Source organism: Mesoplodon mirus, assembly GCF_964341445.2.
Source record: "Mesoplodon mirus genome assembly, chromosome: 1".
In the NCBI taxonomy this organism is placed as follows: Eukaryota; Metazoa; Chordata; class Mammalia; order Artiodactyla; family Ziphiidae; genus Mesoplodon; species Mesoplodon mirus.
Genome location: NC_138976.1, coordinates 120,908,614 through 121,196,971, shown reverse-complemented (window position 1 = coordinate 121,196,971; position 288,358 = coordinate 120,908,614).

Below are 288,358 nucleotides of genomic sequence, written 5' to 3'. Positions count from 1 at the left end.
TCCAGAAATGTTCAAATTTACTGGCATTTCATATATTCTCTGCTCTAACATTGTCCTGACTCTTTCTGTATATTCTTTACTTATGTTTTTGTTTTCCTTAATCAAAGTGTGTCTTTTAAATCTTTTCAAAGAAGATTCTTTGGACTTACTAAATCACCTGAATTTTATACGTTTTCTGTTGTATTAAATTCTGCTCATATCTTTATTTAACTTTTTTCTATGTTCTCAGGGTTTATTGTTTTCATCTTCTGATGTCAATTAAAACACTTGGTTATTCATTTTAATAAATCTTTTTACTTATAAAGATTTGAACTTTTGAAGATTCCAGCTTACTTGTACGTTTCTAAGGGTCAGGTCCTCTCCATTGTTGCTGGCCTGAGGCTTAGTTCACCATATAGCAATGTATATATTGACCTATTTTCCCCTAGACTTTCTGTGATCCCCTACATCTCACCTTTCTTTGCAGACAAGCCATTTGAAATACCCTTAACTTATTTCACAGCCAAAAAGTCTTTGAAATAATGTGTATTTTTTAGAGAAATCTTCTTATATAATTAGGCAGAAAATCTGACCTGCCATAGTTTTCAAAACAGCATAATTTCACTCTTCTCAATGATTAATCTGTTGTATTACACAACCTTTGTGTATTTAGCTTTATCAATGACATGTTCTTTAAAAATGTTTTAGAGATCCTACCAGTCTTTGAAGACATCCTTGTGCCTTGTTTCAGTTCCAGTTTTATGTATACTTTCTGCCTTGCACCCGATTATTCCTACATCTGATGGATGGCCTTGGGAATCTAATACTGGTATTGATTGTTTTGGCTGATTGTCTCCCCTTGTAGCTGCTTTCTTCATTATTGTGTAAATTTAGATCATGAGCTCATGTTTAGCTAAACAGCTGACCTTGTAAGAGGCTTAGGTGTGAACGCTTGTAAGTTTCAGCAGAAAGTCGGCAAAGATTTATTTGTGTCCCTCCAATGAGTGGCCCGCAAGGACCCCGTTTTCTACAAGTGTTGGTCCAATACTCCCTCTAGGGGCAGGGGACTCAGACAGGGCTACTTTGCGGCCCCCGATCTGGGGCAGGGGCAGTGGGCGGCCTGTGGCCCGGGCAGGAGCCTCTCCGCGTGTGTCCCAGGGACCCAACTGCCTGCGAGCCTCGGTCACCTGGCAGGAAGCTACGATGCCCAGACCTATGCTTAGCTGTGCAGCGAGGTGTACCGCGCGGACAGGTTCCACACACACTTCAAGTAAGAGGGCGGCCTGAGTGGAAAGGTGAGGGTTTGGGCAGCTGTGCAGACAAAGAAAGCACCCTTTGGCCTGGGCCTAAATGCTTGTGACACTCCACTGGGCCTGCCGGGCTCTGAGGGCCCTGCCCTGGGCCCCCTGCTCCCCTGCCCTTTGTTCAGTCACAGCAGAGATGGCCACACCCACTCCCTCAGTGAGGGCAGTGTTCCAAGCTCCCTCAGCCCCGCCCCCTCTCCGCAGGTTACCATGGACTACAGAGGCTGCATTCTGAGGCCAGGGCGTTCCGAGAATGCCAAGGGCAGACATGATGACCTTAAATGATTTCCTCTTGTGTCAGTTTTGGTAAACTTTAGGAGCTAGGAAATGGTCCACTTTCCAGAAATGTTCAAATTTACTGGCATTTCATATATTCTCTGCTCTAACATTGTCCTGACTCTTTCTGTATATTCTTTACTTATGTTTTTGTTTTCCTTAATCAAAGTGTGTCTTTTAAATCTTTTCAAAGAAGATTCTTTGGACTTACTAAATCACCTGAATTTTATACGTTTTCTGTTGTATTAAATTCTGCTCATATCTTTATTTAACTTTTTTCTATGTTCTCAGGGTTTATTGTTTTCATCTTCTGATGTCAATTAAAACACTTGGTTATTCATTTTAATAAATCTTTTTACTTATAAAGATTTGAACTTTTGAAGATTCCAGCTTACTTGTACGTTTCTAAGGGTCAGGTCCTCTCCATTGTTGCTGGCCTGAGGCTTAGTTCACCATATAGCAATGTATATATTGACCTATTTTCCCCTAGACTTTCTGTGATCCCCTACATCTCACCTTTCTTTGCAGACAAGCCATTTGAAATACCCTTAACTTATTTCACAGCCAAAAAGTCTTTGAAATAATGTGTATTTTTTAGAGAAATCTTCTTATATAATTAGGCAGAAAATCTGACCTGCCATAGTTTTCAAAACAGCATAATTTCACTCTTCTCAATGATTAATCTGTTGTATTACACAACCTTTGTGTATTTAGCTTTATCAATGACATGTTCTTTAAAAATGTTTTAGAGATCCTACCAGTCTTTGAAGACATCCTTGTGCCTTGTTTCAGTTCCAGTTTTATGTATATTTTCTGCCTTGCACCCAATTATTCCTACATCTGATGGATGGCCTTGGGAATCTAATACTGGTATTGATTGTTTTGGCTGATTGTCTCCCCTTGTAGCTGCTTTCTTCATTATTGTGTAAATTTAGATCATGAGCTCATGTTTAGCTAAACAGCTGACCTTGTAAGAGGCTTAGGTGTGAACGCTTGTAAGTTTCAGCAGAAAGTCGGCAAAGATTTATTTGTGTCCCTCCAATGAGTGGCCCGCAAGGACCCCGTTTTATACAAGTGTTGGTCCAATACTCCCTCTAGGGGCAGGGGACTCAGACAGGGCTACTTTGCGACCCCCGATCTGAGGCCGGGGCAGTGGGCGGCCTGTGGCCCGGGCAGGATCCTCTCCGGGTGTGTCCCAGGGACCCAAATGCCTGCGAGCCTCGGTCACCTGGCAGGAAGCTACGATGCCCAGACCTATGCTTAGCTGTGCAGCGAGGTGTACCGCGCGGACAGGTTCCACACACACTTCAAGTAAGAGGGCGGCCTGAGTGGAAAGGTGAGGGTTTGGGCAGCTGTGCAGACAAAGAAAGCACCCTTTGGCCTGGGCCTAAATGCTTGTGACACTCCACTGGGCCTGCCGGGCTCTGAGGGCCCTGCCCTGGGCCCCCTGCTCCCCTGCCCTTTGTTCAGTCACAGCAGAGATGGCCACACCCACTCCCTCAGTGAGGGCAGTGTTCCAACCTCCCTCAGCCCCGCCCCCTCTCCGCAGGTTACCATGGACTACAGAGGCTGCATTCTGAGGCCAGGCCGTTCCGAGAATGCCAAGGGCAGACATGATGACCTTAAATGATTTCCTCTTGTGTCAGTTTTGGTAAACTTTAGGAGCTAGGAAATGGTCCACTTGACAGAAATGTTCAAATTTACTGGCATTTCATATATACTCTGCTCTAAAATTGTCCTGACTCTTTCTGTATATTCTTTACTTATGTTTTTGTTTTCCTTAATCAAAGTGTGTCTTTTAAATCTTTTCAAAGAAGATTCTTTGGACTTACTAAATCACCTGAATTTTATACGTTTTCTGTTGTATTAAATTCTGCTCATATCTTTATTTAACTTTTTTCTATGTTCTCAGGGTTTATTGTTTTCATCTTCTGATGTCAATTAAAACACTTGGTTATTCATTTTAATAAATCTTTTTACTTATAAAGATTTGAACTTTTGAAGATTCCAGCTTACTTGTACGTTTCTAAGGGTCAGGTCCTCTCCATTGTTGCTGGCCTGAGGCTTAGTTCACCATATAGCAATGTATATATTGACCTATTTTCCCCTAGACTTTCTGTGATCCCCTACATCTCACCTTTCTTTGCAGACAAGCCATTTGAAATACCCTTAACTTATTTCACAGCCAAAAAGTCTTTGAAATAATGTGTATTTTTTAGAGAAATCTTCTTATATAATTAGGCAGAAAATCTGACCTGCCATAGTTTTCAAAACAGCATAATTTCACTCTTCTCAATGATTAATCTGTTGTATTACACAACCTTTGTGTATTTAGCTTTATCAATGACATGTTCTTTAAAAATGTTTTAGAGATCCTACCAGTCTTTGAAGACATCCTTGTGCCTTGTTTCAGTTCCAGTTTTATGTATATTTTCTGCCTTGCACCCGATTATTCCTACATCTGATGGATGGCCTTGGGAATCTAATACTGGTATTGATTGTTTTGGCTGATTGTCTCCCCTTGTAGCTGCTTTCTTCATTATTGTGTAAATTTAGATCATGAGCTCATGTTTAGCTAAACAGCTAACCTTGTAAGAGGCTTAGGTGTGAACGCTTGTAAGTTTCAGCAGAAAGTCGGCAAAGATTTATTTGTGTCCCTCCAATGAGTGGCCCGCGAGGACCCCGTTTTCTACAAGTGTTGGTCCAATACTCCCTCTAGGGGCAGGGGACTCAGACAGGGCTACTTTGCGGCCCCCGATCTGGGGCAGGGGCAGTGGGCGGCCTGTGGCCCGGGCAGGAGCCTCTCCGCGTGTGTCCCAGGGACCCAACTGCCTGCGAGCCTCGGTCACCTGGCAGGAAGCTACGATGCCCAGACCTATGCTTAGGTGTGCAGCGAGGTGTACCGCGCGGACAGGTTCCACACACACTTCAAGTAAGAGGGCGGCCTGAGTGGAAAGGTGAGGGTTTGGGCAGCTGTGCAGACAAAGAAAGCACCCTTTGGCCTGGGCCTAAATGCTTGTGACACTCCACTGGGCCTGCCGGGCTCTGAGGGCCCTGCCCTGGGCCCCCTGCTCCCCTGCCCTTTGTTCAGTCACAGCAGAGATGGCCACACCCACTCCCTCAGTGAGGGCAGTGTTCCAAACTCCCTCAGCCCCGCCCCCTCTCCGCAGGTTACCATGGACTACAGAGGCTGCATTCTGAGGCCAGGCCGTTCCGAGAATGCCAAGGGCAGACATGATGACCTTAAATGATTTCCTCTTGTGTCAGTTTTGGTAAACTTTAGGAGCTAGGAAATGGTCCACTTTCCAGAAATGTTCAAATTTACTGGCATTTCATATATTCTCTGCTCTAACATTGTCCTGACTCTTTCTGTATATTCTTTACTTATGTTTTTGTTTTCCTTAATCAAAGTGTGTCTTTTAAATCTTTTCAAAGAAGATTCTTTGGACTTACTAAATCACCTGAATTTTATACGTTTTCTGTTGTATTAAATTCTGCTCATATCTTTATTTAACTTTTTTCTATGTTCTCAGGGTTTATTGTTTTCATCTTCTGATGTCAATTAAAACACTTGGTTATTCATTTTAATAAATCTTTTTACTTATAAAGATTTGAACTTTTGAAGATTCCAGCTTACTTGTACGTTTCTAAGGGTCAGGTCCTCTCCATTGTTGCTGGCCTGAGGCTTAGTTCACCATATAGCAATGTATATATTGACCTATTTTCCCCTAGACTTTCTGTGATCCCCTACATCTCACCTTTCTTTGCAGACAAGCCATTTGAAATACCCTTAACTTATTTCACAGCCAAAAAGTCTTTGAAATAATGTGTATTTTTTAGAGAAATCTTCTTATATAATTAGGCAGAAAATCTGACCTGCCATAGTTTTCAAAACAGCATAATTTCACTCTTCTCAATGATTAATCTGTTGTATTACACAACCTTTGTGTATTTAGCTTTATCAATGACATGTTCTTTAAAAATGTTTTAGAGATCCTACCAGTCTTTGAAGACATCCTTGTGCCTTGTTTCAGTTCCAGTTTTATGTATATTTTCTGCCTTGCACCCGATTATTCCTACATCTGATGGATGGCCTTGGGAATCTAATACTGGTATTGATTGTTTTGGCTGATTGTCTCCCCTTGTAGCTGCTTTCTTCATTATTGTGTAAATTTAGATCATGAGCTCATGTTTAGCTAAACAGCTGACCTTGTAAGAGGCTTAGGTGTGAACGCTTGTAAGTTTCAGCAGAAAGTCGGCAAAGATTTATTTGTGTCCCTCCAATGAGTGGCCCGCAAGGACCCCGTTTTCTACAAGTGTTGGTCCAATACTCCCTCTAGGGGCAGGGGACTCAGACAGGGCTACTTTGCGGCCCCCGATCTGGGGCAGGGGCAGTGGGCGGCCTGTGGCCCGGGCAGGAGCCTCTCCGCGTGTGTCCCAGGGACCCAACTGCCTGCGAGCCTCGGTCACCTGGCAGGAAGCTACGATGCCCAGACCTATGCTTAGCTGTGCAGCGAGGTGTACCGCGCGGACAGGTTCCACACACACTTCAAGTAAGAGGGCGGCCTGAGTGGAAAGGTGAGGGTTTGGGCAGCTGTGCAGACAAAGAAAGCACCCTTTGGCCTGGGCCTAAATGCTTGTGACACTCCACTGGGCCTGCCGGGCTCTGAGGGCCCTGCCCTGGGCCCCCTGCTCCCCTGCCCTTTGTTCAGTCACAGCAGAGATGGCCACACCCACTCCCTCAGTGAGGGCAGTGTTCCAACCTCCCTCAGCCCCGCCCCCTCTCCGCAGGTTACCATGGACTACAGAGGCTGCATTCTGAGGCCAGGGCGTTCCGAGATTGGCAAGGGCAGACATGATGACCTTAAATGATTTCCTCTTGTGTCAGTTTTGGTAAACTTTAGGAGCTAGGAAATGGTCCACTTTCCAGAAATGTTCAAATTTACTGGCATTTCATATATTCTCTGCTCTAACATTGTCCTGACTCTTTCTGTATATTCTTTACTTATGTTTTTGTTTTCCTTAATCAAAGTGTGTCTTTTAAATCTTTTCAAAGAAGATTCTTTGGACTTACTAAATCACCTGAATTTTATACGTTTTCTGTTGTATTAAATTCTGCTCATATCTTTATTTAACTTTTTTCTATGTTCTCAGGGTTTATTGTTTTCATCTTCTGATGTCAATTAAAACACTTGGTTATTCATTTTAATAAATCTTTTTACTTATAAAGATTTGAACTTTTGAAGATTCCAGCTTACTTGTACGTTTCTAAGGGTCAGGTCCTCTCCATTGTTGCTGGCCTGAGGCTTAGTTCACCATATAGCAATGTATATATTGACCTATTTTCCCCTAGACTTTCTGTGATCCCCTACATCTCACCTTTCTTTGCAGACAAGCCATTTGAAATACCCTTAACTTATTTCACAGCCAAAAAGTCTTTGAAATAATGTGTATTTTTTAGAGAAATCTTCTTATATAATTAGGCAGAAAATCAGACCTGCCATAGTTTTCAAAACAGCATAATTTCACTCTTCTCAATGATTAATCTGTTGTATTACACAACCTTTGTGTATTTAGCTTTATCAATGACATGTTCTTTAAAAATGTTTTAGAGATCCTACCAGTCTTTGAAGACATCCTTGTGCCTTGTTTCAGTTCCAGTTTTATGTATATTTTCTGCCTTGCACCCGATTATTCCTACATCTGATGGATGGCCTTGGGAATCTAATACTGGTATTGATTGTTTTGGCTGATTGTCTCCCCTTGTAGCTGCTTTCTTCATTATTGTGTAAATTTAGATCATGAGCTCATGTTTAGCTAAACAGCTAACCTTGTAAGAGGCTTAGGTGTGAACGCTTGTAAGTTTCAGCAGAAAGTCGGCAAAGATTTATTTCTGTCCCTCCAATGAGTGGCCCGCAAGGACCCCGTTTTCTACAAGTGTTGGTCCAATACTCCCTCTAGGGGCAGGGGACTCAGACAGGGCTACTTTGCGGCCCCCGATCTGGGGCAGGGGCAGTGGGCGGCCTGTGGCCCGGGCAGGAGCCTCTCCGCGTGTGTCCCAGGGACCCAACTGCCTGCGAGCCTCGGTCACCTGGCAGGAAGCTACGATGCCCAGACCTATGCTTAGCTGTGCAGCGAGGTGTACCGCGCGGACAGGTTCCACACACACTTCAAGTAAGAGGGCGGCCTGAGTGGAAAGGTGAGGGTTTGGGCAGCTGTGCAGACAAAGAAAGCACCCTTTGGCCTGGGCCTAAATGCTTGTGACACTCCACTGGGCCTGCCGGGCTCTGAGGGCCCTGCCCTGGGCCCCCTGCTCCCCTGCCCTTTGTTCAGTCACAGCAGAGATGGCCACACCCACTCCCTCAGTGAGGGCAGTGTTCCAAACTCCCTCAGCCCCGCCCCCTCTCCGCAGGTTACCATGGACTACAGAGGCTGCATTCTGAGGCCAGGCCGTTCCGAGAATGCCAAGGGCAGACATGATGACCTTAAATGATTTCCTCTTGTGTCAGTTTTGGTAAACTTTAGGAGCTAGGAAATGGTCCACTTGACAGAAATGTTCAAATTTACTGGCATTTCATATATTCTCTGCTCTAACATTGTCCTGACTCTTTCTGTATATTCTTTACTTAGGTTTTTGTTTTCCTTAATCAAAGTGTGTCTTTTAAATCTTTTCAAAGAAGATTCTTTGGACTTACTAAATCACCTGAATTTTATACGTTTTCTGTTGTATTAAATTCTGCTCATATCTTTATTTAACTTTTTTCTATGTTCTCAGGGTTTATTGTTTTCATCTTCTGATGTCAATTAAAACACTTGGTTATTCATTTTAATAAATCTTTTTACTTATAAAGATTTGAACTTTTGAAGATTCCAGCTTACTTGTACGTTTCTAAGGGTCAGGTCCTCTCCATTGTTGCTGGCCTGAGGCTTAGTTCACCATATAGCAATGTATATATTGACCTATTTTCCCCTAGACTTTCTGTGATCCCCTACATCTCACCTTTCTTTGCAGACAAGCCATTTGAAATACCCTTAACTTATTTCACAGCCAAAAAGTCTTTGAAATAATGTGTATTTTTTAGAGAAATCTTCTTATATAATTAGGCAGAAAATCTGACCTGCCATAGTTTTCAAAACAGCATAATTTCACTCTTCTCAATGATTAATCTGTTGTATTACACAACCTTTGTGTATTTAGCTTTATCAATGACATGTTCTTTAAAAATGTTTTAGAGATCCTACCAGTCTTTGAAGACATCCTTGTGCCTTGTTTCAGTTCCAGTTTTATGTATATTTTCTGCCTTGCACCCGATTATTCCTACATCTGATGGATGGCCTTGGGAATCTAATACTGGTATTGATTGTTTTGGCTGATTGTCTCCCCTTGTAGCTGCTTTCTTCATTATTGTGTAAATTTAGATCATGAGCTCATGTTTAGCTAAACAGCTGACCTTGTAAGAGGCTTAGGTGTGAACGCTTGTAAGTTTCAGCAGAAAGTCGGCAAAGATTTATTTGTGTCCCTCCAATGAGTGGCCCGCAAGGACCCCGTTTTCTACAAGTGTTGGTCCAATACTCCCTCTAGGGGCAGGGGACTCAGACAGGGCTACTTTGCGGCCCCCGATCTGGGGCAGGGGCAGTGGGCGGCCTGTGGCCCGGGCAGGAGCCTCTCCGCGTGTGTCCCAGGGACCCAACTGCCTGCGAGCCTCGGTCACCTGGCAGGAAGCTACGATGCCCAGACCTATGCTTAGGTGTGCAGCGAGGTGTACCGCGCGGACAGGTTCCACACACACTTCAAGTAAGAGGGCGGCCTGAGTGGAAAGGTGAGGGTTTGGGCAGCTGTGCAGACAAAGAAAGCACCCTTTGGCCTGGGCCTAAATGCTTGTGACACTCCACTGGGCCTGCCGGGCTCTGAGGGCCCTGCCCTGGGCCCCCTGCTCCCCTGCCCTTTGTTCAGTCACAGCAGAGATGGCCACACCCACTCCCTCAGTGAGGGCAGTGTTCCAAACTCCCTCAGCCCCGCCCCCTCTCCGCAGGTTACCATGGACTACAGAGGCTGCATTCTGAGGCCAGGCCGTTCCGAGAATGCCAAGGGCAGACATGATGACCTTAAATGATTTCCTCTTGTGTCAGTTTTGGTAAACTTTAGGAGCTAGGAAATGGTCCACTTTCCAGAAATGTTCAAATTTACTGGCATTTCATATATTCTCTGCTCTAACATTGTCCTGACTCTTTCTGTATATTCTTTACTTATGTTTTTGTTTTCCTTAATCAAAGTGTGTCTTTTAAATCTTTTCAAAGAAGATTCTTTGGACTTACTAAATCACCTGAATTTTATACGTTTTCTGTTGTATTAAATTCTGCTCATATCTTTATTTAACTTTTTTCTATGTTCTCAGGGTTTATTGTTTTCATCTTCTGATGTCAATTAAAACACTTGGTTATTCATTTTAATAAATCTTTTTACTTATAAAGATTTGAACTTTTGAAGATTCCAGCTTACTTGTACGTTTCTAAGGGTCAGGTCCTCTCCATTGTTGCTGGCCTGAGGCTTAGTTCACCATATAGCAATGTATATATTGACCTATTTTCCCCTAGACTTTCTGTGATCCCCTACATCTCACCTTTCTTTGCAGACAAGCCATTTGAAATACCCTTAACTTATTTCACAGCCAAAAAGTCTTTGAAATAATGTGTATTTTTTAGAGAAATCTTCTTATATAATTAGGCAGAAAATCTGACCTGCCATAGTTTTCAAAACAGCATAATTTCACTCTTCTCAATGATTAATCTGTTGTATTACACAACCTTTGTGTATTTAGCTTTATCAATGACATGTTCTTTAAAAATGTTTTAGAGATCCTACCAGTCTTTGAAGACATCCTTGTGCCTTGTTTCAGTTCCAGTTTTATGTATATTTTCTGCCTTGCACCCGATTATTCCTACATCTGATGGATGGCCTTGGGAATCTAATACTGGTATTGATTGTTTTGGCTGATTGTCTCCCCTTGTAGCTGCTTTCTTCATTATTGTGTAAATTTAGATCATGAGCTCATGTTTAGCTAAACAGCTGACCTTGTAAGAGGCTTAGGTGTGAACGCTTGTAAGTTTCAGCAGAAAGTCGGCAAAGATTTATTTGTGTCCCTCCAATGAGTGGCCCGCAAGGACCCCGTTTTCTACAAGTGTTGGTCCAATACTCCCTCTAGGGGCAGGGGACTCAGACAGGGCTACTTTGCGGCCCCCGATCTGGGGCAGGGGCAGTGGGCGGCCTGTGGCCCGGGCAGGAGCCTCTCCGCGTGTGTCCCAGGGACCCAACTGCCTGCGAGCCTCGGTCACCTGGCAGGAAGCTACGATGCCCAGACCTATGCTTAGCTGTGCAGCGAGGTGTACCGCGCGGACAGGTTCCACACACACTTCAAGTAAGAGGGCGGCCTGAGTGGAAAGGTGAGGGTTTGGGCAGCTGTGCAGACAAAGAAAGCACCCTTTGGCCTGGGCCTAAATGCTTGTGACACTCCACTGGGCCTGCCGGGCTCTGAGGGCCCTGCCCTGGGCCCCCTGCTCCCCTGCCCTTTGTTCAGTCACAGCAGAGATGGCCACACCCACTCCCTCAGTGAGGGCAGTGTTCCAAACTCCCTCAGCCCCGCCCCCTCTCCGCAGGTTACCATGGACTACAGAGGCTGCATTCTGAGGCCAGGCCGTTCCGAGAATGCCAAGGGCAGACATGATGACCTTAAATGATTTCCTCTTGTGTCAGTTTTGGTAAACTTTAGGAGCTAGGAAATGGTCCACTTGACAGAAATGTTCAAATTTACTGGCATTTCATATATTCTCTGCTCTAACATTGTCCTGACTCTTTCTGTATATTCTTTACTTATGTTTTTGTTTTCCTTAATCAAAGTGTGTCTTTTAAATCTTTTCAAAGAAGATTCTTTGGACTTACTAAATCACCTGAATTTTATACGTTTTCTGTTGTATTAAATTCTGCTCATATCTTTATTTAACTTTTTTCTATGTTCTCAGGGTTTATTGTTTTCATCTTCTGATGTCAATTAAAACACTTGGTTATTCATTTTAATAAATCTTTTTACTTATAAAGATTTGAACTTTTGAAGATTCCAGCTTACTTGTACGTTTCTAAGGGTCAGGTCCTCTCCATTGTTGCTGGCCTGAGGCTTAGTTCACCATATAGCAATGTATATATTGACCTATTTTCCCCTAGACTTTCTGTGATCCCCTACATCTCACCTTTCTTTGCAGACAAGCCATTTGAAATACCCTTAACTTATTTCACAGCCAAAAAGTCTTTGAAATAATGTGTATTTTTTAGAGAAATCTTCTTATATAATTAGGCAGAAAATCTGACCTGCCATAGTTTTCAAAACAGCATAATTTCACTCTTCTCAATGATTAATCTGTTGTATTACACAACCTTTGTGTATTTAGCTTTATCAATGACATGTTCTTTAAAAATGTTTTAGAGATCCTACCAGTCTTTGAAGACATCCTTGTGCCTTGTTTCAGTTCCAGTTTTATGTATATTTTCTGCCTTGCACCCGATTATTCCTACATCTGATGGATGGCCTTGGGAATCTAATACTGGTATTGATTGTTTTGGCTGATTGTCTCCCCTTGTAGCTGCTTTCTTCATTATTGTGTAAATTTAGATCATGAGCTCATGTTTAGCTAAACAGCTGACCTTGTAAGAGGCTTAGGTGTGAACGCTTGTAAGTTTCAGCAGAAAGTCGGCAAAGATTTATTTGTGTCCCTCCAATGAGTGGCCCGCAAGGACCCCGTTTTCTACAAGTGTTGGTCCAATACTCCCTCTAGGGGCAGGGGACTCAGACAGGGCTACTTTGCGGCCCCCGATCTGGGGCAGGGGCAGTGGGCGGCCTGTGGCCCGGGCAGGAGCCTCTCCGCGTGTGTCCCAGGGACCCAACTGCCTGCGAGCCTCGGTCACCTGGCAGGAAGCTACGATGCCCAGACCTATGCTTAGCTGTGCAGCGAGGTGTACCGCGCGGACAGGTTCCACACACACTTCAAGTAAGAGGGCGGCCTGAGTGGAAAGGTGAGGGTTTGGGCAGCTGTGCAGACAGAGAAAGCACCCTTTGGCCTGGGCCTAAATGCTTGTGACACTCCACTGGGCCTGCCGGGCTCTGAGGGCCCTGCCCTGGGCCCCCTGCTCCCCTGCCCTTTGTTCAGTCACAGCAGAGATGGCCACACCCACTCCCTCAGTGAGGGCAGTGTTCCAACCTCCCTCAGCCCCGCCCCTTCTCCGCAGGTTACCATGGACTACAGAGGCTGCATTCTGAGGCCAGGCCGTTCCGAGAATGCCAAGGGCAGACATGATGACCTTAAATGATTTCCTCTTGTGTCAGTTTTGGTAAACTTTAGGAGCTAGGAAATGGTCCACTTGACAGAAATGTTCAAATTTACTGGCATTTCATATATTCTCTGCTCTAACATTGTCCTGACTCTTTCTGTATATTCTTTACTTATGTTTTTGTTTTCCTTAATCAAAGTGTGTCTTTTAAATCTTTTCAAAGAAGATTCTTTGGACTTACTAAATCACCTGAATTTTATACGTTTTCTGTTGTATTAAATTCTGCTCATATCTTTATTTAACTTTTTTCTATGTTCTCAGGGTTTATTGTTTTCATCTTCTGATGTCAATTAAAACACTTGGTTATTCATTTTAATAAATTTTTTACTTATAAAGATTTGAACTTTTGAAGATTCCAGCTTACTTGTACGTTTCTAAGGGTCAGGTCCTCTCCATTGTTGCTGGCCTGAGGCTTAGTTCACCATATAGCAATGTATATATTGACCTATTTTCCCCTAGACTTTCTGTGATCCCCTACATCTCACCTTTCTTTGCAGACAAGCCATTTGAAATACCCTTAACTTATTTCACAGCCAAAAAGTCTTTGAAATAATGTGTATTTTTTAGAGAAATCTTCTTATATAATTAGGCAGAAAATCTGACCTGCCATAGTTTTCAAAACAGCATAATTTCACTCTTCTCAATGATTAATCTGTTGTATTACACAACCTTTGTGTATTTAGCTTTATCAATGACATGTTCTTTAAAAATGTTTTAGAGATCCTACCAGTCTTTGAAGACATCCTTGTGCCTTGTTTCAGTTCCAGTTTTATGTATATTTTCTGCCTTGCACCCGATTATTCCTACATCTGATGGATGGCCTTGGGAATCTAATACTGGTATTGATTGTTTTGGCTGATTGTCTCCCCTTGTAGCTGCTTTCTTCATTATTGTGTAAATTTAGATCATGAGCTCATGTTTAGCTAAACAGCTAACCTTGTAAGAGGCTTAGGTGTGAACGCTTGTAAGTTTCAGCAGAAAGTCGGCAAAGATTTATTTGTGTCCCTCCAATGAGTGGCCCGCAAGGACTCCGTTTTCTACAAGTGTTGGTCCAATACTCCCTCTAGGGGCAGGGGACTCAGACAGGGCTACTTTGCGGCCCCCGATCTGGGGCAGGGGCAGTGGGCGGCCTGTGGCCCGGGCAGGAGCCTCTCCGCGTGTGTCCCAGGGACCCAACTGCCTGCGAGCCTCGGTCACCTGGCAGGAAGCTACGATGCCCAGACCTATGCTTAGCTGTGCAGCGAGGTGTACCGCGCGGACAGGTTCCACACACACTTCAAGTAAGAGGGCGGCCTGAGTGGAAAGGTGAGGGTTTGGGCAGCTGTGCAGACAAAGAAAGCACCCTTTGGCCTGGGCCTAAATGCTTGTGACACTCCACTGGGCCTGCCGGGCTCTGAGGGCCCTGCCCTGGGCCCCCTGCTCCCCTGCCCTTTGTTCAGTCACAGCAGAGATGGCCACACCCACTCCCTCAGTGAGGGCAGTGTTCCAACCTCCCTCAGCCCCGCCCCCTCTCCGCAGGTTACCATGGACTACAGAGGCTGCATTCTGAGGCCAGGCCGTTCCGAGAATGCCAAGGGCAGACATGATGACCTTAAATGATTTCCTCTTGTGTCAGTTTTGGTAAACTTTAGGAGCTAGGAAATGGTCCACTTTCCAGAAATGTTCAAATTTACTGGCATTTCATATATTCTCTGCTCTAACATTGTCCTGACTCTTTCTGTATATTCTTTACTTATGTTTTTGTTTTCCTTAATCAAAGTGTGTCTTTTAAATCTTTTCAAAGAAGATTCTTTGGACTTACTAAATCACCTGAATTTTATACGTTTTCTGTTGTATTAAATTCTGCTCATATCTTTATTTAACTTTTTTCTATGTTCTCAGGGTTTATTGTTTTCATCTTCTGATGTCAATTAAAACACTTGGTTATTCATTTTAATAAATCTTTTTACTTATAAAGATTTGAACTTTTGAAGATTCCAGCTTACTTGTACGTTTCTAAGGGTCAGGTCCTCTCCATTGTTGCTGGCCTGAGGCTTAGTTCACCATATAGCAATGTATATATTGACCTATTTTCCCCTAGACTTTCTGTGATCCCCTACATCTCACCTTTCTTTGCAGACAAGCCATTTGAAATACCCTTAACTTATTTCACAGCCAAAAAGTCTTTGAAATAATGTGTATTTTTTAGAGAAATCTTCTTATATAATTAGGCAGAAAATCTGACCTGCCATAGTTTTCAAAACAGCATAATTTCACTCTTCTCAATGATTAATCTGTTGTATTACACAACCTTTGTGTATTTAGCTTTATCAATGACATGTTCTTTAAAAATGTTTTAGAGATCCTACCAGTCTTTGAAGACATCCTTGTGCCTTGTTTCAGTTCCAGTTTTATGTATATTTTCTGCCTTGCACCCGATTATTCCTACATCTGATGGATGGCCTTGGGAATCTAATACTGGTATTGATTGTTTTGGCTGATTGTCTCCCCTTGTAGCTGCTTTCTTCATTATTGTGTAAATTTAGATCATGAGCTCATGTTTAGCTAAACAGCTGACCTTGTAAGAGGCTTAGGTGTGAACGCTTGTAAGTTTCAGCAGAAAGTCGGCAAAGATTTATTTGTGTCCCTCCAATGAGTGGCCCGCAAGGACCCCGTTTTCTACAAGTGTTGGTCCAATACTCCCTCTAGGGGCAGGGGACTCAGACAGGGCTACTTTGCGGCCCCCGATCTGGGGCAGGGGCAGTGGGCGGCCTGTGGCCCGGGCAGGAGCCTCTCCGCGTGTGTCCCAGGGACCCAACTGCCTGCGAGCCTCGGTCACCTGGCAGGAAGCTACGATGCCCAGACCTATGCTTAGCTGTGCAGCGAGGTGTACCGCGCGGACAGGTTCCACACACACTTCAAGTAAGAGGGCGGCCTGAGTGGAAAGGTGAGGGTTTGGGCAGCTGTGCAGACAAAGAAAGCACCCTTTGGCCTGGGCCTAAATGCTTGTGACACTCCACTGGGCCTGCCGGGCTCTGAGGGCCCTGCCCTGGGCCCCCTGCTCCCCTGCCCTTTGTTCAGTCACAGCAGAGATGGCCACACCCACTCCCTCAGTGAGGGCAGTGTTCCAACCTCCCTCAGCCCCGCCCCCTCTCCGCAGGTTACCATGGACTACAGAGGCTGCATTCTGAGGCCAGGGCGTTCCGAGAATGGCAAGGGCAGACATGATGACCTTAAATGATTTCCTCTTGTGTCAGTTTTGGTAAACTTTAGGAGCTAGGAAATGGTCCACTTGACAGAAATGTTCAAATTTACTGGCATTTCATATATTCTCTGCTCTAACATTGTCCTGACTCTTTCTGTATATTCTTTACTTATGTTTTTGTTTTCCTTAATCAAAGTGTGTCTTTTAAATCTTTTCAAAGAAGATTCTTTGGACTTACTAAATCACCTGAATTTTATACGTTTTCTGTTGTATTAAATTCTGCTCATATCTTTATTTAACTTTTTTCTATGTTCTCAGGGTTTATTGTTTTCATCTTCTGATGTCAATTAAAACACTTGGTTATTCATTTTAATAAATCTTTTTACTTATAAAGATTTGAACTTTTGAAGATTCCAGCTTACTTGTACGTTTCTAAGGGTCAGGTCCTCTCCATTGTTGCTGGCCTGAGGCTTAGTTCACCATATAGCAATGTATATATTGACCTATTTTCCCCTAGACTTTCTGTGATCCCCTACATCTCACCTTTCTTTGCAGACAAGCCATTTGAAATACCCTTAACTTATTTCACAGCCAAAAAGTCTTTGAAATAATGTGTATTTTTTAGAGAAATCTTCTTATATAATTAGGCAGAAAATCTGACCTGCCATAGTTTTCAAAACAGCATAATTTCACTCTTCTCAATGATTAATCTGTTGTATTACACAACCTTTGTGTATTTAGCTTTATCAATGACATGTTCTTTAAAAATGTTTTAGAGATCCTACCAGTCTTTGAAGACATCCTTGTGCCTTGTTTCAGTTCCAGTTTTATGTATATTTTCTGCCTTGCACCCAATTATTCCTACATCTGATGGATGGCCTTGGGAATCTAATACTGGTATTGATTGTTTTGGCTGATTGTCTCCCCTTGTAGCTGCTTTCTTCATTATTGTGTAAATTTAGATCATGAGCTCATGTTTAGCTAAACAGCTAACCTTGTAAGAGGCTTAGGTGTGAACGCTTGTAAGTTTCAGCAGAAAGTCGGCAAAGATTTATTTGTGTCCCTCCAATGAGTGGCCCGCAAGGACCCCGTTTTCTACAAGTGTTGGTCCAATACTCCCTCTAGGGGCAGGGGACTCAGACAGGGCTACTTTGCGGCCCCCGATCTGGGGCAGGGGCAGTGGGCGGCCTGTGGCCCGGGCAGGAGCCTCTCCGCGTGTGTCCCAGGGACCCAACTGCCTGCGAGCCTCGGTCACCTGGCAGGAAGCTACGATGCCCAGACCTATGCTTAGCTGTGCAGCGAGGTGTACCGCGCGGACAGGTTCCACACACACTTCAAGTAAGAGGGCGGCCTGAGTGGAAAGGTGAGGGTTTGGGCAGCTGTGCAGACAAAGAAAGCACCCTTTGGCCTGGGCCTAAATGCTTGTGACACTCCACTGGGCCTGCCGGGCTCTGAGGGCCCTGCCCTGGGCCCCCTGCTCCCCTGCCCTTTGTTCAGTCACAGCAGAGATGGCCACACCCACTCCCTCAGTGAGGGCAGTGTTCCAAACTCCCTCAGCCCCGCCCCCTCTCCGCAGGTTACCATGGACTACAGAGGCTGCATTCTGAGGCCAGGCCGTTCCGAGAATGCCAAGGGCAGACATGATGACCTTAAATGATTTCCTCTTGTGTCAGTTTTGGTAAACTTTAGGAGCTAGGAAATGGTCCACTTGACAGAAATGTTCAAATTTACTGGCATTTCATATATTCTCTGCTCTAACATTGTCCTGACTCTTTCTGTATATTCTTTACTTATGTTTTTGTTTTCCTTAATCAAAGTGTGTCTTTTAAATCTTTTCAAAGAAGATTCTTTGGACTTACTAAATCACCTGAATTTTATACGTTTTCTGTTGTATTAAATTCTGCTCATACCTTTATTTAACTTTTTTCTATGTTCTCAGGGTTTATTGTTTTCATCTTCTGATGTCAATTAAAACACTTGGTTATTCATTTTAATAAATCTTTTTACTTATAAAGATTTGAACTTTTGAAGATTCCAGCTTACTTGTACGTTTCTAAGGGTCAGGTCCTCTCCATTGTTGCTGGCCTGAGGCTTAGTTCACCATATAGCAATGTATATATTGACCTATTTTCCCCTAGACTTTCTGTGATCCCCTACATCTCACCTTTCTTTGCAGACAAGCCATTTGAAATACCCTTAACTTATTTCACAGCCAAAAAGTCTTTGAAATAATGTGTATTTTTTAGAGAAATCTTCTTATATAATTAGGCAGAAAATCAGACCTGCCATAGTTTTCAAAACAGCATAATTTCACTCTTCTCAATGATTAATCTGTTGTATTACACAACCTTTGTGTATTTAGCTTTATCAATGACATGTTCTTTAAAAATGTTTTAGAGATCCTACCAGTCTTTGAAGACATCCTTGTGCCTTGTTTCAGTTCCAGTTTTATGTATATTTTCTGCCTTGCACCCGATTATTCCTACATCTGATGGATGGCCTTGGGAATCTAATACTGGTATTGATTGTTTTGGCTGATTGTCTCCCCTTGTAGCTGCTTTCTTCATTATTGTGTAAATTTAGATCATGAGCTCATGTTTAGCTAAACAGCTGACCTTGTAAGAGGCTTAGGTGTGAACGCTTGTAAGTTTCAGCAGAAAGTCGGCAAAGATTTATTTGTGTCCCTCCAATGAGTGGCCCGCAAGGACCCCGTTTTCTACAAGTGTTGGTTCAATACTCCCTCTAGGGGCAGGGGACTCAGACAGGGCTACTTTGCGGCCCCCGATCTGGGGCAGGGGCAGTGGGCGGCCTGTGGCCCGGGCAGGAGCCTCTCCGCGTGTGTCCCAGGGACCCAACTGCCTGCGAGCCTCGGTCACCTGGCAGGAAGCTACGATGCCCAGACCTATGCTTAGCTGTGCAGCGAGGTGTACCGCGCGGACAGGTTCCACACACACTTCAAGTAAGAGGGCGGCCTGAGTGGAAAGGTGAGGGTTTGGGCAGCTGTGCAGACAAAGAAAGCACCCTTTGGCCTGGGCCTAAATGCTTGTGACACTCCACTGGGCCTGCCGGGCTCTGAGGGCCCTGCCCTGGGCCCCCTGCTCCCCTGCCCTTTGTTCAGTCACAGCAGAGATGGCCACACCCACTCCCTCAGTGAGGGCAGTGTTCCAACCTCCCTCAGCCCCGCCCCCTCTCCGCAGGTTACCATGGACTACAGAGGCTGCATTCTGAGGCCAGGGCGTTCCGAGAATGGCAAGGGCAGACATGATGACCTTAAATGATTTCCTCTTGTGTCAGTTTTGGTAAACTTTAGGAGCTAGGAAATGGTCCACTTTCCAGAAATGTTCAAATTTACTGGCATTTCATATATTCTCTGCTCTAACATTGTCCTGACTCTTTCTGTATATTCTTTACTTATGTTTTTGTTTTCCTTAATCAAAGTGTGTCTTTTAAATCTTTTCAAAGAAGATTCTTTGGACTTACTAAATCACCTGAATTTTATACGTTTTCTGTTGTATTAAATTCTGCTCATATCTTTATTTAACTTTTTTCTATGTTCTCAGGGTTTATTGTTTTCATCTTCTGATGTCAATTAAAACACTTGGTTATTCATTTTAATAAATCTTTTTACTTATAAAGATTTGAACTTTTGAAGATTCCAGCTTACTTGTACGTTTCTAAGGGTCAGGTCCTCTCCATTGTTGCTGGCCTGAGGCTTAGTTCACCATATAGCAATGTATATATTGACCTATTTTCCCCTAGACTTTCTGTGATCCCCTACATCTCACCTTTCTTTGCAGACAAGCCATTTGAAATACCCTTAACTTATTTCACAGCCAAAAAGTCTTTGAAATAATGTGTATTTTTTAGAGAAATCTTCTTATATAATTAGGCAGAAAATCTGACCTGCCATAGTTTTCAAAACAGCATAATTTCACTCTTCTCAATGATTAATCTGTTGTATTACACAACCTTTGTGTATTTAGCTTTATCAATGACATGTTCTTTAAAAATGTTTTAGAGATCCTACCAGTCTTTGAAGACATCCTTGTGCCTTGTTTCAGTTCCAGTTTTATGTATATTTTCTGCCTTGCACCCGATTATTCCTACATCTGATGGATGGCCTTGGGAATCTAATACTGGTATTGATTGTTTTGGCTGATTGTCTCCCCTTGTAGCTGCTTTCTTCATTATTGTGTAAATTTAGATCATGAGCTCATGTTTAGCTAAACAGCTGACCTTGTAAGAGGCTTAGGTGTGAACGCTTGTAAGTTTCAGCAGAAAGTCGGCAAAGATTTATTTGTGTCCCTCCAATGAGTGGCCCGCAAGGACCCCGTTTTCTACAAGTGTTGGTCCAATACTCCCTCTAGGGGCAGGGGACTCAGACAGGGCTACTTTGCGGCCCCCGATCTGGGGCAGGGGCAGTGGGCGGCCTGTGGCCCGGGCAGGAGCCTCTCCGCGTGTGTCCCAGGGACCCAACTGCCTGCGAGCCTCGGTCACCTGGCAGGAAGCTACGATGCCCAGACCTATGCTTAGCTGTGCAGCGAGGTGTACCGCGCGGACAGGTTCCACACACACTTCAAGTAAGAGGGCGGCCTGAGTGGAAAGGTGAGGGTTTGGGCAGCTGTGCAGACAAAGAAAGCACCCTTTGGCCTGGGCCTAAATGCTTGTGACACTCCACTGGGCCTGCCGGGCTCTGAGGGCCCTGCCCTGGGCCCCCTGCTCCCCTGCCCTTTGTTCAGTCACAGCAGAGATGGCCACACCCACTCCCTCAGTGAGGGCAGTGTTCCAAACTCCCTCAGCCCCGCCCCCTCTCCGCAGGTTACCATGGACTACAGAGGCTGCATTCTGAGGCCAGGCCGTTCCGAGAATGCCAAGGGCAGACATGATGACCTTAAATGATTTCCTCTTGTGTCAGTTTTGGTAAACTTTAGGAGCTAGGAAATGGTCCACTTTCCAGAAATGTTCAAATTTACTGGCATTTCATATATTCTCTGCTCTAACATTGTCCTGACTCTTTCTGTATATTCTTTACTTATGTTTTTGTTTTCCTTAATCAAAGTGTGTCTTTTAAATCTTTTCAAAGAAGATTCTTTGGACTTACTAAATCACCTGAATTTTATACGTTTTCTGTTGTATTAAATTCTGCTCATATCTTTATTTAACTTTTTTCTATGTTCTCAGGGTTTATTGTTTTCATCTTCTGATGTCAATTAAAACACTTGGTTATTCATTTTAATAAATCTTTTTACTTATAAAGATTTGAACTTTTGAAGATTCCAGCTTACTTGTACGTTTCTAAGGGTCAGGTCCTCTCCATTGTTGCTGGCCTGAGGCTTAGTTCACCATATAGCAATGTATATATTGACCTATTTTCCCCTAGACTTTCTGTGATCCCCTACATCTCACCTTTCTTTGCAGACAAGCCATTTGAAATACCCTTAACTTATTTCACAGCCAAAAAGTCTTTGAAATAATGTGTATTTTTTAGAGAAATCTTCTTATATAATTAGGCAGAAAATCTGACCTGCCATAGTTTTCAAAACAGCATAATTTCACTCTTCTCAATGATTAATCTGTTGTATTACACAACCTTTGTGTATTTAGCTTTATCAATGACATGTTCTTTAAAAATGTTTTAGAGATCCTACCAGTCTTTGAAGACATCCTTGTGCCTTGTTTCAGTTCCAGTTTTATGTATATTTTCTGCCTTGCACCCGATTATTCCTACATCTGATGGATGGCCTTGGGAATCTAATACTGGTATTGATTGTTTTGGCTGATTGTCTCCCCTTGTAGCTGCTTTCTTCATTATTGTGTAAATTTAGATCATGAGCTCATGTTTAGCTAAACAGCTGACCTTGTAAGAGGCTTAGGTGTGAACGCTTGTAAGTTTCAGCAGAAAGTCGGCAAAGATTTATTTGTGTCCCTCCAATGAGTGGCCCGCAAGGACCCCGTTTTCTACAAGTGTTGGTCCAATACTCCCTCTAGGGGCAGGGGACTCAGACAGGGCTACTTTGCGGCCCCCGATCTGGGGCAGGGGCAGTGGGCGGCCTGTGGCCCGGGCAGGAGCCTCTCCGCGTGTGTCCCAGGGACCCAACTGCCTGCGAGCCTCGGTCACCTGGCAGGAAGCTACGATGCCCAGACCTATGCTTAGCTGTGCAGCGAGGTGTACCGCGCGGACAGGTTCCACACACACTTCAAGTAAGAGGGCGGCCTGAGTGGAAAGGTGAGGGTTTGGGCAGCTGTGCAGACAAAGAAAGCACCCTTTGGCCTGGGCCTAAATGCTTGTGACACTCCACTGGGCCTGCCGGGCTCTGAGGGCCCTGCCCTGGGCCCCCTGCTCCCCTGCCCTTTGTTCAGTCACAGCAGAGATGGCCACACCCACTCCCTCAGTGAGGGCAGTGTTCCAAACTCCCTCAGCCCCGCCCCCTCTCCGCAGGTTACCATGGACTACAGAGGCTGCATTCTGAGGCCAGGCCGTTCCGAGAATGCCAAGGGCAGACATGATGACCTTAAATGATTTCCTCTTGTGTCAGTTTTGGTAAACTTTAGGAGCTAGGAAATGGTCCACTTGACAGAAATGTTCAAATTTACTGGCATTTCATATATTCTCTGCTCTAACATTGTCCTGACTCTTTCTGTATATTCTTTACTTATGTTTTTGTTTTCCTTAATCAAAGTGTGTCTTTTAAATCTTTTCAAAGAAGATTCTTTGGACTTACTAAATCACCTGAATTTTATACGTTTTCTGTTGTATTAAATTCTGCTCATATCTTTATTTAACTTTTTTCTATGTTCTCAGGGTTTATTGTTTTCATCTTCTGATGTCAATTAAAACACTTGGTTATTCATTTTAATAAATCTTTTTACTTATAAAGATTTGAACTTTTGAAGATTCCAGCTTACTTGTACGTTTCTAAGGGTCAGGTCCTCTCCATTGTTGCTGGCCTGAGGCTTAGTTCACCATATAGCAATGTATATATTGACCTATTTTCCCCTAGACTTTCTGTGATCCCCTACATCTCACCTTTCTTTGCAGACAAGCCATTTGAAATACCCTTAACTTATTTCACAGCCAAAAAGTCTTTGAAATAATGTGTATTTTTTAGAGAAATCTTCTTATATAATTAGGCAGAAAATCTGACCTGCCATAGTTTTCAAAACAGCATAATTTCACTCTTCTCAATGATTAATCTGTTGTATTACACAACCTTTGTGTATTTAGCTTTATCAATGACATGTTCTTTAAAAATGTTTTAGAGATCCTACCAGTCTTTGAAGACATCCTTGTGCCTTGTTTCAGTTCCAGTTTTATGTATATTTTCTGCCTTGCACCCGATTATTCCTACATCTGATGGATGGCCTTGGGAATCTAATACTGGTATTGATTGTTTTGGCTGATTGTCTCCCCTTGTAGCTGCTTTCTTCATTATTGTGTAAATTTAGATCATGAGCTCATGTTTAGCTAAACAGCTGACCTTGTAAGAGGCTTAGGTGTGAACGCTTGTAAGTTTCAGCAGAAAGTCGGCAAAGATTTATTTGTGTCCCTCCAATGAGTGGCCCGCAAGGACCCCGTTTTCTACAAGTGTTGGTCCAATACTCCCTCTAGGGGCAGGGGACTCAGACAGGGCTACTTTGCGGCCCCCGATCTGGGGCAGGGGCAGTGGGCGGCCTGTGGCCCGGGCAGGAGCCTCTCCGCGTGTGTCCCAGGGACCCAACTGCCTGCGAGCCTCGGTCACCTGGCAGGAAGCTACGATGCCCAGACCTATGCTTAGCTGTGCAGCGAGGTGTACCGCGCGGACAGGTTCCACACACACTTCAAGTAAGAGGGCGGCCTGAGTGGAAAGGTGAGGGTTTGGGCAGCTGTGCAGACAAAGAAAGCACCCTTTGGCCTGGGCCTAAATGCTTGTGACACTCCACTGGGCCTGCCGGGCTCTGAGGGCCCTGCCCTGGGCCCCCTGCTCCCCTGCCCTTTGTTCAGTCACAGCAGAGATGGCCACACCCACTCCCTCAGTGAGGGCAGTGTTCCAACCTCCCTCAGCCCCGCCCCCTCTCCGCAGGTTACCATGGACTACAGAGGCTGCATTCTGAGGCCAGGCCGTTCCGAGAATGCCAAGGGCAGACATGATGACCTTAAATGATTTCCTCTTGTGTCAGTTTTGGTAAACTTTAGGAGCTAGGAAATGGTCCACTTGACAGAAATGTTCAAATTTACTGGCATTTCATATATTCTCTGCTCTAACATTGTCCTGACTCTTTCTGTATATTCTTTACTTATGTTTTTGTTTTCCTTAATCAAAGTGTGTCTTTTAAATCTTTTCAAAGAAGATTCTTTGGACTTACTAAATCACCTGAATTTTATACGTTTTCTGTTGTATTAAATTCTGCTCATATCTTTATTTAACTTTTTTCTATGTTCTCAGGGTTTATTGTTTTCATCTTCTGATGTCAATTAAAACACTTGGTTATTCATTTTAATAAATCTTTTTACTTATAAAGATTTGAACTTTTGAAGATTCCAGCTTACTTGTACGTTTCTAAGGGTCAGGTCCTCTCCATTGTTGCTGGCCTGAGGCTTAGTTCACCATATAGCAATGTATATATTGACCTATTTTCCCCTAGACTTTCTGTGATCCCCTACATCTCACCTTTCTTTGCAGACAAGCCATTTGAAATACCCTTAACTTATTTCACAGCCAAAAAGTCTTTGAAATAATGTGTATTTTTTAGAGAAATCTTCTTATATAATTAGGCAGAAAATCTGACCTGCCATAGTTTTCAAAACAGCATAATTTCACTCTTCTCAATGATTAATCTGTTGTATTACACAACCTTTGTGTATTTAGCTTTATCAATGACATGTTCTTTAAAAATGTTTTAGAGATCCTACCAGTCTTTGAAGACATCCTTGTGCCTTGTTTCAGTTCCAGTTTTATGTATATTTTCTGCCTTGCACCCGATTATTCCTACATCTGATGGATGGCCTTGGGAATCTAATACTGGTATTGATTGTTTTGGCTGATTGTCTCCCCTTGTAGCTGCTTTCTTCATTATTGTGTAAATTTAGATCATGAGCTCACGTTTAGCTAAACAGCTGACCTTGTAAGAGGCTTAGGTGTGAACGCTTGTAAGTTTCAGCAGAAAGTCGGCAAAGATTTATTTGTGTCCCTCCAATGAGTGGCCCGCAAGGACCCCGTTTTCTACAAGTGTTGGTCCAATACTCCCTCTAGGGGCAGGGGACTCAGACAGGGCTACTTTGCGGCCCCCGATCTGGGGCAGGGGCAGTGGGCGGCCTGTGGCCCGGGCAGGAGCCTCTCCGCGTGTGTCCCAGGGACCCAACTGCCTGCGAGCCTCGGTCACCTGGCAGGAAGCTACGATGCCCAGACCTATGCTTAGCTGTGCAGCGAGGTGTACCGCGCGGACAGGTTCCACACACACTTCAAGTAAGAGGGCGGCCTGAGTGGAAAGGTGAGGGTTTGGGCAGCTGTGCAGACAAAGAAAGCACCCTTTGGCCTGGGCCTAAATGCTTGTGACACTCCACTGGGCCTGCCGGGCTCTGAGGGCCCTGCCCTGGGCCCCCTGCTCCCCTGCCCTTTGTTCAGTCACAGCAGAGATGGCCACACCCACTCCCTCAGTGAGGGCAGTGTTCCAAACTCCCTCAGCCCCGCCCCCTCTCTGCAGGTTACCATGGACTACAGAGGCTGCATTCTGAGGCCAGGCCGTTCCGAGAATGCCAAGGGCAGACATGATGACCTTAAATGATTTCCTCTTGTGTCAGTTTTGGTAAACTTTAGGAGCTAGGAAATGGTCCACTTGACAGAAATGTTCAAATTTACTGGCATTTCATATATTCTCTGCTCTAACATTGTCCTGACTCTTTCTGTATATTCTTTACTTATGTTTTTGTTTTCCTTAATCAAAGTGTGTCTTTTAAATCTTTTCAAAGAAGATTCTTTGGACTTACTAAATCACCTGAATTTTATACGTTTTCTGTTGTATTAAATTCTGCTCATATCTTTATTTAACTTTTTTCTATGTTCTCAGGGTTTATTGTTTTCATCTTCTGATGTCAATTAAAACACTTGGTTATTCATTTTAATAAATCTTTTTACTTATAAAGATTTGAACTTTTGAAGATTCCAGCTTACTTGTACGTTTCTAATGGTCAGGTCCTCTCCATTGTTGCTGGCCTGAGGCTTAGTTCACCATATAGCAATGTATATATTGACCTATTTTCCCCTAGACTTTCTGTGATCCCCTACATCTCACCTTTCTTTGCAGACAAGCCATTTGAAATACCCTTAACTTATTTCACAGCCAAAAAGTCTTTGAAATAATGTGTATTTTTTAGAGAAATCTTCTTATATAATTAGGCAGAAAATCTGACCTGCCATAGTTTTCAAAACAGCATAATTTCACTCTTCTCAATGATTAATCTGTTGTATTACACAACCTTTGTGTATTTAGCTTTATCAATGACATGTTCTTTAAAAATGTTTTAGAGATCCTACCAGTCTTTGAAGACATCCTTGTGCCTTGTTTCAGTTCCAGTTTTATGTATATTTTCTGCCTTGCACCCGATTATTCCTACATCTGATGGATGGCCTTGGGAATCTAATACTGGTATTGATTGTTTTGGCTGATTGTCTCCCCTTGTAGCTGCTTTCTTCATTATTGTGTAAATTTAGATCATGAGCTCATGTTTAGCTAAACAGCTGACCTTGTAAGAGGCTTAGGTGTGAACGCTTGTAAGTTTCAGCAGAAAGTCGGCAAAGATTTATTTGTGTCCCTCCAATGAGTGGCCCGCAAGGACCCCGTTTTCTACAAGTGTTGGTCCAATACTCCCTCTAGGGGCAGGGGACTCAGACAGGGCTACTTTGCGGCCCCCGATCTGGGGCAGGGGCAGTGGGCGGCCTGTGGCCCGGGCAGGAGCCTCTCCGCGTGTGTCCCAGGGACCCAACTGCCTGCGAGCCTCGGTCACCTGGCAGGAAGCTACGATGCCCAGACCTATGCTTAGCTGTGCAGCGAGGTGTACCGCGCGGACAGGTTCCACACACACTTCAAGTAAGAGGGCGGCCTGAGTGGAAAGGTGAGGGTTTGGGCAGCTGTGCAGACAAAGAAAGCACCCTTTGGCCTGGGCCTAAATGCTTGTGACACTCCACTGGGCCTGCCGGGCTCTGAGGGCCCTGCCCTGGGCCCCCTACTCCCCTGCCCTTTGTTCAGTCACAGCAGAGATGGCCACACCCACTCCCTCAGTGAGGGCAGTGTTCCAAACTCCCTCAGCCCCGCCCCCTCTCTGCAGGTTACCATGGACTACAGAGGCTGCATTCTGAGGCCAGGCCGTTCCGAGAATGCCAAGGGCAGACATGATGACCTTAAATGATTTCCTCTTGTGTCAGTTTTGGTAAACTTTAGGAGCTAGGAAATGGTCCACTTGACAGAAATGTTCAAATTTACTGGCATTTCATATATTCTCTGCTCTAACATTGTCCTGACTCTTTCTGTATATTCTTTACTTATGTTTTTGTTTTCCTTAATCAAAGTGTGTCTTTTAAATCTTTTCAAAGAAGATTCTTTGGACTTACTAAATCACCTGAATTTTATACGTTTTCTGTTGTATTAAATTCTGCTCATATCTTTATTTAACTTTTTTCTATGTTCTCAGGGTTTATTGTTTTCATCTTCTGATGTCAATTAAAACACTTGGTTATTCATTTTAATAAATCTTTTTACTTATAAAGATTTGAACTTTTGAAGATTCCAGCTTACTTGTACGTTTCTAAGGGTCAGGTCCTCTCCATTGTTGCTGGCCTGAGGCTTAGTTCACCATATAGCAATGTATATATTGACCTATTTTCCCCTAGACTTTCTGTGATCCCCTACATCTCACCTTTCTTTGCAGACAAGCCATTTGAAATACCCTTAACTTATTTCACAGCCAAAAAGTCTTTGAAATAATGTGTATTTTTTAGAGAAATCTTCTTATATAATTAGGCAGAAAATCTGACCTGCCATAGTTTTCAAAACAGCATAATTTCACTCTTCTCAATGATTAATCTGTTGTATTATACAACCTTTGTGTATTTAGCTTTATCAATGACATGTTGTTTAAAAATGTTTTAGAGATCCTACCAGTCTTTGAAGACATCCTTGTGCCTTGTTTCAGTTCCAGTTTTATGTATATTTTCTGCCTTGCACCCGATTATTCCTACATCTGATGGATGGCCTTGGGAATCTAATACTGGTATTGATTGTTTTGGCTGATTGTCTCCCCTTGTAGCTGCTTTCTTCATTATTGTGTAAATTTAGATCATGAGCTCATGTTTAGCTAAACAGCTGACCTTGTAAGAGGCTTAGGTGTGAACGCTTGTAAGTTTCAGCAGAAAGTCGGCAAAGATTTATTTGTGTCCCTCCAATGAGTGGCCCGCAAGGACCCCGTTTTCTACAAGTGTTGGTCCAATACTCCCTCTAGGGGCAGGGGACTCAGACAGGGCTACTTTGCGGCCCCCGATCTGGGGCAGGGGCAGTGGGCGGCCTGTGGCCCGGGCAGGAGCCTCTCCGCGTGTGTCCCAGGGACCCAACTGCCTGCGAGCCTCGGTCACCTGGCAGGAAGCTACGATGCCCAGACCTATGCTTAGCTGTGCAGCGAGGTGTACCGCGCGGACAGGTTCCACACACACTTCAAGTAAGAGGGCGGCCTGAGTGGAAAGGTGAGGGTTTGGGCAGCTGTGCAGACAAAGAAAGCACCCTTTGGCCTGGGCCTAAATGCTTGTGACACTCCACTGGGCCTGCCGGGCTCTGAGGGCCCTGCCCTGGGCCCCCTGCTCCCCTGCCCTTTGTTCAGTCACAGCAGAGATGGCCACACCCACTCCCTCAGTGAGGGCAGTGTTCCAAACTCCCTCAGCCCCGCCCCCTCTCCGCAGGTTACCATGGACTACAGAGGCTGCATTCTGAGGCCAGGCCGTTCCGAGAATGCCAAGGGCAGACATGATGACCTTAAATGATTTCCTCTTGTGTCAGTTTTGGTAAACTTTAGGAGCTAGGAAATGGTCCTCTTGACAGAAATGTTCAAATTTACTGGCATTTCATATATTCTCTGCTCTAACATTGTCCTGACTCTTTCTGTATATTCTTTACTTATGTTTTTGTTTTCCTTAATCAAAGTGTGTCTTTTAAATCTTTTCAAAGAAGATTCTTTGGACTTACTAAATCACCTGAATTTTATACGTTTTCTGTTGTATTAAATTCTGCTCATATCTTTATTTAACTTTTTTCTATGTTCTCAGGGTTTATTGTTTTCATCTTCTGATGTCAATTAAAACACTTGGTTATTCATTTTAATAAATCTTTTTACTTATAAAGATTTGAACTTTTGAAGATTCCAGCTTACTTGTACGTTTCTAAGGGTCAGGTCCTCTCCATTGTTGCTGGCCTGAGGCTTAGTTCACCATATAGCAATGTATATATTGACCTATTTTCCCCTAGACTTTCTGTGATCCCCTACATCTCACCTTTCTTTGCAGACAAGCCATTTGAAATACCCTTAACTTATTTCACAGCCAAAAAGTCTTTGAAATAATGTGTATTTTTTAGAGAAATCTTCTTATATAATTAGGCAGAAAATCTGACCTGCCATAGTTTTCAAAACAGCATAATTTCACTCTTCTCAATGATTAATCTGTTGTATTACACAACCTTTGTGTATTTAGCTTTATCAATGACATGTTCTTTAAAAATGTTTTAGAGATCCTACCAGTCTTTGAAGACTTCCTTGTGCCTTGTTTCAGTTCCAGTTTTATGTATATTTTCTGCCTTGCACCCGATTATTCCTACATCTGATGGATGGCCTTGGGAATCTAATACTGGTATTGATTGTTTTGGCTGATTGTCTCCCCTTGTAGCTGCTTTCTTCATTATTGTGTAAATTTAGATCATGAGCTCATGTTTAGCTAAACAGCTGACCTTGTAAGAGGCTTAGGTGTGAACGCTTGTAAGTTTCAGCAGAAAGTCGGCAAAGATTTATTTGTGTCCCTCCAATGAGTGGCCCGCAAGGACCCCGTTTTCTACAAGTGTTGGTCCAATACTCCCTCTAGGGGCAGGGGACTCAGACAGGGCTACTTTGCGGCCCCCGATCTGGGGCAGGGGCAGTGGGCGGCCTGTGGCCCGGGCAGGAGCCTCTCCGCGTGTGTCCCAGGGACCCAACTGCCTGCGAGCCTCGGTCACCTGGCAGGAAGCTACTATGCCCAGACCTATGCTTAGCTGTGCAGCGAGGTGTACCGCGCGGACAGGTTCCACACACACTTCAAGTAAGAGGGCGGCCTGAGTGGAAAGGTGAGGGTTTGGGCAGCTGTGCAGACAAAGAAAGCACCCTTTGGCCTGGGCCTAAATGCTTGTGACACTGCACTGGGCCTGCCGGGCTCTGAGGGCCCTGCCCTGGGCCCCCTGCTCCCCTGCCCTTTGTTCAGTCACAGCAGAGATGGCCACACCCACTCCCTCAGTGAGGGCAGTGTTCCAACCTCCCTCAGCCCCGCCCCCTCTCCGCAGGTTACCATGGACTACAGAGGCTGCATTCTGAGGCCAGGCCGTTCCGAGAATGCCAAGGGCAGACATGATGACCTTAAATGATTTCCTCTTGTGTCAGTTTTGGTAAACTTTAGGAGCTAGGAAATGGTCCACTTTCCAGAAATGTTCAAATTTACTGGCATTTCATATATTCTCTGCTCTAACATTGTCCTGACTCTTTCTGTATATTCTTTACTTATGTTTTTGTTTTCCTTAATCAAAGTGTGTCTTTTAAATCTTTTCAAAGAAGATTCTTTGGACTTACTAAATCACCTGAATTTTATACGTTTTCTGTTGTATTAAATTCTGCTCATATCTTTATTTAACTTTTTTCTATGTTCTCAGGGTTTATTGTTTTCATCTTCTGATGTCAATTAAAACACTTGGTTATTCATTTTAATAAATCTTTTTACTTATAAAGATTTGAACTTTTGAAGATTCCAGCTTACTTGTACGTTTCTAAGGGTCAGGTCCTCTCCATTGTTGCTGGCCTGAGGCTTAGTTCACCATATAGCAATGTATATATTGACCTATTTTCCCCTAGACTTTCTGTGATCCCCTACATCTCACCTTTCTTTGCAGACAAGCCATTTGAAATACCCTTAACTTATTTCACAGCCAAAAAGTCTTTGAAATAATGTGTAATTTTTAGAGAAATCTTCTTATATAATTGGGCAGAAAATCAGAACTTCCATAGTTCTCAAAACAGCATAATTTCACTCTTCTCAATGATTAATCTGTGGTATTACACAACCTTTGTGTATTTAGCTTTATCAATGACATGTTCTTTAAAAATGTTTTAGAGATCCTACCAGTCTTTGAAGACATCCTTGTGCCTTGTTTCAGTTCCAGTTTTATGTATATTTTCTGCCTTGCACCCGATTATTCCTACATCTGATGGATGGCCTTGGGAATCTAATACTGGTATTGATTGTTTTGGCTGATTGTCTCCCCTTGTAGCTGCTTTCTTCATTATTGTGTAAATTTAGATCATGAGCTCATGTTTAGCTAAACAGCTGACCTTGTAAGAGGCTTAGGTGTGAACGCTTGTAAGTTTCAGCAGAAAGTCGGCAAAGATTTATTTGTGTCCCTCCAATGAGTGGCCCGCAAGGACCCCGTTTTCTACAAGTGTTGGTCCAATACTCCCTCTAGGGGCAGGGGACTCAGACAGGGCTACTTTGCGGCCCCCGATCTGGGGCAGGGGCAGTGGGCGGCCTGTGGCCCGGGCAGGAGCCTCTCCGCGTGTGTCCCAGGGACCCAACTGCCTGCGAGCCTCGGTCACCTGGCAGGAAGCTACGATGCCCAGACCTATGCTTAGCTGTGCAGCGAGGTGTACCGCGCGGACAGGTTCCACACACACTTCAAGTAAGAGGGCGGCCTGAGTGGAAAGGTGAGGGTTTGGGCAGCTGTGCAGACAAAGAAAGCACCCTTTGGCCTGGGCCTAAATGCTTGTGACACTCCACTGGGCCTGCCGGGCTCTGAGGGCCCTGCCCTGGGCCCCCTGCTCCCCTGCCCTTTGTTCAGTCACAGCAGAGATGGCCACACCCACTCCCTCAGTGAGGGCAGTGTTCCAAACTCCCTCAGCCCCGCCCCCTCTCCGCAGGTTACCATGGACTACAGAGGCTGCATTCTGAGGCCAGGCCGTTCCAAGAATGCCAAGGGCAGACATGATGACCTTAAATGATTTCCTCTTGTGTCAGTTTTGGTAAACTTTAGGAGCTAGGAAATGGTCCACTTTCCAGAAATGTTCAAATTTACTGGCATTTCATATATTCTCTGCTCTAACATTGTCCTGACTCTTTCTGTATATTCTTTACTTATGTTTTTGTTTTCCTTAATCAAAGTGTGTCTTTTAAATCTTTTCAAAGAAGATTCTTTGGACTTACTAAATCACCTGAATTTTATACGTTTTCTGTTGTATTAAATTCTGCTCATATCTTTATTTAACTTTTTTCTATGTTCTCAGGGTTTATTGTTTTCATCTTCTGATGTCAATTAAAACACTTGGTTATTCATTTTAATAAATCTTTTTACTTATAAAGATTTGAACTTTTGAAGATTCCAGCTTACTTGTACGTTTCTAAGGGTCAGGTCCTCTCCATTGTTGCTGGCCTGAGGCTTAGTTCACCATATAGCAATGTATATATTGACCTATTTTCCCCTAGACTTTCTGTGATCCCCTACATCTCACCTTTCTTTGCAGACAAGCCATTTGAAATACCCTTAACTTATTTCACAGCCAAAAAGTCTTTGAAATAATGTGTATTTTTTAGAGAAATCTTCTTATATAATTAGGCAGAAAATCTGACCTGCCATAGTTTTCAAAACAGCATAATTTCACTCTTCTCAATGATTAATCTGTTGTATTACACAACCTTTGTGTATTTAGCTTTATCAATGACATGTTCTTTAAAAATGTTTTAGAGATCCTACCAGTCTTTGAAGACATCCTTGTGCCTTGTTTCAGTTCCAGTTTTATGTATATTTTCTGCCTTGCACCCGATTATTCCTACATCTGATGGATGGCCTTGGGAATCTAATACTGGTATTGATTGTTTTGGCTGATTGTCTCCCCTTGTAGCTGCTTTCTTCATTATTGTGTAAATTTAGATCATGAGCTCATGTTTAGCTAAACAGCTGACCTTGTAAGAGGCTTAGGTGTGAACGCTTGTAAGTTTCAGCAGAAAGTCGGCAAAGATTTATTTGTGTCCCTCCAATGAGTGGCCCGCAAGGACCCCGTTTTCTACAAGTGTTGGTCCAATACTCCCTCTAGGGGCAGGGGACTCAGACAGGGCTACTTTGCGGCCCCCGATCTGGGGCAGGGGCAGTGGGCGGCCTGTGGCCCGGGCAGGAGCCTCTCCGCGTGTGTCCCAGGGACCCAACTGCCTGCGAGCCTCGGTCACCTGGCAGGAAGCTACGATGCCCAGACCTATGATTAGCTGTGCAGCGAGGTGTACCGCGCGGACAGGTTCCACACACACTTCAAGTAAGAGGGCGGCCTGAGTGGAAAGGTGAGGGTTTGGGCAGCTGTGCAGACAGAGAAAGCACCCTTTGGCCTGGGCCTAAATGCTTGTGACACTCCACTGGGCCTGCCGGGCTCTGAGGGCCCTGCCCTGGGCCCCCTGCTCCCCTGCCCTTTGTTCAGTCACAGCAGAGATGGCCACACCCACTCCCTCAGTGAGGGCAGTGTTCCAAACTCCCTCAGCCCCGCCCCCTCTCCGCAGGTTACCATGGACTACAGAGGCTGCATTCTGAGGCCAGGCCGTTCCGAGAATGCCAAGGGCAGACATGATGACCTTAAATGATTTCCTCTTGTGTCAGTTTTGGTAAACTTTAGGAGCTAGGAAATGGTCCACTTGACAGAAATGTTCAAATTTACTGGCATTTCATATATTCTATGCTCTAACATTGTCCTGACTCTTTCTGTATATTCTTTACTTATGTTTTTGTTTTCCTTAATCAAAGTGTGTCTTTTAAATCTTTTCAAAGAAGATTCTTTGGACTTACTAAATCACCTGAATTTTATACGTTTTCTGTTGTATTAAATTCTGCTCATATCTTTATTTAACTTTTTTCTATGTTCTCAGGGTTTATTGTTTTCATCTTCTGATGTCAATTAAAACACTTGGTTATTCATTTTAATAAATCTTTTTACTTATAAAGATTTGAACTTTTGAAGATTCCAGCTTACTTGTACGTTTCTAAGGGTCAGGTCCTCTCCATTGTTGCTGGCCTGAGGCTTAGTTCACCATATAGCAATGTATATATTGACCTATTTTCCCCTAGACTTTCTGTGATCCCCTACATCTCACCTTTCTTTGCAGACAAGCCATTTGAAATACCCTTAACTTATTTCACAGCCAAAAAGTCTTTGAAATAATGTGTATTTTTTAGAGAAATCTTCTTATATAATTAGGCAGAAAATCTGACCTGCCATAGTTTTCAAAACAGCATAATTTCACTCTTCTCAATGATTAATCTGTTGTATTACACAACCTTTGTGTATTTAGCTTTATCAATGACATGTTCTTTAAAAATGTTTTAGAGATCCTACCAGTCTTTGAAGACATCCTTGTGCCTTGTTTCAGTTCCAGTTTTATGTATATTTTCTGCCTTGCACCCGATTATTCCTACATCTGATGGATGGCCTTGGGAATCTAATACTGGTATTGATTGTTTTGGCTGATTGTCTCCCCTTGTAGCTGCTTTCTTCATTATTGTGTAAATTTAGATCATGAGCTCATGTTTAGCTAAACAGCTGACCTTGTAAGAGGCTTAGGTGTGAACGCTTGTAAGTTTCAGCAGAAAGTCGGCAAAGATTTATTTGTGTCCCTCCAATGAGTGGCCCGCAAGGACCCCGTTTTCTACAAGTGTTGGTCCAATACTCCCTCTAGGGGCAGGGGACTCAGACAGGGCTACTTTGCGGCCCCCGATCTGGGGCAGGGGCAGTGGGCGGCCTGTGGCCCGGGCAGGAGCCTCTCCGCGTGTGTCCCAGGGACCCAACTGCCTGCGAGCCTCGGTCACCTGGCAGGAAGCTACGATGCCCAGACCTATGCTTAGCTGTGCAGCGAGGTGTACCGCGCGGACAGGTTCCACACACACTTCAAGTAAGAGGGCGGCCTGAGTGGAAAGGTGAGGGTTTGGGCAGCTGTGCAGACAAAGAAAGCACACTTTGGCCTGGGCCTAAATGCTTGTGATACTCCACTAGGCCTGCCGGGCTCTGAGGGCCCTGCCCTGGGCCCCCTGCTACCCTGCCCTTTGTTCAGTCACAGCAGAGATGGCCACACCCACTCCCTCAGTGAGGGCAGTGTTCCAACCTCCCTCAGCCCCGCCCCCACTCCGCAGTTTACCATGGACTACAGAGGCTGCATTCTGAGGCCAGGGCGTTCCGAGAATGCCAAGGGCAGACATGATGACCTTAAATGATTTCCTCTTGTGTCAGTTTTGGTAAACTTTAGGAGCTAGGAAATGGTCCACTTGACAGAAAGGTTCAAATTTACTGGCATTTCATATATTCTCTGCTCTAACATTGTCCTGACTCTTTCTGTATATTCTTTACTTATGTTTTTGTTTTCCTTAATCAAAGTGTGTCTTTTAAATCTTTTCAAAGAAGATTCTTTGGACTTACTAAATCACCTGAATTTTATACGTTTTCTGTTGTATTAAATTCTGCTCATATCTTTATTTAACTTTTTTCTATGTTCTCAGGGTTTATTGTTTTCATCTTCTGATGTCAATTAAAACACTTGGTTATTCATTTTAATAAATCTTTTTACTTATAAAGATTTGAACTTTTGAAGATTCCAGCTTACTTGTACGTTTCTAAGGGTCAGGTCCTCTCCATTGTTGCTGGCCTGAGGCTTAGTTCAGCATATAGCAATGTATATATTGACCTATTTTCCCCTAGACTTTCTGTGATCCCCTACATCTCACCTTTCTTTGCAGACAAGCCATTTGAAATACCCTTAACTTATTTCACAGCCAAAATGTCTTTGAAATAATGTGTATTTTTTAGAGAAATCTTCTTATATAATTAGGCAGAAAATCAGACCTGCCATAGTTTTCAAAACAGCATAATTTCACTCTTCTCAATGATTAATCTGTTGTATTACACAACCTTTGTGTATTTAGCTTTATCAATGACATGTTCTTTAAAAATGTTTTAGAGATCCTACCAGTCTTTGAAGACATCCTTGTGCCTTGTTTCAGTTCCAGTTTTATGTATATTTTCTGCCTTGCACCCGATTATTCCTACATCTGATGGATGGCCTTGGGAATCTAATACTGGTATTGATTGTTTTGGCTGATTGTCTCCCCTTGTAGCTGCTTTCTTCATTATTGTGTAAATTTAGATCATGAGCTCATGTTTAGCTAAACAGCTGACCTTGTAAGAGGCTTAGGTGTGAACGCTTGTAAGTTTCAGCAGAAAGTCGGCAAAGATTTATTTGTGTCCCTCCAATGAGTGGCCCGCAAGGACCCCGTTTTCTACAAGTGTTGGTCCAATTCTCCCTCTAGGGGCAGGGGATTCAGACAGGGCTACATTGCGGCCCCCGATCTGGGGCAGGGGCAGTGGGCGGCCTGTGGCCCGGGCAGGAGCCTCTCCGCGTGTGTCCCAGGGACCCAACTGCCTGCGAGCCTCGGTCACCTGGCAGGAAGCTACGATGCCCAGACCTATGCTTAGCTGTGCAGCGAGGTGTACTGCGCGGACAGGTTCCACACACACTTCAAGTAAGAGGGCGGCCTGAGTGGAAAGGTGAGAGTTTGGGCAGCTGTGCAGACAAAGAAAGCGCCCTTTGTCCTGGGGCTAAATGCTTGTGACACTCCACTGGGCCTGCCGGGCTCTGAGGGCCCTGCCCTGGGCCCCCTGCTCCCCTGCCCTTTGTTCAGTCACAGCAGAGATGGCCACACCCACTCCCTCAGTGAGGGCAGTGTTCCAACCTCCATCAGCCCCGCCCTCTCTCCGCAGGTTACCATGGACTACAGAGGCTGCATTCTGAGGCCAGGGCGTTCCGAGAATGCCAAGGGCAGACATGATGACCTTAAATGATTTCCTCTTGTGTCAGTGTTGGAAAACTTTAGGAGCTAGGAAATGGTCCACTTGACAGAAATGTTCAAATTTACTGGCATTTCATATATTCTCTGCTCTAACATTGTCCTGACTCTTTCTGTATATTCTTTACTTATGTTTTTGTTTTCCTTAATCAAAGTGTGTCTTTTAAATCTTTTCAAAGAAGATTATTTGGACTTACTAAATCACCTGAATTTTGTACGTTTTCTGTTGTATTAAATTCTGCTCATATCTTTATTTAACTTTTTTCTATGTTCTCAGGGTTTATTGTTTTCATCTTCTGATGTCAATTAAAACACTTGGATATTCATTTTAATAAATCTTTTTACTTATAAAGATTTGAACTTTTGAAGATTCCAGCTTACTTGTACGTTTCTAAGGGTCAGGTCCTCTCCATTGTTGCTGGCCTGAGGCTTAGTTCACCATATAGCAATGTATATATTGACCTATTTTCCCCTAGACTTTCTGTGATCCCCTACATCTCACCTTTCTTTGCAGACAAGCCATTTGAAATACCCTTAACTTATTTCACAGCCAAAAAGTCTTTGAAATAATGTGTATTTTTTAGAGAAATCTTCTTATATAATTAGGCAGAAAATCTGACCTGCCATAGTTTTCAAAACAGCATAATTTCACTCTTCTCAATGATTAATCTGTTGTATTACACAACCTTTGTGTATTTAGCTTTATCAATGACATGTTCTTTAAAAATGTTTTAGAGATCCTACCAGTCTTTGAAGACATCCTTGTGCCTTGTTTCAGTTCCAGTTTTATGTATATTTTCTGCCTTGCACCCGATTATTCCTACATCTGATGGATGGCCTTGGGAATCTAATACTGGTATTGATTGTTTTGGCTGATTGTCTCCCCTTGTAGCTGCTTTCTTCATTATTGTGTAAATTTAGATCATGAGCTCATGTTTAGCTAAACAGCTGACCTTGTAAGAGGCTTAGGTGTGAACGCTTGTAAGTTTCAGCAGAAAGTCGGCAAAGATTTATTTGTGTCCCTCCAATGAGTGGCCCGCAAGGACCCCGTTTTCTACAAGTGTTGGTCCAATACTCCCTCTATGGGCAGGGGACTCAGACAGGGCTACTTTGCGGCCCCCGATCTGGGGCAGGGGCAGTGGGCGGCCTGTGGCCCGGGCAGGAGCCTCTCCGCGTGTGTCCCAGGGACCCATCTGCCTGCGAGCCTCGGTCACCTGGCAGGAAGCTACGATGCCCAGACCTATGCTTAGCTGTGCAGCGAGGTGCGGACAGATTCCACACACACTTCAAGTAAGTGGGCGGCCTGAGTGGAAAGGTGAGAGTTTGGGCAGCTGTGCAGACAAAGAAAGCACCCTTTGGCCTGGGCCTAAATGCTTGTGACACTCCACTGGGCCTGCCGGGCTCTGAGGGCCCTGCCCTGGGCCCCCTGCTCCCCTGCCCTTTGTTCAGTCACAGCAGAGATGGCCACACCCACTCCCTCAGTGAGGGCAGTGTTCCAAACTCCCTCAGCCCCGCCCCCTCTCCGCAGGTTACCATGGACTACAGAGGCTGCATTCTGAGGCCAGGCCGTTCCGAGAATGGCAAGGGCAGACATGATGACCTTAAATGATTTCCTCTTGTGTCAGTTTTGGTAAACTTTAGGAGCTAGGAAATGGTCCACTTTCCAGAAATGTTCAAATTTACTGGCATTTCATATATTCTCTGCTCTAACATTGTCCTGACTCTTTCTGTATATTCTTTACTTATGTTTTTGTTTTCCTTAATCAAAGTGTGTCTTTTAAATCTTTTCAAAGAAGATTCTTTGGACTTACTAAATCACCTGAATTTTATACGTTTTCTGTTGTATTAAATTCTGCTCATATCTTTATTTAACTTTTTTCTATGTTCTCAGGGTTTATTGTTTTCATCTTCTGATGTCAATTAAAACACTTGGTTATTCATTTTAATAAATCTTTTTACTTATAAAGATTTGAACTTTTGAAGATTCCAGCTTACTTGTACGTTTCTAAGGGTCAGGTCCTCTCCATTGTTGCTGGCCTGAGGCTTAGTTCACCATATAGCAATGTATATATTGACCTATTTTCCCCTAGACTTTCTGTGATCCCCTACATCTCACCTTTCTTTGCAGACAAGCCATTTGAAATACCCTTAACTTATTTCACAGCCAAAAAGTCTTTGAAATAATGTGTATTTTTTAGAGAAATCTTCTTATATAATTAGGCAGAAAATCTGACCTGCCATAGTTTTCAAAACAGCATAATTTCACTCTTCTCAATGATTAATCTGTTGTATTACACAACCTTTGTGTATTTAGCTTTATCAATGACATGTTCTTTAAAAATGTTTTAGAGATCCTACCAGTCTTTGAAGACATCCTTGTGCCTTGTTTCAGTTCCAGTTTTATGTATATTTTCTGCCTTGCACCCGATTATTCCTACATCTGATGGATGGCCTTGGGAATCTAATACTGGTATTGATTGTTTTGGCTGATTGTCTCCCCTTGTAGCTGCTTTCTTCATTATTGTGTAAATTTAGATCATGAGCTCATGTTTAGCTAAACAGCTGACCTTGTAAGAGTCTTAGGTGTGAACGCTTGTAAGTTTCAGCAGAAAGTCGGCAAAGATTTATTTGTGTCCCTCCAATGAGTGGCCCGCAAGGACCCCGTTTTCTACAAGTGTTGGTCCAATACTCCCTCTAGGGGCAGGGGACTCAGACAGGGCTACTTTGCGGCCCCCGATCTGGGGCAGGGGCAGTGGGCGGCCTGTGGCCCGGGCAGGAGCCTCTCCGCGTGTGTCCCAGGGACCCAACTGCCTGCGAGCCTCGGTCACCTGGCAGGAAGCTACGATGCCCAGACCTATGCTTAGCTGTGCAGCGAGGTGTACTGCACGGACAGGTTCCACACACACTTCAAGTAAGAGGGCGGCCTGAGTGGAAAGGTGAGGGTTTGGGCAGCTGTGCAGACAGAGAAAGCACCATTTGGCCTGGGCCTAAATGCTTGTGACACTCCACTGGGCCTGCCGGGCTCTGAGGGCCCTGCCCTGGGCCCCCTGCTCCCCTGCCCTTTGTTCAGTCCCAGCAGAGATGGCCACACCCACTCCCTCAGTGAGGGCAGTGTTCCAACCTCCCTCAGCCCCGCCCCCTCTCCGCAGGTTACCATGGACTACAGAGGCTGCATTCTGAGGCCAGGGCGTTCCGAGAATGCCAAGGGCAGACATGATGACCTTAAATGATTTCCTCTTGTGTCAGTTTTGGTAAACTTTAGGAGCTAGGAAATGGTCCACTTGACAGAAATGTTCAAATTTACTGGCATTTCATATATTCTCTGCTCTAACATTGTCCTGACTCTTTCTGTATATTCTTTACTTATGTTTTTGATTTCCTTAATCAAAGTGTGTCTTTTAAATCTTTTCAAAGAAGATTCTTTGGACTTACTAAATCACCTGAATTTTATACGTTTTCTGTTGTATTAAATTCTGCTCATATCTTTATTTAACTTTTTTCTATGTTCTCAGGGTTTATTGTTTTCATCTTCTGATGTCAATTAAAACACTTGGTTATTCATTTTAATAAATCTTTTTACTTATAAAGATTTGAACTTTTGAAGATTCCAGCTTACTTGTACGTTTCTAAGGGTCAGGTCCTCTCCATTGTTGCTGGCCTGAGGCTTAGTTCACCATATAGCAATGTATATATTGACCTATTTTCCCCTAGACTTTCTGTGATCCCCTACATCTCACCTTTCTTTGCAGACAAGCCATTTGAAATACCCTTAACTTATTTCACAGCCAAAAAGTCTTTGAAATAATGTGTATTTTTTAGAGAAATCTTCTTATATAATTAGGCAGAAAATCTGACCTGCCATAGTTTTCAAAACAGCATAATTTCACTCTTCTCAATGATTAATCTGTTGTATTACACAACCTTTGTGTATTTAGCTTTATCAATGACATGTTCTTTAAAAATGTTTTAGAGATCCTACCAGTCTTTGAAGACATCCTTGTGCCTTGTTTCAGTTCCAGTTTTATGTATATTTTCTGCCTTGCACCCGATTATTCCTACATCTGATGGATGGCCTTGGGAATCTAATACTGGTATTGATTGTTTTGGCTGATTGTCTCCCCTTGTAGCTGCTTTCTTCATTATTGTGTAAATTTAGATCATGAGCTCATGTTTAGCTAAACAGCTGACCTTGTAAGAGGCTTAGGTGTGAACGCTTGTAAGTTTCAGCAGAAAGTCGGCAAAGATTTATTTGTGTCCTTCCAATGAGTGGCCCGCAAGGACCCCGTTTTCTACAAGTGTTGGTCCAATACTCCCTCTATGGGCAGGGGACTCAGACAGGGCTACTTTGCGGCCCCCGATCTGGGGCAGGGGCAGTGGGCGGCCTGTGGCCTGGGCAGGAGCCTCTCCGCGTGTGTCCAAGGGACCCATCTGCCTGCGAGCCTCGGTCACCTGGCAGGAAGCTACGATGCCCAGACCTATGCTTAGCTGTGCAGCGAGGTGTACTGCGCGGACAGGTTCCACACACACTTCAAGTAAGAGGGCGGCCTGAGTGGAAAGGTGAGAGTATGGGCAGCTGTGCAGACAAAGAAAGCGCCCTTTGTCCTGGGGCTAAATGCTTGTGACACTCCACTGGGCCTGCCGGGCTCTGAGGGCCCTGCCCTGGGCCCGCTGCTCCCCTGCCCTTTGTTCAGTCACAGCAGAGATGGCCACACCCACTCCCTCAGTGAGGGCAGTGTTCCAACCTCCCTCAGCCCCGCCCCCTCTCCGCAGGTTACCATGGACTACAGAGGCTGCATTCTGAGGCCAGGGCGTTCCGAGAATGCCAAGGGCAGACATGATGACCTTAAATGATTTCCTCTTGTGTCAGTTTTGGTAAACTTTAGGAGCTAGGAAATGGTCCACTTGACAGAAATGTTCAAATTTACTGGCATTTCATATATTCTCTGCTCTAACATTGTCCTGACTCTTTCTGTATATTCTTTACTTATGTTTTTGTTTTCCTTAATCAAAGTGTGTCTTTTAAATCTTTTCAAAGAAGATTCTTTGGACTTACTAAATCACCTGAATTTTATACGTTTTCTGTTGTATTAAATTCTGCTCATATCTTTATTTAACTTTTTTCTATGTTCTCAGGGTTTATTGTTTTCATCTTCTGATGTCAATTAAAACACTTGGTTATTCATTTTAATAAATCTTTTTACTTATAAAGATTTGAACTTTTGAAGATTCCAGCTTACTTGTACGTTTCTAAGGGTCAGGTCCTCTCCATTGTTGCTGGCCTGAGGCTTAGTTCACCATATAGCAATGTATATATTGACCTATTTTCCCCTAGACTTTCTGTGATCCCCTACATCTCACCTTTCTTTGCAGACAAGCCATTTGAAATACCCTTAACTTATTTCACAGCCAAAAAGTCTTTGAAATAATGTGTATTTTTTAGAGAAATCTTCTTATATAATTAGGCAGAAAATCTGACCTGCCATAGTTTTCAAAACAGCATAATTTCACTCTTCTCAATGATTAATCTGTTGTATTACACAACCTTTGTGTATTTAGCTTTATCAATGACATGTTCTTTAAAAATGTTTTAGAGATCCTGCCAGTCTTTGAACACATCCTTGTGCCTTGTTTCAGTTCCAGTTTTATGTATATTTTCTGCCTTGCACCCGATTATTCCTACATCTGATGGATGGCCTTGGGAATCTAATACTGGTATTGATTGTTTTGGCTGATTGTCTCCCCTTGTAGCTGCTTTCTTCATTATTGTGTAAATTTAGATCATGAGCTCATGTTTAGCTAAACAGCTGACCTTGTAAGAGGCTTAGGTGTGAACGCTTGTAAGTTTCAGCAGAAAGTCGGCAAAGATTTATTTGTGTCCCTCCAATGAGTGGCCCGCAAGGACCCCGTTTTCTACAAGTGTTGGTCCAATACTCCCTCTATGGGCAGGGGACTCAGACAGGGCTACTTTGCGGCCCCCGATCTGGGGCAGGGGCAGTGGGCGGCCTGTGGCCCGGGCAGGAGCCTCTCCGCGTGTGTCCCAGGGACCCATCTGCCTGCGAGCCTCGGTCACCTGGCAGGAAGCTACGATGCCCAGACCTATGCTTAGCTGTGCAGCGAGGTGCGGACAGATTCCACACACACTTCAAGTAAGTGGGCGGCCTGAGTGGAAAGGTGAGAGTTTGGGCAGCTGTGCAGACAAAGAAAGCACCCTTTGGCCTGGGCCTAAATGCTTCTGACACTCCACTGGGCCTGCCGGGCTCTGAGGGCCCTGCCCTGGGCCCCCTGCTCCCCTGCCCTTTGTTCAGTCACAGCAGAGATGGCCACACCCACTCCCTCAGTGAGGGCAGTGTTCCAAACTCCCTCAGCCCCGCCCCCTCTCCGCAGGTTACCATGGACTACAGAGGCTGCATTCTGAGGCCAGGCCGTTCCGAGAATGCCAAGGGCAGACATGATGACCTTAAATGATTTCCTCTTGTGTCAGTTTTGGTAAACTTTAGGAGCTAGGAAATGGTCCACTTGACAGAAATGTTCAAATTTACTGGCATTTCATATATTCTCTGCTCTAACATTGTCCTGACTCTTTCTGTATATTCTTTACTTATGTTTTTGTTTTCCTTAATCAAAGTGTGTCTTTTAAATCTTTTCAAAGAAGATTCTTTGGACTTACTAAATCACCTGAATTTTATACGTTTTCTGTTGTATTAAATTCTGCTCATATCTTTATTTAACTTTTTTCTATGTTCTCAGGGTTTATTGTTTTCATCTTCTGATGTCAATTAAAACACTTGGTTATTCATTTTAATAAATCTTTTTACTTATAAAGATTTGAACTTTTGAAGATTCCAGCTTACTTGTACGTTTCTAAGGGTCAGGTCCTCTCCATTGTTGCTGGCCTGAGGCTTAGTTCACCATATAGCAATGTATATATTGACCTATTTTCCCCTAGACTTTCTGTGATCCCCTACATCTCACCTTTCTTTGCAGACAAGCCATTTGAAATACCCTTAACTTATTTCACAGCCAAAAAGTCTTTGAAATAATGTGTATTTTTTAGAGAAATCTTCTTATATAATTAGGCAGAAAATCTGACCTGCCATAGTTTTCAAAACAGCATAATTTCACTCTTCTCAATGATTAATCTGTTGTATTACACAACCTTTGTGTATTTAGCTTTATCAATGACATGTTCTTTAAAAATGTTTTAGAGATCCTACCAGTCTTTGAAGACATCCTTGTGCCTTGTTTCAGTTCCAGTTTTATGTATATTTTCTGCCTTGCACCCGATTATTCCTACATCTGATGGATGGCCTTGGGAATCTAATACTGGTATTGATTGTTTTGGCTGATTGTCTCCCCTTGTAGCTGCTTTCTTCATTATTGTGTAAATTTAGATCATGAGCTCATGTTTAGCTAAACAGCTGACCTTGTAAGAGGCTTAGGTGTGAACGCTTGTAAGTTTCAGCAGAAAGTCGGCAAAGATTTATTTGTGTCCCTCCAATGAGTGGCCAGCAAGGACCCCGTTTTCTACAAGTGTTGGTCCAATACTCCCTCGAGGGGCAGGGGACTCAGACAGGGCTACTTTGCGGCCCCCGATCTGGGGCAGGGGCAGTGGGCGGCCTGTGGCCCGGGCAGGAGCCTCTCCGCGTGTGTCCCAGGGACCCAACTGCCTGCGAGCCTCGGTCACCTGGCAGGAAGCTACGATGCCCAGACCTATGCTTAGCTGTGCAGCGAGGTGTACCGCGCGGACAGGTTCCACACACACTTCAAGTAAGAGGGCGGCCTGAGTGGAAAGGTGAGGGTTTGGGCAGCTGTGCAGACAAAGAAAGCACCCTTTGGCCTGGGCCTAAATGCTTCTGACACTCCACTGGGCCTGCCGGGCTCTGAGGGCCCTGCCCTGGGCCCCCTGCTCCCCTGCCCTTTGTTCAGTCACAACAGAGATGGCCACACCCACTCCCTCAGTGAGGGCAGTGTTCCAAACTCCCTCAGCCACGCCCCCTCTCTGCAGGTTACCATGGACTACAGAGGCTGCATTCTGAGGCCAGGGCGTTCCGAGAATGCCAAGGGCAGACATGATGACCTTAAATGATTTCCTCTTGTGTCAGTTTTGGTAAACTTTAGGAGCTAGGAAATGGTCCACTTGACAGAAATGTTCAAATTTACTGGCATTTCATATATTCTCTGCTCTAACATTGTCCTGACTCTTTCTGTATATTCTTTACTTATGTTTTTGTTTTCCTTAATCAAAGTGTGTCTTTTAAATCTTTTCAAAGAAGATTCTTTGGACTTACTAAATCACCTGAATTTTATACGTTTTCTGTTGTATTAAATTCTGCTCATATCTTTATTTAACTTTTTTCTATGTTCTCAGGGTTTATTGTTTTCATCTTCTGATGTCAATTAAAACACTTGGTTATTCATTTTAATAAATCTTTTTACTTATAAAGATTTGAACTTTTGAAGATTCCAGCTTACTTGTACGTTTCTAAGGGTCAGGTCCTCTCCATTGTTGCTGGCCTGAGGCTTAGTTCAGCATATAGCAATGTATATATTGACCTATTTTCCCCTAGACTTTCTGTGATCCCCTACATCTCACCTTTCTTTGCAGACAAGCCATTTGAAATACCCTTAACTTATTTCACAGCCAAAATGTCTTTGAAATAATGTGTATTTTTTAGAGAAATCTTCTTATATAATTAGGCAGAAAATCAGACCTGCCATAGTTTTCAAAACAGCATAATTTCACTCTTCTCAATGATTAATCTGTTGTATTACACAACCTTTGTGTATTTAGCTTTATCAATGACATGTTCTTTAAAAATGTTTTAGAGATCCTACCAGTCTTTGAAGACATCCTTGTGCCTTGTTTCAGTTCCAGTTTTATGTATATTTTCTGCCTTGCACCCGATTATTCCTACATCTGATGGATGGCCTTGGGAATCTAATACTGGTATTGATTGTTTTGGCTGATTGTCTCCCCTTGTAGCTGCTTTCTTCATTATTGTGTAAATTTAGATCATGAGCTCATGTTTAGCTAAACAGCTGACCTTGTAAGAGGCTTAGGTGTGAACGCTTGTAAGTTTCAGCAGAAAGTCGGCAAAGATTTATTTGTGTCCCTCCAATGAGTGGCCCGCAAGGACCCCGTTTTCTACAAGTGTTGGTCCAATTCTCCCTCTAGGGGCAGGGGATTCAGACAGGGCTACATTGCGGCCCCCGATCTGGGGCAGGGGCAGTGGGCGGCCTGTGGCCCGGGCAGGAGCCTCTCCGCGTGTGTCCCAGGGACCCAACTGCCTGCGAGCCTCGGTCACCTGGCAGGAAGCTACGATGCCCAGACCTATGCTTAGCTGTGCAGCGAGGTGTACTGCGCGGACAGGTTCCACACACACTTCAAGTAAGAGGGCGGCCTGAGTGGAAAGGTGAGAGTTTGGGCAGCTGTGCAGACAAAGAAAGCGCCCTTTGTCCTGGGGCTAAATGCTTGTGACACTCCACTGGGCCTGCCGGGCTCTGAGGGCCCTGCCCTGGGCCCCCTGCTCCCCTGCCCTTTGTTCAGTCACAGCAGAGATGGCCACACCCACTCCCTCAGTGAGGGCAGTGTTCCAACCTCCATCAGCCCCGCCCTCTCTCCGCAGGTTACCATGGACTACAGAGGCTGCATTCTGAGGACAGGCCGTTCCGAGAATGCCAAGGGCAGACATGATGACCTTAAATGATTTCCTCTTGTGTCAGTTTTGGTAAACTTTAGGAGCTAGGAAATGGTCCACTTGACAGAAATGTTCAAATTTACTGGCATTTCATATATTCTCTGCTCTAACATTGTCCTGACTCTTTCTGTATATTCTTTACTTATGTTTTTGTTTTCCTTAATCAAAGTGTGTCTTTTAAATCTTTTCAAAGAAGATTCTTTGGACTTACTAAATCACCTGAATTTTGTACGTTTTCTGTTGTATTAAATTCTGCTCATATCTTTATTTAACTTTTTTCTATGTTCTCAGGGTTTATTGTTTTCATCTTCTGATGTCAATTAAAACACTTGGATATTCATTTTAATAAATCTTTTTACTTATAAAGATTTGAACTTTTGAAGATTCCAGCTTACTTGTATGTTTCTAAGGGTCAGGTCCTCTCCATTGTTGCTGGCCTGAGGCTTAGTTCACCATATAGCAATGTATATATTGACCTATTTTCCCCTAGACTTTCTGTGATCCCCTACATCTCACCTTTCTTTGCAGACAAGCCATTTGAAATACCCTTAACTTATTTCACAGCCAAAAAGTCTTTGAAATAATGTGTATTTTTTAGAGAAATCTTCTTATATAATTAGGCAGAAAATCTGACCTGCCATAGTTTTCAAAACAGCATAATTTCACTCTTCTCAATGATTAATCTGTTGAATTACACAACCTTTGTGTATTTAGCTTTATCAATGACATGTTCTTTAAAAATGTTTTAGAGATCCTACCAGTCTTTGAAGACATCCTTGTGCCTTGTTTCAGTTCCAGTTTTATGTATATTTTCTGCCTTGCACCCGATTATTCCTACATCTGATGGATGGCCTTGGGAATCTAATACTGGTATTGATTGTTTTGGCTGATTGTCTCCCCTTGTAGCTGCTTTCTTCATTATTGTGTAAATTTAGATCATGAGCTCATGTTTAGCTAAACAGCTGACCTTGTAAGAGGCTTAGGTGTGAACGCTTGTAAGTTTCAGCAGAAAGTCGGCAAAGATTTATTTGTGTCCCTCCAATGAGTGGCCCGCAAGGACCCCGTTTTCTACAAGTGTTGGTCCAATACTCCCTCTATGGGCAGGGGACTCAGACAGGGCTACTTTGCGGCCCCCGATCTGGGGCAGGGGCAGTGGGCGGCCTGTGGCCCGGGCAGGAGCCTCTCCGCGTGTGTCCCAGGGACCCATCTGCCTGCGAGCCTCGGTCACCTGGCAGGAAGCTACGATGCCCAGACCTATGCTTAGCTGTGCAGCGAGGTGCGGACAGATTCCACACACACTTCAAGTAAGTGGGCGGCCTGAGTGGAAAGGTGAGAGTTTGGGCAGCTGTGCAGACAAAGAAAGCACCCTTTGGCCTGGGCCTAAATGCTTGTGACACTCCACTGGGCCTGCCGGGCTCTGAGGGCCCTGCCCTGGGCCCCCTGCTCCCCTGCCCTTTGTTCAGTCACAGCAGAGATGGCCACACCCACTCCCTCAGTGAGGGCAGTGTTCCAAACTCCCTCAGCCCCGCCCCCTCTCCGCAGGTTACCATGGACTACAGAGGCTGCATTCTGAGGCCAGGCCGTTCCGAGAATGCCAAGGGCAGACATGATGACCTTAAATGATTTCCTCTTGTGTCAGTTTTGGTAAACTTTAGGAGCTAGGAAATGGTCCACTTGACAGAAATGTTCAAATTTACTGGCATTTCATATATTCTCTGCTCTAACATTGTCCTGACTCTTTCTGTATATTCTTTACTTATGTTTTTGTTTTCCTTAATCAAAGTGTGTCTTTTAAATCTTTTCAAAGAAGATTCTTTGGACTTACTAAATCACCTGAATTTTATACGTTTTCTGTTGTATTAAATTCTGCTCATATCTTTATTTAACTTTTTTCTATGTTCTCAGGGTTTATTGTTTTCATCTTCTGATGTCAATTAAAACACTTGGTTATTCATTTTAATAAATCTTTTTACTTATAAAGATTTGAACTTTTGAAGATTCCAGCTTACTTGTACGTTTCTAAGGGTCAGGTCCTCTCCATTGTTGCTGGCCTGAGGCTTAGTTCACCATATAGCAATGTATATATTGACCTATTTTCCCCTAGACTTTCTGTGATCCCCTACATCTCACCTTTCTTTGCAGACAAGCCATTTGAAATACCCTTAACTTATTTCACAGCCAAAAAGTCTTTGAAATAATGTGTATTTTTTAGAGAAATCTTCTTATATAATTAGGCAGAAAATCTGACCTGCCATAGTTTTCAAAACAGCATAATTTCACTCTTCTCAATGATTAATCTGTTGTATTACACAACCTTTGTGTATTTAGCTTTATCAATGACATGTTCTTTAAAAATGTTTTAGAGATCCTACCAGTCTTTGAAGACATCCTTGTGCCTTGTTTCAGTTCCAGTTTTATGTATATTTTCTGCCTTGCACCCGATTATTCCTACATCTGATGGATGGCCTTGGGAATCTAATACTGGTATTGATTGTTTTGGCTGATTGTCTCCCCTTGTAGCTGCTTTCTTCATTATTGTGTAAATTTAGATCATGAGCTCATGTTTAGCTAAACAGCTGACCTTGTAAGAGTCTTAGGTGTGAACGCTTGTAAGTTTCAGCAGAAAGTCGGCAAAGATTTATTTGTGTCCCTCCAATGAGTGGCCCGCAAGGACCCCGTTTTCTACAAGTGTTGGTCCAATACTCCCTCTAGGGGCAGGGGACTCAGACAGGGCTACTTTGCGGCCCCCGATCTGGGGCAGGGGCAGTGGGCGGCCTGTGGCCCGGGAAGGAGCCTCTCCGCGTGTGTCCCAGGGACCCAACTGCCTGCGAGCCTCGGTCACCTGGCAGGAAGCTACGATGCCCAGACCTATGCTTAGCTGTGCAGCGAGGTGTACTGCACGGACAGGTTCCACACACACTTCAAGTAAGAGGGCGGCCTGAGTGGAAAGGTGAGGGTTTGGGCAGCTGTGCAGACAGAGAAAGCACCATTTGGCCTGGGCCTAAATGCTTGTGACACTCCACTGGGCCTGCCGGGCTCTGAGGGCCCTGCCCTGGGCCCCCTGCTCCCCTGCCCTTTGTTCAGTCACAGCAGAGATGGCCACACCCACTCCCTCAGTGAGGGCAGTGTTCCAACCTCCCTCAGCCCCGCCCCCTCTCCGCAGGTTACCATGGACTACAGAGGCTGCATTCTGAGGCCAGGGCGTTCCGAGAATGCCAAGGGCAGACATGATGACCTTAAATGATTTCCTCTTGTGTCAGTTTTGGTAAACTTTAGGAGCTAGGAAATGGTCCACTTGACAGAAATGTTCAAATTTACTGGCATTTCATATATTCTCTGCTCTAACATTGTCCTGACTCTTTCTGTATATTCTTTACTTATGTTTTTGATTTCCTTAATCAAAGTGTGTCTTTTAAATCTTTTCAAAGAAGATTCTTTGGACTTACTAAATCACCTGAATTTTATACGTTTTCTGTTGTATTAAATTCTGCTCATATCTTTATTTAACTTTTTTCTATGTTCTCAGGGTTTATTGTTTTCATCTTCTGATGTCAATTAAAACACTTGGTTATTCATTTTAATAAATCTTTTTACTTATAAAGATTTGAACTTTTGAAGATTCCAGCTTACTTGTACGTTTCTAAGGGTCAGGTCCTCTCCATTGTTGCTGGCCTGAGGCTTAGTTCACCATATAGCAATGTATATATTGACCTATTTTCCCCTAGACTTTCTGTGATCCCCTACATCTCACCTTTCTTTGCAGACAAGCCATTTGAAATACCCTTAACTTATTTCACAGCCAAAAAGTCTTTGAAATAATGTGTATTTTTTAGAGAAATCTTCTTATATAATTAGGCAGAAAATCTGACCTGCCATAGTTTTCAAAACAGCATAATTTCACTCTTCTCAATGATTAATCTGTTGTATTACACAACCTTTGTGTATTTAGCTTTATCAATGACATGTTCTTTAAAAATGTTTTAGAGATCCTACCAGTCTTTGAAGACATCCTTGTGCCTTGTTTCAGTTCCAGTTTTATGTATATTTTCTGCCTTGCACCCGATTATTCCTACATCTGATGGATGGCCTTGGGAATCTAATACTGGTATTGATTGTTTTGGCTGATTGTCTCCCCTTGTAGCTGCTTTCTTCATTATTGTGTAAATTTAGATCATGAGCTCATGTTTAGCTAAACAGCTGACCTTGTAAGAGGCTTAGGTGTGAACGCTTGTAAGTTTCAGCAGAAAGTCGGCAAAGATTTATTTGTGTCCTTCCAATGAGTGGCCCGCAAGGACCCCGTTTTCTACAAGTGTTGGTCCAATACTCCCTCTATGGGCAGGGGACTCAGACAGGGCTACTTTGCGGCCCCCGATCTGGGGCAGGGGCAGTGGGCGGCCTGTGGCCTGGGCAGGAGCCTCTCCGCGTGTGTCCCAGGGACCCATCTGCCTGCGAGCCTCGGTCACCTGGCAGGAAGCTACGATGCCCAGACCTATGCTTAGCTGTGCAGCGAGGTGTACTGCGCGGACAGGTTCCACACACACTTCAAGTAAGAGGGCGGCCTGAGTGGAAAGGTGAGAGTATGGGCAGCTGTGCAGACAAAGAAAGCGCCCTTTGGCCTGGGCCTAAATGCTTGTGACACTCCACTGGGCCTGCCGGGCTCTGAGGGCCCTGCCCTGGGCCCGCTGCTCCCCTGCCCTTTGTTCAGTCACAGCAGAGATGGCCACACCCACTCCCTCAGTGAGGGCAGTGTTCCAACCTCCCTCAGCCCCGCCCCCTCTCCGCAGGTTACCATGGACTACAGAGGCTGCATTCTGAGGCCAGGGCGTTCCGAGAATGCCAAGGGCAGACATGATGACCTTAAATGATTTCCTCTTGTGTCAGTTTTGGTAAACTTTAGGAGCTAGGAAATGGTCCACTTGACAGAAATGTTCAAATTTACTGGCATTTCATATATTCTCTGCTCTAACATTGTCCTGACTCTTTCTGTATATTCTTTACTTATGTTTTTGTTTTCCTTAATCAAAGTGTGTCTTTTAAATCTTTTCAAAGAAGATTCTTTGGACTTACTAAATCACCTGAATTTTATACGTTTTCTGTTGTATTAAATTCTGCTCATATCTTTATTTAACTTTTTTCTATGTTCTCAGGGTTTATTGTTTTCATCTTCTGATGTCAATTAAAACACTTGGTTATTCATTTTAATAAATCTTTTTACTTATAAAGATTTGAACTTTTGAAGATTCCAGCTTACTTGTACGTTTCTAAGGGTCAGGTCCTCTCCATTGTTGCTGGCCTGAGGCTTAGTTCACCATATAGCAATGTATATATTGACCTATTTTCCCCTAGACTTTCTGTGATCCCCTACATCTCACCTTTCTTTGCAGACAAGCCATTTGAAATACCCTTAACTTATTTCACAGCCAAAAAGTCTTTGAAATAATGTGTATTTTTTAGAGAAATCTTCTTATATAATTAGGCAGAAAATCTGACCTGCCATAGTTTTCAAAACAGCATAATTTCACTCTTCTCAATGATTAATCTGTTGTATTACACAACCTTTGTGTATTTAGCTTTATCAATGACATGTTCTTTAAAAATGTTTTAGAGATCCTGCCAGTCTTTGAACACATCCTTGTGCCTTGTTTCAGTTCCAGTTTTATGTATATTTTCTGCCTTGCACCCGATTATTCCTACATCTGATGGATGGCCTTGGGAATCTAATACTGGTATTGATTGTTTTGGCTGATTGTCTCCCCTTGTAGCTGCTTTCTTCATTATTGTGTAAATTTAGATCATGAGCTCATGTTTAGCTAAACAGCTGACCTTGTAAGAGGCTTAGGTGTGAACGCTTGTAAGTTTCAGCAGAAAGTCGGCAAAGATTTATTTGTGTCCCTCCAATGAGTGGCCCGCAAGGACCCCGTTTTCTACAAGTGTTGGTCCAATACTCCCTCTATGGGCAGGGGACTCAGACAGGGCTACTTTGCGGCCCCCGATCTGGGGCAGGGGCAGTGGGCGGCCTGTGGCCCGGGCAGGAGCCTCTCCGCGTGTGTCCCAGGGACCCATCTGCCTGCGAGCCTCGGTCACCTGGCAGGAAGCTACGATGCCCAGACCTATGCTTAGCTGTGCAGCGAGGTGCGGACAGATTCCACACACACTTCAAGTAAGTGGGCGGCCTGAGTGGAAAGGTGAGAGTTTGGGCAGCTGTGCAGACAAAGAAAGCACCCTTTGGCCTGGGCCTAAATGCTTCTGACACTCCACTGGGCCTGCCGGGCTCTGAGGGCCCTGCCCTGGGCCCCCTGCTCCCCTGCCCTTTGTTCAGTCACAGCAGAGATGGCCACACCCACTCCCTCAGTGAGGGCAGTGTTCCAAACTCCCTCAGCCCCGCCCCCTCTCCGCAGGTTACCATGGACTACAGAGGCTGCATTCTGAGGCCAGGCCGTTCCGAGAATGCCAAGGGCAGACATGATGACCTTAAATGATTTCCTCTTGTGTCAGTTTTGGTAAACTTTAGGAGCTAGGAAATGGTCCACTTGACAGAAATGTTCAAATTTACTGGCATTTCATATATTCTCTGCTCTAACATTGTCCTGACTCTTTCTGTATATTCTTTACTTATGTTTTTGTTTTCCTTAATCAAAGTGTGTCTTTTAAATCTTTTCAAAGAAGATTCTTTGGACTTACTAAATCACCTGAATTTTATACGTTTTCTGTTGTATTAAATTCTGCTCATATCTTTATTTAACTTTTTTCTATGTTCTCAGGGTTTATTGTTTTCATCTTCTGATGTCAATTAAAACACTTGGTTATTCATTTTAATAAATCTTTTTACTTATAAAGATTTGAACTTTTGAAGATTCCAGCTTACTTGTATGTTTCTAAGGGTCAGGTCCTCTCCATTGTTGCTGGCCTGAGGCTTAGTTCAGCATATAGCAATGTATATATTGACCTATTTTCCCCTAGACTTTCTGTGATCCCCTACATCTCACCTTTCTTTGCAGACAAGCCATTTGAAATACCCTTAACTTATTTCACAGCCAAAAAGTCTTTGAAATAATGTGTATTTTTTAGAGAAATCTTCTTATATAATTAGGCAGAAAATCTGACCTGCCATAGTTTTCAAAACAGCATAATTTCACTCTTCTCAATGATTAATCTGTTGTATTACACAACCTTTGTGTATTTAGCTTTATCAATGACATGTTCTTTAAAAATGTTTTAGAGATCCTACCAGTCTTTGAAGACATCCTTGTGCCTTGTTTCAGTTCCAGTTTTATGTATATTTTCTGCCTTGCACCCGATTATTCCTACATCTGATGGATGGCCTTGGGAATCTAATACTGGTATTGATTGTTTTGGCTGATTGTCTCCCCTTGTAGCTGCTTTCTTCATTATTGTGTAAATTTAGATCATGAACTCATGTTTAGCTAAACAGCTGACCTTGTAAGAGGCTTAGGTGTGAACGCTTGTAAGTTTCAGCAGAAAGTCGGCAAAGATTTATTTGTGTCCCTCCAATGAGTGGCCCGCAAGGACCCCGTTTTCTACAAGTGTTGGTCCAATTCTCCCTCTAGGGGCAGGGGATTCAGACAGGGCTACATTGCGGCCCCCGATCTGGGGCAGGGGCAGTGGGCGGCCTGTGGCCCGGGCAGGAGCCTCTCCGCGTGTGTCCCAGGGAACCAACTGCCTGCGAGCCTCGGTCACCTGGCAGGAAGCTACGATGCCCAGACCTATGCTTAGCTGTGCAGCGAGGTGTACTGCGCGGACAGGTTCCACACACACTTCAAGTAAGAGGGCGGCCTGAGTGGAAAGGTGAGAGTTTGGGCAGCTGTGCAGACAAAGAAAGCGCCCTTTGTCCTGGGGCTAAATGCTTGTGACACTCCACTGGGCCTGCCGGGCTCTGAGGGCCCTGCCCTGGGCCCCCTGCTCCCCTGCCCTTTGTTCAGTCACAGCAGAGATGGCCACACCCACTCCCTCAGTGAGGGCAGTGTTCCAACCTCCATCAGCCCCGCCCTCTCTCCGCAGGTTACCATGGACTACAGAGGCTGCATTCTGAGGCCAGGGCGTTCCGAGAATGCCAAGGGCAGACATGATGACCTTAAATGATTTCCTCTTGTGTCAGTTTTGGTAAACTTTAGGAGCTAGGAAATGGTCCACTTGACAGAAATGTTCAAATTTACTGGCATTTCATATATTCTCTGCTCTAACATTGTCCTGACTCTTTCTGTATATTCTTTACTTATGTTTTTGTTTTCCTTAATCAAAGTGTGTCTTTTAAATCTTTTCAAAGAAGATTCTTTGGACTTACTAAATCACCTGAATTTTGTACGTTTTCTGTTGTATTAAATTCTGCTCATATCTTTATTTAACTTTTTTCTATGTTCTCAGGGTTTATTGTTTTCATCTTCTGATGTCAATTAAAACACTTGGATATTCATTTTAATAAATCTTTTTACTTATAAAGATTTGAACTTTTGAAGATTCCAGCTTACTTGTATGTTTCTAAGGGTCAGGTCCTCTCCATTGTTGCTGGCCTGAGGCTTAGTTCACCATATAGCAATGTATATATTGACCTATTTTCCCCTAGACTTTCTGTGATCCCCTACATCTCACCTTTCTTTGCAGACAAGCCATTTGAAATACCCTTAACTTATTTCACAGCCAAAAAGTCTTTGAAATAATGTGTATTTTTTAGAGAAATCTTCTTATATAATTAGGCAGAAAATCTGACCTGCCATAGTTTTCAAAACAGCATAATTTCACTCTTCTCAATGATTAATCTGTTGAATTACACAACCTTTGTGTATTTAGCTTTATCAATGACATGTTCTTTAAAAATGTTTTAGAGATCCTACCAGTCTTTGAAGACATCCTTGTGCCTTGTTTCAGTTCCAGTTTTATGTATATTTTCTGCCTTGCACCCGATTATTCCTACATCTGATGGATGGCCTTGGGAATCTAATACTGGTATTGATTGTTTTGGCTGATTGTCTCCCCTTGTAGCTGCTTTCTTCATTATTGTGTAAATTTAGATCATGAGCTCATGTTTAGCTAAACAGCTGACCTTGTAAGAGGCTTAGGTGTGAACGCTTGTAAGTTTCAGCAGAAAGTCGGCAAAGATTTATTTGTGTCCCTCCAATGAGTGGCCCGCAAGGACCCCGTTTTCTACAAGTGTTGGTCCAATACTCCCTCTATGGGCAGGGGACTCAGACAGGGCTACTTTGCGGCCCCCGATCTGGGGCAGGGGCAGTGGGCGGCCTGTGGCCCGGGCAGGAGCCTCTCCGCGTGTGTCCCAGGGACCCATCTGCCTGCGAGCCTCGGTCACCTGGCAGGAAGCTACGATGCCCAGACCTATGCTTAGCTGTGCAGCGAGGTGCGGACAGATTCCACACACACTTCAAGTAAGTGGGCGGCCTGAGTGGAAAGGTGAGAGTTTGGGCAGCTGTGCAGACAAAGAAAGCACCCTTTGGCCTGGGCCTAAATGCTTGTGACACTCCACTGGGCCTGCCGGGCTCTGAGGGCCCTGCCCTGGGCCCCCTGCTCCCCTGCCCTTTGTTCAGTCACAGCAGAGATGGCCACACCCACTCCCTCAGTGAGGGCAGTGTTCCAAACTCCCTCAGCCCCGCCCCCTCTCCGCAGGTTACCATGGACTACAGAGGCTGCATTCTGAGGCCAGGCCGTTCCGAGAATGCCAAGGGCAGACATGATGACCTTAAATGATTTCCTCTTGTGTCAGTTTTGGTAAACTTTAGGAGCTAGGAAATGGTCCACTTGACAGAAATGTTCAAATTTACTGGCATTTCATATATTCTCTGCTCTAACATTGTCCTGACTCTTTCTGTATATTCTTTACTTATGTTTTTGTTTTCCTTAATCAAAGTGTGTCTTTTAAATCTTTTCAAAGAAGATTCTTTGGACTTACTAAATCACCTGAATTTTATACGTTTTCTGTTGTATTAAATTCTGCTCATATCTTTATTTAACTTTTTTCTATGTTCTCAGGGTTTATTGTTTTCATCTTCTGATGTCAATTAAAACACTTGGTTATTCATTTTAATAAATCTTTTTACTTATAAAGATTTGAACTTTTGAAGATTCCAGCTTACTTGTACGTTTCTAAGGGTCAGGTCCTCTCCATTGTTGCTGGCCTGAGGCTTAGTTCACCATATAGCAATGTATATATTGACCTATTTTCCCCTAGACTTTCTGTGATCCCCTACATCTCACCTTTCTTTGCAGACAAGCCATTTGAAATACCCTTAACTTATTTCACAGCCAAAAAGTCTTTGAAATAATGTGTATTTTTTAGAGAAATCTTCTTATATAATTAGGCAGAAAATCTGACCTGCCATAGTTTTCAAAACAGCATAATTTCACTCTTCTCAATGATTAATCTGTTGTATTACACAACCTTTGTGTATTTAGCTTTATCAATGACATGTTCTTTAAAAATGTTTTAGAGATCCTACCAGTCTTTGAAGACATCCTTGTGCCTTGTTTCAGTTCCAGTTTTATGTATATTTTCTGCCTTGCACCCGATTATTCCTACATCTGATGGATGGCCTTGGGAATCTAATACTGGTATTGATTGTTTTGGCTGATTGTCTCCCCTTGTAGCTGCTTTCTTCATTATTGTGTAAATTTAGATCATGAGCTCATGTTTAGCTAAACAGCTGACCTTGTAAGAGGCTTAGGTGTGAACGCTTGTAAGTTTCAGCAGAAAGTCGGCAAAGATTTATTTGTGTCCTTCCAATGAGTGGCCCGCAAGGACCCCGTTTTCTACAAGTGTTGGTCCAATACTCCCTCTATGGGCAGGGGACTCAGACAGGGCTACTTTGCGGCCCCCGATCTGGGGCAGGGGCAGTGGGCGGCCTGTGGCCTGGGCAGGAGCCTCTCCGCGTGTGTCCCAGGGACCCATCTGCCTGCGAGCCTCGGTCACCTGGCAGGAAGCTACGATGCCCAGACCTATGCTTAGCTGTGCAGCGAGGTGTACTGCGCGGACAGGTTCCACACACACTTCAAGTAAGAGGGCAGCCTGAGTGGAAAGGTGAGAGTTTGGGCAGCTGTGCAGACAAAGAAAGCGCCCTTTGGCCTGGGCCTAAATGCTTGTGACACTCCACTGGGCCTGCCGGGCTCTGAGGGCCCTGCCCTGGGCCCGCTGCTCCCCTGCCCTTTGTTCAGTCACAGCAGAGTTGGCCACACCCACTCCCTCAGTGAGGGCAGTGTTCCAACCTCCCTCAGCCCCGCCCCCTCTCCGCAGGTTACCATGGACTACAGAGGCTGCATTCTGAGGCCAGGGCGTTCCGAGAATGCCAAGGGCAGACATGATGACCTTAAATGATTTCCTCTTGTGTCAGTTTTGGTAAACTTTAGGAGCTAGGAAATGGTCCACTTGACAGAAATGTTCAAATTTACTGGCATTTCATATATTCTCTGCTCTAACATTGTCCTGACTCTTTCTGTATATTCTTTACTTATGTTTTTGTTTTCCTTAATCAAAGTGTGTCTTTTAAATCTTTTCAAAGAAGATTCTTTGGACTTACTAAATCACCTGAATTTTATACGTTTTCTGTTGTATTAAATTCTGCTCATATCTTTATTTAACTTTTTTCTATGTTCTCAGGGTTTATTGTTTTCATCTTCTGATGTCAATTAAAACACTTGGTTATTCATTTTAATAAATCTTTTTACTTATAAAGATTTGAACTTTTGAAGATTCCAGCTTACTTGTACGTTTCTAAGGGTCAGGTCCTCTCCATTGTTGCTGGCCTGAGGCTTAGTTCACCATATAGCAATGTATATATTGACCTATTTTCCCCTAGACTTTCTGTGATCCCCTACATCTCACCTTTCTTTGCAGACAAGCCATTTGAAATACCCTTAACTTATTTCACAGCCAAAAAGTCTTTGAAATAATGTGTATTTTTTAGAGAAATCTTCTTATATAATTAGGCAGAAAATCTGACCTGCCATAGTTTTCAAAACAGCATAATTTCACTCTTCTCAATGATTAATCTGTTGTATTACACAACCTTTGTGTATTTAGCTTTATCAATGACATGTTCTTTAAAAATGTTTTAGAGATCCTGCCAGTCTTTGAACACATCCTTGTGCCTTGTTTCAGTTCCAGTTTTATGTATATTTTCTGCCTTGCACCCGATTATTCCTACATCTGATGGATGGCCTTGGGAATCTAATACTGGTATTGATTGTTTTGGCTGATTGTCTCCCCTTGTAGCTGCTTTCTTCATTATTGTGTAAATTTAGATCATGAGCTCATGTTTAGCTAAACAGCTGACCTTGTAAGAGGCTTAGGTGTGAACGCTTGTAAGTTTCAGCAGAAAGTCGGCAAAGATTTATTTGTGTCCCTCCAATGAGTGGCCCGCAAGGACCCCGTTTTCTACAAGTGTTGGTCCAATACTCCCTCTATGGGCAGGGGACTCAGACAGGGCTACTTTGCGGCCCCCGATCTGGGGCAGGGGCAGTGGGCGGCCTGTGGCCCGGGCAGGAGCCTCTCCGCGTGTGTCCCAGGGACCCATCTGCCTGCGAGCCTCGGTCACCTGGCAGGAAGCTACGATGCCCAGACCTATGCTTAGCTCTGCAGCGAGGTGCGGACAGATTCCACACACACTTCAAGTAAGTGGGCGGCCTGAGTGGAAAGGTGAGAGTTTGGGCAGCTGTGCAGACAAAGAAAGCACCCTTTGGCCTGGGCCTAAATGCTTCTGACACTCCACTGGGCCTGCCGGGCTCTGAGGGCCCTGCCCTGGGCCCCCTGCTCCCCTGCCCTTTGTTCAGTCACAGCAGAGATGGCCACACCCACTCCCTCAGTGAGGGCAGTGTTCCAAACTCCCTCAGCCACGCCCCCTCTCTGCAGGTTACCATGGACTACAGAGGCTGCATTCTGAGGCCAGGCCGTTCCGAGAATGCCAAGGGCAGACATGATGACCTTAAATGATTTCCTCTTGTGTCAGTTTTGGTAAACTTTAGGAGCTAGGAAATGGTCCACTTGACAGAAATGTTCAAATTTACTGGCATTTCATATATTCTCTGCTCTAACATTGTCCTGACTCTTTCTGTATATTCTTTACTTATGTTTTTGTTTTCCTTAATCAAAGTGTGTCTTTTAAATCTTTTCAAAGAAGATTCTTTGGACTTACTAAATCACCTGAATTTTATAAGTTTTCTGTTGTATTAAATTCTGCTCATATCTTTATTTAACTTTTTTCTATGTTCTCAGGGTTTATTGTTTTCATCTTCTGATGTCAATTAAAACACTTGGTTATTCATTTTAATAAATCTTTTTACTTATAAAGATTTGAACTTTTGAAGATTCCACCTTACTTGTACGTTTCTAAGGGTCAGGTCCTCTCCATTGTTGCTGGCCTGAGGCTTAGTTCACCATATAGCAATGTATATATTGACCTATTTTCCCCTAGACTTTCTGTGATCCCCTACATCTCACCTTTCTTTGCAGACAAGCCATTTGAAATACCCTTAACTTATTTCACAGCCAAAAAGTCTTTGAAATAATGTGTAATTTTTAGAGAAATCTTCTTATATAATTAGGCAGAAAATCTGACCTTCCATAGTTCTCAAAACAGCATAATTTCACTCTTCTCAATGATTAATCTGTGGTATTACACAACCTTTGTGTATTTAGCTTTATCAATGACATGTTGTTTAAAAATGTTTTAGAGATCCTACCAGTCTTTGAAGACATCCTTGTGCCTTGTTTCAGTTCCAGTTTTATGTATATTTTCTGCCTTGCACCCGATTATTCCTACATCTGATGGATGGCCTTGGGAATCTAATACTGGTATTGATTGTTTTGGCTGATTGTCTCCCCTTGTAGCTGCTTTCTTCATTATTGTGTAAATTTAGATCATGAGCTCATGTTTAGCTAAACAGCTGACCTTGTAAGAGGCTTAGGTGTGAACGCTTGTAAGTTTCAGCAGAAAGTCGGCAAAGATTTATTTGTGTCCCTCCAATGAGTGGCCCGCAAGGACCCCGTTTTCTACAAGTGTTGGTCCAATTCTCCCTCTAGGGGCAGGGGATTCAGACAGGGCTACATTGTGGCCCCCGATCTGGGGCAGGGGCAGTGGGCGGCCTGTGGCCCGGGCAGGAGCCTCTCCGCGTGTGTCCCAGGGACCCAACTGCCTGCGAGCCTCGGTCACCTGGCAGGAAGCTACGATGCCCAGACCTATGCTTAGCTGTGCAGCGAGGTGTACTGCGCGGACAGGTTCCACACACACTTCAAGTAAGAGGGCGGCCTGAGTGGAAAGGTGAGAGTTTGGGCAGCTGTGCAGACAAAGAAAGCGCCCTTTGTCCTGGGGCTAAATGCTTGTGACACTCCACTGGGCCTGCCGGGCTCTGAGGGCCCTGCCCTGGGCCCCCTGCTCCCCTGCCCTTTGTTCAGTCACAGCAGAGATGGCCACACCCACTCCCTCAGTGAGGGCAGTGTTCCAACCTCCATCAGCCCCGCCCTCTCTCCGCAGGTTACCATGGACTACAGAGGCTGCATTCTGAGGCCAGGGCGTTCCGAGAATGCCAAGGGCAGACATGATGACCTTAAATGATTTCCTCTTGTGTCAGTTTTGGTAAACTTTAGGAGCTAGGAAATGGTCCACTTGACAGAAATGTTCAAATTTACTGGCATTTCATATATTCTCTGCTCTAACATTGTCCTGACTCTTTCTGTATATTCTTTACTTATGTTTTTGTTTTCCTTAATCAAAGTGTGTCTTTTAAATCTTTTCAAAGAAGATTCTTTGGACTTACTAAATCACCTGAATTTTGTACGTTTTCTGTTGTATTAAATTCTGCTCATATCTTTATTTAACTTTTTTCTATGTTCTCAGGGTTTATTGTTTTCATCTTCTGATGTCAATTAAAACACTTGGATATTCATTTTAATAAATCTTTTTACTTATAAAGATTTGAACTTTTGAAGATTCCAGCTTACTTGTATGTTTCTAAGGGTCAGGTCCTCTCCATTGTTGCTGGCCTGAGGCTTAGTTCACCATATAGCAATGTATATATTGACCTATTTTCCCCTAGACTTTCTGTGATCCCCTACATCTCACCTTTCTTTGCAGACAAGCCATTTGAAATACCCTTAACTTATTTCACAGCCAAAAAGTCTTTGAAATAATGTGTATTTTTTAGAGAAATCTTCTTATATAATTAGGCAGAAAATCTGACCTGCCATAGTTTTCAAAACAGCATAATTTCACTCTTCTCAATGATTAATCTGTTGTATTACACAACCTTTGTGTATTTAGCTTTATCAATGACATGTTCTTTAAAAATGTTTTAGAGATCCTACCAGTCTTTGAAGACATCCTTGTGCCTTGTTTCAGTTCCAGTTTTATGTATATTTTCTGCCTTGCACCCGATTATTCCTACATCTGATGGATGGCCTTGGGAATCTAATACTGGTATTGATTGTTTTGGCTGATTGTCTCCCCTTGTAGCTGCTTTCTTCATTATTGTGTAAATTTAGATCATGAGCTCATGTTTAGCTAAACAGCTGACCTTGTAAGAGGCTTAGGTGTGAACGCTTGTAAGTTTCAGCAGAAAGTCGGCAAAGATTTATTTGTGTCCCTCCAATGAGTGGCCCGCAAGGACCCCGTTTTCTACAAGTGTTGGTCCAATACTCCCTCTATGGGCAGGGGACTCAGACAGGGCTACTTTGCGGCCCCCGATCTGGGGCAGGGGCAGTGGGCGGCCTGTGGCCCGGGCAGGAGCCTCTCCGCGTGTGTCCCAGGGACCCATCTGCCTGCGAGCCTCGGTCACCTGGCAGGAAGCTACGATGCCCAGACCTATGCTTAGCTGTGCAGCGAGGTGCGGACAGATTCCACACACACTTCAAGTAAGTGGGCGGCCTGAGTGGAAAGGTGAGGGTTTGGGCAGCTGTGCAGACAAAGAAAGCACCCTTTGGCCTGGGCCTAAATGCTTGTGACACTCCACTGGGCCTGCCGGGCTCTGAGGGCCCTGCCCTGGGCCCCCTGCTCCCCTGCCCTTTGTTCAGTCACAGCAGAGATGGCCACACCCACTCCCTCAGTGAGGGCAGTGTTCCAAACTCCCTCAGCCCCGCCCCCTCTCCGCAGGTTACCATGGACTACAGAGGCTGCATTCTGAGGCCAGGCCGTTCCGAGAATGCCAAGGGCAGACATGATGACCTTAAATGATTTCCTCTTGTGTCAGTTTTGGTAAACTTTAGGAGCTAGGAAATGGTCCACTTGACAGAAATGTTCAAATTTACTGGCATTTCATATATTCTCTGCTCTAACATTGTCCTGACTCTTTCTGTATATTCTTTACTTATGTTTTTGTTTTCCTTAATCAAAGTGTGTCTTTTAAATCTTTTCAAAGAAGATTCTTTGGACTTACTAAATCACCTGAATTTTATACGTTTTCTGTTGTATTAAATTCTGCTCATATCTTTATTTAACTTTTTTCTATGTTCTCAGGGTTTATTGTTTTCATCTTCTGATGTCAATTAAAACACTTGGTTATTCATTTTAATAAATCTTTTTACTTATAAAGATTTGAACTTTTGAAGATTCCAGCTTACTTGTACGTTTCTAAGGGTCAGGTCCTCTCCATTGTTGCTGGCCTGAGGCTTAGTTCACCATATAGCAATGTATATATTGACCTATTTTCCCCTAGACTTTCTGTGATCCCCTACATCTCACCTTTCTTTGCAGACAAGCCATTTGAAATACCCTTAACTTATTTCACAGCCAAAAAGTCTTTGAAATAATGTGTATTGTTTAGAGAAATCTTCTTATATAATTAGGCAGAAAATCTGACCTGCCATAGTTTTCAAAACAGCATAATTTCACTCTTCTCAATGATTAATCTGTTGTATTACACAACCTTTGTGTATTTAGCTTTATCAATGACATGTTCTTTAAAAATGTTTTAGAGATCCTACCAGTCTTTGAAGACATCCTTGTGCCTTGTTTCAGTTCCAGTTTTATGTATATTTTCTGCCTTGCACCCGATTATTCCTACATCTGATGGATGGCCTTGGGAATCTAATACTGGTATTGATTGTTTTGGCTGATTGTCTCCCCTTGTAGCTGCTTTCTTCATTATTGTGTAAATTTAGATCATGAGCTCATGTTTAGCTAAACAGCTGACCTTGTAAGAGGCTTAGGTGTGAACGCTTGTAAGTTTCAGCAGAAAGTCGGCAAAGATTTATTTGTGTCCCTCCAATGAGTGGCCCGCAAGGACCCCGTTTTCTACAAGTGTTGGTCCAATACTCCCTCTATGGGCAGGGGACTCAGACAGGGCTACTTTGCGGCCCCCGATCTGGGGCAGGGGCAGTGGGCGGCCTGTGGCCCGGGCAGGAGCCTCTCCGCGTGTGTCCCAGGGACCCAACTGCCTGCGAGCCTCGGTCACCTGGCAGGAAGCTACGATGCCCAGACCTATGCTTAGCTGTGCAGCGAGGTGTACTGCGCGGACAGGTTCGACACACACTTCAAGTAAGAGGGCGGCCTGAGTGGAAAGGTGAGAGTTTGGGCAGCTGTGCAGACAAAGAAAGCGCCCTTTGGCCTGGGTCTAAATGCTTGTGAAACTCCACTGGGCCTGCCGGGCTCTGAGGGCCCTGCCCTGGGCCCCCTGCTCCCCTGCCCTTTGTTCAGTCACAGCAGAGATGGCCACACCCACTCCCTCAGTGAGGGCAGTGTTCCAACCTCCCTCAGCCCCGCTCCCTCTCCGCAGGTTACCATGGACTACAGAGGCTGCATTCTGAGGCCAGGGCGTTCCGAGAATGCCAAGGGCAGACATGATGACCTTAAATGATTTCCTCTTGTGTCAGTTTTGGTAAACTTTAGGAGCTAGGAAATGGTCCACTTGACAGAAATGTTGAAATTTACTGGCATTTCATATATTCTCTGCTCTAACATTGTCCTGACTCTTTCTGTATATTCTTTACTTATGTTTTTGTTTTCCTTAATCAAAGTGTGTCTTTTAAATCTTTTCAAAGAAGATTCTTTGGACTTACTAAATCACCTGAATTTTATACGTTTTCTGTTGTATTAAATTCTGCTCATATCTTTATTTAACTTTTTTCTATGTTCTCAGGGTTTATTGTTTTCATCTTCTGATGTCAATTAAAACACTTGGTTATTCATTTTAATAAATCTTTTTACTTATAAAGATTTGAACTTTTGAAGATTCCAGCTTACTTGTACGTTTCTAAGGGTCAGGTCCTCTCCATTGTTGCTGGCCTGAGGCTTAGTTCACCATATAGCAATGTATATATTGACCTATTTTCCCCTAGACTTTCTGTGATCCCCTACATCTCACCTTTCTTTGCAGACAAGCCATTTGAAATACCCTTAACTTATTTCACAGCCAAAAAGTCTTTGAAATAATGTGTATTTTTTAGAGAAATCTTCTTATATAATTAGGCAGAAAATCTGACCTGCCATAGTTTTCAAAACAGCATAATTTCACTCTTCTCAATGATTAATCTGTTGTATTACACAACCTTTGTGTATTTAGCTTTATCAATGACATGTTCTTTAAAAATGTTTTAGAGATCCTACCAGTCTTTGAAGACATCCTTGTGCCTTGTTTCAGTTCCAGTTTTATGTATATTTTCTGCCTTGCACCCGATTATTCCTACATCTGATGGATGGCCTTGGGAATCTAATACTGGTATTGATTGTTTTGGCTGATTGTCTCCCCTTGTAGCTGCTTTCTTCATTATTGTGTAAATTTAGATCATGAGCTCATGTTTAGCTAAACAGCTGACCTTGTAAGAGGCTTAGGTGTGAACGCTTGTAAGTTTCAGCAGAAAGTCGGCAAAGATTTATTTGTGTCCTTCCAATGAGTGGCCCGCAAGGACCCCGTTTTCTACAAGTGTTGGTCCAATACTCCCTCTATGGGCAGGGGACTCAGACAGGGCTACTTTGCGGCCCCCGATCTGGGGCAGGGGCAGTGGGCGGCCTGTGGCCCGGGCAGGAGCCTCTCCGCGTGTGTCCCAGGGACCCATCTGCCTGCGAGCCTCGGTCACCTGGCAGGAAGCTACGATGCCCAGACCTATGCTTACCTGTGCAGCGAGGTGCGGACAGATTCCACACACACTTCAAGTAAGTGGGCGGCCTGAGTGGAAAGGTGAGAGTTTGGGCAGCTGTGCAGACAAAGAAAGCACCCTTTGGCCTGGGCCTAAATGCTTCTGACACTCCACTGGGCCTGCCGGGCTCTGAGGGCCCTGCCCTGGGCCCCCTGCTACCCTGCCCTTTGTTCAGTCACAGCAGAGATGGCCACACCCACTCCCTCAGTGAGGGCAGTGTTCCAAACTCCCTCAGCCCCGCCCCCTCTCAGCAGGTTACCATGGACAACAGAGGCTGCATTCTGAGGCCAGGGCGTTCCGAGAATGCCAAGGGCAGACATGATGACCTTAAATGATTTCCTCTTGTGTCAGTTTTGGTAAACTTTAGGAGCTAGGAAATGGTCCACTTGACAGAAATGTTCAAATTTACTGGCATTTCATATATTCTCTGCTCTAACATTGTCCTGACTCTTTCTGTATATTCTTTACTTATGTTTTTGTTTTCCTTAATCAAAGTGTGTCTTTTAAATCTTTTCAAAGAAGATTCTTTGGACTTACTAAATCACCTGAATTTTATACGTTTTCTGTTGTATTAAATTCTGCTCATATCTTTATTTAACTTTTTTCTATGTTCTCAGGGTTTATTGTTTTCATCTTCTGATGTCAATTAAAACACTTGGTTATTCATTTTAATAAATCTTTTTACTTATAAAGATTTGAACTTTTGAAGATTCCAGCTTACTTGTACGTTTCTAAGGGTCAGGTCCTCTCCATTGTTGCTGGCCTGAGGCTTAGTTCACCATATAGCAATGTATATATTGACCTATTTTCCCCTAGACTTTCTGTGATCCCCTACATCTCACCTTTCTTTGCAGACAAGCCATTTGAAATACCCTTAACTTATTTCACAGCCAAAAAGTCTTTGAAATAATGTGTATTTTTTAGAGAAATCTTCTTATATAATTAGGCAGAAAATCTGACCTGCCATAGTTTTCAAAACAGCATAATTTCACTCTTCTCAATGATTAATCTGTTGTATTACACAACCTTTGTGTATTTAGCTTTATCAATGACATGTTCTTTAAAAATGTTTTAGAGATCCTACCAGTCTTTGAAGACATCCTTGTGCCTTGTTTGAGTTCCAGTTTTATGTATATTTTCTGCCTTGCACCCGATTATTCCTACATCTGATGGATGGCCTTGGGAATCTAATACTGGTATTGATTGTTTTGGCTGATTGTCTCCCCTTGTAGCTGCTTTCTTCATTATTGTGTAAATTTAGATCATGAGCTCATGTTTAGCTAAACAGCTGACCTTGTAAGAGGCTTAGGTGTGAACGCTTGTAAGTTTCAGCAGAAAGTCGGCAAAGATTTATTTGTGTCCCTCCAATGAGTGGCCCGCAAGGACCCCGTTTTCTACAAGTGTTGGTCCAATACTCCCTCTATGGGCAGGGGACTCAGACAGGGATACTTTGCGGCCCCCGATCTGGGGCAGGGGCAGTGGGCGGCCTGTGGCCCGGGCAGGAGCCTCTCCGCGTGTGTCCCAGGGACCCATCTGCCTGCGAGCCTCGGTCACCTGGCAGGAAGCTACGATGCCCAGACCTATGCTTAGCTGTGCAGCGAGGTGCGGACAGATTCCACACACACTTCAAGTAAGTGGGCGGCCTGAGTGGAAAGGTGAGAGTTTGGGCAGCTGTGCAGACAAAGAAAGCACCCTTTGGCCTGGGCCTAAATGCTTCTGACACTCCACTGGGCCTGCCGGGCTCTGAGGGCCCTGCCCTGGGCCCCCTGCTCCCCTGCCCTTTGTTCAGTCACAGCAGAGATGGCCACACCCACTCCCTCAGTGAGGGCAGTGTTCCAAACTCCCTCAGCCCCGCCCCCTCTCAGCAGGTTACCATGGACTACAGAGGCTGCATTCTGAGGCCAGGGCGTTCCGAGAATGCCAAGGGCAGACATGATGACCTTAAATGATTTCCTCTTGTGTCAGTTTTGGTAAACTTTAGGAGCTAGGAAATGGTCCACTTGACAGAAATGTTCAAATTTACTGGCATTTCATATATTCTCTGCTCTAACATTGTCCTGACTCTTTCTGTATATTCTTTACTTATGTTTTTGTTTTCCTTAATCAAAGTGTGTCTTTTAAATCTTTTCAAAGAAGATTCTTTGGACTTACTAAATCACCTGAATTTTATACGTTTTCTGTTGTATTAAATTCTGCTCATATCTTTATTTAACTTTTTTCTATGTTCTCAGGGTTTATTGTTTTCATCTTCTGATGTCAATTAAAACACTTGGTTATTCATTTTAATAAATCTTTTTACTTATAAAGATTTGAACTTTTGAAGATTCCAGCTTACTTGTACGTTTCTAAGGGTCAGGTCCTCTCCATTGTTGCTGGCCTGAGGCTTAGTTCACCATATAGCAATGTATATATTGACCTATTTTCCCCTAGACTTTCTGTGATCCCCTACATCTCACCTTTCTTTGCAGACAAGCCATTTGAAATACCCTTAACTTATTTCACAGCCAAAAAGTCTTTGAAATAATGTGTATTTTTTAGAGAAATCTTCTTATATAATTAGGCAGAAAATCTGACCTGCCATAGTTTTCAAAACAGCATAATTTCACTCTTCTCAATGATTAATCTGTTGTATTACACAACCTTTGTGTATTTAGCTTTATCAATGACATGTTCTTTAAAAATGTTTTAGAGATCCTACCAGTCTTTGAAGACATCCTTGTGCCTTGTTTCAGTTCCAGTTTTATGTATATTTTCTGCCTTGCACCCGATTATTCCTACATCTGATGGATGGCCTTGGGAATCTAATACTGGTATTGATTGTTTTGGCTGATTGTCTCCCCTTGTAGCTGCTTTCTTCATTATTGTGTAAATTTAGATCATGAGCTCATGTTTAGCTAAACAGCTGACCTTGTAAGAGGCTTAGGTGTGAACGCTTGTAAGTTTCAGCAGAAAGTCGGCAAAGATTTATTTGTGTCCCTCCAATGAGTGGCCCGCAAGGACCCCGTTTTCTACAAGTGTTGGTCCAATACTCCCTCTATGGGCAGGGGACTCAGACAGGGCTACTTTGCGGCCCCCGATCTGGGGCAGGGACAGTGGGCGGCCTGTGGCCCGGGCAGGAGCCTCTCCGCGTGTATCCCAGGGACCCATCTGCCTGCGAGCCTCGGTCACCTGGCAGGAAGCTACGATGCCCAGACCTATGCTTAGCTGTGCAGCGAGGTGCGGACAGATTCCACACACACTTCAAGTAAGTGGGCGGCCTGAGTGGAAAGGTGAGAGTTTGGGCAGCTGTGCAGACAAAGAAAGCACCCTTTGGCCTGGGCCTAAATGCTTGTGACACTCCACTGGGCCTGCCGGGCTCTGAGGGCCCTGCCCTGGGCCCCCTGCTCCCCTGCCCTTTGTTCAGTCACAGCAGAGATGGCCACACCCACTCCCTCAGTATGGGCAGTGTTCCAAACTCCCTCAGCCCCGCACCCTCTCCGCAGGTTACCATGGACTACAGAGGCTGCATTCTGAGGCCAGGGCGTTCCGAGAATGCCAAGGGCAGACATGATGACCTTAAATGATTTCCTCTTGTGTCAGTTTTGGTAAACTTTAGGAGCTAGGAAATGGTCCACTTGACAGAAATGTTCAAATTTACTGGCATTTCATATATTCTCTGCTCTAACATTGTCCTGACTCTTTCTGTATATTCTTTACTTATGTTTTTGTTTTCCTTAATCAAAGTGTATCTTTTAAATATTTTCAAAGAAGATTCTTTGGACTTACTAAATCACCTGAATTTTATACGTTTTCTGTTGTATTAAATTCTGCTCATATCTTTATTTAACTTTTTTCTATGTTCTCAGGGTTTATTGTTTTCATCTTCTGATGTCAATTAAAACACTTGGTTATTCATTTTAATAAATCTTTTTACTTATAAAGATTTGAACTTTTGAAGATTCCAGCTTACTTGTACGTTTCTAAGGGTCAGGTCCTCTCCATTGTTGCTGGCCTGAGGCTTAGTTCACCATATAGCAATGTATATATTGACCTATTTTCCCCTAGACTTTCTGTGATCCCCTACATCTCACCTTTCTTTGCAGACAAGCCATTTGAAATACCCTTAACTTATTTCACAGCCAAAAAGTCTTTGAAATAATGTGTATTTTTTAGAGAAATCTTCTTATATAATTAGGCAGAAAATCTGACCTGCCATAGTTTTCAAAACAGCATAATTTCACTCTTCTCAATGATTAATCTGTTGTATTACACAACCTTTGTGTATTTAGCTTTATCAATGACATGTTCTTTAAAAGTGTTTTAGAGATCCTACCAGTCTTTGAAGACATCCTTGTGCCTTGTTTCAGTTCCAGTTTTATGTATATTTTCTGCCTTGCACCCGATTATTCCTACATCTGATGGATGGCCTTGGGAATCTAATACTGGTATTGATTGTTTTGGCTGATTGTCTCCCCTTGTAGCTGCTTTCTTCATTATTGTGTAAATTTAGATCATGAGCTCATGTTTAGCTAAACAGCTGACCTTGTAAGAGGCTTAGGTGTGAACGCTTGTAAGTTTCAGCAGAAAGTCGGCAAAGATTTATTTGTGTCCCTCCGATGAGTGGCCCGCAAGGACCCCGTTTTCTACAAGTGTTGGTCCAATACTCCCTCTAGGGGCAGGGGACTCAGACAGGGCTACTTTGCGGCCCCCGATCTGGGGCAGGGGCAGTGGGCGGCCTGTGGCCCGGGCAGGAGCCTCTCCGCGTGTGTCCTAGGGACCCAACTGCCTGCGAGCCTCGGTCACCTGGCAGGAATCTACGATGCCCAGACCTATGCTTAGCTGTGCAGCGAGGTGTACCGCGCGGACAGGTTCCACACACACTTCAAGTAAGAGGGCGGCCTGAGTGGAAAGGTGAGGGTTTGGGCAGCTGTGCAGACAAAGAAAGCACCCTTTGGCCTGGGCCTAAATGCTTGTGACACTCCACTGGGCCTGCCGGGCTCTGAGGGCCCTGCACTGGGCCCCCTGCTACCCTGCCCTTTGTTCAGTCACAGCAGAGATGGCCACACCCACTCCCTCAGTGAGGGCAGTGTTCCAACCTCCCTCAGCCCCGCCCCCTCTCCGCAGGTTACCATGGACTACAGAGGCTGCATTCTGAGGCCAGGGCGTTCCGAGAATGCCAAGGGCAGACATGATGACCTTAAATGATTTCCTCTTGTGTCAGTTTTGGTAAACTTTAGGAGCTAGGAAATGGTCCACTTTCCAGAAATGTTCAAATTTACTGGCATTTCATATATTCTCTGCTCTAACATTGTCCTGAATCTTTCTGTATATTCTTTACTTATGTTTTTGTTTTCCTTAATCAAAGTGTGTCTTTTAAATCTTTTCAAAGAAGATTCTTTGGACTTACTAAATCACCTGAATTTTATACGTTTTCTGTTGTATTAAATTCTGCTCATATCTTTATTTAACTTTTTTCTATGTTCTCAGGGTTTATTGTTTTCATCTTCTGATGTCAATTAAAACACTTGGTTATTCATTTTAATAAATCTTTCTACTTATAAAGATTTGAACTTTTGAAGATTCCAGCTTACTTGTACGTTTCTAAGGGTCAGGTCCTCTCCATTGTTGCTGGCCTGAGGCTTAGTTCACCATATAGCAATGTATATATTGACCTATTTTCCCCTAGACTTTCTGTGATCCCCTACATCTCACCTTTCTTTGCAGACAAGCCATTTGAAATACCCTTAACTTATTTCACAGCCAAAAAGTCTTTGAAATAATGTGTATTTTTTAGAGAAATCTTCTTATATAATTAGGCAGAAAATCTGACCTGCCATAGTTTTCAAAACAGCATAATTTCACTCTTCTCAATGATTAATCTGTTGTATTACACAACCTTTGTGTATTTAGCTTTATCAATGACATGTTCTTTAAAAATGTTTTAGAGATCCTACCAGTCTTTGAAGACATCCTTGTGCCTTGTTTCAGTTCCAGTTTTATGTATATTTTCTGCCTTGCACCCGATTATTCCTACATCTGATGGATGGCCTTGGGAATCTAATACTGGTATTGATTGTTTTGGCTGATTGTCTACCCTTGTAGCTGCTTTCTTCATTATTGTGTAAATTTAGATCATGAGCTCATGTTTAGCTAAACAGCTGACCTTGTAAGAGGCTTAGGTGTGAACGCTTGTAAGTTTCAGCAGAAAGTCGGCAAAGATTTATTTGTGTCCCTCCAATGAGTGGCCCGCAAGGACCCCGTTTTCTACAAGTGTTGGTCCAATACTCCCTCTATGGGCAGGGGACTCAGACAGGGCTACTTTGCGGCCCCCGATCTGGGGCAGGGGCAGTGGGCGGCCTGTGGCCCGGGCAGGAGCCTCTCCGCGTGTGTCCCAGGGACCCATCTGCCTGCGAGCCTCGGTCACCTGGCAGGAAGCTACGATGCCCAGACCTATGCTTAGCTCTGCAGCGAGGTGCGGACAGATTCCACACACACTTCAAGTAAGTGGGCGGCCTGAGTGGAAAGGTGAGAGTTTGGGCAGCTGTGCAGACAAAGAAAGCACCCTTTGGCCTGGGCCTAAATGCTTGTGACACTCCACTGGGCCTGCCGGGCTCTGAGGGCCCTGCCCTGGGCCCCCTGCTCCCCTGCCCTTTGTTCAGTCACAGCAGAGATGGCCACACACACTCCCTCAGTGAGGGCAGTGTTCCAAACTCCATCAGCCCCGCCCCCTCTCCGCAGGTTACCATGGACTACAGAGGCTGCATTCTGAGGCCAGGGCGTTCCGAGAATGCCAAGGGCAGACATGATGACCTTAAATGATTTCCTCTTGTGTCAGTTTTGGTAAACTTTAGGAGCTAGGAAATGGTCCACTTGAGAGAAATGTTCAAATTTACTGGCATTTCATATATTCTCTGCTCTAACATTGTCCTGACTCTTTCTGTATATTCTTTACTTATGTTTTTGTTTTCCTTAATCAAAGTGTGTCTTTTAAATCTTTTCAAAGAAGATTCTTTGGACTTACTAAATCACCTGAATTTTATACGTTTTCTGTTGTATTAAATTCTGCTCATATCTTTATTTAACTTTTTTCTATGTTCTCAGGGTTTATTGTTTTCATCTTCTGATGTCAATTAAAACACTTGGTTATTCATTTTAATAAATCTTTCTACTTATAAAGATTTGAACTTTTGAAGATTCCAGCTTACTTGTACGTTTCTAAGGGTCAGGTCCTCTCCATTGTTGCTGGCCTGAGGCTTAGTTCACCATATAGCAATGTATATATTGACCTATTTTCCCCTAGACTTTCTGTGATCCCCTACATCTCACCTTTCTTTGCAGACAAGCCATTTGAAATACCCTTAACTTATTTCACAGCCAAAAAGTCTTTGAAATAATGTGTATTTTTTAGAGAAATCTTCTTATATAATTAGGCAGAAAATCTGACCTGCCATAGTTTTCAAAACAGCATAATTTCACTCTTCTCAATGATTAATCTGTTGTATTACACAACCTTTGTGTATTTAGCTTTATCAATGACATGTTCTTTAAAAATGTTTTAGAGATCCTACCAGTCTTTGAAGACATCCTTGTGCCTTGTTTCAGTTCCAGTTTTATGTATATTTTCTGCCTTGCACCCGATTATTCCTACATCTGATGGATGGCCTTGGGAATCTAATACTGGTATTGATTGTTTTGGCTGATTGTCTCCCCTTGTAGCTGCTTTCTTCATTATTGTGTAAATTTAGATCATGAGCTCATGTTTAGCTAAACAGCTGACCTTGTAAGAGGCTTAGGTGTGAACGCTTGTAAGTTTCAGCAGAAAGTCGGCAAAGATTTATTTGTGTCCCTCCAATGAGTGGCCCGCAAGGACCCCGTTTTCTACAAGTGTTGGTCCAATACTCCCTCTATGGGCAGGGGACTCAGACAGGGCTACTTTGCGGCCCCCGATCTGGGGCAGGGGCAGTGGGCGGCCTGTGGCCCGGGCAGGAGCCTCTCCGCGTGTGTCCCAGGGACCCATCTGCCTGCGAGCCTCGGTCACCTGGCAGGAAGCTACGATGCCCAGACCTATGCTTAGCTCTGCAGCGAGGTGCGGACAGATTCCACACACACTTCAAGTAAGTGGGCGGCCTGAGTGGAAAGGTGAGAGTTTGGGCAGCTGTGCAGACAAAGAAAGCACCCTTTGGCCTGGGCCTAAATGCTTGTGACACTCCACTGGGCCTGCCGGGCTCTGAGGGCCCTGCCCTGGGCCCCCTGCTCCCCTGCCCTTTGTTCAGTCACAGCAGAGATGGCCACACACACTCCCTCAGTGAGGGCAGTGTTCCAAACTCCATCAGCCCCGCCCCCTCTCCGCAGGTTACCATGGACTACAGAGGCTGCATTCTGAGGCCAGGGCGTTCCGAGAATGCCAAGGGCAGACATGATGACCTTAAATGATTTCCTCTTGTGTCAGTTTTGGTAAACTTTAGGAGCTAGGAAATGGTCCACTTGAGAGAAATGTTCAAATTTACTGGCATTTCATATATTCTCTGCTCTAACATTGTCCTGACTCTTTCTGTATATTCTTTACTTATGTTTTTGTTTTCCTTAATCAAAGTGTGTCTTTTAAATCTTTTCAAAGAAGATTCTTTGGACTTACTAAATCACCTGAATTTTATACGTTTTCTGTTGTATTAAATTCTGCTCATATCTTTATTTAACTTTTTTCTATGTTCTCAGGGTTTATTGTTTTCATCTTCTGATGTCAATTAAAACACTTGGTTATTCATTTTAATAAATCTTTTTACTTATAAAGATTTGAACTTTTGAAGATTCCAGCTTACTTGTACGTTTCTAAGGGTCAGGTCCTCTCCATTGTTGCTGGCCTGAGGCTTAGTTCACCATATAGCAATGTATATATTGACCTATTTTCCCCTAGACTTTCTGTGATCCCCTACATCTCACCTTTCTTTGCAGACAAGCCATTTGAAATACCCTTAACTTATTTCACAGCCAAAAAGTCTTTGAAATAATGTGTATTTTTTAGAGAAATCTTCTTATATAATTAGGCAGAAAATCTGACCTGCCATAGTTTTCAAAACAGCATAATTTCACTCTTCTCAATGATTAATCTGTTGTATTACACAACCTTTGTGTATTTAGCTTTATCAATGACATGTTCTTTAAAAATGTTTTAGAGATCCTACCAGTCTTTGAAGACATCCTTGTGCCTTGTTTCAGTTCCAGTTTTATGTATATTTTCTGCCTTGCACCCGATTATTCCTACATCTGATGGATGGCCTTGGGAATCTAATACTGGTATTGATTGTTTTGGCTGATTGTCTCCCCTTGTAGCTGCTTTCTTCATTATTGTGTAAATTTAGATCATGAGCTCATGTTTAGCTAAACAGCTGACCTTGTAAGAGGCTTAGGTGTGAACGCTTGTAAGTTTCAGCAGAAAGTCGGCAAAGATTTATTTGTGTCCCTCCGATGAGTGGCCCGCAAGGACCCCGTTTTCTACAAGTGTTGGTCCAATACTCCCTCTAGGGGCAGGGGACTCAGACAGGGCTACTTTGCGGCCCCCGATCTGGGGCAGGGGCAGTGGGCGGCCTGTGGCCCGGGCAGGAGCCTCTCCGCGTGTGTCCCAGGGACCCAACTGCCTGCGAGCCTCGGTCACCTGACAGGAAGCTACGATGCCCAGACCTATGCTTAGCTGTGCAGCGAGGTGTACTGCGCGGAAAGGTTCCACACACACTTCAAGTAAGAGGGCGGCCTGAGTGGAAAGGTGAGGGTTTGGGCAGCTGTGCAGACAGAGAAAGCACCCTTTGGCCTGGGCCTAAATACTTGTGACACTCCACTGGGCCTGCCGGGCTCTGAGGGCCCTGCCCTGGGCTCCCTGCTCCCCTGCCCTTTGTTCAGTCACAGCAGAGATGGCCACACCCACTCCCTCAGTGAGGGCAGTGTTCCAAACTCCCTCAGCCCCGCCCCCTCTCCGCAGGTTACCATGGACTACAGAGGCTGCATTCTGAGGCCAGGGCGTTCCGAGAATGCCAAGGGCAGACATGATGACCTTAAATGATTTCCTCTTGTGTCAGTTTTGGTAAACTTTAGGAGCTAGGAAATGGTCCACTTGACAGAAATGTTCAAATTTACTGGCATTTCATATATTCTCTGCTCTAACATTGTCCTGACTCTTTCTGTATATTCTTTACTTATGTTTTTGTTTTCCTTAATCAAAGTGTGTCTTTTAAATCTTTTCAAAGAAGATTCTTTGGACTTACTAAATCACCTGAATTTTATACGTTTTCTGTTGTATTAAATTCTGCTCATATCTTTATTTAACTGTTTTCTATGTTCTCAGGGTTTATTGTTTTCATCTTCTGATGTCAATTAAAACACTTGGTTATTCATTTTAATAAATCTTTTTACTTATAAAGATTTGAACTTTTGAAGATTCCAGCTTACTTGTACGTTTCTAAGGGTCAGGTCCTCTCCATTGTTGCTGGCCTGAGGCTTAGTTCACCATATAGCAATGTATATATTGACCTATTTTCCCGTAGACTTTCTGTGATCCCCTACATCTCACCTTTCTTTGCAGACAAGGCATTTGAAATACCCTTAACTTATTTCACAGCCATAAAGTCTTTGAAATAATGTGTATTTTTTAGAGAAATCTTCTTATATAATTAGGCAGAAAATCTGACCTGCCATAGTTTTCAAAACAGCATAATTTCACTCTTCTCAATGATTAATCTGTTGTATTACACAACCTTTGTGTATTTAGCTTTATCAATGACATGTTCTTTAAAAATGTTTTAGAGATCCTACCAGTCTTTGAAGACATCCTTGTGCCTTGTTTCAGTTCCAGTTTTATGTATATTTTCTGCCTTGCACCCGATTATTCCTACATCTGATGGATGGCCTTGGGAATCTAATACTGGTATTGATTGTTTTGGCTGATTGTCTCCCCTTGTAGCTGCTTTCTTCATTATTGTGTAAATTTAGATCATGAGCTCATGTTTAGCTAAACAGCTGACCTTGTAAGAGGCTTAGGTGTGAACGCTTGTAAGTTTCAGCAGAAAGTCGGCAAAGATTTATTTGTGTCCCTCCGATGAGTGGCCCGCAAGGACCCCGTTTTCTACAAGTGTTGGTCCAATACTCCCTCTAGGGGCAGGGGACTCAGACAGGGCTACTTTGCGGCCCCCGATCTGGGGCAGGGGCAGTGGGCGGCCTGTGGCCCGGGCAGGAGCCTCTCCGCGTGTGTCCCAGGGACCCAACTGCCTGCGAGCCTCGGTCACCTGACAGGAAGCTACGATGCCCAGACCTATGCTTAGCTGTGCAGCGAGGTGTACCGCGCGGACAGGTTCCACACACACTTCAAGTTAGAGGGCGGCCTGAGTGGAAAGGTGAGGGTTTGGGCAGCTGTGCAGACAAAGAAAGCACCCTTTGGCCTGGGCCTAAATGCTTGTGACACTCCACTGGGCCTGCCGGGCTCTGAGGGCCCTGCACTGGGCCCCCTGCTACCCTGCCCTTTGTTCAGTCACAGCAGAGATGGCCACACCCACTCCCTCAGTGAGGGCAGTGTTCCAAACTCCCTCAGCCCCGCCCCCTCTCCGCAGGTTACCATGGACTACAGAGGCTGCATTCTGAGGCCAGGCCGTTCCGAGAATGCCAAGGGCAGACATGATGACCTTAAATGATTTCCTCTTGTGTCAGTTTTGGTAAACTTTAGGAGCTAGGAAATGGTCCACTTTCCAGAAATGTTCAAATTTACTGGCATTTCATATATTCTCTGCTCTAACATTGTCCTGAATCTTTCTGTATATTCTTTACTTATGTTTTTGTTTTCCTTAATCAAAGTGTGTCTTTTAAATCTTTTCAAAAAAGATTCTTTGGACTTACTAAATCACCTGAATTTTATACGTTTTCTGTTGTATTAAATTCTGCTCATATCTTTATTTAACTTTTTTCTATGTTCTCAGGGTTTATTGTTTTCATCTTCTGATGTCAATTAAAACACTTGGTTATTCATTTTAATAAATCTTTTTACTTATAAAGATTTGAACTTTTGAAGATTCCAGCTTACTTGTACGTTTCTAAGGGTCAGGTCCTCTCCATTGTTGCTGGCCTGAGGCTTAGTTCAGCATATAGCAATGTATATATTGACCTATTTTCCCCTAGACTTTCTGTGATCCCCTACATCTCACCTTTCTTTGCAGACAAGCCATTTGAAATACCCTTAACTTATTTCACAGCCAAAAAGTCTTTGAAATAATGTGTATTTTTTAGAGAAATCTTCTTATATAATTAGGCAGAAAATCTGACCTGCCATAGTTTTCAAAACAGCATAATTTCACTCTTCTCAATGATTAATCTGTTGTATTACACAACCTTTGTGTATTTAGCTTTATCAATGACATGTTCTTTAAAAATGTTTTAGAGATCCTACCAGTCTTTGAAGACATCCTTGTGCCTTGTTTCAGTTCCAGTTTTATGTATATTTTCTGCCTTGCACCCGATTATTCCTACATCTGATGGATGGCCTTGGGAATCTAATACTGGTATTGATTGTTTTGGCTGATTGTCTCCCCTTGTAGCTGCTTTCTTCATTATTGTGTAAATTTAGATCATGAGCTCATGTTTAGCTAAACAGCTGACCTTGTAAGAGGCTTAGGTGTGAACGCTTGTAAGTTTCAGCAGAAAGTCGGCAAAGATTTATTTGTGTCCCTCCGATGAGTGGCCCGCAAGGACCCCGTTTTCTACAAGTGTTGGTCCAATACTCCCTCTAGGGGCAGGGGACTCAGACAGGGCTACTTTGCGGCCCCCGATCTGGGGCAGGGGCAGTGGGCGGCCTGTGGCCCGGGCAGGAGCCTCTCCGCGTGTGTCCCAGGGACCCAACTGCCTGCGAGCCTCGGTCACCTGGCAGGAAGCTACGATGCCCAGACCTATGCTTAGCTGTGCAGCGAGGTGTTCTGTTCGGACACGTTCCACACACACTTCAAGTAAGAGGGCGGCCTGAGTGGAAAGGTGAGGGTTTGGGCAGCTGTGCAGACAGAGAAAGCACCCTTTGGCCTGGGCCTAAATGCTTGTGACACTCCACTGGGCCTGCCGGGCTCTGAGGGCCCTGCCCTGGGCCCCCTGCTCCCCTGCCCTTTGTTCAGTCACAGCAGAGATGGCCACACCCACTCCCTCAGTGAGGGCAGTGTTCCAACCTCCCTCTGCCCCGCCCCCTCTCCGCAGGTTACCATGGACTACAGAGGCTGCATTCTGAGGCCAGGGCGTTCCGAGAATGCCAAGGGCAGACATGATGACCTTAAATGATTTCCTCTTGTGTCAGTTTTGGTAAACTTTAGGAGCTAGGAAATGGTCCACTTGACAGAAATGTTCAAATTTACTGGCATTTCATATATTCTCTGCTCTAACATTGTCCTGACTCTTTCTGTATATTCTTTACTTATGTTTTTGTTTTCCTTAATCAAAGTGTGTCTTTTAAATCTTTTCAAAGAAGATTCTTTGGACTTACTAAATCACCTGGATTTTATACGTTTTCTGTTGTATTAAGTTCTGCTCATATCTTTATTTAACTTTTTTCTATGTTCTCAGGGTTTATTGTTTTCATCTTCTGATGTCAATTAAAACACTTGGTTATTCATTTTAATAAATCTTTTTACTTATAAAGATTTGAACTTTTGAAGATTCCAGCTTACTTGTACGTTTCTAAGGGTCAGGTCCTCTCCATTGTTGCTGGCCTGAGGCTTAGTTCACCATATAGCAATGTATATATTGACCTATTTTCCCGTAGACTTTCTGTGATCCCCTACATCTCACCTTTCTTTGCAGACAAGGCATTTGAAATACCCTTAACTTATTTCACAGCCATAAAGTCTTTGAAATAATGTGTATTTTTTAGAGAAATCTTCTTATATAATTAGGCAGAAAATCTGACCTGCCATAGTTTTCAAAACAGCATAATTTCACTCTTCTCAATGATTAATCTGTTGTATTACACAACCTTTGTGTATTTAGCTTTATCAATGACATGTTCTTTAAAAATGTTTTAGAGATCCTACCAGTCTTTGAAGACATCCTTGTGCCTTGTTTCAGTTCCAGTTTTATGTATATTTTCTGCCTTGCACCCGATTATTCCTACATCTGATGGATGGCCTTGGGAATCTAATACTGGTATTGATTGTTTTGGCTGATTGTCTCCCCTTGTAGCTGCTTTCTTCATTATTGTGTAAATTTAGATCATGAGCTCATGTTTAGCTAAACAGCTGACCTTGTAAGAGGCTTAGGTGTGAACGCTTGTAAGTTTCAGCAGAAAGTCGGCAAAGATTTATTTGTGTCCCTCCGATGAGTGGCCCGCAAGGACCCCGTTTTCTACAAGTGTTGGTCCAATACTCCCTCTAGGGGCAGGGGACTCAGACAGGGCTACTTTGCGGCCCCCGATCTGGGGCAGGGGCAGTGGGCGGCCTGTGGCCCGGGCAGGAGCCTCTCCGCGTGTGTCCCAGGGACCCAACTGCCTGCGAGCCTCGGTCACCTGACAGGAAGCTACGATGCCCAGACCTATGCTTAGCTGTGCAGCGAGGTGTACCGCGCGGACAGGTTCCACACACACTTCAAGTTAGAGGGCGGCCTGAGTGGAAAGGTGAGGGTTTGGGCAGCTGTGCAGACAAAGAAAGCACCCTTTGGCCTGGGCCTAAATGCTTGTGACACTCCACTGGGCCTGCCGGGCTCTGAGGGCCCTGCACTGGGCCCCCTGCTACCCTGCCCTTTGTTCAGTCACAGCAGAGATGGCCACACCCACTCCCTCAGTGAGGGCAGTGTTCCAAACTCCCTCAGCCCCGCCCCCTCTCCGCAGGTTACCATGGACTACAGAGGCTGCATTCTGAGGCCAGGCCGTTCCGAGAATGCCAAGGGCAGACATGATGACCTTAAATGATTTCCTCTTGTGTCAGTTTTGGTAAACTTTAGGAGCTAGGAAATGGTCCACTTTCCAGAAATGTTCAAATTTACTGGCATTTCATATATTCTCTGCTCTAACATTGTCCTGAATCTTTCTGTATATTCTTTACTTATGTTTTTGTTTTCCTTAATCAAAGTGTGTCTTTTAAATCTTTTCAAAAAAGATTCTTTGGACTTACTAAATCACCTGAATTTTATACGTTTTCTGTTGTATTAAATTCTGCTCATATCTTTATTTAACTTTTTTCTATGTTCTCAGGGTTTATTGTTTTCATCTTCTGATGTCAATTAAAACACTTGGTTATTCATTTTAATAAATCTTTTTACTTATAAAGATTTGAACTTTTGAAGATTCCAGCTTACTTGTACGTTTCTAAGGGTCAGGTCCTCTCCATTGTTGCTGGCCTGAGGCTTAGTTCAGCATATAGCAATGTATATATTGACCTATTTTCCCCTAGACTTTCTGTGATCCCCTACATCTCACCTTTCTTTGCAGACAAGCCATTTGAAATACCCTTAACTTATTTCACAGCCAAAAAGTCTTTGAAATAATGTGTATTTTTTAGAGAAATCTTCTTATATAATTAGGCAGAAAATCTGACCTGCCATAGTTTTCAAAACAGCATAATTTCACTCTTCTCAATGATTAATCTGTTGTATTACACAACCTTTGTGTATTTAGCTTTATCAATGACATGTTCTTTAAAAATGTTTTAGAGATCCTACCAGTCTTTGAAGACATCCTTGTGCCTTGTTTCAGTTCCAGTTTTATGTATATTTTCTGCCTTGCACCCGATTATTCCTACATCTGATGGATGGCCTTGGGAATCTAATACTGGTATTGATTGTTTTGGCTGATTGTCTCCCCTTGTAGCTGCTTTCTTCATTATTGTGTAAATTTAGATCATGAGCTCATGTTTAGCTAAACAGCTGACCTTGTAAGAGGCTTAGGTGTGAACGCTTGTAAGTTTCAGCAGAAAGTCGGCAAAGATTTATTTGTGTCCCTCCGATGAGTGGCCCGCAAGGACCCCGTTTTCTACAAGTGTTGGTCCAATACTCCCTCTAGGGGCAGGGGACTCAGACAGGGCTACTTTGCGGCCCCCGATCTGGGGCAGGGGCAGTGGGCGGCCTGTGGCCCGGGCAGGAGCCTCTCCGCGTGTGTCCCAGGGACCCAACTGCCTGCGAGCCTCGGTCACCTGGCAGGAAGCTACGATGCCCAGACCTATGCTTAGCTGTGCAGCGAGGTGTTCTGTTCGGACACGTTCCACACACACTTCAAGTAAGAGGGCGGCCTGAGTGGAAAGGTGAGGGTTTGGGCAGCTGTGCAGACAGAGAAAGCACCCTTTGGCCTGGGCCTAAATGCTTGTGACACTCCACTGGGCCTGCCGGGCTCTGAGGGCCCTGCCCTGGGCCCCCTGCTCCCCTGCCCTTTGTTCAGTCACAGCAGAGATGGCCACACCCACTCCCTCAGTGAGGGCAGTGTTCCAACCTCCCTCTGCCCCGCCCCCTCTCCGCAGGTTACCATGGACTACAGAGGCTGCATTCTGAGGCCAGGGCGTTCCGAGAATGCCAAGGGCAGACATGATGACCTTAAATGATTTCCTCTTGTGTCAGTTTTGGTAAACTTTAGGAGCTAGGAAATGGTCCACTTGAGAGAAATGTTCAAATTTACTGGCATTTCATATATTCTCTGCTCTAACATTGTCCTGACTCTTTCTGTATATTCTTTACTTATGTTTTTGTTTTCCTTAATCAAAGTGTGTCTTTTAAATCTTTTCAAAGAAGATTCTTTGGACTTACTAAATCACCTGAATTTTATACGTTTTCTGTTGTATTAAATTCTGCTCATATCTTTATTTAACTTTTTTCTATGTTCTCAGGGTTTATTGTTTTCATCTTCTGATGTCAATTAAAACACTTGGTTATTCATTTTAATAAATCTTTTTACTTATAAAGATTTGAACTTTTGAAGATTCCAGCTTACTTGTACGTTTCTAAGGGTCAGGTCCTCTCCATTGTTGCTGGCCTGAGGCTTAGTTCACCATATAGCAATGTATATATTGACCTATTTTCCCCTAGACTTTCTGTGATCCCCTACATCTCACCTTTCTTTGCAGACAAGCCATTTGAAATACCCTTAACTTATTTCACAGCCAAAAAGTCTTTGAAATAATGTGTATTTTTTAGAGAAATCTTCTTATATAATTAGGCAGAAAATCTGACCTGCCATAGTTTTCAAAACAGCATAATTTCACTCTTCTCAATGATTAATCTGTTGTATTACACAACCTTTGTGTATTTAGCTTTATCAATGACATGTTCTTTAAAAATGTTTTAGAGATCCTACCAGTCTTTGAAGACATCCTTGTGCCTTGTTTCAGTTCCAGTTTTATGTATATTTTCTGCCTTGCACCCGATTATTCCTACATCTGATGGATGGCCTTGGGAATCTAATACTGGTATTGATTGTTTTGGCTGATTGTCTCCCCTTGTAGCTGCTTTCTTCATTATTGTGTAAATTTAGATCATGAGCTCATGTTTAGCTAAACAGCTGACCTTGTAAGAGGCTTAGGTGTGAACGCTTGTAAGTTTCAGCAGAAAGTCGGCAAAGATTTATTTGTGTCCCTCCAATGAGTGGCCCGCAAGGACCCCGTTTTCTACAAGTGTTGGTCCAATACTCCCTCTATGGGCAGGGGACTCAGACAGGGCTACTTTGCGGCCCCCGATCTGGGGCAGGGGCAGTGGGCGGCCTGTGACCCGGGCAGGAGCCTCTCCGCGTGTGTCCCAGGGACCCATCTGCCTGCGAGCCTCGGTCACCTGGCAGGAAGCTACGATGCCCAGACCTATGCTTAGCTGTGCAGCGAGGTGTACTGCGCGGACAGGTTCCACACACACTTCAAGTAAGAGGGCGGCCTGAGTGGAAAGGTGAGAGTTTGGGCAGCTGTGCAGACAAAGAAAGCGCCCTTTGGCCTGGGCCTAAATGCTTGTGACACTCCACTGGGCCTGCCGGGCTCTGAGGGCCCTGCCCTGGGCCCCCTGCTCCCCTGCCCTTTGTTCAGTCACAGCAGAGATGGCCACACCCACTCCCTCAGTGAGGGCAGTGTTCCAACCTCCCTCAGCCCCGCCCCCTCTCCGCAGGTTACCATGGACTACAGAGGCTGCATTCTGAGGCCAGGGCGTTCCGAGAATGCCAAGGGCAGACATGATGACCTTAAATGATTTCCTCTTGTGTCAGTTTTGGTAAACTTTAGGAGCTAGGAAATGGTCCACTTGACAGAAATGTTCAAATTTACTGGCATTTCATATATTCTCTGCTCTAACATTGTCCTGACTCTTTCTGTATATTCTTTACTTATGTTTTTGTTTTCCTTAATCAAAGTGTGTCTTTTAAATCTTTTCAAAGAAGATTCTTTGGACTTACTAAATCACCTGAATTTTATACGTTTTCTGTTGTATTAAATTCTGCTCATATCTTTATTTAACTTTTTTCTATGTTCTCAGGGTTTATTGTTTTCATCTTCTGATGTCAATTAAAACACTTGGTTATTCATTTTAATAAATCTTTTTACTTATAAAGATTTGAACTTTTGAAGATTCCAGCTTACTTGTACGTTTCTAAGGGTCAGGTCCTCTCCATTGTTGCTGGCCTGAGGCTTAGTTCACCATATAGCAATGTATATATTGACCTATTTTCCCCTAGACTTTCTGTGATCCCCTACATCTCACCTTTCTTTGCAGACAAGCCATTTGAAATACCCTTAACTTATTTCACAGCCAAAAAGTCTTTGAAATAATGTGTATTTTTTAGAGAAATCTTCTTATATAATTAGGCAGAAAATCTGACCTGCCATAGTTTTCAAAACAGCATAATTTCACTCTTCTCAATGATTAATCTGTTGTATTACACAACCTTTGTGTATTTAGCTTTATCAATGACATGTTCTTTAAAAATGTTTTAGAGATCCTACCAGTCTTTGAAGACATCCTTGTGCCTTGTTTCAGTTCCAGTTTTATGTATATTTTCTGCCTTGCACCCGATTATTCCTACATCTGATGGATGGCCTTGGGAATCTAATACTGGTATTGATTGTTTTGGCTGATTGTCTCCCCTTGTAGCTGCTTTCTTCATTATTGTGTAAATTTAGATCATGAGCTCATGTTTAGCTAAACAGCTGACCTTGTAAGAGGCTTAGGTGTGAACGCTTGTAAGTTTCAGCAGAAAGTCGGCAAAGATTTATTTGTGTCCCTCCAATGAGTGGCCCGCAAGGACCCCGTTTTCTACAAGTGTTGGTCCAATACTCCCTCTATGGGCAGGGGACTCAGACAGGGCTACTTTGCGGCCCCCGATCTGGGGCAGGGGCAGTGGGCGGCCTGTGGCCCGGGCAGGAGCCTCTCCGCGTGTGTCCCAGGGACCCATCTGCCTGCGAGCCTCGGTCACCTGGCAGGAAGCTACGATGCCCAGACCTATGCTTAGCTGTGCAGCGAGGTGCGGACAGATTCCACACACACTTCAAGTAAGTGGGCGGCCTGAGTGGAAAGGTGAGAGTTTGGGCAGCTGTGCAGACAAAGAAAGCACCCTTTGGCCTGGGCCTAAATGCTTGTGACACTCCACTGGGCCTGCCGGGCTCTGAGGGCCCTGCCCTGGGCCCCCTGCTCCCCTGCCCTTTGTTCAGTCACAGCAGAGATGGCCACACCCACTCCCTCAGTGAGGGCAGTGTTCCAAACTCCCTCAGCCCCGCCCCCTCTCCGCAGGTAACCATGGACTACAGAGGCTGCATTCTGAGGCCAGGGCATTCCGAGAATGCCAAGGGCAGACATGATGACCTTAAATGATTTCCTCTTGTGTCAGTTTTGGTAAACTTTAGGAGCTAGGAAATGGTCCACTTGACAGAAATGTTCAAATTTACTGGCATTTCATATATTCTCTGCTCTAACATTGTCCTGACTCTTTCTGTATATTCTTTACTTATGTTTTTGTTTTCCTTAATCAAAGTGTGTCTTTTAAATCTTTTCAAAGAAGATTCTTTGGACTTACTAAATCACCTGAATTTTATACGTTTTCTGTTGTATTAAATTCTGCTCATATCTTTATTTAACTTTTTTCTATGTTCTCAGGGTTTATTGTTTTCATCTTCTGATGTCAATTAAAACACTTGGTTATTCATTTTAATAAATCTTTTTACTTATAAAGATTTGAACTTTTGAAGATTCCAGCTTACTTGTACGTTTCTAAGGGTCAGGTCCTCTCCATTGTTGCTGGCCTGAGGCTTAGTTCACCATATAGCAATGTATATATTGACCTATTTTCCCCTAGACTTTCTGTGATCCCCTACATCTCACCTTTCTTTGCAGACAAGCCATTTGAAATACCCTTAACTTATTTCACAGCCAAAAAGTCTTTGAAATAATGTGTATTTTTTAGAGAAATCTTCTTATATAATTAGGCAGAAAATCTGACCTGCCATAGTTTTCAAAACAGCATAATTTCACTCTTCTCAATGATTAATCTGTTGTATTACACAACCTTTGTGTATTTAGCTTTATCAATGACATGTTCTTTAAAAATGTTTTAGAGATCCTACCAGTCTTTGAAGACATCCTTGTGCCTTGTTTCAGTTCCAGTTTTATGTATATTTTCTGCCTTGCACCCGATTATTCCTACATCTGATGGATGGCCTTGGGAATCTAATACTGGTATTGATTGTTTTGGCTGATTGTCTCCCCTTGTAGCTGCTTTCTTCATTATTGTGTAAATTTAGATCATGAGCTCATGTTTAGCTAAACAGCTGACCTTGTAAGAGGCTTAGGTGTGAACGCTTGTAAGTTTCAGCAGAAAGTCGGCAAAGATTTATTTGTGTCCCTCCAATGAGTGGCCCGCAAGGACCCCGTTTTCTACAAGTGTTGGTCCAATACTCCCTCTATGGGCAGGGGACTCAGACAGGGCTACTTTGCGGCCCCCGATCTGGGGCAGGGGCAGTGGGCGGCCTGTGGCCCGGGCAGGAGCCTCTCCGCGTGTGTCCCAGGGACCCATCTGCCTGCGAGCCTCGGTCACCTGGCAGGAAGCTACGATGCCCAGACCTATGCTTAGCTGTGCAGCGAGGTGTACTGCGCGGACAGGTTCCACACACACTTCAAGTAAGAGGGCGGCCTGAGTGGAAAGGTGAGAGTTTGGGCAGCTGTGCAGACAAAGAAAGCGCCCTTTGGCCTGGGCCTAAATGCTTGTGACACTCCACTGGGCCTGCCGGGCTCTGAGGGCCCTGCCCTGGGCCCCCTGCTCCCCTGCCCTTTGTTGAGTCACAGCAGAGATGGCCACACCCACTCCCACAGTGAGGGCAGTGTTCCAACCTCCCTCAGCCCCGCCCCCTCTCCGCAGGTTACCATGGACTACAGAGGCTGCATTCTGAGGCCAGGGCGTTCCGAGAATGCCAAGGGCAGACATGATGACCTTAAATGATTTCCTCTTGTGTCAGTTTTGGTAAACTTTAGGAGCTAGGAAATGGTCCACTTGACAGAAATGTTCAAATTTACTGGCATTTCATATATTCTCTGCTCTAACATTGTCCTGACTCTTTCTGTATATTCTTTACTTATGTTTTTGTTTTCCTTAATCAAAGTGTGTCTTTTAAATCTTTTCAAAGAAGATTCTTTGGACTTACTAAATCACCTGAATTTTATACGTTTTCTGTTGTATTAAATTCTGCTCATATATTTATTTAACTTTTTTCTATGTTCTCAGGGTTTATTGTTTTCATCTTCTGATGTCAATTAAAACACTTGGTTATTCATTTTAATAAATCTTTTTACTTATAAAGATTTGAACTTTTGAAGATTCCAGCTTACTTGTACGTTTCTAAGGGTCAGGTCCTCTCCATTGTTGCTGGCCTGAGGCTTAGTTCACCATATAGCAATGTATATATTGACCTATTTTCCCCTAGACTTTCTGTGATCCCCTACATCTCACCTTTCTTTGCAGACAAGCCATTTGAAATACCCTTAACTTATTTCACAGCCAAAAAGTCTTTGAAATAATGTGTATTTTTTAGAGAAATCTTCTTATATAATTAGGCAGAAAATCTGACCTGCCATAGTTTTCAAAACAGCATAATTTCACTCTTCTCAATGATTAATCTGTTGTATTACACAACCTTTGTGTATTTAGCTTTATCAATGACATGTTCTTTAAAAATGTTTTAGAGATCCTACCAGTCTTTGAAGACATCCTTGTGCCTTGTTTCAGTTCCAGTTTTATGTATATTTTCTGCCTTGCACCCGATTATTCCTACATCTGATGGATGGCCTTGGGAATCTAATACTGGTATTGATTGTTTTGGCTGATTGTCTCCCCTTGTAGCTGCTTTCTTCATTATTGTGTAAATTTAGATCATGAGCTCATGTTTAGCTAAACAGCTGACCTTGTAAGAGGCTTAGGTGTGAACGCTTGTAAGTTTCAGCAGAAAGTCGGCAAAGATTTATTTGTGTCCCTCCAATGAGTGGCCCGCAAGGACCCCGTTTTCTACAAGTGTTGGTCCAATACTCCCTCTATGGGCAGGGGACTCAGACAGGGCTACTTTGCGGCCCCCGATCTGGGGCAGGGGCAGTGGGCGGCCTGTGGCCCGGGCAGGAGCCTCTCCGCGTGTGTCCCAGGGACCCATCTGCCTGCGAGCCTCGGTCACCTGGCAGGAAGCTACGATGCCCAGACCTATGCTTAGCTGTGCAGCGAGGTGCGGACAGATTCCACACACACTTCAAGTAAGTGGGCGGCCTGAGTGGAAAGGTGAGAGTTTGGGCAGCTGTGCAGACAAAGAAAGCACCCTTTGGCCTGGGCCTAAATGCTTGTGACACTCCACTGGGCCTGCCGGGCTCTGAGGGCCCTGCCCTGGGCCCCCTGCTCCCCTGCCCTTTGTTCAGTCACAGCAGAGATGGCCACACCCACTCCCTCAGTGAGGGCAGTGTTCCAAACTCCCTCAGCCCCGCCCCCTCTCCGCAGGTTACCATGGACTACAGAGGCTGCATTCTGAGGCCAGGCCGTTCCGAGAATGCCAAGGGCAGACATGATGACCTTAAATGATTTCCTCTTGTGTCAGTTTTGGTAAACTTTAGGAGCTAGGAAATGGTCCACTTGACAGAAATATTCAAATTTACTGGCATTTCATATATTCTCTGCTCTAACATTGTCCTTACTCTTTCTGTATATTCTTTACTTATGTTTTTGTTTTCCTTAATCAAAGTGTGTCTTTTAAATCTTTTCAAAGAAGATTCTTTGGACTTACTAAATCACCTGAATTTTATACGTTTTCTGTTGTATTAAATTCTGCTCATATCTTTATTTAACTTTTTTCTATGTTCTCAGGGTTTATTGTTTTCATCTTCTGATGTCAATTAAAACACTTGGTTATTCATTTTAATAAATCTTTTTACTTATAAAGATTTGAACTTTTGAAGATTCCAGCTTACTTGTACGTTTCTAAGGGTCAGGTCCTCTCCATTGTTGCTGGCCTGAGGCTTAGTTCACCATATAGCAATGTATATATTGACCTATTTTCCCCTAGACTTTCTGTGATCCCCTACATCTCACCTTTCTTTGCAGACAAGCCATTTGAAATACCCTTAACTTATTTCACCGCCAAAAAGTCTTTGAAATAATGTGTATTTTTTAGAGAAATCTTCTTATATAATTAGGCAGAAAATCTGACCTGCCATAGTTTTCAAAACAGCATAATTTCACTCTTCTCAATGATTAATCTGTTGTATTACACAACCTTTGTGTATTTAGCTTTATCAATGACATGTTCTTTAAAAATGTTTTAGAGATCCTACCAGTCTTTGAAGACATCCTTGTGCCTTGTTTCAGTTCCAGTTTTATGTATATTTTCTGCCTTGCACCCGATTATTCCTACATCTGATGGATGGCCTTGGGAATCTAATACTGGTATTGATTGTTTTGGCTGATTGTCTCCCCTTGTAGCTGCTTTCTTCATTATTGTGTAAATTTAGATCATGAGCTCATGTTTAGCTAAACAGCTGACCTTGTAAGAGGCTTAGGTGTGAACGCTTGTAAGTTTCAGCAGAAAGTCGGCAAAGATTTATTTGTGTCCCTCCGATGAGTGGCCCGCAAGGACCCCGTTTTCTACAAGTGTTGGTCCAATACTCCCTCTAGGGGCAGGGGACTCAGACAGGGCTACTTTGCGGCCCCCGATCTGGGGCAGGGGCAGTGGGCGGCCTGTGGCCCGGGCAGGAGCCTCTCCGCGTGTGTCCCAGGGACCCAACTGCCTGCGAGCCTCGGTCACCTGGCAGGAAGCTACGATGCCCAGACCTATGCTTAGCTGTGCAGCGAGGTGTACTGCGCGGACAGGTTCCACACACACTTCAAGTAAGAGGGCGGCCTGAGTGGAAAGGTGAGGGTTTGGGCAGCTGTGCAGACAGAGAAAGCACCCTTTGGCCTGGGCCTAAATGCTTGTGACACTCCACTGGGCCTGCCGGGCTCTGAGGGCCCTGCCCTGGGCCCCCTGCTCCCCTGCCCTTTGTTCAGTCACAGCAGAGATGGCCACAACCACTCCCTCAGTGAGGGCAGTGTTCCAACCTCCCTCAGCCCCGCCCCCTCTCCGCAGGTTACCATGGACTACAGAGGCTGCATTCTGAGGCCAGGCCGTTCCGAGAATGCCAAGGGCAGACATGATGACCTTAAATGATTTCCTCTTGTGTCAGTTTTGGTAAACTTTAGGAGCTAGGAAATGGTCCACTTGACAGAAATGTTCAAATTTACTGGCATTTCATATATTCTCTGCTCTAACATTGTCCTGACTCTTTCTGTATATTCTTTACTTATGTTTTTGTTTTCCTTAATCAAAGTGTGTCTTTTAAATCTTTTCAAAGAAGATTCTTTGGACTTACTAAATCACCTTAATTTTATACGTTTTCTGTTGTATTAAATTCTGCTCATATCTTTATTTAACTTTTTTCTATGTTCTCAGGGTTTATTGTTTTCATCTTCTGATGTCAATTAAAACACTTGGTTATTCATTTTAATAAATCTTTTTACTTATAAAGATTTGAACTTTTGAAGATTCCAGCTTACTTGTACGTGTCTAAGGGTCAGGTCCTCTCCATTGTTGCTGGCCTGAGGCTTAGTTCACCATATAGCAATGTATATATTGACCTATTTTCCCCTAGACTTTCTGTGATCCCCTACATCTCACCTTTCTTTGCAGACAAGCCATTTGAAATACCCTTAACTTATTTCACCGCCAAAAAGTCTTTGAAATAATGTGTATTTTTTAGAGAAATCTTCTTATATAATTAGGCAGAAAATCTGACCTGCCATAGTTTTCAAAACAGCATAATTTCACTCTTCTCAATGATTAATCTGTTGTATTACACAACCTTTGTGTATTTAGCTTTATCAATGACATGTTCTTTAAAAATGTTTTAGAGATCCTACCAGTCTTTGAAGACATCCTTGTGCCTTGTTTCAGTTCCAGTTTTATGTATATTTTCTGCCTTGCACCCGATTATTCCTACATCTGATGGATGGCCTTGGGAATCTAATACTGGTATTGATTGTTTTGGCTGATTGTCTCCCCTTGTAGCTGCTTTCTTCATTATTGTGTAAATTTAGATCATGAGCTCATGTTTAGCTAAACAGCTGACCTTGTAAGAGGCTTAGGTGTGAACGCTTGTAAGTTTCAGCAGAAAGTCGGCAAAGATTTATTTGTGTCCCTCCGATGAGTGGCCCGCAAGGACCCCGTTTTCTACAAGTGTTGGTCCAATACTCCCTCTAGGGGCAGGGGACTCAGACAGGGCTACATTGCGGCCCCCGATCTGGGGCAGGGGCAGTGGGCGGCCTGTGGCCCGGGCAGGAGCCTCTCCGCGTGTGTCCCAGGGACCCAACTGCCTGCGAGCCTCGGTCACCTGGCAGGAAGCTACGATGCCCAGACCTATGCTTATCTGTGCAGCGAGGTGTACTGCGTGGACAGGTTCCACACACACTTCAAGTAAGAGGGCGGCCTGAGTGGAAAGGTGAGGGTTTGGGCAGCTGTGCAGACAGAGAAAGCACCCTTTGGCCTGGGCCTAAATGCTTGTGACACTCCACTGGGCCTGCCGGGCTCTGAGGGCCCTGCCCTGGGCCCCCTACTCCCCTGCCCTTTGTTCAGTCACAGCAGAGATGGCCACACCCACTCCCTCAGTGAGGGCAGTGTTCCAACCTCCCTCAGCCCCGCCCCCTCTCCGCAGATTACCATGGACTACAGAGGCTGCATTCTGAGGCCAGGGCGTTCCGAGAATGCCAAGGGCAGACATGATGACCTTAAATGATTTCCTCTTGTGTCAGTTTTGGTAAACTTTAGGAGCTAGGAAATGGTCCACTTGACAGAAATGTTCAAATTTACTGGCATTTCATATATTCTCTGCTCTAACATTGTCCTGACTCTTTCTGTATATTCTTTACTTATGTTTTTGTTTTCCTTAATCAAAGTGTGTCTTTTAAATCTTTTCAAAGAAGATTCTTTGGACTTACTAAATCACCTGAATTTTATACGTTTTCTGTTGTATTAAATTCTGCTCATATCTTTATTTAACTTTTTTCTATGTTCTCAGGGTTTATTGTTTTCATCTTCTGATGTCAATTAAAACACTTGGTTATTCATTTTAATAAATCTTTTTACTTATAAAGATTTGAACTTTTGAAGATTCCAGCTTACTTGTACGTTTCTAAGGGTCAGGTCCTCTCCATTGTTGCTGGCCTGAGGCTTAGTTCACCATATAGCAATGTATATATTGACCTATTTTCCCCTAGACTTTCTGTGATCCCCTACATCTCACCTTTCTTTGCAGACAAGCCATTTGAAATACCCTTAACTTATTTCACAGCCAAAAAGTCTTTGAAATAATGTGTATTTTGTAGAGAAATCTTGTTATATAATTAGGCAGAAAATCTGACCTGCCATAGTTTTCAAAACAGCATAATTTCACTCTTCTCAATGATTAATCTGTTGTATTACACAACCTTTGTGTATTTAGCTTTATCAATGACATGTTCTTTAAAAATGTTTTAGAGATCCTACCAGTCTTTGAAGACATCCTTGTGCCTTGTTTCAGTTCCAGTTTTATGTATATTTTCTGCCTTGCACCCGATTATTCCTACATCTGATGGATGGCCTTGGGAATCTAATACTGGTATTGATTGTTTTGGCTGATTGTCTCCTCTTGTAGCTGCTTTCTTCATTATTGTGTAAATTTAGATCATGAGCTCATGTTTAGCTAAACAGCTGACCTTGTAAGAGGCTTAGGTGTGAACGCTTGTAAGTTTCAGCAGAAAGTCGGCAAAGATTTATTTGTGTCCCTCCGATGAGTGGCCTGCAAGGACCCCGTTTTCTACAAGTGTTGGTCCAATACTCCCTCTAGGGGCAGGGGACTCAGACAGGGCTACTTTGCGGCCCCCGATCTGGGGCAGGGGCAGTGGGCGGCCTGTGGCCCGGGCAGGAGCCTCTCCGCGTGTGTCCCAGGGACCCAACTGCCTGCGAGCCTCGGTCACCTGGCAGGAAGCTACGATGCCCAGACCTATGCTTAGCTGTGCAGCGAGGTGTACTGCGCGGACAGGTTCCACACACACTTCAAGTAAGAGGGCGGCCTGAGTGGAAAGGTGAGGGTTTGGGCAGCTGTGCAGACAAAGAAAGCGCCCTTTGGCCTGGGCCTAAATGCTTGTGACACTCCACTGGGCCTGCCGGGCTCTGAGGGCCCTGCCCTGGGCCCCCTGCTCCCCTGCCCTTTGTTCAGTCACAGCAGAGATGGCCACACCCACTCCCTCAGTGAGGGCAGTGTTCCAAACTCCCTCAGCCCCGCCCCCTCTCCGCAGGTTACCATGGACTACAGAGGCTGCATTCTGAGGCCAGTTCGTTCCGAGAATGCCAAGGGCAGACATGATGACCTTAAATGATTTCCTCTTGTGTCAGTTTTGGTAAACTTTAGGAGCTAGGAAATGGTCCACTTGACAGAAATGTTCAAATTTACTGGCATTTCATATATTCTCTGCTCTAACATTGTCCTGACTCTTTCTGTATATTCTTTACTTATGTTTTTGTTTTCCTTAATCAAAGTGTGTCTTTTAAATCTTTTCAAAGAAGATTCTTTGGACTTACTAAATCACCTGAATTTTATACGTTTTCTGTTGTATTAAATTCTGCTCATATCTTTATTTAACTTTTTTCTATGTTCTCAGGGTTTATTGTTTTCATCTTCTGATGTCAATTAAAACACTTGGTTATTCATTTAATAAATCTTTTTACTTATAAAGATTTGAACTTTTGAAGATTCCAGCTTACTTGTACGTTTCTAAGGGTCAGATCCTCTCTATTGTTGCTGGCCTGAGGCTTAGTTCACCATATAGCAATGTATATATTGACCTATTTTCCCCTAGACTTTCTGTGATCCCCTACATCTCACCTTTCTTTGCAGACAAGCCATTTGAAATACCCTTAACTTATTTCACAGCCAAAAAGTCTTTGAAATAATGTGTATTTTTTAGAGAAATCTTCTTATATAATTAGGCAGAAAATCTGACCTGCCATAGTTTTCAAAACAGCATAATTTCACTCTTCTCAATGATTAATCTGTTGTATTACACAACCTTTGTGTATTTAGCTTTATCAATGACATGTTCTTTAAAAATGTTTTAGAGATCCTACCAGTCTTTGAAGACATCCTTGTGCCTTGTTTCAGTTCCAGTTTTATGTATATTTTCTGCCTTGCACCCGATTATTCCTACATCTGATGGATGGCCTTGGGAATCTAATACTGGTATTGATTGTTTTGGCTGATTGTCTCCCCTTGTAGCTGCTTTCTTCATTATTGTGTAAATTTAGATCATGAGCTCATGTTTAGCTAAACAGCTGACCTTGTAAGAGGCTTAGGTGTGAACGCTTGTAAGTTTCAGGAGAAAGTCGGCAAAGATTTATTTGTGTCCCTCCAATGAGTGGCCCGCAAGGACCCCGTTTTCTACAAGTGTTGGTCCAATACTCCCTCTATGGGCAGGGGACTCAGACAGGGCTACTTTGCGGCCCCCGATCTGGGGCAGGGGCAGTGGGCGGCCTGTGGCCTGGGCAGGAGCCTCTCCGCGTGTGTCCCAGGGACCCATCTGCCTGCGAGCCTCGGTCACCTGGCAGGAAGCTACGATGCCCAGACCTATGCTTAGCTGTGCAGCGAGGTGCGGACAGATTCCACACACACTTCAAGTAAGTGGGCGGCCTGAGTGGAAAGGTGAGAGTTTGGGCAGCTGTGCAGACAAAGAAAGCACCCTTTGGCCTGGGCCTAAATGCTTGTGACACTCCACTGGGCCTGCCGGGCTCTGAGGGCCCTGCCCTGGGCCCCCTGCTCCCCTGCCCTTTGTTCAGTCACAACAGAGATGGCCACACCCACTCCCTCAGTGAGGGCAGTGTTCCAAACTCCCTCAGCCCCGCCCCCTCTCCGCAGGTTACCATGGACTACAGAGGCTGCATTCTGAGGCCAGGGCGTTCCGAGAATGCCAAGGGCAGACATGATGACCTTAAATGATTTCCTCTTGTGTCAGTTTTGGTAAACTTTAGGAGCTAGGAAATGGTCCACTTGACAGAAATGTTCAAATTTACTGGCATTTCATATATTCTCTGCTCTAACATTGTCCTGACTCTTTCTGTATATTCTTTACTTATGTTTTTGTTTTCCTTAATCAAAGTGTGTCTTTTAAATCTTTTCAAAGAAGATTCTTTGGACTTACTAAATCACCTGAATTTTATACGTTTTCTGTTGTATTAAATTCTGCTCATATCTTTATTTAACTTTTTTCTATGTTCTCAGGGTTTATTGTTTTCATCTTCTGATGTCAATTAAAACACTTGGTTATTCATTTTAATAAATCTTTTTACTTATAAAGATTTGAACTTTTGAAGATTCCAGCTTACTTGTACGTTTCTAAGGGTCAGGTCCTCTCCATTGTTGCTGGCCTGAGGCTTAGTTCACCATATAGCAATGTATATATTGACCTATTTTCCCCTAGACTTTCTGTGATCCCCTACATCTCACCTTTCTTTGCAGACAAGCCATTTGAAATACCCTTAACTTATTTCACAGCCAAAAAGTCTTTGAAATAATGTGTATTTTTTAGAGAAATCTTCTTATATAATTAGGCAGAAAATCTGACCTGCCATAGTTTTCAAAACAGCATAATTTCACTCTTCTCAATGATTAATCTGTTGTATTACACAACCTTTGTGTATTTAGCTTTATCAATGACATGTTCTTTAAAAATGTTTTAGAGATCCTACCAGTCTTTGAAGACATCCTTGTGCCTTGTTTCAGTTCCAGTTTTATGTATATTTTCTGCCTTGCACCCGATTATTCCTACATCTGATGGATGGCCTTGGGAATCTAATACTGGTATTGATTGTTTTGGCTGATTGTCTCCCCTTGTAGCTGCTTTCTTCATTATTGTGTAAATTTAGATCATGAGCTCATGTTTAGCTAAACAGCTGACCTTGTAAGAGGCTTAGGTGTGAACGCTTGTAAGTTTCAGCAGAAAGTCGGCAAAGATTTATTTGTGTCCCTCCGATGAGTGGCCCGCAAGGACCCCGTTTTCTACAAGTGTTGGTCCAATACTCCCTCTAGGGGCAGGGGACTCAGACAGGGCTACTTTGCGGCCCCCGATCTGGGGCAGGGGCAGTGGGTGGCCTGTGGCCCGGGCAGGAGCCTCTCCGCGTGTGTCCCAGGGACCCAACTGCCTGCGAGCCTCGGTCACCTGGCAGGAAGCTACGATGCCCAGACCTATGCTTAGCTGTGCAGCGAGGTGTACCGCGCGGACAGGTTCCACACACACTTCAAGTAAGAGGGCGGCCTGAGTGGAAAGGTGAGGGTTTGGGCAGCTGTGCAGACAAAGAAAGCACCCTTTGGCCTGGGCCTAAATGCTTGTGACACTCCACTGGGCCTGCCGGGCTCTGAGGGCCCTGCCCTGGGCCCCCTGCTCCCCTGCCCTTTGTTCAGTCACAGCAGAGATGGCCACACCCACTCCCTCAGTGAGGGCAGTGTTCCAACCTCCCTCAGCCCCGCCCCCTCTCCGCAGGTTACCATGGACTACAGAGGCTGCATTCTGAGGCCAGGGCGTTCCGAGAATGCCAAGGGCAGACATGATGAGCTTAAATGATTTCCTCTTGTGTCAGTTTTGGTAAACTTTAGGAGCTAGGAAATGGTCCACTTGACAGAAATGTTCAAATTTACTGGCATTTCATATATTCTCTGCTCTAACATTGTCCTGACTCTTTCTGTATATTCTTTACTTATGTTTTTGTTTTCCTTAATCAAAGTGTGTCTTTTAAATCTTTTCAAAGAAGATTCTTTGGACTTACTAAATCACCTGAATTTTATACGTTTTCTGTTGTATTAAATTCTGCTCATATCTTTATTTAACTTTTTTCTATGTTCTCAGGGTTTATTGTTTTCATCTTCTGATGTCAATTAAAACACTTGGTTATTCATTTTAATAAATCTTTTTACTTATAAAGATTTGAACTTTTGAAGATTCCAGCTTACTTGTACGTTTCTAAGGGTCAGGTCCTCTCCATTGTTGCTGGCCTGAGGCTTAGTTCACCATATAGCAATGTATATATTGACCTATTTTCCCCTAGACTTTCTGTGATCCCCTACATCTCACCTTTCTTTGCAGACAAGCCATTTGAAATACCCTTAACTTATTTCACAGCCAAAAAGTCTTTGAAATAATGTGTATTTTTTAGAGAAATCTTCTTATATAATTAGGCAGAAAATCTGACCTGCCATAGTTTTCAAAACAGCATAATTTCACTCTTCTCAATCATTAATCTGTTGTATTACACAACCTTTGTGTATTTAGCTTTATCAATGACATGTTCTTTAAAAATGTTTTAGAGATCCTACCAGTCTTTGAAGACATCCTTGTGCCTTGTTTCAGTTCCAGTTTTATGTATATTTTCTGCCTTGCACCCGATTATTCCTACATCTGATGGATGGCCTTGGGAATCTAATACTGGTATTGATTGTTTTGGCTGATTGTCTCCCCTTGTAGCTGCTTTCTTCATTATTGTGTAAATTTAGATCATGAGCTCATGTTTAGCTAAACAGCTGACCTTGTAAGAGGCTTAGGTGTGAACGCTTGTAAGTTTCAGCAGAAAGTCGGCAAAGATGTATTTGTGTCCCTCCAATGAGTGGCCCGCAAGGACCCCGTTTTCTACAAGTGTTGGTCCAATACTCCCTCTAGGGGCAGGGGACTCAGACAGGGCTACATTGCGGCCCCCGATCTGGGGCAGGGGCAGTGGGCGGCCTGTGGCCCGGGCAGGAGCCTCTCCGCGTGTGTCCCAGGGACCCAACTGCCTGCGAGCCTCGGTCACCTGGCAGGAAGATACGATGCCCAGACCTATGCTTAGCTGTGCAGCGAGGTGTACTGCGTGGACAGGTTCCACACACACTTCAAGTAAGAGGGCGGCCTGAGTGGAAACGTGAGGGTTTGGGCAGCTGTGCAGACAGAGAAAGCACCCTTTGGCCTGGGCCTAAATGCTTGTGACACTCCACTGGGCCTGCCGGGCTCTGAGGGCCCTGCCCTGGGCCCCCTGCTCCCCTGCCCTTTGTTCAGTCACAGCAGAGATGGCCACACCCATTCCCTCAGTGAGGGCAGTGTTCCAACCTCCCTCAGCCCCGCCCCCTCTCCGCAGGTTACCATGGACTACAGAGGCTGCATTCTGAGGCCAGGGCGTTCCGAGAATGCCAAGGGCAGACATGATGACCTTAAATGATTTCCTCTTGTGTCAGTTTTGGTAAACTTTAGGAGCTAGGAAATGGTCCACTTGACAGAAATGTTCAAATTTACTGGCATTTCATATATTCTCTGCTCTAACATTGTCCTGAATCTTTCTGTATATTCTTTACTTATGTTTTTGTTTTCCTTAATCAAAGTGTGTCTTTTAAATCTTTTCAAAGAAGATTCTTTGGACTTACTAAATCACCTGAATTTTATACGTTTTCTGTTGTATTAAATTCTGCTCATATCTTTATTTAACTTTTTTCTATGTTCTCAGGGTTTATTGTTTTCATCTTCTGATGTCAATTAAAACACTTGGTTATTCATTTTAATAAATCTTTTTACTTATAAAGATTTGAACTTTTGAAGATTCCAGCTTACTTGTACGTTTCTAAGGGTCAGGTCCTCTCCATTGTTGCTGGCCTGAGGCTTAGTTCACCATATAGCAATGTATATATTGACCTATTTTCCCCTAGACTTTCTGTGATCCCCTACATCTCACCTTTCTTTGCAGACAAGCCATTTGAAATACCCTTAACTTATTTCACCGCCAAAAAGTCTTTGAAATAATGTGTATTTTTTAGAGAAATCTTCTTATATAATTAGGCAGAAAATCTGACCTGCCATAGTTTTCAAAACAGCATAATTTCACTCTTCTCAATGATTAATCTGTTGTATTACACAACCTTTGTGTATTTAGCTTTATCAATGACATGTTCTTTAAAAATGTTTTAGAGATCCTACCAGTCTTTGAAGACATCCTTGTGCCTTGTTTCAGTTCCAGTTTTATGTATATTTTCTGCCTTGCACCCGATTATTCCTACATCTGATGGATGGCCTTGGGAATCTAATACTGGTATTGATTGTTTTGGCTGATTGTCTCCCCTTGTAGCTGCTTTCTTCATTATTGTGTAAATTTAGATCATGAGCTCATGTTTAGCTAAACAGCTGACCTTGTAAGAGGCTTAGGTGTGAACGCTTGTAAGTTTCAGCAGAAAGTCGGCAAAGATTTATTTGTGTCCCTCCAATGAGTGGCCCGCAAGGACCCCGTTTTCTACAAGTGTTGGTCCAATACTCCCTCTAGGGGCAGGGGACTCAGACAGGGCTACTTTGCGGCCCCCGATCTGGGGCAGGGGCAGTGGGCGGCCTGTGGCCTGGGCAGGAGCCTCTCCGCGTGTGTCCCAGGGACCCATCTGCCTGCGAGCCTCGGTCACCTGGCAGGAAGCTACGATGCCCAGACCTATGCTTAGCTGTGCAGCGAGGTGCGGACAGATTCCACACACACTTCAAGTAAGTGGGCGGCCTGAGTGGAAAGGTGAGAGTTTGGGCAGCTGTGCAGACAAAGAAAGCACCCTTTGGCCTGGGCCTAAATGCTTGTGACACTCCACTGGGCCTGCCGGGCTCTGAGGGCCCTGCCCTGGGCCCCCTGCTCCCCTGCCCTTTGTTCAGTCACAACAGAGATGGCCACACCCACTCCCTCAGTGAGGGCAGTGTTCCAAACTCCCTCAGCCCCGCCCCCTCTCCGCAGGTTACCATGGACTACAGAGGCTGCATTCTGAGGCCAGGGCGTTCCGAGAATGCCAAGGGCAGACATGATGACCTTAAATGATTTCCTCTTGTGTCAGTTTTGGTAAACTTTAGGAGCTAGGAAATGGTCCACTTGACAGAAATGTTCAAATTTACTGGCATTTCATATATTCTCTGCTCTAACATTGTCCTGACTCTTTCTGTATATTCTTTACTTATGTTTTTGTTTTCCTTAATCAAAGTGTGTCTTTTAAATCTTTTCAAAGAAGATTCTTTGGACTTACTAAATCACCTGAATTTTATACGTTTTCTGTTGTATTAAATTCTGCTCATATCTTTATTTAACTTTTTTCTATGTTCTCAGGGTTTATTGTTTTCATCTTCTGATGTCAATTAAAACACTTGGTTATTCATTTTAATAAATCTTTTTACTTATAAAGATTTGAACTTTTGAAGATTCCAGCTTACTTGTACGTTTCTAAGGGTCAGGTCCTCTCCATTGTTGCTGGCCTGAGGCTTAGTTCACCATATAGCAATGTATATATTGACCTATTTTCCCCTAGACTTTCTGTGATCCCCTACATCTCACCTTTCTTTGCAGACAAGCCATTTGAAATACCCTTAACTTATTTCACAGCCAAAAAGTCTTTGAAATAATGTGTATTTTTTAGAGAAATCTTCTTATATAATTAGGCAGAAAATCTGACCTGCCATAGTTTTCAAAACAGCATAATTTCACTCTTCTCAATGATTAATCTGTTGTATTACACAACCTTTGTGTATTTAGCTTTATCAATGACATGTTCTTTAAAAATGTTTTAGAGATCCTACCAGTCTTTGAAGACATCCTTGTGCCTTGTTTCAGTTCCAGTTTTATGTATATTTTCTGCCTTGCACCCGATTATTCCTACATCTGATGGATGGCCTTGGGAATCTAATACTGGTATTGATTGTTTTGGCTGATTGTCTCCCCTTGTAGCTGCTTTCTTCATTATTGTGTAAATTTAGATCATGAGCTCATGTTTAGCTAAACAGCTGACCTTGTAAGAGGCTTAGGTGTGAACGCTTGTAAGTTTCAGCAGAAAGTCGGCAAAGATTTATTTGTGTCCCTCCAATGAGTGGCCCGCAAGGACCCCGTTTTCTACAAGTGTTGGTCCAATACTCCCTCTATGGGCAGGGGACTCAGACAGGGCTACTTTGCGGCCCCCGATCTGGGGCAGGGGCAGTGGGCGGCCTGTGGCCTGGGCAGGAGCCTCTCCGCGTGTGTCCCAGGGACCCATCTGCCTGCGAGCCTCGGTCACCTGGCAGGAAGCTACGATGCCCAGACCTATGCTTAGCTGTGCAGCGAGGTGCGGACAGATTCCACACACACTTCAAGTAAGTGGGCGGCCTGAGTGGAAAGGTGAGAGTTTGGGCAGCTGTGCAGACAAAGAAAGCACCCTTTGGCCTGGGCCTAAATGCTTGTGACACTCCACTGGGCCTGCCGGGCTCTGAGGGCCCTGCCCTGGGCCCCCTGCTCCCCTGCCCTTTGTTCAGTCACAACAGAGATGGCCACACCCACTCCCTCAGTGAGGGCAGTGTTCCAAACTCCCTCAGCCCCGCCCCCTCTCCGCAGGTTACCATGGACTACAGAGGCTGCATTCTGAGGCCAGGGCGTTCCGAGAATGCCAAGGGCAGACATGATGACCTTAAATGATTTCCTCTTGTGTCAGTTTTGGTAAACTTTAGGAGCTAGGAAATGGTCCACTTGACAGAAATGTTCAAATTTACTGGCATTTCATATATTCTCTGCTCTAACATTGTCCTGACTCTTTCTGTATATTCTTTACTTATGTTTTTGTTTTCCTTAATCAAAGTGTGTCTTTTAAATCTTTTCAAAGAAGATTCTTTGGACTTACTAAATCACCTGAATTTTATACGTTTTCTGTTGTATTAAATTCTGCTCATATCTTTATTTAACTTTTTTCTATGTTCTCAGGGTTTATTGTTTTCATCTTCTGATGTCAATTAAAACACTTGGTTATTCATTTTAATAAATCTTTTTACTTATAAAGATTTGAACTTTTGAAGATTCCAGCTTACTTGTACGTTTCTAAGGGTCAGGTCCTCTCCATTGTTGCTGGCCTGAGGCTTAGTTCACCATATAGCAATGTATATATTGACCTATTTTCCCCTAGACTTTCTGTGATCCCCTACATCTCACCTTTCTTTGCAGACAAGCCATTTGAAATACCCTTAACTTATTTCACAGCCAAAAAGTCTTTGAAATAATGTGTATTTTTTAGAGAAATCTTCTTATATAATTAGGCAGAAAATCTGACCTGCCATAGTTTTCAAAACAGCATAATTTCACTCTTCTCAATGATTAATCTGTTGTATTACACAACCTTTGTGTATTTAGCTTTATCAATGACATGTTCTTTAAAAATGTTTTAGAGATCCTACCAGTCTTTGAAGACATCCTTGTGCCTTGTTTCAGTTCCAGTTTTATGTATATTTTCTGCCTTGCACCCGATTATTCCTACATCTGATGGATGGCCTTGGGAATCTAATACTGGTATTGATTGTTTTGGCTGATTGTCTCCCCTTGTAGCTGCTTTCTTCATTATTGTGTAAATTTAGATCATGAGCTCATGTTTAGCTAAACAGCTGACCTTGTAAGAGGCTTAGGTGTGAACGCTTGTAAGTTTCAGCAGAAAGTCGGCAAAGATTTATTTGTGTCCCTCCGATGAGTGGCCCGCAAGGACCCCGTTTTCTACAAGTGTTGGTCCAATACTCCCTCTAGGGGCAGGGGACTCAGACAGGGCTACTTTGCGGCCCCCGATCTGGGGCAGGGGCAGTGGGTGGCCTGTGGCCCGGGCAGGAGCCTCTCCGCGTGTGTCCCAGGGACCCAACTGCCTGCGAGCCTCGGTCACCTGGCAGGAAGCTACGATGCCCAGACCTATGCTTAGCTGTGCAGCGAGGTGTACCGCGCGGACAGGTTCCACACACACTTCAAGTAAGAGGGCGGCCTGAGTGGAAAGGTGAGGGTTTGGGCAGCTGTGCAGACAAAGAAAGCACCCTTTGGCCTGGGCCTAAATGCTTGTGACACTCCACTGGGCCTGCCGGGCTCTGAGGGCCCTGCCCTGGGCCCCCTGCTCCCCTGCCCTTTGTTCAGTCACAGCAGAGATGGCCACACCCACTCCCTCAGTGAGGGCAGTGTTCCAACCTCCCTCAGCCCCGCCCCCTCTCCGCAGGTTACCATGGACTACAGAGGCTGCATTCTGAGGCCAGGGCGTTCCGAGAATGCCAAGGGCAGACATGATGACCTTAAATGATTTCCTCTTGTGTCAGTTTTGGTAAACTTTAGGAGCTAGGAAATGGTCCACTTGACAGAAATGTTCAAATTTACTGGCATTTCATATATTCTCTGCTCTAACATTGTCCTGAATCTTTCTGTATATTCTTTACTTATGTTTTTGTTTTCCTTAATCAAAGTGTGTCTTTTAAATCTTTTCAAAGAAGATTCTTTGGACTTACTAAATCACCTGAATTTTATACGTTTTCTGTTGTATTAAATTCTGCTCATATCTTTATTTAACTTTTTTCTATGTTCTCAGGGTTTATTGTTTTCAGCATCTGATGTCAATTAAAACACTTGGTTATTCATTTTAATAAATCTTTTTACTTATAAAGATTTGAACTTTTGAAGATTCCAGCTTACTTGTACATTTCTAAGGGTCAGGTCCTCTCCATTGTTGCTGGCCTGAGGCTTAGTTCACCATATAGCAATGTATATATTGACCTATTTTCCCCTAGACTTTCTGTGATCCCCTACATCTCACCTTTCTTTGCAGACAAGCCATTTGAAATACCCTTAACTTATTTCACAGCCAAAAAGTCTTTGAAATAATGTGTATTTTTTAGAGAAATCTTCTTTTATAATTAGGCAGAAAATCTGACCTGCCATAGTTTTCAAAACAGCATAATTTCACTCTTCTCAATGATTAATCTGTTGTATTACACAACCTTTGTGTATTTAGCTTTATCAATGACATGTTCTTTAAAAATGTTTTAGAGATCCTACCAGTCTTTGAAGACATCCTTGTGCCTTGTTTCAGTTCCAGTTTTATGTATATTTTCTGCCTTGCACCCGATTATTCCTACATCTGATGGATGGCCTTGGGAATCTAATACTGGTATTGATTGTTTTGGCTGATTGTCTCCCCTTGTAGCTGCTTTCTTCATTATTGTGTAAATTTAGATCATGAGCGCATGTTTAGCTAAACAGCTGACCTTGTAAGGGGCTTAGGTGTGAACGCTTGTAAGTTTCAGCAGAAAGTCGGCAAAGATTTATTTGTGTCCCTCCAATGAGTGGCCCGCAAGGACCCCGTTTTCTACAAGTGTTGGTCCAATACTCCCTCTAGGGGCAGGGGACTCAGACAGGGCTACTTTGCGGCCCCCGATCTGGGGCAGGGGCAGTGGGCGGCCTGTGGCCCGGGCAGGAGCCTCTCCGCGTGTGTCCCAGGGACCCATCTGCCTGCAAGCCTCGGTCACCTGGCAGGAAGCTACGATGCCCAGACCTATGCTTAGCTGTGCAGCGAGGTGTACCACGCGGACAGGTTCCACACACACTTCAAGTAAGAGGGCGGCCTGAGTGGAAAGGTGAGGGTTTGGGCAGCTGTGCAGACAAAGAAAGCACCCTTTGGCCTGGGCCTAAATGCTTGTGACACTCCACTGGGCCTGCCGGGCTCTGAGGGCCCTGCCCTGGGCCCCCTGCTCCCCTGCCCTTTGTTCAGTCACAGCAGAGATGGCCACACCCACTCCCTCAGCGAGGGCAGTGTTCCAACCTCCCTCAGCCCCGCCCCCTCTCCGCAGGTTACCATGGACTACAGAGGCTGCATTCTGAGGCCAGGGCTTTCCGAGAATGCCAAGGGCAGACATGATGACCTTAAATGATTTCCTCTTGTGTCAGTGTTGGTAAACTTTAGGAGCTAGGAAATGGTCCACTTGACAGAAATGTTCAAATTTACTGGCATTTCATATATTCTCTGCTCTAACATTGTCCTGACTCTTTCTGTATATTCTTTACTTATGTTTTTGTTTTCCTTAATCAAAGTGTGTCTTTTAAATCTTTTCAAAGAAGATTCTTTGGACTTACTAAATCACCTGAATTTTATACGTTTTCTGTTGTATTAAATTCTGCTCATATCTTTATTTAACTTTTTTCTATGTTCTCAGGGTTTATTGTTTTCATCTTCTGATGTCAATTAAAACACTTGGTTATTCATTTTAATAAATCTTTTTACTTATAAAGATTTGAACTTTTGAAGATTCCAGCTTACTTGTACGTTTCTAAGGGTCAGGTCCTCTCCATTGTTGCTGGCCTGAGGCTTAGTTCACCATATAGCAATGTATATATTGACCTATTTTCCCCTAGACTTTCTGTGATCCCCTACATCTCACCTTTCTTTGCAGACAAGCCATTTGAAATACCCTTAACTTATTTCACAGCCAAAAAGTCTTTGAAATAATGTGTATTTTTTAGAGAAATCTTCTTATATAATTAGGCAGAAAATCTGACCTGCCATAGTTTTCAAAACAGCATAATTTCACTCTTCTCAATCATTAATCTGTTGTATTACACAACCTTTGTGTATTTAGCTTTATCAATGACATGTTCTTTAAAAATGTTTTAGAGATCCTACCAGTCTTTGAAGACATCCTTGTGCCTTGTTTCAGTTCCAGTTTTATGTATATTTTCTGCCTTGCACCCGATTATTCCTACATCTGATGGATGGCCTTGGGAATCTAATACTGGTATTGATTGTTTTGGCTGATTGTCTCCCCTTGTAGCTGCTTTCTTCATTATTGTGTAAATTTAGATCATGGGCTCATGTTTAGCTAAACAGCTGACCTTGTAAGAGGCTTAGGTGTGAACGCTTGTAAGTTTCAGCAGAAAGTCGGCAAAGATGTATTTGTGTCCCTCCAATGAGTGGCCCGCAAGGACCCCGTTTTCTACAAGTGTTGGTCCAATACTCCCTCTAGGGGCAGGGGACTCAGACAGGGCTACATTGCGGCCCCCGATCTGGGGCAGGGGCAGTGGGCGGCCTGTGGCCCGGGCAGGAGCCTCTCCGCGTGTGTCCCAAGGACCCAACTGCCTGCGAGCCTCGGTCACCTGGCAGGAAGATACGATGCCCAGACCTATGCTTAGCTGTGCAGCGAGGTGTACTGCGTGGACAGGTTCCACACACACTTCAAGTAAGAGGGCGGCCTGAGTGGAAACGTGAGGGTTTGGGCAGCTGTGCAGACAGAGAAAGCACCCTTTGGCCTGGGCCTAAATGCTTGTGACACTCCACTGGGCCTGCCGGGCTCTGAGGGCCCTGCCCTGGGCCCCCTGCTCCCCTGCCCTTTGTTCAGTCACAGCAGAGATGGCCACACCCATTCCCTCAGTGAGGGCAGTGTTCCAACCTCCCTCAGCCCCGCCCCCTCTCCGCAGGTTACCATGGACTACAGAGGCTGCATTCTGAGGCCAGGGCGTTCCGAGAATGCCAAGGGCAGACATGATGACCTTAAATGATTTCCTCTTGTGTCAGTTTTGGTAAACTTTAGGAGCTAGGAAATGGTCCACTTGACAGAAATGTTCAAATTTACTGGCATTTCATATATTCTCTGCTCTAACATTGTCCTGAATCTTTCTGTATATTCTTTACTTATGTTTTTGTTTTCCTTAATCAAAGTGTGTCTTTTAAATCTTTTCAAAGAAGATTCTTTGGACTTACTAAATCACCTGAATTTTATACGTTTTCTGTTGTATTAAATTCTGCTCATATCTTTATTTAACTTTTTTCTATGTTCTCAGGGTTTATTGTTTTCATCTTCTGATGTCAATTAAAACACTTGGTTATTCATTTTAATAAATCTTTTTACTTATAAAGATTTGAACTTTTGAAGATTCCAGCTTACTTGTACGTTTCTAAGGGTCAGGTCCTCTCCATTGTTGCTGGCCTGAGGCTTAGTTCACCATATAGCAATGTATATATTGACCTATTTTCCCCTAGACTTTCTGTGATCCCCTACATCTCACCTTTCTTTGCAGACAAGCCATTTGAAATACCCTTAACTTATTTCACCGCCAAAAAGTCTTTGAAATAATGTGTATTTTTTAGAGAAATCTTCTTATATAATTAGGCAGAAAATCTGACCTGCCATAGTTTTCAAAACAGCATAATTTCACTCTTCTCAATCATTAATCTGTTGTATTACACAACCTTTGTGTATTTAGCTTTATCAATGACATGTTCTTTAAAAATGTTTTAGAGATCCTACCAGTCTTTGAAGACATCCTTGTGCCTTGTTTCAGTTCCAGTTTTATGTATATTTTCTGCCTTGCACCCGATTATTCCTACATCTGATGGATGGCCTTGGGAATCTAATACTGGTATTGATTGTTTTGGCTGATTGTCTCCCCTTGTAGCTGCTTTCTTCATTATTGTGTAAAATTAGATCATGAGCGCATGTTTAGCTAAACAGCTGACCTTGTAAGAGGCTTAGGTGTGAACGCTTGTAAGTTTCAGCAGAAAGTCGGCAAAGATTTATTTGTGTCCCTCCAATGAGTGGCCCGCAAGGACCCCGTTTTCTACAAGTGTTGGTCCAATACTCCCTCTAGGGGCAGGGGACTCAGACAGGGCTACTTTGCGGCCCCCGATCTGGGGCAGGGGCAGTGGGCGGCCTGTGGCCCGGGCAGGAGCCTCTCCGCGTGTGTCCCAGGGACCCATCTGCCTGCGAGCCTCGGTCAGCTGGCAGGAAGCTACGATGCCCAGACCTATGCTTAGCTGTGCAGCGAGGTGTACCACGCGGACAGGTTCCACACACACTTCAAGTAAGAGGGCGGCCTGAGTGGAAAGGTGAGGGTTTGGGCAGCTGTGCAGACAAAGAAAGCACCCTTTGGCCTGGGCCTAAATGCTTGTGACACTCCACTGGGCCTGCCGGGCTCTGAGGGCCCTGCCCTGGGCCCCCTGCTCCCCTGCCCTTTGTTCAGTCACAGCAGAGATGGCCACACCCACTCCCTCAGTGAGGGCAGTGTTCCAACCTCCCTCAGCCCCGCCCCCTCTCCGCAGGTTACCATGGACTACAGAGGCTGCATTCTGAGGCCAGGCCGTTCCGAGAATGCCAAGGGCAGACATGATGACCTTAAATGATTTCCTCTTGTGTCAGTTTTGGTAAACTTTAGGAGCTAGGAAATGGTCCACTTGACAGAAATGTTCAAATTTACTGGCATTTCATATATTCTCTGCTCTAACATTGTCCTGACTCTTTCTGTATATTCTTTACTTATGTTTTTGTTTTCCTTAATCAAAGTGTGTCTTTTAAATCTTTTCAAAGAAGATTCTTTGGACTTACTAAATCACCTGAATTTTATACGTTTTCTGTTGTATTAAATTCTGCTCATATCTTTATTTAACTTTTTTCTATGTTCTCAGGGTTTATTGTTTTCATCTTCTGATGTCAATTAAAACACTTGGTTATTCATTTTAATAAATCTTTTTACTTATAAAGATTTGAACTTTTGAAGATTCCAGCTTACTTGTACGTTTCTAAGGGTCAGGTCCTCTCCATTGTTGCTGGCCTGAGGCTTAGTTCACCATATAGCAATGTATATATTGACCTATTTTCCCCTAGACTTTCTGTGATCCCCTACATCTCACCTTTCTTTGCAGACAAGCCATTTGAAATACCCTTAACTTATTTCACCGCCAAAAAGTCTTTGAAATAATGTGTATTTTTTAGAGAAATCTTCTTATATAATTAGGCAGAAAATCTGACCTGCCATAGTTTTCAAAACAGCATAATTTCACTCTTCTCAATGATTAATCTGTTGTATTACACAACCTTTGTGTATTTAGCTTTATCAATGACATGTTCTTTAAAAATGTTTTAGAGATCCTACCAGTCTTTGAAGACATCCTTGTGCCTTGTTTCAGTTCCAGTTTTATGTATATTTTCTGCCTTGCACCCGATTATTCCTACATCTGATGGATGGCCTTGGGAATCTAATACTGGTATTGATTGTTTTGGCTGATTGTCTCCCCTTGTAGCTGCTTTCTTCATTATTGTGTAAATTTAGATCATGAGCTCATGTTTAGCTAAACAGCTGACCTTGTAAGGGGCTTAGGTGTGAACGCTTGTAAGTTTCAGCAGAAAGTCGGCAAAGATGTATTTGTGTCCCTCCAATGAGTGGCCCGCAAGGACCCCGTTTTCTACAAGTGTTGGTCCAATACTCCCTCTAGGGGCAGGGGACTCAGACAGGGCTACATTGCGGCCCCCGATCTGGGGCAGGGGCAGTGGGCGGCCTGTGGCCCGGGCAGGAGCCTCTCCGCGTGTGTCCCAGGGACCCAACTGCCTGCGAGCCTCGGTCACCTGGCAGGAAGATACGATGCCCAGACCTATGCTTAGCTGTGCAGCGAGGTGTACTGCGTGGACAGGTTCCACACACACTTCAAGTAAGAGGGCGGCCTGAGTGGAAAGGTGAGGGTTTGGGCAGCTGTGCAGACAGAGAAAGCACCCTTTGGCCTGGGCCTAAATGCTTGTGACACTCCACTGGGCCTGCCGGGCTCTGAGGGCCCTGCCCTGGGCCCCCTGCTCCCCTGCCCTTTGTTCAGTCACAGCAGAGATGGCCACACCCATTCCCTCAGTGAGGGCAGTGTTCCAACCACCCTCAGCCCCGCCCCCTCTCCGCAGGTTACCATGGACTACAGAGGCTGCATTCTGAGGCCAGGGCGTTCCGAGAATGCCAAGGGCAGACATGATGACCTTAAATGATTTCCTCTTGTGTCAGTTTTGGTAAACTTTAGGAGCTAGGAAATGGTCCACTTGACAGAAATGTTCAAATTTACTGGCATTTCATATATTCTCTGCTCTAACATTGTCCTGAATCTTTCTGTATATTCTTTACTTATGTTTTTGTTTTCCTTAATCAAAGTGTGTCTTTTAAATCTTTTCAAAGAAGATTCTTTGGACTTACTAAATCACCTGAATTTTATACGTTTTCTGTTGTATTAAATTCTGCTCATATCTTTATTTAACTTTTTTCTATGTTCTCAGGGTTTATTGTTTTCATCTTCTGATGTCAATTAAAACACTTGGTTATTCATTTTAATAAATCTTTTTACTTATAAAGATTTGAACTTTTGAAGATTCCAGCTTACTTGTACGTTTCTAAGGGTCAGGTCCTCTCCATTGTTGCTGGCCTGAGGCTTAGTTCACCATATAGCAATGTATATATTGACCTATTTTCCCCTAGACTTTCTGTGATCCCCTACATCTCACCTTTCTTTGCAGACAAGCCATTTGAAATACCCTTAACTTATTTCACCGCCAAAAAGTCTTTGAAATAATGTGTATTTTTTAGAGAAATCTTCTTATATAATTAGGCAGAAAATCTGACCTGCCATAGTTTTCAAAACAGCATAATTTCACTCTTCTCAATGATTAATCTGTTGTATTACACAACCTTTGTGTATTTAGCTTTATCAATGACATGTTCTTTAAAAATGTTTTAGAGATCCTACCAGTCTTTGAAGACATCCTTGTGCCTTGTTTCAGTTCCAGTTTTATGTATATTTTCTGCCTTGCACCCGATTATTCCTACATCTGATGGATGGCCTTGGGAATCTAATACTGGTATTGATTGTTTTGGCTGATTGTCTCCCCTTGTAGCTGCTTTCTTCATTATTGTGTAAATTTAGATCATGAGCTCATGTTTAGCTAAACAGCTGACCTTGTAAGAGGCTTAGGTGTGAACGCTTGTAAGTTTCAGCAGAAAGTCGGCAAAGATTTATTTGTGTCCCTCCAATGAGTGGCCCGCAAGGACCCCGTTTTCTACAAGTGTTGGTCCAATACTCCCTCTATGGGCAGGGGACTCAGACAGGGCTACTTTGCGGCCCCCGATCTGGGGCAGGGGCAGTGGGTGGCCTGTGGCCCGGGCAGGAGCCTCTCCGCGTGTGTCCCAGGGACCAATCTGCCTGCGAGCCTCGGTCACCTGGCAGGAAGCTACGATGCCCAGACCTATGCTTAACTGTGCAGCGAGGTGCGGACAGATTCCACACACACTTCAAGTAAGTGGGCGGCCTGAGTGGAAAGTTGAGAGTTTGGGCAGCTGTGCAGACAAAGAAAGCGCCCTTTGGCCTGGGCCTAAATGCTTGTGACACTCCACTGGGCCTGCCGGGCTCTGAGGGCCCTGCCCTGGGCCCCCTGCTCCCCTGCCCTTTGTTCAGTCACAGCAGAGATGGCCACACCCACTCCCTCAGTGAGGGCAGTGTTCCAACCTCCCTCAGCCCCGCCCCCTCTCCGCAGGTTACCATGGACTACAGAGGCTGCATTCTGAGGCCAGGGTGTTCCGAGAATGCCAAGGGCAGACATGATGACCTTAAATGATTTCCTCTTGTGTCAGTTTTGGTAAACTTTAGGAGCTAGGAAATGGTCCACTTGACAGAAATGTTCAAATTTACTGGCATTTCATATATTCTCTGCTCTAACATTGTCCTGACTCTTTCTGTATATTCTTTACTTATGTTTTTGTTTTCCTTAATCAAAGTGTGTCTTTTAAATCTTTTCAAAGAAGATTCTTTGGACTTACTAAATCACCTGAATTTTATACGTTTTCTGTTGTATTAAATTCTGCTCATATCTTTATTTAACTTTTTTCTATGTTCTCAGGGTTTATTGTTTTCATCTTCTGATGTCAATTAAAACACTTGGTTATTCATTTTAATAAATCTTTTTACTTATAAAGATTTGAACTTTTGAAGATTCCAGCTTACTTGTACGTTTCTAAGGGTCAGGTCCTCTCCATTGTTGCTGGCCTGAGGCTTAGTTCACCATATAGCAATGTATATATTGACCTATTTTCCCCTAGACTTTCTGTGATCCCCTACATCTCACCTTTCTTTGCAGACAAGCCATTTGAAATACCCTTAACTTATTTCACCGCCAAAAAGTCTTTGAAATAATGTGTATTTTTTAGAGAAATCTTCTTATATAATTAGGCAGAAAATCTGACCTGCCATAGTTTTCAAAACAGCATAATTTCACTCTTCTCAATGATTAATCTGTTGTATTACACAACCTTTGTGTATTTAGCTTTATCAATGACATGTTCTTTAAAAATGTTTTAGAGATCCTACCAGTCTTTGAAGACATCCTTGTGCCTTGTTTCAGTTCCAGTTTTATGTATATTTTCTGCCTTGCACCCGATTATTCCTACATCTGATGGATGGCCTTGGGAATCTAATACTGGTATTGATTGTTTTGGCTGATTGTCTCCCCTTGTAGCTGCTTTCTTCATTATTGTGTAAATTTAGATCATGAGCTCATGTTTAGCTAAACAGCTGACCTTGTAAGAGGCTTAGGTGTGAACGCTTGTAAGTTTCAGCAGAAAGTCGGCAAAGATTTATTTGTGTCCCTCCAATGAGTGGCCCGCAAGGACCCCGTTTTCTACAAGTGTTGGTCCAATACTCCCTCTATGGGCAGGGGACTCAGACAGGGCTACTTTGCGGCCCCCGATCTGGGGCAGGGGCAGTGGGTGGCCTGTGGCCCGGGCAGGAGCCTCTCCGCGTGTGTCCCAGGGACCCATCTGCCTGCGAGCCTCGGTCACCTGGCAGGAAGCTACGATGCCCAGACCTATGCTTAACTGTGCAGCGAGGTGCGGACAGATTCCACACACACTTCAAGTAAGTGGGCGGCCTGAGTGGAAAGTTGAGAGTTTGGGCAGCTGTGCAGACAAAGAAAGCGCCCTTTGGCCTGGGCCTAAATGCTTGTGACACTCCACTGGGCCTGCCGGGCTCTGAGGGCCCTGCCCTGGGCCCCCTGCTCCCCTGCCCTTTGTTCAGTCACAGCAGAGATGGCCACACCCACTCCCTCAGTGAGGGCAGTGTTCCAACCTCCCTCAGCCCCGCCCCCTCTCCGCAGGTTACCATGGACTACAGAGGCTGCATTCTGAGGCCAGGGTGTTCCGAGAATGCCAAGGGCAGACATGATGACCTTAAATGATTTCCTCTTGTGTCAGTTTTGGTAAACTTTAGGAGCTAGGAAATGGTCCACTTGACAGAAATGTTCAAATTTACTGGCATTTCATATATTCTCTGCTCTAACATTGTCCTGACTCTTTCTGTATATTCTTTACTTATGTTTTTGTTTTCCTTAATCAAAGTGTGTCTTTTAAATCTTTTAAAAGAAGATTCTTTGGACTTACTAAATCACCTGAATTTTATACGTTTTCTGTTGTATTAAATTCTGCTCATATCTTTATTTAACTTTTCTCTATGTTCTCAGGGTTTATTGTTTTCATCTTCTGATGTCAATTAAAACACTTGGTTATTCATTTTAATAAATCTTTTTACTTATAAAGATTTGAACTTTTGAAGATTCCAGCTTACTTGTACGTTTCTAAGGGTCAGGTCCTCTCCATTGTTGCTGGCCTGAGGCTTAGTTCACCATATAGCAATGTATATATTGACCTATTTTCCCCTAGACTTTCTGTGATCCCCTACATCTCACCTTTCTTTGCAGACAAGCCATTTGAAATACCCTTAACTTATTTCACCGCCAAAAAGTCTTTGAAATAATGTGTATTTTTTAGAGAAATCTTCTTATATAATTAGGCAGAAAATCTGACCTGCCATAGTTTTCAAAACAGCATAATTTCACTCTTCTCAATGATTAATCTGTTGTATTACACAACCTTTGTGTATTTAGCTTTATCAATGACATGTTCTTTAAAAATGTTTTAGAGATCCTACCAGTCTTTGAAGACATCCTTGTGCCTTGTTTCAGTTCCAGTTTTATGTATATTTTCTGCCTTGCACCCGATTATTCCTACATCTGATGGATGGCCTTGGGAATCTAATACTGGTATTGATTGTTTTGGCTGATTGTCTCCCCTTGTAGCTGCTTTCTTCATTATTGTGTAAATTTAGATCATGAGCTCATGTTTAGCTAAACAGCTGACCTTGTAAGAGGCTTAGGTGTGAACGCTTGTAAGTTTCAGCAGAAAGTCGGCAAAGATTTATTTGTGTCCCTCCAATGAGTGGCCCGCAAGGACCCCGTTTTCTACAAGTGTTGGTCCAATACTCCCTCTATGGGCAGGGGACTCAGACAGGGCTACTTTGCGGCCCCCGATCTGGGGCAGGGGCAGTGGGTGGCCTGTGGCCCGGGCAGGAGCCTCTCCGCGTGTGTCCCAGGGACCCATCTGCCTGCGAGCCTCGGTCACCTGGCAGGAAGCTACGATGCCCAGACCTATGCTTAACTGTGCAGCGAGGTGCGGACAGATTCCACACACACTTCAAGTAAGTGGGCGGCCTGAGTGGAAAGTTGAGAGTTTGGGCAGCTGTGCAGACAAAGAAAGCGCCCTTTGGCCTGGGCCTAAATGCTTGTGACACTCCACTGGGCCTGCCGGGCTCTGAGGGCCCTGCCCTGGGCACCCTCATCCCCTGCCATTTGTTCAGTCACAGCAGAGATGGCCACACCCACTCCCTCAGTGAGGGCAGTGTTCCAAACTCCCTCAGTCCCGCCCCTTCTCCGCAGGTTACCATGGACTACAGAGGCTGCATTCTGAGGCCAGGGTGTTCCGAGAATGCCAAGGGCAGACATGATGACCTTAAATGATTTCCTCTTGTGTCAGTTTTGGTAAACTTTAGGAGCTAGGAAATGGTCCACTTGACAGAAATGTTCAAATTTACTGGCATTTCATATATTCTCTGCTCTAACATTGTCCTGACTCTTTCTGTATATTCTTTACTTATGTTTTTGTTTTCCTTAATCAAAGTGTGTCTTTTAAATCTTTTCAAAGAAGATTCTTTGGACTTACTAAATCACCTGAATTTTATACGTTTTCTGTTGTATTAAATTCTGCTCATATCTTTATTTAACTTTTTTCTATGTTCTCAGGGTTTATTGTTTTCATCTTCTGATGTCAATTAAAACACTTGGTTATTCATTTTAATAAATCTTTTTACTTATAAAGATTTGAACTTTTGAAGATTCCAGCTTACTTGTACGTTTCTAAGGGTCAGGTCCTCTCCATTGTTGCTGGCCTGAGGCTTAGTTCACCATATAGCAATGTATATATTGACCTATTTTCCCCTAGACTTTCTGTGATCCCCTACATCTCACCTTTCTTTGCAGACAAGCCATTTGAAATACCCTTAACTTATTTCACCGCCAAAAAGTCTTTGAAATAATGTGTATTTTTTAGAGAAATCTTCTTATATAATTAGGCAGAAAATCTGACCTGCCATAGTTTTCAAAACAGCATAATTTCACTCTTCTCAATGATTAATCTGTTGTATTACACAACCTTTGTGTATTTAGCTTTATCAATGACATGTTCTTTAAAAATGTTTTAGAGATCCTACCAGTCTTTGAAGACATCCTTGTGCCTTGTTTCAGTTCCAGTTTTATGTATATTTTCTTCCTTGCACCCGATTATTCCTACATCTGATGGATGGCCTTGGGAATCTAATACTGGTATTGATTGTTTTGGCTGATTGTCTCCCCTTGTAGCTGCTTTCTTCATTATTGTGTAAATTTAGATCATGAGCTCATGTTTAGCTAAACAGCTGACCTTGTAAGAGGCTTAGGTGTGAACGCTTGTAAGTTTCAGCAGAAAGTCGGCAAAGATTTATTTGTGTCCCTCCAATGAGTGGCCCGCAAGGACCCCGTTTTCTACAAGTGTTGGTCCAATACTCCCTCTAGGGGCAGGGGACTCAGGCAGGGCTACTTTGCGGCCCCCGATCTGGGGCAGGGGCAGTGGGCGGCCTGTGGCCCGGGCAGGAGCCTCTCCGCGTGTGTCCCAGGGACCCAACTGCCTGCGAGCCTCGGTCACCTGGCAGGAAGCTACGAGGCCCAGACCTATGCTTAGCTGTGCAGCGAGGTGTACCGCGTGGACAGGTTCCACACACACTTCAAGTAAGAGGGCGGCCTGAGTGGAAAGGTGAGGGTTTGGGCAGCTGTGCAGACAGAGAAAGCACCCTTTGGCCTGGGCCTAAATGCTTGTGACACTCCACTGGGCCTGCCGGGCTCTGAGGGCCCTGCCCTGGGCCCAATGCTCCCCTGCCCTTTGTTCAGTCACAGCAGAGATGGCCACACCCACTCCCTCAGTGAGGGCAGTGTTCCAACCTCCCTCAGCCCCGCCCCCTCTCCGCAGGTTACCATGGACTATAGAGGCTGCATTCTGAGGCCAGGGCGTTCCGAGAATGCCAAAGGCAGACATGATGACCTTAAATGATTTCCTCTTGTGTCAGTTTTGGTAAACTTTAGGAGCTAGGAAATGGTCCACTTTCCAGAAATGTTCAAATTTACTGGCATTTCATATATTCTCTGCTCTAACATTGTCCTGACTCTTTCTGTATATTCTTTACTTATGTTTTTGTTTTCCTTAATCAAAGTGTGTCTTTTAAATCTTTTCAAAGAAGATTCTTTGGACTTACTAAATCACCTGAATTTTATACGTTTTCTGTTGTATTAAATTCTGCTCATATCTTTATTTAACTTTTTTCTATGTTCTCAGGGTTTATTGTTTTCATCTTCTGATGTCAATTAAAACACTTGGTTATTCATTTTAATAAATCTTTTTACTTATAAAGATTTGAACTTTTGAAGATTCCAGCTTACTTGTACGTTTCTAAGGGTCAGGTCCTCTCCATTGTTGCTGGCTTGAGGCTTAGTTCACCATATAGCAATGTATATATTGACCTATTTTCCCCTAGACTTTCTGTGATCCCCTACATCTCACCTTTCTTTGCAGACAAGCCATTTGAAATACCCTTAACTTATTTCACAGCCAAAAGGTCTTTGAAATAATGTGTATTTTTTAGAGAAATCTTCTTATATAATTAGGCAGAAAATCTGACCTGCCATAGTTTTCAAAACAGCATAATTTCCCTCTTCTCAATGATTAATCTGTTGTATTACACAACCTTTGTGTATTTAGCTTTATCAATGACATGTTCTTTAAAAATGTTTTAGAGATCCTACCAGTCTTTGAAGACATCCTTGTGCCTTGTTTCAGTTCCAGTTTTATGTATATTTTCTGCCTTGCACCCGATTATTCCTACATCTGATGGATGGCCTTGGGAATCTAATACTGGTATTGATTGTTTTGGCTGATTGTCTCCCCTTGTAGCTGCTTTCTTCATTATTGTGTAAATTTAGATCATGAGCTCATGTTTAGCTAAACAGCTGACCTTGTAAGAGGCTTAGGTGTGAACGCTTGTAAGTTTCAGCAGAAAGTCGGCAAAGATTTATTTGTGTCCCTCCAATGAGTGGCCCGCAAGGACCCCGTTTTCTATAAGTGTTGGTACAATACTCCCTCTAGGGGCCGGGGACTCAGGCAGGGCTACTTTGCAGCCCCCGATCTGGGGCAGGGGCAGTGGGCGGCCTGTGGCCCGGGCAGGAGCCTCTCCGCGTGTGTCCCAGGGACCCAACTGCCTGCGAGCCTCGGTCACCTGGCAGGAAGCTACGATGCCCAGACCTATGCTTAGCTGTGCAGCGAGGTGTACCGCGCGGACAGGTTCCAGACACACTTCAAGTAAGAGGGCGGCCTGAGTGGAAAGGTGAGGGTTTGGGCAGCTGTGCAGACAAAGAAAGCACCCTTTGGCCTGGGCCTAAATGCTTGTGACACTCCACTGGGCCAGCCGGGCTCTGAGGGCCCTGCCCTGGGCCCCCTGCTCCCCTGCCCTTTGTTCAGTCACAGCAGAGATGGCCACACCCACTCCCTCAGTGAGGGCAGTGTTCCAACCTTCCTCAGCCCCGCCCCCTCTCCGCAGGTTACCATGGACTACAGAGGCTGCATTCTGAGGCCAGGGCGTTCCGAGAATGCCAAGGGCAGACATGATGACCGTAAATGATTTCCTCTTGTGTCAGTGCTGGTAAACTTTAGGAGCTAGGAAATGGTCCACTTGACAGAAATGTTCAAATTTACTGGCATTTCATATATTGTCTGCTCTAACATTGTCCTGACTCTTTCTGTATATTCTTTACTTATGTTTTGGTTTTCCTTAATCAAAGTGTGTCTTTTAAATCTTTTCAAAGAAGATTCTTTGGACTTACTAAATCACCTGAATTTTATACGGTTTCTGTTGTATTAAGTTCTGCTCATATCTTTATTTATCTTTTTTCTATGTTCTCAGGGTTTATTGTTTTCATCTTCTGATGTCAATTAAAACAATTGGTTATTCATTTTAATAAATCTTTTTACTTATAAAGATTTGAACTTTTGAAGATTCCAGCTTACTTGTACCTGTCTAAGGGTCAGGTCCTCTCCATTGTTGCTGGCCTAAGGCTTAGTTCACCATACAGAAATGTATATATTGACCTATTTTCCCCTCGACTTTCTGTGATTCCCTACATCTCACCTTTCTTTGCAGACAAGCCATTTGAAATACCCTTAACTTATTTCAAAGCCAATAAGTCTTTGAAATAATGTGTATTTTTCAGAGAAATCTTCTTATATAATTAGGCAGAAAATCTGACCTGCCATAGTTTTCAAAACAGCATAATTTCACTCTTCTCAATGATTAATCTGTTGTATTACACAACCTTGGAGTATTTAGCTTTATCAATGACATGTCCTTGAAAAATGTTTTAGAGATCCTACCAGTCTTTGAAAACATCCTTGTGCCTTGTTTCAGTTCCAGTTTTATGTATATTTTCTGCCTTGCACCGGATTATTCCTTCATCTGATGGATGGCCTTGGGAATCTAATTCTGGTATTGATGGTTTTGGCTGATTGTCTCCCCTTGTAGCTGCTTTCTTCATTATTGTGTAAATTTAGATCATGAGCTCATGTTTAGCTAAACAGCTGACCTTGTAAGAGGCTTAGGTGTGAACGCTCGTAAGTTTCAGCAGAAAGTCGGCAAAGATTTATTTGTGTCCCTCCAATGAGTGGCCCGCAAGGACGCCGTTTTCTACAAGTGTTGGTCCAAAACTCCCTCTAGAGGCAGGGGATTAAGACAGGGCTGATTTGCGGCCCCCGATCTGTGGCAGGGGCAGTCGGCGGCCTGTGGCCCTGGCAGGAGCCTCTCCGCATGTGTCCCTGGGACCCATCTCCCTGCGAACTTCGGTCACCTGGCAGGAAGCTACGATGCCCAGACCTATGCTTAGCTGTGCATCGCGGTGTACTGTGCGGACACATTCCACACACACTTCAAGTAAGAGGGCGGCCTGAGTGGAAAGGTGAGAGTTTGGGCAGCTGTGCAGACAAAGAAGGCGCCCTTTGGCCTGGGCCTAAAAGCTTGTGACACTCCACTGGGCCTGCCGGGCACTGAGGGCCCTGTCCTGGGCCCCCTGCTCCCCTGCCCTTTGTTCAGTCACAGCAGAGATGGCCACACCCACTCCCTCAGTGAGGGCAGTGTTCCAACCTCCCTCAGCCCCGCCCCCTCTCCGCAGGTTACCATGGACTACAGAGGCTGCATTCTGAGGCCAGGGCGTTCCGAGAATGCCAACGGCAGACATGATGACCTTAAAAGTTTTCCTCTTGTGTCAGTGTTGGTAAACTTTAGGAGCTAGGAAATGGTCCACTTTACAGAAATGTTCAAATTTACTGGCATTTCATATATTGTCTGCTCTACCATTTTCCTGACTCTTTCTGAATATTCTTTACTTATGTTTTTGTTTTCCTTAATCAAAGTGTGTCTTTTAAATCTTTTCAAAGAAGATTCTTTGGACTTACTAAATCACCTGAATTTTATACGTTTTCTGTTGTATTAAGTTCTGCTCATATCTTTATTTATCTTTTTTCTATGTTCTCAGGGTTTATTGTTTTCATTTTCTGATGTCAATTAAAACACTTGGTTATTCATTTTAATAAATCTTTTTACTTATAAAGATTTGAACTTTTGAAGATTCCAGCTTACTTGTACGTGTCTAAGGGTCAGGTCCTCTCCATTGTTGCTGGCCTAAGGCTTAGTTCACCATAAAGCAATGTATATATTGACCTATATTCCCCTCGACTTTCTGTGATTCCCTACATCTCACCTTTCTTTGCAGACAAGCCATTTGAAATACCCTTAACTTATTTCACAGCCAATAAGTCTTTGAAATAATGTGTATTTTTTAGAGAAATCTTCTTATATAATTAGGCAGAAAATCTGAACTGCCATAGTTTTCAAAACAGCATAATTTCACTCTTCTCAATGATTAATCTGTTGTATTACACAACCTTGGAGTATTTAGCTTTATCAATGACATGTCCTTGAAAAATGTTTTAGAGATCCTACCAGTCTTTGAAAACATCCTTGTGCCTTGTTTCAGTTCCAGTTTTATATATATTTTCTGTCTTGCACCGGATTATTCCTACATCTGATGGATGGCCTTGGGAATCTAATTCTGGTATTGATGGTTTTGGCTGATTGTCTCCCCTTGTAGCTGCTTTCTTCAATATTGTGTAAATTTAGATCATGAGCTCATGTTTAGCTAAACAGCTGACCTTGTAAGAGGCTTAGGTGTGAACGCTCGTAAGTTTCAGCAGAAAGTCGGCAAAGATTTATTTGTGTCCCTCCAATGAGTGGCCCGCAAGGACGCCGTTTTCTACAAGTGTTGGTCCAATACTCCCTCTAGAGGGAGGGGACTCAGACAGGGCTGCTTTGCGGCCCCTGATCTGGGGCAGGGGCAGTGGGCGGCCTGTGACCCGGGCAGGAGCCTCTCCGCGTGTGTCCCAGGGACCCATCTGCCTGCGAACTTCGGTCACCTGGCAGGAAGCTACGATGCCCAGACCTATGCTTAGCTGTGCAGCGCGGTACACTGCGCGGACACTTTCCACACACACTTCAAGTAAGAGGGCGGCCTGAGTGGAAAGGTGAGAGTTTGGGCAGCTGTGCAGACAAAGAAGGCGCCCTTTGGCCTGGGCCTAAAAGCTTGTGACACTCCACTGGGCCTGCCGGGCACTGAGGGCCCGGCCCTGGGCCCCCTGCTCCCCTGCCCTTTGTTCAGTCACAGCAGAGATGGCCGCACCCACTCCCTCAGTGAGGGCAGTGTTCCAACCTCCCTCAGCCCCGCCCCCTCTCTGCAGGTTACCATGGACTACAGAGGCTGCATTCTGAGGCCAGGGCGTTCCGAGAATGCCAAGGGCAGACATGATGACCTTAAATGATTTCCTCTTGTGTCAGTGCTGGTAAACTTTAGGAGCTAGGAAATGGTCCACTTTACAGAAATGTTCAAATTTACTGGCATTTCATATATTCTCTGCTCTAACATTGTCCTGACTCTTTCTGTATATTCTTTACTTATGTTTTGTTTTCCTTAATCAAAGTGTGTCTTTTAAATCTTTTCAAAGAAGATTCTTTGGACTTACTAAATCACCTGAATTTTATACGTTTTCTGTTGTATTAAGTTCTGCTCATATCTTTATTTATCTTTTCTCTATGTTCTCAGGGTTTATTGTTTTCATTTTCTGATGTCAATTAAAACACTTGGTTATTCATTTTAATAAATCTTTTTACTTATAAAGATTTGAACTTTTGAAGATTCCAGCTTACTTGTACGTGTCTAAGGGTCACGTCCTCTCCATTGTTGCTGGCCTAAGGCTTAGTTCACCATACAGCAATGTACATATTGACCTATTTTCCCCTCGACTTTCTGTGATTCCCTACATCTCACCTTTCTTTGCAGACAAGCCATTTGAAATACCCTTAACTTATTTCACAGCCAATAAGTCTTTGGAATAATGTGTATTTTTTAGAGAAATCTTCTTATATAATTAGGCAGAAATCTGACCTGCCATAGTTTTCAAAACAGCATAATTTCACTCTTCTCAATGATTAATCTGTTGTATTACACAACCTTGGAGTATTTAGCTTTATCAATGACATGTCCTTGAAAAATGTTTTAGAGATCCTACCAGTCTTTGAAAACATCCTTGTGCCTTGTTTCAGTTCCAGTTTTATGTATACTTTCTGTCTTGCACCCGATTATTCCTACATCTGATGGATGGCCTTGGGAATCTAATTCTGGTATTGATGGTTTTGGCTGATTGTCTCCCCTTGTAGCTGCTTTCTTCATTATTGTGTAAATTTAGATCATGAGCTCATGTTTAGCTAAACAGCTGACCTTGTAAGAGGCTTAGGTGTGAACGCTCGTAAGTTTCAGCAGAGAGTCGGCAAAGATTTATTTGTGTCCCTCCAATGAGTGGCCCGCAAGGACCCCGTTTTCTACAAGTGTTGGTCCAATACTCCCTCTAGAGGCAGGGGACTCAGACAGGGCTGCTTTGCGGCCCCCATTCTGCGGCAGGGGCAGTGGGCGGCCTGTGACACGGGCAGCAGCCTCTCCGCGTGTGTCCCAGGGACCCATCTGCCTGCGAACTTCGGTCACCTGGCAGGAAGCTACGATGCCCAAACATACGCTTAGCTGTGCAGCGCGGTGTACTGCGCGGACACGTTCCACACACACTTCAAGTAAGACGGCGGCCTGAGTGGAAAGGTGAGAGTTTGGGCAGCTGTGCAGACAAAGAAGGCGCCCTTTGGCCTGGGCCTAAAAGCTTGTGACACTTCACTGGGCCTGCCGGGCTCTGAGGGCCCTGCCTTGGGCCCCCTGCTCCCCTGCCCTTTGTTCAGTCACTGCAGAGATGGCCACACCCACTCCCTCAGTGAGGGCAGTGTTCCAACCTCCCTCAGCCCCGCCCCCTCTCTGCAGGTTACCATGGACTACAGAGGCTGCATTCTGAGGCCAGGGCGTTCCGAGAATGCCAAGGGCAGACATGATGACCTTAAATGATTTCCTCTTGTATCAGTTTTGGTAAAATTTAGGAGCTAGGAAATGGTCCTCTTTACAGAAATGTTCAAATTTACTGGCATTTCATATATTCTCTGCTCTAACATTGTCCTGACTCTTTCTGTATATTCTTTACTTATGTTTTGGTTTTCCTTAATCAAAGTGTGTCTTTTAAATCTTTTCAAAGAAGATTCTTTGGACTTAGTAAATCACCTGAATTTTATACGTTTTCTGTTGTATTAAGTTCTGCTCATATCTTTATTTATCTTTTTTCTATGTTCTCAGGGTTTATTGTTTTCATCTTCTGATGTCAATTAAAACACTTGGTTATTCATTTTAATAAATATTTTTACTTATAAAGATTTGAACTTTTGAAGATTCCAGCTTACTTGTACGTGTCTAAGGGTCAGGTCCTCTCCATTGTTGCTGGCCTAAGGCTTAGTTCACCATATAGCAATGTATATATTGACATATTTTCCCCTCGACTTTCTGTGATCCCCTACATCTCACCTTTCTTTGCAGACAAGCCATTTGAAATACCCTTTACTTATTTCACAGCCAATAACTCTTTGAAATAATGTGTATTTTTTAGAGAAATCTTCTTATATAATTAGGCAGAAAATCTGTCCTGCCAGAGTTTTCAAAACAGCATAATTTCACTCTTCTCAATGATTAATCTGTTGTATTACACAACCTTTGAGTATTTAGCTTCATCAATGACATGTCCTTTAAAAGTGTTTTAGAGATACTACCAGTCTTTGAAAACATCCTTGTGCCTTGTTTCAGTTCCAGTTTTATGTATATTTTCTGCCTTGCACCCAATTATTACTACATCTGATGGATGGCCTTGGGAATCTAATTCTGGTATTGATTGTTTTTTCTTATTGTCTCCCCTTGTAGCTGCTTTCTTCATTATTGTGTAAATTTAGATCATGAGCGCATGTTTAGCTAACAGCTGACCTTGTAACAGGCTTAGGTGTGAACGCTCGTAAGTTTCAGCAGAAAGTCGGCAAAGATTTATTTGTGTCCCTCCAATGAGTGGCCCGCAGGGACCCCGTTTTCTACAAGTGTTGGTCCAATACTCCCTCTAGAGGCAGCGGACTCAGACAGGGCTGCTTTGCGGCCCCCGATCTGGGGCAGGGGCAGTGGGCGGCCTGTGGCCCGGGCAGGAGCCTCTCCATGTGTGTCCCAGGGACCAATCTGCCAGCGAAACTCGGTCACCTGGCAGGAAGCTACGATACCCAGACCTATGGTTAGCTGTGCAGCGACGTGTACTGCACGGACAGGTTCCACACACACTTCAAGTAAGAGGGCGGCCTGAGTGGAAAAGTGAGAGTTTGGGCAGCTGTGCAGACAAAGAAAGCACCCTTGGGCCTGGCCCTAAATGCTTGTGACACTCCACTGGGCCTACCGGGCTCTGAGGGCCCTGCACTGGGCACCCTGCTCCCCTGCCCTTAGTTCAGTCAAAGCAGAGGTGGCCACACCCACTCCCTCAGAGTGGGCAGTGTTCCAACCTCCCTCAGCCACGCCCCCTCTCCGCACGTTACCATGGACTACAGAGGCTGCATTCCGAGGCCAGGGCGTTCCAAGAATGCCAAGGGCAGACATGATGACCTTCAATGATTTCCTCTTGTGTCAGTTTTGGTAAACTTTATGAGCTAGGAAATGATCCCCTTTACAGAAATATTCAAATTTACTGGCATTTCATATATTCTCTGCTCTAACATTGTCCTGACTCTTTCTGTATATTCTTTACTTATGTTTTTGTTTTCCTTAATCAAAGTGTGTCTTTTAAATCTTTTCAAAGAAGATTCTTTGGACTTACTAAATCACCTGAATTTTATACGTTTTCTGTTGTATTAAGTTCTGCTCATATCTTTATTTATCTTTTTTCTTTGTTCTCAGGGTTTATTGTTTTCATCTTCTGATGTCAATTAAAACACTTGGTTATTCATTTTAATAAATCTTTTTACTAATAAAGATTTGAACTTTTGAAGATTCCAGCTTACTTGTACGTTTCTAAGGGTCAGGTCCTCTCCATTGTTGCTGGCCTAAGGCTTAGTTCACCATATAGCAATGTATATATTCACCTGTTTTCCCCACGACTTTCTGTGATACCCTACATCTCACCTTTCTTTGCAGACAAGCCATTTTAAATACCCTTACCTTATTTCACAGCCAATAAGCCCTTGAAATAATGTGTATTTTTAGAGAAATCTTCTTAAATAATTAGGCAGATAATCTGACCTGCCATAGTTTTCAAAACAGCATAATTTCACTCTTCTCAATGATTAATCTGTTGTATTACACAACCTTTGAGTATTTAGCTTCATCAATGACATGTCCTTTAAAAATGTTTTAGAGATCCTACCAGTCTTTGAAAACATCCTTGTGCCTTGTTTCAGTTCCAGTTTTATGTATATTTTCTGCCTTGCACCCGATTATTCCTACATCTGATGGATGGCCTTGGGAATCTAATTCTGGTATTGATGGTTTTGGCTAATTGTCACCCCTTGTAGTTTCTTTCTTCATTATTGTGTAAATTTAGATCATGAGCTCATGTTTAGCTAAACAGCTGACCTTGTAAGAGGCTTAGGTGTGAACGCTCGTAAGTTTCAGCAGAATGTGGGCCAAGATTTATTTGTGTCCCTCCAATGAGTGGCCCGCAAGGACCCCGTTTTCTACAAGTGTTGGTCCAATACTCCCTCTAGAGGCAGGGGACTCAGAGAGGGCTGCTTTGCGTGCCCCGATCTGGGGTAGGGTCAGTGGGCGGCCTGTGGCCAGGGCAGGAGCCTCTCCGCGTGTGTCCCAGGGACACATCTGCGTGCGAACCTCGGTCACCTGGCAGGAAACTACGATGCCCAGACCTATGGTTAGCTGTGCAGCGAGGTGTACTGCGCGGACAGGTTCCACACACACTTCAAGAAAGTGGTCGGCGTGAGTGGAAAGGTGAGAGTTTGGGCAGCTGTGCAGACAAAGAAGGCGCCCTTTGGCCTGGGCCTAAAAGCTTGTGACACTCCACTGGGCCTCCCGGGCTCTGAGGGCCCTGCCCTGGGCCCCCTGCTCCCCTGCCCTTTGTTCAGTCACAGCAGAGATGGCCACACCCACTCCCTCAGTGAGGGCAGTGTTCCAACCTCCCTCAGCCCCGCCCCCTCTCCGCAGGTTACCATGGACTACAGAGGCTGCATTCTGAGGCCAGGGCGTTCCGAGAATGCCAAGGGCAGACATGATGACCTTAAATGATTTCCTCTTGTTTCAGTGTTGGTAAACTTTAGGAGCTAGGAAATGGTCCACTTTACAGAAATGTTCAAATTTACTGGCATTTCATATATTCTCTGCTCTAACATTGTCCTGACTCTTTCTGTATATTCTTTACTTATGTTTTTGTTTTCCTTAATCAAAGTGTGTCTTTTAAATCTTTTCAAAGAAGATTCTTTGGACTTACTAAATCACCGGAATTTTATACGTTTTCTGTTGTATTAAGTTCTGCTCATATCTTTATTTATCTTTTTTCTATGTTCTCAGTGTTTATTGTTTTCATCTTCTGATGTCAGTTAAAACACATGGTTATTCATTTTAATAAATCTTTTTACTTATAAAGATTTGAACTTTTGAAGATTCCAGCTTACTTGTACGTTTCTAAGGGTCAGGTCCTCTCCATTGTTGCTGGCCTAAGGCTTAGTTCATCATACAGCAATGTATATATTGAACTATTTTCCCCTCGACGTTCTGTGATTCCCTACATCTCACCTTTCTTTGCAGACAAGCCATTGGAAATACCCTTAACTTATTTCACCGCCAATAAGTCTTTGAAATAATGTGTATTTTTAGAGAAATCTTCTTATATAATTAGGCAGAAAATCTGACCTGCCATAGTTTTCAAAACAGCATAATTTCACTCTTCTCAATGATTAATCTGTTGTATTACACAACCTTGGAGTATTTAGCTTTATCAATGACATGTCCTTGAAAAATGTTTTAGAGATCCTACCAGTCTTTGAAAACATCCTGGTGCCTTGTTTCAGTTTCAGTTTTATGTATATTTTCTGCCTTGCACCCGATTATTCCTTCATCTGATGGATGGCCTTTGGTATCTAATTCGGGTATTGATGGTTTTGGCTGATTGTCTCCCCTTGTAGCTGCTTTCTTCATTATTGTGTAAATTTAGATCATGAGCTCATGTTTAGCTAAACAGCTGACCTTGTAAGAGGCTTAGGTGTGAACGCTCGTAAGTTTCAGCAGAAAGTCGGGAAAGATTTATTTGTGTCCCTCCAAAGAGTGGCCCGCAAGGACCCCGTTTTCTACAAGTGTTGGTCCAATACTCCCTCTAGAGGCAGGGGATTCAGACAGGGCTGCTTTGCCGCCCCCGATCTGGGGCAGGGGCAGTGGGCGGCCTGTGACCCGGGCAGGAGCCTCTCCGCGTGTGTCCCAGGGACCCATCTGCCTGCGAACTTCGGTCACCTGGCAGGAAGCTACGATGCCCAGACCTATGCTTAGCTGTGCAGCGCGGTGTACTGCGCGGACACGTTCCATACACACTTCAAGTAAGAGGGCGGCCTGAGTGGAAAGGTCAGAGTTTGGGCAGCTGTGCAGACAAAGAAGGCACACTTTGGCCCTGGCCTAAAAGCTTGTGACAGTCCACTGGGCCTGCCGGGCTCTGAGGGCCCTGCCCTGGGCCCCCTGCTCCCCTGCCCTTTGTTCAGTCACAGCAGAGATGGCCACACCCACTCCCTCAGTGAGGGCAGTGTTCCAACCTCCCTCAGCCCCGCCCCCTCTCCACAGGTTACCATGGACTACAGAGGCTGCATTCTGAGGCCAGGGCGCTCTGAGAATGCCAAGGGCAGACATGATGACCTTAAATGATTTCCTCTTGTGTCAGTGTTGGTAAACTTTAGGAGCTAGGGAATGGTCCACTTTACAGAAATGTTCAAATTTACTGGCATTTCATATATTCTCTGCTCTAACATTGTCCTGACTCTTTCTGTATATTCTTTACTTATGTTTTGGTTTTCCTTAATCAAAGTGTGTCTTTTAAATGTTTTCAAAGAAGATTCTTTGGACTTACTAAATCACCTGAATTTTATACGTTTTCTGTTGTATTAAGTTCTGCTCATATCTTTATTTATCTTTTCTCTATGTTCTCAGGGTTTATTGTTTTCATCTTCTGATGTCAAATAAAACACTTGGTTATTCATTTTAATAAATCTTTTTACTTATAAAGATTTGAACTTTTGAAGATTCCAGCTTACTTGTACGTGTCTAAGGGTCAGGTCCTCTCCATTGTTGCTGGCCTAAGGCTTAGTTCACCATACAGCAATGTATATATTGACCTATTTTCCCCTCGACTTTCTGTGATTCCCTACATCTCACCTTTCTTTGCAGACAAGGCATTTGAAATACCCTTAACTTATTTCACAGCCAATAAGTCTTTGAAATAAAGTGTATTTTTTAGAGAAATCTTCTTATATAATTAGGCAGAAAATGTGACCTGCCATAGTTTTCAAAACAGCATAATTTCACTCGTCTCAGTGATTAATCTGTTGTATTACACAACATTGGAGTATTTAGCTTTATCAATGTCATGTCCTTGAAAAATGTTTTAGAGATCCTACCAGTCTTTGAAAACATCCTTGTGCCTTGTTTCAGTTCCAGTTTTATGTATATTTTCTGCCTTGCACCGGATTATTCCTTCATCTGATGGATGGCCTTGGGAATCTAATTCTGGTATTGATGGTTTTGGCTGATTGTCTCCCCTTGTAGCTGCTTTCTTCATTATTGTGTAAATTTAGATCATTAGCTCATGTTTAGCTAAACAGCTGACCTTGTAAGAGGCTTAGGTGTGAACGCTCGTAAGTTTCAGCAGAAAGTTGGCAAAGATTTATTTGTGTCCCTCCAATGAGTGGCCCGCAAGGACCCCGTTTTCTACAAGTGTTGGTCCAATACTCCCTCTAGAGGCAGGGGACTCAGACAGGGCTGATTTGCGGCCGCCGATCTGGGGCAGGGGCAGTGGGCGGCCTGTGACCCGGGCAGGAGCCCCACTGCGTGTGTCCCAGGGACCCATCTGCCGGCGAACTTCGGTCACCTGTCAGGAAGCTACGATGCCCAGAACTATGCTTAGCTGTGCAGCGCGGTGTACTGCGTGGACACGTTCCACACACACTTCAAGTAAGAGGGCGGCCTGAGTGGAAAGGTGAGAGTTTGGGCAGCTGTGCAGACAAAGAAGACGCCCTTTGGCCTGGACCTAAAAACTTGTGACACTCCACTGGGCCTGCCGGGCTCTGAGGGCCCTGCCCTGGGCCCACTGCTCCCCTGCCCTTTGTTCAGTCACTGCAGAGATGGCCACACCCACTCCCTCAGTGAGGGCAGTGTTCCAACCTCCCTCAGCCCCGCCCCCTCTCTGCAGGTTACCATGGACTACAGAGGCTGCATTCTGAGGCCAGGGCGTTCCGAGAATGCCAAGGGCAGACATGATGACCTTAAATGATTTCCTCTTGTATCAGTTTTGGTAAAATTTAGGAGCTAGGAAATGGTCCACTTTACAGAAATGTTCAAATTTACTGGCATTTCATATATTCTCTGCTCTAACATTGTCCTGACTCTTTCTGTATATTCTTTACTTATGTTTTGGTTTTCCTTAATCAAAGTGTGTCTTTTAAATCTTTTCAAAGAAGATTCTTTGGACTTAGTAAATCACCTGAATTTTATACGTTTTCTGTTGTATTAAGTTCTGCTCATATCTTTATTTATCTTTTTTCTATGTTCTCAGGGTTTATTGTTTTCATCTTCTGATGTCAATTAAAACACTTGGTTATTCATTTTAATAAATATTTTTACTTATAAAGATTTGAACTTTTGAAGATTCCAGCTTACTTGTACGTGTCTAAGGGTCAGGTCCTCTCCATTGTTGCTGGCCTAAGGCTTAGTTCACCATATAGCAATGTATATATTGACATATTTTCCCCTCGACTTTCTGTGATCCCCTACATCTCACCTTTCTTTGCAGACAAGCCATTTGAAATACCCTTTACTTATTTCACAGCCAATAACTCTTTGAAATAATGTGTATTTTTTAGAGAAATCTTCTTATATAATTAGGCAGAAAATCTGTCCTGCCAGAGTTTTCAAAACAGCATAATTTCACTCTTCTCAATGATTAATCTGTTGTATTACACAACCTTTGAGTATTTAGCTTCATCAATGACATGTCCTTTAAAAGTGTTTTAGAGATACTACCAGTCTTTGAAAACATCCTTGTGCCTTGTTTCAGTTCCAGTTTTATGTATATTTTCTGCCTTGCACCCAATTATTACTACATCTGATGGATGGCCTTGGGAATCTAATTCTGGTATTGATTGTTTTTTCTTATTGTCTCCCCTTGTAGCTGCTTTCTTCATTATTGTGTAAATTTAGATCATGAGCGCATGTTTAGCTAACAGCTGACCTTGTAACAGGCTTAGGTGTGAACGCTCGTAAGTTTCAGCAGAAAGTCGGCAAAGATTTATTTGTGTCCCTCCAATGAGTGGCCCGCAGGGACCCCGTTTTCTACAAGTGTTGGTCCAATACTCCCTCTAGAGGCAGCGGACTCAGACAGGGCTGCTTTGCGGCCCCCGATCTGGGGCAGGGGCAGTGGGCGGCCTGTGGCCCGGGCAGGAGCCTCTCCATGTGTGTCCCAGGGACCAATCTGCCAGCGAAACTCGGTCACCTGGCAGGAAGCTACGATACCCAGACCTATGGTTAGCTGTGCAGCGACGTGTACTGCACGGACAGGTTCCACACACACTTCAAGTAAGAGGGCGGCCTGAGTGGAAAAGTGAGAGTTTGGGCAGCTGTGCAGACAAAGAAAGCACCCTTGGGCCTGGCCCTAAATGCTTGTGACACTCCACTGGGCCTACCGGGCTCTGAGGGCCCTGCACTGGGCACCCTGCTCCCCTGCCCTTAGTTCAGTCAAAGCAGAGGTGGCCACACCCACTCCCTCAGAGTGGGCAGTGTTCCAACCTCCCTCAGCCACGCCCCCTCTCCGCAGGTTACCATGGACTACAGAGGCTGCATTCTGAGGCCAGGGCGTTCCAAGAATGCCAAGGGCAGACATGATGACCTTCAATGATTTCCTCTTGTGTCAGTTTTGGTAAACTTTATGAGCTAGGAAATGATCCCCTTTACAGAAATATTCAAATTTACTGGCATTTCATATATTCTCTGCTCTAACATTGTCCTGACTCTTTCTGTATATTCTTTACTTATGTTTTTGTTTTCCTTAATCAAAGTGTGTCTTTTAAATCTTTTCAAAGAAGATTCTTTGGACTTACTAAATCACCTGAATTTTATACGTTTTCTGTTGTATTAAGTTCTGCTCATATCTTTATTTATCTTTTTTCTATGTTCTCAGGGTTTATTGTTTTCATCTTCTGATGTCAATTAAAACACTTGGTTATTCATTTTAATAAATCTTTTTACTAATAAAGATTTGAACTTTTGAAGATTCCAGCTTACTTGTACGTTTCTAAGGGTCAGGTCCTCTCCATTGTTGCTGGCCTAAGGCTTAGTTCACCATATAGCAATGTATATATTCACCTGTTTTCCCCACGACTTTCTGTGATACCCTACATCTCACCTTTCTTTGCAGACAAGCCATTTTAAATACCCTTACCTTATTTCACAGCCAATAAGCCCTTGAAATAATGTGTATTTTTAGAGAAATCTTCTTAAATAATTAGGCAGATAATCTCACCTGCCATAGTTTTCAAAACAGCATAATTTCACTCTTCTCAATGATTAATCTGTTGTATTACACAACCTTTGAGTATTTAGCTTCATCAATGACATGTCCTTTAAAAATGTTTTAGAGATCCTACCAGTCTTTGAAAACATCCTTGTGCCTTGTTTCAGTTCCAGTTTTATGTATATTTTCTGCCTTGCACCCGATTATTCCTACATCTGATGGATGGCCTTGGGAATCTAATTCTGGTATTGATGGTTTTGGCTAATTGTCACCCCTTGTAGTTTCTTTCTTCATTATTGTGTAAATTTAGATCATGAGCTCATGTTTAGCTAAACAGCTGACCTTGTAAGAGGCTTAGGTGTGAACGCTCGTAAGTTTCAGCAGAATGTGGGCCAAGATTTATTTGTGTCCCTCCAATGAGTGGCCCGCAAGGACCCCGTTTTCTACAAGTGTTGGTCCAATACTCCCTCTAGAGGCAGGGGACTCAGAGAGGGCTGCTTTGCGTGCCCCGATCTGGGGTAGGGTCAGTGGGCGGCCTGTGGCCAGGGCAGGAGCCTCTCCGCGTGTGTCCCAGGGACCCATCTGCGTGCGAACCTCGGTCACCTGGCAGGAAACTACGATGCCCAGACCTATGGTTAGCTGTGCAGCGAGGTGTACTGCGCGGACAGGTTCCACACACACTTCAAGAAAGTGGTCGGCGTGAGTGGAAAGGTGAGAGTTTGGGCAGCTGTGCAGACAAAGAAGGCGCCCTTTGGCCTGGGCCTAAAAGCTTGTGACACTCCACTGGGCCTCCCGGGCTCTGAGGGCCCTGCCCTGGGCCCCCTGCTCCCCTGCCCTTTGTTCAGTCACAGCAGAGATGGCCACACCCACTCCCTCAGTGAGGGCAGTGTTCCAACCTCCCTCAGCCCTGCCCCCTCTCCGCAGGTTACCATGGACTACAGAGGCTGCATTCTGAGGCCAGGGCGTTCCGAGAATGCCAAGGGCAGACATGATGACCTTAAATGATTTCCTCTTGTTTCAGTGTTGGTAAACTTTAGGAGCTAGGAAATGGTCCACTTTACAGAAATGTTCAAATTTACTGGCATTTCATATATTCTCTGCTCTAACATTGTCCTGACTCTTTCTGTATATTCTTTACTTATGTTTTGGTTTTCCTTAATCAAAGTGTGTCTTTTAAATCTTTTCAAAGAAGATTCTTTGGACTTACTAAATCACCGGAATTTTATTCGTTTTCTGTTGTATTAAGTTCTGCTCATATCTTTATTTATCTTTTTTCTATGTTCTCAGGGTTTATTGTTTTCTTCTTCTGATGTCAATTAAAACACTTGGTTATTCATTTTAATAAATCTTTTTACTTATAAAGATTTGAACTTTTGAAGATTCCAGCTTACTTGTACGTGTCTAAGGGTCAGGTCCTCTCCACTGTTGCTGGCCTAAGTCTTAGTTCACCATACAGCTATGTATATATTGACCTATTTTCCCCTCGACTTTCTGTGATTCCCTACATCTCACCTTTCGTTGCAGACAAGCCATTTGAAATACCCTTAACTTATTTCACAGCCAATAAGTCTTTGAAATAATGTGTATTTTTTAGAGAACTCTTCTTATATAATTAGGCAGAAAATCTGACCTGCCATAGTTTTCAAAACAGCATAATTTCACTCTTCTCAATGATTAATCTGTTGTATTACACAACCTTGGAGTATTTAGCTTTATCAATGACATGTCTTGAAAAATGTTTTAGAGATCCTACCAGTCTTTGAATACATCCTGGTGCCTTGTTTCAGTTCCAGTTTTATGTATATTTTCTGCCTTGCACCCGATTATTCTTACATCTGATGGATGGCCTTGGGAATCTAATTCTGGTATTGATGGTTTTGGCTGACTGTCTCCCCTTCTGGCTGCTTTCTTCATTATTGTGCAAATTTAGATCATGAGCTCATGTTTAGCTAAACAGCTGACCTTGTAAGAGGCTTAGGTGTGAACACTCATAAGTTTCAGCAGAGAGTCGGCAAAGATTTATTTGTGTCCCTCCAATGAGTGGCCCGCAAGGACCCCGTTTTCTACAAGTGTTGGTCCAATACTCCCTCTAGAGGCAGGGGACTCAGACAGGGCTGCTTTGCGGCCCCCGATCTGGGGCAGGGACAGTGGGCGGCCTGTGACCCGGGCAGGAGCCTCTCCGCGTGTGTCCCAGGGACCCATCTGCCTGCGAACTTCGGTCACCTGGCAGGAAGCTACGATGCCAAGACCTATGCTTAGCTGTGCAGCGCGGTGTACTGCGCGGACACGTTCCACACACACTTCAAGTAAGAGGGCGGCCTGAGGGGAAAGGTGAGAGTTTGGGCAGCTGTGCAGACAAAGAAGGCGCCATTTGGCCTGGGCCTAAAAGCTTGTGACACTCCACTGGGCCTGCCGGGCTCTGAGGGCCCTGCCCTGGGCCCCCTGCTCCCCTGCCCTTTGTTCAGTCACAGCAGAGATGGCCACACCCACTCCCTCAGTGAGGGCAGTGTTCCAACCTCCCTCAGCCCCGCCCCCTCTCCGCAGGTTACCATGGACTACAGAGGCTGCATTCTGAGGCCCGGGCGTTCCGAGAATGCCAAGGGCAGACATGATGACCTTAAATGATTTCCTCTTGTGTCAGTGTTGGTAAACTTTAGGAGCTAGGAAATGGTCCACTTTACAGAAATGTTCAAATTTACTGGCATTTCATATATTCTCTGCTCTAACATTGTCCTGACTCTTTCTGTATATTCTTTACTTATGTTTTGGTTTTCCTTAATCAAAGTGTGTCTTTTAAATCTTTTCAAAGAAGATTCTTTGGACTTACTAAATCACCTGAATTTTATACGTTTTCTGTTGTATTAAGTTCTGCACATATCTTTATTTATCTTTTTTCTGTGTTCTCAGGGTTTATTGTTTTCATCTTCTGATGTCAACTAAAACACTTGGTTATTCATTTTAATAAATCTTTTTACTTATAAAGATTTGAACTTTTGAAGATTCCAGCTTACTTGTACGTTTCTAAGGGTCAGGTCCTCTCCATTGTTGCTGGCCTAAGGCTTAGTTCAACATACAGCAATGTATATATTGACCTATTTTCCCCTCGACTTTCTGTGATTCCCTACATCTCACCTTTCTTTGCAGACAAGCCATTGGAAATACCCTTAACTTATTTCACCGCCAATAAGTCTTTGAAATAATGTGTATTATTTAGAGAAATCTTCTTATATAATTAGGCAGAAAATCTGACCTGCCATAGTTTTCAAAACAGCATAATTTCACTCTTCTCAATGATTAATCTGTTGTATTACACAACCTTGGAGTATTTAGCTTTATCAATGACATGTCCTTGAAAAATGTTTTAGAGATCCTACCAGTCTTTGAAAACATCCTTGTGCCTTGTTTCAGTTTCAGTTTTATGTATATTTTCTGCCTTGCACCCGATTATTCCTACATCTGATGGATGGCCTTTGGAATCTAATTCGGGTATTGATGGTTTTGGCTGATTGTCTCCCCTTGTAGCTGCTTTCTTCATTATTGTGTAAATTTAGATCATGAGCTCATGTTTAGTTAAACAGCTGACCTTGTAAGAGGCTTAGGTGTGAACGCTCGTAAGTTTCAGCAGAAAGTCGGGAAAGATTTATTTGTGTCCCACCAAAGAGTGGCCCGCAAGGACCCCGTTTTCTACAAGTGTTGGTCCAATACTCCCTCTAGAGGCAGGGGATTCAGACAGGGCTGCTTTGCCGCCCCCGATCTGGGGCAGGGGCAGTGAGCGGCCTGTGACCCGGGCAGGAGCCTCTCCGCGTGTGTCCCAGGGACCCATCTGCCTGCGAACTTCGGTCACCTGGCAGGAAGCTACGATGCCCAGACCTATGCTTAGCTGTGCAGCGCGGTGTACTGCGCGGACACGTTCCATACACACTTCAAGTAAGAGGGCGGCCTGAGTGGAAAGGTCAGAGTTTGGGCAGCTGTGCAGACAAAGAAGGCACACTTTGGCCTGGGCCTAAAAGCTTGTGACAGTCCACTGGGCCTGCCGGGCTCTGAGGGCCCTGCCCTGGGCCCCCTGCTCCCCTGCCCTTTGTTCAGTCACAGCAGAGATGGCCACACCCACTCCCTCAGTGAGGGCAGTGTTCCAACCTCCCTCAGCCCCGCCCCCTCTCCACAGGTTACCATGGACTACAGAGGCTGCATTCTGAGGCCAGGGCGCTCTGAGAATGCCAAGGGCAGACATGATGACCTTAAATGATTTCCTCTTGTGTCAGTGTTGGTAAACTTTAGGAGCTAGGGAATGGTCCACTTTACAGAAATGTTCAAATTTACTGGCATTTCATATATTCTCTGCTCTAACATTGTCCTGACTCTTTCTGTATATTCTTTACTTATGTTTTGGTTTTCCTTAATCAAAGTGTGTCTTTTAAATGTTTTCAAAGAAGATTCTTTGGACTTACTAAATCACCTGAATTTTATACGTTTTCTGTTGTATTAAGTTCTGCTCATATCTTTATTTATCTTTTCTCTATGTTCTCAGGGTTTATTGTTTTCATCTTCTGATGTCAAATAAAACACTTGGTTATTCATTTTAATAAATCTTTTTACTTATAAAGATTTGAACTTTTGAAGATTCCAGCTTACTTGTACGTGTCTAAGGGTCAGGTCCTCTCCATTGTTGCTGGCCTAAGGCTTAGTTCACCATACAGCAATGTATATATTGACCTATTTTCCCCTCGACTTTCTGTGATTCCCTACATCTCACCTTTCTTTGCAGACAAGGCATTTGAAATACCCTTAACTTATTTCACAGCCAATAAGTCTTTGAAATAAAGTGTATTTTTTAGAGAAATCTTCTTATATAATTAGGCAGAAAATGTGACCTGCCATAGTTTTCAAAACAGCATAATTTCACTCGTCTCAGTGATTAATCTGTTGTATTACACAACATTGGAGTATTTAGCTTTATCAATGTCATGTCCTTGAAAAATGTTTTAGAGATCCTACCAGTCTTTGAAAACATCCTTGTGCCTTGTTTCAGTTCCAGTTTTATGTATATTTTCTGCCTTGCACCGGATTATTCCTTCATCTGATGGATGGCCTTGGGAATCTAATTCTGGTATTGATGGTTTTGGCTGATTGTCTCCCCTTGTAGCTGCTTTCTTCATTATTGTGTAAATTTAGATCATGAGCTCATGTTTAGCTAAACAGCTGACCTTGTAAGAGGCTTAGGTGTGAACGCTCGTAAGTTTCAGCAGAAAGTTGGCAAAGATTTATTTGTGTCCCTCCAATGAGTGGCCCGCAAGGACCCCGTTTTCTACAAGTGTTGGTCCAATACTCCCTCTAGAGGCAGGGGACTCAGACAGGGCTGATTTGCGGCCGCCGATCTGGGGCAGGGGCAGTGGGCGGCCTGTGACCCGGGCAGGAGCCCCACTGCGTGTGTCCCAGGGACCCATCTGCCGGCGAACTTCGGTCACCTGTCAGGAAGCTACGATGCCCAGAACTATGCTTAGCTGTGCAGCGCGGTGTACTGCGTGGACACGTTCCACACACACTTCAAGTAAGAGGGCGGCCTGAGTGGAAAGGTGAGAGTTTGGGCAGCTGTGCAGACAAAGAAGACGCCCTTTGGCCTGGACCTAAAAACTTGTGACACTCCACTGGGCCTGCCGGGCTCTGAGGGCCCTGCCCTGGGCCCCCTGCTCCCCTGCCCTTTGTTCAGTCACTGCAGAGATGGCCACACCCACTCCCTCAGTGAGGGCAGTGTTCCAACCTCCCTCAGCCCCGCCCCCTCTCTGCAGGTTACCATGGACTACAGAGGCTGCATTCTGAGGCCAGGGCGTTCCGAGAATGCCAAGGGCAGACATGATGACCTTAAATGATTTCCTCTTGTGTCAGTTTTGGTAAAATTTAGGAGCTAGGAAATGGTCCTCTTTACAGAAATGTTCAAATTTACTGGCATTTCATATATTCTCTGCTCTAACATTGTCCTGACTCTTTCTGTATATTCTTTACTTATGTTTTTGTTTTCCTTAATCAAAGTGTGTCTTTTAAATCTTTTCAAAGAAGATTCTTTGGACTTACTAAATCACCTGAATTTTATACGTTTTCTGTTGTATTAAGTTCTGCTCATATCTTTATTTATCTTTTTTCTATGTTCTCAGTGTTTATTGTTTTCATCTTCTGATGTCAATTAAAACACTTGGTTATTCATTTTAATAAATCTTTTTACTTATAAAGATTTGATCTTTTGAAGATTCCAGCTTACTTGTATCTTTCTAAGGGTCAGGTCCTCTCCATTGTTGCTGGCCTCATGCTTAGTTAACCATATAGCAATGTATATATTGACCTATTTTCCCCTCGACTTTCTGTGATACCCTACATCTCACCTTTCTTTGCAGACAAGCCATTTGAAATACCCTTAACTTATTTCACAGCCAATAAGTCTTTAAAATAATGTGTATTTTATAGAGAAATCTTCTTATATAATTAGGCAGAAAACCAGACCTGCCATAGTTTTCAAAACAGCATAATTTCACTCTTCTCTATGATTAATCTGTTGTATTATACAACCTTTGAATATTTATCTTTATCAATGACATGTCCTTTAAACGTGTTTTAGAGATACTACCAGTCTTTGAAAACATCCTTGTGCCTTGTTTCAGTTCCAGTTTTATGTATATTTTCTGCCTTGCACCCGATTATTCCTACATCTGATGGATGGCCTTGGGAATCTAATTCTGGTATTGATTGTTTTAGCTGATTTTCTCCCCTCGTAGCTGCTTTCTTCATTATTGTGTAAATTGAGATCATGAGCTCATGTTTAGCTAAACAGCTGACCTTGTAAGAGGCTTAGGTGTGAACGCTCGTAAGTTTCAGCAGAAAGTCGGCAAAGATTTCTTTGTGACCTGCCAATGAGTGGCCCGCCAGGACCCCATTTTCTACAAGTGTTGGTCCAGTATTCCCTCTAGAGGCAGGGGACTCAGACAGGGTTGCTTTGCGGACCCCGATCTGGGCCAGGGGCAGTGGGCGGCCTGTGGCCTAGGCAGGAGCCTCTCCGCGTGTGTCCCAGGGACCCATCTGCCAGCGAACCTCGGTCACCTAGCAGGAAGCTACGAGGCCCAGACCTATGTTTAGTTGTGCAGCGACGTGTACTGCATGGACAGGTTCCACACACACTTCAAGTAAGAGACCGGACTGAGTGGAAAGGTAAGAGTTTGGGCAGCTGTGCAGACAAAGCAAGCACCCTTTGGCCTGGGCCTAAATGCTTGTGACACTCCACTGGGCCTGCCGGGCTCTGCAGGCTCTGCCCTGGGCCCCCTGCTCCCCTGATCTTTGTTCAGTCACAGCAGATTTGGCCACACCCACTCACTCAGTGAGGGCAGTGTTCTAACCTCCCTCACTCCCGCCCACTCTCCGCAGGTTACCATGGACTACAGAGGCTGCATTCTGAGGCCAGGGCGTTCCGAGAATGCCAAGGGCAGACATGATGACCTTAAATGATTTCCTCTTGTGTCAGTGTTGGTAAACTTTAGGAGCTAGGAAATGATCCACTTTACAGAAATGTTCAAATTTACTGGCATTTCATATATTCTCTGCTCTAACATTGTCCTGATTCTTTCTGTATATTCTTTACTTATGTTTTTGTTTTCCTTAATCAAAGTGTGTCTTTTAAATCTTTTCAAAGAAGATTCTTTGGACTTACTAAATCACCTGAATTTTATACGTTTTCTGTTGTATTAAGTTCTGCTCATATCTTTATTTATCGTTTTTCTATGTTCTCAGGGTTTATTGTTTTCATCTTCTGATGTCAATTAAAACACTTGGTTATTCATTTTAATAAATCTTTTTACTTATAAAGATTTGAACTTTTGAAGATTCCAGCTTACTTGTTCGTGTCTAAGGGTCACGTCCTCTCCATTGTTGCTGGCCTAAGTCTTAGTTCACCATAAAGCAATGTATATATTGACCTATTTTCCCCTCGACTTTTTGTGATCCCCTCGATCTCACCTTTCTTTGCAGACAAGCCATTTGAAATACCCTTAACTTATTTCACAGCCAATAAGTCTTTGAAATAATGTGTATTTTTTAGAGAAATCTTCTTATATAATTAGGCAGAAAATCTGACCTGCCATAGTTTTCAAAACAGCATAATTTCACTCTTCTCATTGATTAATCTGTTGTATTACACAACCTTTGAGTATGTAGCTTTATCAATGACATGTCCTTGAAAAATGTTTTAGAGATCCTACCAGTCTTTGAAAACATCCTTGTGCCTTGTTTCAGTTCCAGTTTTATGTATATTTTCTGCCTTGCACCCGATTATTCCTACATCAGATGTATGGCCTTGGGAATCTAATTCTATTATTGATTGTTTTTGCTGATTGTCTCCCCTTGTAGCTGCTTTCTTTATTATTGTGTAAATTTAGATCATGAGCTCATGTTTAGCTAAACAGCTGACCTTGTAAGAGGCATAGGTGTGAACACTCGTAAGTTTCAGCAGAAAGTCGGCAAAGATTTATTTGTGTCCCTCCAATGAATGGACTGCAAGGACCCCATTTTCTACAAGTGTTGGTACAGTACTCCCTCTAGAGGCAGGGGACTCAGACAGGGCAGCTTTGCGGCTCGCGATCTGGGTCAGGGGCAGTGGGCGGCCTGTGACCCGTGCAGGAGACTCTCCGCGTGTGTCCCAGGGACCCAACTGCCTGCGAACCTGGGTCAAATGGCAGGAAGCTATGATGCCCAGACCTATGGTTAGCTGTGCAGCGACGTGTACTGCGTGGACAGGTTCCACACACACTTCAAGTAAGAGGGCGGCCTGAGTGGAAAGGGGAGAGTTTGGGCAGCTGTGCAGACAAAGAAAGCACCCTTTGGCCTGGGCCTAAATGCTTGTGACACACCACTGGGCCTGCCGGGCTCTGAGGGCCCTGCTCTGGGCCCCCTGCTCCCCTGCCATTTGTTCAGTCACATCAGAGATGGCCACACCCACTCCCTCAGTGAGGGCAGTGTTCCAACCTCCCTCAGCCCCGCCCCCTCTCCGCAGGTTACCATGGACTACAGAGGCTGCATTCTGAGGCCAGGGCGTTCCGAGAATGCCAAGGGCAGACATGATGACCTTAAATGATTTCCTCTTGTGTCAGTTTTGGTAAACATTAGGAGCTAGGAAATGGTCCACTTTACAGAAATGTTCAAATTTACTGGCATTTCATAAATTCTCTGCTCTAACATTGTCCTGACTCTTTCTGTATATTCTTTACTTATGTTTTGGTTTTCCTTAATCAAAGTGTGTCTTTTAAATCTTTTCAAAGAAGATTCTTTGGACTTACTAAAGCACCTGAATTTTATACGTTTTCTGTTGTATTAAGTTCTGCTCATATCTTTATTTATCTTTTTTCTATGTTCTCAGGTTTTATTGTTTTCATCTTCTGATGTCAATTAAAACACTTGGTTATTCATTTTAATAAATATTTTTACTAATAAAGATTTGAACTTTTGAAGATTCCAGCTTACTTGTACGTTTCTAAGGGTCAGGTCCTCTCCATTGTTGCTGGCCTAAGGCTTAGTTCACCATATAGCAATGTATATATTAACCTGTTTTCCCCACGACTTTCTGTGATCCCCTACATCTCACCTTTCTTTGCAGACAAGCCATTTTAAATACCCTTACCTTATTTCACAGCCAATAAGCCCTTGAAATAATGTGTATTTTTAGAGAAATCTTCTTAAATAATTAGGCAGATAATCTGACCTGCCATAGTTTTCAAAACAGCATAATTTCACTCTTCTCAATGATTAATCTGTTGTATTACACAACCTTTGAGTATTTAGCTTCATCAATGACATGTCCTTTAAAAATGTTTTAGAGATCCTACCAGTCTTTGAAAACATCCTTGTGCCTTGTTTCAGTTCCAGTTTTATGTATATTTTCTGCCTTGCACCCGATTATTCCTACATCTGATGGATGGCCTTGGGAATCTAATTCTGGTATTGATGGTTTTGGCTAATTGTCACCCCTTGTAGTTTCTTTCTTCATTATTGTGTAAATTTAGATCATGAGCTCATGTTTAGCTAAACAGCTGACCTTGTAAGAGGCTTAGGTGTGAACGCTCGTAAGTTTCAGCAGAATGTGGGCCAAGATTTATTTGTGTCCCTCCAATGAGTGGCCCGCAAGGACCCCGTTTTCTACAAGTGTTGGTCCAATACTCCCTCTAGAGGCAGGGGACTCAGAGAGGACTGCTTTGCGTGCCCCGATCTGGGGTAGGGTCAGTGGGCGGCCTGTGGCCAGGGCAGGAGCCTCTCCGCGTGTGTCCCAGGGACCCTTCTGCGTGCGAACCTCGGTCACCTGGCAGGAAACTACGATGCCCAGACCTATGCTTAGCTGTGCAGCGAGGTGTACTGCGCGGACAGGTTCCACACACACTTCAAATAAGTGGTCGGCGTGAGTGGAAAGGTGAGAGTTTGGGCAGCTGTGCAGAAAAAGAAGGCACCCTTTGGCCTGGGCCTAAATGCTTGTGACACTCCACTGGGCCTGCCGCGCTCTGAGGGCCCTGCCCTGGGCCCCCTGTTCCGCTGCCATTTGTTCAGTCACAGCAGAGATGGCCACACCCACTCCCTCAATGAGGGCAGTGTTCCAACCTCCCTCAGCCCCGCCCCCTCTCCGCAGGTTACCATGGACTACAGAGGCTGCATTCTGAGGCCAGGGCGTTCCGAGAATGCCAAGGGCAGACATGATGACCTTAAATGATTTCCTCTTGTGTCAGTGTTGGTAAACTTTAGGAGCTAGGAAATGATCCACTTTACAGAAATGTTCAAATTTACTGGCATTTCATATATTCTCTGCTCTAACATTGTCCTGATTCTTTCTGTATATTCTTTACTTATGTTTTTGTTTTCCTTAATCAAAGTGTGTCTTTTAAATCTTTTCAAAGAAGATTCTTTGGACTTACTAAATCACCTGAATTTTATACGTTTTCTGTTGTATTAAGTTCTGCTCATATCTTTATTTATCGTTTTTCTATGTTCTCAGGGTTTATTGTTTTCATCTTCTGATGTCAATTAAAACACTTGGTTATTCATTTTAATAAATCTTTTTACTTATAAAGATTTGAACTTTTGAAGATTCCAGCTTACTTGTTCGTGTCTAAGGGTCAGGTCCTCTCCATTGTTGCTGGCCTAAGTCTTAGTTCACCATAAAGCAATGTATATATTGACCTATTTTCCCCTCGACTTTTTGTGATCCCCTCGATCTCACCTTTCTTTGCAGACAAGCCATTTGAAATACCCTTAACTTATTTCACAGCCAATAAGTCTTTGAAATAATGTGTATTTTTTAGAGAAATCTTCTTATATAATTAGGCAGAAAATCTGACCTGCCATAGTTTTCAAAACAGCATAATTTCACTCTTCTCAATGATTAATCTGTTGTATTACACAACCTTTGAGTATGTAGCTTTATCAATGACATGTCCTTGAAAAATGTTTTAGAGATCCTACCAGTCTTTGAAAACATCCTTGTGCCTTGTTTCAGTTCCAGTTTTATGTATATTTTCTGCCTTGCACCCGATTATTCCTACATCAGATGTATGGCCTTGGGAATCTAATTCTATTATTGATTGTTTTTGCTGATTGTCTCCCCTTGTAGCTGCTTTCTTTATTATTGTGTAAATTTAGATCATGAGCTCATGTTTAGCTAAACAGCTGACCTTGTAAGAGGCATAGGTGTGAACACTCGTAAGTTTCAGCAGAAAGTCGGCAAAGATTTATTTGTGTCCCTCCAATGAATGGCCTGCAAGGACCCCATTTTCTACAAGTGTTGGTACAGTACTCCCTCTAGAGGCAGGGGACTCAGACAGGGCAGCTTTGCGGCTCGCGATCTGGGTCAGGGGCAGTGGGCGGCCTGTGACCCGTGCAGGAGACTCTCCGCGTGTGTCCCAGGGACCCAACTGCCTGCGAACCTGGGTCAAATGGCAGGAAGCTATGATGCCCAGACCTATGGTTAGCTGTGCAGCGACGTGTACTGCGTGGACAGGTTCCACACACACTTCAAGTAAGAGGGCGGCCTGAGTGGAAAGGGGAGAGTTTGGGCAGCTGTGCAGACAAAGAAAGCACCCTTTGGCCTGGGCCTAAATGCTTGTGACACACCACTGGGCCTGCCGGGCTCTGAGGGCCCTGCTCTGGGCCCCCTGCTCCCCTGCCATTTGTTCAGTCACATCAGAGATGGCCACACCCACTCCCTCAGTGAGGGCAGTGTTCCAACCTCCCTCAGCCCCGCCCCCTCTCCGCAGGTTACCATGGACTACAGAGGCTGCATTCTGAGGCCAGGGCGTTCCGAGAATGCCAAGGGCAGACATGATGACCTTAAATGATTTCCTCTTGTGTCAGTTTTGGTAAACATTAGGAGCTAGGAAATGGTCCACTTTACAGAAATGTTCAAATTTACTGGCATTTCATAAATTCTCTGCTCTAACATTGTCCTGACTCTTTCTGTATATTCTTTACTTATGTTTTGGTTTTCCTTAATCAAAGTGTGTCTTTTAAATCTTTTCAAAGAAGATTCTTTGGACTTACTAAATCACCTGAATTTTATACGTTTTCTGTTGTATTAAGTTCTGCTCATATCTTTATTTATCTTTTTTCTATGTTCTCAGGGTTTATTGTTTTCATCTTCTGATGTCAATTAAAACACTTGGTTATTCATTTTAATAAATCTTTTTACTTATAAAGATTTGAACTTTTGATGATTCCAGCTTACTTGTACCTTTCTAAGGGTCAGGTCCTCTCCATTGTTGCTGGCCTAAGGCTTAGTTTACCATATAGCAATGTATATATTGACCTATTTTCCCCTCGACTTTCTGTGATTCCCTACATCTCACCTTTCTTTGCAGACAAGCCATTTGAAATACCCTTAACTTATTTCACATCCAATACGTCTTTGAAATAATGTGTAGTTTGTAGAGAAATATTCTTATATAATTAGGCAGAAAATCTGACCTGTCATAGATTTCAAAACAGCATAATTTCACTCCTCTCAATGATTAATCTGTTGTATTACACAACCTTTGTGTATTTAGCTTTATCAATGATATGTCCTTTAAAAGTGTTTTAGGGATACTACCAGTCTTTGAATACATCCTTGTGCCTTGTTTCAGTTCCAGTTTTATGTATATTTTCTGCCTTGCACCCGATTATTCCTACATCTGATGGATGGCCTTGGGAATCTAATTCTGGTATGGATAGTTTTTGCTGATTGTCTCACCTTGTAACTGATTTCTTCATTATTGTGTAAATTTAGATCATGAGCTCATGTTTAGCTAAACAGCTGACCTTATAAGAATCTTAGGTGTGAACGCACGTAAGCTTCAGCAGAAAGTCGGCAAAGATTTATTTGTGTCCCTCCAATGAGTTGCCCGCGAGGACCCCGTTTTCTACAAGTGTTGGTCCAATACTCTCTCAAGAGGCAGGGGATTATGACAGGGCTTCTTGGTGGCCCCGGTTCTGGGGCAGGGGCAGTGGGCGGCCTGTGGCCCAGGCAGAAGCCTCTCTGCATGTGTCCCTGGGACCCACCTGCCGGCGTACTTCGGTCACCTGGCAGGAAGCTACGATGCCCAGACTTATGCTTAGCTGTGCAGCAAGGTGTACTGCGCGGACAGGTTCCACACACACTTCAAGTAAGAGCTCGGCATGAGAGAAAAGGTGAGAGTTTGGGAAGCTGTGCATACAAAGAAGGAGCCCTTTGGCCTGGGCCTAAATGCTTGTGACACCCCATTGGACCTGTCGGGCTCTGAGGGCCCTGCCCTGTGCCTCCTGCTCCCCTGCCCTTTGTTCAGTCACAGCAGAGATGGCCACACGCACTCCCTCAGTGAGGGCAGTTTTCCAACCTCCCTCAGCCCCGCCCCATCTCCGCAGGTTACCATGGACTACAGAGGCTGCATTCTGAGGCCAGGGCGTTCCGAGAATGCCAAGGGCAGACATGATGACCTTAAATGATTTCCTCTTGTGTCAGGTTTGGTAAACTTTAGGAGCTAGGAAATGGTCCACTTTACAGAAATGTTCAAATTTACTGGCATTTCTTATATTCTCTGCTATAACATTGTCCTGACTCTTTCTGTATATTCTTTACTTATGTTTTTGTTTTCCTTAATCAAAGTGTGTCTTTTCAGTCTTTTCAAAGAAGATTCTTTGGACTTACTAAATCACCTGAATTTTATACGTTTTCTGTTGTATTAAGTTCTGCTCATATCTTTATTTATCTTTTTTCTATGTTCTCAGGGTTTATTGTTTTCATCTTCTGATGTCAATTAAAACACTTGGTTATTCATTTTAATAAATAGTTTACGTATAAAGATTTGAACTTTTGAAGATTTCAGCTTACTTGTAAGTTTCTGAGGGTCAGGTCCTCTCCATTGTCGCTGGCCTAAGGCTTAGTTCACCATATAGAAATGTATATATTGGCCTATTTTCCCCTCGACTTTCTGTGATCCCCTACATCTCACCTTTCTTTGCAGACAAGCCATTTGAAATACCCTTAACTTATTTCACAGCCAATAAGTCTTTGAAATAATGTGTATTTTTTAGAGAAATCTTCTTATATAATTAGGCAGAAAATCTGACCTGCCAGAGTTTTCAAAACAGCATAATTTCACTCTTCTCAATGATTAATCTGTTGTATTACACAACCTTTGAGTATTTAGCTTCATCAATGACATGTTTTAAAAGTGTTTTAGAAGTCCTACCAGTCTTTGAAAACATCCTTGTGCCTTGTTTCAGTTCCAGTTTTATGTATATTTTCTGCCTTGCACCCGTATATTCCTACATCTGATGGATGGCCTTGGGAATCTAATTCTGGTATTGATTCTTTTTGCTGATTGTCTCCCCTTGTAGCTGCTTTGTTCATTATTGTGTAAATTTAGATCATGAGCTCATGTTTAGCTAAACAGCTGACCTTGTAAGAGGCTTAGGTGTGAACGCTCATAAGTTTCAGCAGAAAGTCGGCAAACATTTATTTGTGTCCCTCCAATGAGTGTCCCGCCAGGACCCCATTTTCTACAAGTGTTGGTCCAGTACTCCCTCTAGAGGCAGGGGACTCAGACAGGGCTGCTTTGCGGCCCCCGATCTGGGGCAGGGGCAGTGGGCGGCCTGTGAACCGGGCAGGATCCTCTCCGCGTGTGTCCCAGGGACCCATCTGCCAGCGAATCTCGGTCACCTTGCAGGAAGCTACGATGCCCAGACATATGGTTATCTGTGCAGTGACGTGTACTGCGCGGACAGGTTCCCCACACACTTCAAGAAAGAGGGCGGCCTGAGTGGAAAGTTGAGAGTTTGGGCAGCTGTGCAGACTAAGAAAGCACACTTTGGCCTGTGCCTAAATGCTTGTGACACACCACTGGGCCTGCCGGGCTCTGAGAGTCCTGCCCTTGACTCCCTGCTCCCGTGACTTTTGTTCAGGCACAGCAGAGGTGGCCACACCCACTCCCTCAGTGAGGGCAGTGTTCCAACCTCCCTCAGCCCCGCCCCCTCTCCGCAGGTTACCATGGACTACAGAGGCTGCATTCTGAGGCCAGGGCGTTCCGAGTATGCCAAGGGCTGACATGATGACCTTCAATGATTTCCACTTGTTTCAGTTTTGGTAAACTTTAGGAGCTAGGAAATGGTCCCCTTTATAGAAATGTTCAAATTTACTGGCATTTCATATATTCTCTGCTTTAACATTGTCCTGACTCTTTCTGTATATTCTTTACTTATGTTTTTGTTTTCCTTAATCAAAGTGTGTCTTTTAAATCTTTTCAAAGAAGATTCTTTGGACTTACTAAATCACCTGAATTTTATACATTTTCTGTTGTATTAAGTTCTGCTCATATCTTTATTTATGTTTTTTCTATGTTCTCAGGGTTTATTGTTTTCATCTTCTAATGTCTATTAAAACACTTGGATATTCATTTTAATAAATCTTTTTACTTATAAAGATTTGAACTTTTGAAGATTCCAGCTTATTTGTACATTTCTAAGGGTCAGGTACTCTACACTGTTGCTGGCCTAAGGCTTAGTTCACCATATAGCAATGTATATATTGATCTATTTTCCCCACGACTTTCTGTCATTCCCTACATCTAACCTTTCTTTGCAGACAAGCCATTTGAAATACCCTTAAAATATTTCACAGCCAATAAGTCTTTGAAATAATGTGTATTTTTTAGAGAAATCTTCTTATATAATTAGGCAGAAAATCTGACCTGCCCTAGTTTTCAAAACAGCATAATTTCACTCCTCTCAATGATTAATCTGTTGTATTACACCACCTATGAGTATTTAGCTTTATCAATGTCAAGTACTTTAAAAATGTTTTAGAGATCCTACCAGTCTTTGAAAACATCCTTGTGCCTTGTTTCAGTTCCAGAGTTATGTATATTTTCTGCCTTGCACCCGATTATTCCTACATCTGATGGATGGCCTTGGGAATCTAATTCTGGTACTGATTGTTTTTGCTGATTTTCTCCCTTTGAAGCTGCTTTCTTCATTATTGTGTAAATTTAGATCATGAGCTCATGTTTAGCTAAACAGCTGACCTTGTATGAGGCTTAGGTATGAACGCTCGTAAGTTTCAGCAGAAAGTCGGCAAAGATTTATTTGTGTCCCTCAAATGAGTGGCCCGCAAGGACCCCGTTTTCAACAAGTGTTGGTCCAATAATCCCTCTAGAGGCAGGGGATTCAGACAGGGCTGCTTTTCGTCCCCTGAACTGGGGCAGGGACCCTGGGAGGCCTGTGGCCCGGGCAGGAACCTCTCCGCGTGTGTCCCATGGACCCATCTGCCTGTGAACTTCGGTCACCTGCCAGGAAGCTACGATGGCCCGTCCTATGCTTAGCTGTGCAGCGAGGTGTACTGCGCGGACAGGTTCCACACACACTTCAACTAAGAGGGCGGCCTGAGTGGAAAGGTGAGAGTTTGGGCAGCTGTGCAGAAAAAGAAGGCACCCTTTGGCCTGGGCCTAAATGCTTGTGACACTACACTGGGCCTGCCGGGCTCTGAGGGCCCTGCCCTGGGCACCCTGCTCCCCTGCCCTTTGTTCAGTCACAGCAGAGATGGCCACACCCACTCCCTCAGTGAGGGCAGTGTTCCAAACTCCCTCAGCCCCGCCCCTTCTCCGCAGGTTACCATGGACTACAGATGCTGCATCCTGAGGCCAGGGCGTTCCGAGAATGCCAAGGGCAGACATGATGACCTTAAATGATTTCCTCTTGTGTCAGTTTTGGTAAACTTTAGGATCTAGGAAATGGTCTCCTTTACAGAAATGTTCATATTTACTGGCATTTCATATATTCTCTGCTCTAACATTGTCCTGACTCTTTCTGTATATTCTTTACTTATGTTTTTGTTTTCCTTAATCAAAGTGTGTCTTTTAAATCTTTTCAAAGAAGATTCTTTGGACTTACTAAATCACCTGAATTTTATACGTTTTCTGTTGTATTAAGTTCTGCTCATAACTCTATTTATCTTTTTTCTATGTTTTCAGGGATTATTGTTTTCATCTTCTGATGTCAATTAAAACACTTGGATATTCATTTTAATAAATCTTTTTACTTATAAATATTTGAACTTTTGAAGATTCCATCTTACTTGTAAGTTTCTCAGGGTCAGGTCCTCTACATTGTTGCTGGCCTAAGGCTTAGTTCACCATATAGCAATGTATATATTGACCTATTTTCCCCTCGACTTCCTGTGATTCCCTACATCTCACCTTTCTTTGCAGACAAGCCATTTGAAATACCCTTAACTTATTTCACAGCCAATAAGTCTTTGAAATAATGTGTATTTCTTAGAGAAATCTTCTTATATAATTGGCAGAAAATCTGACCTGCCATAGTTTTCAAAACAGCATAATTTCACTCTTCTCAATGATTAATCTGTTCTATTACACAACCTTTGACTATTTAGTTTTATCAATGACATGTCCTTTAAAAATATTTCAGAGATCCTACCAGTCTTTGAAAACATCCTTGTGCCTTGTTTCAGTTCCAGTTTTATGTATATTTTCTGCCTTGCACCCGTATATTCCTACATCTGATGGATGGCCTTGGGAATGTAATTCTGGTATTGATTGTTTTTGCTGATTGTCTCCCCTTGTAGCTGCTTTCTTCATTATTGTGTAAATTTAGATCATGAGCTCATGTTTAGCTAAACAGCTGACCTTGTAAAAGGCTTAAGTGTGAACGCTCGTAAGTTTCAGCAGAAAGTCGGCAAAGATTTATTTGTGTCCCTCCAATGAGTGGCCCGCAAGGACCCCATTTTCTACAAGTGTTGGTCCAATACTCCCTCTAGAGGCAGGGGATTCAGACAGGGCTGCTTTTCAGCCCCTGATCTGGGGCAGGGGCAGTGGGAGGCCTGTGGCCCGGGCAGGAGCCTCTCCGCGTGTGTCCCAGGGACCCATCTGCCTGCGAACTTCGGTCACCTGCCAGGAATCTACGATGCCCCGACCTATGCTTAGCTGTGCAGCGAGGTGTACTTCGCGGACAGGTTCCACACACACTTCAAGTAAGACGGCGGCCTGAGTGGAAAGGTGAGAGTTTGGGCAGCTGTGCAGACAAAGAAGACGCCCTTTGTCCTGGGCCTAAATGCTTGTGACACTCCACTGGGCCTGCCGGGCTCTGAGGGGCCTGCCCTGGGCACCCTGATCCCCTGTCCTTTGTCCAGTCACAGCAGAGATGGCCACACCCACTCCCTCAGTGAGGGCAGTGTTCCAACCTCCCTCAGCCCCGCCCCCTCTCCGCAGGTTACCATGGACTACAGAGGCTGCATTCTGAGGCCAGGGCGTTCCGAGTATGCCAAGGGCTGACATGATGACCTTCAATGATTTCCACTTGTTTCAGTTTTGGTAAACTTTAGGAGCTAGGAAATGGTCCCCTTTATAGAAATGTTCAAATTTACTGGCATTTCATATATTCTCTGCTTTAACATTGTCATGACTCTTTCTGTATATTCTTTACTTATGTTTTTGTTTTCCTTAATCAAAGTGTGTCTTTTAAATCTTTTCAAAGAAGATTCTTTGGACTTACTAAATCACCTGAATTTTATACATTTTCTGTTGTATTAAGTTCTGCTCATATCTTTATTTATGTTTTTTTCTATGTTCTCAGGGTTTATTGTTTTCATCTTCTAATGTCTATTAAAACACTTGGATATTCATTTTAATAAATCTTTTTACTTATAAAGATTTGAACTTTTGAAGATTCCAGCTTATTTGTACATTTCTAAGGGTCAGGTACTCTACACTGTTGCTGGCCTAAGGCTTAGTTCACCATATAGCAATGTATATATTGATCTATTTTCCCCACGACTTTCTGTCATTCCCTACATCTAACCTTTCTTTGCAGACAAGCCATTTGAAATACCCTTAACATATTTCACAGCCAATAAGTCTTTGAAATAATGTGTATTTTTTAGAGAAATCTTCTTATATAATTAGGCAGAAAATCTGACCTGCCCTAGTTTTCAAAACAGCATAATTTCACTCCTCTCAATGATTAATCTGTTGTATTACACCACCTATGAGTATTTAGCTTTATCAATGTCAAGTACTTTAAAAATGTTTTAGAGATCCTACCAGTCTTTGAAAACATCCTTGTGCCTTGTTTCAGTTCCAGAGTTATGTATATTTTCTGCCTTGCACCCGATTATTCCTACATCTGATGGATGGCCTTGGGAATCTAATTCTGGTACTGATTGTTTTTGCTGATTTTCTCCCTTTGAAGCTGCTTTCTTCATTATTGTGTAAATTTAGATCATGAGCTCATGTTTAGCTAAACAGCTGACCTTGTATGAGGCTTAGGTATGAACGCTCGTAAGTTTCAGCAGAAAGTCGGCAAAGATTTATTTGTGTCCCTCAAATGAGTGGCCCGCAAGGACCCCGTTTTCAACAAGTGTTGGTCCAATACTCCCTCCAGAGGCAGGGGATTCAGACAGGGCTGCTTTTCGTCCCCTGAACTGGGGCAGGGACCCTGGGAGGCCTGTGGCCCGGGCAGGAACCTCTCCGCGTGTGTCCCATGGACCCATCTGCCTGCGAACTTCGGTCACCTGCCAGGAAGCTACGATGGCCCGTCCTATGCTTAGCTGTGCACCGAGGTGTACTGCGCGGACAGGTTCCACACACACTTCAACTAAGAGGGCGGCCTGAGTGGAAAGGTGAGAGTTTGGGCAGCTGTGCAGAAAAAGAAGGCACCCTTTGGCCTGGTCCTAAATGCTTGTGACACTACACTGGGCCTGCCGGGCTCTGAGGGCCCTGCCCTGGGCACCCTGCTCCCCTGCCCTTTGTTCAGTCACAGCAGAGATGGCCACACCCACTCCCTCAGTGAGGGCAGTGTTCCAAACTCCCTCAGCCCCGCCCCTTCTCCGCAGGTTACCATGGACTACAGATGCTGCATCCTGAGGCCAGGGCGTTCCGAGAATGCCAAGGGCAGACATGATGACCTTAAATGATTTCCTCTTGTGTCAGTTTTGGTAAACTTTAGGAGCTAGGAAATGGTCCACTTTACAGAAATGTTCAAATTTACTGGCATTTCATATATTCTCTGCTCTAACATTGTCCTGACTCTTTCTGTATATTCTTTACTTATGTTTTTGTTTTCCTTAATCAAAGTGTGTCTTTTAAATCTTTTCAAAGAAGATTATTTGGACTTACTAAATCACCTGAATTTTATACGTTTTCTGTTGTATTAAGTTCTGCTCATATCTTTATTTATCTTTTTTCTATGTTCTCAGGGTTTATTGTTTTTATCTTCTGATGTCAATTAAAACACTTGGTTATTCATTTTAATAAATCTTTTTACTTATAAAGATTTGAACTTTTGAAGATTCCAGCTTACTTGTACGTTTCTAAGGGTCAGGTCCTCTCCATTGTTGCTGGCCTAAGGCTTAGTTCACCATATAGCAATGTATATATTGACCTATTTTCCCCTCGACTTTCTGTGATCCCCTACATCTCACCTTTCTTTGCAGACAAGGCATTTGAAATACCCTTAACTTATTTCACAACCAATAAGTGTTTGAAATAATGTGTATTTTTTAGATAAATCTTCTTCTATAATTAGAAAGAAAATCTGACCTGCCATAGTTTTCAAAACAGCATAATTTCACTCTTCTCAATGATTAATCTGTTGTATTACACAACCTTGGAGTATTTAGCTTTATCAATGACATGTCTTTAAAAATATTGTAGAGATCCTACCACTCTTTGAAAACATCCTTGTGCCTTGTTTCAGTTCCAGTTTTATGTATATTTTCTGCCTTGCACCCGATTATTCCTACATCTGATGGATGGCCTTGGGAATCTAATTCTGGTATGGATAGTTTTTGCTGATTGTCTTCCCTTATAGCTGCTTTCTTCATTATTTTGTAAATTTAGATCATGAGCTCATGTTTAGCTAAACAGCTGACCTCGCAAGAGGCTTAGTTGTGAACGCTCGTAAGTTTCAGCAGAAAGTCGGCAAAGATTTATTTGTGTCCCTCCAATGAGTGGCCCGCAAGGACCCCGTTTTCTACAAGTGTTGGTCCAATACTCCCTGTAGAGGCAGGGGATTCAGACAGGGCTGCTTTTCGGCCCCTCATCTGGGGCAGGGGGAGTGGGCGGCCTGTGACCCGGGCAGGAGCCTCTGCGCGTGTGTCCCAGGGACCCATCTGCCTGCAAACTTGGATCACCTACCAGGAAGCTACGAAGCCCCGACCTATGCTTAGCTGTGCAGCGAGGTGTACTGCGCAGACAGGTTCTAAACACACTTCAAGTAAGAGGGCGGCCTGAGTGGAAAGGTGAGAGTTTGGGCAGCTGTGCAGACAAAGAAGGCGACATTTGGCCTGGGCCAAAATGCTTGTGACACTCCACTGGGCCTGCCGCGCTCTGAGGGCCCTGCCGTGGGCCCCCTGCTCCCCTACCATTTGTTCAGTCACAGCAGAGATGGCCACACCCACTCCCTCAGTGAGGGCAGTGTTCCAACCTCCCTCAGCCCCGCCCCCTCTCCGCAGGTTACCATGGACTACAGAGGCTGCATTCTGAGGCCAGGGCGTTCCGAGTATGCCAAGGGCTGACATGATGACCTTCAATGATTTCCACTTGTTTCAGTTTTGGTAAACTTTAGGAGCTAGGAAATGGTCCCCTTTATAGAAATGTTCAAATTTACTGGCATTTCATATATTCTCTGCTTTAACATTGTCCTGACTCTTTCTGTATATTCTTTACTTATGTTTTTGTTTTCCTTAATCAAAGTGTGTCTTTTAAATCTTTTCAAAGAAGATTCTTTGGACTTACTAAATCACCTGAATTTTATACATTTTCTGTTGTATTAAGTTCTGCTCATATCTTTATTTATGTTTTTTCTATGTTCTCAGGGTTTATTGTTTTCATCTTCTAATGTCTATTAAAACACTTTGATATTCATTTTAATAAATCTTTTTACTTATAAGGATTTGAACTTTTGAAGATTCCAGCTTATTTGTACATTTCTAAGGGTCAGGTACTCTACACTGTTGCTGGCCTAAGGCTTAGTTCACCATATAGCAATGTATATATTGATCTATTTTCCCCACGACTTTCTGTCATTCCCTACATCTAACCTTTCTTTGCAGACAAGCCATTTGAAATACCCTTAAAATATTTCACAGCCAATAAGTCTTTGAAATAATGTGTATTTTTTAGAGAAATCTTCTTATATAATTAGGCAGAAAATCTGACCTGCCCTAGTTTTCAAAACAGCATAATTTCACTCCTCTCAATGATTAATCTGTTCTATTACACCACCTATGAGTATTTAGCTTTATCAATGTCAAGTACTTTAAAAATGTTTTAGAGATCCTACCAGTCTTTGAAAACATCCTTGTGCCTTGTTTCAGTTCCAGAGTTATGTATATTTTCTGCCTTGCACCCGATTATTCCTACATCTGATGGATGGCCTTGGGAATCTAATTCTGGTACTGATTGTTTTTGCTGATTTTCTCCCTTTGAAGCTGCTTTCTTCATTATTGTGTAAATTTAGATCATGAGCTCATGTTTAGCTAAACAGCTGACCTTGTATGAGGCTTAGGTATGAACGCTCGTAAGTTTCAGCAGAAAGTCGGCAAAGATTTATTTGTGTCCCTCAAATGAGTGGCCCGCAAGGACCCCGTTTTCAACAAGTGTTGGTCCAATAATCCCTCTAGAGGCAGGGGATTCAGACAGGGCTGCTTTTCGTCCCCTGAACTGGGGCAGGGACACTGGGAGGCCTGTGGCCCGGGCAGGAGCCTCTCCGCGTGTGTCCCAGGGACCCATCTGCCTGTGAACTTCGGTCACCTGCCAGGAAGCTACGATGGCCCGTCCTATGCTTAGCTGTGCAGCGAGGTGTACTGCGCGGACAGGTTCCACACACACTTCAACTAAGAGGGCGGCCTGAGTGGAAAGGTGAGAGTTTGGGCAGCTGTGCAGAAAAAGAAGGCACCCTTTGGCCTGGGCCTAAATGCTTGTGACACTACACTGGGCCTGCCGGGCTCTGAGGGCCCTGCCCTGGGCACCCTGCTCCCCTGCCCTTTGTTCAGTCACAGCAGAGATGGCCACACCCACTCCCTCAGTGAGGGCAGTGTTCCAAACTCCCTCAGCCCCGCCCCTTCTCCGCAGGTTACCATGGACTACAGATGCTGCATCCTGAGGCCAGGGCGTTCCGAGAATGCCAAGGGCAGACATGATGACCTTAAATGATTTCCTCTTGTGTCAGTTTTGGTAAACTTTAGGATCTAGGAAATGGTCTCCTTTACAGAAATGTTCATATTTACTGGCATTTCATATATTCTCTGCTCTAACATTGTCCTGACTCTTTCTGTATATTCTTTACTTATGTTTTTGTTTTCCTTAATCAAAGTGTGTCTTTTAAATCTTTTCAAAGAAGATTCTTTGGACTTACTAAATCACCTGAATTTTATACGTTTTCTCTTGTATTAAGTTCTGCTCATAACTCTATTTATCTTTTTTCTATGTTTTCAGGGATTATTGTTTTCATCTTCTGATGTCAATTAAAACACTTGGATATTCATTTTAATAAATCTTTTTACTTATAAATATTTGAACTTTTGAAGATTCCATCTTACTTGTAAGTTTCTCAGGGTCAGGTCCTCTACATTGTTGCTGGCCTAAGGCTTAGTTCACCATATAGCAATGTATATATTGACCTATTTTCCCCTCGACTTCCTGTGATTCCCTACATCTCACCTTTCTTTGCAGACAAGCCATTTGAAATACCCTTAACTTATTTCACAGCCAATAAGTCTTTGAAATAATGTGTATTTCTTAGAGAAATCTTCTTATATAATTGGCAGAAAATCTGACCTGCCATAGTTTTCAAAACAGCATAATTTCACTCTTCTCAATGATTAATCTGTTCTATTACACAACCTTTGACTATTTAGTTTTATCAATGACATGTCCTTTAAAAATATTTCAGAGATCCTACCAGTCTTTGAAAACATCCTTGTGCCTTGTTTCAGTTCCAGTTTTATGTATATTTTCTGCCTTGCACCCGTATATTCCTACATCTGATGGATGGCCTTGGGAATGTAATTCTGGTATTGATTGTTTTTGCTGATTGTCTCCCCTTGTAGCTGCTTTCTTCATTATTGTGTAAATTTAGATCATGAGCTCATGTTTAGCTAAACAGCTGACCTTGTAAAAGGCTTAAGTGTGAACGCTCGTAAGTTTCAGCAGAAAGTCGGCAAAGATTTATTTGTGTCCCTCCAATGAGTGGCCCGCAAGGACCCCATTTTCTACAAGTGTTGGTCCAATACTCCCTCTAGAGGCAGGGGATTCAGACAGGGCTGCTTTTCAGCCCCTGATCTGGGGCAGGGGCAGTGGGAGGCCTGTGGCCCGGGCAGGAGCCTCTCCGCGTGTGTCCCAGGGACCCATCTGCCTGCGAACTTCGGTCACCTGCCAGGAATCTACGATGCCCCGACCTATGCTTAGCTGTGCAGCGAGGTGTACTTCGCGGACAGGTTCCACACACACTTCAAGTAAGACGGCGGCCTGAGTGGAAAGATGAGAGTTTGGGCAGCTGTGCAGACAAAGAAGACGCCCTTTGTCCTGGGCCTAAATGCTTGTGACACTCCACTGGGCCTGCCGGGCTCTGAGGGGCCTGCCCTGGGCACCCTGATCCCCTGTCCTTTGTCCAGTCACAGCAGAGATGGCCACACCCACTCCCTCAGTGAGGGCAGTGTTCCAACATCCCTCAGCCCCGCCCCCTCTCCACAGGTTACCATGGACTACAGAGGCTGCATTCTGAGGCCAGGGTGTTCCAAGAATGCCAATGGCAGACATGAAGACCTTAAATGATTTCCTCTTGTGTCAGGTTTGGTAAACTTTAGGAGCTAGGAAATGGTCTCCTTTACAGAAATGTTCATATTTACTGGCATTTCATATATTCTCTGCTCTATCATGGTCCTGACTCTTTCTGTATATTCTTTACTTATGTTTTTGTTTTCCTTAATCAAAGTGTGTCTTTTAAATCTTTTCAAAGAAGATTCTTTTGACTTACTAAATCACCTGAATTTTATAGTTTTCTGTTGTATTAAGTTCTGCTCATATCTTTATTTATCTTTTTTCTATGTTCTCAGGGATTATTGTTTTCATCTTCTGATGTCAATTAAAACACTTGGATATTCATTTTAATAAATCTTTTTACTTATAAAGATTTGAACTTTTGAAGATTCCATCTTACTTGTAAGTTTCTCAGGGTCAGGTCCTCTACATTGTTGCTGGCCTAAGGCTTAGTTCACCATATAGCAATGTATATATAGACCTATTTTCCCCTCGACTTCCTGTGATTCCCTACATCTCACCTTTCTTTGCAGACAAGCCATTTGAAATACCCTTAACTTATTTCACAGCCAATAAGTTTTTGAAATAATGTGTATTTCTTAGAGAAATCTTCTTATATAATTGGCAGAAAATCTGACCTGCCATAGTTTTCCAAACAGCATAATTTCACTCTTCTCAATGATTAATCTGTTGTATTACACAACCTTTGACTATTTAGTTTTATCAATGACATGTCCTTTAAAAATATTTCAGAGATCCTACCAGTCTTTGAAAACATCCTTGTGCCTTGTTTCAGTTCCAGTTTTATGTATATTTTCTGCCTTGCACCCGTATATTCCTACATCTGATGGATGGCCTTGGGAATCTAATTCTGGTATTGATTGTTTTTGCTGATTGTCTCCCCTTGTAGCTGCTTTCTTCATTATTGTGTAAATTTAGATCATGAGCTCATGTTTAGCTAAACAGCTGACCTTGTAAGAGGCTTAGTTGTGAACGCTCGTAAGTTTCAGCAGGAAGTCGGCAAAGATTTACTTGTGTCCCTCCAATGAGTGGCCCGCAAGGACCCCGTTTTCTACAAGTGTTGGTCCAATACTCCCTGTAGAGGCAGGGGATTCAGACAGGGCTGCTTTTCGGCCCCTCATCTGGGGCAGGGGGAGTGGGCGGCCTGTGACCCGGGCAGGAGCCTCTGCGCGTGTGTCCCAGGGACCCATCTGCCTGCGAACTTGGATCACCTACCAGGAAGCTACGAAGCCCCGACCTATGCTTAGCTGTGCAGCGAGGTGTACTGCGCGGACCCGTTCCACACACACTTCAAGTAAGAGGGCGGCCTGAGTGGAAAGGTGAGAGTTTGGGCAGCTGTGCAGACAAAGAAGGCGACATTTGGCCTGGGCCAAAATGCTTGTGACACTCCACTGGGCCTGCCGGGCTCTGAGGGCCCTGCCGTGGGCCCCCTGCTCCCCTACCCTTTGTTCAGTCACAGCAGAGATGGCCACACCCACTCCCTCAGTGAGGGCAGTGTTCCAACCTCCCTCAGCCCCGCCCCCTCTCCGCAGGTTACCATGGACTACAGAGGCTGCATTCTGAGGCCAGGGCGTTCCGAGTATGCCAAGGGCTGACATGATGACCTTCAATGATTTCCACTTGTTTCAGTTTTGGTAAACTTTAGGAGCTAGGAAATGGTCCCCTTTATAGAAATGTTCAAATTTACTGGCATTTCATATATTCTCTGCTTTAACATTGTCATGACTCTTTCTGTATATTCTTTACTTATGTTTTTGTTTTCCTTAATCAAAGTGTGTCTTTTAAATCTTTTCAAAGAAGATTCTTTGGACTTACTAAATCACCTGAATTTTATACATTTTCTGTTGTATTAAGTTCTGCTCATATCTTTATTTATGTTTTTTTCTATGTTCTCAGGGTTTATTGTTTTCATCTTCTAATGTCTATTAAAACACTTGGATATTCATTTTAATAAATCTTTTTACTTATAAAGATTTGAACTTTTGAAGATTCCAGCTTATTTGTACATTTCTAAGGGTCAGGTACTCTACACTGTTGCTGGCCTAAGGCTTAGTTCACCATATAGCAATGTATATATTGATCTATTTTCCCCACGACTTTCTGTCATTCCCTACATCTAACCTTTCTTTGCAGACAAGCCATTTGAAATACCCTTAACATATTTCACAGCCAATAAGTCTTTGAAATAATGTGTATTTTTTAGAGAAATCTTCTTATATAATTAGGCAGAAAATCTGACCTGCCCTAGTTTTCAAAACAGCATAATTTCACTCCTCTCAATGATTAATCTGTTGTATTACACCACCTATGAGTATTTAGCTTTATCAATGTCAAGTACTTTAAAAATGTTTTAGAGATCCTACCAGTCTTTGAAAACATCCTTGTGCCTTGTTTCAGTTCCAGAGTTATGTATATTTTCTGCCTTGCACCCGATTATTCCTACATCTGATGGATGGCCTTGGGAATCTAATTCTGGTACTGATTGTTTTTGCTGATTTTCTCCCTTTGAAGCTGCTTTCTTCATTATTGTGTAAATTTAGATCATGAGCTCATGTTTAGCTAAACAGCTGACCTTGTATGAGGCTTAGGTATGAACGCTCGTAAGTTTCAGCAGAAAGTCGGCAAAGATTTATTTGTGTCCCTCAAATGAGTGGCCCGCAAGGACCCCGTTTTCAACAAGTGTTGGTCCAATACTCCCTCCAGAGGCAGGGGATTCAGACAGGGCTGCTTTTCGTCCCCTGAACTGGGGCAGGGACCCTGGGAGGCCTGTGGCCCGGGCAGGAACCTCTCCGCGTGTGTCCCATGGACCCATCTGCCTGCGAACTTCGGTCACCTGCCAGGAAGCTACGATGGCCCGTCCTATGCTTAGCTGTGCACCGAGGTGTACTGCGCGGACAGGTTCCACACACACTTCAACTAAGAGGGCGGCCTGAGTGGAAAGGTGAGAGTTTGGGCAGCTGTGCAGAAAAAGAAGGCACCCTTTGGCCTGGTCCTAAATGCTTGTGACACTACACTGGGCCTGCCGGGCTCTGAGGGCCCTGCCCTGGGCACCCTGCTCCCCTGCCCTTTGTTCAGTCACAGCAGAGATGGCCACACCCACTCCCTCAGTGAGGGCAGTGTTCCAAACTCCCTCAGCCCCGCCCCTTCTCCGCAGGTTACCATGGACTACAGATGCTGCATCCTGAGGCCAGGGCGTTCCGAGAATGCCAAGGGCAGACATGATGACCTTAAATGATTTCCTCTTGTGTCAGTTTTGGTAAACTTTAGGAGCTAGGAAATGGTCCACTTTACAGAAATGTTCAAATTTACTGGCATTTCATATATTCTCTGCTCTAACATTGTCCTGACTCTTTCTGTATATTCTTTACTTATGTTTTTGTTTTCCTTAATCAAAGTGTGTCTTTTAAATCTTTTCAAAGAAGATTATTTGGACTTACTAAATCACCTGAATTTTATACGTTTTCTGTTGTATTAAGTTCTGCTCATATCTTTATTTATCTTTTTTCTATGTTCTCAGGGTTTATTGTTTTTATCTTCTGATGTCAATTAAAACACTTGGTTATTCATTTTAATAAATCTTTTTACTTATAAAGATTTGAACTTTTGAAGATTCCAGCTTACTTGTACGTTTCTAAGGGTCAGGTCCTCTCCATTGTTGCTGGCCTAAGGCTTAGTTCACCATATAGCAATGTATATATTGACCTATTTTCCCCTCGACTTTCTGTGATCCCCTACATCTCACCTTTCTTTGCAGACAAGGCATTTGAAATACCCTTAACTTATTTCACAACCAATAAGTGTTTGAAATAATGTGTATTTTTTAGATAAATCTTCTTCTATAATTAGAAAGAAAATCTGACCTGCCATAGTTTTCAAAACAGCATAATTTCACTCTTCTCAATGATTAATCTGTTGTATTACACAACCTTGGAGTATTTAGCTTTATCAATGACATGTCTTTAAAAATATTGTAGAGATCCTACCACTCTTTGAAAACATCCTTGTGCCTTGTTTCAGTTCCAGTTTTATGTATATTTTCTGCCTTGCACCCGATTATTCCTACATCTGATGGATGGCCTTGGGAATCTAATTCTGGTATGGATTGTTTTGGCTGATTGTCTTCCCTTATAGCTGCTTTCTTCATTATTTTGTAAATTTAGATCATGAGCTCATGTTTAGCTAAACAGCTGACCTCGCAAGAGGCTTAGTTGTGAACGCTCGTAAGTTTCAGCAGAAAGTCGGCAAAGATTTATTTGTGTCCCTCCAATGAGTGGCCCGCAAGGACCCCGTTTTCTACAAGTGTTGGTCCAATACTCCCTGTAGAGGCAGGGGATACAGACAGGGCTGCTTTTCGGCCCCTCATCTGGGGCAGGGGGAGTGGGCGGCCTGTGACCCGGGCAGGAGCCTCTGCGCGTGTGTCCCAGGGACCCATCTGCCTGCAAACTTGGATCACCTACCAGGAAGCTACGAAGCCCCGACCTATGCTTAGCTGTGCAGCGAGGTGTACTGCGCAGACAGGTTCTAAACACACTTCAAGTAAGAGGGCGGCCTGAGTGGAAAGGTGAGAGTTTGGGCAGCTGTGCAGACAAAGAAGGCGACATTTGGCCTGGGCCAAAATGCTTGTGACACTCCACTGGGCCTGCCGCGCTCTGAGGGCCCTGCCGTGGGCCCCCTGCTCCCCTACCATTTGTTCAGTCACAGCAGAGATGGCCACACCCACTCCCTCAGTGAGGGCAGTGTTCCAACCTCCCTCAGCCCCGCCCCCTCTCCGCAGGTTACCATGGACTACAGAGGCTGCATTCTGAGGCCAGGGCGTTCCGAGTATGCCAAGGGCTGACATGATGACCTTCAATGATTTCCACTTGTTTCAGTTTTGGTAAACTTTAGGAGCTAGGAAATGGTCCCCTTTATAGAAATGTTCAAATTTACTGGCATTTCATATATTCTCTGCTTTAACATTGTCCTGACTCTTTCTGTATATTCTTTACTTATGTTTTTGTTTTCCTTAATCAAAGTGTGTCTTTTAAATCTTTTCAAAGAAGATTCTTTGGACTTACTAAATCACCTGAATTTTATACATTTTCTGTTGTATTAAGTTCTGCTCATATCTTTATTTATGTTTTTTCTATGTTCTCAGGGTTTATTGTTTTCATCTTCTAATGTCTATTAAAACACTTGGATATTCATTTTAATAAATCTTTTTACTTATAAAGATTTGAACTTTTGAAGATTCCAGCTTATTTGTACATTTCTAAGGGTCAGGTACTCTACACTGTTGCTGGCCTAAGGCTTAGTTCACCATATAGCAATGTATATATTGATCTATTTTCCCCACGACTTTCTGTCATTCCCTACATCTAACCTTTCTTTGCAGACAAGCCATTTGAAATACCCTTAAAATATTTCACAGCCAATAAGTCTTTGAAATAATGTGTATTTTTTAGAGAAATCTTCTTATATAATTAGGCAGAAAATCTGACCTGCCCTAGTTTTCAAAACAGCATAATTTCACTCCTCTCAATGATTAATCTGTTGTATTACACCACCTATGAGTATTTAGCTTTATCAATGTCAAGTACTTTAAAAATGTTTTAGAGATCCTACCAGTCTTTGAAAACATCCTTGTGCCTTGTTTCAGTTCCAGAGTTATGTATATTTTCTGCCTTGCACCCGATTATTCCTACATCTGATGGATGGCCTTGGGAATCTAATTCTGGTACTGATTGTTTTTGCTGATTTTCTCCCTTTGAAGCTGCTTTCTTCATTATTGTGTAAATTTAGATCATGAGCTCATGTTTAGCTAAACAGCTGACCTTGTATGAGGCTTAGGTATGAACGCTCGTAAGTTTCAGCAGAAAGTCGGCAAAGATTTATTTGTGTCCCTCAAATGAGTGGCCCGCAAGGACCCCGTTTTCAACAAGTGTTGGTCCAATAATCCCTCTAGAGGCAGGGGATTCAGACAGGGCTGCTTTTCGTCCCCTGAACTGGGGCAGGGACACTGGGAGGCCTGTGGCCCGGGCAGGAGCCTCTCCGCGTGTGTCCCAGGGACCCATCAGCCTGTGAACTTCGGTCACCTGCCAGGAAGCTACGATGGCCCGTCCTATGCTTAGCTGTGCAGCGAGGTGTACTGCGCGGACAGGTTCCACACACACTTCAACTAAGAGGGCGGCCTGAGTGGAAAGGTGAGAGTTTGGGCAGCTGTGCAGAAAAAGAAGGCACCCTTTGGCCTGGGCCTAAATGCTTGTGACACTACACTGGGCCTGCCGGGCTCTGAGGGCCCTGCCCTGGGCACCCTGCTCCCCTGCCCTTTGTTCAGTCACAGCAGAGATGGCCACACCCACTCCCTCAGTGAGGGCAGTGTTCCAAACTCCCTCAGCCCCGCCCCTTCTCCGCAGGTTACCATGGACTACAGATGCTGCATCCTGAGGCCAGGGCGTTCCGAGAATGCCAAGGGCAGACATGATGACCTTAAATGATTTCCTCTTGTGTCAGTTTTGGTAAACTTTAGGATCTAGGAAATGGTCTCCTTTACAGAAATGTTCATATTTACTGGCATTTCATATATTCTCTGCTCTAACATTGTCCTGACTCTTTCTGTATATTCTTTACTTATGTTTTTGTTTTCCTTAATCAAAGTGTGTCTTTTAAATCTTTTCAAAGAAGATTCTTTGGACTTACTAAATCACCTGAATTTTATACGTTTTCTGTTGTATTAAGTTCTGCTCATAACTCTATTTATCTTTTTTCTATGTTTTCAGGGATTATTGTTTTCATTTTCTGATGTCAATTAAAACACTTGGATATTCATTTTAATAAATCTTTTTACTTATAAATATTTGAACTTTTGAAGATTCCATCTTACTTGTAAGTTTCTCAGGGTCAGGTCCTCTACATTGTTGCTGGCCTAAGGCTTAGTTCACCATATAGCAATGTATATATTGACCTATTTTCCCCTCGACTTCCTGTGATTCCCTACATCTCACCTTTCTTTGCAGACAAGCCATTTGAAATACCCTTAACTTATTTCACAGCCAATAAGTCTTTGAAATAATGTGTATTTCTTAGAGAAATCTTCTTATATAATTGGCAGAAAATCTGACCTGCCATAGTTTTCAAAACAGCATAATTTCACTCTTCTCAATGATTAATCTGTTGTATTACACAACCTTTGACTATATAGTTTTATCAATGACATGTCCTTTAAAAATATTTCAGAGATCCTACCAGTCTTTGAAAACATCCTTGTGCCTTGTTTCAGTTCCAGTTTTATGTATATTTTCTGCCTTGCACCCGTATATTCCTACATCTGATGGATGGCCTTGGGAATGTAATTCTGGTATTGATTGTTTTTGCTGATTGTCTCCCCTTGTAGCTGCTTTCTTCATTATTGTGTAAATTTAGATCATGAGCTCATGTTTAGCTAAACAGCTGACCTTGTAAGAGGCTTAGTTGTGAACGCTCGTAAGTTTCAGCAGGAAGTCGGCAAAGATTTACTTGTGTCCCTCCAATGAGTGGCCCGCAAGGACCCCGTTTTCTACAAGTGTTGGTCCAATACTCCCTGTAGAGGCAGGGGATTCAGACAGGGCTGCTTTTCGGCCCCTCATCTGGGGCAGGGGGAGTGGGCGGCCTGTGACCCGGGCAGGAGCCTCTGCGCGTGTGTCCCAGGGACCCATCTGCCTGCGAACTTGGATCACCTACCAGGAAGCTACGAAGCCCCGACCTATGCTTAGCTGTGCAGCGAGGTGTACTGCGCGGACCCGTTCCACACACACTTCAAGTAAGAGGGCGGCCTGAGTGGAAAGGTGAGAGTTTGGGCAGCTGTGCAGACAAAGAAGGCGACATTTGGCCTGGGCCAAAATGCTTGTGACACTCCACTGGGCCTGCCGGGCTCTGAGGGCCCTGCCGTGGGCCCCCTGCTCCCCTACCCTTTGTTCAGTCACAGCAGAGATGGCCACACCCACTCCCTCAGTGAGGGCAGTGTTCCAACCTCCCTCAGCCCCGCCCCCTCTCCGCAGGTTACCATGGACTACAGAGGCTGCATTCTGAGGCCAGGGCGTTCCGAGTATGCCAAGGGCTGACATGATGACCTTCAATGATTTCCACTTGTTTCAGTTTTGGTAAACTTTAGGAGCTAGGAAATGGTCCCCTTTATAGAAATGTTCAAATTTACTGGCATTTCATATATTCTCTGCTTTAACATTGTCATGACTCTTTCTGTATATTCTTTACTTATGTTTTTGTTTTCCTTAATCAAAGTGTGTCTTTTAAATCTTTTCAAAGAAGATTCTTTGGACTTACTAAATCACCTGAATTTTATACATTTTCTGTTGTATTAAGTTCTGCTCATATCTTTATTTATGTTTTTTTCTATGTTCTCAGGGTTTATTGTTTTCATCTTCTAATGTCTATTAAAACACTTGGATATTCATTTTAATAAATCTTTTTACTTATAAAGATTTGAACTTTTGAAGATTCCAGCTTATTTGTACATTTCTAAGGGTCAGGTACTCTACACTGTTGCTGGCCTAAGGCTTAGTTCACCATATAGCAATGTATATATTGATCTATTTTCCCCACGACTTTCTGTCATTCCCTACATCTAACCTTTCTTTGCAGACAAGCCATTTGAAATACCCTTAACATATTTCACAGCCAATAAGTCTTTGAAATAATGTGTATTTTTTAGAGAAATCTTCTTATATAATTAGGCAGAAAATCTGACCTGCCCTAGTTTTCAAAACAGCATAATTTCACTCCTCTCAATGATTAATCTGTTGTATTACACCACCTATGAGTATTTAGCTTTATCAATGTCAAGTACTTTAAAAATGTTTTAGAGATCCTACCAGTCTTTGAAAACATCCTTGTGCCTTGTTTCAGTTCCAGAGTTATGTATATTTTCTGCCTTGCACCCGATTATTCCTACATCTGATGGATGGCCTTGGGAATCTAATTCTGGTACTGATTGTTTTTGCTGATTTTCTCCCTTTGAAGCTGCTTTCTTCATTATTGTGTAAATTTAGATCATGAGCTCATGTTTAGCTAAACAGCTGACCTTGTATGAGGCTTAGGTATGAACGCTCGTAAGTTTCAGCAGAAAGTCGGCAAAGATTTATTTGTGTCCCTCAAATGAGTGGCCCGCAAGGACCCCGTTTTCAACAAGTGTTGGTCCAATACTCCCTCCAGAGGCAGGGGATTCAGACAGGGCTGCTTTTCGTCCCCTGAACTGGGGCAGGGACCCTGGGAGGCCTGTGGCCCGGGCAGGAACCTCTCCGCGTGTGTCCCATGGACCCATCTGCCTGCGAACTTCGGTCACCTGCCAGGAAGCTACGATGGCCCGTCCTATGCTTAGCTGTGCACCGAGGTGTACTGCGCGGACAGGTTCCACACACACTTCAACTAAGAGGGCGGCCTGAGTGGAAAGGTGAGAGTTTGGGCAGCTGTGCAGAAAAAGAAGGCACCCTTTGGCCTGGTCCTAAATGCTTGTGACACTACACTGGGCCTGCCGGGCTCTGAGGGCCCTGCCCTGGGCACCCTGCTCCCCTGCCCTTTGTTCAGTCACAGCAGAGATGGCCACACCCACTCCCTCAGTGAGGGCAGTGTTCCAAACTCCCTCAGCCCCGCCCCTTCTCCGCAGGTTACCATGGACTACAGATGCTGCATCCTGAGGCCAGGGCGTTCCGAGAATGCCAAGGGCAGACATGATGACCTTAAATGATTTCCTCTTGTGTCAGTTTTGGTAAACTTTAGGAGCTAGGAAATGGTCCACTTTACAGAAATGTTCAAATTTACTGGCATTTCATATATTCTCTGCTCTAACATTGTCCTGACTCTTTCTGTATATTCTTTAATTATGTTTTTGTTTTCCTTAATCAAAGTGTGTCTTTTAAATCTTTTCAAAGAAGATTATTTGGACTTACTAAATCACCTGAATTTTATACGTTTTCTGTTGTATTAAGTTCTGCTCATATCTTTATTTATCTTTTTTCTATGTTCTCAGGGTTTATTGTTTTTATCTTCTGATGTCAATTAAAACACTTGGTTATTCATTTTAATAAATCTTTTTACTTATAAAGATTTGAACTTTTGAAGATTCCAGCTTACTTGTACGTTTCTAAGGGTCAGGTCCTCTCCATTGTTGCTGGCCTAAGGCTTAGTTCACCATATAGCAATGTATATATTGACCTATTTTCCCCTCGACTTTCTGTGATCCCCTACATCTCACCTTTCTTTGCAGACAAGGCATTTGAAATACCCTTAACTTATTTCACAACCAATAAGTGTTTGAAATAATGTGTATTTTTTAGATAAATCTTCTTCTATAATTAGAAAGAAAATCTGACCTGCCATAGTTTTCAAAACAGCATAATTTCACTCTTCTCAATGATTAATCTGTTGTATTACACAACCTTGGAGTATTTAGCTTTATCAATGACATGTCTTTAAAAATATTGTAGAGATCCTACCACTCTTTGAAAACATCCTTGTGCCTTGTTTCAGTTCCAGTTTTATGTATATTTTCTGCCTTGCACCCGATTATTCCTACATCTGATGGATGGCCTTGGGAATCTAATTCTGGTATGGATAGTTTTTGCTGATTGTCTTCCCTTATAGCTGCTTTCTTCATTATTTTGTAAATTTAGATCATGAGCTCATGTTTAGCTAAACAGCTGACCTCGCAAGAGGCTTAGTTGTGAACGCTCGTAAGTTTCAGCAGAAAGTCGGCAAAGATTTATTTGTGTCCCTCCAATGAGTGGCCCGCAAGGACCCCGTTTTCTACAAGTGTTGGTCCAATACTCCCTGTAGAGGCAGGGGATACAGACAGGGCTGCTTTTCGGCCCCTCATCTGGGGCAGGGGGAGTGGGCAGCCTGTGACCCGGGCAGGAGCCTCTGCGCGTGTGTCCCAGGGACCCATCTGCCTGCAAACTTGGATCACCTACCAGGAAGCTACGAAGCCCCGACCTATGCTTAGCTGTGCAGCGAGGTGTACTGCGCAGACAGGTTCTAAACACACTTCAAGTAAGAGGGCGGCCTGAGTGGAAAGGTGAGAGTTTGGGCAGCTGTGCAGACAAAGAAGGCGACATTTGGCCTGGGCCAAAATGCTTGTGACACTCCACTGGGCCTGCCGCGCTCTGAGGGCCCTGCCGTGGGCCCCCTGCTCCCCTACCATTTGTTCAGTCACAGCAGAGATGGCCACACCCACTCCCTCAGTGAGGGCAGTGTTCCAACCTCCCTCAGCCCCGCCCCCTCTCCGCAGGTTACCATGGACTACAGAGGCTGCATTCTGAGGCCAGGGCGTTCCGAGTATGCCAAGGGCTGACATGATGACCTTCAATGATTTCCACTTGTTTCAGTTTTGGTAAACTTTAGGAGCTAGGAAATGGTCCCCTTTATAGAAATGTTCAAATTTACTGGCATTTCATATATTCTCTGCTTTAACATTGTCCTGACTCTTTCTGTATATTCTTTACTTATGTTTTTGTTTTCCTTAATCAAAGTGTGTCTTTTAAATCTTTTCAAAGAAGATTCTTTGGACTTACTAAATCACCTGAATTTTATACATTTTCTGTTGTATTAAGTTCTGCTCATATCTTTATTTATGTTTTTTCTATGTTCTCAGGGTTTATTGTTTTCATCTTCTAATGTCTATTAAAACACTTGGATATTCATTTTAATAAATCTTTTTACTTATAAAGATTTGAACTTTTGAAGATTCCAGCTTATTTGTACATTTCTAAGGGTCAGGTACTCTACACTGTTGCTGGCCTAAGGCTTAGTTCACCATATAGCAATGTATATATTGATCTATTTTCCCCACGACTTTCTGTCATTCCCTACATCTAACCTTTCTTTGCAGACAAGCCATTTGAAATACCCTTAACATATTTCACAGCCAATAAGTCTTTGAAATAATGTGTATTTTTTAGAGAAATCTTCTTATATAATTAGGCAGAAAATCTGACCTGCCCTAGTTTTCAAAACAGCATAATTTCACTCCTCTCAATGATTAATCTGTTGTATTACACCACCTATGAGTATTTAGCTTTATCAATGTCAAGTACTTTAAAAATGTTTTAGAGATCCTACCAGTCTTTGAAAACATCCTTGTGCCTTGTTTCAGTTCCAGAGTTATGTATATTTTCTGCCTTGCACCCGATTATTCCTACATCTGATGGATGGCCTTGGGAATCTAATTCTGGTACTGATTGTTTTTGCTGATTTTCTCCCTTTGAAGCTGCTTTCTTCATTATTGTGTAAATTTAGATCATGAGCTCATGTTTAGCTAAACAGCTGACCTTGTATGAGGCTTAGGTATGAACGCTCGTAAGTTTCAGCAGAAAGTCGGCAAAGATTTATTTGTGTCCCTCAAATGAGTGGCCCGCAAGGACCCCGTTTTCAACAAGTGTTGGTCCAATACTCCCTCCAGAGGCAGGGGATTCAGACAGGGCTGCTTTTCGTCCCCTGAACTGGGGCAGGGACCCTGGGAGGCCTGTGGCCCGGGCAGGAACCTCTCCGCGTGTGTCCCATGGACCCATCTGCCTGCGAACTTCGGTCACCTGCCAGGAAGCTACGATGGCCCGTCCTATGCTTAGCTGTGCACCGAGGTGTACTGCGCGGACAGGTTCCACACACACTTCAACTAAGAGGGCGGCCTGAGTGGAAAGGTGAGAGTTTGGGCAGCTGTGCAGAAAAAGAAGGCACCCTTTGGCCTGGTCCTAAATGCTTGTGACACTACACTGGGCCTGCCGGGCTCTGAGGGCCCTGCCCTGGGCACCCTGCTCCCCTGCCCTTTGTTCAGTCACAGCAGAGATGGCCACACCCACTCCCTCAGTGAGGGCAGTGTTCCAAACTCCCTCAGCCCCGCCCCTTCTCCGCAGGTTACCATGGACTACAGATGCTGCATCCTGAGGCCAGGGCGTTCCGAGAATGCCAAGGGCAGACATGATGACCTTAAATGATTTCCTCTTGTGTCAGTTTTGGTAAACTTTAGGAGCTAGGAAATGGTCCACTTTACAGAAATGTTCAAATTTACTGGCATTTCATATATTCTCTGCTCTAACATTGTCCTGACTCTTTCTGTATATTCTTTAATTATGTTTTTGTTTTCCTTAATCAAAGTGTGTCTTTTAAATCTTTTCAAAGAAGATTATTTGGACTTACTAAATCACCTGAATTTTATACGTTTTCTGTTGTATTAAGTTCTGCTCATATCTTTATTTATCTTTTTTCTATGTTCTCAGGGTTTATTGTTTTTATCTTCTGATGTCAATTAAAACACTTGGTTATTCATTTTAATAAATCTTTTTACTTATAAAGATTTGAACTTTTGAAGATTCCAGCTTACTTGTACGTTTCTAAGGGTCAGGTCCTCTCCATTGTTGCTGGCCTAAGGCTTAGTTCACCATATAGCAATGTATATATTGACCTATTTTCCCCTCGACTTTCTGTGATCCCCTACATCTCACCTTTCTTTGCAGACAAGGCATTTGAAATACCCTTAACTTATTTCACAACCAATAAGTGTTTGAAATAATGTGTATTTTTTAGATAAATCTTCTTCTATAATTAGAAAGAAAATCTGACCTGCCATAGTTTTCAAAACAGCATAATTTCACTCTTCTCAATGATTAATCTGTTGTATTACACAACCTTGGAGTATTTAGCTTTATCAATGACATGTCTTTAAAAATATTGTAGAGATCCTACCACTCTTTGAAAACATCCTTGTGCCTTGTTTCAGTTCCAGTTTTATGTATATTTTCTGCCTTGCACCCGATTATTCCTACATCTGATGGATGGCCTTGGGAATCTAATTCTGGTATGGATAGTTTTTGCTGATTGTCTTCCCTTATAGCTGCTTTCTTCATTATTTTGTAAATTTAGATCATGAGCTCATGTTTAGCTAAACAGCTGACCTCGCAAGAGGCTTAGTTGTGAACGCTCGTAAGTTTCAGCAGAAAGTCGGCAAAGATTTATTTGTGTCCCTCCAATGAGTGGCCCGCAAGGACCCCGTTTTCTACAAGTGTTGGTCCAATACTCCCTGTAGAGGCAGGGGATACAGACAGGGCTGCTTTTCGGCCCCTCATCTGGGGCAGGGGGAGTGGGCAGCCTGTGACCCGGGCAGGAGCCTCTGCGCGTGTGTCCCAGGGACCCATCTGCCTGCAAACTTGGATCACCTACCAGGAAGCTACGAAGCCCCGACCTATGCTTAGCTGTGCAGCGAGGTGTACTGCGCAGACAGGTTCTAAACACACTTCAAGTAAGAGGGCGGCCTGAGTGGAAAGGTGAGAGTTTGGGCAGCTGTGCAGACAAAGAAGGCGACATTTGGCCTGGGCCAAAATGCTTGTGACACTCCACTGGGCCTGCCGCGCTCTGAGGGCCCTGCCGTGGGCCCCCTGCTCCCCTACCATTTGTTCAGTCACAGCAGAGATGGCCACACCCACTCCCTCAGTGAGGGCAGTGTTCCAACCTCCCTCAGCCCCGCCCCCTCTCCGCAGGTTACCATGGACTACAGAGGCTGCATTCTGAGGCCAGGGCGTTCCGAGTATGCCAAGGGCTGACATGATGACCTTCAATGATTTCCACTTGTTTCAGTTTTGGTAAACTTTAGGAGCTAGGAAATGGTCCCCTTTATAGAAATGTTCAAATTTACTGGCATTTCATATATTCTCTGCTTTAACATTGTCCTGACTCTTTCTGTATATTCTTTACTTATGTTTTTGTTTTCCTTAATCAAAGTGTGTCTTTTAAATCTTTTCAAAGAAGATTCTTTGGACTTACTAAATCACCTGAATTTTATACATTTTCTGTTGTATTAAGTTCTGCTCATATCTTTATTTATGTTTTTTCTATGTTCTCAGGGTTTATTGTTTTCATCTTCTAATGTCTATTAAAACACTTGGATATTCATTTTAATAAATCTTTTTACTTATAAAGATTTGAACTTTTGAAGATTCCAGCTTATTTGTACATTTCTAAGGGTCAGGTACTCTACACTGTTGCTGGCCTAAGGCTTAGTTCACCATATAGCAATGTATATATTGATCTATTTTCCCCACGACTTTCTGTCATTCCCTACATCTAACCTTTCTTTGCAGACAAGCCATTTGAAATACCCTTAAAATATTTCACAGCCAATAAGTCTTTGAAATAATGTGTATTTTTTAGAGAAATCTTCTTATATAATTAGGCAGAAAATCTGACCTGCCCTAGTTTTCAAAACAGCATAATTTCACTCCTCTCAATGATTAATCTGTTGTATTACACCACCTATGAGTATTTAGCTTTATCAATGTCAAGTACTTTAAAAATGTTTTAGAGATCCTACCAGTCTTTGAAAACATCCTTGTGCCTTGTTTCAGTTCCAGAGTTATGTATATTTTCTGCCTTGCACCCGATTATTCCTACATCTGATGGATGGCCTTGGGAATCTAATTCTGGTACTGATTGTTTTTGCTGATTTTCTCCCTTTGAAGCTGCTTTCTTCATTATTGTGTAAATTTAGATCATGAGCTCATGTTTAGCTAAACAGCTGACCTTGTATGAGGCTTAGGTATGAACGCTCGTAAGTTTCAGCAGAAAGTCGGCAAAGATTTATTTGTGTCCCTCAAATGAGTGGCCCGCAAGGACCCCGTTTTCAACAAGTGTTGGTCCAATAATCCCTCTAGAGGCAGGGGATTCAGACAGGGCTGCTTTTCGTCCCCTGAACTGGGGCAGGGACACTGGGAGGCCTGTGGCCCGGGCAGGAGCCTCTCCGCGTGTGTCCCAGGGACCCATCTGCCTGTGAACTTCGGTCACCTGCCAGGAAGCTACGATGGCCCGTCCTATGCTTAGCTGTGCAGCGAGGTGTACTGCGCGGACAGGTTCCACACACACTTCAACTAAGAGGGCGGCCTGAGTGGAAAGGTGAGAGTTTGGGCAGCTGTGCAGAAAAAGAAGGCACCCTTTGGCCTGGGCCTAAATGCTTGTGACACTACACTGGGCCTGCCGGGCTCTGAGGGCCCTGCCCTGGGCACCCTGCTCCCCTGCCCTTTGTTCAGTCACAGCAGAGATGGCCACACCCACTCCCTCAGTGAGGGCAGTGTTCCAAACTCCCTCAGCCCCGCCCCTTCTCCGCAGGTTACCATGGACTACAGATGCTGCATCCTGAGGCCAGGGCGTTCCGAGAATGCCAAGGGCAGACATGATGACCTTAAATGATTTCCTCTTGTGTCAGTTTTGGTAAACTTTAGGATCTAGGAAATGGTCTCCTTTACAGAAATGTTCATATTTACTGGCATTTCATATATTCTCTGCTCTAACATTGTCCTGACTCTTTCTGTATATTCTTTACTTATGTTTTTGTTTTCCTTAATCAAAGTGTGTCTTTTAAATCTTTTCAAAGAAGATTCTTTGGACTTACTAAATCACCTGAATTTTATACGTTTTCTGTTGTATTAAGTTCTGCTCATAACTCTATTTATCTTTTTTCTATGTTCTCAGGGATTATTGTTTTCATCTTCTGATGTCAATTAAAACACTTGGATATTCATTTTAATAAATCTTTTTACTTATAAAGATTTGAACTTTTGAAGATTCCATCTTACTTGTAAGTTTCTCAGGGTCAGGTCCTCTACATTGTTGCTGGCCTAAGGCTTAGTTCACCATATAGCAATGTATATATTGACCTATTTTCCCCTCGACTTCCTGTGATTCCCTACATCTCACCTTTCTTTGCAGACAAGCCATTTGAAATACCCTTAACTTATTTCACAGCCAATAAGTCTTTGAAATAATGTGTATTTCTTAGAGAAATCTTCTTATATAATTGGCAGAAAATCTGACCTGCCATAGTTTTCAAAACAGCATAATTTCACTCTTCTCAATGATTAATCTGTTCTATTACACAACCTTTGACTATTTAGTTTTATCAATGACATGTCCTTTAAAAATATTTCAGAGATCCTACCAGTCTTTGAAAACATCCTTGTGCCTTGTTTCAGTTCCAGTTTTATGTATATTTTCTGCCTTGCACCCGTATATTCCTACATCTGATGGATGGCCTTGGGAATCTAATTCTGGTATTGATTGTTTTTGCTGATTGTCTCCCCTTGTAGCTGCTTTCTTCATTATTGTGTAAATTTAGATCATGAGCTCATGTTTAGCTAAACAGCTGACCTTGTAAGAGGCTTAGTTGTGAACGCTCGTAAGTTTCAGCAGGAAGTCGGCAAAGATTTACTTGTGTCCCTCCAATGAGTGGCCCGCAAGGACCCCGTTTTCTACAAGTGTTGGTCCAATACTCCCTGTAGAGGCAGGGGATTCAGACAGGGCTGCTTTTCGGCCCTTCATCTGGGGCAGGGGGAGTGGGCGGCCTGTGACCCGGGCAGGAGCCTCTGCGCGTGTGTCCCAGGGACCCATCTGCCTGCGAACTTGGATCACCTACCAGGAAGCTACGAAGCCCCGACCTATGCTTAGCTGTGCAGCGAGGTGTACTGCGCGGACCCGTTCCACACACACTTCAAGTAAGAGGGCGGCCTGAGTGGAAAGGTGAGAGTTTGGGCAGCTGTGCAGACAAAGAAGGCGACATTTGGCCTGGGCCAAAATGCTTGTGACACTCCACTGGGCCTGCCGGGCTCTGAGGGCCCTGCCGTGGGCCCCCTGCTCCCCTACCCTTTGTTCAGTCACAGCAGAGATGGCCACACCCACTCCCTCAGTGAGGGCAGTGTTCCAACCTCCCTCAGCCCCGCCCCCTCTCCGCAGGTTACCATGGACTACAGAGGCTGCATTCTGAGGCCAGGGCGTTCCGAGTATGCCAAGGGCTGACATGATGACCTTCAATGATTTCCACTTGTTTCAGTTTTGGTAAACTTTAGGAGCTAGGAAATGGTCCCCTTTATAGAAATGTTCAAATTTACTGGCATTTCATATATTCTCTGCTTTAACATTGTCATGACTCTTTCTGTATATTCTTTACTTATGTTTTTGTTTTCCTTAATCAAAGTGTGTCTTTTAAATCTTTTCAAAGAAGATTCTTTGGACTTACTAAATCACCTGAATTTTATACATTTTCTGTTGTATTAAGTTCTGCTCATATCTTTATTTATGTTTTTTTCTATGTTCTCAGGGTTTATTGTTTTCATCTTCTAATGTCTATTAAAACACTTGGATATTCATTTTAATAAATCTTTTTACTTATAAAGATTTGAACTTTTGAAGATTCCAGCTTATTTGTACATTTCTAAGGGTCAGGTACTCTACACTGTTGCTGGCCTAAGGCTTAGTTCACCATATAGCAATGTATATATTGATCTATTTTCCCCACGACTTTCTGTCATTCCCTACATCTAACCTTTCTTTGCAGACAAGCCATTTGAAATACCCTTAACATATTTCACAGCCAATAAGTCTTTGAAATAATGTGTATTTTTTAGAGAAATCTTCTTATATAATTAGGCAGAAAATCTGACCTGCCCTAGTTTTCAAAACAGCATAATTTCACTCCTCTCAATGATTAATCTGTTGTATTACACCACCTATGAGTATTTAGCTTTATCAATGTCAAGTACTTTAAAAATGTTTTAGAGATCCTACCAGTCTTTGAAAACATCCTTGTGCCTTGTTTCAGTTCCAGAGTTATGTATATTTTCTGCCTTGCACCCGATTATTCCTACATCTGATGGATGGCCTTGGGAATCTAATTCTGGTACTGATTGTTTTTGCTGATTTTCTCCCTTTGAAGCTGCTTTCTTCATTATTGTGTAAATTTAGATCATGAGCTCATGTTTAGCTAAACAGCTGACCTTGTATGAGGCTTAGGTATGAACGCTCGTAAGTTTCAGCAGAAAGTCGGCAAAGATTTATTTGTGTCCCTCAAATGAGTGGCCCGCAAGGACCCCGTTTTCAACAAGTGTTGGTCCAATACTCCCTCCAGAGGCAGGGGATTCAGACAGGGCTGCTTTTCGTCCCCTGAACTGGGGCAGGGACCCTGGGAGGCCTGTGGCCCGGGCAGGAACCTCTCCGCGTGTGTCCCATGGACCCATCTGCCTGCGAACTTCGGTCACCTGCCAGGAAGCTACGATGGCCCGTCCTATGCTTAGCTGTGCACCGAGGTGTACTGCGCGGACAGGTTCCACACACACTTCAACTAAGAGGGCGGCCTGAGTGGAAAGGTGAGAGTTTGGGCAGCTGTGCAGAAAAAGAAGGCACCCTTTGGCCTGGTCCTAAATGCTTGTGACACTACACTGGGCCTGCCGGGCTCTGAGGGCCCTGCCCTGGGCACCCTGCTCCCCTGCCCTTTGTTCAGTCACAGCAGAGATGGCCACACCCACTCCCTCAGTGAGGGCAGTGTTCCAAACTCCCTCAGCCCCGCCCCTTCTCCGCAGGTTACCATGGACTACAGATGCTGCATCCTGAGGCCAGGGCGTTCCGAGAATGCCAAGGGCAGACATGATGACCTTAAATGATTTCCTCTTGTGTCAGTTTTGGTAAACTTTAGGAGCTAGGAAATGGTCCACTTTACAGAAATGTTCAAATTTACTGGCATTTCATATATTCTCTGCTCTAACATTGTCCTGACTCTTTCTGTATATTCTTTACTTATGTTTTTGTTTTCCTTAATCAAAGTGTGTCTTTTAAATCTTTTCAAAGAAGATTATTTGGACTTACTAAATCACCTGAATTTTATACGTTTTCTGTTGTATTAAGTTCTGCTCATATCTTTATTTATCTTTTTTCTATGTTCTCAGGGTTTATTGTTTTTATCTTCTGATGTCAATTAAAACACTTGGTTATTCATTTTAATAAATCTTTTTACTTATAAAGATTTGAACTTTTGAAGATTCCAGCTTACTTGTACGTTTCTAAGGGTCAGGTCCTCTCCATTGTTGCTGGCCTAAGGCTTAGTTCACCATATAGCAATGTATATATTGACCTATTTTCCCCTCGACTTTCTGTGATCCCCTACATCTCACCTTTCTTTGCAGACAAGGCATTTGAAATACCCTTAACTTATTTCACAACCAATAAGTGTTTGAAATAATGTGTATTTTTTAGATAAATCTTCTTCTATAATTAGAAAGAAAATCTGACCTGCCATAGTTTTCAAAACAGCATAATTTCACTCTTCTCAATGATTAATCTGTTGTATTACACAACCTTGGAGTATTTAGCTTTATCAATGACATGTCTTTAAAAATATTGTAGAGATCCTACCACTCTTTGAAAACATCCTTGTGCCTTGTTTCAGTTCCAGTTTTATGTATATTTTCTGCCTTGCACCCGATTATTCCTACATATGATGGATGGCCTTGGGAATCTAATTCTGGTATGGATAGTTTTTGCTGATTGTCTTCCCTTATAGCTGCTTTCTTCATTATTTTGTAAATTTAGATCATGAGCTCATGTTTAGCTAAACAGCTGACCTCGCAAGAGGCTTAGTTGTGAACGCTCGTAAGTTTCAGCAGAAAGTCGGCAAAGATTTATTTGTGTCCCTCCAATGAGTGGCCCGCAAGGACCCCGTTTTCTACAAGTGTTGGTCCAATACTCCCTGTAGAGGCAGGGGATACAGACAGGGCTGCTTTTCGGCCCCTCATCTGGGGCAGGGGGAGTGGGCAGCCTGTGACCCGGGCAGGAGCCTCTGCGCGTGTGTCCCAGGGACCCATCTGCCTGCAAACTTGGATCACCTACCAGGAAGCTACGAAGCCCCGACCTATGCTTAGCTGTGCAGCGAGGTGTACTGCGCAGACAGGTTCTAAACACACTTCAAGTAAGAGGGCGGCCTGAGTGGAAAGGTGAGAGTTTGGGCAGCTGTGCAGACAAAGAAGGCGACATTTGGCCTGGGCCAAAATGCTTGTGACACTCCACTGGGCCTGCCGCGCTCTGAGGGCCCTGCCGTGGGCCCCCTGCTCCCCTACCATTTGTTCAGTCACAGCAGAGATGGCCACACCCACTCCCTCAGTGAGGGCAGTGTTCCAACCTCCCTCAGCCCCGCCCCCTCTCCGCAGGTTACCATGGACTACAGAGGCTGCATTCTGAGGCCAGGGCGTTCCGAGTATGCCAAGGGCTGACATGATGACCTTCAATGATTTCCACTTGTTTCAGTTTTGGTAAACTTTAGGAGCTAGGAAATGGTCCCCTTTATAGAAATGTTCAAATTTACTGGCATTTCATATATTCTCTGCTTTAACATTGTCCTGACTCTTTCTGTATATTCTTTACTTATGTTTTTGTTTTCCTTAATCAAAGTGTGTCTTTTAAATCTTTTCAAAGAAGATTCTTTGGACTTACTAAATCACCTGAATTTTATACATTTTCTGTTGTATTAAGTTCTGCTCATATCTTTATTTATGTTTTTTCTATGTTCTCAGGGTTTATTGTTTTCATCTTCTAATGTCTATTAAAACACTTGGATATTCATTTTAATAAATCTTTTTACTTATAAAGATTTGAACTTTTGAAGATTCCAGCTTATTTGTACATTTCTAAGGGTCAGGTACTCTACACTGTTGCTGGCCTAAGGCTTAGTTCACCATATAGCAATGTATATATTGATCTATTTTCCCCACGACTTTCTGTCATTCCCTACATCTAACCTTTCTTTGCAGACAAGCCATTTGAAATACCCTTAAAATATTTCACAGCCAATAAGTCTTTGAAATAATGTGTATTTTTTAGAGAAATCTTCTTATATAATTAGGCAGAAAATCTGACCTGCCCTAGTTTTCAAAACAGCATAATTTCACTCCTCTCAATGATTAATCTGTTGTATTACACCACCTATGAGTATTTAGCTTTATCAATGTCAAGTACTTTAAAAATGTTTTAGAGATCCTACCAGTCTTTGAAAACATCCTTGTGCCTTGTTTCAGTTCCAGAGTTATGTATATTTTCTGCCTTGCACCCGATTATTCCTACATCTGATGGATGGCCTTGGGAATCTAATTCTGGTACTGATTGTTTTTGCTGATTTTCTCCCTTTGAAGCTGCTTTCTTCATTATTGTGTAAATTTAGATCATGAGCTCATGTTTAGCTAAACAGCTGACCTTGTATGAGGCTTAGGTATGAACGCTCGTAAGTTTCAGCAGAAAGTCGGCAAAGATTTATTTGTGTCCCTCAAATGAGTGGCCCGCAAGGACCCCGTTTTCAACAAGTGTTGGTCCAATAATCCCTCTAGAGGCAGGGGATTCAGACAGGGCTGCTTTTCGTCCCCTGAACTGGGGCAGGGACACTGGGAGGCCTGTGGCCCGGGCAGGAGCCTCTCCGCGTGTGTCCCAGGGACCCATCTGCCTGTGAACTTCGGTCACCTGCCAGGAAGCTACGATGGCCCGTCCTATGCTTAGCTGTGCAGCGAGGTGTACTGCGCGGACAGGTTCCACACACACTTCAACTAAGAGGGCGGCCTGAGTGGAAAGGTGAGAGTTTGGGCAGCTGTGCAGAAAAAGAAGGCACCCTTTGGCCTGGGCCTAAATGCTTGTGACACTACACTGGGCCTGCCGGGCTCTGAGGGCCCTGCCCTGGGCACCCTGCTCCCCTGCCCTTTGTTCAGTCACAGCAGAGATGGCCACACCCACTCCCTCAGTGAGGGCAGTGTTCCAAACTCCCTCAGCCCCGCCCCTTCTCCGCAGGTTACCATGGACTACAGATGCTGCATCCTGAGGCCAGGGCGTTCCGAGAATGCCAAGGGCAGACATGATGACCTTAAATGATTTCCTCTTGTGTCAGTTTTGGTAAACTTTAGGATCTAGGAAATGGTCTCCTTTACAGAAATGTTCATATTTACTGGCATTTCATATATTCTCTGCTCTAACATTGTCCTGACTCTTTCTGTATATTCTTTACTTATGTTTTTGTTTTCCTTAATCAAAGTGTGTCTTTTAAATCTTTTCAAAGAAGATTCTTTGGACTTACTAAATCACCTGAATTTTATACGTTTTCTGTTGTATTAAGTTCTGCTCATAACTCTATTTATCTTTTTTCTATGTTCTCAGGGATTATTGTTTTCATCTTCTGATGTCAATTAAAACACTTGGATATTCATTTTAATAAATCTTTTTACTTATAAAGATTTGAACTTTTGAAGATTCCATCTTACTTGTAAGTTTCTCAGGGTCAGGTCCTCTACATTGTTGCTGGCCTAAGGCTTAGTTCACCATATAGCAATGTATATATTGACCTATTTTCCCCTCGACTTCCTGTGATTCCCTACATCTCACCTTTCTTTGCAGACAAGCCATTTGAAATACCCTTAACTTATTTCACAGCCAATAAGTCTTTGAAATAATGTGTATTTCTTAGAGAAATCTTCTTATATAATTGGCAGAAAATCTGACCTGCCATAGTTTTCAAAACAGCATAATTTCACTCTTCTCAATGATTAATCTGTTCTATTACACAACCTTTGACTATTTAGTTTTATCAATGACATGTCCTTTAAAAATATTTCAGAGATCCTACCAGTCTTTGAAAACATCCTTGTGCCTTGTTTCAGTTCCAGTTTTATGTATATTTTCTGCCTTGCACCCGTATATTCCTACATCTGATGGATGGCCTTGGGAATCTAATTCTGGTATTGATTGTTTTTGCTGATTGTCTCCCCTTGTAGCTGCTTTCTTCATTATTGTGTAAATTTAGATCATGAGCTCATGTTTAGCTAAACAGCTGACCTTGTAAGAGGCTTAGTTGTGAACGCTCGTAAGTTTCAGCAGGAAGTCGGCAAAGATTTACTTGTGTCCCTCCAATGAGTGGCCCGCAAGGACCCCGTTTTCTACAAGTGTTGGTCCAATACTCCCTGTAGAGGCAGGGGATTCAGACAGGGCTGCTTTTCGGCCCCTCATCTGGGGCAGGGGGAGTGGGCGGCCTGTGACCCGGGCAGGAGCCTCTGCGCGTCTGTCCCAGGGACCCATCTGCCTGCGAACTTGGATCACCTACCAGGAAGCTACGAAGCCCCGACCTATGCTTAGCTGTGCAGCGAGGTGTACTGCGCGGACCCGTTCCACACACACTTCAAGTAAGAGGGCGGCCTGAGTGGAAAGGTGAGAGTTTGGGCAGCTGTGCAGACAAAGAAGGCGACATTTGGCCTGGGCCAAAATGCTTGTGACACTCCACTGGGCCTGCCGGGCTCTGAGGGCCCTGCCGTGGGCCCCCTGCCCCCCTACCCTTTGTTCAGTCACAGCAGAGATGGCCACACCCACTCCCTCAGTGAGGGCAGTGTTCCAACCTCCCTCAGCCCCGCCCCCTCTCCGCAGGTTACCATGGACTACAGAGGCTGCATTCTGAGGCCAGGGCGTTCCGAGTATGCCAAGGGCTGACATGATGACCTTCAATGATTTCCACTTGTTTCAGTTTTGGTAAACTTTAGGAGCTAGGAAATGGTCCCCTTTATAGAAATGTTCAAATTTACTGGCATTTCATATATTCTCTGCTTTAACATTGTCATGACTCTTTCTGTATATTCTTTACTTATGTTTTTGTTTTCCTTAATCAAAGTGTGTCTTTTAAATCTTTTCAAAGAAGATTCTTTGGACTTACTAAATCACCTGAATTTTATACATTTTCTGTTGTATTAAGTTCTGCTCATATCTTTATTTATGTTTTTTTCTATGTTCTCAGGGTTTATTGTTTTCATCTTCTCATGTCTATTAAAACACTTGGATATTCATTTTAATAAATCTTTTTACTTATAAAGATTTGAACTTTTGAAGATTCCAGCTTATTTGTACATTTCTAAGGGTCAGGTACTCTACACTGTTGCTGGCCTAAGGCTTAGTTCACCATATAGCAATGTATATATTGATCTATTTTCCCCACGACTTTCTGTCATTCCCTACATCTAACCTTTCTTTGCAGACAAGCCATTTGAAATACCCTTAACATATTTCACAGCCAATAAGTCTTTGAAATAATGTGTATTTTTTAGAGAAATCTTCTTATATAATTAGGCAGAAAATCTGACCTGCCCTAGTTTTCAAAACAGCATAATTTCACTCCTCTCAATGATTAATCTGTTGTATTACACCACCTATGAGTATTTAGCTTTATCAATGTCAAGTACTTTAAAAATGTTTTAGAGATCCTACCAGTCTTTGAAAACATCCTTGTGCCTTGTTTCAGTTCCAGAGTTATGTATATTTTCTGCCTTGCACCCGATTATTCCTACATCTGATGGATGGCCTTGGGAATCTAATTCTGGTACTGATTGTTTTTGCTGATTTTCTCCCTTTGAAGCTGCTTTCTTCATTATTGTGTAAATTTAGATCATGAGCTCATGTTTAGCTAAACAGCTGACCTTGTATGAGGCTTAGGTATGAACGCTCGTAAGTTTCAGCAGAAAGTCGGCAAAGATTTATTTGTGTCCCTCAAATGAGTGGCCCGCAAGGACCCCGTTTTCAACAAGTGTTGGTCCAATACTCCCTCCAGAGGCAGGGGATTCAGACAGGGCTGCTTTTCGTCCCCTGAACTGGGGCAGGGACCCTGGGAGGCCTGTGGCCCGGGCAGGAACCTCTCCGCGTGTGTCCCATGGACCCATCTGCCTGCGAACTTCGGTCACCTGCCAGGAAGCTACGATGGCCCGTCCTATGCTTAGCTGTGCACCGAGGTGTACTGCGCGGACAGGTTCCACACACACTTCAACTAAGAGGGCGGCCTGAGTGGAAAGGTGAGAGTTTGGGCAGCTGTGCAGAAAAAGAAGGCACCCTTTGGCCTGGTCCTAAATGCTTGTGACACTACACTGGGCCTGCCGGGCTCTGAGGGCCCTGCCCTGGGCACCCTGCTCCCCTGCCCTTTGTTCAGTCACAGCAGAGATGGCCACACCCACTCCCTCAGTGAGGGCAGTGTTCCAAACTCCCTCAGCCCCGCCCCTTCTCCGCAGGTTACCATGGACTACAGATGCTGCATCCTGAGGCCAGGGCGTTCCGAGAATGCCAAGGGCAGACATGATGACCTTAAATGATTTCCTCTTGTGTCAGTTTTGGTAAACTTTAGGAGCTAGGAAATGGTCCACTTTACAGAAATGTTCAAATTTACTGGCATTTCATATATTCTCTGCTCTAACATTGTCCTGACTCTTTCTGTATATTCTTTACTTATGTTTTTGTTTTCCTTAATCAAAGTGTGTCTTTTAAATCTTTTCAAAGAAGATTATTTGGACTTACTAAATCACCTGAATTTTATACGTTTTCTGTTGTATTAAGTTCTGCTCATATCTTTATTTATCTTTTTTCTATGTTCTCAGGGTTTATTGTTTTTATCTTCTGATGTCAATTAAAACACTTGGTTATTCATTTTAATAAATCTTTTTACTTATAAAGATTTGAACTTTTGAAGATTCCAGCTTACTTGTACGTTTCTAAGGGTCAGGTCCTCTCCATTGTTGCTGGCCTAAGGCTTAGTTCACCATATAGCAATGTATATATTGACCTATTTTCCCCTCGACTTTCTGTGATCCCCTACATCTCACCTTTCTTTGCAGACAAGGCATTTGAAATACCCTTAACTTATTTCACAACCAATAAGTGTTTGAAATAATGTGTATTTTTTAGATAAATCTTCTTCTATAATTAGAAAGAAAATCTGACCTGCCATAGTTTTCAAAACAGCATAATTTCACTCTTCTCAATGATTAATCTGTTGTATTACACAACCTTGGAGTATTTAGCTTTATCAATGACATGTCTTTAAAAATATTGTAGAGATCCTACCACTCTTTGAAAACATCCTTGTGCCTTGTTTCAGTTCCAGTTTTATGTATATTTTCTGCCTTGCACCCGATTATTCCTACATATGATGGATGGCCTTGGGAATCTAATTCTGGTATGGATAGTTTTTGCTGATTGTCTTCCCTTATAGCTGCTTTCTTCATTATTTTGTAAATTTAGATCATGAGCTCATGTTTAGCTAAACAGCTGACCTCGCAAGAGGCTTAGTTGTGAACGCTCGTAAGTTTCAGCAGAAAGTCGGCAAAGATTTATTTGTGTCCCTCCAATGAGTGGCCCGCAAGGACCCCGTTTTCTACAAGTGTTGGTCCAATACTCCCTGTAGAGGCAGGGGATACAGACAGGGCTGCTTTTCGGCCCCTCATCTGGGGCAGGGGGAGTGGGCAGCCTGTGACCCGGGCAGGAGCCTCTGCGCGTGTGTCCCAGGGACCCATCTGCCTGCAAACTTGGATCACCTACCAGGAAGCTACGAAGCCCCGACCTATGCTTAGCTGTGCAGCGAGGTGTACTGCGCAGACAGGTTCTAAACACACTTCAAGTAAGAGGGCGGCCTGAGTGGAAAGGTGAGAGTTTGGGCAGCTGTGCAGACAAAGAAGGCGACATTTGGCCTGGGCCAAAATGCTTGTGACACTCCACTGGGCCTGCCGCGCTCTGAGGGCCCTGCCGTGGGCCCCCTGCTCCCCTACCATTTGTTCAGTCACAGCAGAGATGGCCACACCCACTCCCTCAGTGAGGGCAGTGTTCCAACCTCCCTCAGCCCCGCCCCCTCTCCGCAGGTTACCATGGACTACAGAGGCTGCATTCTGAGGCCAGGGCGTTCCGAGTATGCCAAGGGCTGACATGATGACCTTCAATGATTTCCACTTGTTTCAGTTTTGGTAAACTTTAGGAGCTAGGAAATGGTCCCCTTTATAGAAATGTTCAAATTTACTGGCATTTCATATATTCTCTGCTTTAACATTGTCCTGACTCTTTCTGTATATTCTTTACTTATGTTTTTGTTTTCCTTAATCAAAGTGTGTCTTTTAAATCTTTTCAAAGAAGATTCTTTGGACTTACTAAATCACCTGAATTTTATACATTTTCTGTTGTATTAAGTTCTGCTCATATCTTTATTTATGTTTTTTCTATGTTCTCAGGGTTTATTGTTTTCATCTTCTAATGTCTATTAAAACACTTGGATATTCATTTTAATAAATCTTTTTACTTATAAAGATTTGAACTTTTGAAGATTCCAGCTTATTTGTACATTTCTAAGGGTCAGGTACTCTACACTGTTGCTGGCCTAAGGCTTAGTTCACCATATAGCAATGTATATATTGATCTATTTTCCCCACGACTTTCTGTCATTCCCTACATCTAACCTTTCTTTGCAGACAAGCCATTTGAAATACCCTTAAAATATTTCACAGCCAATAAGTCTTTGAAATAATGTGTATTTTTTAGAGAAATCTTCTTATATAATTAGGCAGAAAATCTGACCTGCCCTAGTTTTCAAAACAGCATAATTTCACTCCTCTCAATGATTAATCTGTTGTATTACACCACCTATGAGTATTTAGCTTTATCAATGTCAAGTACTTTAAAAATGTTTTAGAGATCCTACCAGTCTTTGAAAACATCCTTGTGCCTTGTTTCAGTTCCAGAGTTATGTATATTTTCTGCCTTGCACCCGATTATTCCTACATCTGATGGATGGCCTTGGGAATCTAATTCTGGTACTGATTGTTTTTGCTGATTTTCTCCCTTTGAAGCTGCTTTCTTCATTATTGTGTAAATTTAGATCATGAGCTCATGTTTAGCTAAACAGCTGACCTTGTATGAGGCTTAGGTATGAACGCTCGTAAGTTTCAGCAGAAAGTCGGCAAAGATTTATTTGTGTCCCTCAAATGAGTGGCCCGCAAGGACCCCGTTTTCAACAAGTGTTGGTCCAATAATCCCTCTAGAGGCAGGGGATTCAGACAGGGCTGCTTTTCGTCCCCTGAACTGGGGCAGGGACACTGGGAGGCCTGTGGCCCGGGCAGGAGCCTCTCCGCGTGTGTCCCAGGGACCCATCTGCCTGTGAACTTCGGTCACCTGCCAGGAAGCTACGATGGCCCGTCCTATGCTTAGCTGTGCAGCGAGGTGTACTGCGCGGACAGGTTCCACACACACTTCAACTAAGAGGGCGGCCTGAGTGGAAAGGTGAGAGTTTGGGCAGCTGTGCAGAAAAAGAAGGCACCCTTTGGCCTGGGCCTAAATGCTTGTGACACTACACTGGGCCTGCCGGGCTCTGAGGGCCCTGCCCTGGGCACCCTGCTCCCCTGCCCTTTGTTCAGTCACAGCAGAGATGGCCACACCCACTCCCTCAGTGAGGGCAGTGTTCCAAACTCCCTCAGCCCCGCCCCTTCTCCGCAGGTTACCATGGACTACAGATGCTGCATCCTGAGGCCAGGGCGTTCCGAGAATGCCAAGGGCAGACATGATGACCTTAAATGATTTCCTCTTGTGTCAGTTTTGGTAAACTTTAGGATCTAGGAAATGGTCTCCTTTACAGAAATGTTCATATTTACTGGCATTTCATATATTCTCTGCTCTAACATTGTCCTGACTCTTTCTGTATATTCTTTACTTATGTTTTTGTTTTCCTTAATCAAAGTGTGTCTTTTAAATCTTTTCAAAGAAGATTCTTTGGACTTACTAAATCACCTGAATTTTATACGTTTTCTGTTGTATTAAGTTCTGCTCATAACTCTATTTATCTTTTTTCTATGTTCTCAGGGATTATTGTTTTCATCTTCTGATGTCAATTAAAACACTTGGATATTCATTTTAATAAATCTTTTTACTTATAAAGATTTGAACTTTTGAAGATTCCATCTTACTTGTAAGTTTCTCAGGGTCAGGTCCTCTACATTGTTGCTGGCCTAAGGCTTAGTTCACCATATAGCAATGTATATATTGACCTATTTTCCCCTCGACTTCCTGTGATTCCCTACATCTCACCTTTCTTTGCAGACAAGCCATTTGAAATACCCTTAACTTATTTCACAGCCAATAAGTCTTTGAAATAATGTGTATTTCTTAGAGAAATCTTCTTATATAATTGGCAGAAAATCTGACCTGCCATAGTTTTCAAAACAGCATAATTTCACTCTTCTCAATGATTAATCTGTTCTATTACACAACCTTTGACTATTTAGTTTTATCAATGACATGTCCTTTAAAAATATTTCAGAGATCCTACCAGTCTTTGAAAACATCCTTGTGCCTTGTTTCAGTTCCAGTTTTATGTATATTTTCTGCCTTGCACCCGTATATTCCTACATCTGATGGATGGCCTTGGGAATCTAATTCTGGTATTGATTGTTTTTGCTGATTGTCTCCCCTTGTAGCTGCTTTCTTCATTATTGTGTAAATTTAGATCATGAGCTCATGTTTAGCTAAACAGCTGACCTTGTAAGAGGCTTAGTTGTGAACGCTCGTAAGTTTCAGCAGGAAGTCGGCAAAGATTTACTTGTGTCCCTCCAATGAGTGGCCCGCAAGGACCCCGTTTTCTACAAGTGTTGGTCCAATACTCCCTGTAGAGGCAGGGGATTCAGACAGGGCTGCTTTTCGGCCCCTCATCTGGGGCAGGGGGAGTGGGCGGCCTGTGACCCGGGCAGGAGCCTCTGCGCGTGTGTCCCAGGGACCCATCTGCCTGCGAACTTGGATCACCTACCAGGAAGCTACGAAGCCCCGACCTATGCTTAGCTGTGCAGCGAGGTGTACTGCGCGGACCCGTTCCACACACACTTCAAGTAAGAGGGCGGCCTGAGTGGAAAGGTGAGAGTTTGGGCAGCTGTGCAGACAAAGAAGGCGACATTTGGCCTGGGCCAAAATGCTTGTGACACTCCACTGGGCCTGCCGGGCTCTGAGGGCCCTGCCGTGGGCCCCCTGCCCCCCTACCCTTTGTTCAGTCACAGCAGAGATGGCCACACCCACTCCCTCAGTGAGGGCAGTGTTCCAACCTCCCTCAGCCCCGCCCCCTCTCCGCAGGTTACCATGGAATACAGAGGCTGCATTCTGAGGCCAGGGCGTTCCGAGTATGCCAAGGGCTGACATGATGACCTTCAATGATTTCCACTTGTTTCAGTTTTGGTAAACTTTAGGAGCTAGGAAATGGTCCCCTTTATAGAAATGTTCAAATTTACTGGCATTTCATATATTCTCTGCTTTAACATTGTCATGACTCTTTCTGTATATTCTTTACTTATGTTTTTGTTTTCCTTAATCAAAGTGTGTCTTTTAAATCTTTTCAAAGAAGATTCTTTGGACTTACTAAATCACCTGAATTTTATACATTTTCTGTTGTATTAAGTTCTGCTCATATCTTTATTTATGTTTTTTTCTATGTTCTCAGGGTTTATTGTTTTCATCTTCTAATGTCTATTAAAACACTTGGATATTCATTTTAATAAATCTTTTTACTTATAAAGATTTGAACTTTTGAAGATTCCAGCTTATTTGTACATTTCTAAGGGTCAGGTACTCTACACTGTTGCTGGCCTAAGGCTTAGTTCACCATATAGCAATGTATATATTGATCTATTTTCCCCACGACTTTCTGTCATTCCCTACATCTAACCTTTCTTTGCAGACAAGCCATTTGAAATACCCTTAACATATTTCACAGCCAATAAGTCTTTGAAATAATGTGTATTTTTTAGAGAAATCTTCTTATATAATTAGGCAGAAAATCTGACCTGCCCTAGTTTTCAAAACAGCATAATTTCACTCCTCTCAATGATTAATCTGTTGTATTACACCACCTATGAGTATTTAGCTTTATCAATGTCAAGTACTTTAAAAATGTTTTAGAGATCCTACCAGTCTTTGAAAACATCCTTGTGCCTTGTTTCAGTTCCAGAGTTATGTATATTTTCTGCCTTGCACCCGATTATTCCTACATCTGATGGATGGCCTTGGGAATCTAATTCTGGTACTGATTGTTTTTGCTGATTTTCTCCCTTTGAAGCTGCTTTCTTCATTATTGTGTAAATTTAGATCATGAGCTCATGTTTAGCTAAACAGCTGACCTTGTATGAGGCTTAGGTATGAACGCTCGTAAGTTTCAGCAGAAAGTCGGCAAAGATTTATTTGTGTCCCTCAAATGAGTGGCCCGCAAGGACCCCGTTTTCAACAAGTGTTGGTCCAATACTCCCTCCAGAGGCAGGGGATTCAGACAGGGCTGCTTTTCGTCCCCTGAACTGGGGCAGGGACCCTGGGAGGCCTGTGGCCCGGGCAGGAACCTCTCCGCGTGTGTCCCATGGACCCATCTGCCTGCGAACTTCGGTCACCTGCCAGGAAGCTACGATGGCCCGTCCTATGCTTAGCTGTGCACCGAGGTGTACTGCGCGGACAGGTTCCACACACACTTCAACTAAGAGGGCGGCCTGAGTGGAAAGGTGAGAGTTTGGGCAGCTGTGCAGAAAAAGAAGGCACCCTTTGGCCTGGTCCTAAATGCTTGTGACACTACACTGGGCCTGCCGGGCTCTGAGGGCCCGGCCCTGGGCACCCTGCTCCCCTGCCCTTTGTTCAGTCACAGCAGAGATGGCCACACCCACTCCCTCAGTGAGGGCAGTGTTCCAAACTCCCTCAGCCCCGCCCCTTCTCCGCAGGTTACCATGGACTACAGATGCTGCATCCTGAGGCCAGGGCGTTCCGAGAATGCCAAGGGCTGACATGATGACCTTCAATGATTTCCTCTTGTGTCAGTTTTGGTAAACTTTAGGAGCTAGGAAATGGTCCACTTTACAGAAATGTTCAAATTTACTGGCATTTCATATATTCTCTGCTCTAACATTGTCCTGACTCTTTCTGTATATTCTTTACTTATGTTTTTGTTTTCCTTAATCAAAGTGTGTCTTTTAAATCTTTTCAAAGAAGATTATTTGGACTTACTAAATCACCTGAATTTTATACGTTTTCTGTTGTATTAAGTTCTGCTCATATCTTTATTTATCTTTTTTCTATGTTCTCAGGGTTTATTGTTTTTATCTTCTGATGTCAATTAAAACACTTGGTTATTCATTTTAATAAATCTTTTTACTTATAAAGATTTGAACTTTTGAAGATTCCAGCTTACTTGTACGTTTCTAAGGGTCAGGTCCTCTCCATTGTTGCTGGCCTAAGGCTTAGTTCACCATATAGCAATGTATATATTGACCTATTTTCCCCTCGACTTTCTGTGAATCCCTACATCTCACCTTTCTTTGCAGACAAGGCATTTGAAATACCCTTAACTTATTTCACAACCAATAAGTGTTTGAAATAATGTGTATTTTTTAGATAAATCTTCTTCTATAATTAGAAAGAAAATCTGACCTGCCATAGTTTTCAAAACAGCATAATTTCACTCTTCTCAATGATTAATCTGTTGTATTACACAACCTTGGAGTATTTAGCTTTATCAATGACATGTCTTTAAAAATATTGTAGAGATCCTACCACTCTTTGAAAACATCCTTGTGCCTTGTTTCAGTTCCAGTTTTATGTATATTTTCTGCCTTGCACCCGATTATTCCTACATCTGATGGATGGCCTTGGGAATCTAATTCTGGTATGGATAGTTTTTGCTGATTGTCTCACCTTGTAACTGATTTCTTCATTATTGTGTAAATTTAGATCATGAGCTCATGTTTAGCTAAACAGCTGACCTTATAAGAATCTTAGGTGTGAACGCACGTAAGCTTCAGCAGAAAGTCGGCAAAGATTTATTTGTGTCCCTCCAATGAGTTGCCCGCGAGGACACCATTTTCTACAAGTGTTGGTCCAATACTCTCTCAAGAGGCAGGGGATTATGACAGGGCTTCTTGGTGGCCCCGGTTCTGGGGCAGGGGCAGTGGGCGGCCTGTGGCCCAGGCAGAAGCCTCTCTGCATGTGTCCCAGGGACCCACCTGCCGGCGTACTTCGGTCACCTGGCAGGAAGCTACGATGCCCAGACTTATGCTTAGCTGTGCAGCAAGGTGTACTGCGCGGACAGGTTCCACACACACTTCAAGTAAGAGCTCGGCATGAGAGAAAAGGTGAGAGTTTGGGCAGCTGTGCATACAAAGAAGGAGCCATTTGGCCTGGGCCTAAATGCTTGTGACACCCCATTGGACCTGTCGGGCTCTGAGGGCCCTGCCCTGTGCCTCCTGCTCCCCTGCCCTTTGTTCAGTCACAGCAGAGATGGCCACACGCACTCCCTCAGTGAGGGCAGTTTTCCAACCTCCCTCAGCCCCGCCCCATCTCCGCAGGTTACCATGGACTACAGAGGCTGCATTCTGAGGCCAGGGCGTTCCGAGAATGCCAAGGGCAGACATGATGACCTTAAATGATTTCCTCTTGTGTCAGGTTTGGTAAACTTTAGGAGCTAGGAAATGGTCCACTTTACAGAAATGTTCAAATTTACTGGCATTTCTTATATTCTCTGCTATAACATTGTCCTGACTCTTTCTGTATATTCTTTACTTATGTTTTTGTTTTCCTTAATCAAAGTGTGTCTTTTCAGTCTTTTCAAAGAAGATTCTTTGGACTTACTAAATCACCTGAATTTTATACGTTTTCTGTTGTATTAAGTTCTGCTCATATCTTTATTTATCTTTTTTCTATGTTCTCAGGGTTTATTGTTTTCATCTTCTGATGTCAATTAAAACACTTGGTTATTCATTTTAATAAATAGTTTACGTATAAAGATTTGAACTTTTGAAGATTTCAGCTTACTTGTAAGTTTCTGAGGGTCAGGTCCTCTCCATTGTCGCTGGCCTAAGGCTTAGTTCACCATATAGCAATGTATATATTGGCCTATTTTCCCCTCGACTTTCTGTGATCCCCTACATCTCACCTTTCTTTGCAGACAAGCCATTTGAAATACCCTTAACTTATTTCACAGCCAATAAGTCTTTGAAATAATGTGTATTTTTTAGAGAAATCTTCTTATATAATTAGGCAGAAAATCTGACCTGCCAGAGTTTTCAAAACAGCATAATTTCACTCTTCTCAATGATTAATCTGTTGTATTACACAACCTTTGAGTATTTAGCTTCATCAATGACATGTTTTAAAAGTGTTTTAGAAGTCCTACCAGTCTTTGAAAACATCCTTGTGCCTTGTTTCAGTTCCAGTTTTATGTATATTTTCTGCCTTGCACCCGTATATTCCTACATCTGATGGATGGCCTTGGGAATCTAATTCTGGTATTGATTCTTTTTGCTGATTGTCTCCCCTTGTAGCTGCTTTGTTCATTATTGTGTAAATTTAGATCATGAGCTCATGTTTAGCTAAACAGCTGACCTTGTAAGAGGCTTAGGTGTGAACGCTCATAAGTTTCAGCAGAAAGTCGGCAAACATTTATTTGTGTCCCTCCAATGAGTGTCCCGCCAGGACCCCATTTTCTACAAGTGTTGGTCCAGTACTCCCTCTAGAGGCAGGGGACTCAGACAGGGCTGCTTTGCGGCCCCCGATCTGGGGCAGGGGCAGTGGGCGGCCTGTGAACCGGGCAGGATCCTCTCCGCGTGTGTCCCAGGGACCCATCTGCCAGCGAATCTCGGTCACCTTGCAGGAAGCTACGATGCCCAGACATATGGTTATCTGTGCAGTGACGTGTACTGCGCGGACAGGTTCCCCACACACTTCAAGAAAGAGGGCGGCCTGAGTGGAAAGTTGAGAGTTTGGGCAGCTGTGCAGACTAAGAAAGCACACTTTGGCCTGTGCCTAAATGCTTGTGACACACCACTGGGCCTGCCGGGCTCTGAGAGTCCTGCCCTTGACTCCCTGCTCCCGTGACCTTTGTTCAGGCACAGCAGAGGTGGCCACACCCACTCCCTCAGTGAGGGCAGTGTTCCAACCTCCCTCAGCCCCGCCCCCTCTCCGCAGGTTACCATGGACTACAGAGGCTGCATTCTGAGGCCAGGGCGTTCCGAGAATGCCAAGGGCAGACATGATGACCTTAAATGATTTCCTCTTGTGTCAGTTTTGGTAAACTTTAGGAGCTAGGAAATGGTCCACTTTACAGAAATGTTCAAATTTACTGGCATTTCATATATTCTCTGCTCTAACATTGTCCTGACTCTTTCTGTATATTCTTTACTTATGTTTTTGTTTTCCTTAATCAAAGTGTGTCTTTTAAATCTTTTCAAAGAAGATTCTTTGGACTTACTAAATCACCTGAATTTTATACGTTTTCTGTTGTATTAAGTTCTGCTCATATCTTTATTTATGTTTTTTCTATGTTCTCAGGGTTTATTGTTTTTATCTTCTGATGTCAATTAAAACACTTGGTTATTCATTTTAATAAATCTTTTTACTTATAAAGATTTGAACTTTTGAAGATTCCAGCTTACTTGTACGTTTCTAAGGGTCAGGTCCTCTCCATTGTTGCTGGCCTAAGGCTTAGTTCACCATATAGCAATGTATATATTGACCTATTTTCCCCTCGACTTTCTGTGATCCCCTACATCTCACCTTTCTTTGCAGACAAGGCATTTGAAATACCCTTAACTTATTTCACAACCAATAAGTGTTTGAAATAATGTGTATTTTTTAGATAAATCTTCTTCTATAATTAGAAAGAAAATCTGACCTGCCATAGTTTTCAAAACAGCATAATTTCACTCTTCTCAATGATTAATCTGTTGTATTACACAACCTTGGAGTATTTAGCTTTATCAATGACATGTCTTTAAAAATATTGTAGAGATCCTACCACTCTTTGAAAACATCCTTGTGCCTTGTTTCAGTTCCAGTTTTATGTATATTTTCTGCCTTGCACCCGATTATTCCTACATCTGATGGATGGCCTTGGGAATCTAATTCTGGTATGGATAGTTTTTGCTGATTGTCTTCCCTTATAGCTGCTTTCTTCATTATTTTGTAAATTTAGATCATGAGCTCATGTTTAGCTAAACAGCTGACCTCGCAAGAGGCTTAGTTGTGAACGCTCGTAAGTTTCAGCAGAAAGTCGGCAAAGATTTATTTGTGTCTCTCCAATGAGTGGCCCGCAAGGACCCCGTTTTCTACAAGTGTTGGTCCAATACTCCCTGTAGAGGCAGGGGATTCAGACAGGGCTGCTTTTCGGCCCCTCATCTGGGGCAGGGGGAGTGGGCGGCCTGTGACCCGGGCAGGAGCCTCTGCGCGTGTGTCCCAGGGACCCATCTGCCTGCAAACTTGGATCACCTACCAGGAAGCTACGAAGCCCCGACCTATGCTTAGCTGTGCAGCGAGGTGTACTGCGCAGACAGGTTCTAAACACACTTCAAGTAAGAGGGCGGCCTGAGTGGAAAGGTGAGAGTTTGGGCAGCTGTGCAGACAAAGAAGGCGACATTTGGCCTGGGCCAAAATGCTTGTGACACTCCACTGGGCCTGCCGCGCTCTGAGGGCCCTGCCGTGGGCCCCCTGCTCCCCTACCATTTGTTCAGTCACAGCAGAGATGGCCACACCCACTCCCTCAGTGAGGGCAGTGTTCCAACCTCCCTCAGCCCCGCCCCCTCTCCGCAGGTTACCATGGACTACAGAGGCTGCATTCTGAGGCCAGGGCGTTCCGAGTATGCCAAGGGCTGACATGATGACCTTCAATGATTTCCACTTGTTTCAGTTTTGGTAAACTTTAGGAGCTAGGAAATGGTCCCCTTTATAGAAATGTTCAAATTTACTGGCATTTCATATATTCTCTGCTTTAACATTGTCCTGACTCTTTCTGTATATTCTTTACTTATGTTTTTGTTTTCCTTAATCAAAGTGTGTCTTTTAAATCTTTTCAAAGAAGATTCTTTGGACTTACTAAATCACCTGAATTTTATACATTTTCTGTTGTATTAAGTTCTGCTCATATCTTTATTTATGTTTTTTCTATGTTCTCAGGGTTTATTGTTTTCATCTTCTAATGTCTATTAAAACACTTGGATATTCATTTTAATAAATCTTTTTACTTATAAAGATTTGAACTTTTGAAGATTCCAGCTTATTTGTACATTTCTAAGGGTCAGGTACTCTACACTGTTGCTGGCCTAAGGCTTAGTTCACCATATAGCAATGTATATATTGATCTATTTTCCCCACGACTTTCTGTCATTCCCTACATCTAACCTTTCTTTGCAGACAAGCCATTTGAAATAACCTTAACATATTTCACAGCCAATAAGTCTTTGAAATAATGTGTATTTTTTAGAGAAATCTTCTTATATAATTAGGCAGAAAATCTGACCTGCCCTAGTTTTCAAAACAGCATAATTTCACTCCTCTCAATGATTAATCTGTTGTATTACACCACCTATGAGTATTTAGCTTTATCAATGTCAAGTACTTTAAAAATGTTTTAGAGATCCTACCAGTCTTTGAAAACATCCTTGTGCCTTGTTTCAGTTCCAGAGTTATGTATATTTTCTGCCTTGCACCCGATTATTCCTACATCTGATGGATGGCCTTGGGAATCTAATTCTGGTACTGATTGTTTTTGCTGATTTTCTCCCTTTGAAGCTGCTTTCTTCATTATTGTGTAAATTTAGATCATGAGCTCATGTTTAGCTAAACAGCTGACCTTGTATGAGGCTTAGGTATGAACGCTCGTAAGTTTCAGCAGAAAGTCGGCAAAGATTTATTTGTGTCCCTCAAATGAGTGGCCCGCAAGGACCCCGTTTTCAACAAGTGTTGGTCCAATAATCCCTCTAGAGGCAGGGGATTCAGACAGGGCTGCTTTTCGTCCCCTGAACTGGGGCAGGGACACTGGGAGGCCTGTGGCCCGGGCAGGAGCCTCTCCGCGTGTGTCCCAGGGACCCATCTGCCTGTGAACTTCGGTCACCTGCCAGGAAGCTACGATGGCCCGTCCTATGCTTAGCTGTGCAGCGAGGTGTACTGCGCGGACAGGTTCCACACACACTTCAACTAAGAGGGCGGCCTGAGTGGAAAGGTGAGAGTTTGGGCAGCTGTGCAGAAAAAGAAGGCACCCTTTGGCCTGGGCCTAAATGCTTGTGACACTACACTGGGCCTGCCGGGCTCTGAGGGCCCTGCCCTGGGCACCCTGCTCCCCTGCCCTTTGTTCAGTCACAGCAGAGATGGCCACACCCACTCCCTCAGTGAGGGCAGTGTTCCAAACTCCCTCAGCCCCGCCCCTTCTCCGCAGGTTACCATGGACTACAGATGCTGCATCCTGAGGCCAGGGCGTTCCGAGAATGCCAAGGGCAGACATGATGACCTTAAATGATTTCCTCTTGTGTCAGTTTTGGTAAACTTTAGGATCTAGGAAATGGTCTCCTTTACAGAAATGTTCATATTTACTGGCATTTCATATATTCTCTGCTCTAACATTGTCCTGACTCTTTCTGTATATTCTTTACTTATGTTTTTGTTTTCCTTAATCAAAGTGTGTCTTTTAAATCTTTTCAAAGAAGATTCTTTGGACTTACTAAATCACCTGAATTTTATACGTTTTCTGTTGTATTAAGTTCTGCTCATAACTCTATTTATCTTTTTTCTATGTTTTCAGGGATTATTGTTTTCATCTTCTGATGTCAATTAAAACACTTGGATATTCATTTTAATAAATCTTTTTACTTATAAATATTTGAACTTTTGAAGATTCCATCTTACTTGTAAGTTTCTCAGGGTCAGGTCCTCTACATTGTTGCTGGCCTAAGGCTTAGTTCACCATATAGCAATGTATATATTGACCTATTTTCCCCTCGACTTCCTGTGATTCCCTACATCTCACCTTTCTTTGCAGACAAGCCATTTGAAATACCCTTAACTTATTTCACAGCCAATAAGTCTTTGAAATAATGTGTATTTCTTAGAGAAATCTTCTTATATAATTGGCAGAAAATCTGACCTGCCATAGTTTTCAAAACAGCATAATTTCACTCTTCTCAATGATTAATCTGTTCTATTACACAACCTTTGACTATTTAGTTTTATCAATGACATGTCCTTTAAAAATATTTCAGAGATCCTACCAGTCTTTGAAAACATCCTTGTGCCTTGTTTCAGTTCCAGTTTTATGTATATTTTCTGCCTTGCACCCGTATATTCCTACATCTGATGGATGGCCTTGGGAATGTAATTCTGGTATTGATTGTTTTTGCTGATTGTCTCCCCTTGTAGCTGCTTTCTTCATTATTGTGTAAATTTAGATCATGAGCTCATGTTTAGCTAAACAGCTGACCTTGTAAAAGGCTTAAGTGTGAACGCTCGTAAGTTTCAGCAGAAAGTCGGCAAAGATTTATTTGTGTCCCTCCAATGAGTGGCCCGCAAGGACCCCATTTTCTACAAGTGTTGGTCCAATACTCCCTCTAGAGGCAGGGGATTCAGACAGGGCTGCTTTTCAGCCCCTGATCTGGGGCAGGGGCAGTGGGAGGCCTGTGGCCCGGGCAGGAGCCTCTCCGCGTGTGTCCCAGGGACCCATCTGCCTGCGAACTTCGGTCACCTGCCAGGAATCTACGATGCCCCGACCTATGCTTAGCTGTGCAGCGAGGTGTACTTCGCGGACAGGTTCCACACACACTTCAAGTAAGACGGCGGCCTGAGTGGAAAGGTGAGAGTTTGGGCAGCTGTGCAGACAAAGAAGACGCCCTTTGTCCTGGGCCTAAATGCTTGTGACACTCCACTGGGCCTGCCGGGCTCTGAGGGGCCTGCCCTGGGCACCCTGATCCCCTGTCCTTTGTCCAGTCACAGCAGAGATGGCCACACCCACTCCCTCAGTGAGGGCAGTGTTCCAACATCCCTCAGCCCCGCCCCCTCTCCACAGGTTACCATGGACTACAGAGGCTGCATTCTGAGGCCAGGGTGTTCCAAGAATGCCAATGGCAGACATGAAGACCTTAAATGATTTCCTCTTGTGTCAGGTTTGGTAAACTTTAGGAGCTAGGAAATGGTCTCCTTTACAGAAATGTTCATATTTACTGGCATTTCATATATTCTCTGCTCTATCATGGTCCTGACTCTTTCTGTATATTCTTTACTTATGTTTTTGTTTTCCTTAATCAAAGTGTGTCTTTTAAATCTTTTCAAAGAAGATTCTTTGGACTTACTAAATCACCTGAATTTTATAGTTTTCTGTGGTATTAAGTTCTGCTCATATCTTTATTTATCTTTTTTCTATGTTCTCAGGGATTATTGTTTTCATCTTCTGATGTCAATTAAAACACTTGGATATTCATTTTAATAAATCTTTTTACTTATAAAGATTTGAACTTTTGAAGATTCCATCTTACTTGTAAGTTTCTCAGGGTCAGGTCCTCTACATTGTTGCTGGCCTAAGGCTTAGTTCACCATATAGCAATGTATATATAGACCTATTTTCCCCTCGACTTCCTGTGATTCCCTACATCTCACCTTTCTTTGCAGACAAGCCATTTGAAATACCCTTAACTTATTTCACAGCCAATAAGTTTTTGAAATAATGTGTATTTCTTAGAGAAATCTTCTTATATAATTGGCAGAAAATCTGACCTGCCATAGTTTTCCAAACAGCATAATTTCACTCTTCTCAATGATTAATCTGTTGTATTACACAACCTTTGACTATTTAGTTTTATCAATGACATGTCCTTTAAAAATATTTCAGAGATCCTACCAGTCTTTGAAAACATCCTTGTGCCTTATTTCAGTTCCAGTTTTATGTATATTTTCTGCCTTGCACCCGTATATTCCTATATCTGATGGATGGCCTTGGGAATCTAATTCTGGTATTGATTGTTTTTGCTGATTGTCTCCCCTTGTAGCTGCTTTCTTCATTATTGTGTAAATTTAGATCATGAGCTCATGTTTAGCTAAACAGCTGACCTTGTAAGAGGCTTAGTTGTGAACGCTCGTAAGTTTCAGCAGGAAGTCGGCAAAGATTTACTTGTGTCCCTCCAATGAGTGGCCCGCAAGGACCCCGTTTTCTACAAGTGTTGGTCCAATACTCCCTGTAGAGGCAGGGGATTCAGACAGGGCTGCTTTTCGGCCCCTCATCTGGGGCAGGGGGAGTGGGCGGCCTGTGACCCGGGCAGGAGCCTCTGCGCGTGTGTCCCAGGGACCCATCTGCCTGCGAACTTGGATCACCTACCAGGAAGCTACGAAGCCCCGACCTATGCTTAGCTGTGCAGCGAGGTGTACTGCGCGGACCCGTTCCACACACACTTCAAGTAAGAGGGCGGCCTGAGTGGAAAGGTGAGAGTTTGGGCAGCTGTGCAGACAAAGAAGGCGACATTTGGCCTGGGCCAAAATGCTTGTGACACTCCACTGGGCCTGCCGGGCTCTGAGGGCCCTGCCGTGGGCCCCCTGCTCCCCTACCCTTTGTTCAGTCACAGCAGAGATGGCCACACCCACTCCCTCAGTGAGGGCAGTGTTCCAACCTCCCTCAGCCCCGCCCCCTCTCCGCAGGTTACCATGGACTACAGAGGCTGCATTCTGAGGCCAGGGCGTTCCGAGTATGCCAAGGGCTGACATGATGACCTTCAATGATTTCCACTTGTTTCAGTTTTGGTAAACTTTAGGAGCTAGGAAATGGTCCCCTTTATAGAAATGTTCAAATTTACTGGCATTTCATATATTCTCTGCTTTAACATTGTCATGACTCTTTCTGTATATTCTTTACTTATGTTTTTGTTTTCCTTAATCAAAGTGTGTCTTTTAAATCTTTTCAAAGAAGATTCTTTGGACTTACTAAATCACCTGAATTTTATACATTTTCTGTTGTATTAAGTTCTGCTCATATCTTTATTTATGTTTTTTCTATGTTCTCAGGGTTTATTGTTTTTATCTTCTGATGTCAATTAAAACACTTGGTTATTCATTTTAATAAATCTTTTTACTTATAAAGATTTGAACTTTTGAAGATTCCAGCTTACTTGTACGTTTCTAAGGGTCAGGTCCTCTCCATTGTTGCTGGCCTAAGGCTTAGTTCACCATATAGCAATGTATATATTGACCTATTTTCCCCTCGACTTTCTGTGATCCCCTACATCTCACCTTTCTTTGCAGACAAGGCATTTGAAATACCCTTAACTTATTTCACAACCAATAAGTGTTTGAAATAATGTGTATTTTTTAGATAAATCTTCTTCTATAATTAGAAAGAAAATCTGACCTGCCATAGTTTTCAAAACAGCATAATTTCACTCTTCTCAATGATTAATCTGTTGTATTACACAACCTTGGAGTATTTAGCTTTATCAATGACATGTCTTTAAAAATATTGTAGAGATCCTACCACTCTTTGAAAACATCCTTGTGCCTTGTTTCAGTTCCAGTTTTATGTATATTTTCTGCCTTGCACCCGATTATTCCTACATCTGATGGATGGCCTTGGGAAGCTAATTCTGGTATGGATAGTTTTTGCTGATTGTCTTCCCTTATAGCTGCTTTCTTCATTATTTTGTAAATTTAGATCATGAGCTCATGTTTAGCTAAACAGCTGACCTCGCAAGAGGCTTAGTTGTGAACGCTCGTAAGTTTCAGCAGAAAGTCGGCAAAGATTTATTTGTGTCCCTCCAATGAGTGGCCCGCAAGGACCCCGTTTTCTACAAGTGTTGGTCCAATACTCCCTGTAGAGGCAGGGGATTCAGACAGGGCTGCTTTTCGGCCCCTCATCTGGGGCAGGGGGAGTGGGCGGCCTGTGACCCGGGCAGGAGCCTCTGCGCGTGTGTCCCAGGGACCCATCTGCCTGCAAACTTGGATCACCTACCAGGAAGCTACGAAGCCCCGACCTATGCTTAGCTGTGCAGCGAGGTGTACTGCGCAGACAGGTTCTAAACACACTTCAAGTAAGAGGGCGGCCTGAGTGGAAAGGTGAGAGTTTGGGCAGCTGTGCAGACAAAGAAGGCGACATTTGGCCTGGGCCAAAATGCTTGTGACACTCCACTGGGCCTGCCGCGCTCTGAGGGCCCTGCCGTGGGCCCCCTGCTCCCCTACCATTTGTTCAGTCACAGCAGAGATGGCCACACCCACTCCCTCAGTGAGGGCAGTGTTCCAACCTCCCTCAGCCCCGCCCCCTCTCCGCAGGTTACCATGGACTACAGAGGCTGCATTCTGAGGCCAGGGCGTTCCGAGTATGCCAAGGGCTGACATGATGACCTTCAATGATTTCCACTTGTTTCAGTTTTGGTAAACTTTAGGAGCTAGGAAATGGTCCCCTTTATAGAAATGTTCAAATTTACTGGCATTTCATATATTCTCTGCTTTAACATTGTCCTGACTCTTTCTGTATATTCTTTACTTATGTTTTTGTTTTCCTTAATCAAAGTGTGTCTTTTAAATCTTTTCAAAGAAGATTCTTTGGACTTACTAAATCACCTGAATTTTATACATTTTCTGTTGTATTAAGTTCTGCTCATATCTTTATTTATGTTTTTTCTATGTTCTCAGGGTTTATTGTTTTCATCTTCTAATGTCTATTAAAACACTTGGATATTCATTTTAATAAATCTTTTTACTTATAAAGATTTGAACTTTTGAAGATTCCAGCTTATTTGTACATTTCTAAGGGTCAGGTACTCTACACTGTTGCTGGCCTAAGGCTTAGTTCACCATATAGCAATGTATATATTGATCTATTTTCCCCACGACTTTCTGTCATTCCCTACATCTAACCTTTCTTTGCAGACAAGCCATTTGAAATACCCTTAAAATATTTCACAGCCAATAAGTCTTTGAAATAATGTGTATTTTTTAGAGAAATCTTCTTATATAATTAGGCAGAAAATCTGACCTGCCCTAGTTTTCAAAACAGCATAATTTCACTCCTCTCAATGATTAATCTGTTGTATTACACCACCTATGAGTATTTAGCTTTATCAATGTCAAGTACTTTAAAAATGTTTTAGAGATCCTACCAGTCTTTGAAAACATCCTTGTGCCTTGTTTCAGTTCCAGAGTTATGTATATTTTCTGCCTTGCATCCGATTATTCCTACATCTTATGGATGGCCTTGGGAATCTAATTCTGGTACTGATTGTTTTTGCTGATTTTCTCCCTTTGAAGCTGCTTTCTTCATTATTGTGTAAATTTAGATCATGAGCTCATGTTTAGCTAAACAGCTGACCTTGTATGAGGCTTAGGTATGAACGCTCGTAAGTTTCAGCAGAAAGTCGGCAAAGATTTATTTGTGTCCCTCAAATGAGTGGCCCGCAAGGACCCCGTTTTCAACAAGTGTTGGTCCAATAATCCCTCTAGAGGCAGGGGATTCAGACAGGGCTGCTTTTCGTCCCCTGAACTGGGGCAGGGACACTGGGAGGCCTGTGGCCCGGGCAGGAGCCTCTCCGCGTGTGTCCCAGGGACCCATCTGCCTGTGAACTTCGGTCACCTGCCAGGAAGCTACGATGGCCCGTCCTATGCTTAGCTGTGCAGCGAGGTGTACTGCGCGGACAGGTTCCACACACACTTCAACTAAGAGGGCGGCCTGAGTGGAAAGGTGAGAGTTTGGGCAGCTGTGCAGAAAAAGAAGGCACCCTTTGGCCTGGGCCTAAATGCTTGTGACACTACACTGGGCCTGCCGGGCTCTGAGGGCCCTGCCCTGGGCACCCTGCTCCCCTGCCCTTTGTTCAGTCACAGCAGAGATGGCCACACCCACTCCCTCAGTGAGGGCAGTGTTCCAAACTCCCTCAGCCCCGCCCCTTCTCCGCAGGTTACCATGGACTACAGATGCTGCATCCTGAGGCCAGGGCGTTCCGAGAATGCCAAGGGCAGACATGATGACCTTAAATGATTTCCTCTTGTGTCAGTTTTGGTAAACTTTAGGATCTAGGAAATGGTCTCCTTTACAGAAATGTTCATATTTACTGGCATTTCATATATTCTCTGCTCTAACATTGTCCTGACTCTTTCTGTATATTCTTTACTTATGTTTTTGTTTTCCTTAATCAAAGTGTGTCTTTTAAATCTTTTCAAAGAAGATTCTTTGGACTTACTAAATCACCTGAATTTTATACGTTTTCTGTTGTATTAAGTTCTGCTCATAACTCTATTTATCTTTTTTCTATGTTTTCAGGGATTATTGTTTTCATCTTCTGATGTCAATTAAAACACTTGGATATTCATTTTAATAAATCTTTTTACTTATAAATATTTGAACTTTTGAAGATTCCATCTTACTTGTAAGTTTCTCAGGGTCAGGTCCTCTACATTGTTGCTGGCCTAAGGCTTAGTTCACCATATAGCAATGTATATATTGACCTATTTTCCCCTCGACTTCCTGTGATTCCCTACATCTCACCTTTCTTTGCAGACAAGCCATTTGAAATACCCTTAACTTATTTCACAGCCAATAAGTCTTTGAAATAATGTGTATTTCTTAGAGAAATCTTCTTATATAATTGGCAGAAAATCTGACCTGCCATAGTTTTCAAAACAGCATAATTTCACTCTTCTCAATGATTAATCTGTTCTATTACACAACCTTTGACTATTTAGTTTTATCAATGACATGTCCTTTAAAAATATTTCAGAGATCCTACCAGTCTTTGAAAACATCCTTGTGCCTTGTTTCAGTTCCAGTTTTATGTATATTTTCTGCCTTGCACCCGTATATTCCTACATCTGATGGATGGCCTTGGGAATGTAATTCTGGTATTGATTGTTTTTGCTGATTGTCTCCCCTTGTAGCTGCTTTCTTCATTATTGTGTAAATTTAGATCATGAGCTCATGTTTAGCTAAACAGCTGACCTTGTAAAAGGCTTAAGTGTGAACGCTCGTAAGTTTCAGCAGAAAGTCGGCAAAGATTTATTTGTGTCCCTCCAATAAGTGGCCCGCAAGGACCCCATTTTCTACAAGTGTTGGTCCAATACTCCCTCTAGAGGCAGGGGATTCAGACAGGGCTGCTTTTCAGCCCCTGATCTGGGGCAGGGGCAGTGGGAGGCCTGTGGCCCGGGCAGGAGCCTCTCCGCGTGTGTCCCAGGGACCCATCTGCCTGCGAACTTCGGTCACCTGCCAGGAATCTACGATGCCCCAACCTATGCTTAGCTGTGCAGCGAGGTGTACTTCGCGGACAGGTTCCACACACACTTCAAGTAAGACGGCGGCCTGAGTGGAAAGGTGAGAGTTTGGGCAGCTGTGCAGACAAAGAAGACGCCCTTTGTCCTGGGCCTAAATGCTTGTGACACTCCACTGGGCCTGCCGGGCTCTGAGGGGCCTGCCCTGGGCACCCTGATCCCCTGTCCTTTGTCCAGTCACAGCAGAGATGGCCACACCCACTCCCTCAGTGAGGGCAGTGTTCCAACATCCCTCAGCCCCGCCCCCTCTCCACAGGTTACCATGGACTACAGAGGCTGCATTCTGAGGCCAGGGTGTTCCAAGAATGCCAATGGCAGACATGAAGACCTTAAATGATTTCCTCTTGTGTCAGGTTTGGTAAACTTTAGGAGCTAGGAAATGGTCTCCTTTACAGAAATGTTCATATTTACTGGCATTTCATATATTCTCTGCTCTATCATGGTCCTGACTCTTTCTGTATATTCTTTACTTATGTTTTTGTTTTCCTTAATCAAAGTGTGTCTTTTAAATCTTTTCAAAGAAGATTCTTTGGACTTACTAAATCACCTGAATTTTATAGTTTTCTGTGGTATTAAGTTCTGCTCATATCTTTATTTATCTTTTTTCTATGTTCTCAGGGATTATTGTTTTCATCTTCTGATGTCAATTAAAACACTTGGATATTCATTTTAATAAATCTTTTTACTTATAAAGATTTGAACTTTTGAAGATTCCATCTTACTTGTAAGTTTCTCAGGGTCAGGTCCTCTACATTGTTGCTGGCCTAAGGCTTAGTTCACCATATAGCAATGTATATATAGACCTATTTTCCCCTCGACTTCCTGTGATTCCCTACATCTCACCTTTCTTTGCAGACAAGCCATTTGAAATACCCTTAACTTATTTCACAGCCAATAAGTTTTTGAAATAATGTGTATTTCTTAGAGAAATCTTCTTATATAATTGGCAGAAAATCTGACCTGCCATAGTTTTCCAAACAGCATAATTTCACTCTTCTCAATGATTAATCTGTTGTATTACACAACCTTTGACTATTTAGTTTTATCAATGACATGTCCTTTAAAAATATTTCAGAGATCCTACCAGTCTTTGAAAACATCCTTGTGCCTTGTTTCAGTTCCAGTTTTATGTATATTTTCTGCCTTGCACCCGTATATTCCTACATCTGATGGATGGCCTTGGGAATCTAATTCTGGTATTGATTGTTTTTGCTGATTGTCTCCCCTTGTAGCTGCTTTCTTCATTATTGTGTAAATTTAGATCATGAGCTCATGTTTAGCTAAACAGCTGACCTTGTAAGAGGCTTAGTTGTGAACGCTCGTAAGTTTCAGCAGGAAGTCGGCAAAGATTTACTTGTGTCCCTCCAATGAGTGGCCCGCAAGGACCCCGTTTTCTACAAGTGTTGGTCCAATACTCCCTGTAGAGGCAGGGGATTCAGACAGGGCTGCTTTTCGGCCCCTCATCTGGGGCAGGGGGAGTGGGCGGCCTGTGACCCGGGCAGGAGCCTCTGCGCGTGTGTCCCAGGGACCCATCTGCCTGCGAACTTGGATCACCTACCAGGAAGCTACGAAGCCCCGACCTATGCTTAGCTGTGCAGCGAGGTGTACTGCGCGGACCCGTTCCACACACACTTCAAGTAAGAGGGCGGCCTGAGTGGAAAGGTGAGAGTTTGGGCAGCTGTGCAGACAAAGAAGGCGACATTTGGCCTGGGCCAAAATGCTTGTGACACTCCACTGGGCCTGCCGGGCTCTGAGGGCCCTGCCGTGGGCCCCCTGCTCCCCTACCCTTTGTTCAGTCACAGCAGAGATGGCCACACCCACTCCCTCAGTGAGGGCAGTGTTCCAACCTCCCTCAGCCCCGCCCCCTCTCCGCAGGTTACCATGGACTACAGAGGCTGCATTCTGAGGCCAGGGCGTTCCGAGTATGCCAAGGGCTGACATGATGACCTTCAATGATTTCCACTTGTTTCAGTTTTGGTAAACTTTAGGAGCTAGGAAATGGTCCCCTTTATAGAAATGTTCAAATTTACTGGCATTTCATATATTCTCTGCTTTAACATTGTCATGACTCTTTCTGTATATTCTTTACTTATGTTTTTGTTTTCCTTAATCAAAGTGTGTCTTTTAAATCTTTTCAAAGAAGATTCTTTGGACTTACTAAATCACCTGAATTTTATACATTTTCTGTTGTATTAAGTTCTGCTCATATCTTTATTTATGTTTTTTTCTATGTTCTCAGGGTTTATTGTTTTCATCTTCTAATGTCTATTAAAACACTTGGATATTCATTTTAATAAATCTTTTTACTTATAAAGATTTGAACTTTTGAAGATTCCAGCTTATTTGTACATTTCTAAGGGTCAGGTACTCTACACTGTTGCTGGCCTAAGGCTTAGTTCACCATATAGCAATGTATATATTGATCTATTTTCCCCACGACTTTCTGTCATTCCCTACATCTAACCTTTCTTTGCAGACAAGCCATTTGAAATACCCTTAACATATTTCACAGCCAATAAGTCTTTGAAATAATGTGTATTTTTTAGAGAAATCTTCTTATATAATTAGGCAGAAAATCTGACCTGCCCTAGTTTTCAAAACAGCATAATTTCACTCCTCTCAATGATTAATCTGTTGTATTACACCACCTATGAGTATTTAGCTTTATCAATGTCAAGTACTTTAAAAATGTTTTAGAGATCCTACCAGTCTTTGAAAACATCCTTGTGCCTTGTTTCAGTTCCAGAGTTATGTATATTTTCTGCCTTGCACCCGATTATTCCTACATCTGATGGATGGCCTTGGGAATCTAATTCTGGTACTGATTGTTTTTGCTGATTTTCTCCCTTTGAAGCTGCTTTCTTCATTATTGTGTAAATTTAGATCATGAGCTCATGTTTAGCTAAACAGCTGACCTTGTATGAGGCTTAGGTATGAACGCTCGTAAGTTTCAGCAGAAAGTCGGCAAAGATTTATTTGTGTCCCTCAAATGAGTGGCCCGCAAGGACCCCGTTTTCAACAAGTGTTGGTCCAATACTCCCTCCAGAGGCAGGGGATTCAGACAGGGCTGCTTTTCGTCCCCTGAACTGGGGCAGGGACCCTGGGAGGCCTGTGGCCCGGGCAGGAACCTCTCCGCGTGTGTCCCATGGACCCATCTGCCTGCGAACTTCGGTCACCTGCCAGGAAGCTACGATGGCCCGTCCTATGCTTAGCTGTGCACCGAGGTGTACTGCGCGGACAGGTTCCACACACACTTCAACTAAGAGGGCGGCCTGAGTGGAAAGGTGAGAGTTTGGGCAGCTGTGCAGAAAAAGAAGGCACCCTTTGGCCTGGTCCTAAATGCTTGTGACACTACACTGGGCCTGCCGGGCTCTGAGGGCCCTGCCCTGGGCACCCTGCTCCCCTGCCCTTTGTTCAGTCACAGCAGAGATGGCCACACCCACTCCCTCAGTGAGGGCAGTGTTCCAAACTCCCTCAGCCCCGCCACTTCTCCGCAGGTTACCATGGACTACAGATGCTGCATCCTGAGGCCAGGGCGTTCCGAGAATGCCAAGGGCAGACATGATGACCTTAAATGATTTCCTCTTGTGTCAGTTTTGGTAAACTTTAGGATCTAGGAAATGGTCTCCTTTACAGAAATGTTCATATTTACTGGCATTTCATATATTCTCTGCTCTAACATTGTCCTGACTCTTTCTGTATATTCTTTACTTATGTTTTTGTTTTCCTTAATCAAAGTGTGTCTTTTAAATCTTTTCAAAGAAGATTCTTTGGACTTACTAAATCACCTGAATTTTATACGTTTTCTCTTGTATTAAGTTCTGCTCATAACTCTATTTATCTTTTTTCTATGTTCTCAGGGATTATTGTTTTCATCTTCTGATGTCAATTAAAACACTTGGATATTCATTTTAATAAATCTTTTTACTTATAAATATTTGAACTTTTGAAGATTCCATCTTACTTGTAAGTTTCTCAGGGTCAGGTCCTCTACATTGTTGCTGGCCTAAGGCTTAGTTCACCATATAGCAATGTATATATTGACCTATTTTCCCCTCGACTTCCTGTGATTCCCTACATCTCACCTTTCTTTGCAGACAAGCCATTTGAAATACCCTTAACTTATTTCACAGCCAAGAAGTCTTTGAAATAATGTGTATTTCTTAGAGAAATCTTCTTATATAATTGGCAGAAAATCTGACCTGCCATAGTTTTCAAAACAGCATAATTTCACTCTTCTCAATGATTAATCTGTTCTATTACACAACCTTTGACTATTTAGTTTTATCAATGACATGTCCTTTAAAAATATTTCAGAGATCCTACCAGTCTTTGAAAACATCCTTGTGCCTTGTTTCAGTTCCAGTTTTATGTATATTTTCTGCCTTGCACCCGATTATTCCTACATCTGATGGATGGCCTTGGGAATGTAATTCTGGTATTGATTGTTTTTGCTGATTGTCTCCCCTTGTAGCTGCTTTCTTCATTATTGTGTAAATTTAGATCATGAGCTCATGTTTAGCTAAACAGCTGACCTTGTAAAAGGCTTAAGTGTGAACGCTCGTAAGTTTCAGCAGAAAGTCGGCAAAGATTTATTTGTGTCCCTCCAATGAGTGGCCCGCAAGGACCCCATTTTCTACAAGTGTTGGTCCAATACTCCCTCTAGAGGCAGGGGATTCAGACAGGGCTGCTTTTCAGCCCCTGATCTGGGGCAGGGGCAGTGGGAGGCCTGTGGCCCGGGCAGGAGCCTCTCCGCGTGTGTCCCAGGGACCCATCTGCCTGCGAACTTCGGTCACCTGCCAGGAATCTACGATGCCCCGACCTATGCTTAGCTGTGCAGCGAGGTGTACTTCGCGGACAGGTTCCACACACACTTCAAGTAAGACGGCGGCCTGAGTGGAAAGGTGAGAGTTTGGGCAGCTGTGCAGACAAAGAAGACGCCCTTTGTCCTGGGCCTAAATGCTTGTGACACTCCACTGGGCCTGCCGGGCTCTGAGGGGCCTGCCCTGGGCACCCTGATCCCCTGTCCTTTGTCCAGTCACAGCAGAGATGGCCACACCCACTCCCTCAGTGAGGGCAGTGTTCCAACATCCCTCAGCCCCGCCCCCTCTCCACAGGTTACCATGGACTACAGAGGCTGCATTCTGAGGCCAGGGTGTTCCAAGAATGCCAATGGCAGACATGAAGACCTTAAATGATTTCCTCTTGTGTCAGGTTTGGTAAACTTTAGGAGCTAGGAAATGGTCTCCTTTACAGAAATGTTCATATTTACTGGCATTTCATATATTCTCTGCTCTATCATGGTCCTGACTCTTTCTGTATATTCTTTACTTATGTTTTTGTTTTCCTTAATCAAAGTGTGTCTTTTAAATCTTTTCAAAGAAGATTCTTTGGACTTACTAAATCACCTGAATTTTATACGTTTTCTGTTGTATTAAGTTCTGCTCATATCTTTATTTATCTTTTTTCTATGTTCTCAGGGATTATTGTTTTCATCTTCTGATGTCAATTAAAACACTTGGATATTCATTTTAATAAATCTTTTTACTTATAAAGATTTGAACTTTTGAAGATTCCATCTTACTTGTAAGTTTCTCAGGGTCAGGTCCTCTACATTGTTGCTGGCCTAAGGCTTAGTTCACCATATAGCAATGTATATATTGACCTATTTTCCCCTCGACTTCCTGTGATTCCCTACATCTCACCTTTCTTTGCAGACAAGCCATTTGAAATACCCTTAACTTATTTCACAGCCAATAAGTTTTTGAAATAATGTGTATTTCTTAGAGAAATCTTCTTATATAATTGGCAGAAAATCTGACCTGCCATAGTTTTCCAAACAGCATAATTTCACTCTTCTCAATGATTAATCTGTTGTATTACACAACCTTTGACTATTTAGTTTTATCAATGACATGTCCTTTAAAAATATTTCAGAGATCCTACCAGTCTTTGAAAACATCCTTGTGCCTTGTTTCAGTTCCACTTTTATGTATATTTTCTGCCTTGCACCCGTATATTCCTACATCTGATGGATGGCCTTGGGAATCTAATTCTGGTATTGATTGTTTTTGCTGATTGTCTCCCCTTGTAGCTGCTTTCTTCATTATTGTGTAAATTTAGATCATGAGCTCATGTTTAGCTAAACAGCTGACCTTGTAAGAGGCTTAGTTGTGAACGCTCGTAAGTTTCAGCAGAAAGTCGGCAAAGATTTACTTGTGTCCCTCCAATGAGTGGCCCGCAAGGACCCCGTTTTCTACAAGTGTTGGTCCAATACTCCCTCTAGAGGCAGGGGATTCAGACAGGGCTGCTTTTCAGCCCCTCATCTGGGGCAGGGGGAGTGGGCGGCCTGTGACCCGGGCAGGAGCCTCTGCGTGTGTGTCCCAGGGACCCATCTGCCTGCGAACTTGGATCACCTACCAGGAAGCTACGAAGCCCCGACCTATGCTTAGCTGTGCAGCGAGGTGTACTGCGCGGACCCGTTCCACACACACTTCAAGTAAGAGGGCGGCCTGAGTGGAAAGGTGAGAGTTTGGGCAGCTGTGCAGACAAAGAAGGCGACATTTGGCCTGGGCCAAAATGCTTGTGACACTCCACTGGGCCTGCCGGGCTCTGAGGGCCCTGCCGTGGGCCCCCTGCTCCCCTACCCTTTGTTCAGTCACAGCAGAGATGGCCACACCCACTCCCTCAGTGAGGGCAGTGTTCCAACCTCCCTCAGCCCCGCCCCCTCTCCGCAGGTTACCATGGACTACAGAGGCTGCATTCTGAGGCCAGGGCGTTCCGAGTATGCCAAGGGCTGACATGATGACCTTCAATGATTTCCACTTGTTTCAGTTTTGGTAAACTTTAGGAGCTAGGAAATGGTCCCCTTTATAGAAATGTTCAAATTTACTGGCATTTCATATATTCTCTGCTTTAACATTGTCCTGACTCTTTCTGTATATTCTTTACTTATGTTTTTGTTTTCCTTAATCAAAGTGTGTCTTTTAAATCTTTTCAAAGAAGATTCTTTGGACTTACTAAATCACCTGAATTTTATACATTTTCTGTTGTATTAAGTTCTGCTCATATCTTTATTTATGTTTTTTTCTATGTTCTCAGGGTTTATTGTTTTCATCTTCTAATGTCTATTAAAACACTTGGATATTCATTTTAATAAATCTTTTTACTTATAAAGATTTGAACTTTTGAAGATTCCAGCTTATTTGTACATTTCTAAGGGTCAGGTACTCTACACTGTTGCTGGCCTAAGGCTTAGTTCACCATATAGCAATGTATATATTGATCTATTTTCCCCACGACTTTCTGTCATTCCCTACATCTAACCTTTCTTTGCAGACAAGCCATTTGAAATACCCTTAACATATTTCACAGCCAATAAGTCTTTGAAATAATGTGTATTTTTTAGAGAAATCTTCTTATATAATTAGGCAGAAAATCTGACCTGCCCTAGTTTTCAAAACAGCATAATTTCACTCCTCTCAATGATTAATCTGTTGTATTACACCACCTATGAGTATTTAGCTTTATCAATGTCAAGTACTTTAAAAATGTTTTAGAGATCCTACCAGTCTTTGAAAACATCCTTGTGCCTTGTTTCAGTTCCAGAGTTATGTATATTTTCTGCCTTGCACCCGATTATTCCTACATCTGATGGATGGCCTTGGGAATCTAATTCTGGTACTGATTGTTTTTGCTGATTTTCTCCCTTTGAAGCTGCTTTCTTCATTATTGTGTAAATTTAGATCATGAGCTCATGTTTAGCTAAACAGCTGACCTTGTATGAGGCTTAGGTATGAACGCTCGTAAGTTTCAGCAGAAAGTCGGCAAAGATTTATTTGTGTCCCTCAAATGAGTGGCCCGCAAGGACCCCGTTTTCAACAAGTGTTGGTCCAATACTCCCTCCAGAGGCAGGGGATTCAGACAGGGCTGCTTTTCGTCCCCTGAACTGGGGCAGGGACCCTGGGAGGCCTGTGGCCCGGGCAGGAACCTCTCCGCGTGTGTCCCATGGACCCATCTGCCTGCGAACTTCGGTCACCTGCCAGGAAGCTATGATGGCCCGTCCTATGCTTAGCTGTGCACCGAGGTGTACTGCGCGGACAGGTTCCACACACACTTCAACTAAGAGGGCGGCCTGAGTGGAAAGGTGAGAGTTTGGGCAGCTGTGCAGAAAAAGAAGGCGCCCTTGGGCCTGGGCCTAAATGCTTGTGACACTACACTGGGCCTGCCGGGCTCTGAGGGCCCTGCCCTGGGCACCCTCATCCCCTGCCCTTTGTTCAGTCACAGCAGAGATGGCCACACCCACTCGCTCAGTGAGGGCAGTGTTCCAAACTCCCTCAGTCCCGCCCCTTCTCCGCAGGTTACCATGGACTACAGAGGCTGCATTCTGAGGCCAGGGCGTTCCGAGAATGCCAAGGGCTGACATGATGACCTTCAATGATTTCCACTTGTTTCAGTTTTGGTAAACTTTAGGAGCTAGGAAATGGTCCCTTTACAGAAATGTTCAAATTTACTGGCATTTCATATATTCTCTGCTCTAACATTGTCCTGACTCTTTCTGTATATTCTTTACTTATGTTTTTGTTTTCCTTAATCAAAGTGTGTCTTTTAAATCTTTTCAAAGAAGATTCTTTGGACTTACTAAATCACCTGAATTTTATACATTTTCTGTTGTATTAAGTTCTGCTCATATCTTTATTTATGTTTTTTCTATGTTCTCAGGGTTTATTGTTTTCATCTTCTAATGTCAATTAAAACACTTGGATATTCATTTTAATAAACCTTTTTACTTATAAAGATATGAACTTTTGAAGATTCCAGCTTATTTGTACGTTTCTAAGGGTCAGGTCCTCTACACTGTTGCTGGCCTAAGGCTTAGTTCACCATATAGCAATGTATATATTGATCTATTTTCCCCACGACTTTCTGTCATTCCCTACATCTCACCTTTCTTTGCAGAAAAGCCATTTGAAATACCCTTAACATATTTCACAGCCAATAAGTCTTTGAAATAATGTGTATTTTTTAGAGAAATCTTCTTATATAATTAGGCAGAAAATCTGACCTGCCATAGTTTTCAAAACAGCATAATTTCACTCCTCTCAATGATTAATCTGTTGTATTACACCACCTATGAGTATTTAGCTTTATCAATGTCAAGTACTTTAAAAATGTTTTAGAGATCCTACCAGTCTTTGAAAACATCCTTGTGCCTTGTTTCAGTTCCAGAGTTATGTATATTTTCTGCCTTGCACCTGATTATTCCTACATCTGATGGATGGCCTTGGGAATCTAATTCTGGTACTGATTGTTTTTGCTGATTTTCTCCCTTTGAAGCTGCTTTCTTCATTATTGTGTAAATTTAGATCATGAGCTCATGTTTAGCTAAATAGCTGACCTTGTATGAGGCTTAGGTATGAACGCTCGTAAGTTTCAGCAGAAAGTCGGCAAAGATTTATTTGTGTCCCTCAAATGAGTGGCCCGCAAGGACCCCGTTTTCAACAAGTGTTGGTCCAATACTCCCTCTAGAGGCAGGGGATTCAGACAGGGCTGCTTTTCGTCCCCTGAACTGGGGCAGGGACACTGGGAGGCCTGTGGCCCGGGCAGGAACCTCTCCGCGTGTGTCCCAGGGACCCATCTGCCTGTGAACTTCGGTCACCTGCCAGGAAGCTACGATGGCCCGTCCTGTGCTTAGCTGTGCAGCGAGGTGTACTGCGCGGACAGGTTCCACACACACTTCAACTAAGAGGGGGGCCTGAGTGGAAAGGTGAGAGTTTGGGCAGCTGTGCAGAAAAAGAAGGCGCCCTTTGGCCTGGGCCTAAATGCTTGTGACACTACACTGGGCCTGCTGGGCTCTGAGGGCCCTGCCCTGGGCACCCTGCTCCCCTGCCCTTTGTTCAGTCACAGCAGAGATGGCCACACCCACTCCCTCATTGAGGGCAGTGTTCCAAACTCCCTCAGCCCCGCCCCTTCTCCGCAGGTTACCATGGACTACAGATGCTGCATCCTGAGGCCAGGGCGTTCCGAGAATGCCAAGGGCAGACATGATGACCTTAAATGATTTCCTCTTGTGTCAGTTTTGGTAAACTTTAGGATCTAGGAAATGGTCTCCTTTACAGAAATGTTCATATTTACTGGCATTTCATATATTCTCTGCTCTAACATTGTCCTGACTCTTTCTGTATATTCTTTACTTATGTTTTTGTTTTCCTTAATCAAAGTGTGTCTTTTAAATCTTTTCAAAGAAGATTCTTTGGACTTACTAAATCACCTGAATTTTATACGTTTTCTGTTGTATTAAGTTCTGCTCATAACTCTATTTATCTTTTTTCTATGTTTTCAGGGATTATTGTTTTCATCTTCTGATGTCAATTAAAACACTTGGATATTCATTTTAATAAATCTTTTTACTTATAAATATTTGAACTTTTGAAGATTCCATCTTACTTGTAAGTTTCTCAGGGTCAGGTCCTCTACATTGTTGCTGGCCTAAGGCTTAGTTCACCATATAGCAATGTATATATTGACCTATTTTCCCCTCGACTTCCTGTGATTCCCTACATCTCACCTTTCTTTGCAGACAAGCCATTTGAAATACCCTTAACTTATTTCACAGCCAATAAGTCTTTGAAATAATGTGTATTTCTTAGAGAAATCTTCTTATATAATTGGCAGAAAATCTGACCTGCCATAGTTTTCAAAACAGCATAATTTCACTCTTCTCAATGATTAATCTGTTCTATTACACAACCTTTGACTATTTAGTTTTATCAATGACATGTCCTTTAAAAATATTTCAGAGATCCTACCAGTCTTTGAAAACATCCTTGTGCCTTGTTTCAGTTCCAGTTTTATGTATATTTTCTGCCTTGCACCCGATTATTCCTACATCTGATGGATGGCCTTGGGAATGTAATTCTGGTATTGATTGTTTTTGCTGATTGTCTCCCCTTGTAGCTGCTTTCTTCATTATTGTGTAAATTTAGATCATGAGCTCATGTTTAGCTAAACAGCTGACCTTGTAAAAGGCTTAAGTGTGAACGCTCGTAAGTTTCAGCAGAAAGTCGGCAAAGATTTATTTGTGTCCCTCCAATGAGTGGCCCGCAAGGACCCCATTTTCTACAAGTGTTGGTCCAATACTCCCTCTAGAGGCAGTGGATTCAGACAGGGCTGCTTTTCAGCCCCTGATCTGTGGCAGGGGCAGTGGGAGGCCTGTGGCCCGGGCAGGAGCCTCTCCGCGTGTGTCCCAGGGACCCATCTGCCTGCGAACTTCGGTCACCTGCCAGGAATCTACGATGCCCCGACCTATGCTTAGCTGTGCAGCGAGGTGTACTTCGCGGACAGGTTCCACACACACTTCAAGTAAGACGGCGGCCTGAGTGGAAAGGTGAGAGTTTGGGCAGCTGTGCAGACAAAGAAGACGCCCTTTGTCCTGGGCCTAAATGCTTGTGACACTCCACTGGGCCTGCCGGGCTCTGAGGGGCCTGCCCTGGGCACCCTGATCCCCTGTCCTTTGTCCAGTCACAGCAGAGATGGCCACACCCACTCCCTCAGTGAGGGCAGTGTTCCAACATCCCTCAGCCCCGCCCCCTCTCCACAGGTTACCATGGACTACAGAGGCTTCATTCTGAGGCCAGGGTGTTCCAAGAATGCCAATGGCAGACATGAAGACCTTAAATGATTTCCTCTTGTGTCAGGTTTGGTAAACTTTAGGAGCTAGGAAATGGTCTCCTTTACAGAAATGTTCATATTTACTGGCATTTCATATATTCTCTGCTCTATCATGGTCCTGACTCTTTCTGTATATTCTTTACTTATGTTTTTGTTTTCCTTAATCAAAGTGTGTCTTTTAAATCTTTTCAAAGAAGATTCTTTGGACTTACTAAATCACCTGAATTTTATACGTTTTCTGTTGTATTAAGTTCTGCTCATATCTTTATTTATCTTTTTTCTATGTTCTCAGGGATTATTGTTTTCATCTTCTGATGTCAATTAAAACACTTGGATATTCATTTTAATAAATCTTTTTACTTATAAAGATTTGAACTTTTGAAGATTCCATCTTACTTGTAAGTTTCTCAGGGTCAGGTCCTCTACATTGTTGCTGGCCTAAGGCTTAGTTCACCATATAGCAATGTATATATTGACCTATTTTCCCCTCGACTTCCTGTGATTCCCTACATCTCACCTTTCTTTGCAGACAAGCCATTTGAAATACCCTTAACTTATTTCACAGCCAATAAGTTTTTGAAATAATGTGTATTTCTTAGAGAAATCTTCTTATATAATTGGCAGAAAATCTGACCTGCCATAGTTTTCCAAACAGCATAATTTCACTCTTCTCAATGATTAATCTGTTGTATTACACAACCTTTGACTATTTAGTTTTATCAATGACATGTCCTTTAAAAATATTTCAGAGATCCTACCAGTCTTTGAAAACATCCTTGTGCCTTGTTTCAGTTCCAGTTTTATGTATATTTTCTGCCTTGCACCCATATATTCCTACATCTGATGGATGGCCTTGGGAATCTAATTCTGGTATTGATTGTTTTTGCTGATTGTCTCCCCTTGTAGCTGCTTTCTTCATTATTGTGTAAATTTAGATCATGAGCTCATGTTTAGCTAAACAGCTGACCTTGTAAGAGGCTTAGATGTGAACGCTCGTAAGTTTCAGCAGGAAGTCGGCAAAGATTTACTTTTGTCCCTCCAATGAGTGGCCCGCAAGGACCCCGTATTCTACAAGTGTTGGTCCAATACTCCCTGTAGAGGCAGGGGATTCAGACAGGGCTGCTTTTCGGCCCCTCATCTGGGGCAGGGGGAGTGGGCGGCCTGTGACCCGGGCAGGAGCCTCTGCGCGTGTGTCCCAGGGACCCATCTGCCTGCGAACTTGGATCACCTACCAGGAAGCTACGAAGCCCCGACCTATGCTTAGCTGTGCAGCGAGGTGTACTGCGCGGACAGGTTCTAAACACACTTCAAGTAAGAGGGCGGCCTGAGTGGAAAGGTGAGAGTTTGGGCAGCTGTGCAGACAAAGAAGGCGACATTTGGCCTGGGCCAAAATGCTTGTGACACTCCACTGGGCCTGCCGGGCTCTGAGGGCCCTGCCGTGGGCCCCCTGCTCCCCTACCCTTTGTTCAGTCACAGCAGAGATGGCCACACCCACTCCCTCAGTGAGGGCAGTGTTCCAACCTCCCTCAGCCCCGCCCCCTCTCCGCAGGTTACCATGGACTACAGAGGCTGCATTCTGAGGCCAGGGCGTTCCGAGTATGCCAAGGGCTGACATGATGACCTTCAATGATTTCCACTTGTTTCAGTTTTGGTAAACTTTAGGAGCTAGGAAATGGTCCCCTTTATAGAAATGTTCAAATTTACTGGCATTTCATATATTCTCTGCTTTAACATTGTCCTGACTCTTTCTGTATATTCTTTACTTATGTTTTTGTTTTCCTTAATCAAAGTGTGTCTTTTAAATCTTTTCAAAGAAGATTCTTTGGACTTACTAAATCACCTGAATTTTATACATTTTCTGTTGTATTAAGTTCTGCTCATATCTTTATTTATGTTTTTTTCTATGTTCTCAGGGTTTATTGTTTTCATCTTCTAATGTCTATTAAAACACTTGGATATTCATTTTAATAAATCTTTTTACTTATAAAGATTTGAACTTTTGAAGATTCCAGCTTATTTGTACATTTCTAAGGGTCAGGTACTCTACACTGTTGCTGGCCTAAGGCTTAGTTCACCATATAGCAATGTATATATTGATCTATTTTCCCCACGACTTTCTGTCATTCCCTACATCTAACCTTTCTTTGCAGACAAGCCATTTGAAATACCCTTAACATATTTCACAGCCAATAAGTCTTTGAAATAATGTGTATTTTTTAGAGAAATCTTCTTATATAATTAGGCAGAAAATCTGACCTGCCCTAGTTTTCAAAACAGCATAATTTCACTCCTCTCAATGATTAATCTGTTGTATTACACCACCTATGAGTATTTAGCTTTATCAATGTCAAGTACTTTAAAAATGTTTTAGAGATCCTACCAGTCTTTGAAAACATCCTTGTGCCTTGTTTCAGTTCCAGAGTTATGTATATTTTCTGCCTTGCACCCGATTATTCCTACATCTGATGGATGGCCTTGGGAATCTAATTCTGGTACTGATTGTTTTTGCTGATTTTCTCCCTTTGAAGCTGCTTTCTTCATTATTGTGTAAATTTAGATCATGAGCTCATGTTTAGCTAAACAGCTGACCTTGTATGAGGCTTAGGTATGAACGCTCGTAAGTTTCAGCAGAAAGTCGGCAAAGATTTATTTGTGTCCCTCAAATGAGTGGCCCGCAAGGACCCCGTTTTCAACAAGTGTTGGTCCAATACTCCCTCCAGAGGCAGGGGATTCAGACAGGGCTGCTTTTCGTCCCCTGAACTGGGGCAGGGACCCTGGGAGGCCTGTGGCCCGGGCAGGAACCTCTCCGCGTGTGTCCCATGGACCCATCTGCCTGCGAACTTCGGTCACCTGCCAGGAAGCTATGATGGCCCGTCCTATGCTTAGCTGTGCACCGAGGTGTACTGCGCGGACAGGTTCCACACACACTTCAACTAAGAGGGCGGCCTGAGTGGAAAGGTGAGAGTTTGGGCAGCTGTGCAGAAAAAGAAGGCGCCCTTGGGCCTGGGCCTAAATGCTTGTGACACTACACTGGGCCTGCCGGGCTCTGAGGGCCCTGCCCTGGGCACCCTCATCCCCTGCCCTTTGTTCAGTCACAGCAGAGATGGCCACACCCACTCGCTCAGTGAGGGCAGTGTTCCAAACTCCCTCAGTCCCGCCCCTTCTCCGCAGGTTACCATGGACTACAGAGGCTGCATTCTGAGGCCATGGCGTTCCGAGAATGCCAAGGGCTGACATGATGACCTTCAATGATTTCCACTTGTTTCAGTTTTGGTAAACTTTAGGAGCTAGGAAATGGTCCCTTTACAGAAATGTTCAAATTTACTGGCATTTCATATATTCTCTGCTCTAACATTGTCCTGACTCTTTCTGTATATTCTTTACTTATGTTTTTGTTTTCCTTAATCAAAGTGTGTCTTTTAAATCTTTTCAAAGAAGATTCTTTGGACTTACTAAATCACCTGAATTTTATACATTTTCTGTTGTATTAAGTTCTGCTCATATCTTTATTTATGTTTTTTCTATGTTCTCAGGGTTTATTGTTTTCATCTTCTAATGTCAATTAAAACACTTGGATATTCATTTTAATAAACCTTTTTACTTATAAAGATATGAACTTTTGAAGATTCCAGCTTATTTGTACGTTTCTAAGGGTCAGGTCCTCTACACTGTTGCTGGCCTAAGGCTTAGTTCACCATATAGCAATGTATATATTGATCTATTTTCCCCACGACTTTCTGTCATTCCCTACATCTCACCTTTCTTTGCAGAAAAGCCATTTGAAATACCCTTAACATATTTCACAGCCAATAAGTCTTTGAAATAATGTGTATTTTTTAGAGAAATCTTCTTATATAATTAGGCAGAAAATCTGACCTGCCATAGTTTTCAAAACAGCATAATTTCACTCCTCTCAATGATTAATCTGTTGTATTACACCACCTATGAGTATTTAGCTTTATCAATGTCAAGTACTTTAAAAATGTTTTAGAGATCCTACCAGTCTTTGAAAACATCCTTGTGCCTTGTTTCAGTTCCAGAGTTATGTATATTTTCTGCCTTGCACCTGATTATTCCTACATCTGATGGATGGCCTTGGGAATCTAATTCTGGTACTGATTGTTTTTGCTGATTTTCTCCCTTTGAAGCTGCTTTCTTCATTATTGTGTAAATTTAGATCATGAGCTCATGTTTAGCTAAATAGCTGACCTTGTATGAGGCTTAGGTATGAACGCTCGTAAGTTTCAGCAGAAAGTCGGCAAAGATTTATTTGTGTCCCTCAAATGAGTGGCCCGCAAGGACCCCGTTTTCAACAAGTGTTGGTCCAATACTCCCTCCAGAGGCAGGGGATTCAGACAGGGCTGCTTTTCGTCCCCTGAACTGGGGCAGGGACCCTGGGAGGCCTGTGGCCCGGGCAGGAACCTCTCCGCGTGTGTCCCATGGACCCATCTGCCTGCGAACTTCGGTCACCTGCCAGGAAGCTACGATGGCCCGTCCTATGCTTAGCTGTGCACCGAGGTGTACTGCGCGGACAGGTTCCACACACACTTCAACTAAGAGGGCGGCCTGAGTGGAAAGGTGAGAGTTTGGGCAGCTGTGCAGAAAAAGAAGGCACCCTTTGGCCTGGTCCTAAATGCTTGTGACACTACACTGGGCCTGCCGGGCTCTGAGGGCCCTGCCCTGGGCACCCTGCTCCCCTGCCCTTTGTTCAGTCACAGCAGAGATGGCCACACCCACTCCCTCAGTGAGGGCAGTGTTCCAAACTCCCTCAGCCCCGCCCCTTCTCCGCAGGTTACCATGGACTACAGATGCTGCATCCTGAGGCCAGGGCGTTCCGAGAATGCCAAGGGCAGACATGATGACCTTAAATGATTTCCTCTTGTGTCAGTTTTGGTAAACTTTAGGAGCTAGGAAATGGTCCACTTTACAGAAATGTTCAAATTTACTGGCATTTCATATATTCTCTGCTCTAACATTGTCCTGACTCTTTCTGTATATTCTTTACTTATGTTTTTGTTTTCCTTAATCAAAGTGTGTCTTTTAAATCTTTTCAAAGAAGATTATTTGGACTTACTAAATCACCTGAATTTTATACGTTTTCTGTTGTATTAAGTTCTGCTCATATCTTTATTTATCTTTTTTCTATGTTCTCAGGGTTTATTGTTTTTATCTTCTGATGTCAATTAAAACACTTGGTTATTCATTTTAATAAATCTTTTTACTTATAAAGATTTGAACTTTTGAAGATTCCAGCTTACTTGTACGTTTCTAAGGGTCAGGTCCTCTCCATTGTTGCTGGCCTAAGGCTTAGTTCACCATGTAGCAATGTATATATTGACCTATTTTCCCCTCGACTTTCTGTGATCCCCTACATCTCACCTTTCTTTGCAGACAAGGCATTTGAAATACCCTTAACTTATTTCACAACCAATAAGTGTTTGAAATAATGTGTATTTTTTAGATAAATCTTCTTCTATAATTAGAAAGAAAATCTGACCTGCCATAGTTTTCAAAACAGCATAATTTCACTCTTCTCAATGATTAATCTGTTGTATTACACAACCTTGGAGTATTTAGCTTTATCAATGACATGTCTTTAAAAATATTGTAGAGATCCTACCACTCTTTGAAAACATCCTTGTGCCTTGTTTCAGTTCCAGTTTTATGTATATTTTCTGCCTTGCACCCGATTATTCCTACATCTGATGGATGGCCTTGGGAATCTAATTCTGGTATGGATAGTTTTTGCTGATTGTCTTCCCTTATAGCTGCTTTCTTCATTATTTTGTAAATTTAGATCATGAGCTCATGTTTAGCTAAACAGCTGACCTCGCAAGAGGCTTAGTTGTGAACGCTCGTAAGTTTCAGCAGAAAGTCGGCAAAGATTTATTTGTGTCCCTCCAATGAGTGGCCCGCAAGGACCCCGTTTTCTACAAGTGTTGGTCCAATACTCCCTGTAGAGGCAGGGGATACAGACAGGGCTGCTTTTCGGCCCCTCATCTGGGGCAGGGGGAGTGGGCGGCCTGTGACCCGGGCAGGAGCCTCTGCGCGTGTGTCCCAGGGACCCATCTGCCTGCAAACTTGGATCACCTACCAGGAAGCTACGAAGCCCCGACCTATGCTTAGCTGTGCAGCGAGGTGTACTGCGCAGACAGGTTCTAAACACACTTCAAGTAAGAGGGCGGCCTGAGTGGAAAGGTGAGAGTTTGGGCAGCTGTGCAGACAAAGAAGGCGACATTTGGCCTGGGCCAAAATGCTTGTGACACTCCACTGGGCCTGCCGCGCTCTGAGGGCCCTGCCGTGGGCCCCCTGCTCCCCTACCATTTGTTCAGTCACAGCAGAGATGGCCACACCCACTCCCTCAGTGAGGGCAGTGTTCCAACCTCCCTCAGCCCCGCCCCCTCTCCGCAGGTTACCATGGACTACAGAGGCTGCATTCTGAGGCCAGGGCGTTCCGAGTATGCCAAGGGCTGACATGATGACCTTCAATGATTTCCACTTGTTTCAGTTTTGGTAAACTTTAGGAGCTAGGAAATGGTCCCCTTTATAGAAATGTTCAAATTTACTGGCATTTCATATATTCTCTGCTTTAACATTGTCCTGACTCTTTCTGTATATTCTTTACTTATGTTTTTGTTTTCCTTAATCAAAGTGTGTCTTTTAAATCTTTTCAAAGAAGATTCTTTGGACTTACTAAATCACCTGAATTTTATACATTTTCTGTTGTATTAAGTTCTGCTCATATCTTTATTTATGTTTTTTCTATGTTCTCAGGGTTTATTGTTTTCATCTTCTAATGTCTATTAAAACACTTGGATATTCATTTTAATAAATCTTTTTACTTATAAAGATTTGAACTTTTGAAGATTCCAGCTTATTTGTACATTTCTAAGGGTCAGGTACTCTACACTGTTGCTGGCCTAAGGCTTAGTTCACCATATAGCAATGTATATATTGATCTATTTTCCCCACGACTTTCTGTCATTCCCTACATCTAACCTTTCTTTGCAGACAAGCCATTTGAAATACCCTTAAAATATTTCACAGCCAATAAGTCTTTGAAATAATGTGTATTTTTTAGAGAAATCTTCTTATATAATTAGGCAGAAAATCTGACCTGCCCTAGTTTTCAAAACAGCATAATTTCACTCCTCTCAATGATTAATCTGTTGTATTACACCACCTATGAGTATTTAGCTTTATCAATGTCAAGTACTTTAAAAATGTTTTAGAGATCCTACCAGTCTTTGAAAACATCCTTGTGCCTTGTTTCAGTTCCAGAGTTATGTATATTTTCTGCCTTGCACCCGATTATTCCTACATCTGATGGATGGCCTTGGGAATCTAATTCTGGTACTGATTGTTTTTGCTGATTTTCTCCCTTTGAAGCTGCTTTCTTCATTATTGTGTAAATTTAGATCATGAGCTCATGTTTAGCTAAACAGCTGACCTTGTATGAGGCTTAGGTATGAACGCTCGTAAGTTTCAGCAGAAAGTCGGCAAAGATTTATTTGTGTCCCTCAAATGAGTGGCCCGCAAGGACCCCGTTTTCAACAAGTGTTGGTCCAATAATCCCTCTAGAGGCAGGGGATTCAGACAGGGCTGCTTTTCGTCCCCTGAACTGGGGCAGGGACACTGGGAGGCCTGTGGCCCGGGCAGGAGCCTCTCCGCGTGTGTCCCAGGGACCCATCTGCCTGTGAACTTCGGTCACCTGCCAGGAAGCTACGATGGCCCGTCCTATGCTTAGCTGTGCAGCGAGGTGTACTGCGCGGACAGGTTCCACACACACTTCAACTAAGAGGGCGGCCTGAGTGGAAAGGTGAGAGTTTGGGCAGCTGTGCAGAAAAAGAAGGCACCCTTTGGCCTGGGCCTAAATGCTTGTGACACTACACTGGGCCTGCCGGGCTCTGAGGGCCCTGCCCTGGGCACCCTGCTCCCCTGCCCTTTGTTCAGTCACAGCAGAGATGGCCACACCCACTCCCTCAGTGAGGGCAGTGTTCCAAACTCCCTCAGCCCCGCCCCTTCTCCGCAGGTTACCATGGACTACAGATGCTGCATCCTGAGGCCAGGGCGTTCCGAGAATGCCAAGGGCAGACATGATGACCTTAAATGATTTCCTCTTGTGTCAGTTTTGGTAAACTTTAGGATCTAGGAAATGGTCTCCTTTACAGAAATGTTCATATTTACTGGCATTTCATATATTCTCTGCTCTAACATTGTCCTGACTCTTTCTGTATATTCTTTACTTATGTTTTTGTTTTCCTTAATCAAAGTGTGTCTTTTAAATCTTTTCAAAGAAGATTCTTTGGACTTACTAAATCACCTGAATTTTATACGTTTTCTGTTGTATTAAGTTCTGCTCATATCTTTATTTATCTTTTTTCTATGTTCTCAGGGTTTATTGTTTTTATCTTCTGATGTCAATTAAAACACTTGGTTATTCATTTTAATAAATCTTTTTACTTATAAAGATTTGAACTTTTGAAGATTCCAGCTTACTTGTACGTTTCTAAGGGTCAGGTCCTCTCCATTGTTGCTGGCCTAAGGCTTAGTTCACCATATAGCAATGTATATATTGACCTATTTTCCCCTCGACTTTCTGTGATCCCCTACATCTCACCTTTCTTTGCAGACAAGGCATTTGAAATACCCTTAACTTATTTCACAACCAATAAGTGTTTGAAATAATGTGTATTTTTTAGATAAATCTTCTTCTATAATTAGAAAGAAAATCTGACCTGCCATAGTTTTCAAAACAGCATAATTTCACTCCTCTCAATGATTAATCTGTTGTATTACACCACCTATGAGTATTTAGCTTTATCAATGTCAAGTACTTTAAAAATGTTTTAGAGATCCTACCAGTCTTTGAAAACATCCTTGTGCCTTGTTTCAGTTCCAGAGTTATGTATATTTTCTGCCTTGCACCTGATTATTCCTACATCTGATGGATGGCCTTGGGAATCTAATTCTGGTACTGATTGTTTTTGCTGATTTTCTCCCTTTGAAGCTGCTTTCTTCAATATTGTGTAAATTTAGATCATGAGCTCATGTTTAGCTAAACAGCTGACCTTATAAGAATCTTAGGTGTGAACGCACGTAAGCTTCAGCAGAAAGTCGGCAAAGATTTATTTGTGTCCCTCCAATGAGTTGCCCGCGAGGACCCCGTTTTCTACAAGTGTTGGTCCAATACTCTCTCAAGAGGCAGGGGATTATGACAGGGCTTCTTGGTGGCCCCGGTTCTGGGGCAGGGGCAGTGGGCGGCCTGTGGCCCAGGCAGAAGCCTCTCTGCATGTGTCCCAGGGACCCACCTGCCGGCGTACTTCGGTCACCTGGCAGGAAGCTACGATGCCCAGACTTATGCTTAGCTGTGCAGCAAGGTGTACTGCGCGGACAGGTTCCACACACACTTCAAGTAAGAGCTCGGCATGAGAGAAAAGGTGAGAGTTTGGGCAGCTGTGCATACAAAGAAGGAGCCCTTTGGCCTGGGCCTAAATGCTTGTGACACCCCATTGGACCTGTCGGGCTCTGAGGGCCCTGCCCTGTGCCTCCTGCTCCCCTGCCCTTTGTTCAGTCACAGCAGAGATGGCCACACGCACTCCCTCAGTGAGGGCAGTTTTCCAACCTCCCTCAGCCCCGCCCCATCTCCGCAGGTTACCATGGACTACAGAGGCTGCATTCTGAGGCCAGGGCGTTCCGAGAATGCCAAGGGCAGACATGATGACCTTAAATGATTTCCTCTTGTGTCAGGTTTGGTAAACTTTAGGAGCTAGGAAATGGTCCACTTTACAGAAATGTTCAAATTTACTGGCATTTCTTATATTCTCTGCTATAACATTGTCCTGACTCTTTCTGTATATTCTTTACTTATGTTTTTGTTTTCCTTAATCAAAGTGTGTCTTTTCAGTCTTTTCAAAGAAGATTCTTTGGACTTACTAAATCACCTGAATTTTATACGTTTTCTGTTGTATTAAGTTCTGCTCATATCTTTATTTATCTTTTTTCTATGTTCTCAGGGTTTATTGTTTTCATCTTCTGATGTCAATTAAAACACTTGGTTATTCATTTTAATAAATAGTTTACGTATAAAGATTTGAACTTTTGAAGATTTCAGCTTACTTGTAAGTTTCTGAGGGTCAGGTCCTCTCCATTGTCGCTGGCCTAAGGCTTAGTTCACCATATAGCAATGTATATATTGGCCTATTTTCCCCTCGACTTTCTGTGATCCCCTACATCTCACCTTTCTTTGCAGACAAGCCATTTGAAATACCCTTAACTTATTTCACAGCCAATAAGTCTTTGAAATAATGTGTATTTTTTAGAGAAATCTTCTTATATAATTAGGCAGAAAATCTGACCTGCCAGAGTTTTCAAAACAGCATAATTTCACTCTTCTCAATGATTAATCTGTTGTATTACACAACCTTTGAGTATTTAGCTTCATCAATGACATGTTTTAAAAGTGTTTTAGAAGTCCTACCAGTCTTTGAAAACATCCTTGTGCCTTGTTTCAGTTCCAGTTTTATGTATATTTTCTGCCTTGCACCCGTATATTCCTACATCTGATGGATGGCCTTGGGAATCTAATTCTGGTATTGATTCTTTTTGCTGATTGTCTCCCCTTGTAGCTGCTTTGTTCATTATTGTGTAAATTTAGATCATGAGCTCATGTTTAGCTAAACAGCTGACCTTGTAAGAGGCTTAGGTGTGAACGCTCATAAGTTTCAGCAGAAAGTCGGCAAACATTTATTTGTGTCCCTCCAATGAGTGTCCCGCCAGGACCCCATTTTCTACAAGTGTTGGTCCAGTACTCCCTCTAGAGGCAGGGGACTCAGACAGGGCTGCTTTGCGGCCCCCGATCTGGGGCAGGGGCAGTGGGCGGCCTGTGAACCGGGCAGGATCCTCTCCGCGTGTGTCCCAGGGACCCATCTGCCAGCGAATCTCGGTCACCTTGCAGGAAGCTACGATGCCCAGACATATGGTTATCTGTGCAGTGACGTGTACTGCGCGGACAGGTTCCCCACACACTTCAAGAAAGAGGGCGGCCTGAGTGGAAAGTTGAGAGTTTGGGCAGCTGTGCAGACTAAGAAAGCACACTTTGGCCTGTGCCTAAATGCTTGTGACACACCACTGGGCCTGCCGGGCTCTGAGAGTCCTGCCCTTGACTCCCTGCTCCCGTGACCTTTGTTCAGGCACAGCAGAGGTGGCCACACCCACTCCCTCAGTGAGGGCAGTGTTCCAACCTCCCTCAGCCCCGCCCCCTCTCCGCAGGTTACCATGGACTACAGAGGCTGCATTCTGAGGCCAGGGCGTTCCGAGAATGCCAAGGGCAGACATGATGACCTTAAATGATTTCCTCTTGTGTCAGTTTTGGTAAACTTTAGGAGCTAGGAAATGGTCCACTTTACAGAAATGTTCAAATTTACTGGCATTTCATATATTCTCTGCTCTAACATTGTCCTGACTCTTTCTGTATATTCTTTACTTATGTTTTTGTTTTCCTTAATCAAAGTGTGTCTTTTAAATCTTTTCAAAGAAGATTATTTGGACTTACTAAATCACCTGAATTTTATACGTTTTCTGTTGTATTAAGTTCTGCTCATATCTTTATTTATCTTTTTTCTATGTTCTCAGGGTTTATTGTTTTTATCTTCTGATGTCAATTAAAACACTTGGTTATTCATTTTAATAAATCTTTTTACTTATAAAGATTTGAACTTTTGAAGATTCCAGCTTACTTGTACGTTTCTAAGGGTCAGGTCCTCTCCATTGTTGCTGGCCTAAGGCTTAGTTCACCATATAGCAATGTATATATTGACCTATTTTCCCCTCGACTTTCTGTGATCCCCTACATCTCACCTTTCTTTGCAGACAAGGCATTTGAAATACCCTTAACTTATTTCACAACCAATAAGTGTTTGAAATAATGTGTATTTTTTAGATAAATCTTCTTCTATAATTAGAAAGAAAATCTGACCTGCCATAGTTTTCAAAACAGCATAATTTCACTCTTCTCAATGATTAATCTGTTGTATTACACAACCTTGGAGTATTTAGCTTTATCAATGACATGTCTTTAAAAATATTGTAGAGATCCTACCACTCTTTGAAAACATCCTTGTGCCTTGTTTCAGTTCCAGTTTTATGTATATTTTCTGCCTTGCACCCGATTATTCCTACATATGATGGATGGCCTTGGGAATCTAATTCTGGTATGGATAGTTTTTGCTGATTGTCTTCCCTTATAGCTGCTTTCTTCATTATTTTGTAAATTTAGATCATGAGCTCATGTTTAGCTAAACAGCTGACCTCGCAAGAGGCTTAGTTGTGAACGCTCGTAAGTTTCAGCAGAAAGTCGGCAAAGATTTATTTGTGTCCCTCCAATGAGTGGCCCGCAAGGACCCCGTTTTCTACAAGTGTTGGTCCAATACTCCCTGTAGAGGCAGGGGATTCAGACAGGGCTGCTTTTCGGCCCCTCATCTGGGGCAGGGGGTGTGGGCGGCCTGTGACCCGGGCAGGAGCCTCTGCGCGTGTGTCCCAGGGACCCATCTGCCTGCAAACTTGGATCACCTACCAGGAAGCTACGAAGCCCCGACCTATGCTTAGCTGTGCAGCGAGGTGTACTGCGCAGACAGGTTCTAAACACACTTCAAGTAAGAGGGCGGCCTGAGTGGAAAGGTGAGAGTTTGGGCAGCTGTGCAGACAAAGAAGGCGACATTTGGCCTGGGCCAAAATGCTTGTGACACTCCACTGGGCCTGCCGCGCTCTGAGGGCCCTGCCGTGGGCCCCCTGCTCCCCTACCCTTTGTTCAGTCACAGCAGAGATGGCCACACCCACTCCCTCAGTGAGGGCAGTGTTCCAACCTCCCTCAGCCCCACCCCCTCTCCGCAGGTTACCATGGACTACAGAGGCTGCATTCTGAGGCCAGGGCGTTCCGAGTATGCCAAGGGCTGACATGATGACCTTCAATGATTTCCACTTGTTTCAGTTTTGGTAAACTTTAGGAGCTAGGAAATGGTCCCCTTTATAGAAATGTTCAAATTTACTGGCATTTCATATATTCTCTGCTTTAACATTGTCCTGACTCTTTCTGTATATTCTTTACTTATGTTTTTGTTTTCCTTAATCAAAGTGTGTCTTTTAAATCTTTTCAAAGAAGATTCTTTGGACTTACTAAATCACCTGAATTTTATACATTTTCTGTTGTATTAAGTTCTGCTCATATCTTTATTTATGTTTTTTCTATGTTCTCAGGGTTTATTGTTTTCATCTTCTAATGTCTATTAAAACACTTGGATATTCATTTTAATAAATCTTTTTACTTATAAAGATTTGAACTTTTGAAGATTCCAGCTTATTTGTACATTTCTAAGGGTCAGGTACTCTACACTGTTGCTGGCCTAAGGCTTAGTTCACCATATAGCAATGTATATATTGATCTATTTTCCCCACGACTTTCTGTCATTCCCTACATCTAACCTTTCTTTGCAGACAAGCCATTTGAAATAACCTTAACATATTTCACAGCCAATAAGTCTTTGAAATAATGTGTATTTTTTAGAGAAATCTTCTTATATAATTAGGCAGAAAATCTGACCTGCCCTAGTTTTCAAAACAGCATAATTTCACTCCTCTCAATGATTAATCTGTTGTATTACACCACCTATGAGTATTTAGCTTTATCAATGTCAAGTACTTTAAAAATGTTTTAGAGATCCTACCAGTCTTTGAAAACATCCTTGTGCCTTGTTTCAGTTCCAGAGTTATGTATATTTTCTGCCTTGCACCCGATTATTCCTACATCTGATGGATGGCCTTGGGAATCTAATTCTGGTACTGATTGTTTTTGCTGATTTTCTCCCTTTGAAGCTGCTTTCTTCATTATTGTGTAAATTTAGATCATGAGCTCATGTTTAGCTAAACAGCTGACCTTGTATGAGGCTTAGGTATGAACGCTCGTAAGTTTCAGCAGAAAGTCGGCAAAGATTTATTTGTGTCCCTCAAATGAGTGGCCCGCAAGGACCCCGTTTTCAACAAGTGTTGGTCCAATAATCCCTCTAGAGGCAGGGGATTCAGACAGGGCTGCTTTTCGTCCCCTGAACTGGGGCAGGGACACTGGGAGGCCTGTGGCCCGGGCAGGAGCCTCTCCGCGTGTGTCCCAGGGACCCATCTGCCTGTGAACTTCGGTCACCTGCCAGGAAGCTACGATGGCCCGTCCTATGCTTAGCTGTGCAGCGAGGTGTACTGCGCGGACAGGTTCCACACACACTTCAACTAAGAGGGCGGCCTGAGTGGAAAGGTGAGAGTTTGGGCAGCTGTGCAGAAAAAGAAGGCACCCTTTGGCCTGGGCCTAAATGCTTGTGACACTACACTGGGCCTGCCGGGCTCTGAGGGCCCTGCCCTGGGCACCCTGCTCCCCTGCCCTTTGTTCAGTCACAGCAGAGATGGCCACACCCACTCCCTCAGTGAGGGCAGTGTTCCAAACTCCCTCAGCCCCGCCCCTTCTCCGCAGGTTACCATGGACTACAGATGCTGCATCCTGAGGCCAGGGCGTTCCGAGAATGCCAAGGGCAGACATGATGACCTTAAATGATTTCCTCTTGTGTCAGTTTTGGTAAACTTTAGGATCTAGGAAATGGTCTCCTTTACAGAAATGTTCATATTTACTGGCATTTCATATATTCTCTGCTCTAACATTGTCCTGACTCTTTCTGTATATTCTTTACTTATGTTTTTGTTTTCCTTAATCAAAGTGTGTCTTTTAAATCTTTTCAAAGAAGATTCTTTGGACTTACTAAATCACCTGAATTTTATACGTTTTCTGTTGTATTAAGTTCTGCTCATAACTCTATTTATCTTTTTTCTATGTTTTCAGGGATTATTGTTTTCATCTTCTGATGTCAATTAAAACACTTGGATATTCATTTTAATAAATCTTTTTACTTATAAATATTTGAACTTTTGAAGATTCCATCTTACTTGTAAGTTTCTCAGGGTCAGGTCCTCTACATTGTTGCTGGCCTAAGGCTTAGTTCACCATATAGCAATGTATATATTGACCTATTTTCCCCTCGACTTCCTGTGATTCCCTACATCTCACCTTTCTTTGCAGACAAGCCATTTGAAATACCCTTAACTTATTTCACAGCCAATAATTCTTTGAAATAATGTGTATTTCTTAGAGAAATCTTCTTATATAATTGGCAGAAAATCTGACCTGCCATAGTTTTCAAAACAGCATAATTTCACTCTTCTCAATGATTAATCTGTTCTATTACACAGCCTTTGACTATTTAGTTTTATCAATGACATGTCCTTTAAAAATATTTCAGAGATCCTACCAGTCTTTGAAAACATCCTTGTGCCTTGTTTCAGTTCCAGTTTTATGTATATTTTCTGCCTTGCACCCGTATATTCCTACATCTGATGGATGGCCTTGGGAATGTAATTCTGGTATTGATTGTTTTTGCTGATTGTCTCCCCTTGTAGCTGCTTTCTTCATTATTGTGTAAATTTAGATCATGAGCTCATGTTTAGCTAAACAGCTGACCTTGTAAAAGGCTTAAGTGTGAACGCTCGTAAGTTTCAGCAGAAAGTCGGCAAAGATTTATTTGTGTCCCTCCAATGAGTGGCCCGCAAGGACCCCATTTTCTACAAGTGTTGGTCCAATACTCCCTCTAGAGGCAGGGGATTCAGACAGGGCTGCTTTTCAGCCCCTGATCTGGGGCAGGGGCAGTGGGAGGCCTGTGGCCCGGGCAGGAGCCTCTCCGCGTGTGTCCCAGGGACCCATCTGCCTGCGAACTTCGGTCACCTGCCAGGAATCTACGATGCCCCGACCTATGCTTAGCTGTGCAGCGAGGTGTACTTCGCGGACAGGTTCCACACACACTTCAAGTAAGACGGCGGCCTGAGTGGAAAGGTGAGAGTTTGGGCAGCTGTGCAGACAAAGAAGACGCCCTTTGTCCTGGGCCTAAATGCTTGTGACACTCCACTGGGCCTGCCGGGCTCTGAGGGGCCTGCCCTGGGCACCCTGATCCCCTGTCCTTTGTCCAGTCACAGCAGAGATGGCCACACCCACTCCCTCAGTGAGGGCAGTGTTCCAACATCCCTCAGCCCCGCCCCCTCTCCACAGGTTACCATGGACTACAGAGGCTGCATTCTGAGGCCAGGGTGTTCCAAGAATGCCAATGGCAGACATGAAGACCTTAAATGATTTCCTCTTGTGTCAGGTTTGGTAAACTTTAGGAGCTAGGAAATGGTCTCCTTTACAGAAATGTTCATATTTACTGGCATTTCATATATTCTCTGCTCTATCATGGTCCTGACTCTTTCTGTATATTCTTTACTTATGTTTTTGTTTTCCTTAATCAAAGTGTGTCTTTTAAATCTTTTCAAAGAAGATTCTTTGGACTTACTAAATCACCTGAATTTTATAGTTTTCTGTGGTATTAAGTTCTGCTCATATCTTTATTTATCTTTTTTCTATGTTCTCAGGGATTATTGTTTTCATCTTCTGATGTCAATTAAAACACTTGGATATTCATTTTAATAAATCTTTTTACTTATAAAGATTTGAACTTTTGAAGATTCCATCTTACTTGTAAGTTTCTCAGGGTCAGGTCCTCTACATTGTTGCTGGCCTAAGGCTTAGTTCACCATATAGCAATGTATATATAGACCTATTTTCCCCTCGACTTCCTGTGATTCCCTACATCTCACCTTTCTTTGCAGACAAGCCATTTGAAATACCCTTAACTTATTTCACAGCCAATAAGTTTTTGAAATAATGTGTATTTCTTAGAGAAATCTTCTTATATAATTGGCAGAAAATCTGACCTGCCATAGTTTTCCAAACAGCATAATTTCACTCTTCTCAATGATTAATCTGTTGTATTACACAACCTTTGACTATTTAGTTTTATCAATGACATGTCCTTTAAAAATATTTCAGAGATCCTACCAGTCTTTGAAAACATCCTTGTGCCTTGTTTCAGTTCCAGTTTTATGTATATTTTCTGCCTTGCACCCGTATATTCCTACATCTGATGGATGGCCTTGGGAATCTAATTCTGGTATTGATTGTTTTTGCTGATTGTCTCCCCTTGTAGCTGCTTTCTTCATTATTGTGTAAATTTAGATCATGAGCTCATGTTTAGCTAAACAGCTGACCTTGTAAGAGGCTTAGTTGTGAACGCTCGTAAGTTTCAGCAGGAAGTCGGCAAAGATTTACTTGTGTCCCTCCAATGAGTGGCCCGCAAGGACCCCGTTTTCTACAAGTGTTGGTCCAATACTCCCTGTAGAGGCAGGGGATTCAGACAGGGCTGCTTTTCGGCCCCTCATCTGGGGCAGGGGGAGTGGGCGGCCTGTGACCCGGGCAGGAGCCTCTGCGCGTGTGTCCCAGGGACCCATCTGCCTGCGAACTTGGATCACCTACCAGGAAGCTACGAAGCCCCGACCTATGCTTGGCTGTGCAGCGAGGTGTACTGCGCGGACCCGTTCCACACACACTTCAAGTAAGAGGGCGGCCTGAGTGGAAAGGTGAGAGTTTGGGCAGCTGTGCAGACAAAGAAGGCGACATTTGGCCTGGGCCAAAATGCTTGTGACACTCCACTGGGCCTGCCGGGCTCTGAGGGCCCTGCCGTGGGCCCCCTGCTCCCCTACCCTTTGTTCAGTCACAGCAGAGATGGCCACACCCACTCCCTCAGTGAGGGCAGTGTTCCAACCTCCCTCAGCCCCGCCCCCTCTCCGCAGGTTACCATGGACTACAGAGGCTGCATTCTGAGGCCAGGGCGTTCCGAGTATGCCAAGGGCTGACATGATGACCTTCAATGATTTCCACTTGTTTCAGTTTTGGTAAACTTTAGGAGCTAGGAAATGGTCCCCTTTATAGAAATGTTCAAATTTACTGGCATTTCATATATTCTCTGCTTTAACATTGTCATGACTCTTTCTGTATATTCTTTACTTATGTTTTTGTTTTCCTTAATCAAAGTGTGTCTTTTAAATCTTTTCAAAGAAGATTCTTTGGACTTACTAAATCACCTGAATTTTATACATTTTCTGTTGTATTAAGTTCTGCTCATATCTTTATTTATGTTTTTTTCTATGTTCTCAGGGTTTATTGTTTTCATCTTCTAATGTCTATTAAAACACTTGGATATTCATTTTAATAAATCTTTTTACTTATAAAGATTTGAACTTTTGAAGATTCCAGCTTATTTGTACATTTCTAAGGGTCAGGTACTCTACACTGTTGCTGGCCTAAGGCTTAGTTCACCATATAGCAATGTATATATTGATCTATTTTCCCCACGACTTTCTGTCATTCCCTACATCTAACCTTTCTTTGCAGACAAGCCATTTGAAATACCCTTAACATATTTCACAGCCAATAAGTCTTTGAAATAATGTGTATTTTTTAGAGAAATCTTCTTATATAATTAGGCAGAAAATCTGACCTGCCCTAGTTTTCAAAACAGCATAATTTCACTCCTCTCAATGATTAATCTGTTGTATTACACCACCTATGAGTATTTAGCTTTATCAATGTCAAGTACTTTAAAAATGTTTTAGAGATCCTACCAGTCTTTGAAAACATCCTTGTGCCTTGTTTCAGTTCCAGAGTTATGTATATTTTCTGCCTTGCACCCGATTATTCCTACATCTGATGGATGGCCTTGGGAATCTAATTCTGGTACTGATTGTTTTTGCTGATTTTCTCCCTTTGAAGCTGCTTTCTTCATTATTGTGTAAATTTAGATCATGAGCTCATGTTTAGCTAAACAGCTGACCTTGTATGAGGGTTAGGTATGAACGCTCGTAAGTTTCAGCAGAAAGTCGGCAAAGATTTATTTGTGTCCCTCAAATGAGTGGCCCGCAAGGACCCCGTTTTCAACAAGTGTTGGTCCAATACTCCCTCCAGAGGCAGGGGATTCAGACAGGGCTGCTTTTCGTCCCCTGAACTGGGGCAGGGACCCTGGGAGGCCTGTGGCCCGGGCAGGAACCTCTCCGCGTGTGTCCCATGGACCCATCTGCCTGCGAACTTCGGTCACCTGCCAGGAAGCTACGATGGCCCGTCCTATGCTTAGCTGTGCACCGAGGTGTACTGCGCGGACAGGTTCCACACACACTTCAACTAAGAGGGCGGCCTGAGTGGAAAGGTGAGAGTTTGGGCAGCTGTGCAGAAAAAGAAGGCACCCTTTGGCCTGGTCCTAAATGCTTGTGACACTACACTGGGCCTGCCGGGCTCTGAGGGCCCGGCCCTGGGCACCCTGCTCCCCTGCCCTTTGTTCAGTCACAGCAGAGATGGCCACACCCACTCCCTCAGTGAGGGCAGTGTTCCAAACTCCCTCAGCCCCGCCCCTTCTCCGCAGGTTACCATGGACTACAGATGCTGCATCCTGAGGCCAGGGCGTTCCGAGAATGCCAAGGGCTGACATGATGACCTTAAATGATTTCCTCTTGTGTCAGTTTTGGTAAACTTTAGGAGCTAGGAAATGGTCCACTTTACAGAAATGTTCAAATTTACTGGCATTTCATATATTCTCTGCTCTAACATTGTCCTGACTCTTTCTGTATATTCTTTACTTATGTTTTTGTTTTCCTTAATCAAAGTGTGTCTTTTAAATCTTTTCAAAGAAGATTATTTGGACTTACTAAATCACCTGAATTTTATACGTTTTCTGTTGTATTAAGTTCTGCTCATATCTTTATTTATCTTTTTTCTATGTTCTCAGGGTTTATTGTTTTTATCTTCTGATGTCAATTAAAACACTTGGTTATTCATTTTAATAAATCTTTTTACTTATAAAGATTTGAACTTTTGAAGATTCCAGCTTACTTGTACGTTTCTAAGGGTCAGGTCCTCTCCATTGTTGCTGGCCTAAGGCTTAGTTCACCATATAGCAATGTATATATTGACCTATTTTCCCCTCGACTTTCTGTGAATCCCTACATCTCACCTTTCTTTGCAGACAAGGCATTTGAAATACCCTTAACTTATTTCACAACCAATAAGTGTTTGAAATAATGTGTATTTTTTAGATAAATCTTCTTCTATAATTAGAAAGAAAATCTGACCTGCCATAGTTTTCAAAACAGCATAATTTCACTCTTCTCAATGATTAATCTGTTGTATTACACAACCTTGGAGTATTTAGCTTTATCAATGACATGTCTTTAAAAATATTGTAGAGATCCTACCACTCTTTGAAAACATCCTTGTGCCTTGTTTCAGTTCCAGTTTTATGTATATTTTCTGCCTTGCACCCGATTATTCCTACATCTAATGGATGGCCTTGGGAATCTAATTCTGGTATGGATAGTTTTTGCTGATTGTCTTCCCTTATAGCTGCTTTCTTCATTATTTTGTAAATTTAGATCATGAGCTCATGTTTAGCTAAACAGCTGACCTCGCAAGAGGCTTAGTTGTGAACGCTCGTAAGTTTCAGCAGAAAGTCGGCAAAGATTTATTTGTGTCCCTCCAATGAGTGGCCCGCAAGGACCCCGTTTTCTACAAGTGTTGGTCCAATACTCCCTGTAGAGGCAGGGGATTCAGACAGGGCTGCTTTTCGGCCCCTCATCTGGGGCAGGGGGAGTGGGCGGCCTGTGACCCGGGCAGGAGCCTCTGCGCGTGTGTCCCAGGGACCCATCTGCCTGCAAACTTGGATCACCTACCAGGAAGCTACGAAGCCCCGACCTATGCTTAGCTGTGCAGCGAGGTGTACTGCGCAGACAGGTTCTAAACACACTTCAAGTAAGAGGGCGGCCTGAGTGGAAAGGTGAGAGTTTGGGCAGCTGTGCAGACAAAGAAGGCGACATTTGGCCTGGGCCAAAATGCTTGTGACACTCCACTGGGCCTGCCGCGCTCTGAGGGCCCTGCCGTGGGCCCCCTGCTCCCCTACCATTTGTTCAGTCACAGCAGAGATGGCCACACCCACTCCCTCAGTGAGGGCAGTGTTCCAACCTCCCTCAGCCCCGCCCCCTCTCCGCAGGTTACCATGGACTACAGAGGCTGCATTCTGAGGCCAGGGCGTTCCGAGTATGCCAAGGGCTGACATGATGACCTTCAATGATTTCCACTTGTTTCAGTTTTGGTAAACTTTAGGAGCTAGGAAATGGTCCCCTTTATAGAAATGTTCAAATTTACTGGCATTTCATATATTCTCTGCTTTAACATTGTCCTGACTCTTTCTGTATATTCTTTACTTATGTTTTTGTTTTCCTTAATCAAAGTGTGTCTTTTAAATCTTTTCAAAGAAGATTCTTTGGACTTACTAAATCACCTGAATTTTATACATTTTCTGTTGTATTAAGTTCTGCTCATATCTTTATTTATGTTTTTTCTATGTTCTCAGGGTTTATTGTTTTCATCTTCTAATGTCTATTAAAACACTTGGATATTCATTTTAATAAATCTTTTTACTTATAAAGATTTGAACTTTTGAAGATTCCAGCTTATTTGTACATTTCTAAGGGTCAGGTACTCTACACTGTTGCTGGCCTAAGGCTTAGTTCACCATATAGCAATGTATATATTGATCTATTTTCCCCACGACTTTCTGTCATTCCCTACATCTAACCTTTCTTTGCAGACAAGCCATTTGAAATACCCTTAAAATATTTCACAGCCAATAAGTCTTTGAAATAATGTGTATTTTTTAGAGAAATCTTCTTATATAATTAGGCAGAAAATCTGACCTGCCCTAGTTTTCAAAACAGCATAATTTCACTCCTCTCAATGATTAATCTGTTGTATTACACCACCTATGAGTATTTAGCTTTATCAATGTCAAGTACTTTAAAAATGTTTTAGAGATCCTACCAGTCTTTGAAAACATCCTTGTGCCTTGTTTCAGTTCCAGAGTTATGTATATTTTCTGCCTTGCACCCGATTATTCCTACATCTGATGGATGGCCTTGGGAATCTAATTCTGGTACTGATTGTTTTTGCTGATTTTCTCCCTTTGAAGCTGCTTTCTTCATTATTGTGTAAATTTAGATCATGAGCTCATGTTTAGCTAAACAGCTGACCTTGTATGAGGCTTAGGTATGAACGCTCGTAAGTTTCAGCAGAAAGTCGGCAAAGATTTATTTGTGTCCCTCAAATGAGTGGCCCGCAAGGACCCCGTTTTCAACAAGTGTTGGTCCAATAATCCCTCTAGAGGCAGGGGATTCAGACAGGGCTGCTTTTCGTCCCCTGAACTGGGGCAGGGACACTGGGAGGCCTGTGGCCCGGGCAGGAGCCTCTCCGCGTGTGTCCCAGGGACCCATCTGCCTGTGAACTTCGGTCACCTGCCAGGAAGCTACGATGGCCCGTCCTATGCTTAGCTGTGCAGCGAGGTGTACTGCGCGGACAGGTTCCACACACACTTCAACTAAGAGGGCGGCCTGAGTGGAAAGGTGAGAGTTTGGGCAGCTGTGCAGAAAAAGAAGGCACCCTTTGGCCTGGGCCTAAATGCTTGTGACACTACACTGGGCCTGCCGGGCTCTGAGGGCCCTGCCCTGGGCACCCTGCTCCCCTGCCCTTTGTTCAGTCACAGCAGAGATGGCCACACCCACTCCCTCAGTGAGGGCAGTGTTCCAAACTCCCTCAGCCCCGCCCCTTCTCCGCAGGTTACCATGGACTACAGATGCTGCATCCTGAGGCCAGGGCGTTCCGAGAATGCCAAGGGCAGACATGATGACCTTAAATGATTTCCTCTTGTGTCAGTTTTGGTAAACTTTAGGATCTAGGAAATGGTCTCCTTTACAGAAATGTTCATATTTACTGGCATTTCATATATTCTCTGCTCTAACATTGTCCTGACTCTTTCTGTATATTCTTTACTTATGTTTTTGTTTTCCTTAATCAAAGTGTGTCTTTTAAATCTTTTCAAAGAAGATTCTTTGGACTTACTAAATCACCTGAATTTTATACGTTTTCTGTTGTATTAAGTTCTGCTCATAACTCTATTTATCTTTTTTCTATGTTTTCAGGGATTATTGTTTTCATCTTCTGATGTCAATTAAAACACTTGGATATTCATTTTAATAAATCTTTTTACTTATAAATATTTGAACTTTTGAAGATTCCATCTTACTTGTAAGTTTCTCAGGGTCAGGTCCTCTACATTGTTGCTGGCCTAAGGCTTAGTTCACCATATAGCAATGTATATATTGACCTATTTTCCCCTCGACTTCCTGTGATTCCCTACATCTCACCTTTCTTTGCAGACAAGCCATTTGAAATACCCTTAACTTATTTCACAGCCAATAAGTCTTTGAAATAATGTGTATTTCTTAGAGAAATCTTCTTATATAATTGGCAGAAAATCTGACCTGCCATAGTTTTCAAAACAGCATAATTTCACTCTTCTCAATGATTAATCTGTTCTATTACACAACCTTTGACTATTTAGTTTTATCAATGACATGTCCTTTAAAAATATTTCAGAGATCCTACCAGTCTTTGAAAACATCCTTGTGCCTTGTTTCAGTTCCAGTTTTATGTATATTTTCTGCCTTGCACCCGTATATTCCTACATCTGATGGATGGCCTTGGGAATGTAATTCTGGTATTGATTGTTTTTGCTGATTGTCTCCCCTTGTAGCTGCTTTCTTCATTATTGTGTAAATTTAGATCATGAGCTCATGTTTAGCTAAACAGCTGACCTTGTAAAAGGCTTAAGTGTGAACGCTCGTAAGTTTCAGCAGAAAGTCGGCAAAGATTTATTTGTGTCCCTCCAATGAGTGGCCCGCAAGGACCCCATTTTCTACAAGTGTTGGTCCAATACTCCCTCTAGAGGCAGGGGATTCAGACAGGGCTGCTTTTCAGCCCCTGATCTGGGGCAGGGGCAGTGGGAGGCCTGTGGCCCGGGCAGGAGCCTCTCCGCGTGTGTCCCAGGGACCCATCTGCCTGCGAACTTCGGTCACCTGCCAGGAATCTACGATGCCCCGACCTATGCTTAGCTGTGCAGCGAGGTGTACTTCGCGGACAGGTTCCACACACACTTCAAGTAAGACGGCGGCCTGAGTGGAAAGGTGAGAGTTTGGGCAGCTGTGCAGACAAAGAAGACGCCCTTTGTCCTGGGCCTAAATGCTTGTGACACTCCACTGGGCCTGCCGGGCTCTGAGGGGCCTGCCCTGGGCACCCTGATCCCCTGTCCTTTGTCCAGTCACAGCAGAGATGGCCACACCCACTCCCTCAGTGAGGGCAGTGTTCCAACATCCCTCAGCCCCGCCCCCTCTCCACAGGTTACCATGGACTACAGAGGCTGCATTCTGAGGCCAGGGTGTTCCAAGAATGCCAATGGCAGACATGAAGACCTTAAATGATTTCCTCTTGTGTCAGGTTTGGTAAACTTTAGGAGCTAGGAAATGGTCTCCTTTACAGAAATGTTCATATTTACTGGCATTTCATATATTCTCTGCTCTATCATGGTCCTGACTCTTTCTGTATATTCTTTACTTATGTTTTTGTTTTCCTTAATCAAAGTGTGTCTTTTAAATCTTTTCAAAGAAGATTCTTTTGACTTACTAAATCACCTGAATTTTATAGTTTTCTGTTGTATTAAGTTCTGCTCATATCTTTATTTATCTTTTTTCTATGTTCTCAGGGATTATTGTTTTCATCTTCTGATGTCAATTAAAACACTTGGATATTCATTTTAATAAATCTTTTTACTTATAAAGATTTGAACTTTTGAAGATTCCATCTTACTTGTAAGTTTCTCAGGGTCAGGTCCTCTACATTGTTGCTGGCCTAAGGCTTAGTTCACCATATAGCAATGTATATATAGACCTATTTTCCCCTCGACTTCCTGTGATTCCCTACATCTCACCTTTCTTTGCAGACAAGCCATTTGAAATACCCTTAACTTATTTCACAGCCAATAAGTTTTTGAAATAATGTGTATTTCTTAGAGAAATCTTCTTATATAATTGGCAGAAAATCTGACCTGCCATAGTTTTCCAAACAGCATAATTTCACTCTTCTCAATGATTAATCTGTTGTATTACACAACCTTTGACTATTTAGTTTTATCAATGACATGTCCTTTAAAAATATTTCAGAGATCCTACCAGTCTTTGAAAACATCCTTGTGCCTTATTTCAGTTCCAGTTTTATGTATATTTTCTGCCTTGCACCCGTATATTCCTATATCTGATGGATGGCCTTGGGAATCTAATTCTGGTATTGATTGTTTTTGCTGATTGTCTCCCCTTGTAGCTGCTTTCTTCATTATTGTGTAAATTTAGATCATGAGCTCATGTTTAGCTAAACAGCTGACCTTGTAAGAGGCTTAGTTGTGAACGCTCGTAAGTTTCAGCAGGAAGTCGGCAAAGATTTACTTGTGTCCCTCCAATGAGTGGCCCGCAAGGACCCCGTTTTCTACAAGTGTTGGTCCAATACTCCCTGTAGAGGCAGGGGATTCAGACAGGGCTGCTTTTCGGCCCCTCATCTGGGGCTGGGGGAGTGGGCGGCCTGTGACCCGGGCAGGAGCCTCTGCGCGTGTGTCCCAGGGACCCATCTGCCTGCGAACTTGGATCACCTACCAGGAAGCTACGAAGCCCCGACCTATGCTTAGCTGTGCAGCGAGGTGTACTGCGCGGACCCGTTCCACACACACTTCAAGTAAGAGGGCGGCCTGAGTGGAAAGGTGAGAGTTTGGGCAGCTGTGCAGACAAAGAAGGCGACATTTGGCCTGGGCCAAAATGCTTGTGACACTCCACTGGGCCTGCCGGGCTCTGAGGGCCCTGCCGTGGGCCCCCTGCTCCCCTACCCTTTGTTCAGTCACAGCAGAGATGGCCACACCCACTCCCTCAGTGAGGGCAGTGTTCCAACCTCCCTCAGCCCCGCCCCCTCTCCGCAGGTTACCATGGACTACAGAGGCTGCATTCTGAGGCCAGGGCGTTCCGAGTATGCCAAGGGCTGACATGATGACCTTCAATGATTTCCACTTGTTTCAGTTTTGGTAAACTTTAGGAGCTAGGAAATGGTCCCCTTTATAGAAATGTTCAAATTTACTGGCATTTCATATATTCTCTGCTTTAACATTGTCATGACTCTTTCTGTATATTCTTTACTTATGTTTTTGTTTTCCTTAATCAAAGTGTGTCTTTTAAATCTTTTCAAAGAAGATTCTTTGGACTTACTAAATCACCTGAATTTTATACATTTTCTGTTGTATTAAGTTCTGCTCATATCTTTATTTATGTTTTTTCTATGTTCTCAGGGTTTATTGTTTTTATCTTCTGATGTCAATTAAAACACTTGGTTATTCATTTTAATAAATCTTTTTACTTATAAAGATTTGAACTTTTGAAGATTCCAGCTTACTTGTACGTTTCTAAGGGTCAGGTCCTCTCCATTGTTGCTGGCCTAAGGCTTAGTTCACCATATAGCAATGTATATATTGACCTATTTTCCCCTCGACTTTCTGTGATCCCCTACATCTCACCTTTCTTTGCAGACAAGGCATTTGAAATACCCTTAACTTATTTCACAACCAATAAGTGTTTGAAATAATGTGTATTTTTTAGATAAATCTTCTTCTATAATTAGAAAGAAAATCTGACCTGCCATAGTTTTCAAAACAGCATAATTTCACTCTTCTCAATGATTAATCTGTTGTATTACACAACCTTGGAGTATTTAGCTTTATCAATGACATGTCTTTAAAAATATTGTAGAGATCCTACCACTCTTTGAAAACATCCTTGTGCCTTGTTTCAGTTCCAGTTTTATGTATATTTTCTGCCTTGCACCCGATTATTCCTACATCTGATGGATGGCCTTGGGAATCTAATTCTGGTATGGATAGTTTTTGCTGATTGTCTTCCCTTATAGCTGCTTTCTTCATTATTTTGTAAATTTAGATCATGAGCTCATGTTTAGCTAAACAGCTGACCTCGCAAGAGGCTTAGTTGTGAACGCTCGTAAGTTTCAGCAGAAAGTCGGCAAAGATTTATTTGTGTCCCTCCAATGAGTGGCCCGCAAGGACCCCGTTTTCTACAAGTGTTGGTCCAATACTCCCTGTAGAGGCAGGGGATTCAGACAGGGCTGCTTTTCGGCCCCTCATCTGGGGCAGGGGGAGTGGGCGGCCTGTGACCCGGGCAGGAGCCTCTGCGCGTGTGTCCCAGGGACCCATCTGCCTGCAAACTTGGATCACCTACCAGGAAGCTACGAAGCCCCGACCTATGCTTAGCTGTGCAGCGAGGTGTACTGCGCAGACAGGTTCTAAACACACTTCAAGTAAGAGGGCGGCCTGAGTGGAAAGGTGAGAGTTTGGGCAGCTGTGCAGACAAAGAAGGCGACATTTGGCCTGGGCCAAAATGCTTGTGACACTCCACTGGGCCTGCCGCGCTCTGAGGGCCCTGCCGTGGGCCCCCTGCTCCCCTACCATTTGTTCAGTCACAGCAGAGATGGCCACACCCACTCCCTCAGTGAGGGCAGTGTTCCAACCTCCCTCAGCCCCGCCCCCTCTCCGCAGGTTACCATGGACTACAGAGGCTGCATTCTGAGGCCAGGGCGTTCCGAGTATGCCAAGGGCTGACATGATGACCTTCAATGATTTCCACTTGTTTCAGTTTTGGTAAACTTTAGGAGCTAGGAAATGGTCCCCTTTATAGAAATGTTCAAATTTACTGGCATTTCATATATTCTCTGCTTTAACATTGTCCTGACTCTTTCTGTATATTCTTTACTTATGTTTTTGTTTTCCTTAATCAAAGTGTGTCTTTTAAATCTTTTCAAAGAAGATTCTTTGGACTTACTAAATCACCTGAATTTTATACATTTTCTGTTGTATTAAGTTCTGCTCATATCTTTATTTATGTTTTTTCTATGTTCTCAGGGTTTATTGTTTTCATCTTCTAATGTCTATTAAAACACTTGGATATTCATTTTAATAAATCTTTTTACTTATAAAGATTTGAACTTTTGAAGATTCCAGCTTATTTGTACATTTCTAAGGGTCAGGTACTCTACACTGTTGCTGGCCTAAGGCTTAGTTCACCATATAGCAATGTATATATTGATCTATTTTCCCCACGACTTTCTGTCATTCCCTACATCTAACCTTTCTTTGCAGACAAGCCATTTGAAATACCCTTAAAATATTTCACAGCCAATAAGTCTTTGAAATAATGTGTATTTTTTAGAGAAATCTTCTTATATAATTAGGCAGAAAATCTGACCTGCCCTAGTTTTCAAAACAGCATAATTTCACTCCTCTCAATGATTAATCTGTTGTATTACACCACCTATGAGTATTTAGCTTTATCAATGTCAAGTACTTTAAAAATGTTTTAGAGATCCTACCAGTCTTTGAAAACATCCTTGTGCCTTGTTTCAGTTCCAGAGTTATGTATATTTTCTGCCTTGCACCCGATTATTCCTACATCTTATGGATGGCCTTGGGAATCTAATTCTGGTACTGATTGTTTTTGCTGATTTTCTCCCTTTGAAGCTGCTTTCTTCATTATTGTGTAAATTTAGATCATGAGCTCATGTTTAGCTAAACAGCTGACCTTGTATGAGGCTTAGGTATGAACGCTCGTAAGTTTCAGCAGAAAGTCGGCAAAGATTTATTTGTGTCCCTCAAATGAGTGGCCCGCAAGGACCCCGTTTTCAACAAGTGTTGGTCCAATAATCCCTCTAGAGGCAGGGGATTCAGACAGGGCTGCTTTTCGTCCCCTGAACTGGGGCAGGGACACTGGGAGGCCTGTGGCCCGGGCAGGAGCCTCTCCGCGTGTGTCCCAGGGACCCATCTGCCTGTGAACTTCGGTCACCTGCCAGGAAGCTACGATGGCCCGTCCTATGCTTAGCTGTGCAGCGAGGTGTACTGCGCGGACAGGTTCCACACACACTTCAACTAAGAGGGCGGCCTGAGTGGAAAGGTGAGAGTTTGGGCAGCTGTGCAGAAAAAGAAGGCACCCTTTGGCCTGGGCCTAAATGCTTGTGACACTACACTGGGCCTGCCGGGCTCTGAGGGCCCTGCCCTGGGCACCCTGCTCCCCTGCCCTTTGTTCAGTCACAGCAGAGATGGCCACACCCACTCCCTCAGTGAGGGCAGTGTTCCAAACTCCCTCAGCCCCGCCCCTTCTCCGCAGGTTACCATGGACTACAGAGGCTGCATTCTGAGGCCAGGGCGTTCCGAGAATGCCAAGGGCAGACATGATGACCTTAAATGATTTCCTCTTGTGTCAGTTTTGGTAAACTTTAGGATCTAGGAAATGGTCTCCTTTACAGAAATGTTCATATTTACTGGCATTTCATATATTCTCTGCTCTAACATTGTCCTGACTCTTTCTGTATATTCTTTACTTATGTTTTTGTTTTCCTTAATCAAAGTGTGTCTTTTAAATCTTTTCAAAGAAGATTCTTTGGACTTACTAAATCACCTGAATTTTATACGTTTTCTGTTGTATTAAGTTCTGCTCATAACTCTATTTATCTTTTTTCTATGTTTTCAGGGATTATTGTTTTCATCTTCTGATGTCAATTAAAACACTTGGATATTCATTTTAATAAATCTTTTTACTTATAAATATTTGAACTTTTGAAGATTCCATCTTACTTGTAAGTTTCTCAGGGTCAGGTCCTCTACATTGTTGCTGGCCTAAGGCTTAGTTCACCATATAGCAATGTATATATTGACCTATTTTCCCCTCGACTTCCTGTGATTCCCTACATCTCACCTTTCTTTGCAGACAAGCCATTTGAAATACCCTTAACTTATTTCACAGCCAATAAGTCTTTGAAATAATGTGTATTTCTTAGAGAAATCTTCTTATATAATTGGCAGAAAATCTGACCTGCCATAGTTTTCAAAACAGCATAATTTCACTCTTCTCAATGATTAATCTGTTCTATTACACAACCTTTGACTATTTAGTTTTATCAATGACATGTCCTTTAAAAATATTTCAGAGATCCTACCAGTCTTTGAAAACATCCTTGTGCCTTGTTTCAGTTCCAGTTTTATGTATATTTTCTGCCTTGCACCCGTATATTCCTACATCTGATGGATGGCCTTGGGAATGTAATTCTGGTATTGATTGTTTTTGCTGATTGTCTCCCCTTGTAGCTGCTTTCTTCATTATTGTGTAAATTTAGATCATGAGCTCATGTTTAGCTAAACAGCTGACCTTGTAAAAGGCTTAAGTGTGAACGCTCGTAAGTTTCAGCAGAAAGTCGGCAAAGATTTATTTGTGTCCCTCCAATGAGTGGCCCGCAAGGACCCCATTTTCTACAAGTGTTAGTCCAATACTCCCTCTAGAGGCAGGGGATTCAGACAGGGCTGCTTTTCAGCCCCTGATCTGGGGCAGGGGCAGTGGGAGGCCTGTGGCCCGGGCAGGAGCCTCTCCGCGTGTGTCCCAGGGACCCATCTGCCTGCGAACTTCGGTCACCTGCCAGGAATCTACGATGCCCCAACCTATGCTTAGCTGTGCAGCGAGGTGTACTTCGCGGACAGGTTCCACACACACTTCAAGTAAGACGGCGGCCTGAGTGGAAAGGTGAGAGTTTGGGCAGCTGTGCAGACAAAGAAGACGCCCTTTGTCCTGGGCCTAAATGCTTGTGACACTCCACTGGGCCTGCCGGGCTCTGAGGGGCCTGCCCTGGGCACCCTGATCCCCTGTCCTTTGTCCAGTCACAGCAGAGATGGCCACACCCACTCCCTCAGTGAGGGCAGTGTTCCAACATCCCTCAGCCCCGCCCCCTCTCCACAGGTTACCATGGACTACAGAGGCTGCATTCTGAGGCCAGGGTGTTCCAAGAATGCCAATGGCAGACATGAAGACCTTAAATGATTTCCTCTTGTGTCAGGTTTGGTAAACTTTAGGAGCTAGGAAATGGTCTCCTTTACAGAAATGTTCATATTTACTGGCATTTCATATATTCTCTGCTCTATCATGGTCCTGACTCTTTCTGTATATTCTTTACTTATGTTTTTGTTTTCCTTAATCAAAGTGTGTCTTTTAAATCTTTTCAAAGAAGATTCTTTGGACTTACTAAATCACCTGAATTTTATAGTTTTCTGTGGTATTAAGTTCTGCTCATATCTTTATTTATCTTTTTTCTATGTTCTCAGGGATTATTGTTTTCATCTTCTGATGTCAATTAAAACACTTGGATATTCATTTTAATAAATCTTTTTACTTATAAAGATTTGAACTTTTGAAGATTCCATCTTACTTGTAAGTTTCTCAGGGTCAGGTCCTCTACATTGTTGCTGGCCTAAGGCTTAGTTCACCATATAGCAATGTATATATAGACCTATTTTCCCCTCGACTTCCTGTGATTCCCTACATCTCACCTTTCTTTGCAGACAAGCCATTTGAAATACCCTTAACTTATTTCACAGCCAATAAGTTTTTGAAATAATGTGTATTTCTTAGAGAAATCTTCTTATATAATTGGCAGAAAATCTGACCTGCCATAGTTTTCCAAACAGCATAATTTCACTCTTCTCAATGATTAATCTGTTGTATTACACAACCTTTGACTATTTAGTTTTATCAATGACATGTCCTTTAAAAATATTTCAGAGATCCTACCAGTCTTTGAAAACATCCTTGTGCCTTGTTTCAGTTCCAGTTTTATGTATATTTTCTGCCTTGCACCCGTATATTCCTACATCTGATGGATGGCCTTGGGAATCTAATTCTGGTATTGATTGTTTTTGCTGATTGTCTCCCCTTGTAGCTGCTTTCTTCATTATTGTGTAAATTTAGATCATGAGCTCATGTTTAGCTAAACAGCTGACCTTGTAAGAGGCTTAGTTGTGAACGCTCGTAAGTTTCAGCAGGAAGTCGGCAAAGATTTACTTGTGTCGCTCCAATGAGTGGCCCGCAAGGACCCCGTTTTCTACAAGTGTTGGTCCAATACTCCCTGTAGAGGCAGGGGATTCAGACAGGGCTGCTTTTCGGCCCCTCATCTGGGGCAGGGGGAGTGGGCGGCCTGTGACCCGGGCAGGAGCCTCTGCGCGTGTGTCCCAGGGACCCATCTGCCTGCGAACTTGGATCACCTACCAGGAAGCTACGAAGCCCCGACCTATGCTTAGCTGTGCAGCGAGGTGTACTGCGCGGACCCGTTCCACACACACTTCAAGTAAGAGGGCGGCCTGAGTGGAAAGGTGAGAGTTTGGGCAGCTGTGCAGACAAAGAAGGCGACATTTGGCCTGGGCCAAAATGCTTGTGACACTCCACTGGGCCTGCCGGGCTCTGAGGGCCCTGCCGTGGGCCCCCTGCTCCCCTACCCTTTGTTCAGTCACAGCAGAGATGGCCACACCCACTCCCTCAGTGAGGGCAGTGTTCCAACCTCCCTCAGCCCCGCCCCCTCTCCGCAGGTTACCATGGACTACAGAGGCTGCATTCTGAGGCCAGGGCGTTCCGAGTATGCCAAGGGCTGACATGATGACCTTCAATGATTTCCACTTGTTTCAGTTTTGGTAAACTTTAGGAGCTAGGAAATGGTCCCCTTTATAGAAATGTTCAAATTTACTGGCATTTCATATATTCTCTGCTTTAACATTGTCATGACTCTTTCTGTATATTCTTTACTTATGTTTTTGTTTTCCTTAATCAAAGTGTGTCTTTTAAATCTTTTCAAAGAAGATTCTTTGGACTTACTAAATCACCTGAATTTTATACATTTTCTGTTGTATTAAGTTCTGCTCATATCTTTATTTATGTTTTTTTCTATGTTCTCAGGGTTTATTGTTTTCATCTTCTAATGTCTATTAAAACACTTGGATATTCATTTTAATAAATCTTTTTACTTATAAAGATTTGAACTTTTGAAGATTCCAGCTTATTTGTACATTTCTAAGGGTCAGGTACTCTACACTGTTGCTGGCCTAAGGCTTAGTTCACCATATAGCAATGTATATATTGATCTATTTTCCCCACGACTTTCTGTCATTCCCTACATCTAACCTTTCTTTGCAGACAAGCCATTTGAAATACCCTTAACATATTTCACAGCCAATAAGTCTTTGAAATAATGTGTATTTTTTAGAGAAATCTTCTTATATAATTAGGCAGAAAATCTGACCTGCCCTAGTTTTCAAAACAGCATAATTTCACTCCTCTCAATGATTAATCTGTTGTATTACACCACCTATGAGTATTTAGCTTTATCAATGTCAAGTACTTTAAAAATGTTTTAGAGATCCTACCAGTCTTTGAAAACATCCTTGTGCCTTGTTTCAGTTCCAGAGTTATGTATATTTTCTGCCTTGCACCCGATTATTCCTACATCTGATGGATGGCCTTGGGAATCTAATTCTGGTACTGATTGTTTTTGCTGATTTTCTCCCTTTGAAGCTGCTTTCTTCATTATTGTGTAAATTTAGATCATGAGCTCATGTTTAGCTAAACAGCTGACCTTGTATGAGGCTTAGGTATGAACGCTCGTAAGTTTCAGCAGAAAGTCGGCAAAGATTTATTTGTGTCCCTCAAATGAGTGGCCCGCAAGGACCCCGTTTTCAACAAGTGTTGGTCCAATACTCCCTCCAGAGGCAGGGGATTCAGACAGGGCTGCTTTTCGTCCCCTGAACTGGGGCAGGGACCCTGGGAGGCCTGTGGCCCGGGCAGGAACCTCTCCGCGTGTGTCCCATGGACCCATCTGCCTGCGAACTTCGGTCACCTGCCAGGAAGCTACGATGGCCCGTCCTATGCTTAGCTGTGCACCGAGGTGTACTGCGCGGACAGGTTCCACACACACTTCAACTAAGAGGGCGGCCTGAGTGGAAAGGTGAGAGTTTGGGCAGCTGTGCAGAAAAAGAAGGCACCCTTTGGCCTGGTCCTAAATGCTTGTGACACTACACTGGGCCTGCCGGGCTCTGAGGGCCCTGCCCTGGGCACCCTGCTCCCCTGCCCTTTGTTCAGTCACAGCAGAGATGGCCACACCCACTCCCTCAGTGAGGGCAGTGTTCCAAACTCCCTCAGCCCCGCCACTTCTCCGCAGGTTACCATGGACTACAGATGCTGCATCCTGAGGCCAGGGCGTTCCGAGAATGCCAAGGGCAGACATGATGACCTTAAATGATTTCCTCTTGTGTCAGTTTTGGTAAACTTTAGGATCTAGGAAATGGTCTCCTTTACAGAAATGTTCATATTTACTGGCATTTCATATATTCTCTGCTCTAACATTGTCCTGACTCTTTCTGTATATTCTTTACTTATGTTTTTGTTTTCCTTAATCAAAGTGTGTCTTTTAAATCTTTTCAAAGAAGATTCTTTGGACTTACTAAATCACCTGAATTTTATACGTTTTCTCTTGTATTAAGTTCTGCTCATAACTCTATTTATCTTTTTTCTATGTTCTCAGGGATTATTGTTTTCATCTTCTGATGTCAATTAAAACACTTGGATATTCATTTTAATAAATCTTTTTACTTATAAATATTTGAACTTTTGAAGATTCCATCTTACTTGTAAGTTTCTCAGGGTCAGGTCCTCTACATTGTTGCTGGCCTAAGGCTTAGTTCACCATATAGCAATGTATATATTGACCTATTTTCCCCTCGACTTCCTGTGATTCCCTACATCTCACCTTTCTTTGCAGACAAGCCATTTGAAATACCCTTAACTTATTTCACAGCCAAGAAGTCTTTGAAATAATGTGTATTTCTTAGAGAAATCTTCTTATATAATTGGCAGAAAATCTGACCTGCCATAGTTTTCAAAACAGCATAATTTCACTCTTCTCAATGATTAATCTGTTCTATTACACAACCTTTGACTATTTAGTTTTATCAATGACATGTCCTTTAAAAATATTTCAGAGATCCTACCAGTCTTTGAAAACATCCTTGTGCCTTGTTTCAGTTCCAGTTTTATGTATATTTTCTGCCTTGCACCCGATTATTCCTACATCTGATGGATGGCCTTGGGAATGTAATTCTGGTATTGATTGTTTTTGCTGATTGTCTCCCCTTGTAGCTGCTTTCTTCATTATTGTGTAAATTTAGATCATGAGCTCATGTTTAGCTAAACAGCTGACCTTGTAAAAGGCTTAAGTGTGAACGCTCGTAAGTTTCAGCAGAAAGTCGGCAAAGATTTATTTGTGTCCCTCCAATGAGTGGCCCGCAAGGACCCCATTTTCTACAAGTGTTGGTCCAATACTCCCTCTAGAGGCAGGGGATTCAGACAGGGCTGCTTTTCAGCCCCTGATCTGGGGCAGGGGCAGTGGGAGGCCTGTGGCCCGGGCAGGAGCCTCTCCGCGTGTGTCCCAGGGACCCATCTGCCTGCGAACTTCGGTCACCTGCCAGGAATCTACGATGCCCCGACCTATGCTTAGCTGTGCAGCGAGGTGTACTTCGCGGACAGGTTCCACACACACTTCAAGTAAGACGGCGGCCTGAGTGGAAAGGTGAGAGTTTGGGCAGCTGTGCAGACAAAGAAGACGCCCTTTGTCCTGGGCCTAAATGCTTGTGACACTCCACTGGGCCTGCCGGGCTCTGAGGGGCCTGCCCTGGGCACCCTGATCCCCTGTCCTTTGTCCAGTCACAGCAGAGATGGCCACACCCACTCCCTCAGTGAGGGCAGTGTTCCAACATCCCTCAGCCCCGCCCCCTCTCCACAGGTTACCATGGACTACAGAGGCTGCATTCTGAGGCCAGGGTGTTCCAAGAATGCCAATGGCAGACATGAAGACCTTAAATGATTTCCTCTTGTGTCAGGTTTGGTAAACTTTAGGAGCTAGGAAATGGTCTCCTTTACAGAAATGTTCATATTTACTGGCATTTCATATATTCTCTGCTCTATCATGGTCCTGACTCTTTCTGTATATTCTTTACTTATGTTTTTGTTTTCCTTAATCAAAGTGTGTCTTTTAAATCTTTTCAAAGAAGATTCTTTGGACTTACTAAATCACCTGAATTTTATACGTTTTCTGTTGTATTAAGTTCTGCTCATATCTTTATTTATCTTTTTTCTATGTTCTCAGGGATTATTGTTTTCATCTTCTGATGTCAATTAAAACACTTGGATATTCATTTTAATAAATCTTTTTACTTATAAAGATTTGAACTTTTGAAGATTCCATCTTACTTGTAAGTTTCTCAGGGTCAGGTCCTCTACATTGTTGCTGGCCTAAGGCTTAGTTCACCATATAGCAATGTATATATTGACCTATTTTCCCCTCGACTTCCTGTGATTCCCTACATCTCACCTTTCTTTGCAGACAAGCCATTTGAAATACCCTTAACTTATTTCACAGCCAATAAGTTTTTGAAATAATGTGTATTTCTTAGAGAAATCTTCTTATATAATTGGCAGAAAATCTGACCTGCCATAGTTTTCCAAACAGCATAATTTCACTCTTCTCAATGATTAATCTGTTGTATTACACAACCTTTGACTATTTAGTTTTATCAATGACATGTCCTTTAAAAATATTTCAGAGATCCTACCAGTCTTTGAAAACATCCTTGTGCCTTGTTTCAGTTCCACTTTTATGTATATTTTCTGCCTTGCACCCGTATATTCCTACATCTGATGGATGGCCTTGGGAATCTAATTCTGGTATTGATTGTTTTTGCTGATTGTCTCCCCTTGTAGCTGCTTTCTTCATTATTGTGTAAATTTAGATCATGAGCTCATGTTTAGCTAAACAGCTGACCTTGTAAGAGGCTTAGTTGTGAACGCTCGTAAGTTTCAGCAGAAAGTCGGCAAAGATTTACTTGTGTCCCTCCAATGAGTGGCCCGCAAGGACCCCGTTTTCTACAAGTGTTGGTCCAATACTCCCTCTAGAGGCAGGGGATTCAGACAGGGCTGCTTTTCAGCCCCTCATCTGGGGCAGGGGGAGTGGGCGGCCTGTGACCCGGGCAGGAGCCTCTGCGTGTGTGTCCCAGGGACCCATCTGCCTGCGAACTTGGATCACCTACCAGGAAGCTACGAAGCCCCGACCTATGCTTAGCTGTGCAGCGAGGTGTACTGCGCGGACAGGTTCTAAACACACTTCAAGTAAGAGGGCGGCCTGAGTGGAAAGGTGAGAGTTTGGGCAGCTGTGCAGACAAAGAAGGCGACATTTGGCCTGGGCCAAAATGCTTGTGACACTCCACTGGGCCTGCCGGGCTCTGAGGGCCCTGCCGTGGGCCCCCTGCTCCCCTACCCTTTGTTCAGTCACAGCAGAGATGGCCACACCCACTCCCTCAGTGAGGGCAGTGTTCCAACCTCCCTCAGCCCCGCCCCCTCTCCGCAGGTTACCATGGACTACAGAGGCTGCATTCTGAGGCCAGGGCGTTCCGAGTATGCCAAGGGCTGACATGATGACCTTCAATGATTTCCACTTGTTTCAGTTTTGGTAAACTTTAGGAGCTAGGAAATGGTCCCCTTTATAGAAATGTTCAAATTTACTGGCATTTCATATATTCTCTGCTTTAACATTGTCCTGACTCTTTCTGTATATTCTTTACTTATGTTTTTGTTTTCCTTAATCAAAGTGTGTCTTTTAAATCTTTTCAAAGAAGATTCTTTGGACTTACTAAATCACCTGAATTTTATACATTTTCTGTTGTATTAAGTTCTGCTCATATCTTTATTTATGTTTTTTTCTATGTTCTCAGGGTTTATTGTTTTCATCTTCTAATGTCTATTAAAACACTTGGATATTCATTTTAATAAATCTTTTTACTTATAAAGATTTGAACTTTTGAAGATTCCAGCTTATTTGTACATTTCTAAGGGTCAGGTACTCTACACTGTTGCTGGCCTAAGGCTTAGTTCACCATATAGCAATGTATATATTGATCTATTTTCCCCACGACTTTCTGTCATTCCCTACATCTAACCTTTCTTTGCAGACAAGCCATTTGAAATACCCTTAACATATTTCACAGCCAATAAGTCTTTGAAATAATGTGTATTTTTTAGAGAAATCTTCTTATATAATTAGGCAGAAAATCTGACCTGCCCTAGTTTTCAAAACAGCATAATTTCACTCCTCTCAATGATTAATCTGTTGTATTACACCACCTATGAGTATTTAGCTTTATCAATGTCAAGTACTTTAAAAATGTTTTAGAGATCCTACCAGTCTTTGAAAACATCCTTGTGCCTTGTTTCAGTTCCAGAGTTATGTATATTTTCTGCCTTGCACCCGATTATTCCTACATCTGATGGATGGCCTTGGGAATCTAATTCTGGTACTGATTGTTTTTGCTGATTTTCTCCCTTTGAAGCTGCTTTCTTCATTATTGTGTAAATTTAGATCATGAGCTCATGTTTAGCTAAACAGCTGACCTTGTATGAGGCTTAGGTATGAACGCTCGTAAGTTTCAGCAGAAAGTCGGCAAAGATTTATTTGTGTCCCTCAAATGAGTGGCCCGCAAGGACCCCGTTTTCAACAAGTGTTGGTCCAATACTCCCTCCAGAGGCAGGGGATTCAGACAGGGCTGCTTTTCGTCCCCTGAACTGGGGCAGGGACCCTGGGAGGCCTGTGGCCCGGGCAGGAACCTCTCCGCGTGTGTCCCATGGACCCATCTGCCTGCGAACTTCGGTCACCTGCCAGGAAGCTATGATGGCCCGTCCTATGCTTAGCTGTGCACCGAGGTGTACTGCGCGGACAGGTTCCACACACACTTCAACTAAGAGGGCGGCCTGAGTGGAAAGGTGAGAGTTTGGGCAGCTGTGCAGAAAAAGAAGGCGCCCTTGGGCCTGGGCCTAAATGCTTGTGACACTACACTGGGCCTGCCGGGCTCTGAGGGCCCTGCCCTGGGCACCATCATCCCCTGCCCTTTGTTCAGTCACAGCAGAGATGGCCACACCCACTCGCTCAGTGAGGGCAGTGTTCCAAACTCCCTCAGTCCCGCCCCTTCTCCGCAGGTTACCATGGACTACAGAGGCTGCATTCTGAGGCCAGGGCGTTCCGAGAATGCCAAGGGCTGACATGATGACCTTCAATGATTTCCACTTGTTTCAGTTTTGGTAAACTTTAGGAGCTAGGAAATGGTCCCTTTACAGAAATGTTCAAATTTACTGGCATTTCATATATTCTCTGCTCTAACATTGTCCTGACTCTTTCTGTATATTCTTTACTTATGTTTTTGTTTTCCTTAATCAAAGTGTGTCTTTTAAATCTTTTCAAAGAAGATTCTTTGGACTTACTAAATCACCTGAATTTTATACATTTTCTGTTGTATTAAGTTCTGCTCATATCTTTATTTATGTTTTTTCTATGTTCTCAGGGTTTATTGTTTTCATCTTCTAATGTCAATTAAAACACTTGGATATTCATTTTAATAAACCTTTTTACTTATAAAGATATGAACTTTTGAAGATTCCAGCTTATTTGTACGTTTCTAAGGGTCAGGTCCTCTACACTGTTGCTGGCCTAAGGCTTAGTTCACCATATAGCAATGTATATATTGATCTATTTTCCCCACGACTTTCTGTCATTCCCTACATCTCACCTTTCTTTGCAGAAAAGCCATTTGAAATACCCTTAACATATTTCACAGCCAATAAGTCTTTGAAATAATGTGTATTTTTTAGAGAAATCTTCTTATATAATTAGGCAGAAAATCTGACCTGCCATAGTTTTCAAAACAGCATAATTTCACTCCTCTCAATGATTAATCTGTTGTATTACACCACCTATGAGTATTTAGCTTTATCAATGTCAAGTACTTTAAAAATGTTTTAGAGATCCTACCAGTCTTTGAAAACATCCTTGTGCCTTGTTTCAGTTCCAGAGTTATGTATATTTTCTGCCTTGCACCTGATTATTCCTACATCTGATGGATGGCCTTGGGAATCTAATTCTGGTACTGATTGTTTTTGCTGATTTTCTCCCTTTGAAGCTGCTTTCTTCATTATTGTGTAAATTTAGATCATGAGCTCATGTTTAGCTAAATAGCTGACCTTGTATGAGGCTTAGGTATGAACGCTCGTAAGTTTCAGCAGAAAGTCGGCAAAGATTTATTTGTGTCCCTCAAATGAGTGGCCCGCAAGGACCCCGTTTTCAACAAGTGTTGGTCCAATACTCCCTCTAGAGGCAGGGGATTCAGACAGGGCTGCTTTTCGTCCCCTGAACTGGGGCAGGGACACTGGGAGGCCTGTGGCCCGGGCAGGAGCCTCTCCGCGTGTGTCCCAGGGACCCATCTGCCTGTGAACTTCGGTCACCTGCCAGGAAGCTACGATGGCCCGTCCTGTGCTTAGCTGTGCAGCGAGGTGTACTGCGCGGACAGGTTCCACACACACTTCAACTAAGAGGGGGGCCTGAGTGGAAAGGTGAGAGTTTGGGCAGCTGTGCAGAAAAAGAAGGCGCCCTTTGGCCTGGGCCTAAATGCTTGTGACACTACACTGGGCCTGCTGGGCTCTGAGGGCCCTGCCCTGGGCACCCTGCTCCCCTGCCCTTTGTTCAGTCACAGCAGAGATGGCCACACCCACTCCCTCATTGAGGGCAGTGTTCCAAACTCCCTCAGCCCCGCCCCTTCTCCGCAGGTTACCATGGACTACAGATGCTGCATCCTGAGGCCAGGGCGTTCCGAGAATGCCAAGGGCAGACATGATGACCTTAAATGATTTCCTCTTGTGTCAGTTTTGGTAAACTTTAGGATCTAGGAAATGGTCTCCTTTACAGAAATGTTCATATTTACTGGCATTTCATATATTCTCTGCTCTAACATTGTCCTGACTCTTTCTGTATATTCTTTACTTATGTTTTTGTTTTCCTTAATCAAAGTGTGTCTTTTAAATCTTTTCAAAGAAGATTCTTTGGACTTACTAAATCACCTGAATTTTATACGTTTTCTGTTGTATTAAGTTCTGCTCATAACTCTATTTATCTTTTTTCTATGTTTTCAGGGATTATTGTTTTCATCTTCTGATGTCAATTAAAACACTTGGATATTCATTTTAATAAATCTTTTTACTTATAAATATTTGAACTTTTGAAGATTCCATCTTACTTGTAAGTTTCTCAGGGTCAGGTCCTCTACATTGTTGCTGGCCTAAGGCTTAGTTCACCATATAGCAATGTATATATTGACCTATTTTCCCCTCGACTTCCTGTGATTCCCTACATCTCACCTTTCTTTGCAGACAAGCCATTTGAAATACCCTTAACTTATTTCACAGCCAATAAGTCTTTGAAATAATGTGTATTTCTTAGAGAAATCTTCTTATATAATTGGCAGAAAATCTGACCTGCCATAGTTTTCAAAACAGCATAATTTCACTCTTCTCAATGATTAATCTGTTCTATTACACAACCTTTGACTATTTAGTTTTATCAATGACATGTCCTTTAAAAATATTTCAGAGATCCTACCAGTCTTTGAAAACATCCTTGTGCCTTGTTTCAGTTCCAGTTTTATGTATATTTTCTGCCTTGCACCCGATTATTCCTACATCTGATGGATGGCCTTGGGAATGTAATTCTGGTATTGATTGTTTTTGCTGATTGTCTCCCCTTGTAGCTGCTTTCTTCATTATTGTGTAAATTTAGATCATGAGCTCATGTTTAGCTAAACAGCTGACCTTGTAAAAGGCTTAAGTGTGAACGCTCGTAAGTTTCAGCAGAAAGTCGGCAAAGATTTATTTGTGTCCCTCCAATGAGTGGCCCGCAAGGACCCCATTTTCTACAAGTGTTGGTCCAATACTCCCTCTAGAGGCAGTGGATTCAGACAGGGCTGCTTTTCAGCCCCTGATCTGTGGCAGGGGCAGTGGGAGGCCTGTGGCCCGGGCAGGAGCCTCTCCGCGTGTGTCCCAGGGACCCATCTGCCTGCGAACTTCGGTCACCTGCCAGGAATCTACGATGCCCCGACCTATGCTTAGCTGTGCAGCGAGGTGTACTTCGCGGACAGGTTCCACACACACTTCAAGTAAGACGGCGGCCTGAGTGGAAAGGTGAGAGTTTGGGCAGCTGTGCAGACAAAGAAGACGCCCTTTGTCCTGGGCCTAAATGCTTGTGACACTCCACTGGGCCTGCCGGGCTCTGAGGGGCCTGCCCTGGGCACCCTGATCCCCTGTCCTTTGTCCAGTCACAGCAGAGATGGCCACACCCACTCCCTCAGTGAGGGCAGTGTTCCAACATCCCTCAGCCCCGCCCCCTCTCCACAGGTTACCATGGACTACAGAGGCTGCATTCTGAGGCCAGGGTGTTCCAAGAATGCCAATGGCAGACATGAAGACCTTAAATGATTTCCTCTTGTGTCAGGTTTGGTAAACTTTAGGAGCTAGGAAATGGTCTCCTTTACAGAAATGTTCATATTTACTGGCATTTCATATATTCTCTGCTCTATCATGGTCCTGACTCTTTCTGTATATTCTTTACTTATGTTTTTGTTTTCCTTAATCAAAGTGTGTCTTTTAAATCTTTTCAAAGAAGATTCTTTGGACTTACTAAATCACCTGAATTTTATACGTTTTCTGTTGTATTAAGTTCTGCTCATATCTTTATTTATCTTTTTTCTATGTTCTCAGGGATTATTGTTTTCATCTTCTGATGTCAATTAAAACACTTGGATATTCATTTTAATAAATCTTTTTACTTATAAAGATTTGAACTTTTGAACATTCCATCTTACTTGTAAGTTTCTCAGGGTCAGGTCCTCTACATTGTTGCTGGCCTAAGGCTTAGTTCACCATATAGCAATGTATATATTGACCTATTTTCCCCTCGACTTCCTGTGATTCCCTACATCTCACCTTTCTTTGCAGACAAGCCATTTGAAATACCCTTAACTTATTTCACAGCCAATAAGTTTTTGAAATAATGTGTATTTCTTAGAGAAATCTTCTTATATAATTGGCAGAAAATCTGACCTGCCATAGTTTTCCAAACAGCATAATTTCACTCTTCTCAATGATTAATCTGTTGTATTACACAACCTTTGACTATTTAGTTTTATCAATGACATGTCCTTTAAAAATATTTCAGAGATCCTACCAGTCTTTGAAAACATCCTTGTGCCTTGTTTCAGTTCCAGTTTTATGTATATTTTCTGCCTTGCACCCATATATTCCTACATCTGATGGATGGCCTTGGGAATCTAATTCTGGTATTGATTGTTTTTGCTGATTGTCTCCCCTTGTAGCTGCTTTCTTCATTATTGTGTAAATTTAGATCATGAGCTCATGTTTAGCTAAACAGCTGACCTTGTAAGAGGCTTAGATGTGAACGCTCGTAAGTTTCAGCAGGAAGTCGGCAAAGATTTACTTTTGTCCCTCCAATGAGTGGCCCGCAAGGACCCCGTATTCTACAAGTGTTGGTCCAATACTCCCTGTAGAGGCAGGGGATTCAGACAGGGCTGCTTTTCGGCCCCTCATCTGGGGCAGGGGGAGTGGGCGGCCTGTGACCCGGGCAGGAGCCTCTGCGCGTGTGTCCCAGGGACCCATCTGCCTGCGAACTTGGATCACCTACCAGGAAGCTACGAAGCCCCGACCTATGCTTAGCTGTGCAGCGAGGTGTACTGCGCGGACAGGTTCTAAACACACTTCAAGTAAGAGGGCGGCCTGAGTGGAAAGGTGAGAGTTTGGGCAGCTGTGCAGACAAAGAAGGCGACATTTGGCCTGGGCCAAAATGCTTGTGACACTCCACTGGGCCTGCCGGGCTCTGAGGGCCCTGCCGTGGGCCCCCTGCTCCCCTACCCTTTGTTCAGTCACAGCAGAGATGGCCACACCCACTCCCTCAGTGAGGGCAGTGTTCCAACCTCCCTCAGCCCCGCCCCCTCTCCGCAGGTTACCATGGACTACAGAGGCTGCATTCTGAGGCCAGGGCGTTCCGAGTATGCCAAGGGCTGACATGATGACCTTCAATGATTTCCACTTGTTTCAGTTTTGGTAAACTTTAGGAGCTAGGAAATGGTCCCCTTTATAGAAATGTTCAAATTTACTGGCATTTCATATATTCTCTGCTTTAACATTGTCCTGACTCTTTCTGTATATTCTTTACTTATGTTTTTGTTTTCCTTAATCAAAGTGTGTCTTTTAAATCTTTTCAAAGAAGATTCTTTGGACTTACTAAATCACCTGAATTTTATACATTTTCTGTTGTATTAAGTTCTGCTCATATCTTTATTTATGTTTTTTTCTATGTTCTCAGGGTTTATTGTTTTCATCTTCTAATGTCTATTAAAACACTTGGATATTCATTTTAATAAATCTTTTTACTTATAAAGATTTGAACTTTTGAAGATTCCAGCTTATTTGTACATTTCTAAGGGTCAGGTACTCTACACTGTTGCTGGCCTAAGGCTTAGTTCACCATATAGCAATGTATATATTGATCTATTTTCCCCACGACTTTCTGTCATTCCCTACATCTAACCTTTCTTTGCAGACAAGCCATTTGAAATACCCTTAACATATTTCACAGCCAATAAGTCTTTGAAATAATGTGTATTTTTTAGAGAAATCTTCTTATATAATTAGGCAGAAAATCTGACCTGCCCTAGTTTTCAAAACAGCATAATTTCACTCCTCTCAATGATTAATCTGTTGTATTACACCACCTATGAGTATTTAGCTTTATCAATGTCAAGTACTTTAAAAATGTTTTAGAGATCCTACCAGTCTTTGAAAACATCCTTGTGCCTTGTTTCAGTTCCAGAGTTATGTATATTTTCTGCCTTGCACCCGATTATTCCTACATCTGATGGATGGCCTTGGGAATCTAATTCTGGTACTGATTGTTTTTGCTGATTTTCTCCCTTTGAAGCTGCTTTCTTCATTATTGTGTAAATTTAGATCATGAGCTCATGTTTAGCTAAACAGCTGACCTTGTATGAGGCTTAGGTATGAACGCTCGTAAGTTTCAGCAGAAAGTCGGCAAAGATTTATTTGTGTCCCTCAAATGAGTGGCCCGCAAGGACCCCGTTTTCAACAAGTGTTGGTCCAATACTCCCTCCAGAGGCAGGGGATTCAGACAGGGCTGCTTTTCGTCCCCTGAACTGGGGCAGGGACCCTGGGAGGCCTGTGGCCCGGGCAGGAACCTCTCCGCGTGTGTCCCATGGACCCATCTGCCTGCGAACTTCGGTCACCTGCCAGGAAGCTATGATGGCCCGTCCTATGCTTAGCTGTGCACCGAGGTGTACTGCGCGGACAGGTTCCACACACACTTCAACTAAGAGGGCGGCCTGAGTGGAAAGGTGAGAGTTTGGGCAGCTGTGCAGAAAAAGAAGGCGCCCTTGGGCCTGGGCCTAAATGCTTGTGACACTACACTGGGCCTGCCGGGCTCTGAGGGCCCTGCCCTGGGCACCCTCATCCCCTGCCCTTTGTTCAGTCACAGCAGAGATGGCCACACCCACTCGCTCAGTGAGGGCAGTGTTCCAAACTCCCTCAGTCCCGCCCCTTCTCCGCAGGTTACCATGGACTACAGAGGCTGCATTCTGAGGCCAGGGCGTTCCGAGAATGCCAAGGGCTGACATGATGACCTTCAATGATTTCCACTTGTTTCAGTTTTGGTAAACTTTAGGAGCTAGGAAATGGTCCCTTTACAGAAATGTTCAAATTTACTGGCATTTCATATATTCTCTGCTCTAACATTGTCCTGACTCTTTCTGTATATTCTTTACTTATGTTTTTGTTTTCCTTAATCAAAGTGTGTCTTTTAAATCTTTTCAAAGAAGATTCTTTGGACTTACTAAATCACCTGAATTTTATACATTTTCTGTTGTATTAAGTTCTGCTCATATCTTTATTTATGTTTTTTCTATGTTCTCAGGGTTTATTGTTTTCATCTTCTAATGTCAATTAAAACACTTGGATATTCATTTTAATAAACCTTTTTACTTATAAAGATATGAACTTTTGAAGATTCCAGCTTATTTGTACGTTTCTAAGGGTCAGGTCCTCTACACTGTTGCTGGCCTAAGGCTTAGTTCACCATATAGCAATGTATATATTGATCTATTTTCCCCACGACTTTCTGTCATTCCCTACATCTCACCTTTCTTTGCAGAAAAGCCATTTGAAATACCCTTAACATATTTCACAGCCAATAAGTCTTTGAAATAATGTGTATTTTTTAGAGAAATCTTCTTATATAATTAGGCAGAAAATCTGACCTGCCATAGTTTTCAAAACAGCATAATTTCACTCCTCTCAATGATTAATCTGTTGTATTACACCACCTATGAGTATTTAGCTTTATCAATGTCAAGTACTTTAAAAATGTTTTAGAGATCCTACCAGTCTTTGAAAACATCCTTGTGCCTTGTTTCAGTTCCAGAGTTATGTATATTTTCTGCCTTGCACCTGATTATTCCTACATCTGATGGATGGCCTTGGGAATCTAATTCTGGTACTGATTGTTTTTGCTGATTTTCTCCCTTTGAAGCTGCTTTCTTCATTATTGTGTAAATTTAGATCATGAGCTCATGTTTAGCTAAATAGCTGACCTTGTATGAGGCTTAGGTATGAACGCTCGTAAGTTTCAGCAGAAAGTCGGCAAAGATTTATTTGTGTCCCTCAAATGAGTGGCCCGCAAGGACCCCGTTTTCAACAAGTGTTGGTCCAATACTCCCTCCAGAGGCAGGGGATTCAGACAGGGCTGCTTTTCGTCCCCTGAACTGGGGCAGGGACCCTGGGAGGCCTGTGGCCCGGGCAGGAACCTCTCCGCGTGTGTCCCATGGACCCATCTGCCTGCGAACTTCGGTCACCTGCCAGGAAGCTACGATGGCCCGTCCTATGCTTAGCTGTGCACCGAGGTGTACTGTGCGGACAGGTTCCACACACACTTCAACTAAGAGGGCGGCCTGAGTGGAAAGGTGAGAGTTTGGGCAGCTGTGCAGAAAAAGAAGGCACCCTTTGGCCTGGTCCTAAATGCTTGTGACACTACACTGGGCCTGCCGGGCTCTGAGGGCCCTGCCCTGGGCACCCTGCTCCCCTGCCCTTTGTTCAGTCACAGCAGAGATGGCCACACCCACTCCCTCAGTGAGGGCAGTGTTCCAAACTCCCTCAGCCCCGCCCCTTCTCCGCAGGTTACCATGGACTACAGATGCTGCATCCTGAGGCCAGGGCGTTCCGAGAATGCCAAGGGCAGACATGATGACCTTAAATGATTTCCTCTTGTGTCAGTTTTGGTAAACTTTAGGAGCTAGGAAATGGTCCACTTTACAGAAATGTTCAAATTTACTGGCATTTCATATATTCTCTGCTCTAACATTGTCCTGACTCTTTCTGTATATTCTTTACTTATGTTTTTGTTTTCCTTAATCAAAGTGTGTCTTTTAAATCTTTTCAAAGAAGATTATTTGGACTTACTAAATCACCTGAATTTTATACGTTTTCTGTTGTATTAAGTTCTGCTCATATCTTTATTTATCTTTTTTCTATGTTCTCAGGGTTTATTGTTTTTATCTTCTGATGTCAATTAAAACACTTGGTTATTCATTTTAATAAATCTTTTTACTTATAAAGATTTGAACTTTTGAAGATTCCAGCTTACTTGTACGTTTCTAAGGGTCAGGTCCTCTCCATTGTTGCTGGCCTAAGGCTTAGTTCACCATATAGCAATGTATATATTGACCTATTTTCCCCTCGACTTTCTGTGATCCCCTACATCTCACCTTTCTTTGCAGACAAGGCATTTGAAATACCCTTAACTTATTTCACAACCAATAAGTGTTTGAAATAATGTGTATTTTTTAGATAAATCTTCTTCTATAATTAGAAAGAAAATCTGACCTGCCATAGTTTTCAAAACAGCATAATTTCACTCTTCTCAATGATTAATCTGTTGTATTACACAACCTTGGAGTATTTAGCTTTATCAATGACATGTCTTTAAAAATATTGTAGAGATCCTACCACTCTTTGAAAACATCCTTGTGCCTTGTTTCAGTTCCAGTTTTATGTATATTTTCTGCCTTGCACCCGATTATTCCTACATCTGATGGATGGCCTTGGGAATCTAATTCTGGTATGGATAGTTTTTGCTGATTGTCTTCCCTTATAGCTGCTTTCTTCATTATTTTGTAAATTTAGATCATGAGCTCATGTTTAGCTAAACAGCTGACCTCGCAAGAGGCTTAGTTGTGAACGCTCGTAAGTTTCAGCAGAAAGTCGGCAAAGATTTATTTGTGTCCCTCCAATGAGTGGCCCGCAAGGACCCCGTTTTCTACAAGTGTTGGTCCAATACTCCCTGTAGAGGCAGGGGATACAGACAGGGCTGCTTTTCGGCCCCTCATCTGGGGCAGGGGGAGTGGGCGGCCTGTGACCCGGGCAGGAGCCTCTGCGCGTGTGTCCCAGGGACCCATCTGCCTGCAAACTTGGATCACCTACCAGGAAGCTACGAAGCCCCGACCTATGCTTAGCTGTGCAGCGAGGTGTACTGCGCAGACAGGTTCTAAACACACTTCAAGTAAGAGGGCGGCCTGAGTGGAAAGGTGAGAGTTTGGGCAGCTGTGCAGACAAAGAAGGCGACATTTGGCCTGGGCCAAAATGCTTGTGACACTCCACTGGGCCTGCCGCGCTCTGAGGGCCCTGCCGTGGGCCCCCTGCTCCCCTACCATTTGTTCAGTCACAGCAGAGATGGCCACACCCACTCCCTCAGTGAGGGCAGTGTTCCAACCTCCCTCAGCCCCGCCCCCTCTCCGCAGGTTACCATGGACTACAGAGGCTGCATTCTGAGGCCAGGGCGTTCCGAGTATGCCAAGGGCTGACATGATGACCTTCAATGATTTCCACTTGTTTCAGTTTTGGTAAACTTTAGGAGCTAGGAAATGGTCCCCTTTATAGAAATGTTCAAATTTACTGGCATTTCATATATTCTCTGCTTTAACATTGTCCTGACTCTTTCTGTATATTCTTTACTTATGTTTTTGTTTTCCTTAATCAAAGTGTGTCTTTTAAATCTTTTCAAAGAAGATTCTTTGGACTTACTAAATCACCTGAATTTTATACATTTTCTGTTGTATTAAGTTCTGCTCATATCTTTATTTATGTTTTTTCTATGTTCTCAGGGTTTATTGTTTTCATCTTCTAATGTCTATTAAAACACTTGGATATTCATTTTAATAAATCTTTTTACTTATAAAGATTTGAACTTTTGAAGATTCCAGCTTATTTGTACATTTCTAAGGGTCAGGTACTCTACACTGTTGCTGGCCTAAGGCTTAGTTCACCATATAGCAATGTATATATTGATCTATTTTCCCCACGACTTTCTGTCATTCCCTACATCTAACCTTTCTTTGCAGACAAGCCATTTGAAATACCCTTAAAATATTTCACAGCCAATAAGTCTTTGAAATAATGTGTATTTTTTAGAGAAATCTTCTTATATAATTAGGCAGAAAATCTGACCTGCCCTAGTTTTCAAAACAGCATAATTTCACTCCTCTCAATGATTAATCTGTTGTATTACACCACCTATGAGTATTTAGCTTTATCAATGTCAAGTACTTTAAAAATGTTTTAGAGATCCTACCAGTCTTTGAAAACATCCTTGTGCCTTGTTTCAGTTCCAGAGTTATGTATATTTTCTGCCTTGCACCCGATTATTCCTACATCTGATGGATGGCCTTGGGAATCTAATTCTGGTACTGATTGTTTTTGCTGATTTTCTCCCTTTGAAGCTGCTTTCTTCATTATTGTGTAAATTTAGATCATGAGCTCATGTTTAGCTAAACAGCTGACCTTGTATGAGGCTTAGGTATGAACGCTCGTAAGTTTCAGCAGAAAGTCGGCAAAGATTTATTTGTGTCCCTCAAATGAGTGGCCCGCAAGGACCCCGTTTTCAACAAGTGTTGGTCCAATAATCCCTCTAGAGGCAGGGGATTCAGACAGGGCTGCTTTTCGTCCCCTGAACTGGGGCAGGGACACTGGGAGGCCTGTGGCCCGGGCAGGAGCCTCTCCGCGTGTGTCCCAGGGACCCATCTGCCTGTGAACTTCGGTCACCTGCCAGGAAGCTACGATGGCCCGTCCTATGCTTAGCTGTGCAGCGAGGTGTACTGCGCGGACAGGTTCCACACACACTTCAACTAAGAGGGCGGCCTGAGTGGAAAGGTGAGAGTTTGGGCAGCTGTGCAGAAAAAGAAGGCACCCTTTGGCCTGGGCCTAAATGCTTGTGACACTACACTGGGCCTGCCGGGCTCTGAGGGCCCTGCCCTGGGCACCCTGCTCCCCTGCCCTTTGTTCAGTCACAGCAGAGATGGCCACACCCACTCCCTCAGTGAGGGCAGTGTTCCAAACTCCCTCAGCCCCGCCCCTTCTCCGCAGGTTACCATGGACTACAGATGCTGCATCCTGAGGCCAGGGCGTTCCGAGAATGCCAAGGGCAGACATGATGACCTTAAATGATTTCCTCTTGTGTCAGTTTTGGTAAACTTTAGGATCTAGGAAATGGTCTCCTTTACAGAAATGTTCATATTTACTGGCATTTCATATATTCTCTGCTCTAACATTGTCCTGACTCTTTCTGTATATTCTTTACTTATGTTTTTGTTTTCCTTAATCAAAGTGTGTCTTTTAAATCTTTTCAAAGAAGATTCTTTGGACTTACTAAATCACCTGAATTTTATACGTTTTCTGTTGTATTAAGTTCTGCTCATATCTTTATTTATCTTTTTTCTATGTTCTCAGGGTTTATTGTTTTTATCTTCTGATGTCAATTAAAACACTTGGTTATTCATTTTAATAAATCTTTTTACTTATAAAGATTTGAACTTTTGAAGATTCCAGCTTACTTGTACGTTTCTAAGGGTCAGGTCCTCTCCATTGTTGCTGGCCTAAGGCTTAGTTCACCATATAGCAATGTATATATTGACCTATTTTCCCCTCGACTTTCTGTGATCCCCTACATCTCACCTTTCTTTGCAGACAAGGCATTTGAAATACCCTTAACTTATTTCACAACCAATAAGTGTTTGAAATAATGTGTATTTTTTAGATAAATCTTCTTCTATAATTAGAAAGAAAATCTGACCTGCCATAGTTTTCAAAACAGCATAATTTCACTCTTCTCAATGATTAATCTGTTGTATTACACAACCTTGGAGTATTTAGCTTTATCAATGACATGTCTTTAAAAATATTGTAGAGATCCTACCACTCTTTGAAAACATCCTTGTGCCTTGTTTCAGTTCCAGTTTTATGTATATTTTCTGCCTTGCACCCGATTATTCCTACATCTGATGGATGGCCTTGGGAATCTAATTCTGGTATGGATAGTTTTTGCTGATTGTCTTCCCTTATAGCTGCTTTCTTCATTATTTTGTAAATTTAGATCATGAGCTCATGTTTAGCTAAACAGCTGACCTCGCAAGAGGCTTAGTTGTGAACGCTCGTAAGTTTCAGCAGAAAGTCGGCAAAGATTTATTTGTGTCCCTCCAATGAGTGGCCCGCAAGGACCCCGTTTTCTACAAGTGTTGGTCCAATACTCCCTGTAGAGGCAGGGGATACAGACAGGGCTGCTTTTCGGCCCCTCATCTGGGGCAGGGGGAGTGGGCGGCCTGTGACCCGGGCAGGAGCCTCTGCGCGTGTGTCCCAGGGACCCATCTGCCTGCAAACTTGGATCACCTACCAGGAAGCTACGAAGCCCCGACCTATGCTTAGCTGTGCAGCGAGGTGTACTGCGCAGACAGGTTCTAAACACACTTCAAGTAAGAGGGCGGCCTGAGTGGAAAGGTGAGAGTTTGGGCAGCTGTGCAGACAAAGAAGGCGACATTTGGCCTGGGCCAAAATGCTTGTGACACTCCACTGGGCCTGCCGCGCTCTGAGGGCCCTGCCGTGGGCCCCCTGCTCCCCTACCATTTGTTCAGTCACAGCAGAGATGGCCACACCCACTCCCTCAGTGAGGGCAGTGTTCCAACCTCCCTCAGCCCCGCCCCCTCTCCGCAGGTTACCATGGACTACAGAGGCTGCATTCTGAGGCCAGGGCGTTCCGAGTATGCCAAGGGCTGACATGATGACCTTCAATGATTTCCACTTGTTTCAGTTTTGGTAAACTTTAGGAGCTAGGAAATGGTCCCCTTTATAGAAATGTTCAAATTTACTGGCATTTCATATATTCTCTGCTTTAACATTGTCCTGACTCTTTCTGTATATTCTTTACTTATGTTTTTGTTTTCCTTAATCAAAGTGTGTCTTTTAAATCTTTTCAAAGAAGATTCTTTGGACTTACTAAATCACCTGAATTTTATACATTTTCTGTTGTATTAAGTTCTGCTCATATCTTTATTTATGTTTTTTCTATGTTCTCAGGGTTTATTGTTTTCATCTTCTAATGTCTATTAAAACACTTGGATATTCATTTTAATAAATCTTTTTACTTATAAAGATTTGAACTTTTGAAGATTCCAGCTTATTTGTACATTTCTAAGGGTCAGGTACTCTACACTGTTGCTGGCCTAAGGCTTAGTTCACCATATAGCAATGTATATATTGATCTATTTTCCCCACGACTTTCTGTCATTCCCTACATCTAACCTTTCTTTGCAGACAAGCCATTTGAAATACCCTTAAAATATTTCACAGCCAATAAGTCTTTGAAATAATGTGTATTTTTTAGAGAAATCTTCTTATATAATTAGGCAGAAAATCTGACCTGCCCTAGTTTTCAAAACAGCATAATTTCACTCCTCTCAATGATTAATCTGTTGTATTACACCACCTATGAGTATTTAGCTTTATCAATGTCAAGTACTTTAAAAATGTTTTAGAGATCCTACCAGTCTTTGAAAACATCCTTGTGCCTTGTTTCAGTTCCAGAGTTATGTATATTTTCTGCCTTGCACCCGATTATTCCTACATCTGATGGATGGCCTTGGGAATCTAATTCTGGTACTGATTGTTTTTGCTGATTTTCTCCCTTTGAAGCTGCTTTCTTCATTATTGTGTAAATTTAGATCATGAGCTCATGTTTAGCTAAACAGCTGACCTTGTATGAGGCTTAGGTATGAACGCTCGTAAGTTTCAGCAGAAAGTCGGCAAAGATTTATTTGTGTCCCTCAAATGAGTGGCCCGCAAGGACCCCGTTTTCAACAAGTGTTGGTCCAATAATCCCTCTAGAGGCAGGGGATTCAGACAGGGCTGCTTTTCGTCCCCTGAACTGGGGCAGGGACACTGGGAGGCCTGTGGCCCGGGCAGGAGCCTCTCCGCGTGTGTCCCAGGGACCCATCTGCCTGTGAACTTCGGTCACCTGCCAGGAAGCTACGATGGCCCGTCCTATGCTTAGCTGTGCAGCGAGGTGTACTGCGCGGACAGGTTCCACACACACTTCAACTAAGAGGGCGGCCTGAGTGGAAAGGTGAGAGTTTGGGCAGCTGTGCAGAAAAAGAAGGCACCCTTTGGCCTGGGCCTAAATGCTTGTGACACTACACTGGGCCTGCCGGGCTCTGAGGGCCCTGCCCTGGGCACCCTGCTCCCCTGCCCTTTGTTCAGTCACAGCAGAGATGGCCACACCCACTCCCTCAGTGAGGGCAGTGTTCCAAACTCCCTCAGCCCCGCCCCTTCTCCGCAGGTTACCATGGACTACAGATGCTGCATCCTGAGGCCAGGGCGTTCCGAGAATGCCAAGGGCAGACATGATGACCTTAAATGATTTCCTCTTGTGTCAGTTTTGGTAAACTTTAGGATCTAGGAAATGGTCTCCTTTACAGAAATGTTCATATTTACTGGCATTTCATATATTCTCTGCTCTAACATTGTCCTGACTCTTTCTGTATATTCTTTACTTATGTTTTTGTTTTCCTTAATCAAAGTGTGTCTTTTAAATCTTTTCAAAGAAGATTCTTTGGACTTACTAAATCACCTGAATTTTATACGTTTTCTGTTGTATTAAGTTCTGCTCATAACTCTATTTATCTTTTTTCTATGTTTTCAGGGATTATTGTTTTCATCTTCTGATGTCAATTAAAACACTTGGATATTCATTTTAATAAATCTTTTTACTTATAAATATTTGAACTTTTGAAGATTCCATCTTACTTGTAAGTTTCTCAGGGTCAGGTCCTCTACATTGTTGCTGGCCTAAGGCTTAGTTCACCATATAGCAATGTATATATTGACCTATTTTCCCCTCGACTTCCTGTGATTCCCTACATCTCACCTTTCTTTGCAGACAAGCCATTTGAAATACCCTTAACTTATTTCACAGCCAATAAGTCTTTGAAATAATGTGTATTTCTTAGAGAAATCTTCTTATATAATTGGCAGAAAATCTGACCTGCCATAGTTTTCAAAACAGCATAATTTCACTCTTCTCAATGATTAATCTGTTGTATTACACAACCTTTGACTATTTAGTTTTATCAATGACATGTCCTTTAAAAATATTTCAGAGATCCTACCAGTCTTTGAAAACATCCTTGTGCCTTGTTTCAGTTCCAGTTTTATGTATATTTTCTGCCTTGCACCCGTATATTCCTACATCTGATGGATGGCCTTGGGAATCTAATTCTGGTATTGATTGTTTTTGCTGATTGTCTCCCCTTGTAGCTGCTTTCTTCATTATTGTGTAAATTTAGATCATGAGCTCATGTTTAGCTAAACAGCTGACCTTGTAAGAGGCTTAGTTGTGAACGCTCGTAAGTTTCAGCAGGAAGTCGGCAAAGATTTACTTGTGTCCCTCCAATGAGTGGCCCGCAAGGACCCCGTTTTCTACAAGTGTTGGTCCAATACTCCCTGTAGAGGCAGGGGATTCAGACAGGGCTGCTTTTCGGCCCCTCATCTGGGGCAGGGGGAGTGGGCGGCCTGTGACCCGGGCAGGAGCCTCTGCGCGTGTGTCCCAGGGACCCATCTGCCTGCGAACTTGGATCACCTACCAGGAAGCTACGAAGCCCCGACCTATGCTTAGCTGTGCAGCGAGGTGTACTGCGCGGACCCGTTCCACACACACTTCAAGTAAGAGGGCGGCCTGAGTGGAAAGGTGAGAGTTTGGGCAGCTGTGCAGACAAAGAAGGCGACATTTGGCCTGGGCCAAAATGCTTGTGACACTCCACTGGGCCTGCCGGGCTCTGAGGGCCCTGCCGTGGGCCCCCTGCTCCCCTACCCTTTGTTCAGTCACAGCAGAGATGGCCACACCCACTCCCTCAGTGAGGGCAGTGTTCCAACCTCCCTCAGCCCCGCCCCCTCTCCGCAGGTTACCATGGACTACAGAGGCTGCATTCTGAGGCCAGGGCGTTCCGAGTATGCCAAGGGCTGACATGATGACCTTCAATGATTTCCACTTGTTTCAGTTTTGGTAAACTTTAGGAGCTAGGAAATGGTCCCCTTTATAGAAATGTTCAAATTTACTGGCATTTCATATATTCTCTGCTTTAACATTGTCATGACTCTTTCTGTATATTCTTTACTTATGTTTTTGTTTTCCTTAATCAAAGTGTGTCTTTTAAATCTTTTCAAAGAAGATTCTTTGGACTTACTAAATCACCTGAATTTTATACATTTTCTGTTGTATTAAGTTCTGCTCATATCTTTATTTATGTTTTTTTCTATGTTCTCAGGGTTTATTGTTTTCATCTTCTAATGTCTATTAAAACACTTGGATATTCATTTTAATAAATCTTTTTACTTATAAAGATTTGAACTTTTGAAGATTCCAGCTTATTTGTACATTTCTAAGGGTCAGGTACTCTACACTGTTGCTGGCCTAAGGCTTAGTTCACCATATAGCAATGTATATATTGATCTATTTTCCCCACGACTTTCTGTCATTCCCTACATCTAACCTTTCTTTGCAGACAAGCCATTTGAAATACCCTTAACATATTTCACAGCCAATAAGTCTTTGAAATAATGTGTATTTTTTAGAGAAATCTTCTTATATAATTAGGCAGAAAATCTGACCTGCCCTAGTTTTCAAAACAGCATAATTTCACTCCTCTCAATGATTAATCTGTTGTATTACACCACCTATGAGTATTTAGCTTTATCAATGTCAAGTACTTTAAAAATGTTTTAGAGATCCTACCAGTCTTTGAAAACATCCTTGTGCCTTGTTTCAGTTCCAGAGTTATGTATATTTTCTGCCTTGCACCCGATTATTCCTACATCTGATGGATGGCCTTGGGAATCTAATTCTGGTACTGATTGTTTTTGCTGATTTTCTCCCTTTGAAGCTGCTTTCTTCATTATTGTGTAAATTTAGATCATGAGCTCATGTTTAGCTAAACAGCTGACCTTGTATGAGGCTTAGGTATGAACGCTCGTAAGTTTCAGCAGAAAGTCGGCAAAGATTTATTTGTGTCCCTCAAATGAGTGGCCCGCAAGGACCCCGTTTTCAACAAGTGTTGGTCCAATACTCCCTCCAGAGGCAGGGGATTCAGACAGGGCTGCTTTTCGTCCCCTGAACTGGGGCAGGGACCCTGGGAGGCCTGTGGCCCGGGCAGGAACCTCTCCGCGTGTGTCCCATGGACCCATCTGCCTGCGAACTTCGGTCACCTGCCAGGAAGCTACGATGGCCCGTCCTATGCTTAGCTGTGCACCGAGGTGTACTGCGCGGACAGGTTCCACACACACTTCAACTAAGAGGGCGGCCTGAGTGGAAAGGTGAGAGTTTGGGCAGCTGTGCAGAAAAAGAAGGCACCCTTTGGCCTGGTCCTAAATGCTTGTGACACTACACTGGGCCTGCCGGGCTCTGAGGGCCCTGCCCTGGGCACCCTGCTCCCCTGCCCTTTGTTCAGTCACAGCAGAGATGGCCACACCCACTCCCTCAGTGAGGGCAGTGTTCCAAACTCCCTCAGCCCCGCCCCTTCTCCGCAGGTTACCATGGACTACAGATGCTGCATCCTGAGGCCAGGGCGTTCCGAGAATGCCAAGGGCAGACATGATGACCTTAAATGATTTCCTCTTGTGTCAGTTTTGGTAAACTTTAGGAGCTAGGAAATGGTCCACTTTACAGAAATGTTCAAATTTACTGGCATTTCATATATTCTCTGCTCTAACATTGTCCTGACTCTTTCTGTATATTCTTTACTTATGTTTTTGTTTTCCTTAATCAAAGTGTGTCTTTTAAATCTTTTCAAAGAAGATTATTTGGACTTACTAAATCACCTGAATTTTATACGTTTTCTGTTGTATTAAGTTCTGCTCATATCTTTATTTATCTTTTTTCTATGTTCTCAGGGTTTATTGTTTTTATCTTCTGATGTCAATTAAAACACTTGGTTATTCATTTTAATAAATCTTTTTACTTATAAAGATTTGAACTTTTGAAGATTCCAGCTTACTTGTACGTTTCTAAGGGTCAGGTCCTCTCCATTGTTGCTGGCCTAAGGCTTAGTTCACCATATAGCAATGTATATATTGACCTATTTTCCCCTCGACTTTCTGTGATCCCCTACATCTCACCTTTCTTTGCAGACAAGGCATTTGAAATACCCTTAACTTATTTCACAACCAATAAGTGTTTGAAATAATGTGTATTTTTTAGATAAATCTTCTTCTATAATTAGAAAGAAAATCTGACCTGCCATAGTGTTCAAAACAGCATAATTTCACTCTTCTCAATGATTAATCTGTTGTATTACACAACCTTGGAGTATTTAGCTTTATCAATGACATGTCTTTAAAAATATTGTAGAGATCCTACCACTCTTTGAAAACATCCTTGTGCCTTGTTTCAGTTCCAGTTTTATGTATATTTTCTGCCTTGCACCCGATTATTCCTACATCTGATGGATGGCCTTGGGAATCTAATTCTGGTATGGATAGTTTTTGCTGATTGTCTTCCCTTATAGCTGCTTTCTTCATTATTTTGTAAATTTAGATCATGAGCTCATGTTTAGCTAAACAGCTGACCTCGCAAGAGGCTTAGTTGTGAACGCTCGTAAGTTTCAGCAGAAAGTCGGCAAAGATTTATTTGTGTCCCTCCAATGAGTGGCCCGCAAGGACCCCGTTTTCTACAAGTGTTGGTCCAATACTCCCTGTAGAGGCAGGGGATACAGACAGGGCTGCTTTTCGGCCCCTCATCTGGGGCAGGGGGAGTGGGCGGCCTGTGACCCGGGCAGGAGCCTCTGCGCGTGTGTCCCAGGGACCCATCTGCCTGCAAACTTGCATCACCTACCAGGAAGCTACGAAGCCCCGACCTATGCTTAGCTGTGCAGCGAGGTGTACTGCGCGGACCCGTTCCACACACACTTCAAGTAAGAGGGCGGCCTGAGTGGAAAGGTGAGAGTTTGGGCAGCTGTGCAGACAAAGAAGGCGACATTTGGCCTGGGCCAAAATGCTTGTGACACTCCACTGGGCCTGCCGGGCTCTGAGGGCCCTGCCGTGGGCCCCCTGCTCCCCTACCCTTTGTTCAGTCACAGCAGAGATGGCCACACCCACTCCCTCAGTAAGGGCAGTGTTCCAACCTCCCTCATCCCCGCCCCCTCTCCGCAGGTTACCATGGACTACAGAGGCTGCATTCTGAGGCCAGGGCGTTCCGAGTATGCCAAGGGCTGACATGATGACCTTCAATGATTTCCACTTGTTTCAGTTTTGGTAAACTTTAGGAGCTAGGAAATGGTCCCCTTTATAGAAATGTTCAAATTTACTGGCATTTCATATATTCTCTGCTTTAACATTGTCATGACTCTTTCTGTATATTCTTTACTTATGTTTTTGTTTTCCTTAATCAAAGTGTGTCTTTTAAATCTTTTCAAAGAAGATTCTTTGGACTTACTAAATCACCTGAATTTTATACATTTTCTGTTGTATTAAGTTCTGCTCATATCTTTATTTATGTTTTTTTCTATGTTCTCAGGGTTTATTGTTTTCATCTTCTAATGTCTATTAAAACACTTGGATATTCATTTTAATAAATCTTTTTACTTATAAAGATTTGAACTTTTGAAGATTCCAGCTTATTTGTACATTTCTAAGGGTCAGGTACTCTACACTGTTGCTGGCCTAAGGCTTAGTTCACCATATAGCAATGTATATATTGATCTATTTTCCCCACGACTTTCTGTCATTCCCTACATCTAACCTTTCTTTGCAGACAAGCCATTTGAAATACCCTTAACATATTTCACAGCCAATAAGTCTTTGAAATAATGTGTATTTTTTAGAGAAATCTTCTTATATAATTAGGCAGAAAATCTGACCTGCCCTAGTTTTCAAAACAGCATAATTTCACTCCTCTCAATGATTAATCTGTTGTATTACACCACCTATGAGTATTTAGCTTTATCAATGTCAAGTACTTTAAAAATGTTTTAGAGATCCTACCAGTCTTTGAAAACATCCTTGTGCCTTGTTTCAGTTCCAGAGTTATGTATATTTTCTGCCTTGCACCCGATTATTCCTACATCTGATGGATGGCCTTGGGAATCTAATTCTGGTACTGATTGTTTTTGCTGATTTTCTCCCTTTGAAGCTGCTTTCTTCATTATTGTGTAAATTTAGATCATGAGCTCATGTTTAGCTAAACAGCTGACCTTGTATGAGGCTTAGGTATGAACGCTCGTAAGTTTCAGCAGAAAGTCGGCAAAGATTTATTTGTGTCCCTCAAATGAGTGGCCCGCAAGGACCCCGTTTTCAACAAGTGTTGGTCCAATACTCCCTCCAGAGGCAGGGGATTCAGACAGGGCTGCTTTTCGTCCCCTGAACTGGGGCAGGGACCCTGGGAGGCCTGTGGCCCGGGCAGGAACCTCTCCGCGTGTGTCCCATGGACCCATCTGCCTGCGAACTTCGGTCACCTGCCAGGAAGCTACGATGGCCCGTCCTATGCTTAGCTGTGCACCGAGGTGTACTGCGCGGACAGGTTCCACACACACTTCAACTAAGAGGGCGGCCTGAGTGGAAAGGTGAGAGTTTGGGCAGCTGTGCAGAAAAAGAAGGCACCCTTTGGCCTGGTCCTAAATGCTTGTGACACTACACTGGGCCTGCCGGGCTCTGAGGGCCCTGCCCTGGGCACCCTGCTCCCCTGCCCTTTGTTCAGTCACAGCAGAGATGGCCACACCCACTCCCTCAGTGAGGGCAGTGTTCCAAACTCCCTCAGCCCCGCCCCTTCTCCGCAGGTTACCATGGACTACAGATGCTGCATCCTGAGGCCAGGGCGTTCCGAGAATGCCAAGGGCAGACATGATGACCTTAAATGATTTCCTCTTGTGTCAGTGTTGGTAAACTTTAGGAGCTAGGAAATGGTCCACTTTACAGAAATGTTCAAATTTACTGGCATTTCATATATTCTCTGCTCTAACATTGTCCTGACTCTTTCTGTATATTCTTTACTTATGTTTTTGTTTTCCTTAATCAAAGTGTGTCTTTTAAATCTTTTCAAAGAAGATTATTTGGACTTACTAAATCACCTGAATTTTATACGTTTTCTGTTGTATTAAGTTCTGCTCATATCTTTATTTATCTTTTTTCTATGTTCTCAGGGTTTATTGTTTTTATCTTCTGATGTCAATTAAAACACTTGGTTATTCATTTTAATAAATCTTTTTACTTATAAAGATTTGAACTTTTGAAGATTCCAGCTTACTTGTACGTTTCTAAGGGTCAGGTCCTCTCCATTGTTGCTGGCCTAAGGCTTAGTTCACCATATAGCAATGTATATATTGACCTATTTTCCCCTCGACTTTCTGTGATCCCCTACATCTCACCTTTCTTTGCAGACAAGGCATTTGAAATACCCTTAACTTATTTCACAACCAATAAGTGTTTGAAATAATGTGTATTTTTTAGATAAATCTTCTTCTATAATTAGAAAGAAAATCTGACCTGCCATAGTGTTCAAAACAGCATAATTTCACTCTTCTCAATGATTAATCTGTTGTATTACACAACCTTGGAGTATTTAGCTTTATCAATGACATGTCTTTAAAAATATTGTAGAGATCCTACCACTCTTTGAAAACATCCTTGTGCCTTGTTTCAGTTCCAGTTTTATGTATATTTTCTGCCTTGCACCCGATTATTCCTACATCTGATGGATGGCCTTGGGAATCTAATTCTGGTATGGATAGTTTTTGCTGATTGTCTCACCTTGTAACTGATTTCTTCATTATTGTGTAAATTTAGATCATGAGCTCATGTTTAGCTAAACAGCTGACCTTATAAGAATCTTAGGTGTGAACGCACGTAAGCTTCAGCAGAAAGTCGGCAAAGATTTATTTGTGTCCCTCCAATGAGTTGCCCGCGAGGACCCCGTTTTCTACAAGTGTTGGTCCAATACTCTCTCAAGAGGCAGGGGATTATGACAGGGCTTCTTGGTGGCCCCGGTTCTGGGGCAGGGGCAGTGGGCGGCCTGTGGCCCAGGCAGAAGCCTCTCTGCATGTGTCCCAGGGACCCACCTGCCGGCGTACTTCGGTCACCTGGCAGGAAGCTACGATGCCCAGACTTATGCTTAGCTGTGCAGCAAGGTGTACTGCGCGGACAGGTTCCACACACACTTCAAGTAAGAGCTCGGCATGAGAGAAAAGGTGAGAGTTTGGGCAGCTGTGCATACAAAGAAGGAGCCCTTTGGCCTGGGCCTAAATGCTTGTGACACCCCATTGGACCTGTCGGGCTCTGAGGGCCCTGCCCTGTGCCTCCTGCTCCCCTGCCCTTTGTTCAGTCACAGCAGAGATGGCCACACGCACTCCCTCAGTGAGGGCAGTTTTCCAACCTCCCTCAGCCCCGCCCCATCTCCGCAGGTTACCATGGACTACAGAGGCTGCATTCTGAGGCCAGGGCGTTCCGAGAATGCCAAGGGCAGACATGATGACCTTAAATGATTTCCTCTTGTGTCAGGTTTGGTAAACTTTAGGAGCTAGGAAATGGTCCACTTTACAGAAATGTTCAAATTTACTGGCATTTCTTATATTCTCTGCTATAACATTGTCCTGACTCTTTCTGTATATTCTTTACTTATGTTTTTGTTTTCCTTAATCAAAGTGTGTCTTTTCAGTCTTTTCAAAGAAGATTCTTTGGACTTACTAAATCACCTGAATTTTATACGTTTTCTGTTGTATTAAGTTCTGCTCATATCTTTATTTATCTTTTTTCTATGTTCTCAGGGTTTATTGTTTTCATCTTCTGATGTCAATTAAAACACTTGGTTATTCATTTTAATAAATAGTTTACGTATAAAGATTTGAACTTTTGAAGATTTCAGCTTACTTGTAAGTTTCTGAGGGTCAGGTCCTCTCCATTGTCGCTGGCCTAAGGCTTAGTTCACCATATAGCAATGTATATATTGGCCTATTTTCCCCTCGACTTTCTGTGATCCCCTACATCTCACCTTTCTTTGCAGACAAGCCATTTGAAATACCCTTAACTTATTTCACAGCCAATAAGTCTTTGAAATAATGTGTATTTTTTAGAGAAATCTTCTTATATAATTAGGCAGAAAATCTGACCTGCCAGAGTTTTCAAAACAGCATAATTTCACTCTTCTCAATGATTAATCTGTTGTATTACACAACCTTTGAGTATTTAGCTTCATCAGTGACATGTTTTAAAAGTGTTTTAGAAGTCCTACCAGTCTTTGAAAACATCCTTGTGCCTTGTTTCAGTTCCAGTTTTATGTATATTTTCTGCCTTGCACCCGTATATTCCTACATCTGATGGATGGCCTTGGGAATCTAATTCTGGTATTGATTCTTTTTGCTGATTGTCTCCCCTTGTAGCTGCTTTGTTCATTATTGTGTAAATTTAGATCATGAGCTCATGTTTAGCTAAACAGCTGACCTTGTAAGAGGCTTAGGTGTGAACGCTCATAAGTTTCAGCAGAAAGTCGGCAAACATTTATTTGTGTCCCTCCAATGAGTGTCCCGCCAGGACCCCATTTTCTACAAGTGTTGGTCCAGTACTCCCTCTAGAGGCAGGGGACTCAGACAGGGCTGCTTTGCGGCCCCCGATCTGGGGCAGGGGCAGTGGGCGGCCTGTGAACCGGGCAGGATCCTCTCCGCGTGTGTCCCAGGGACCCATCTGCCAGCGAATCTCGGTCACCTTGCAGGAAGCTACGATGCCCAGACATATGGTTATCTGTGCAGTGACGTGTACTGCGCGGACAGGTTCCCCACACACTTCAAGAAAGAGGGCGGCCTGAGTGGAAAGTTGAGAGTTTGGGCAGCTGTGCAGACTAAGAAAGCACACTTTGGCCTGTGCCTAAATGCTTGTGACACACCACTGGGCCTGCCGGGCTCTGAGAGTCCTGCCCTTGACTCCCTGCTCCCGTGACCTTTGTTCAGGCACAGCAGAGGTGGCCACACCCACTCCCTCAGTGAGGGCAGTGTTCCAACCTCCCTCAGCCCCGCCCCCTCTCCGCAGGTTACCATGGACTACAGAGGCTGCATTCTGAGGCCAGGGCGTTCCGAGAATGCCAAGGGCAGACATGATGACCTTAAATGATTTCCTCTTGTGTCAGTTTTGGTAAACTTTAGGAGCTAGGAAATGGTCCACTTTACAGAAATGTTCAAATTTACTGGCATTTCATATATTCTCTGCTCTAACATTGTCCTGACTCTTTCTGTATATTCTTTACTTATGTTTTTGTTTTCCTTAATCAAAGTGTGTCTTTTAAATCTTTTCAAAGAAGATTATTTGGACTTACTAAATCACCTGAATTTTATACGTTTTCTGTTGTATTAAGTTCTGCTCATATCTTTATTTATCTTTTTTCTATGTTCTCAGGGTTTATTGTTTTTATCTTCTGATGTCAATTAAAACACTTGGTTATTCATTTTAATAAATCTTTTTACTTATAAAGATTTGAACTTTTGAAGATTCCAGCTTACTTGTACGTTTCTAAGGGTCAGGTCCTCTCCATTGTTGCTGGCCTAAGGCTTAGTTCACCATATAGCAATGTATATATTGACCTATTTTCCCCTCGACTTTCTGTGATCCCCTACATCTCACCTTTCTTTGCAGACAAGGCATTTGAAATACCCTTAACTTATTTCACAACCAATAAGTGTTTGAAATAATGTGTATTTTTTAGATAAATCTTCTTCTATAATTAGAAAGAAAATCTGACCTGCCATAGTTTTCAAAACAGCATAATTTCACTCTTCTCAATGATTAATCTGTTGTATTACACAACCTTGGAGTATTTAGCTTTATCAATGACATGTCTTTAAAAATATTGTAGAGATCCTACCACTCTTTGAAAACATCCTTGTGCCTTGTTTCAGTTCCAGTTTTATGTATATTTTCTGCCTTGCACCCGATTATTCCTACATATGATGGATGGCCTTGGGAATCTAATTCTGGTATGGATAGTTTTTGCTGATTGTCTTCCCTTATAGCTGCTTTCTTCATTATTTTGTAAATTTAGATCATGAGCTCATGTTTAGCTAAACAGCTGACCTCGCAAGAGGCTTAGTTGTGAACGCTCGTAAGTTTCAGCAGAAAGTCGGCAAAGATTTATTTGTGTCCCTCCAATGAGTGGCCCGCAAGGACCCCGTTTTCTACAAGTGTTGGTCCAATACTCCCTGTAGAGGCAGGGGATTCAGACAGGGCTGCTTTTCGGCCCCTCATCTGGGGCAGGGGGTGTGGGCGGCCTGTGACCCGGGCAGGAGCCTCTGCGCGTGTGTCCCAGGGACCCATCTGCCTGCAAACTTGGATCACCTACCAGGAAGCTACGAAGCCCCGACCTATGCTTAGCTGTGCAGCGAGGTGTACTGCGCAGACAGGTTCTAAACACACTTCAAGTAAGAGGGCGGCCTGAGTGGAAAGGTGAGAGTTTGGGCAGCTGTGCAGACAAAGAAGGCGACATTTGGCCTGGGCCAAAATGCTTGTGACACTCCACTGGGCCTGCCGCGCTCTGAGGGCCCTGCCGTGGGCCCCCTGCTCCCCTACCCTTTGTTCAGTCACAGCAGAGATGGCCACACCCACTCCCTCAGTGAGGGCAGTGTTCCAACCTCCCTCAGCCCCGCCCCCTCTCCGCAGGTTACCATGGACTACAGAGGCTGCATTCTGAGGCCAGGGCGTTCCGAGTATGCCAAGGGCTGACATGATGACCTTCAATGATTTCCACTTGTTTCAGTTTTGGTAAACTTTAGGAGCTAGGAAATGGTCCCCTTTATAGAAATGTTCAAATTTACTGGCATTTCATATATTCTCTGCTTTAACATTGTCCTGACTCTTTCTGTATATTCTTTACTTATGTTTTTGTTTTCCTTAATCAAAGTGTGTCTTTTAAATCTTTTCAAAGAAGATTCTTTGGACTTACTAAATCACCTGAATTTTATACATTTTCTGTTGTATTAAGTTCTGCTCATATCTTTATTTATGTTTTTTCTATGTTCTCAGGGTTTATTGTTTTCATCTTCTAATGTCTATTAAAACACTTGGATATTCATTTTAATAAATCTTTTTACTTATAAAGATTTGAACTTTTGAAGATTCCAGCTTATTTGTACATTTCTAAGGGTCAGGTACTCTACACTGTTGCTGGCCTAAGGCTTAGTTCACCATATAGCAATGTATATATTGATCTATTTTCCCCACGACTTTCTGTCATTCCCTACATCTAACCTTTCTTTGCAGACAAGCCATTTGAAATACCCTTAAAATATTTCACAGCCAATAAGTCTTTGAAATAATGTGTATTTTTTAGAGAAATCTTCTTATATAATTAGGCAGAAAATCTGACCTGCCCTAGTTTTCAAAACAGCATAATTTCACTCCTCTCAATGATTAATCTGTTCTATTACACCACCTATGAGTATTTAGCTTTATCAATGTCAAGTACTTTAAAAATGTTTTAGAGATCCTACCAGTCTTTGAAAACATCCTTGTGCCTTGTTTCAGTTCCAGAGTTATGTATATTTTCTGCCTTGCACCCGATTATTCCTACATCTGATGGATGGCCTTGGGAATCTAATTCTGGTACTGATTGTTTTTGCTGATTTTCTCCCTTTGAAGCTGCTTTCTTCATTATTGTGTAAATTTAGATCATGAGCTCATGTTTAGCTAAACAGCTGACCTTGTATGAGGCTTAGGTATGAACGCTCGTAAGTTTCAGCAGAAAGTCGGCAAAGATTTATTTGTGTCCCTCAAATGAGTGGCCCGCAAGGACCCCGTTTTCAACAAGTGTTGGTCCAATAATCCCTCTAGAGGCAGGGGATTCAGACAGGGCTGCTTTTCGTCCCCTGAACTGGGGCAGGGACACTGGGAGGCCTGTGGCCCGGGCAGGAGCCTCTCCGCGTGTGTCCCAGGGACCCATCTGCCTGTGAACTTCGGTCACCTGCCAGGAAGCTACGATGGCCCGTCCTATGCTTAGCTGTGCAGCGAGGTGTACTGCGCGGACAGGTTCCACACACACTTCAACTAAGAGGGCGGCCTGAGTGGAAAGGTGAGAGTTTGGGCAGCTGTGCAGAAAAAGAAGGCACCCTTTGGCCTGGTCCTAAATGCTTGTGACACTACACTGGGCCTGCCGGGCTCTGAGGGCCCTGCCCTGGGCACCCTGCTCCCCTGCCCTTTGTTCAGTCACAGCAGAGATGGCCACACCCACTCCCTCAGTGAGGGCAGTGTTCCAAACTCCCTCAGCCCCGCCCCTTCTCCGCAGGTTACCATGGACTACAGATGCTGCATCCTGAGGCCAGGGCGTTCCGAGAATGCCAAGGGCAGACATGATGACCTTAAATGATTTCCTCTTGTGTCAGTTTTGGTAAACTTTAGGATCTAGGAAATGGTCTCCTTTACAGAAATGTTCATATTTACTGGCATTTCATATATTCTCTGCTCTAACATTGTCCTGACTCTTTCTGTATATTCTTTACTTATGTTTTTGTTTTCCTTAATCAAAGTGTGTCTTTTAAATCTTTTCAAAGAAGATTCTTTGGACTTACTAAATCACCTGAATTTTATACGTTTTCTGTTGTATTAAGTTCTGCTCATAACTCTATTTATCTTTTTTCTATGTTTTCAGGGATTATTGTTTTCATCTTCTGATGTCAATTAAAACACTTGGATATTCATTTTAATAAATCTTTTTACTTATAAATATTTGAACTTTTGAAGATTCCATCTTACTTGTAAGTTTCTCAGGGTCAGGTCCTCTACATTGTTGCTGGCCTAAGGCTTAGTTCACCATATAGCAATGTATATATTGACCTATTTTCCCCTCAACTTCCTGTGATTCCCTACATCTCACCTTTCTTTGCAGACAAGCCATTTGAAATACCCTTAACTTATTTCACAGCCAATAAGTCTTTGAAATAATGTGTATTTCTTAGAGAAATCTTCTTATATAATTGGCAGAAAATCTGACCTGCCATAGTTTTCAAAACAGCATAATTTCACTCTTCTCAATGATTAATCTGTTCTATTACACAACCTTTGACTATTTAGTTTTATCAATGACATGTCCTTTAAAAATATTTCAGAGATCCTACCAGTCTTTGAAAACATCCTTGTGCCTTGTTTCAGTTCCAGTTTTATGTATATTTTCTGCCTTGCACCCGTATATTCCTACATCTGATGGATGGCCTTGGGAATGTAATTCTGGTATTGATTGTTTTTGCTGATTGTCTCCCCTTGTAGCTGCTTTCTTCATTATTGTGTAAATTTAGATCATGAGCTCATGTTTAGCTAAACAGCTGACCTTGTAAAAGGCTTAAGTGTGAACGCTCGTAAGTTTCAGCAGAAAGTCGGCAAAGATTTATTTGTGTCCCTCCAATGAGTGGCCCGCAAGGACCCCATTTTCTACAAGTGTTGGTCCAATACTCCCTCTAGAGGCAGGGGATTCAGACAGGGCTGCTTTTCAGCCCCTGATCTGGGGCAGGGGCAGTGGGAGGCCTGTGGCCCGGGCAGGAGCCTCTCCGCGTGTGTCCCAGGGACCCATCTGCCTGCGAACTTCGGTCACCTGCCAGGAATCTACGATGCCCCGACCTATGCTTAGCTGTGCAGCGAGGTGTACTTCGCGGACAGGTTCCACACACACTTCAAGTAAGACGGCGGCCTGAGTGGAAAGGTGAGAGTTTGGGCAGCTGTGCAGACAAAGAAGACGCCCTTTGTCCTGGGCCTAAATGCTTGTGACACTCCACTGGGCCTGCCGGGCTCTGAGGGGCCTGCCCTGGGCACCCTGATCCCCTGTCCTTTGTCCAGTCACTGCAGAGATGGCCACACCCACTCCCTCAGTGAGGGCAGTGTTCCAACATCCCTCAGCCCCGCCCCCTCTCCACAGGTTACCATGGACTACAGAGGCTGCATTCTGAGGCCAGGGTGTTCCAAGAATGCCAATGGCAGACATGAAGACCTTAAATGATTTCCTCTTGTGTCAGGTTTGGTAAACTTTAGGAGCTAGGAAATGGTCTCCTTTACAGAAATGTTCATATTTACTGGCATTTCATATATTCTCTGCTCTATCATGGTCCTGACTCTTTCTGTATATTCTTTACTTATGTTTTTGTTTTCCTTAATCAAAGTGTGTCTTTTAAATCTTTTCAAAGAAGATTCTTTTGACTTACTAAATCACCTGAATTTTATAGTTTTCTGTTGTATTAAGTTCTGCTCATATCTTTATTTATCTTTTTTCTATGTTCTCAGGGATTATTGTTTTCATCTTCTGATGTCAATTAAAACACTTGGATATTCATTTTAATAAATCTTTTTACTTATAAAGATTTGAACTTTTGAAGATTCCATCTTACTTGTAAGTTTCTCAGGGTCAGGTCCTCTACATTGTTGCTGGCCTAAGGCTTAGTTCACCATATAGCAATGTATATATAGACCTATTTTCCCCTCGACTTCCTGTGATTCCCTACATCTCACCTTTCTTTGCAGACAAGCCATTTGAAATACCCTTAACTTATTTCACAGCCAATAAGTTTTTGAAATAATGTGTATTTCTTAGAGAAATCTTCTTATATAATTGGCAGAAAATCTGACCTGCCATAGTTTTCCAAACAGCATAATTTCACTCTTCTCAATGATTAATCTGTTGTATTACACAACCTTTGACTATTTAGTTTTATCAATGACATGTCCTTTAAAAATATTTCAGAGATCCTACCAGTCTTTGAAAACATCCTTGTGCCTTGTTTCAGTTCCAGTTTTATGTATATTTTCTGCCTTGCACCCGTATATTCCTACATCTGATGGATGGCCTTGGGAATCTAATTCTGGTATTGATTGTTTTTGCTGATTGTCTCCCCTTGTAGCTGCTTTCTTCATTATTGTGTAAATTTAGATCATGAGCTCATGTTTAGCTAAACAGCTGACCTTGTAAGAGGCTTAGTTGTGAACACTCGTAAGTTTCAGCAGGAAGTCGGCAAAGATTTACTTGTGTCCCTCCAATGAGTGGCCCGCAAGGACCCCGTTTTCTACAAGTGTTGGTCCAATACTCCCTGTAGAGGCAGGGGATTCAGACAGGGCTGCTTTTCGGCCCCTCATCTGGGGCAGGGGGAGTGGGCGGCCTGTGACCCGGGCAGGAGCCTCTGCGCGTGTGTCCCAGGGACCCATCTGCCTGCGAACTTGGATCACCTACCAGGAAGCTACGAAGCCCCGACCTATGCTTAGCTGTGCAGCGAGGTGTACTGCGCGGACCCGTTCCACACACACTTCAAGTAAGAGGGCGGCCTGAGTGGAAAGGTGAGAGTTTGGGCAGCTGTGCAGACAAAGAAGGCGACATTTGGCCTGGGCCAAAATGCTTGTGACACTCCACTGGGCCTGCCGGGCTCTGAGGGCCCTGCCGTGGGCCCCCTGCTCCCCTACCCTTTGTTCAGTCACAGCAGAGATGGCCACACCCACTCCCTCAGTGAGGGCAGTGTTCCAACCTCCCTCAGCCCCGCCCCCTCTCCGCAGGTTACCATGGACTACAGAGGCTGCATTCTGAGGCCAGGGCGTTCCGAGTATGCCAAGGGCTGACATGATGACCTTCAATGATTTCCACTTGTTTCAGTTTTGGTAAACTTTAGGAGCTAGGAAATGGTCCCCTTTATAGAAATGTTCAAATTTACTGGCATTTCATATATTCTCTGCTTTAACATTGTCATGACTCTTTCTGTATATTCTTTACTTATGTTTTTGTTTTCCTTAATCAAAGTGTGTCTTTTAAATCTTTTCAAAGAAGATTCTTTGGACTTACTAAATCACCTGAATTTTATACATTTTCTGTTGTATTAAGTTCTGCTCATATCTTTATTTATGTTTTTTTCTATGTTCTCAGGGTTTATTGTTTTCATCTTCTAATGTCTATTAAAACACTTGGATATTCATTTTAATAAATCTTTTTACTTATAAAGATTTGAACTTTTGAAGATTCCAGCTTATTTGTACATTTCTAAGGGTCAGGTACTCTACACTGTTGCTGGCCTAAGGCTTAGTTCACCATATAGCAATGTATATATTGATCTATTTTCCCCACGACTTTCTGTCATTCCCTACATCTAACCTTTCTTTGCAGACAAGCCATTTGAAATACCCTTAACATATTTCACAGCCAATAAGTCTTTGAAATAATGTGTATTTTTTAGAGAAATCTTCTTATATAATTAGGCAGAAAATCTGACCTGCCCTAGTTTTCAAAACAGCATAATTTCACTCCTCTCAATGATTAATCTGTTGTATTACACCACCTATGAGTATTTAGCTTTATCAATGTCAAGTACTTTAAAAATGTTTTAGAGATCCTACCAGTCTTTGAAAACATCCTTGTGCCTTGTTTCAGTTCCAGAGTTATGTATATTTTCTGCCTTGCACCCGATTATTCCTACATCTGATGGATGGCCTTGGGAATCTAATTCTGGTACTGATTGTTTTTGCTGATTTTCTCCCTTTGAAGCTGCTTTCTTCATTATTGTGTAAATTTAGATCATGAGCTCATGTTTAGCTAAACAGCTGACCTTGTATGAGGCTTAGGTATGAACGCTCGTAAGTTTCAGCAGAAAGTCGGCAAAGATTTATTTGTGTCCCTCAAATGAGTGGCCCGCAAGGACCCCGTTTTCAACAAGTGTTGGTCCAATACTCCCTCCAGAGGCAGGGGATTCAGACAGGGCTGCTTTTCGTCCCCTGAACTGGGGCAGGGACCCTGGGAGGCCTGTGGCCCGGGCAGGAACCTCTCCGCGTGTGTCCCATGGACCCATCTGCCTGCGAACTTCGGTCACCTGCCAGGAAGCTACGATGGCCCGTCCTATGCTTAGCTGTGCACCGAGGTGTACTGCGCGGACAGGTTCCACACACACTTCAACTAAGAGGGCGGCCTGAGTGGAAAGGTGAGAGTTTGGGCAGCTGTGCAGAAAAAGAAGGCACCCTTTGGCCTGGTCCTAAATGCTTGTGACACTACACTGGGCCTGCCGGGCTCTGAGGGCCCTGCCCTGGGCACCCTGCTCCCCTGCCCTTTGTTCAGTCACAGCAGAGATGGCCACACCCACTCCCTCAGTGAGGGCAGTGTTCCAAACTCCCTCAGCCCCGCCCCTTCTCCGCAGGTTACCATGGACTACAGATGCTGCATCCTGAGGCCAGGGCGTTCCGAGAATGCCAAGGGCAGACATGATGACCTTAAATGATTTCCTCTTGTGTCAGTTTTGGTAAACTTTAGGAGCTAGGAAATGGTCCACTTTACAGAAATGTTCAAATTTACTGGCATTTCATATATTCTCTGCTCTAACATTGTCCTGACTCTTTCTGTATATTCTTTACTTATGTTTTTGTTTTCCTTAATCAAAGTGTGTCTTTTAAATCTTTTCAAAGAAGATTATTTGGACTTACTAAATCACCTGAATTTTATACGTTTTCTGTTGTATTAAGTTCTGCTCATATCTTTATTTATCTTTTTTCTATGTTCTCAGGGTTTATTGTTTTTATCTTCTGATGTCAATTAAAACACTTGGTTATTCATTTTAATAAATCTTTTTACTTATAAAGATTTGAACTTTTGAAGATTCCAGCTTACTTGTACGTTTCTAAGGGTCAGGTCCTCTCCATTGTTGCTGGCCTAAGGCTTAGTTCACCATATAGCAATGTATATATTGACCTATTTTCCCCTCGACTTTCTGTGATCCCCTACATCTCACCTTTCTTTGCAGACAAGGCATTTGAAATACCCTTAACTTATTTCACAACCAATAAGTGTTTGAAATAATGTGTATTTTTTAGATAAATCTTCTTCTATAATTAGAAAGAAAATCTGACCTGCCATAGTTTTCAAAACAGCATAATTTCACTCTTCTCAATGATTAATCTGTTGTATTACACAACCTTGGAGTATTTAGCTTTATCAATGACATGTCTTTAAAAATATTGTAGAGATCCTACCACTCTTTGAAAACATCCTTGTGCCTTGTTTCAGTTCCAGTTTTATGTATATTTTCTGCCTTGCACCCGATTATTCCTACATCTGATTGATGGCCTTGGGAATCTAATTCTGGTATGGATAGTTTTTGCTGATTGTCTTCCCTTATAGCTGCTTTCTTCATTATTTTGTAAATTTAGATCATGAGCTCATGTTTAGCTAAACAGCTGACCTCGCAAGAGGCTTAGTTGTGAACGCTCGTAAGTTTCAGCAGAAAGTCGGCAAAGATTTATTTGTGTCCCTCCAATGAGTGGCCCGCAAGGACCCCGTTTTCTACAAGTGTTGGTCCAATACTCCCTGTAGAGGCAGGGGATACAGACAGGGCTGCTTTTCGGCCCCTCATCTGGGGCAGGGGGAGTGGGCGGCCTGTGACCCGGGCAGGAGCCTCTGCGCGTGTGTCCCAGGGACCCATCTGCCTGCAAACTTGGATCACCTACCAGGAAGCTACGAAGCCCCGACCTATGCTTAGCTGTGCAGCGAGGTGTACTGCGCAGACAGGTTCTAAACACACTTCAAGTAAGAGGGCGGCCTGAGTGGAAAGGTGAGAGTTTGGGCAGCTGTGCAGACAAAGAAGGCGACATTTGGCCTGGGCCAAAATGCTTGTGACACTCCACTGGGCCTGCCGCGCTCTGAGGGCCCTGCCGTGGGCCCCCTGCTCCCCTACCATTTGTTCAGTCACAGCAGAGATGGCCACACCCACTCCCTCAGTGAGGGCAGTGTTCCAACCTCCCTCAGCCCCGCCCCCTCTCCGCAGGTTACCATGGACTACAGAGGCTGCATTCTGAGGCCAGGGCGTTCCGAGTATGCCAAGGGCTGACATGATGACCTTCAATGATTTCCACTTGTTTCAGTTTTGGTAAACTTTAGGAGCTAGGAAATGGTCCCCTTTATAGAAATGTTCAAATTTACTGGC